The following is a 205,203-nucleotide window of genomic DNA, read 5'->3' on the forward strand; positions in this document are numbered from 1 at the left end:
CCTAATGGCACCCTGCTCTGGTCCCAATCTACCATTACAACTTTACAGTCAATCTTTTCCTAAATGTATTCAACACTCAGGCCAAAGTGAACCTTCTGATGATTGCCCGATAGTACTTGAATTGCCCTGACTCTAAGCCTTTGCAGAAGCTCTTCCCTGAGCCTAGAAAACTTTCTTTACCCACACCCCCACACTGTATTGAGAACCCTCTAAATTTTATCTATATTTTCAGATGCAGCACAGATGTTATTTTGTCTAAAACCTTACAGTATTTTTGTGGCATATAACTTATACATATTTTATCACTAGCATTTTGAGGGCACAAATCATATCTGATTCATCTTTGTGTTCCTTAAAGTGAGAAAGACACTGGCCTTGCAATTAAGAGGAACTAAACAGATATTTGCTCACTGAATAAATAAGGAATTACTGTACTGAAATATTGTTTAAATAGGTGGAACCAATTGGGAGAAATTTCTTGGGGAGAGTAGTGCAAAGTCGTGTACTTGGAGATGAACTTGTCTAGTCTACATTTACTATAATTGGCTTGAATTAAAATACAGAGGACATATGTATCTGAGTTTGCTTGTAAAACAATGCATAACCAATAAGTTGCATGATAGAATGAAAATCTTTTCTATTCCTGGTAGTTGTCTAGGAAGGTGGAAACTAAGAAGAGAGGTCCTGGGGGGACTCTTTGGTAAAGATTTGTTACTAGAAGAGAAAAGAGGAAACAGGGACCAGGAGTAACTCATAAGACACCAGAACTGAATTGGCCATTCCAGGGCAGGAAAGGAGAGGTGATCAAGGGTTTGTGGCAGAAGAGAGCACAAGACATTCAGAACTGGGGCCAAGAGCACTGGGCATCTCCTTGGAAATATATCAGCAATGGGAAGAGTCTTAGAGGAATTGCTGAGGCCTGATCCTACTCACTCATTCAACAAAGTACTGAGCATCCAGTGTATTCCAGGCACCAATAGATGTTGCAGATACAGTTATAAGAAAATTATGTAGGGGCGCCTGGATGGCTCAGTCTGTTAAGTGTCCACCTTTGGCTCAGGTCGTGATCTTGGGGTCCTGGGATCAAGACCCAAGTCGGGCTCCCTGCTCAGTGGGGAGTCTGCTTCTCCCTTTCCCTCTGCCCCTCCCCCCCACTCATGCTTTCTCTCTCTCTCAAATAAATAAAATCTTTTAAAAAAAGAAAATTATATAGATACTGAATATTGTGATCAAGTGCAATATTTGGGATACTTTGAGAACAGAGCTTAAAGATATGTATACCCCTGCAGTGGGATGAGATGGGAAAGGAGGGAGCATGCTACCAAGAAGTATGAAGGGTCTCAGATTTTACCCTGCTTACAAGTGAACAAGTTAGCCTACCACCATTTTGTGGATACTGGTAAAAGACACAAAACTCCTGTGTCGGAGATGAAGGACAGTTTATTGCTCATGGCAATAGCAGTAGCCAAAGTACCAGCAATTTTGCATCAGTTCCCTAAGCACACACAGATCCCATAGCACCATATAGAGGTCCGGATGTCACCCACACGTACAGTAGATTGTGTTACAGGAGAGGAATCCTAAGCTTAAGAAACCCAAACCTTTAATAATAAAAAATAAGTAATTTAAAAAAAGAAGCCCAAAACTTATAATGGGTAGTAAGTGTGCCTTCCCTCTGTCCCAGAGAGAGACACTCTGTGTGTCTTCCTCAGCTCTTCACTATACCAACATCCTTGAAGAGACAGACTGAACCAAATGCAGCTGCTATCTCTCTTGCAAGCTATTCTCTCTTGGGCAGAAATTCTAGAGAACCATGAAGAATTGTCTCCCAACACATGCTTCACAGAGGAGCTGATATCTGTGGTGAATGTTGAGGCTGAGTCGAAGTTTTCTAGCTGGACTGGATATTGGCTAGCCTTCCAGAGAGAAAAGTATGAATATGGCATTGAAGTATGAAAGTTGAAGATATACTCAGGAAACCATGGCTAGGTCAGTATAGCTGGAGAACAGGCCACGGAGAGTGGAGGGAAGAGAGGTAGGGCCATGTCCAAAGAGGCCTCATGCTCTGCTAAGGAACTTGAACTTTGTCCTGCAGGCCATGATTTCCCAAAGGCTGCCCTTTGGTCAGTTGCCTCTAGGGCATTTTTTGCTATCTGCCCTGTGCCAGGCACTTCAGCAAGTTTATCTCTCTCAGTCTTCACAACTTGATAGGCTGGCTATTGCTATCCTCATTTTGCAGACGAGCAGAGGCTCGGAGAGGCTAAGTAGCTTAATCTGGTTCACACAGCAGGTACATAACATAAGCATGATGCTCCCCCAAGTCTACTTGACTCAGAGTCCTTGTTCTTAGAACCCTGAGTGTCCTGTGAATAGTTGAAGAGAGGAAGTGATAGCGGGAGGTAGACAGAACGACTAACAGATTCTAACAAGATAATTTTTACTAGCCAAGAGTTGCTTCTGTATTTCTTATGCTCGGAAATGACACTACTCTTTGGTTCTTGCTGGCACACTCTCCATTCTCCTATCACAGTCTACCTGAGACTACCGCCTGTTTTTCTCCTTTGCATGGACCAGTAAACCACAGACAACTGGTATAGCTGGGCTGTGTGATGGGTGAGAGAGAGCTCCCTTGTTTTTAAAACAGCATGGAATTTATATGAGACAAATATAAACTCCTATTTTTGGGCTAGTTTAATTGCATTTGATGGACAGGAGTCAGAGTTGGGCATGGGGAAACCTGACTTACCGGCAGTTTCTGAGAAAAAGACATGTAGATATCAATCACAACTAAGCCAACAATGTGTGTGGTTGCAATCATGATAATGCAAACCTGTGCTATGTTCATAGATATATATTGCCCAGGACAAGGAAGGTTTAGATTTACTATATGCCACTTTGGTCATATTATATTCATCTCTGAATACCACATTTTAAGAGACAAAGTCTAGCATACAGGCAGAGAATAACCAAGAGGGTGAAATGTTTGGGAGCCAAAATAATAATATTAGCAAAAGCAATAGCTAATCCTATTCTACAGAGAAGGACACAGGCTTGGAGAGGTTAAGAAACTTGCTTAGGGTCATACAACCAGTAAGTAATAATGTAGAACTCAAATTTGGGCTTGTTCGATCCATGCTTTATTGCTTCATGTGTATTTGTTTCTTTAACCACACCAAGAGCAGCATATCATTGGATTCATTGTCTTTGATCCTGTTCAAAAGTCTATAGAGACTGGATTTAAGACCAACTGAATTTTTGTTTCAGGAGTTCTACTGCAAAGCATTTAAGAAATAACAAGCAAAATACATGCATGCATGAAAACATGGCAATGGGATGCCTAAATATAACTTCTGGTATCTAAACTTAATTATTCCCTCCTCTTTAGCAATGGGCTTATCTTCAAATAAAGATTCTATTTCTAGGGGTGCTTGGGTGGCACAGTCGGTTAGGCATCTGACTTGGTTTGGGCTTGGGTTGTGATCTCAGGGTGGTGAGATCCAACCTCCTGTCGGACTTGGGTTTCTCTCTCCTCTCCCTCTGCTCCTCCCTCCCGTCCCCACACACTCTCTCACACACAAATCAATCAATCAATCAATCTTTTAAAAAGTTCTATTTCTAGTGCTGCTTGATACAACAGAAGCAGAAGAAAAAAATTAGGAAATGGGAAATTTGAGGATGCTGAAGAGGAGGGTAGTGAAGATCTGTAAAGCAAAAGCAATAAGAAGAGGTGGGGAAACGTTTAGACCAAAGAAGTAAAGTTGTGGAATAAATTCACAATATGACTGTGAGATTTAGAAATCCCGTACCTTCTAAACCACCCTGCTGCCAATCTCCCGGCCACTGACGAGGTGCGTGTTCTTACTAATGCTCTGCTTGGAGGATGAGAAAAAGAGAAAAGAAAAGTGGTGAGGGAGGGAACACTGTGTACTAAGATATTGGCTCCAACACCTTCATGCTTCATTAGAGACACTCCAGGGGTCTAAAGGGATTTCAGCACTCCATGTCTAGACACACCCATGCTAAGCTTTTATTGAGTACATTCATAAATCTTTTATGACTGTCCTCAACTAGTGCACCATGCCTCAACACCTTTACATAGCACCTAGCAAAGTACTGTGCACACAGTGGACCAGGGGGTCCCCAAATTTCCAAAAGGAGGAATAAGTTACTTTTCACTTTGTCTCCTGATGAGTGGAGTGGTGCTGATAATCTAGAGTCCATGGTCAGTATGTGTGTGATGGGACTGATGTAGAAGTAGAGAAAGTTCACAATTAGAAGCCTCTGAGTCGTGTCTGCCCCACTCCCAACTCGCCTGGCCAGTGTTCCAAGGCCTAAGCTCAAGGAACACCAAGCTCTCTTCACTCCCTGCCATGGGAAATGTTGATGACACACACAGAGATATAGTAGCAGTTTCTAGATCATAATTTACTGAGTTAGGTTTTATGATCCAATTATTTATTTATTTATTTATTATTTATTTAGATTTATTCATTTGACAGAGAGAGACACAGCGAGAGAGGAAACACAAGCAGGGAGAGTGGGAGAGGGAGAAGCAGGCTTTCCGCTGAGCAGGGAGCCTGATACCGGGCTCAATCCCAACACCCTAGAATCATGACCCGAGCCGAAGGCAGATGCTTAACGACTGAGTCACCCAGGCGCCCCCCAAAAATTTTTTTAAAGATTTTATTTTTTTTTAAAAAAGTTCTAGGGGAGCCTGGGTGGCTCAGTTGTTAGGCGTCTGCCTTTTGCTCGGGTTGTGATCCCAGGGTCCTGGGATTGAGCCCTGCATCGGGCTCCCTGCTCCATGGGAGGCCTGCTTCTCCCTCTCCCGCTCCCCCTGCTAGTGCTCCCTCTCTCGCTGTGTCTCTGTCAACTGAATAAATAAAATCTTAAAAAATAAATAAATAAAAATAATAAGTTCTATACCCAGTGTGGGTCGAACCCACAACCCTGAGATCACAAATTGTACGCTCCACTGGGTCAGCCAGGTGCCCCTGAACCAATAATTTTCTTGATCCACTCTTGAAGGACCTCTGTAAGTTGGTAAGTAATTTAATATTTCATTGAAAATGAATTTTATACCACTGGGCAATTTGAAGTCTGTCACTTTCAAGTCTGTCAAGTCTGTCACTATATATTAGCTTGCTAGTTTTTCTGTTCCTATCATAAATGATAGCCCTTAGTATTTAGTAATACTTAGTGTTTAGTAATTGCTGTTTACTATCTGCTGGGTGGCCACACCCACGTGGTTCAGCCTCTGTATCCGGGAGCTCATAAACCTGTAGGTCCTTGACTAGGTCACATGTTTCCAGCTAACAAACATATATTTAAATTTCTCTAGTTTGTAAATTGTATGGCTATCATTGCCAAAGGATAATATACTATGTGAAGGTGATTAAAGGAGAATAGTTTTAATAATTATAATTACAGATACAGAATTTTTAAAAGTTTGTTCTAGAGGTTTTTGGATCACTGCAAAGTGTTTTTTAGAGCTCTTGGCTATTAGAGTTAGAGAAGAAAAGGTAAATAAATGTAGGGATATATATCATCCATCATATAAGTAGATCATAATTCTTTTGCTTTGGCTAGCATTTTTATTTATATTCTGCAAGTTCAAATTTCTTATTAAGATAACTAAGACTGATGACTTAATAAGCTATTAGTTGCCCTTTATTTTTTAAAAATATCATCTATCAATAAATATTCATTTTATAACAGAGAAACTTTCTTAGGTAGCATTTTTAGTGACGACATAGCTGTGAACAAAGACTGAGTAGTTTGGTATGTCTTCACTCTCCAAGATGAAAATGTATGACTATATATTTTGGAAGTGGTATGACTTACTCCTGGACAAAAATCAATCCTCCTTAATTATGTATGTTTTAAGAATTGGGAGAAATTTTCATTTTCAAGCTTGGTTCTTACAGTTTCCCTTAGGTTTGATGTCCACTAAGCAATCACATTCCCATTTATACTAGTCACATCCCATTCATCAGTGAATGGTAGCACCGAAGTTGGAATGGTACCCCACATACTTTTTAGTTCAAAGCTCTTGCACTAGTGAAGGAGTGATAATTTCTTCTAAGGCTTCACGGCAGCTCCTTCACAGCCTTTGAGGGTGCAAGGAATTGTTTCCTGAGTCCCATAGAGGTTCTGCTTAATCACTTTAAATGTAGGGAAGGAGGAGGAGCTGTCCTCTCTCCTTCTCTTTGTCCACCCCTTCTTAAAGAATCTTCTTTAGTGCAGGGGCATCCTGATTAAAAACTTGCTGTGTGTTTTCTAAGGCTTCCCTATTTCCTAATAAGACGGAGGGAAGCAGAGGAAGAACAGGAACAAAGAGATGTGAGGGAGGCCTTCCCTGGCCACCCCATCTAAGAGAGCATCCCTTCGTCCCCCCACCCCTGCCCCGTCCCCTGCCCCCACCCTTCTCTGTTCCCTTACCCAGCCCAGCATTATTGCATATATATTTTTTGTTATTGATTTCCTATCTCCCACTAGAAGACATTATCTGGTTTACAGCAAATAGAAGATTTTCTGGCACAAAGTGGACATTCAATATCTACTAAATGAACAAATTAGTACATTTTGGAGATATAAACAATTCGCCTGTTGGTAGTTTAATATTAACATCAAGAGAACGTTTTTGAAATGTTAGTTGTTTGAAATAGACTTTTCCTCTGATTTGAAATTCTATTATGTCAATATAAAATGCTCTTTTTGAGGAATTTCTTTCCAGCGCTATCTTAATCAGTATTTGGTTCAACCGGGCAAACACATACTATCTACTCAGGCACTCTGCTGGATGGTGAGAAAATCAAGATGAAATGATGCAGCCCCAACCCTCATAAAGCTCACATCATAACTGTGCAGACAGACATGTAAACAAGTGCTGATAAGGCTCTGTGATATATGCTGTAACAGCAATATGAACTCTGTGCTGGAGGGACTTGGTTGGGTAGGAATGTGTTTAAGTAGGGGAGAGGACAATTCAAGATAGGATATAATTTAAAATATTAATTTAAATGTTATTGAAGTAACACATGTACATAGAGTTAAAAGTCATGATGCAAATAAACAGTTCTGTGCACCTTGCCCCTACTGGCCAGAACCTCCCTCTACCAGTCTACCTCCCTCCTCCAGTCTGGGCTGGTTACTCTAGCAGTCTGCTGCATAGCTCTTGTCCTGGGACCCTCCTTCCCAGCTCTCCAGAGTTGGAGCCATGTTTTCCGGATCCCACATCATCTTCTTTCTCGCATATTCCTTTATTTTGCTTAAAGCATATCCTGTAGTGGATCTCCAAGAAAGGGTGCTTGGAGGTGTTATTTGAATCCTTGAATACCTGAAAAATATTTGTTTCACTCTTTGTGCTTGATTGATGGTGCAGCAAAATACAGAATTCTTGAATGAAAATCATCATCCCAGGGTACCTAGCTGACTCATTCAGTAGAGCATTTGACTCTTGATCTGGGGTTTGTGAGTTCAAGCCCCATGTTGCATATAGAGATTACTTAAAAATAAAATCTTTAAGGGATGCCTGGGTGGCTCAGTCAGTTAAACGTCCAACTCTTGATTTCGGCTCATGTCCTGATCTCAGGGTTATGAGACTGAGCCCTGTGTTGGGCTCTGCGTTGGGTGTGGAGCCTGCTTAAGATTCTCTCTCCTTCTTCCTCTGCCCCTCCACTTTCTCTAATAAAATAAAATAAAATAAAATAAATCAAATCAAATCTTAAAAAAAGAAAAAGAAAATCATCATCCTTCAAAACTTTAAAGGCATCCACTGTCTTCTGGCATCATTTTGCATTGAGGAGTCCTATAAACCATTCTGACTTCTAATTCTTTGAATGTGAGTTTTCCCCCCATCTCTAGATGTTTTAAGGATTATCTGTTTATCAAAGGTGTTCTGAAATTTCATCATCACATGCCTTGATATGGGTTATTTTTCATTCATTATTCCAACAACCAGTGGGGTCTTTCTAAGTTGTAAATTTTTTGAGAGCAACAATTTTACTGAATTTTATTAGCTTGCAAGGTTGTCTGATAATGACTTCAGAAAAATTAGAAAATTGTACTTTGAATAGTTATTTTCAGTTGTTTGCCTAACTTATCCCAATTTAAATTTTTTGTAATATGAAATTTCAAAAGCAGTATTCTTTTCTAAGAAGTAAACCAAATACCATATAATAATGCCTTCCATTTATACAATTTTTATAGTTTATTAAGTGTTTTCACAAACTTGATCTCATACAATATTTTATCAGCTATTCTGTAAAAATTTTTAAAAGATACATCACATAAACAGTGAACAAAAACTCATTTGATATTTTCCTTTTTCTATCTTTTAAAGAAAAAATCAGTAGAAGGGTGATTTTCTCTAATCAGGGATCAGTTTGGCATTTTCTTTGCTCTAAATAAATTAAAAGAACAGGGTAATGAAAAAAGGCTGTCTGGTGAAGAATGTAAGGAGTGAGATAGGTAATCTGCATGTAGAAATGGAAAACCCACAGGAAAAAAAAAAGACAAAAACCACAAACAACTAATGACCTGTGAGAGGAACTAGGCTAGTGTACTAGAAGACATAGATATTGAAACAAAATGTTATACTCTGCGTACAAAGCTGACAAACAGGTCTAACTTCATGGGTACATAAGGGCCCAACTTGCTGAGAGAGGGGTATGAAACAAATTCTCCACTTTGGATGCCAGAAAATGCAGAGGGTTTCTATGATAAATCTTTTCCTCAGTCTCTGATTTTACCACCAAGTAAGTATCTTTTGGCTTCCCATCCAGTCTAAGGATAGAAATATATCTCTTGCCTTGGTCTTCTAACACTAGCTTCCCTGGCTCTCTAAGTCATGTGAATGCTCACAAGGGTGGAACAAAAATTCACAATGTTGTTAAAACCACGTTTCTTTCACTTTTTTTTTTTTTTTTTTTTTTTTGCCTAATGGGCTTTTTTTTAAGTTCAGTAGATTTACAAGTCTTAGACTACATTAGCAAAAAAAAAATGCTCATTTTAACTACTAAACTTGACTTGTTTTGGAACTAAATATATACATGAAGTTCTCTTTCCAGACTTTCACTTTTATTTTCATAGTCATTGTAGTTATTAAGAGTGAATTCTCTAATCTTGAGTCTGATTACTTGGTTTCAATTATTCCCATCACTTACCTAGTTTCATGATGTTGGGCAAGTTGCTTAATCTCCTGAACTTCAGTTTTGCCACCTGTAATATGTGGATGATAATTAGCACCTACATGACGGAGTTGTTATGAGGACTAAATGAGATAATACATATAAACAGCTTGGCAGAGTGTCTGGTACATGGTAAATAAATGCTCAATAAATGTAAGCCATATTATATTTGCATATATAATGTGCAACTGAGCTCCATGTTCAGTTAAACATTTAATACTCCAAAAGAGTTCAGATTTTTTTTCAGTGAATATAAGGAGGCTTCTTGGCTTCCAAAGGGTCAGAAAAATATCTGATGCAATCTTTCCTCCAAATGAACTATCAGAATCAATGCAAAGGTATCCAATTCCATGTCTATGATGGCCAAGAAACTTCAAATCCACCTGCCCTACCAAATATGGTTACACACCTATTTGTAGAGTGTATTTATATCTAAGAAAATCACACTTCTATCTATTGTTTCTCAAAAGGTATATATATACCTTTTCCAGATATCAGTGTTTACATATAACAGTCACCTGAGGTTATAAGAATTTCACTAGTTTGACTCTAAAATCAGTTAGACATTTGAAGCAACTATGACCAGATAGGAAGGTGTTTTGTATAAGGAAGGTGCTGAGCAGTTTATGACATGGATTTACCCAGTTTTGTTTCCTCATACTGTTTGATAGGACTGTATATTACTTATGATAAATAACAATGGCTACTGTAAAATTCCATGGTTTAATACAATAAAAGCTTATTTAATGCTATGCTATGTCCCGTGTAAATATTCATGGTTGGTGGATGAAGATCTACATAGTCATTCGGGGACCCAGGATCCTTTCATCTTGTGGCTTTACAGCATCAGACAGGGCTTCAGAGTCCTCTGCTGGGGATTCTACACCTGGCCACTGGACTGAGAAAGAGAGTAGAGGACTGTGCAGGAGGTATTTATGGGCCAGTTTTGGAAGTGGGGTACATCACTTCAGCCCATGTTTCCAGGGGTGAGAACTCAACCACATGGCCAATACATGGGGGCTGGGAAATATAGTCTAGATAGATTCCCAGGAGTAAAGGAAATTATAAACATGTAATCTCTGCCATAGCCCAGTTCGAAAGAAAGCCAACAAATATTCTGGGAAGCTGTCAGAGGGTGTGAAGTCAACTAGGCACCATGGTCTGGTCAGAGAAAAATTCTTGGTATCTATGGTCAAAGCAACACTGAAAGAATGGTTTCCAGGGACAAATGTTTACCTCCTGTGTGACATGGCTAAGTTCCTTAACCCTTCTGAACCTAAGCTTTCTTGGTCAGTAAAATGGAAATAGTGTAGTGTTTACCTTTTAAGATTGCAAGGATTACATAAGAAAATGTTTGTAAAATCCCTCGAGTATAATAAACACCTAACAAATGTTAGCTATCTATCATCATCATTATTACTATTACTAAGAATTTTACTAATACTCTCCTTAAAGTCCTTCTAGTTTCTTCAAAATTTCTCTCATATTCTAAGTTTTTATTGTTTGCGGTCCACTTTTAGGCATCAAAATCGTATCAGTTACCTATTGATGCATAACAAATTACCCCCAACTTAGTGTCCTACAATAACAGTAAATGTGTTTTATCTTTACAGTTTCTGTCAATGTGTTACTTTTCTATGGCTGCTGTAACACATTACCACAAGCACAGTGACTTAAAATCACACAGAAGTATGATCTTCCAGCTCTGTAGTTCTGAATTCTAAAACCGGTCTCCCTGGGCTAACACCAGGGTGTTGGCAGGGCTGTCTTCCTTGGTGGAGGCTCTGGGGAGAATCTGTTTCCTTGCACTTTCCAGCTTCTAGAAGCCACCCCATTCCTTTTCTCATGCCCCTTTCTCCATCTTTCAAGCCAGCGTAGCCGTGGAATTCTCACACTGCTTCACTCTGATCTCTTCTGCCTTCCTCTTCCGCATTTAAGGAGACGTGTGATTACAGTGGGCCCACAGGGATAATCCAGGATAATATCCCTATTTTAAGGTCAGAACCTTATTTCCATTTGCTACCTTGATTCCCCCTTTGCTATGTAATATGACATATTCCCAGGGCCTGGGCATCTTGGAGAGGGGGTCATTATTCTATCACAGTCATTAGAAGTTCAGGTGCATCTTAACTGAGAGTCTCTTGTGAGGTTGCAGTCGAGATGTCAGCTGGGCTTGGTGGATGCACTTCCCAATAACTCACCAGGTTGATGTTGGTTCTTGGTGAAAAGCCTCAGTTCCTCCCTACATGGGGCTCTCTTCTACTGCTTGCAAATCCTCAAAATATGACTAATGACTTCCCCCAGAGTGACTGATCCAAGAAAGCCAAGCAGAAATGGCAATGTTTTTCATGAGCTAGCTTCAGAAGTCACACACCAGTACTTCTGCCATATTCTATAGATCACAAAGACGAACTCTGATACAATGTCAGAGGAACTATATAGGATGTGAATTACAGAAAGTGAGGCTAATTGGGGCCATATTGGAGGCCGGCGACCACACTGCCACACCCTTCATTTGAAATCCTTTCTGACCATCCCCCTGCTGCCACCACACTCCTCTGTGCTTCTTCTGTACTCTTTGGATTCTCACTACCCTTCATTTCACTCATTTGTTTGCAGGTCAGTTCCCCTTTCCCTCATTTTGAACTCATTGAAGTTAGGGGTTATGCTTTATTTGGTTCTGAATTCCACATCCAGCACCGTATGGTTGAATTAAATTTAGTTGAGGAAAGAAAGTCTGAGAACCAGAATGTGGAAGCAAACTCTACTCTTATATGGGAAACTTGCTGAATTTGGATGGTACCTTATTTGAATTTGAAGACTAACCAGAGAGAATCTTGAAATAGTAAATCCCTTGAGTAATAAGATATCTTTACAGTAAATGCAAGAAACTTGAGGGCTGGGGACTAAGCATAACTACTTTTGATTGCTCTCCTGCCTTGAATAAAATTGAAACTTGATGACTGTGCTGAATACCTATAGTCTTTTTAATTGTCTATTTGGACATGGAGACTCCTCACTCTAAACAAGTTGATCTTTCAACATTTGACTGTGATGAGAATCATTAAGGATTATTGTTTGCCTTATTTAGGTTCCCTATTCTTACTCTACAAATATCTCTATACAGACTGTTGACAGTTCCTCCAAAGACAAGACTTATTTGAACCCCTAAGATTTACATTTCCAGCCATCCTGTGTTCTCTTATTAAATAGCAGCATGAAAATTTACAGGGGCTCACACTGTGTTTATTCTGTGAGTGTTCATGTAAAATATACTCAGTTTTCCAAACTGTGTATTAATCTAGACTCTTTAGAGAATTTTGTGTTAGTGAAAATTATTGTAGCATCCTGTGTTAGTGAAAATGGTTTCAAATTAGACAGCTTGAATTTCTTAATAAAAGCCAAAGAAACTTTTGGTTAATATGAATTGAAAGGAAAGGATCTGCCAGTTTCTGGCCAAAAGGTGACCCCTGTAAAGACATATTTGTTAGTTGTGAGTGACAGAGGTTACAGAGCCAGCCAGGACCATTTCTAAAGTGTTAAGCTGACCTTAGGTAACAAGGTCAGGAGGTCAGTAGAGGTCAGGATTGGTTGAGGAGAACTCTTTGCCTTTTGTGGGAGCTTTTAAAAGGCTTCAGCTCTCTGTCCCTCCTTCTTTCTGGCCTCTCCCTGCATGGCTGTTTGCTAAAAACCAGAATGATTTGAAAACAGACTCACTGGCTGACCTTTCCAGCCTAGGGGCACATGGACAACCAGATGCTGGGGTTCAAGCCTCTTTCTGTCTGGCAGGGTGGCCAATGGACATGGGGCATCTCCTATTCCTCATGTTGTCTGTAGGTAAAATATTTTGGGCACCTATCCCAAGTACTAACTCTGCTTTCAGCCCCAAACTACTTAAGAACTTTAGATTAAGCTTTTAAGACTTTGCACATGGTTTTTGCTCAGCATTTGGTTGTGTTGGTTTCTCTACATCTCGCTTGTATATTACTTACATAGTACTTTGGACAATGATTTTTTATTAAAGAGACACTGTCTTTTCCCCTTCTGAACATTTTAAAGCACATTTGGACAAACATCTTTTAAAGAGAGAAATTCAGTGATTTGCTCGCCTATACCTTAACTGACTCAGGGACATTTCCTCTTCATTAACCTCTCTCCATCAATTTGAAAAGGAAATCAGCAAGACCTCACCATGAAGTCTCTTTACCTCTTCACTTCCTCTTTACCTTTCTTTGGAAAGTCTGCTGGAATCTGGGTCTGACTTTTGAATATTTTCCAGGCTTTCAGCTATGGTGATCTCAGCTCCCTGAAACCACAGTTGGCTACAGCATCAGGGTGCCCCTAGATGAGGCTGATCCAATGGTTGGAAGTGCGAGCCTCCCCCCCACACACCCCGTGGTGTTTGCCTGTTGACGACTCAGGCAGGCATACGAGCAGTTCTGGCTGCCAGATGCTCATCTAGTGCCTTCCGCCTCCATTTTAGGGGAAAATAACCAGGGGAAGAGGCGGAAATGATTGTGTTAATGATCATGGCCTCACAAAAATCTAGCGTACATGTTGGAGGAACAGAACATGGGAAGGAAAGACCCTGAGCACCTGAGTGAGAAATTTGGATTCGTTTACATCTGATTCAATTCAACAAATATTTGTGAGTAAAATTCTGTAATGTGAGCAATGAGGATGCATAAGACACACAAGAAGTGTAAGATGTGGGCCCTCCATTCAGTGGGAGAGGAAGAAAAAAGTATACAGAACTTATATACAAGCACCATAAAGACATAGAAGCAACACTCATGGGAATAGAGAGGAGGAAGGGAGTCATTCTGATGGGAAGACTTCCAAAAGTCTTCATGAAGGAGGTAGTTATTTTAGCCTGGTCTTGAAGAACCGGTATAATTTAGTGAATAGATTTCGCAGGGCGGTGGGGGGTGGGGGGGAGGCGGGGCAGAGGTCAGGGAGGATATTCCAGGGAGGAGGAAGAGAAAACAGCTTGAAATAAATCCCAGAGGAGGCAGCAAATGTCAAGAGGCACACAGGTAGGAATTCGTGAGTAGCTTCTTGAACAATTAAATATTACTGTGAAATCATCTTGAGGAAGAAAAATGAGAAATTATCATCACTGGATGGAGAACAGGAAGAAAATTTAAAGACAAGATCAAGATCACTCCGGAAACTTAATTTAAAATTATTTTTGTCGGGGTGCCTGGGTGGCTCAGTCGTTAAGCGTCTGCCTTCGGCTCAGGTCATGATCCCAGGGTCCTGGGATCGAGCCCCGCATTGGGCTCCCTGCTCAGCGGGAAGCCTGCTTCTCCCTCTCCCGCTTCCCCTGCTTGTGTTCCCTCTCTCGCTGTGTCTCTCTCTGTCAAATAAATAGTCTTTAAAAAAAATTATTTTTGTCAAGAAAAAAATAATATGTGTACATGGCAAAAAACACTTTGGATCATACAGAACATCTTGGAAAAAATCTTAGTAGTTATTTAGACACTTACTGGGATTAGGGTAGAGGTTGGAAAAGAGAAGATAATTGCCTTCATGGGGTAACACTTCTTAGATTTAGGATTATTGTAGGGATAGAGAAGATAATTTAGATTAAAAGCTTCATACTAGGCCAAATCCCTAAATGGTAGTTGCTATTACTATTTAAAATTTTTTTATGATGTTCATTGCTATTGTTATAGTTATAGGAAAAATGAGACTTGAAAGTGCTTGGCCCTGGGAAGAGAGGGGAGGAAAGCATCAAACATTACCTTAGGGATTTAGAAAATCAAGAGTGAGACTAGGATCTTGGACATTTAGTCCCCTGTGGACCCTTCCCTCCAGTCTGTGCTTGGCCAACTTCTTCAACAGTCAGATGTTGTTTCCCTATCAATTTTCTACCCATCTCCCTAAGCTCAGGCCAATGCCAACCCCTTCCCTAAGACTGTTCCCTCCTGTCAGTCAGAATGCACCTCTGTGTGCTTACAACATGTTGCTTGTACTTTAAGATTTTATTTATTTGAGAGAGGGAGCGAGTGCTCGCACACACACGAGTTGGTGGGGGGCAGAGGGAGAAGCAGGTTCCCCGCTGAGCAGGGAGCCTGCCGCAGGGCTCCATCCCAGGACCCTGAGATCATGACTTGAACCAAAGGCAGAAGCTTAACCGACTGAGCCACCCAGGCACTCCTATGTTGCTTGTACTTTGAATATGCACATATTAGCATGTCTGCCTCCCCCACTGGATTCTTGTGGGTGCCTTGCAATTAGTGGGTGTCCAAGAAGCATTTATTGAAATAAAATGTGGCACATAGTGAGTTTAAAGTTTACTATAGTTGAATTTTTAATGTAGGTATTGGGGATAGCCCCAAACCCCAGATGTATAAAAAAAAGTAAAGTTACAGTTCTGTAAATCCTATTCATTTTTCTCAGGGTGATAGAAATTTAAGGGGTCTCTCCTGCTTTTCCCTGGGAGTAGATATAATTCCTGGAGGACTCAAAGAGAACCGTTTTGTTTTTAGTCTTCCATCTACACAGCTCATGGCTAAGGTGTTTTTCGTTCCTTGATTCCTCCCTGTGCCCCTCAGGCTCAAGGGAACCCATTCTACTACCCTGGTGTTCTGTGGGGCCAGCTCCTCAGACCCACTCTGGGCTGTGCTACCTGTTGGGTCTACCAGAGGGCTGGGGGATGAGTGTCCTCTGCTCTCAGCTTCCCTACACCCAGCTGTGGTTTCGGTTGTCATTTTCCACTGCCATCCCCCAGGCAAATTTAGAAGAGGCAGGCAGGGCAAAATCTGTGCTTTTCCAGGGAGCTACCTGCTATGATTTTTATCACTGTCTTCCTCCCCACTGGACTTGCCTCCTTCCAACCAGAAAAGCTTCACCTTGGCTTAAGAGTGGGAAAATTTTCACTAACGTCCAAAGTTTTCCCTCTACTCAGTAAGGCACTGGATAGCCTCTGGCCTAGCTGTCCTATTAAGGCAAGGTTGTGGAGTCGTGGAATGGAGGTTGTGACAGGAAATACCTGTCTGGGGTGGGGGAATCTTTAGTATTTCAACCACATGGGCATCTGGCAATGTGGGGCTCCTGGTAGAGAAAAGAGAACCAGCAAGGTAGATTTGGGAATCAAAAACAGAACGTTGGTAATGGAAACTGAGAGTGAATCCATTTTCTCCGTGTCTTAAGGGGGAAAAGAAATCAATCACGTCATTTTTTTTGAATTAAACACTGTGCTAATTACCCCTAAGGGACAGACAGGAAGCTTGCAATTTACTTATAAGAACCTTCTGCCATGTGGCCCCAGGGTCCCTCTGTAGCCTTTTCCCACCACTGCCTTCCTTGACCACCCGCTTCTCAGCTCCACCCTTTGCCAGGCTCTTCCCTGAGGCTGGACTGTCTGTGGGGCTCTCTCCCTTCTCTTCCCCAGCCAGCAAACTCGTCCTTAAAGAAGATCAAGTGTCTTCTCTTGAAAGCTTTCCTGATGCCTGCAGCAGTATTCTCCCGGAACTATCTCCCCAGACCCAGTTACACCAGCAACCACTGACCCGGGAATGGCTGAGGGCAGGGAATGAGTCTATCCCCAGGAACTAGCACAGCGCTTGGCACATGGCAGTTACTTAGTGAATATTTGTTGTCTGAATGGAGGAATTATATATACATTCAAAGGAATCACATATACATTCAAATATGTTTATGCAAAACAACAAAAACATCTGAGCAGTCAACAAAAGCAAACACTTGCTGTATGTTCTAAATACGGTTCCAGGCACTTTACCTCCTTAGCGTTGTTGAGTCCGAGCCACAAACCTAGGAGATAAGCCCAACTTTTATTTCCATTTTCAGATGAAGACACTGAGAACCGGAGAGGTCAAGGTATGTGCTTGGGTTACTTGCCCAACCCTATGACAATTTGCCCAGCCTTGGGTCGGCTTCTTAAGGCCTCTAGACTCCAGTTTCCTCATGCTTGAAGCAAGGGCATCGGACCCTGTGATCCACAAGATCACTTGCCGTTTGGAAGACCTGTGATTTAACAGTCAGGGATGTGACTAAAATGTGATGTATGCTGATGGTGGGAGTGACAAGTGCAGGGCTTGGGGTGGGGGAAAGAGGTATTCTGAAAGCAGATGCTGAGGGAAAGGCCCAGAAGCAGTCACTATGTTCCGTTCTCACAGAGCAAGTGGCTGAATTGCCTCTCTTCTCCCCACCACACACCTTCCACACAGTTCCTTCAGAAAAGCCCTTTCTCAAGTTCCTGTAGTTTCTTTCCCTTTTTAAAAGCTGTGCTATAGGCTGCTCACTTGCCCTGCTTTTCCCAGGCAGTGGGAGGGATGCAGGGGAGGATCTCCAAGGATGCGGCCCCTAAGATGGTATTGGGTGCTTCATTCTGTAGATGCAGCCCAGGCCTGTCACAGCAGCTCTGAGAAGTCATGGGGCCCTTCTGAGATGGCAAAGGGGGGCGGGTGACCAGAGCTAAGCAGGTTGTGGGGTGAACAAATGGATCTCCGGCTCCTTTTGTCCCCTAGGGTCCACACATCCAGTCCATGAATCCCACCCATTCTACCTCCCACAGAGCTTGTGTCTCTCTCCCCTCTTTCCCTCTACCTCTCTCTAGTTTGGGTATTAAGTTCTTCCTTGGCTTGGTGCGGTGATCTCCTGAACAGTCTCTCCTCTTTCCAGTTCATCTTACACCAAGCTGTAAGATTTAATCACCAGTCTGGCCCCACAATGCCAGAGCCCCAATCTTCAGACCTTTCCCATTACTTTGTCCTTCATGTTCTGGTTCCAAGCCCTCTGTATTCTCATTTCCTACCATGTACAAGGCCACAACCCTACCCCATCTGTGCCTGTTGGAACCCTCTCAGACCTAGTGCAAATGTCATGACTTTTATAAAGCTTTCCCAAATATCCACAAACTTAATTGTCCATAGCATGTTTTGGTGCCTCTACTTTAGCAGAAGATTACAACCAAACGTGAATGTAGCATTATTTTTGTAAATCTGCTTCCAGATTTTGTAAATCTGCTTTCATGTAAGCCCCATGAAAGTAGGAATCCCATGCTTCAAGTTACTCACAGAGGCCAGTATGCAATCTTCAGTTAGTGGGCACTTGGCAGCTATTGAACATGGGAAGAATGTAGAAATGTCCAAAAGTGGAAAGCATGTAGAGACTAGAATGTGTCCACTGGGGCTGAGCACCATGAGCCAACACTATCTAACTTAATCTAAGAAAGAGAATGTATAGTCCTATGTTGTTGAAAGCCAGATATGATGTGTCAGATAAAAGGAACTTGCTTGTGGTTCCCGTGGAGTTTTCTGCTCTCGGCCTTCCACTCCAGTACATTGTGTTTGTATCCTCCTACCTCTTCAACTTTGGGGGGAGGGGTTTGTCCTGTGACCTCAGTTCTCTGACGGATTTAAGAAGAATTATTGATTCTCGGTTTATTCAGCATTTTCTTTTTTGTGTGGATGGGAGTGATCTCTAAGTTCCTTTCTTTTTTTTTTTTTTTAATTTTTTATTGTTATGTTAATCCCCATACATTACATCATTAGTTTTAGATGTAGTGTTCCATGATTCATTATTTGTGCATAACACCCAGTGCTCCATGCAGAACGTGCCCTCCTCAATACCCATCACCAGGCTAACCCATCCTCCCGCCCCCCTCCCCTCTAGAACCCTCAGTTTGTTTTTCAGAGTCCATCGTCTCTCACGGTTCGTCTACCCCTCCGATTTCCCCCCCTTCATTCTTCCCCTCCTGCTTTTTTTTTTTTTCCTTAACATATATTGCATTATTTGTTTCAGAGGTACAGATCTGAGATTCAACAGTCTTGCACAATTCACAGCGCATACCAGAGCACATATCCTCCCCAGTGTCTATCACCCAGTCACCCCATCCCTCCCACCCCACCCTCTAAGTTCCTTTCAACGTGGGGCCAGAAACTGGAAGTCTCTATCAGGTCTACTTCGGATTAAGAAAGAATCAGATGACTCTAGTTTGAGAAGAAGAGAACCCAGGGCGGCTCTGGGTACCTGAGCGGTGGAAGTTGATGTCTCAAGAGTCCTGCCACAGATGTGATTTAGTGTCAGCAACATCCAGGCTCGTCCTCTCTCCCCTCCATACCTAACCTTCTAGGAAGGGACCCAAGGGGGAATTAGCCACCCATGGATCCATCAGCTATGGCCGAGGTCACTGGGGCCACTCCTCAGAGGGGTCTTTGTGAGCCTTGCAGAATCACAAGAAGCGTCTACCCCATGGTCAGAGGTCCCTATTTGAAAAGTTTGGCAGAAGAGAGAACAGGGCAGGGGAAAGAATAAATTAGCCTCTGGAGGAGCCAAATGTTGGATAAGAAGATCTATTACTGTCCAATCCCCAAAAGTTGGAAAATGAATACAAGACCTTTTTTTTTTTTTTTATTACTGTTGTCCTTAGGACAGTGTTTTGGAGACTGGAGAGGTGGAGGCTGGAGTGGGCAAAAGTGTACATAACAAAGAAATGGATCTTAAACCCACTGATTTGGGTCATACATTTGAAGAACCAGCTTTTTGGAAAGAGAAAACAGGGTGACAGTTGGAAGAAGGCTGTAAATTCCAAGGATTGTTCTCTTTTCATGTTGGTGGAAACAGGAGGGTGTGATTGGAAATGAGTCAGTAGGCTGGGAGGTGAGAGGAGGGGTCAGGGAGGCAAAGGTGAGGATGGGGGGTGCGGTCTCGGGGGTGGGGCTTGGCTCTGGCAGTCATGGCAGCTTCTGGAAGCAGATTTGCTGCTGGCAGGATTTCAGAGTAGGGAAGGCATCAGGGCCAGAGCTTAGGTGGTGGTGGTGATTATGTGTTCAAACACAAGAAGGACATCTCTCTCCCTCTGAGACCACAGGGAAGATAGAGTTTAGCTGTAAAGACAGGCAATATGGGGACCAGCAGGGTGGCGTGGGACTGAGCACACAGCTAGCAGCCGCTTGACACTTTGATCTATTATCTTCTTTCTTTCCAGGTGGGTATGTTCCTGAGTTAGTTTCCAGGGCTGTTGCAACAATGTATCACAAACTGGATGTCCGAAAGCATAGAAATTTCCTGTCCCACAGTCCTAGAGGCTAGAAGTCTGAATCCAGGTGTTGGCAGACGTGGTTCCTTCTGAGGCTGTGAGGGAAAATCTGTTCCAGGCCTCTCCCCTGGCTTCCGGTGGTATGCTGACAGTCTTTGGTATACCTGGCTTGTAGATACACCATTCCTGTCTCTTCTTTCATCCTCACAAGGTGTTTTCCCTGTGCCTTCACATGACCCACCTTCTTATAAGGACACTAATCATATTGGATTAGGGGTCCATCCTACTCTAGTGTGACATCATCTTAATTCATTACATTTGCAATGACCCTATTTCCATGTAAGGTCACATTCCAAGTTATGGGTTGTATTCTGAGTCAATGTATTTGGTTTTGGTGTGTGTGTGGGGGGAGGGGGGACACAATTCAACCAATAACAGTTCCCATGTTACAGATCAGCAAACTGAAGCTCAGAGAGGATAAATGCATTGCCCATGGTCATCTAGCTAGTGAGAATCAGTCAGGATTTCAACCGTGTCTCTCTCACTCCAAGACTGAAATGCTCTCATCTTCTCTGTGAACTGAGGGTTGGTGAACAGAAAATGGGAAGTGAGTGAGTGAGAGAGAGAGAGAGAGAGAAAGTTTAGCAGCAGTCCCTGTACGAATTGAGCTTGAGAACTCACAGGAGGGTTATTGGTGGACGGCCAGAGTTCAGTTGAGCAGAGGACATAAAATTGTCATGGTGGGTCTGCACAGTTGGATGTGTCAATTGATGTATTTTACTAACTCACAGTATTTATGCCCGTTAGGATGGGACTGATAGTACTAGAATTTGAGAAATCCTGCTCCAAATTTTGAGGAAAAGCATATGAGCACTATTTTTAGAGCAGAAGGTCAGAAAATAAAGGTAACGACGATAGCAAGGGCTAGTTCTCCTACAGTGCTTTACGGCGTACGCAGGGCGTTCACCCTGTGCAGCACCTGTGGCCGTCCTGAATTTACTGACAAGGGAAGGGAGGCTCAGGAAAGTAATTACGTGGCTTCCCCGGGACCTCCCAGCTGGTATGGAGAGGAATGGCCAGGGTTCTATCGTGTCCTTTTTTCACTGAATCCCCTTAGATATCTTCTCTGCAGATACAATAGCTGAAGTGGTGAGAGAAGCGGGGGACGTTGCTGGGAGAGAGCACAGCACGGGGAGAAAAGAGAAGCGCGACAAAGCAACGGTGGACGCTGGACGCCATCAAAGGAACAAGGGATCACACAGGGTAGAATCACAGCATCGAGGGAGAAAGAGTGGTGAGGAACAGCATCAAATGCTGGGGGCAGGTCGAGAGGATAAAGTTGAAGAAAACATCACTGAATTTGGAAATGAGTCATTCCCCGGGAACCTCTTTGAGCTTTCAGAGCTTTCTGGAGAGCAGTGGGAGGAAGCTGGAGTGCAGGGGGTGGGGTGGAGGAAATGGGATGATGAGTGGCTCCATTTTTCATTCAGAAAGTTTGGCAGGGAAAGGGAAGAGAACAGGATCGTAGCTGGAGGGCACAGCAGGACCCAGCAAAGGTTTTTCCAAGGGGGAGGTAGGGGGAACCTGTGCATGTCTGGAATACATCTGATTTCAAGGCTCGCCTCTGCTTCCAGATGTGCAACAGTCAATGGTGACTACAATAACATCTCCATCTGTCAGCCAAGCTGTAGTCCTGCTCTCAGGAAGGCTTCCATGTTGACTAGCATATGTTATTAATTCTGGTTGCATTGTAGTGGACAGTGCATTGCCTGACACTTGTCAGAGGAGTCCTTGCACTGGATTTATATCTACATTACCATCCAGCAACGTTTATTGCAGAGTGGCCAAGAGCTGGGTTTTTGAAGTGAGACAGACCTGGATGTGAACACCAGCTCTATTAGCTGCGCAGCTGTGGGCCAGTTAATATCCCTCTGCCTCCATCTCCTCATCTGGAAGTCAGAGATCGGATCTATCCTGGAGTATTGTCAGTAGCATTAAATGAGCTCATGCATGCCTTGTGCTTAACACAATGCCTGGAACATACTTAACACAATGCCTGGAACATAAACACTCAATACACGGCAAGCATTCGTAGTCTGGGGTAAAGCAGTAAAAGCAATACCAATACTGTCTTGTCCTTAAAATCCAAGTGGGGCCTTTGTTTTTACTTTTTGCACCTCTACAGTGTACAGTGATTGCTCACAGAACAATCCTTTAGATCAGAGACTAGGGGTGTTGAACTAGCTACACTCCACGCCCCTCCCCTACTCATGCCTCCACTATCAGGTCAGTCTGTATGTGGGAAAAGAGATCTGAGTCCTTTTCAAACAGATCTGGGATGAAGGGGGGAGGGAAAGGAAAGAGGAGAGAAGGAAGGACACCAAATGAAACTCTTTGATCTAAAAAAATACCCACCAACACACACACACACACACGCATGCACGCACGAGTGCATTTGGTTTCTCTCTATCCAGTCTGTGTCCACACACCTTCCTTTCTGAGGCCTCAAAGACAAAGAACATTACTGAGGGTATCTATTTTTATAGATATTAAAAACTGTAAAAATCTGGATCAACCATCACAGCTACTTCTTAGCCCATAAAATCATTAATGTGTTAGGTGCATAGGAAATTCCAGAATTACAAAAAATGTTTAACTTTTAGAAAAGCTATCCATTTGGGGGAATGGATGGGGTGAGGGGTGGAGGGCTGAAGGAAGGGCAGGCCTGCCGCATAGCTGCAGGCCAGACTGCCCCAGAACCCAGACAAATATAAACAAATATCCATGCCCACTGTGACTTTCTTTCAAGTTTTCTCAGCTCTCCACAAATACCACTTCTCCTTTGATCAAAGTTTCTTCTGAAGACGTAGGGGAAAAGATGGAACAGGCTTCCTGCTGCTCTCACCCCATTTTATCTCATTGAGAGCCACTGCTGATTAGGAGAAGGCCACTTGGCCGAGGAGCCCACACATCTCCGCTCCTGGAATGTGCTCGCTACAGTGCTCTCTGCTGTCACGGGAAGAGCGATGGCCTCTCCGGAGTGTGAAGATAAACAGATTTCTCTGTCTGCAAAGCCCGTTCCCAGCACCACCGACCCACCCCTGCTCTGGAAAGACCCTTGTGGCCATCCCCCTGCTTTAAAAACAACCCCAAACTATGACTGCTCTGCCCCTGGACTCTTTCTACAGTCGCATATGATTGTCATTTCCGGATCCCGGGGGAGGAGGCATGATTAGCTCAACGCCTCCTTCTTGGAGGAAGCAATGCGGGGACCAACTGGTTCAAGACATAGGCGAGCCAACGGGAAAACCGGGATGAAAGGAGTATGAACACGGTAGTTCTCTGATGTCGCCATGGCCACCTGAGAACAGTGGTTAGACTTTCTTTCTTGGGTCTTCCAGGCTGCTTGCCAAAATCTCGCTGGGACCTCCCGTTCCTGTTGGCCTGCAGCTGGCTGGGGACCCGGGTCTTCACGGTGGCCGCCTCATCCTCCACCAGAAGAGGAGCCTTTCTGAAGCCCTGGTGCATCTTGTTAGTTTGTTTGCTGTGATTCAGTAGCAGGTGGGGTGGGAGGAAAGAGCGATCACTTCTGGAAGCGACTCCAACAGTCCTGTACTATATACTTATAAGAGTTCAGTGAAAACCTGGCATGCGAGTAGTCTCACCAGTGAATAATTGCGGGAGGTGGGAGTGAGCAGGGAGCAGTTGGGTTACAAGAAGCCCTGGGCCTGCTCTCAAAATACTTCTTTCACCGCAAGAGCCATCGGCTTTTGCCATCGGCTTTGTTGTCAGGACGATGACAGTTACCTCCTAGCATGATCTGCAAGCCCAGATTTAGCTTTTCAAAGTGAAGGCCCCACAGAGATCGAAGGAAAAAACACTGTCCCCTAATGGATTCACACATGCAAATCTCACGTCTGGTGGTAGTACCGAAGCACAGAAAAGCACAGCCCCCGGGCCAGGTAGGAATTTTAAACCGATAACCTTCTGCAGAATAGCCAATTGGGTCAATAATCCCCCAGCAGCAGGTAACAAAGGCTGCTTGATGAGTTGTAGACAGAGCTCCCCGCCAGAGGCCCCTAATGGTTAGAAGTACATTCCCTGGTGTCTTCGTGCTTTTGTCCTAGAAAAACCTCTTCAGGCTCCATTGCTTCCCTTCTGGCGCCAGCTCCCCAGGCAGGTGAGGGAGGGAGGGAGGGAGACCCACAGAAGAAGGGCTTCCCTCTCCCTTGGCAGTGGGAAAGCAGTCTGCAGAGGGCCAGGAGGGGGAAGGAGGTGAATCTGACTCTATCTTCTGCTTCGGGCTTGGGAGCTGGGGATGGGCAATGGGCAAATGGATGTCCCCATGGATGGAAAGTATTTAGTACTCCCACCTTGGTTCCCCCGGGCAGGAAGGATGAGGGCTTGGGACCCCATCTCCTTGGGCTCCTAAGAAAGGAGCAGCTTTCCATCTGATCTCAGGCAAGAGAAGCGAGGCCCCGCCCCCAGCCAAAGGTGTGCAAGCTCAGTGCTGGCACGGGTTTGTGCCTCCTCTCCCTTCCATCAGTTCTCCAACACCCAGCACCCCAGCCTGTTCTCATCCCCTGGGTCTCGGCTTGAATCCATCTCCTTCGTGAGGTCACTCTCTTCTCCTTCCCCTTCTTTCATCTCTTGATTCCTTCACATGCTCTCTCCAATTTGTGGCGTTTGCATACTTGTCTCCCTCTAGACCTTAGGCCCTTGAAGTCAGGATGACATCTATGTGGCTACCCTGCCTGGTGTGTACAGCAGCAGCTCACTGAGTGCTGAACTAATGGAGAAATGAAGAAATGCATCACACCCAGGATGTCTGCAAAGCATCCCTTCCATTACTCAAAAATGTCTTCCTCCTCTTCTACGGACATTCGGAGAGGGTATTCTAAGTGTCTGGCGCTTAGGACAAGGAGGACAGATGCTGATAACGTACAACGCGCACCACGTGCCAGGCACTCCACCAAGCGCTTTTCATTTACTCATCTAGACATCACCACTCTGTAAAGTAAGCATAATCCTTACAATCCCCATTTTTTCAGATAAGGAAATTGAGGTCACACAGCTAGTAAGTGGCAGAAGTGGGATTCGGACCCTAGTACTGTCTCATCATTCTCTTGCAGCAGATGGGGGCCTCCTTCCGAAAGGTTGAATTCAGAGGTGGTAAGGGGCTCCCGTGTGTACATTGCTAACCAGCAAGGAAATTTTAGGTAAAAACAAATATACCCATTTGCTTGGAAAAGCTGGTTCCCACCTCTTTTTAGAGTAGGCTGTCATAAGTCAAAATGGCAAATAGTTTGAGTAGCTCCCTTCAGAAATCCCTTTCCCTCAGACTCTATTTTTGGGAGAAAAACAATGTTCATGATAATTCACAATGAGGTGTAAAAGACAAATGGCTTAATTTACCTAACTTCCAGAAAGGATCTGTTGTGCTAACAAATGGATGACTTTAGGAGTGACCATGCAGTATCCTTGGTGTGCTGATGGATGTGGACATTGCATGCTGGGAGGGAGTAAGGAGGAAGGCAGAGAGTGGGTGGAAGATGGGTGGAGGGTCTTAATAAGCAGGGAAGTTTAAAGATTTATTTATTTGAGAGAGAAAGCATGTGCATGGTACAGGGCGGGGGGGTGGGGGTGGAGGCAGAGGGAAAGAATCTTCAAGCAGACTTCCTGCTGAGCGCAGAGCCCAACATGGGGCTCAATCTCATGACCCATGAGATCACAACCTGAGCAGAAACTGAGAGACACTTAACCAACTGACTATCCAGGTGCCCCAACAGTCAGGGAAGTTCAAATGCTCTGTTGAGTCTTAGGAAAACTTGGAAAGTTTTTTAGCTAAGAAATGTCCATTCACCTATTCATTCAGTTGAACAAAATTGTAGCCCCAGAGGCTACCATGATGAATAAGCCGATCCCTGCCCTGTGTACTCTCTCACACGGGTAGAGGAGCTAAGTATATAAACAAGTAACTACAACCCAGCTGGACAAGTGTGCTAACAGAGCTATCAAGGCACAGAATCGAGGGCTCACTCTGGGGGAGAGGTGAGGGCTGGGCCCTCCAGGAAGGCTTCCTGGAAAAAGAGACATCTGAAATAGGTCTTAAGAGATGAACAGCGGTTCACTAAGTAGAGACTGAGTTAAAGTGGGGGAGCGGATGAAGGTGGAGGGCCACAAAAGGACATTTCAGGCAGAAGGAAAAGCATTAGCCAAGGCCCAGATGTGGAAAATAGCAGAGGATGCCAGTCTTTTGAGGTTTTGATATAGTGCATTTTGGAGAAATAGAGGTAGAGAAAGAGAGATGGTGGTAGTATGAAAAAGAAAAAAAGGAGGTTGGGAAAGCTGTTGGGAGCCTAATGGTGAAGAGCCTTGCCTGTCTGCATCGTGGTTGGAAGCTAATCCCAGCCTTTCCCCCATTGTTTTCCAAAGGAACACCAATGCCCCTTGAGAGGATAGTACACATTCCAGTGTGAAGGGGGCCTATGGTCTGTTGGCTAAAATGCTTAAGGAAACCTTGGGTTAGACAAAGTTAGTTTTATTTTACTTCCTGAATTTTCAGAGTTTAATGTATTCTAAGAGCGGTTTTGGTTCTGTTTGTTTTTTGGGTTTTTTTGTTTTGTTTTGTTTTTAGCATGAAACAGTATATTATATGGGACAAAAGCATTTTTGTAAGAATTGATAAATCTTTATCTCTGGTGTATTAGGGTTCTCCAGAGAAATAGAACAAATAGGATTTGTGTGTGTACACACACACATAACTATCTATCTATCTATGTATTGAGATTGATTGAATTTAAGGAATTCGCTTACACAATTGTGGAGGCTGCCAAGTCTGAAATTTGCAAACTAGCTAGCAGGCTAGAAATTCTGGCAGGAGTTAATGTTGAAATCTTGAGTCTGGAGGCAAAATCCTTCCTCTTCTGTGTACCTCAGTCTTTTCTCTTAAGGCTTTCAACTGATTGGATGAGACCCACCCATAATATGGAGGGTGATCTGCTTTACTGAAATTGTGCTGATTTAAATGTTAATCTCATCTAAATGGGTAAAGAATATGCGCCCTGAATCACAGGTATGGTCCACATTTTAATCCACACACACACATGCTACAAGTGCACATAACCTATTATGAAAAACCAGACCAAGATTTGAGCTGAATGGGTCAAATGACGTTACTCCAGGACGGACGGCACCTGCTGGATCAGAGACCACGTGTCCCTGGGCCACCAGCCAGCAGATACTGCGGGGTGTCCCTTGTTTCTCTCCCAAAGCCTAGCATGGGGTCAGACTGGTACCGTGGCTGTTGTGTGCAGGTCCAGACCAAGCCCTGCCTGAATGTTGGGTGTATTTAGAAAGGACTCCCACCATCCCGCTCAGTCTGAGGCCAGCCAGGATCTGTCTCCTTTCCTGGCCTGTCTTTCCAAGGTGATGCTGAGCTAGACCGTCCTCCCCTGTATGCCTTCCCACTGGTTCCCTTTCCCCAGGCTCTCCACAGGCCCAATCAAGCTGACGGTCAATAAAGTCACATGACAGCTTGTGATTAGACGCCAGTTGCAAGTATAGAGAAAAGTTCCCTGACTGTAGAAGACGGTGCAGTGATGGTGTAGTGAGGGCGGGGAAGGCTTCAGAAAGTAGGTTGGAAACCAGATTGGGCCTACTTAGTGAGAACTCAGCCCCATCAGATGCTTGCGTTAACCATGATGACTGTTTATAGAGCGATGGCGGGGTGCCCAGCACGGTGCTTAGCAGTTCACATGTATCTCCTGCTTCCTGGTCCACGAGGGCAATGAACATAGCCGTTTTGTTCACTGCTCTATCCCTGACATCCAGAACAGTTTCTTGCACACAGTGAGTGCTCAATAAATATGTACATAATACCTGAGAGGTCGGCATTTCGGGTTCTCTTTCATAGCGGAGGGATTTAGGGTGAGAAAGAGAAAGCGGCCTGCCAAAGCCACAGTGGTAGATTCGGGACTCAGACCCAGATCCTGCTGACCCGGGGTTCTCACTCTTAACTATTCTACTGCATTGGAACCATGCGGGCATGAAAGAGGGCAGTGCCCAATAACTATAGCTTGTAGACTGTAATGAAGTCCAGGACGTCCCTATCCTGTGCTATGGAAAATTAAGTGGGGTAATCAAAAGAGTTCAGTATCATCCTTACCCCCTTCCAAAACCACCCCTCATCACTGCCACATCCTCCTAGCCCCGGGCAGTATACCACACAGAGGGCACGTAGTTGCTACTCAATAATTATTATTTGAATATGGGTTTGTTCTTTCCACACTGTTCATTGCTCTTTTTCTTGCATTTTTGAATTGCTATTTAACTTTGTTCCATATACATCTGCTTGTCACACCTAGATTACAAGCTAGTTCTCTACTCTATCTTACCCCTCTACTATACCCAGGCCAGGGCTGAGTACATTGAGGGGCTTTACGAAGTCTAACAGGAGAGAAAAAGCTTGTTATAAAACTCTCCACAGGCAGGCTTTTCATAGTTATCCAAGGTCTCCTCTTCCTTTCACAATTCTGTCAGTGGGTTCATTTGTATGACCCTCGGCTAGAGGCTGAGCAGGATAGGAGGATGAGAAAAAGCCTGGTTCCTGCCCTCAAAGGGTACACACATAGCAGGTGGCACAGATCTGGTTATAAATACCATAACTCAAAATAGAAAGAGAGAGTTCCATTAGAGAAGCTCAGATAAAGCTTAGTGCAGCATGTCAGGGCAGGAAGAAATTGTTTCCAGCTGTTGAGATCAGGGAAGATGGCTTCTGGGATGTTCACTGTCTTATGCCACTCACCCCCATCAAAGAGAGGTGACCTCAGAGGACTTCAAAGGATACTGCTGACTAATTGGATGACTAAGAACTGGAGAGCTCAGCCTGCCCGTGCCCCTTGGAGTACTTTTGCATTTACTCTTCACTGCAAAGTGAAGGCTGTTTTAAAGACTTGAACTGGCTGGAGAGAGCTCAGAGGGAAGAGGATGGAAACACAAGCCCTAGCTCTGGTAATCAAGTCAGGGGCAATTATGCAAAGAGAGGTTTATGAAGAGTGGCAAGAGCAGAAGCCAGACTGCAAGGGTACCAGTTGGGAGAGGATAATGAGGAAATGGAGATATTCATGCATTTATTCAGGAAATATTTGAGGCCAGCTCTACGCCAGGCACTAGGATAGACACTGGGGATGCAGAAATATGCAAAACACATGTCCCTACTTTTGGGGACTAGCACCCTATGAGTCCTCTTTTAAGAAGATTGGAAAAATGTCATATGTCAGTTAAAACTTAATTTTCTTTTTTTAAAGGAAGATTGGAGGAGGTGCCACGAGGAGAATGAGGAGGGTAGCACCACTGAGTAGTTGAGGGAAGGTGTGTTTTGCTTTGTTTTGGGATGAAGGTGAGAGAGCCCAGGGTGTGGTCTCAGGCCGAGGGGAGACAGAGGTGAGGAACGCAGAAATGCCAGGGGGAGTGGGGTACCTAAGAAGGCAAAATCCTAGAGAAGACGTGTGTAGGATGCTGACATCACGCGGGGCCTGTGCTAAACACATCTCGGGAATGATCTCATTGGATCCTTATGCTAACCCTATAAGGCAGTTATTATTAAAGATGAGGAAACTCAGGTGCAAGGTCACACAGCAAGTGGGCTGAAGCAGAGATGGGAAGCCAAGTTCAGCTGCAAAGGCCAGGCTCTCCAGAACGTCATTGCTTTGAGGGATGTGGCCGCGAAGACATTCAAGTGAGTCTAAAACCTGCTTCAGCTGGTTGGCTTTGCAAGTTTCCTGGTCTTCTGGCCGCTATTTACTGGGACCTTTGGCAGTTTTGAGCAGCATGGCACGGGGAGGGGACCATCCTCCCCCACTGCAGGCTGCCCTGAGTCCGTCTGCAATAATGCTCTGGTGCAGATGCGAGCCTGGTACCAAGGCGGACTGGACTGCCTCTCCCTCGCCTCCAGCGCCACCCTGCCTCACTCTTGGGGCTGTTGGTGTTTCCTCTGGCCCATCCTGGTGCCCATTTTCCCAGCCCCTGCCTCCAGGCTCAGGCAGTTCCTCTCTTCGCAGTCAGCGTGGCGCGGGCTGTCCTAACTTAAAGCAGTGCTTAGCACATAGTAAGCGCTGCGGAATGATGGACAAGTAGCATTCTGCACTTCTAGAGCAAACCAGCCTACATGGAATATCATAAAAGCACAGGGCCAGTCAGACAAACCTAGATTTCACCTCCCCTTCTAGTACCTGGAAGCAGTGTGACTCAGAACAAGTTACTCCTTCTCTCTTCATGAACCTGTTTCCTCATCTAAGGACCGGGAAAACAAAACCTTCTTCATACGTCGTCCTGAGGATTAAGTGAGATAAATCATATCATGTGTTAAACGTCTCCTTCATAGTGTGTTTCTAATAAATGTTGGTTTCTTCCCGCCTCACATGCATTTTAATAAAGCGCTATCCCTCACAAGAGCCTGTAGGATTGGTCCCCTAATCCCTATTCGATACTGTGGGAAAGTCTCAAAGAAGGAAGTAAGACCTGAAGTATCTTCCAGAAATCTGTCTGGATTTGCTTCTCAAAACAGAAAACTCTCCACCTTTCACGTGCTGTCACAAAAGGCATTCACACACCGGAAGTGTGACTTTCAAGCAAGCAGGAGAAGGCATTACCTTCTCCAAGGACGGGCCGTGCTATTGAGACATTTTCAAAAAGCCACTGCAGAACCTTCTAATAGAGCTCATTTGTTGGTGGAGTCATGAGATGCCTGGATAATTTTAGAGTAGGACTCACTCATTAGACCAGGAGAAAGCCGAAAGCTCAACAGGCAAGTTCTCTTTCCATAAGCAGCAACAGATGAAACCATGATCATGCTGTCACCCACATGCCACCTGTTCCCACTGTGCAGATGGTGTGGGGGCACGAGCAGGAGGGAATGTTCTGGCACCTACCAACCCCAGCCTTCCCAACCCAGTGAAGCAACCGTCCTCAGTGACATCTACATGACATGGCAGAGCCATCATGCTGACAACCCACTGGTCCCATTCCACCTCCCAAACCTTGAAAGACCAAAAAGATGTGGGTTTTTAATGTAAATTCCAAAGCCACTTACGAAGTACTTGGCTAGTTAGTAATGATGAAAAATTACTTTACCTAATAAGATTTACACCACCATCAATAAGACTTGATGGCGTGTGATGTGATTTCTCTCGCAATCTAAAATAATCAGTTTAGCTCTAATAAAAGAGACCAGGGAAGAAACTGTTCTGCCTGCACTGCTTTTTTGTTTTGTTTTGTTTTTTTGTTTTGCTATAAACTAGGAATCATCATCTTTTTTGGATGATAAAAAAAAATCTTGCATAGGGTCTGAAAGTAATTTTTTCTTCTTCATAATGAATACAACCTAAATTTTCTGCTGAGGCTGGTACCAGAGAAGAAAGTTTTGACAACCTAACATTCAAAAGGTCAAAATCAATCCACAGGATAATCTGATTTAACCCACTAATTTTCCAGCCTCCAACCAAATAAATGCTTAGAGCTTACGTGTGTAAAACAGATAGGGCAAGCTAGAAGCAACGATCCATTAATCTTGATATATCTTCACTTTCTAAATCTTAAAATTATTTCTTAGGAGGGAAAAGGCAGGATAATTATTTGAATGTTAACTATTTCACAAAACAACCTACCTGTCTCTTTTTCTGTCCCCCTCTTCTCTTTTCCATTTCTTTCCTCCCTTCTTTCGTTTCTTTAACTCTTGAGAAAAGTCAACGGGTGGAAGAGAGTGAGGGAATTTTCATCTTAAATTCACTTTACATATCCAGAACTGGCCTTGGGTAAAATTAGGAATTTGGCTCTATTGGCCTTAAGTCCTTTTCCTGTCCTGCTCACACTGCACAAGACTGATCCTCTTCACAGTAACCCAAGAAGACTCAAAAACCACATTTTCTGGGCCACTCCAGCCTGGCTGCTGCCAGAGATCTGAGGCTGCAAAATTCTATCTGTGACCTCCTACGTGGCAATTAGGCAATTGCCAGCATAAGTGGCCATTTGCGCCCTCCAAGAGCATGCAAATGGCCTATGGTGGGTGCAATTCAACGGCACAGGCTTAGTATCTGCAGTTTTGCTTTTGGGCAAAGGCGAAGTTGGCTTCATCAGAGTTCTCTCTTTACCCCTTTCCGAAATACTGATGACTGTCCAAAGGAAGACAATTTTGACATGCCGGGAACAAGAGTGGAAAATCCTGTCACATTCAGGAAACATCAGCACCATGATTTTAAAAGTCAGTTTAGAAGTAGCTGCTAATGGGAGTCTGCTTCTCCCTCTGACCCTCCTCCCTCTGGTGCTCTCTGTCTCTCATTCTCTCTCTCGCAATTAAATAAATAAAATCTTTAAAAAAAACCAAACAAACAAAAAACAAAAAAAAGGGCGCCTGGGTGGCTCAGTCGGTTAAGCGACTGCCTTCGGCTCAGGTCATGATCCTGGAGTCCCAGGATCGAGTCCCGCATCGGGCTCCCTGCTCAGCGGGGAGTCTGCTTCTCCCTCTGACCCTCCTCCCTCTGGTGCCCTCTGTCTCTCATTCTCTCTCTCGCAATTAAATAAATAAAATCTTTAAAAAAAAAAAAAAAAACCAAACAAACAAAGAAGTAGCTGCTAAGCAGGCGAGTTTTCAGGCTCTTTTTCAAAGCTGAGGGGAGATTAACAAATGGTCAGCCCACATCTCTGCTGGAAACATGAATTAGTGGTGCCACCTCCTGGCAGAGACCACCTCCCTGGTGAAGGCTGGGAGATCGTGGCAGCCATTTTGTTTCGGGCCCCAGAAGGTTCAGAGCTGGAAGAAATCACAGGGTTTGTTCTAGTCCCACGAGAGGAAATCGAGACCTGGAAAAGTGACATAAAATCAGTGGCAGACCTGAGACAGAGGAACTAAATGAACCACATCTGTTGAATCCATCCTAGGGCTGGTCACTGTACAAAGCACACTGCGTACTCACGGTAACTCTGTGAGAAAGATGATATCCTCTCCCATTTTCCAGGTGAGAGAAGTGAGGGCCAGAGAGTCTAAATGACAGCCAATCAATGACCGACCTGCCTACTACCTTTCTGGTACTTCCCAGCTGCCTTTCAGACATCTGGACACCACATGGGACAGATACTAAGCCCGGACTCCAGTGTATCTGGAAGAAGTGCTGCCGCTGAACTACACATACTGTCCTGTGCGCTGGTCCTGGGAACCTGAACGGAAACAGGCCCGTTGTGTGGAGTGGGAGGGGGACACTGGGAGTGGTGGAATGGGATCTCCAGAAGGCAAGTGGTTCCTGAGGAGTCGATCAGTAAATAACACTCATCAGACACCATGTTCTCTCCGTTAGCTTTTCTGTAAGTGTCAGGCCAGCTTCTTATTTGGAAAATAAGGTTCCTGTGTGGAACACAGTAGAAACTAAGCAGATACTTGTTAAATGAATTGTTCCAAAAGGGAATTTGGAGATCATCTCTCCATTCAGTGCCGTAACCCTCCTTCTCTCCCTCTTATTCCTTCCTTCCCCCCCTCTCCCCTCTAGCCTCCTCCACACACAAACTCCTTCCCAGTTCCTTATTCAACTTGAATATCTCCAGGAAACTCAGTATTTTCAATAAGTGTGTATCATTAGAATTATTCCTGTTGAATTCACTTGTCATCCAACAACTGCACTCCCTGATTCATTTTTTTAAGTAATCTCTACCCCCCCACAGGGGCTCGAACTCATGACCCCTGAGATCAAAAGCCACATGCTTTACTGACTGAGCCAGCTAGGCATCCTTCCCTGATCCTATTTTTAACCTCTTGGGCAGCATAGGACCTCTCTAGGTTGTCATCTCTACAACAGTGGTCAGGTTTCCACTGGGCTCTTCCCCTTTAAGTTAAATATCCTTGGTTTGTTTTATGGTTCCCAAAAGGTCCCTCTTCTCTGGTCACATTGTGTCCCCAGAACCCCACCCAGCCTCTGGGAAGATAGCTCCTGAGGAGCAGGACTTCTTTCTCTTATTTAGGCTCAGGAACACCCAGGACCACCATGCCTACCCGTGGACTTGTTACGTGAGAAAAACACACCTATAAAGCCAGCTCTCTGTCGCTCGCAGCTGAACACTTTCCTAACTGATGTTTAAGTACCTGCTTTGTACCTGACTCTGTGCTGGCTGCTTTACTAATGCCATCTCCAATCACGAGGAGAATTCACTAACTGTGCCCCACCCCTGACTCCCGCCGCCTCAGTGTTGTCACCTGTAAAACAAGGGATCTGGACCTGGTCATCTCCCTGGTCCTTTTGGTCTTAGATGTCCACTCCATCGGCATCACCACCAACAGTCCTTAGCGCCTACACTGGGGTCCAAAAACAGTGCTGACATTTTTCGTCAATGATTTACAGTCATAACTGTATTTAATTTGCATAATATTTTCCTTCTGGAAATATTTTTCATAATTGCCCTTTTAGAGGAGAGAAAGAACAGGGTTTTGCAGAATCTGTTCCTGCTGAGTTGGAGAATCCTTAATATTCCAAATCATCTCTTCCCTTCTCCCTGCCTCATCCATTCTTCAGGCCAGTGCAGACACCAGCCTCCATCACCTCAGCTCTGAGAGAGAGAATTGGGAGGAGTGTCAAGGACTGTGGTGCGGACTGTTGCCCGCTGGCCACCAGGCCCCAGGGGGAAGGACGACAAGGAGCATGTTGATTTCTGATGGGCCCAATATGGCGTTGGCCGATAACTAGTGCCAGGACATCACCAGGCCCCTGTGTGTTCACCTGAATGATGGGGGTGGTGACGATCTCTGCTTAGCCTGCCCTGAGGAGTTAATGAGGGTTAGTGAACATTATGAAGAAGCTATATATGTCAGACTCAATTTTAAGATCATGATAGCTATTCTTTCCATATGATGATAATTTTTATGACCAGCATTATTATTGCTTGTCACCATTCAGAATTAATTGATGTGGAATGTTGTCTCTCCCCACATATCTCCTTGCGGCTGGAATGTGCATTTATTTGTGCAATTACTGCATTTATCAGACCAAAGCATATGCAGAGTTTAGAGCATCTAATTACTCTGGTACAAGAAGCATTTACTCTATTCCTAAAGGGGAAAAGCACCTCTGGAGAGTGACAGTTGCCTAGCTATGACTATTAAAGACACCAGCATTCCTGAGTTTTACTTCTCAGTCTCTGAAAACCAACAGAAGGGTTAAAGCTGAAACTCTAATCCTAGCTCAGCATCAGGGCTTGTGGTTGCCACTATGTTCTCGAGTTCCCCTGTGGGTAATGGGGGCCGGAACTGCTCTAGTGGCTGCCACCGCATGGGAATAATCATCAAAAGAGAAAAGAGACAAAAATATTTTAATTGCCTTGTAACCTCTCCTTAGCTGTGAAACAAGGTGGCCTTTACAGCTGCCCCCCAGAGAGACTAAACACTGGGCCAGGACTGTTTTGAATGGAAAGCTATAAAGTCCCAGCCTTTAAAAGGAGTGTTACTCTGTAATCACCGCTGCTATTTATAGAGCTCGCCCTACTCCACAGGCTTAGGGCCGCACAGAGAACACCACTTGGCATCGGCCTTTACCAGCTGAGCTTGCGGAGATTGGGGGTGATGTCCTAGTGGGACCTGCAGTTGGAGGAAGTCTGGGTCCTGTGATATGACAGCCACTCACATGAGGTTCTCAATACAGGGACCAGAGATTGAACCCAGGCTGGAGACTTCCACTGTGCCAAGCCATGCCCGGAAGAAAGTGAGCTGGCCAGCCTCATACACAGATTCCCCCTCTCATACACAGAACTCTTGGAAGCTAGGGTTTGTTCTCTTGGAAAAATACTTAACATTTTTGTTTTTAATTAGCAGTTCTCTCCTAACGAAGTTGAGCATCTCTAGAGTTGTCTCAATTCTAGCATTTCCAGCATCCTCTGGACAGCTGGTTTCCTGTTCAGTCGTCGGCTGGATGACAGGCCTCTCCCAGTCACACAATTTCTTAATCCCTCATTCTTAAACATGAACAGAAATCCAAGGGTCACCAGACAGTTGGTTCAAATTACATGAATGAAAAACCTAAACAAACAGAAAAATTGACTCCAGAGGAAACAAAGGTAATTCAGGGAACAGGCTTTAAAAAAATCTGTAAATAATATCCTCAGAAAAATGTGAGATGATATCATGTCCTTAAAACAAGAACAGAGTGTATTTTAAAAAAAATACAAGAAAGAAGTCTTAGAAATTAATGATTGCTGAGATAGATATTTAACAGAGAGTACAGAAATATACGAAATCTCCCAGAAAGTAAAATAAAACCAATACACAAAGACACAAAAAATAAGACAGACAGACACACACACACACACACTAAATATCAGAGAGAAAAAGAAAAGGCACAGAGACCAACCTAGGAGGTCCAAATTCGTATCTTCTGAGTTTCTGAAAAAAGGACCAAGAATATGGAAGGGAAGAAATAATGAAAAGAAGAATGTAAGAAAAATATCTAATGCTGAATGACATTATAATGTCAATGAGTGACGCTGCAATTAAAATGGCCCACTAAGTGCCTAGTAAATTTAATAGATTCATATATTCATACCTAGATATAACATGAAAGTTCACAATACTGAGACTGAGGAAGAACCTAAATGCTTCAAGGGAGACTAAAACAGAATAGCCACCAAAAACCAAGTATCAGAATGGCAACAGCAAAAGTAAATCCTAGAAGACAGTGGGACAAAGACCTTACAATTCTGAGAGAGAAAGATTATCAACATTTGTGTACCCAGCAAAACTATCATTTGAACATGAGGGTAAAGCTAAGGCATTTTCAGGCAAGTAAGGACTGAAATGATTTAATTTAAAACCTTTCTTATGAATTCACTTTAATATATGCTCTTGAAAACGGAGGGATCAAATTGAGGAAGAAGTAAGACCTAAGAAATACTATAGCCAGTCTAGGAGGGAGGCAAGGGATCCCAGAGATTCCTCGAGCAAATAGTCCCGACCAGAGCAGGAAGCCAGGAATCCCAGAAAAGAGATCCCTGGGGAAAAATGGGAACTTAATAGAATACTTAAGTTATGAAAAGTTTGGAAATAACTGGGAATACGATAAAGATAATTGGTGGAAGAAACAAAAAAGAGAGCTAAGGAGAAATTCCAGGAAAACAGAAAGCTGCACCAAAAAAGGAACGTTAATTATAGTGCATACACTGTGTAAATTAGTATGAACACTATTTACCTGGTCATAACAATACGATTGTTGCTTACTGGTTTTCAGCTGCTGGACTTAACCAATGGGTAGTGCAAGGGAGACTAAATTATGGTTTCAGAACAAAACGTAACCATTATGAATCTTCAAAATGCAAAACTCAAAGTCAGATGAATAGGATTTAAGAGAAAGGAAGGAGAGGAAGCCAGCTGGAAGACAAAGTAGGGGTGCTGAGAGGAAGCCAAGAATATTGTTTATAGTAGATGGAAGAAAAACAGTATCTTTTTTTAAAGTTTTTTTTTGTTTAAGATGTTATTTATGAGAGAGAGAGTGCACAAGCCAGTGCAGGTGGAGGAGCTGAAGGAGAGGGACAAGCAGACTCCGTGCTGAGCTTGGAGCCGGATGCAGGGCTCAATCCCAGGACCCTGGGATCATGACCTGAGCCAAAGGCAGACCCTTAACCGACTGAGCCACCCAGGTGCCCCTAGCCAGTTATTTTATAGACCACCTCTATTTGTGCTTGTCTGATGTCTTCTCATTATTGTAGTGGAGTTATAAGTTTTTGGTGAGAAGGGCACAGTGCCCTTCTCACGGTCTTATATCAGGGCTGCATGCTATCAACACGACTTCTCACTGGTGAGGTTAACCTGAGCAGGGAGCCCAATGTGGGGCTCAATCCCAGGACCCCGAGATCATGACCCGAGCTGAAGGCAGATGCTTAACCGACTGAGCCACCCAGGCATCCCCATCCTGGTTGAGTTTAAATGTTTAATTTTGGGTGGTATGTGAAACATTACCATGGTTCCAAGTCAGAGCTTCACAAAAAGGTTTATTCAGAGAATGTTGCTCCCTCCTCATCCCCACTCCCCCATTCTAATTCCTCCCTTCTCTCAACCCCTTTCGCACTCACCCACCGTAGGGAACTGTATTTCTTAGGGCTGCCATTTTGTAAGTGCCACAAACAAAGTGGCTTAAAATGACAGAAACCTATCATCTCACAGTTCTGGAGGCTGGGAGTCCAAAGTGAAGGGGTCTGCGGGCCCGTATTCCATCTGAATCCTTCCTTGCCACTTCCTAGCTTCCGGTGGTTTGTCGGCAATATTTTTGTTCCTCGGCAGGTAGATCACCCTTACCATGGCCTTCATCCTAACATGGTGCTCTCCCTTTGTGTCTCTTTCCTCACATAGCCATCTTCCTTATAAGGATGCTAGTCCTTACATTGGATTAGAGGCCCACCCTACTTTGGTATGACCACATCTCAACAAATTATATTTGCAACAACCCTATTCCTAAATAAGGTCACATTCTGATGGACTGGAGATAAGGACTTCAACATAGCTTTTGAGGGCTGCGGGGAAAGAGGGCAGGACCACAGTTCAACCCACAACAGTAACCTATCGCTTTAGTTTCTGGTTTATTCTTCCTGTACTTTTTCTGTACAAAGGAAAAAATTACATATATTTTTCTTATATCCCTTCTTTCTTACATTTAGGATAGCATACTATAGATGCTTTTTGCATGTTTATTTTTTAGATTATTTGAGAAAGAGAACATGGGGGAGGGCAAAGGGAGAGGAAGAAGCAGGCTCCTCATTGAGCAGAGAGCCCAATGCGGGACTTGATTCCAGGACCCTGGGATCATGACCTGAGCCAAAGGCAGACGCCCAACTGACTGAGCCACCCAGGTGCCCCATTTCATGTTTTCACTCAACAATATATCCTGGAAATCACTCCATATCAGTTTTATGGAGATCTTCATTCTTTTATAGAGCTTAGTATTCCATTTTACAGATGAACTATAGCCTAATCAGTCCCCTATGAATGAGCATTTCTTTTTCAAATTTTTATTTAAATTCTAGTTAACATACAGTGTAATATTGGTTTCAGGAGAATACAGTGATTCATCACTTACATACAACATCCAGTGCTCATCGTAAATGTCCTCCTTACTACCCCTCACCATCTAGCCTATCCCCCCCACTTCCCTCCATCAACCCTCAGTTTGTTCTCTATAGTTAAGAGCCTCTTATGGTTTGCTTCCCTCTTTTCCCCTTCCCCTACAATTATGTTTTCTTAAATTCCACATACGAGTGAAATCATATGGTATTTTTCTCTGACTTATTTCAATTAACATGACACTCTAGCTCCATCCACGTCGTTGCAAATGGTAAGAGTTCATTCATTTTGTTGACTGAGTAACAGCCCAGTCCCCTATGAATGAGCATTTAGATTTGTAGTTACCAGCAATATTGCAATGGATAACCTTGTGCACCTCTATTTTCACATTGTTGGAAGTATGCCTGCAGGATAGTTTCCTAGGCGTGTTATTGCTGGGTCACTTTGCATATGCAGTTCTGGTAGGTATTGCCTAATTCTCTTTGCAGTTTGCATTCCAACCAGCACCATGTGGGAGTGCCTGTCTCCCCACAGCCCACAGACTGTACTGTAATACTTAGTTGTTCTTGACAATATCGTAAGAAGTGGTTTCTCCGTGTTGTTTAATTTGCATTTCTCTCATTATAAGTGACTCTGAACTTTTTTTCATAAGTTTGAAAAATACCTTCTCCATTTTTTCAATTGTCCTTTGTCCCTTATTTAGCATTTTTATTGAGATGTAATTCATACACCAGAAAAGTCACGCCTTTCATGTATACAATTCAATGGTTTTAATAGAGCCACAGAATTCTGCAACCATCAACCCAATCTAACTTTAGGACATTTTCATCACCCCCAAAACAAACCTTGTATCTATTCCCCATTCTTCTCCACCCCAGGCATCCGCTAACCACTCTCTGACCCTATGGTTTTGCCTAATTTTGACATTTCATATAAATGGAATCACACAATGGTGGTTTTTTGAGACTGCCTTCTTTCACTTAGCATGTTTTCAGGGTTCAGTCATGTTGTAGAATGTATCAATTTTTTTATTGAATACTCCATTATATAAATATATACTGTTTTGTTTATTTGTTAGATGGACATTGGGGCGTTTCCACTTTTTTGGAAATGGTGAATAGCATCATTTATTAAAATGTCCATCTTTGCCCTAGGATTTGAGATGCCACTTTTTTTTTAAGATTTGTGAGAGAGACAGCACAAGCCGGGGGCAGGTGGCAGAGGGAGCAGCAGACTCCCTGCTGAGCAGGACCCCTGACTAGGGGCTCAATCCCAGGACCCTGGGATCATGACCTGAGCCAAAGTCACTTAACTGACTGAGCCACCCAGGCGTCCCTGAGATGCCACCTTTACAAGGTCTACTAAATTTCCCTATGTACTTGGGTGTATATCTGGACTTCATTTTCTATTTCCCTGGTCTGTTGGTCTTAGTGGTACTGCCACCCTTTTTTTTTTTTAAATTTGAGTAATCTCTACACCCAACGTGGGGCTCAAACTCACAGCGCTGAGATCAAGAGCCACAGGCTCTGCTGACCAAGACAGCCAGGCGCCCCCACACTTTTAATTACAGAGGATTTATAGTATATTCTAGTGTCTGGTAGGGCTAGTCATCTCTTGTGCTTTTTCAAGTGTTTTTTGGCTATTTTTGCATTTCTGTTTTTCCATGTGAAGTAAAAAAGCTTTTTGGTATTGCATTCAATTTTAAAATTAACTTAGGAAAAAGGACATCTTTATAATGTTGAGTCATCCTGTACAAGAAGAGGGTGTCTTTCCATTTGTTCAAAAATGCTTTGTCAGGAGTGTTTGTCAGGAGTGTCAAACTTTATTTTAAAATTGCTTTGCAATTACTCGAGGGGCTGTGTTGAGTCCTTAGGAATGTGAGGCCATGCAAAACAGACAGCATATGCCACATTCTACGCAGAAAAAAGACCAGGGTCTTAAGTGCTGATATGACTCACATAGTAAGTGATGTTTTAAAACCCCGTAGCCTGATTGACCAATGCCTTTGATGAAATTTTATCAATGTCAGCTGTAGAGGGATGGTTTGGGCAGCCAGGAAATGCCAGAAATACAGGATTATTTTCTTTCTTGGATCTTCCTCTCAGGGCTCTGTGGGGAGCCAGATTTTTCCCACCTAAACCATAAAATTTCTTGAGAAAGAGAAACAGTGTCTCTCTTGAAGAGGGGGAGGGGAAGGCTGATATAACCAATGAAGTCAATGATCTGAGACACAAAATTTCAGGGTATTGGGGAGGAGAAAAAGAATAAATTTTGTAGCCAGGACAGCAAAACCCCTGTAATGGAATAACCAGGCATTGGATGTATAGCAGAAAGTTTACAAATATACACCCCCTCCTTCTTACTCTCAACACACACACAGAACACCTAGAATGACAGAAAAGAACTGATCAAGACATAGAAAACAAGGTCTGGGGGACAGAACAAAGATCCTGGCCCAGCCACCCTCACCAGAGGATCTTTAGCAAACCCCCTGTGTAAGTGAAGCCAAAGCACCTGGATACGTTCAATTTCTAATTAGTTGTAATGTTTAACTATTTAGAACGTTTTATCCATTACTGATACTTATTTTAAGAATACGGTTTACTACCAGTACCAGTTTGAGAGCCTAAGAAGGTGATAGGAAAAATGCAAATCTGGTTAGTTCCTATCGCCCATTAGCCCCTGGCACAGGGACAGCCAGCCTGCGTCTCCTTTATCTACACCTGCTCTGTCTAGAAGGGAGGAAGGGTACTGGCCCTGTGACTGAGATTCCCGACGTGGGGGTTGTCTCCAAACCTCACCTGTAGGTCAGAGGCAGTGAGATTCAGGTGAGCTCACAGGCCTAGATACAAAGTTCTGAAACTCTATCAAGCCTGGGTCAGGGGACCACCCAAAGAGGCTGACCTCACTCCTAGATCCAAGTCTGCTCCTAATTTACTCTGCGACCAAAGGCAAACCCTTGCTGTGTTTTACCTTTTTGATCTGTCAGATGAGAATCCTGACACCTGCCCTATCCACTCTCCTGGCATTGAATAAAGTGCGACAATAAATAAAAATACATTACAGAGAATTAAAAGTGCCACCTAAATGTAAGGGACTCTAGAATGGTTCAGTGAACTCTATGTTCTAGCAATTTCCAGTGTCCTAATTAGGAAGAGAGGGAACAATTAGATAGCTTTCAAACATTTGTCATGGATTAAAAAATACCCTCTCAGGCTGAGTCACTGCGCTGACCATGGTTGTATGTATGTTAGATTTTTTTTTTAGATTTGTATTTATTTATTTGACAGAGACAGCGAGAGAGGGAACACAAGCAGGGGGAGTGGGAGAGGGAGAAGCAGGCTTCCCTCAGAGCAGGGAGCCTGATGCGGGGCTCGATCCCAGGATCCTGAGATCATGACCTGAGCCGAAGGCAGACGCTTAACGACTGAGCCACACAGGGGCCCGTTAGATCATTTTAAAAGGGCTGGAAAAAAAAAAAAAATCTGTGTTCCACCAGTTGAAGAGATTTCTGAGTCCCCATAACCCGGCAAAGAGACTTGGGAATAAGGCCATCCCCACAGTGCTGGCAGGGGAGGCCAAGAAGATGAAGAAAGAGGTGAGTCAGAGGAAAAAGTTATTGTCGCTCTGGAAAAGATTCTGTAGACTCACATAAGAGTAGTGCCTGGTATATTTAACTAGGGAACCAGTATAATTAAAGAAAACCTCACACTTATGTCTGACCCTTTGGTGTACAAGTTTGTTCTCTGAGTTCATGCCCAGGGATATTATCTTCTGAGGAACTCAATACTTGGGAGTATTTTGCGATGCAGAGATTTGTGAAATACGTCTACACAAAAGTCTCAGGTGAAATCTCAGGCAGATGAAGTAATTGAGTCGTCCACACTGCAGCTAACACCACCCCCATTGCTCACACCAGGAACTCTGCCCCGGCCATTTCTCTCGGTCTGAGATTAATTTCAGGTAAACTGCCCCGGAGAAATGGGTGAGACCGGGGATATGGGCCTTTTAGAACCACAGCGTCTCATTTCAGGGCGCTTTTCCAAACTAGGGGATGTGTCCCTTTTCCCATCAGTGTTGGAACAGGTTGTATTTCAGTCACTTACACGCTACTATGAGTTCATTTGGGGTCAGGAATCTTTTGTCCTTTGTGTTATAATTTCAGTCTTCTAAGTATGGAAGTGGAAGGTCTTATTTGCTATTAAGATCATTTCAGAAATGAGCAAATGGGTGCGCGGGGCTGTCTGGTTGCCCTTGAGCCTCACCACTCCTGCCGGGGAGGCCAGCCCCCAGAGGGAACTAAATTTAGTTAGGTACTTGAGGGTCACTTGGAGTACACGGGTAGAGAGGAGGGGCTTTCATGCCTCTCTCCAGAGCTTGCTGCCTTACCTGCTCCCCCTTCCCGGAGTGGCCAAGGCTTGGTCCAAGCAGCTCTTGCGACAACACCGGCTCCGTTCTTGTCCCTGCTGGGCAGCCTGCTCCCCACCTCCTCCGTGCTCTCCTAGGCTCCTTAGCTCACCTCCAGCCTCCACTTCCTCTCCCCAACACTTCCCCACGGTCTCGGAGCCCACTCTCACGTCCCTCCTCAGGGCTCGCCCCAGAGCCTGTTTTAGTTTCTCCACCCACTTACGCTTCCTCCTGGATTTCTAGAGCTTTCCTCATCGGCGCAATTATCCGCACGTGCGGGGGATGGAGGGCCACAGCTCTAGCCGGCCGGCACCTGGACGCTAACGTGCAGCAGACCGGGCTCGGGGAGCGAGCCAATTGAGGCAGGGTCTCAGGTGGGAGGGAGCAAACTGAGATCTGGCCCGGCACAGGGAAAATTGGGAGTGGGCGCCCCAGTCATCAACAAGCATCAGGCTGCAGGTGTGTGCACACTTGTTCGTGGGGGAGGGGGTGGAGCACTCATCAGCACCCAGGAGAGAAAGCTGTTGGCAATATTTACAGGTCCTGCAATACCTAACAAAGAAGGAAGAAAGATCCGAAAGCTGGGTTTGGGCTAGAAAAACACTACCAATTATGTTGTTTATAGTCTTCCCCCAATCATCCAAATGGAATCATTTGTTCTATTAATTACAAAGTATAATACAATTATCTGACTCGGTATTTGGTAATATGAATCAGCTTTCCTGGTTTGCTGCACACGTAATAAGGTCTCTTCACAGGCTCACAATTTTTTGCTGCTGACCTCCAAATCTCTACCCACTTTCAGACCCACAGCTGCTGACCAGAGGCCCCCTGTGATATCACCATGTGCAAAGTCCACAGTTCTCCAGATTCTATACCTGGAGCGGCATGAGACCCACCCAGTTGGCCCCGTCTGGATGTCAGAGTAGGCGCAGCTAGACTCCTGTCTGCCCTTCTTGCCCCTCTCTGCGCAACAACAGGGACCCATTCAACCTCCCACCGCTCGCCATACCCACGTCTCAACCCTGGGTTCAGATGCTACCATCTCTCTCCTGTGTCACTGGAATGTTCTCTCAACAAGCACCTGCCCCGAAGTCTTGCTACCCCTCCATGGGTAGAACAAAGCCCTCTTAAGTTTATGCCGAATCCTACACCGTTGGCTTGTTGAAGAGCTTCCCTATCATTGACTGGGTAAAGTTGGGATTCCTTAGCCTTTCACAGTCAAACCCCTATTTCTCCAGTCCAATATAATCTCTGCTATTTTACTCATTGGGAGTAACTCATAATTATCTCTGGTGAGTCTCTTGTTTTATTTCACTCTTTGTTTCATGGGCCACACGCACTGCTGAAAATTAGAGGGTTGGTTCCAGTTCAAAGCCTTTGGCTGGACTGAGCGCTCAGCCAGAAGCTCTCCATCTGCGGCCCATTAGCTCTCCAGTCAGCATTTTGTTATTCTCCTCGCACCAGAAAAAACAAACAGATGTCTCTCCCACAGTCTCTGCCTTCCCTGCGATGTCAAAGGAGTTCTTTCCCAGGTGACCCCCTGCGACCCCGTGGAGCTCCCTCATCTGCAGTGGCCTTACTCTCCCAGTTGTCCAGTCTTATTATTGCCACCCCCTAACTTTCTGGCTGTTTCTCTCTGATAAACCACCCCCTTCTCTGTCCCTGTCTTTGTGAGGATCTTCCAAGATCTCAGATGTAGAGCTTCACCCTGGATGCTGGTTTCCAGCGATTCCCATATATTTGCTTCGGCCCACAGCTTCTGTGGCCTTCAGTATGGGACACAACTGAGGACAATGTCAGCCCTAGAAAGCAGTCTTGGGTGTGATGTGGGGATTTAGTCTCCTTCCCCATAATCCGCATCAGATTTCTTCTGAGCCATCCCTAGCAAACATACAATCTAAGTGTGAACACAGTTCCCCTTTCAACCAGACTGCCATTCTTAAGCTCCTAAATATAAAATTTGGAATAGCCACAGAGCAACTGTCTAGAATGTTGCTTTGTTTTCAACATTTAGCTCTCCTGGAGGAGCTTCTTCCAAGTCTCTGGAGTTGCCTGGAGAAAGTAAACTCATTTAGCACCTTACCAGGTGAGCTACTTCTAGCTGCTTCTCAAGCCCCTTATATTGTGTGGCAGCATGACCTAGGCCCATTGCTTCCAGTGCTGTCCAATACAGTGGCAGCAGCTACATATGGCTATTTGAAATGTGTCCGGTCTGGACTGAGATATGCTGTAAGCATAACATATATAGTGCATTCCAAACACTCAGCCCCCCAAGATGAAAAATATTTCACTAGCAATTTTATATTGCTTGCATGCTGAAATGATAATATTCTCTCTCTCTCTCTATGTATATATAGGGTTAAATACAATATATTATTATAATTAAACTCACTTATCTCTTTTTACTTTTTAAAATGTGCTACTAGAAAATTTAAATTTTTCTACTGGATAGTGCTGGACGAGGCCTTGGCTCTGGGTGAGGTCTTAAATGTCTTAACATACCTTCCAAAGACTTGTAGTATGTGCTGCATGTTCCCTTTTTTCCTGCCCAGGCAGTGCTCAAATTAGTAATTAGAGGTCTTGATGATAAATCCCAAATTCCAATTCACATTGTTCCCAGATGGCAAGGGGGCAGGTATGTAAATTGAGTCCCTGGGGCAACCCCAGATATTCAGAGTCCTCCTAGTGACTGAGTTCATAGAGCTTTCTTTCTTTGTTCCTCGAACTTTTTTTGAAGTAGAAGACAAAGATAAAACATTGTTGAATTCCTCCTAGCTTAAAATCACACAACAACACGCATTCACAAGTATTACGCCATTACATTAAGCAGCAATATTATGAAAGCAAACCCAGTTGGCTGCTACCCATTCATCCCTGAGAAGTTGGGCATCCCTTTGGAGGGTCAAACAAACTAGTTCACAGTCATCGAGTCTGGAAGAATATTTATGCTACACTTGGGCTAAGGCCCAGTGACTGAGTATTAACAAAGTCATTAATCTGGACTGTATTTTCAAGTCTAGCATCAGTGAAAATCCTGTTTGTTTAAACTGGGATTATCCTTAGCTCACTGTGCTCATCACCTCTCTTTAATTTGATAGAATATGCCTGAGTTTCTCATTTATAAAATACACGTGTTAAAGAAAAACAACTCTCAGGAAAGCATGGGGTTTGCCTTCATAACAATCGGTTATTTTTCGTAGGAGAATGTAAGTCAGAACCTCAATGATGAATTAAGCATACTCATGGTTAGCTTCCCGAGAGGAAAAAACTCTGCTCCTCCGCACAGGACCTCTTGGTTACCAGGGTGTCTGCAGATGCCCTTAACCTTCTCCCCAGAGACCAAAGGCCCCCCAGTGATCAGGAACTCTGGACTGTGAACAGCTTTCTTCCTTTCTCAGCTCCATGCTGGCTCAGACCTACCTCATCATCCTGAACATGATTTTACTGAGAATACCAACCCTTCAAGCAAATAAAAGAGAGCAGCTATGATTTTTTTATTTCCCTTTATGTAATAAGGAGGCTCCTAAGGATGAGCTGAATCTAATTTCAGGCCAATCCAACCTTGATGCCACTGAATAAAAAAGGAAACCAGTGGCTCGCCCGAGAACACTGATTTGTGAATTTCCAGCTGCCGAAGTTGAATCTTACCGGTAGATATTAGCATCAGTTCAGCTATCTGGCACTTCATCGACAGTGAATGGAAAACTGAACTGTGCACTCTAAAATTAGATATATTTCAGTGTTTTTCAAGTTGTATCTCCACAAGCCTTTGCTATTCTTTACCTTTACCTTGTATGGGAGGCAGAATTTCCAGTAATAGCCCCCAACAGTTAAGTGTCCAATCCCTGCAACGTGAAGGTCAGATCTCCCTCCTTGATTGTTATGCCTATGGCACAGTTAGCCTTCAAAGGGGACATTATCCAGGTGGGCTTCATCACTTCAAGTGAGCCTTGAAAAGTAGAGAACTTTCTCCACCTGGTGGCAGAAGGGGACATCGGGGAGATTCCAGGCTTGAGGATTCCACACACCACTGCTGGCTTGAAGATGGAGGTGGCATCTAGAAGTTAAGAGTGGCCCCCAGCTGACAGCCAGGGAGAAAATGGGGACCTCAGACCCACAGCCACAAGGAATTGGATACTGTCAACAACCTGAGGGATCGTGGGAGGCGTATAAGAACCAAGCTGGCTGGCACCTTGATTTGGGCCTTGGGAGATCCTAAGCAGAGAACCCTGCTGAGCCAATGTGGACTTCCTGACCTACTGGATTGAGATAATGAATGGGTGTTGATTTTAGCTGCTAAGTGTGTGGTCACTTATTTCGCCACAATAGGAAACTAGACAAGCATGGTAATTTGTTTGTTGGATCCCATAGCTTTCCTGATTTTGTTGTGGTTCATAATCCACTGAGTTGACAAGCTGTGTAGCCTCAAGTGAATTCCTTGTCCTTCTTGAGCCTATAAAACCTGCCTCACTGAGTTTTTATGAAGATTAAATGGGATCCACGTAAAGTGTTTACTGCAGCCCCCAGTGTTCAGCAGGATCTCAGTCAAGCTCCCTCTCCGCTGTGTATTTATATAGTTCCCCGTGTCCCCCTCCATACAGAGCTTCCTGCATGTTGTCGCACAGAGCCAGGGACCCTGTAGGTGCTCAGAACATGTGGGCTGGGTTGTATACAGAAACAGTATTCATCAGATCATCATATTCATCAAGTATTTGTTTTGGGAAACGCACATATTAAATAGATGTATACAAGATAGGCTGTCCTCAAGCTGCCCAAAAGTCTGTAGGAGGGAATTATGCAAACAAAGCATTGCAACACCGTGCTATTCATGGTATTCATGCTGGGGCCGCAGCACCTTTCCTCTGGTCTAAGAGAGACTCTCAGGTGCCCACGAGGGGTGAAGGATGCTGGGAGAGCAGGAGTGGAAGAGGCTGCAATCAGCAGGGGCTGGACAGAGGCCTGGTTTGGAGCGAGCACAGGGTGCCTGGGTGGGCTGGGAGGGAAGGTGGGAGGGCAACCTGCATGTCATGCCAGTGGGCTGGGCTTCAGGCTTCGGGTCCCGGGGAGCTTTCAGAAGTTCTTCGGCAGAGCAACCTGATTGGATTTATGTACTAGAAACAGTGGTGTGGGATGGAGGGCCCGCACAGGATGGATCGCAGATGAAGAGACTGGAAGAACCCAACAGGCAGCTAATTTAGTGCTACTCTTTAACTTCCAAGAAAAATACGCACAAATCTACTGGAGCCCTTTATCCATAGTGCGGCCCTGAGATTCGAACATTTAGTTTAATGTCCTTTGTAAGAGGAATGTGTCTGCCCCTGGTGGCCTGCAAAGCAAAGGCTTCCTGTACAGGGAGGCGTGGTGTGGGCTCATTTCTGCAGAGCTGGTTAGCCCTGAAGGGGCAAAAGTGGAGCGGGAGGTGGCCTGACTCCCAAGGATTAAAAGCTATGGTCTGGATTTTTAGCACAAAAGGGGCTGGAACCTTCCAGGGGCTGGCTTGAATTAGTTTGGGATTCCCTTCTAACTGGGAAACTTCCAGGTGCATAGAGGAAGGAGGAAAAGATACTTACTTCTGAATTAGTGCTTGGAACTCCTCCTTTCATAGAAATAAGTTTATAAATAATGGCTTGGTTACAAGCTGGCTTCTCCACAGAGCGACAGCCTGTCTGAAATCCAGTCCATTTGTAACTTTGTTATTATATTCTCTTCTGGATCTTTCACTAACTACCAGACTTTTGGAATATGACCTGTTTGTAAAGCAGAGATTATCTGGGATTATGAATTTATAATCATGCCAATTCATCAGACACACATTCAAGATGGTCTTGTGAATTCCATATGTGGCTGCAAAGGACCAGACCAGAAGCTATCTCCCAGAATACTGGCTTGGAAACATTTCTATTTGAAAATGAATCACAGTGGGGTGCCTGGGTGCCACAGTCAGTTAAGCGACTGACACTTGGCTTCAGCTCAAGTCATGATCTTGGGGTTGTGAGATTGAACCCCACATCTGGCTCTGCGCAGTCTCTTTCCTTCTCTCCCTGCCCCACCCTGCCCCCATGCTCTCTCTCTCTCTAAAATAAACTTAAAAAAGAGAGAACCTTTAAAAAATAAAAATAAAAATGAATCAGTTTTTGTTTTTCTTAGAATAGAACTTTATTTGTGGCATCAAGATTTTTAAAAATGATTTTATACTTTAAAGTATGCAATAAATTTGATACATTAATCTTGATATATATTCACCATATGAGAAGATTTTTAAGAACAATGTCAAATGGTTTATAATCAAAACAAATTGTGTTTAACTTGATAATTATGTAGAATAATTTCAGCATTATAAATAAAAAATGAAAACAAATACCACTTAAATTTGAGTTAGGATGAAATGCATTTGTTTTACAATTTTATGTCTATTTTAAAGTTCGTTTGATTACAGAGAAAATACAGGCTAAAATTATGTGCTCATAATTTCTAGAAAAATAGAACGTCCTTGCTTTATGAAAATGACCCTATTTACTCTCCTGCTGTAGAGTGCATTTGAGACCCTTTTTTATCTGGGATGAGAGGCTGTGTGGCTTGATACAGGTTCCTTCCAGACCCCAGCCCACACCTCGAGACGAAGGGGATGATGGTCTGTGGCTGGGAGCTGTGGGAGTGTCTGGTCTCATTAACACCTTGTTTTATCTGAGTCACAGGATCATCCAAGTGAGTATCAGGGAAAGCAAGCTTTGTATTTTCTTTAGCTCTGATCTGCTCTGATATTTCACAGAAATGATACTTAAACATATGTGGTAAGATCCTGTTTCAACAAAAATAGTTTTCACATTAAGTTCTCTAAAATGAGGACATTTCAAAATGCATTGGCCCATATTAATATTACTTTGCTGATGTGGAGAAAATTAATTCTGATGGTATATATAAACATAAACACACACACACACACACACACACACACATATATTCAATATCAGAGATGTTCCTACTTCTTTGTCTATTAGCAGACATTTTATTTTTAAATGAAGAGATTCTTCTTTGGGAGTGTAGCTTGTGTGCATACCTGATTTGACAGAATCTGATGGTCAGCACAAAGCACAAAGCATCTTCTGATTGTATCATACTTTACAAAGCGGCTCTCTGGAGCTTATAACAAGCTTCCCTGACAACGAGTGTGGGCGTGATTGTTCTCATCTGGCAGATGAAAGAACAGGAGCCCAGAGAGGTTAAGTAAATTGCTTCAGTTTCAACAGTTGGTAAGTGATAAAACTAGTACTACATCTGGTGGCCTTGCCCGAATGCTGGGGTGAAGATGAAACACAGGGTGCACTCATCTGTCCATTACTTTCCCTCAGCCCCGCTGGAGATGTGGTGTTTGGAAAGTGGTTTTGCTGCTGTCCCATTTGAGATCTTAAGCAGGTGCCGATCGGTACCCATGGTGCTGCACCCCACAAACTCTAACCAATAGCCAGCTGCACTTCTTACAACTCTCCGAGTATACGTATGTATTTAAGAAGATTCATAACATATATTTACAATTATTCCTAAATCGCCAAGACATCATATTGAGAAACAGGTTTAACTTTTTGCAAGAGCATTTTCTATGTCATCATTCGAATATACGCATGAAACATATAAATACAAGTCTTGGCAAACTTTATCCGTGCAGGTGCACGGAGCACTTTCCCTTTTGCCTCTTTCTGCTCACCCCTACTTTTGATTGTTCACAAATTCATTTACATGTCCGTAAATTCCTGGAGGTGAGGCCTGAGCTAGATTTCTTTGAAGCTGACGGGTCTTACTCCAGGGCCTTCCGCAGGGCTAGGCACACAGCAGGCATTCAGCACACATTTGTTGAATGCATGCGCGTGATTTGTATGTACTTCAATTTGGTTAAAGTAGGATTCTGCTTGTAGCATTTTTCTTAAAGAGTTTTGGATTTATAGTGAAACATCATTTTCATAGTAAACAGTATTTTTTAAAAAGTGTAAGAAATACAGCAATAAATTTAATACAAATTACGCATTATAACTATTCTTTGGTTATTTTTAACAAATTATTTTTTTTTTGACTAAAGAGAGATACTAAAAATATAAAAATGCAACCACAGAAATTAGCTTAATCTGTAAACATAATAAACATGTTCTGTAAACATATTTACTACATAATTGGGCAAGTGTAAAGAATGACTAGTAAAGGCAAGTACTATACATTTAACTTAGTTCTTCAAGACATATTTAGAAATACTGCTCTGCGGAGCTTTAGTGTAATGTCTGAAGAAGGAATTCTTTTACCTTAAACAGGAAGGAGTGCTGACTATGCCAGTGAACCAGAAGGATATACAGGCAAGACGAAGGTGTTAATACTTTTCATGCTTTGCGAATCTGAATTCGCTTCATGTCTTATAAACCACCTCGTTTAGTAAAGCTACATATTAACAAAAGCCAAATACTTTTAAAATGAAGAAGTAAACAATTTTTTTTTTTGCAAGTGAGTCAGTGGACTAAAAAGATAGGTAACACACTTTCCAAGGTTTTTTCCAAAAATCTGGGCAGTAAGGTGCAGTAAGCAGGTCTACAGAATAATAATCGCTGTAGGCAGCATGAAGTATATTGTAGTTTAATCAATATTAAAGTATTCTTTTCCAAATTTCAGTTTTCCTTCTCAAAAAGCATCCAACTTTTCACACATGACACTTATCACAAATATTTCACAGTTATAATTTTCAGTAGTTTAAGGAAGAACTGCCTGGCAAATACTGTAAAAGAGGTAAATGTTAAGGACACAACTCACTATTTCAGGCACGTGGGATTTAAATCCTAGAGTGGGAACTCTAAAGATGGAAAGAAACAGCTGTGTCAATGCAACATATTGTTGTAAAAGTGAATGAAATAATGGTAAGGTTGTCAAACTGTTTCTTCTAATGCTTTTATATGATTTTTCTCCACTATCTGGAAAGAAACAAAGGCCAAGTTTTAGTAGTTCCCTGGAAAATTTTAAGTCAAGATTTTGCTTATACAAAAGTGGCGGTGAAACACTCTAGATTGTTATTTGGAATCTAATCGACGCCATCAAAGCCCTGAGTGTTCTCAATTGCCATCTGAAGTTTATCCCATAATTCTTCAAATGATTCATAGGGCGGCAAGTCCAAGCGGTTAAAGCTGAAAGAACAGAGAGGACCTGGTTAGATCAGACACTGACAAAGCAAGTGCCACGGTGCCCAACAGGACCGCTGCTACTCGTGATGTGTTCCACCCACAACACTAGAAGACATTATATCACCGGAGAGAAGGAAGGTAACAGCACTGGGCGCTAGGCATGGACTCATCCCACGACTTCTTGGTGGGGTCCTCTCACTCCCATCATGACCTCCAAATGCCTGGGGTCCTCTGTTATTTTAACCTCCAAGAGGGAATGTTCTAGCTTCTCTTGGGATGGCCCATCATTCATGCGATGGAGGGCAACACATGGTCAACGGCTGAGATGAGCCTCTCCACTGTTCAGCTACCCAGACTTCGAGCCCAGGCCTGGCTGGCAAAGATGCACCTGTTCCTGTGTTGCTGTTCCTGCCCTCCCCCTGCCCTGCCCTCCCGCCCCCCGTAGCTGCCACTGACACAGCACAGAGCGGGCTACACCTTCTGTACCTAGACTCTGTTAGAGGAGCTTCACTCTCTGAAAACTTGTTCTCTCAATGTTGAAAAAACTGCTTACCATGTGTGGGCTCGTGGCAGCTTTTCCGGGGTACCCCACTGTTCAACTGTAAATGACTGTGGTCCATTTGAGCCTGTAAGGAAGAAGAGTTGCTGGGGTCTCATCTATCCTTTATAGGAATCCCTAGAATTTCACAACTCGTTATTTCCAATGTAGAATTAAACGTCCAGAGAAGGAGTTTCTTTGAACTCCAAAGAAATGAAGGCTGTCCTGTCCTTGATGGCTTCATTGTCCAGCCACAAGATGAAGATCCCTCTCCATCGGCTCCTCTCACTGCCTAATTGGATTTCTTTTAGTCCAAAAGAGTCTCACTCCGCCTCTAGGGCGGCAGGTCTGACGGAACTTTTGAAATGTTTCCTAGCCCCGCGCTTCCCTAGGACCATCTCCTTCATCGGTACACAGAGAAAATGAGGAATTTCTTTCTTTCTTCAGTCCCACCAAAAACAGCTTTAATTTTTCTCTGATTATCTAATCTCACTGCAAGAAAATTAAAGCAATAGAGAGAAATATAATGAATAGTATAAAAATTGTCTCAAAGTCCACTATTAAATCTGAGTAAACATTCTTTTGTGAATCATTTTGCACATGTGCGTATACATATGGAATTTTGTGTGCAGGTGATCATGTTATCCATGCTACATTTTTCTTTTATTATGGACACTTTCAGAAGCTCTTTTTTTCCTCTGGAGTTTTCACTTAGCTCTTCCTTCCCCCAATTCTCAACATCCTCCAACCACCCAGGTAATTGGTGCTGACAACCCCATGTAGAACCTTCCATACTTTGCCCCGAGTCTTATAATCATAGCTAGTTATGTGTGGGAGTGTAACTGCCAGGAGCAGCACTAAATATACTGGATATTCTTGATAGTACAGTTTTATCAAAAAACATCGCTTTTCACACATCACATATCATAATTATGTTCACAGTTAAAATTTCAGTATCTTTGTCATTGTTTCCCGTACATGGGATCAAATATATTTCCCTGCCTCTTGATTCTCTCACCTAAATGACCCATTGTGAAAACTTCCTCTAAGTCAACCAATACTGTATTATAATATTAACATTTTGAAGCAACTTCTTCTTTTTGAAAATGCATATGAATTTGAATTATATTCTAATACTTCCAACTCTGGCTCCATGTGTGGGATATTTCCCCCAAATTCCAAACAATTCACACACTCAGTGGATGGCTGTAGGCCTGGACTGCACAGAAGAGGGATGTGGAGCTAGACATGGAAAGGGGTGTTTGGCCGGCCTTGCTCTTTCCCCACCGTAACTGGCTAAAATACAGGAGAAGCAAAAGGAAGGGGGAAGTCACGGGAAACCACTGAAAAGACAAAGGCAAAGAAATCCAATTAGGCAAGAAGGGGTGCAGGGGTTAGCGCAGAGCTCCTGTCTTGTTCTTCTCACTGTGCACGGTGACTCTAGGTGGGATGGCAGATGCTTTACAGGTTCTGCAAAATATGCATGAAGCTTAAGGAGCCCAGGTTTGCCGAGGAGACCGACGGGGCTAGCGATCCCATCAGACAGCAACAGCTTTCTCTGTGCGCAAGAAATCCAGCTCAGCAACGACTGAGGCGGAAGTCATGACTTGTCGTTCCCAGAACAATTCTAAACTTCGTTGTTGCTCTGCGTGGGGCTCCCACCTTAGCTATACCTTCCCTGAAAGATTTGTTCTTCATAGTATCTTTAAAAGCAAGTAAATGTCATTCCAATACATAGATATCAACTGATTTGAGTTGATTTACATCAGAAACAGCAGGTTTCTTGTTCTGTTTTGTTTTTTTTACAAAAAACACCTCTAGTGCTATGAGATATATCCACTGGAAAATAGTTTGCTAGGATATGCAGAATTCCACTTTATAGAAAACTGCATTAATAGTAACTATTCTGAATATTGGAAGACATGTGCAGTCTTATCACCAGTCCTGCACATCCCACACACACACACCACACACACATGCACACACGTATATACAGAGAGTCCATGATCAAATAAGTTTTGGAACCCCCTCTTTTTTTTCATAGTAAAGGTTCCGAATGAGTCCCAAAGAAATCTACTCACTTTTTAGTCCAGTATTTGCCCCAAATGTATTCCACTATGGAACTCTTTGTTTTCTGCTGTACACTTACTAACATTCTGTGGGACGTTACAGGTTGCCCTAAACCATCACCCTATAGACAATGCTTTTTCTGTGATGGGATATGTAGTGGGAATCAAATTTAAAACTCAAGAATGGAAAGGAACTCGAGCCATTTCATGTCTTTGGTATCCGATTAGAAGGTGTATATATATTCTGGCCTACTTCTGTGTATCAAATCCAATCATTTAAAAATCTTAATTCTTTTTTTATTAAGCTCAGCTTTTGTATAAATGATAGAAGCTTGACAACTAATCGTCAATGAAAAAGACAAGTGGCATCACTCCATTTTTAAATGATGTGTGAAAACCCTTACCATATAGTTCAGCAAATCCATTCATGGGCACTCGAGAGGTGCCAGTGACAAACTGAAGTAATCTTATTCTTTTTTCTGAATCCATCATTAGAACAGCCTGAATAAGAGAAAAACAGCATTTAGGAATATCACTGGGAAAAAAGTAAAAAAAGTAACAGCACTATCCTGAAAAATATGTTATCAGAATTTAGTTACAGTATTTGATCAGTTATTACATTTACATGTGTTTCTGGGTGGCTTACAAAGTTCCTGGAAACTTCATTTCTGAGGCTACATGGTAACTCTCTAGAATGAGATCATAGCCTAATAAAGTGACAAAAATATCTTCTTGGATGTGACTCATGGCTTTTTAAAAATTTATATTTACAGATATTATTGAGTGACATACACATTTCTTGATTAGATGGAAAGTCACATTTAAGGAGCCATGCAGGAGTCCCAGGGAACACCCAGCAGGTTATTACAAGTTCTCTTGAACAGTTTCCATGTTGGTAAGGGACTAAGTGCCCACTGCTGTTGTTCCTGCCATTTACTACATTCTGAACACTGACTTATCTATAAATATGTATGGAGGATGGAGCCATACCCAGAAGGTAGATGGATACAGTACACTGTTACTTTTTCTTATCTCTATGTAATCCACTAGTATGGTTAAGTATGATTGAATCTGTTGAAAAGGAATTTACGGAAACAGAAGCTTTCAATTACCTTCCAAAACCACTGTATGACTTGATGATTCACACCGTAGCCATTCTTATACTTTGTGTGTTCTCTCCAGTCATTCACATCGACATCTCCCAATCCACACATAAGAAGCTACGTGATAAGAAATGTCAAACTGTAGACAAGAAAAATAATGGGCACAAAAATCCTGTTTCACAATAAGAATATTTCTTACCTCTAGTTCATTTTCGTCAAAAATTTTGATGAGATCCTGTGGTATTAGTTCAAAAAATCCCTAGTGGAAAGAATGTATTTTAAAACCTGGTTAGCAGAGTCCATCGACAGCCCTACACGTCAGCCTCTGGATTGCTGTGGGAGAAATCCCACCTGCACATAGATTCCTGCCACCACACAGTCACGGGTTCTTAAGTCAACGGAGGTTTCAATATCGGCAAGAACATGGATGTGTCCACAGTCTGTTCTCTCTCATTGATTCCTCAAAACGGCCATTTTGAAACCTCCCCGCATTTCCCCAACTGCTTCCTCCTCCTCCGTGTCATCCCTCCTTTACAGCAGATAACTTTTATTTGAGAGAGAAAACAGAGGTGATGATGGAATTCCCTCAACCTTCTGCCTGCCCGGGTACCAGCCGACGCTGACAGCCATCATGGCCGCCTGCCCCCTTTCTCTCTGGGCTTCATCTGCTTCCCCAAGGGGCTCATCTCACCGAACCTCCTTCTCATTATTAGCTCACTCTTTCAGCATTTACATTTGTTTAAGCCTATCTAACTTACAAACAAAACAAAAAAGCAAACCCGTCTTTCTTCTCTTTACCGCCAAGTCATTATACCTGACCGAACCCACGCCGGACCATCTCTGCCTCCACCCGCTGCCCTCTGCCCTCCGTGCCCCTGCTGCCCTCAAGACAGCTTTGCGGCGAACTCTGACCAACGCTTTCTAGTTAGGTATCTTATCTGACTTCTCTGCACTATGAGATTGTTGAAAACACCGCTGTTCTGGAAATTTCGTCTGCTGTCGATGGTTTCTCTCGTGTCTCTGTCTGCATTTGCTAATTTCCTCGACGTCTCCCTTGCTACCGTCTATTCCTTCCAGGTTGGTGCTCCCACATCCCCACCGTGGGCATCCACTTTCCCTGTTCTTACTGTTCTTTCCAATTTCCCATCTTACCGAGTCCACAGCTCCAGTACACATAGGCAGATGATCCCCAAATCCATGCTGCTCCCCCACACAGATCTCTATCCTTTAAAGCACCCTGAGCTACAGTTCTCCCTTGTGAATCCCATTCAGATACACACACCAGTGGTCTTCCCACCACCACCACCTTCGTTCCTGCCCTGATCTTCTCTCACCCGGATCGCTGTAGCACCTTCCCGCCCAGCCCTGCTGCTAGTCTTGTCTATCTCTAACTTGCTACATACCACTTCCAGAATGATCTGACTAAAATGTAAATTGAATCCTGTTGTTTTATAGCCACCTTCCTTCCCCTCACTGGACTTCCGCAAAAACCCCAAATTCCCTCTGTTTCCAGTTTAGCAAACAGGCCTTTCTTAATCTGGTTCTGCTCAACTCTTCAGCTCAGTTTGACCTCCTGCCTCATCTTATCCAGTGTATGAACTGCTAGCATGTTGGACATGTGCACAGTCTGTCTTATGGCCAGACTTCACACATGCCCCTCATTATGCTTAGAACTGCACTGCCCTCCTCTTTGTGGCTGGCCAGTCCCTCCAGGCCTTCCCTGGCCCTTCCTGCACCTCTCCCTGCCCAGATCTCTTCTCTGTGCTTACTGAGCACTTCACGCCTACCTCTGTCCATGTCACTCTTTAGATTTTCTGCTCCCTAGAGCAGGACCTAGGTCTTTCCGCCTTGTGCAGCACCAGATACACAGCGAGCACTCAATACTGAATAAATGAAAAGTACGTGATAAATACTGAACGGAAGATTTTAAGTTGACTTAAGAAATGAGTGCACTGGCAATAGCCTAAACGTCCACCAATGGGGGGAATTTAAATAACTTATGAATTTATATTGTGAATAAAATGCAGCCACAAGGAAGGGCAGTTACACATCTTGACATGTAAAGATCTCCAATAAATATTTGATAAGAGAAGAAAGCAAGTCACAAACCAGCATGTACAGTGTGATCCCATGTGGGAAAATAAATGGCCTACTCCACTCTCCCTACGGCACTCTGAACCTTGTTCACCTGAGGTTACTTAAGATGGAGGAGATGTGACTGGGAAAAGGTGAGGAGCAGTGACCGGAGTATAGGGGGAGCGTCAGCATTAACTGTATGGGCCTCTTGGATGACTGAGTTCTAACACCTATTCATTTAAATATTTTTTTACTATAAACATATAATTAAAAGTTGTTTTAAAAAGCCAGTCATCTCTTAGTTCTCAGATGTGATGAGCCCCCAATACTTGAAACTTATGAATTGTACTTTGAAATGGCAGAAGAACGAACAAAAATAAATGAATACCTCTTTAAATGCAGCCATTTGCTTCTGGATTCGGTTTACAAATCGCCACTGTATTACAAGACTAAAAAGAAACAAAACATTTCATCTTTTTCACATGAATGAAGAAAAAAATTTAAGGTATATTTATTCCAGTTGGAAACAAAAAATAAAGACTAGGTAAGCTCCAGGCAAAAAGTGAATATGAGTGGTAATATGGCATTGTTATAGAAAGAGTAAAAAGAACACTGAGACTCTGGCTATGAAGAAAGAGAAAGAAGGTACAAAGAGTCTTCCCAGAAAGAATTACAAAATTATTTCCAGTGAAGTATATACTAAACATAATAAAATACTTACTAACAAAATACTTACTAAATATATTCCTTTTTGTTCTTATTGGTGACAACTATTTCTGATCCACCAATTTTCAACTCGTGTTGATGTGTCTAAAATTAAGCATGATATCTTGATGTTATTTTAGTGAAAAAAATAAAATATATGCATTATAGTTATACCAGAAACCCAGTGTTTTAAATTAAATCCATTCACAAGCTAAGAAAACTTAAAACATTAGTTTTACTAAAATAAACATGGAATGAGTCAAATGTCAAGGAAAGCAGAAATTCTTGCTGAAACAGCTTTTGTTGCTGGAAAATAAATTTAAAAATAGAGCACAGAAATGTGTCGAGGATATGCATTATTTAACTTCTAAACTTAAGTTATAACATTTGTTTCACAATTTATATACCATTTTAATTAATCAAAGTTTACAAACCTGTCCAAAAAGCTCTTCATCTATGACAAACCTGAGGTCCAATTCTGTTGGATCATTTTCAAGAATCCATCTTAGTGAATTGTAATATTCACTATCCTAGATGGGGAAATCGCATATTTAAAATTTGTACATAAAAAGACACCTGAACCTGCAAAGAAAGTGTGCTGAGAGTCTTACTACTTGGACAAAAGATGAAAAGTAGTAGGACATCTTTTCTTATATACACACAAGTATTATAAAAAGAGTGGGATGATTATTAAGTGTGAGAGTAAAAATGCATAAATCAGCAGAGTGGGGCTTGCCCGACAGTTTGGAAACCTATCTCTATGTAGAGGCAGTGGAGGTACAGATTTTATTATCCAGTTGAGGGGTCAACTAAAGTAGTTTCCAGATGAATCTTAACTCCCACGGATGCCCAGGAGCACCTAGTGCCTTTCTCGTACGGCCTGTTGGAGACAGGGTGTAAAATGTATAAGTAGCTATGTATGAGCAGGTTGTTACTTATACTTGGCCTAAGTTAAAGAAAAATCTCAGATTAAATACAGAACCTCAATTACCAACTCAAATAACTGTGAAATCTTATGATTCATAAAGAATTATACGGTCCACATTGATAATGTCACAAGGAAAGGAATAAAAAATGTACTTGGTCCCCAGGAAGAGAGCTTGGAATCCATGTGTACACACAGCGCATGAGGCTTTTCAGTTCACACAGCAAAGCTACCGTCAGGGATTTAATCCTTAGGTTTCCATTTCTTTGTAGTGGCCTAACCACAAGGCCTTGCCTTTGGACTGTCATTTTGAAAACATATCCACTCATCATAAAAGATCAAAATTCAAATGTTGATAGTACATTGGAGTAATTAGGGAGAAGGGCATTCTTTGAAGTGCATCAAAAAAGAAGATGGATTGATGGACACATGGGTGGACTGATGGATAGGTAGGTAATAAAGTAAGCATAGGGATAAAAAAACCAAGTACAGAATCTTGGTGGTGGATACATATATGTCCACTATAACATTTAAAAAATTTTTTATTATGTATTAGGAAATTTTCATATTAGAATGTTGGGGAAAATGTTCATTGGAACATTACAATCTATTAATTTCTTCATCATCAAATTCTAACTTTAAAATATCCAGTTGCTTCTTAAATTATATGTTCTGTACATTATAAGTGAAAAAGACATACCACTGATTCCATATCATGAAGTGTTATTGGTTTGTGTAGCATCATCTTGTAAAACGGGCGGATGAAAAAACCTTTCAAAAAAATAAAACGTATTGAAAATGATTACCAAATGAAAGAAATAAGATCATTATACTTAAAAAAATGTTTTATGCTTAATACTAACCATCCAACAGCTTGCCATGATAAACTGCCATTCCAGCTACCCGGCCAATAAACTTGAAGTAAGAGAGGTGATCCTCATTACACAATCCGGAGTTTGGATTTATCTGTAGGGTATAATTATCCCTGTAAAGACAACCACATTTAAATGCTCCTCTCCACATTTCATATAAAAATTTTAATATAACAAAATTATAAATTAGCTCCCTCTTTTTGGAGTTTTTACTTCTATTAGAACCACATGAGACCACTGGATTTAATGGTTTTAAAAACAGTCATTTCTGTCAAAAGGGGGAAACAACCCAAGTGTTCAACAACAGATGAATGGATATGCAAAATGGGGTGTCCTTTTACACAACGGGGTATTACTCAGCCTCAAAACGGGAGAAAATTCTGACATATGCTATGCCATGGATGAACCTGGAGGACATCACGCTAATGAAATAAGTCAGTTACGAAAGGAAAAACCCTGTAGGATTCTACTGATATGAGGTACCTAGCATGGTCAGATTCACAGAGACACAAGGCAGAATGGCGACCACCAGGGAAGGCAGTTAGTGTTTCATGGGCTTCACCAGTTTCAGTTGATGGTGAACGAGTTCTGGAAATGGACGGTGGGGACAATGGCACAACAATGTGAATGTACTGAACACCGCTGAACCGCACGCTTAAAATGGCTAAAGTGGTAAGTTTTATGTTATGTATATTTTACTACCATTTTTAAAAAAGTTATTCCTGAAACAACATTAGTGACTGTCTCCTTTTCTGGCATGTTGTTAACACACAGTTTCCTTGCATCATGCAACTCTTTGTTACTTTCACAACAGTGACTTTTGTTTTCCTGTATACAGTCGTTGTAAAAGTACTTACGTAGCAGAATATTCAAACAACCCATAATAAGGGTTAAACATTTCCTTTGAGATCAGGAAGAACCATTCTCTGGCGACTCCTCCGTAATCCAACCCCTTTTCACCGTCAAACTCGATCCACAGCCGAGCCTTGAGGAAATCTGCTCTCTTGACACCCATAATTCTCCTGTACGAGTCCTCAAGGACAGTTGCACGGCGAAGTTTCATTTCAAATTTGTTTGGAATGTCAGTCTGAAAACCCAGAGAAGAGAGACTTAGGGTTTAAACAATTCAACACGATGGCAAATTTATTTCTCGTAAAGTTATAAAAACCGTTGTGCTCTACCCTGTGCCCAAGACCCTTTTTTGGGGAAAATCTGACTAGGGATGTTGTCTAATATTTCCTCTATGGTATAAAAGAATTCATGCCTTTTCTCTAATCACATAATAATACAGACTTCTGATTTTTATACTGGAAGAAGCAGTTATCGATAGTGGCAATAATGCTCACACGAAGGCATTTCATGAACAGTCCATTCCATATTAAGTTCCAGTGAAGACCATCCCGTGGCCTACAGTCCAGCCAATGCCTGCTCTTTCTCACCTGCCTGTTGGTTCTGGGGTTTTCCCGACCTCCACCTTTCCTTCTTGGAGCCCACCCTGCTGCGCTCATTAATAGGCACTAACATTTAAAGACTGTACCAGGCAACTATTCCCAGCATTTTAACAGGTTAACTCATTTACTCCTCATAACAACGCAAGGAAGAAGGGACGAATATAATCTCCATTTTATGGGTGAAGAAACTGAAGACAAAAGTTAAGAAAGCCTGAGCTCTCGAGTCTCTGCCGTCTTGCTGATTTTTCTGTACACCCTTTGCTTATGTGACAAATGCAGATAACTATGCTTCTAGACAGACCTCATTGTAAATTTTATAAAAAGATGTCTGAATATTTTATTCTTGAGTGCTTTGTGTGCAATGTTCAAGTGGAAACCAGTAAGAGAAAATTCTGTCACTTCAAAAGAAGAGAAGGTTACTTCTAAGAAAAAAAATACCAATTTCACTCTTAATATATTTAGGGAAAAGGGGAAGCCCTACAGAAACATAATAATATAAGCAGTTTTTATAAGCAATATAAGCAGTTTTCTCTGCTGCTTATGCAAATAAAAATAAAGGCAAGATCGAAGAAAACCAATCTTAGACACTAGGCATCTTGTGCAGCCAAGCATTTACTGGGGCCTGCTCTGGGCCAGGCCCCATGCTAGGTAGCTATGGTAATGGGGATGGGAAGAAAAAGGAATAAAAATGTGGTATAAGATATGATTCCTCCCTCAAGGAGTTTATAATCCAGTGTGTATAAGAGAAACAAATGTAAATGTTACTAATCCTGAGATTTACAAGAGTAAGAAAATTGCTAATAATAAAGATATAAGCAAATGTTCTGTGGGGCCTAAAAGATTGAGCTATTAATTGCAAATGAGGCGATCCAGGAGGCTTTAAGAACAAGTCCTGACTTGAGGGACAGGCAGGGAAGGACTGAGGAGCAGCTAAGGGAAGAGCCTGTGGGGGAGGGGGAGGGTGGGGGGGGGCTACTGTATGTAACAGCAAGAGGGTGCAGGAGGGAGGGAGAAGGGGTTGTTGCAGTGACAGGAGAAGACAGAACAGTGGTCTGGGGCCAGAGTGGAGGGAGCATGGATGCCAATTGGGAAGAGCTGCTGAGCGGAGGGGCAGGGTCAGGTTGTTCCTGGAGACTGACTAATGGGTGGCTTTAAGGACAGACAAGAGGCACCTGGTCAGTTAAAGACCCTGTGAGAGAGGGATGGCGATGGAAGAGAGAGAGGCCGGGAGGAGTGACTTCCATGTTTGGGCTGAGTAGTGGACCAGGGCGTGGATTCTGGGGTCAGGAGCCCCATGTTCAGATCCCAGCGCCCCTCTGACATGGCTTTTCTAAGGCTTAATTACCTCACCTGTAAATTGGGGACAATAGTAATAGTCACCTCATGGAGCTGTTTTAGAACGTCAGGGGATAATCCATTTCGTGTGCTTCCTCCATGTCTGGCACATGGTGAGCTCAATAGTGATTAGCCATCCTTACTCCTCACTAGTGAGATGTTATGGATAAGGCAGAGGAAAAGGTTAAAGACAACTCAAGGTTTTGTAGCAATGGTTTTTAAACATTTTTATTTTTGTCTTGGTGTTCTGCTGTTTTGCTGTAATGAGACTAGATACGGATTTTTTTAAATCCTACTAGGGACTTTTTGATAAACTAAGGATGCAGGTTCATAGCCTCTTCCCCATGCTCTTGAGTCTCTCCCTCTGGAGCAACTCCATGTTTCTTAACCTTTCTTTCATGTTTTTATCTCTTTATATACCTTTGTTGCATTCTGGGTAAATATCTCTCTTAATCATCAATATATGTCATTTTGGTCAAGAACATGGACTCTGGAGCTAGACCACTTGTCTCCCTTTGCCACTAATAACCCTGGGACTCGATCACATTACTTAATCTCTCTGTGCCTCAGTATCCTCACCTACAAAAGTGACAATGACAGTTCCTTCCTTACACTGCTAATATAGAGATGACATGAATACATTTAACTTGCTAAGAAGAATGTCCGGTTTGCTCTGAGAGCTCAGTAACTATTACTGCTTTCATTGTGGCTTCTGTGTTATGACCTGCTTATGAAGGCTTTGTTCCATATCTCCTGCTGCCAGGAAGACATCAACAATTAGATATGATAGCATGTTTGTAAGTGTTCAGAATGGCAAATGGAGAAGCTAGTGAGTTCTATTCCACCAGCATATTTTCATTAAGAGTGAAAATATTTACCAGACCAACAGATCAACAAAGTCTTAAAACCCCAAAGGACTTTAAGAAGTAGAAAACCAATTTCCAGAGCAATTTTGACACAAAGCTATTATTGAAGATGAGTTTTAAAAAGTTGCTGACAGTTTAGGCTTTTATTAAGGCACAAAATATTTGCACTAAAAAACTATTACATCTCGTTTTTTGTTAAATGTTGGATGAAAACATTCTTGGTAACAGACCCACCATCTTGAATCTTTGGAAAAGCAGGCTTCCGGCTTGGAACGCAAGAAAGTGTAACCCAATATAGCCACCTAGTGGTAGTATTCCTAAACTGCAGGGAAAGGGGGAAAGTGGGAGCAAATTAGAAAGGCATTACAAAGTGGTCATCACCAACAGAAGTGAAATAGATGGGCAGATGATAAGTATAGTTCCAAATATTAAATTTGTGGTGATGGAAGAAAAAAACTATAGTGAACACATCTGATAAGCAGAAGGAGACAAACAATAGGACCACTGTTTCAATCACAGTTGTATTTTCAAATTAGGCAGAGATAAGTTGTACGAAGCGGTAGAGCATGAATAACTACCACTGGAAAACAAGAGTCCAAGCAGAAGAGGAATATAGAGAGTCCTCCTACACAATCAGGGATGAGGCTGGGGGACAATCTGAGCTTGCTCGGATTCTACCAAGCCCAAGTTCCACAAACCCCACTAGGAAACCAGGTTAGAGCTCATTAAAAGCAAACTTTAATACTATTGTTCTATATATCATAAGGTATCTTGAAAAATAAGGAAAGACACGACATAACTGTGGTCTCTAATGATATGTAACACGGAGTAGTAAAAAAAAAAAGCCACCTTTCCCTATAAGAAGCTATTCAAAGTTGTTAAAATATAGAATAAATTCTCTATTACTTTTTAAAAATGCATTTCCCACACTTTCAGTCTACATAACAATCATTCCTAAGAACTCAATGTAAATATAACTAACCTGCTTCTTCATCTTTCGTCGGAAGAACTCATACTTTCTTTTGTAATCCCTGGAGTAGGGCACTGCCTTGAGTTGAAAATTTTGGAAAAATAAAGAAGGTTTAGGTTGTTTTTATTCTGGAACAATTTTTAAAGTTCCCCTCTGGGTGTTTTATGAACATAAGTTAAAGGCATTAAAAGAGAATACTTGGAAAGAAAAGTTTAATTTGAAGGAAAACAAATACAAAACTTTAAAATTTTTAATTTCTCTGTTTAAAATTAAATTGTATTCAGCAATTTCCATGGCTGTAATTTTCATCATGCAATATTCTTGAAATGCAAAAAGCCAGAAACAGGAAATTTCTTCCAAGGAGAGAAATATTAGAAATGAAAATTTCCATTTCTAAACACACTGTTAAAGTGATTTCTCCATTAAGGGAACAATTTGAAAAATGCACTTTTTCCTTGAACTCTGAGGAATTGCCTTTTTTACCCATTATTTTAAAATACTAAACATGGAGACTAAAGAGTAATTTAAAAGAACTGGATCTTCAATTTCACTTGTTCTTGTGAATTAGAAAACAATTAAAATCTCAAAAACAAAATATGGAACAAGTAACTATATAAAGAAGAAAATGATTTTTCCTATCATTATTATATTATAACATTAAATATTATAATACTTATACTTAAATACGAGTATTTTATTCACCAGCATTTACAGTAATTTCCACCAAAAAGTTCAAGCATGCCCCTGGAGTCGACTGGGTGCTGTCTACTTTATCACCTGGTACATTCTTGGCTCCTCTCTGATCTCCTGAGGACTGCCAACATTCTTTTTCAGGCAATGGCAGGTACCAGCCTGAGCCCAGCAGCCCACTGCCTTGGCATTTGACTATCTGGCTCACTAGTCTCCTAAGGCTATTGCAAGGGTAAGGACAATGAGGTTATACACTCTTTTCAAATTATTAAGACCTGGAGTGGGGGTGGTGGGAGAGTACAGAATTGCAGATGTGCTGTCCTCTCAAGGTCTGCAGGATTATGCCCTTGACCATTTGCCCTTGACAAGACAGGTGAGAGGCCACGGCCATCAGAGCATACGGATGCAAAGAGACTTACTGGTCCAGTTATTGCTGCATTCTGCAACCGAGGATCTTCCCATTGTGTTCTTTTTATATCTGAAGAGGGAGAGAAATAAGGTGTTCTTGAGTCTCCTGCACAAAATTCAATATTACAAAAAAATAATGTAATGAAAAATCATGTTGCACCTACTGTGATTTATGTAGAAGATTCTTCCATCTGTATGAGTTCTTTCTTCCCATCCTGGCTATAATGAAGAACGTATTTCAATTATTTTTGGAAAGGGTCTGAGATGTATACAGGGTAGAAAAATGGCATTTTGTTATACAGTTTATTTTCATATTCCATTCTTAGTAGAAGGCATTACACTTTATTTTTTTTTTTAAAGATTTTATTTATTTGACAGAGACACAGTGAGAGAGGGAACACAAGCAGGGGGAGTGGGAGAGGGAGAAGCAGGCTTCCCGCTGAGCAGGGAGCCCGATGCGGGGCTCGATCCCAGGACCCCAGGATCATGACCCAAGCCGAAGGCAGACACTTAACGACTGAGCCATCCAGGCACCCCGGCATTACACTTTAATAATAACATAACTTAGAGTTGTTGAAGAACTACTGTATTCCAAAATAAAAAATGTTTGAGAGAGCCAAGTTAGATTGCTAGCAATTCTATAAACTTACAGGTAAAGGCCCCAGATCATTGGAAGAATCAAGTGATGTCTTTCCTCTAAGATGAGCTGGAATTTTCAGTCTTGGATCTTCCTTTTTTTTGGTAGAGTAAATAAAGAAAACAACAACACACACACACAAATTTTAAAATCAAGAAAGTCAATCTGTTACTATGTTTTTCTAACATCAATTGATATTTAAAATATTCTCTTTTAAAGTCTACTTTTATTCCATTTGCTTCATCTGTGAAATAGTAGTTTCTCTGTCTAAAACCCATCATTCCCAGGCTACAAGATTCAGTCCGCAGATCTCAGAGTAGGATCAGTTTTAACTCATCATCTGTTTCATAGAAGCCATTCAGAGAATTTTGCCCCACTCTTCAGGGATTGTGTCTCTACCTAGGGGCTATTCTCTCCATAAAAACTGCTGAATGAATGGACATGAAACTATACCATGTGTTATTTCTGAGGCCTTGCGTATGCTTTTTGGCACTTATCTGTAAAGGTGTTGATGAATTAATATTTTTTAAAGCTAGGGAGGTAAGCTCAAAAAGGTTACTAAAGCCAATTCAAATTGTTGAAAAAAAGAACAAAATTCAATTTGTTTGGATTCACTTATATATATTGTTTTAATATTATTTTAAGTAGTTTATTAAACTATTTTAGTTTTATTAAGGTACTTTGGTCTTTTAAATAAATAAATAAATAAAAATCTAGTCATCTGTTGCTGATTTTCAGTAATTTTTCTATTAGTGGTGAACCAACTGCTAAACAGCTTTAAGGCTTATCTTAAAAGAAAAATACTATTCTACCTAGCCACCCCCAAGGTTTTCTAGGTATTAAATGAGATATGGATTCAAAAGTACCTTGGAACTACAAAGCAACATATAAAAGGATTATTACAAATACCTTCCTAAGCATTTATGTCTAGCGAGTTAAAAACGAAATAGGAAGTAAATGTATTTCCACAATCCCTAAAAATATTAAAAATAGGCATAAATATTTCTTGAGTAGAAATAATACTGTTAAGAATTCAGCATCTCTTTAAATGAATACAAGGAAATGTAGGTTATATTAATGTACATTTAAGGGTTACAGAGAACTATTCGTAAGAGTTAAGATCATTGTTCTAAATTCAAACCGGACAGTATTAAAGTTACCCAGGTAGTGGTTTTGGTGTTGTGGTCAATAAAGAAAGGCCTCCCATTGGGTGCGTGCCGGACTTCCCAGCCTTTAGGAAGGAATCCTTGCTCCGTTTCAGACGGCTGGGTCACCTGCTGTGCTGAATCACTTGTGGGGACGTGTGGTTGAGGGCACGCCGAACTCTGGCCTGACCGCAGCTGACTGGTCTCGGCTGTGGCCTAGCACAGGAAGTAAGTCATGTTGTCATGTTTTATAGAGAACACACAAATAGCTGTGGTTAAAAGGTAACTTAACCTGTAAACAGAATATATCCTTATAAATAGACCTAAACATGGCAGACTCATTTTTCTAATAGTGTTTCGTCAAACTTCGTTTTTAAAATAACTTATAATTCCTCAGCTAATTCTTGAGCGGTACAACACTTGCCAGCAGTCCAAGTCTGCTGCAGATGCGCGTGACGGAGGCAACGAGGTCAGAGGGACCGTGCCCCAGCACCAAGGTCACCACGGTGCCAGTTCAAGGAGGCTGTCTCTGCTTGCCCCAAAGACACACAGAATGCGCAATTCCCCACACGTAGAAGTGGCTGCCAATGCTGGGCAAACAAAATGCATGGCAAATATCCATTGCAGAATTGGATCATTGAAATGTAATGTATTCATTTGATGAAATATTAGGCAGTGGTTAAAAGAAACACACCGGATCCATACATAAGACAACATGGATAGGATTTAAAAACAATGTTGAACAAAAAAAGATTTAGAATTATATGACATCTTTGCAAAATTTGAAACACAAGAACATAAACACTACTTTGCATCATTTTAGCTCTCTCTGTAAGTATATAAAAGAGCCTGGAAGAACTGTGTGAGGCCACTGCAAGAAGATGGAAGTCTGCAGCTCAGAAGAGGGCCCTCACCGGGACCCAAAATGCTGCCCTCTGAGCTCGGCCTCCCTGCCTCCAGAACTGTGAGAAATAAGTTTCTATTGTTTAAGCAAAAAAAAAAAAAAAAAAATGACTGGAAGAATACCCAACAGACTTAAGACGGTGCTTCTCTCTGGGTCGTGGGACCAAGTGCTTGGCTAAAAGGAGTTTAGTTTTATCTGTACAATTTTATATATATATTTTTAAATTGTATGCCACTGCCTTTATACTTGTTTTATTTTGTTTTATGATTTTATTTATTTATTTGAGAGAGAATGAGAGAGAGAGAGAGAGAGCATGAGGGGGGGAGGGTCAGAGAGAGAAGCAGACTCCCTGCTGAGCAGGGAGCCCGATGTGGGACTCGATCGCGGGACTCCAGGATCATGACCTGAGCCAAAGGCAGTCGCTTAACCAACTGAGCCACCAAGGTGCCCACAATTTTATTTTTTAAATATTTTTTAAAGAGAGAGAGAGAGAGAGAGAGCATGAGTGGAGGGAGGGGCAGAGGGAGAAGCAGATTCCCCGAGTGGGGAGCCCGATGGGGGCGTGCTCAATCCCAGGACCCTGAGATCATGACCTGAGCCAAAGTTAGACACTTATCTGACTGAGCCACCCAGGCGCCCCTGTAAGATTTTATTTTTAAAAATAAAATGCCTAGAAACAAATACGGTAATTTGTTAATGGTGGTAAATTTTGGGTGTTAAGGTGTGCATTTGCTATATTGTTCTCTATACTTCTCAGTGTTAAAAAATTTCTCAGAGAAGTGGTGATAAAATAAATTAAAGATTTTCCTAAACACTTACGAGGAAATGTCACGAAAGGCACTTGCTGTTGCCAAGGACAAAGTGTCATCGTGGCAAATTTCTTTAACAGATCCTAATCACTAAGATTATCTTTTAGAGAAATGATTTTAACCATTCAAATAACAGAATTACCCAATGGACCAGATCATTTGCTCCATCCTTTTATTCCCAGTTGGATTTGTTTTACATGATAGCAAGTGGTAATCATGTATGTGACAGATCCATAGGAAATGCGAGCACCAAGGTCAGCAAACAATTAGAAGATGCTAGCGGCCACCAGTAGATGCCACAAAATGATGTACTAGCTTCCACAGGAGTATGATGGCATAAACTATGTAAGGAAACAAGTTAACAGGTAGATTGCACGGTACCTGTACCATGGGCTTTGTCCAGGTGGTAGTTCTGGAATTGTGATCTACATAATATGATCTTCCTCTTTCATCTTGTTTTTCTTCCCAACCTGGGGGTAATCCAGATGAAGTAGGCAAAAACTACAGTGAAGAATAATAGGAAAACTGAGTATGAATATGAAACAATCCTTTTAAAAGGACCACCTACCTCCCTTTTTCACTGCCCTCTCTCTTTAAAATGAAGAGACTTTTGGGCGCCTGGGTGGCTCAGTTGGTTAAGCGACTGCCTTCGGCTCAGGTCATGATCCCGGAGTCCCGGGATCGAGTCCCACATCGGGCTCCCTGCTCAGTGGGAAGTCTGCTTCTCCCTCTAACCCTACCCCCTCTTGCACTCTCTCTCTCTCAAATAAATAAATAAATAAATAAATAAATAAATAAAATGAAGAGACTTTTAAATCATATTTTGAGGTGTATGGAATGCAGTATACCACATTCCACTTAAGAAAAACCAGAACAGACCACAATGATGAGAGTGATACCAACATTAATAAAACATGACAGTAATAACCACCACACACTAAATGTTTTAACATAGATCGTGTCATTTAACCTCCACACAAATCTTAATGAGATCATTGCTATTACTAGCCTGTTTTTATTTACAAGGAAACTGAAGCTTAGAAAATTGGGCTAAGTGCCTAACAGATACATTGCTAATATGGAGCTGAGATCTGAGCCAGGTAGTCTAACTACAGAATTTATCACCCATATGTGCTCAGTCAAAAGTTACCTCTGCCGTCTTTCTGTAAGGGCTGGGGAGTTGCTACTTATGAGTTTATTACTAATGAATAAAGAGGTCTGGTTGTTCCCAGGTTTACTTAAAGTAGTCCAGGTTTGGTCTTCCTTTTGTCTTTTGAACCAGATTAGACTCCTCAAGGTTTGGCCTGTTTCCCCAATGTGTCTTATACATATAAACTATCACCACTGGTCTGTTTACCAGCTACACTGTCCCTAGACACACAGGGGTAGATGTACATTGCTGACAGATATGATGAGCTGTTGGTCTACAAAATAATGGAATTTAAAGTTGCCTGGCTTTACAAATGTCCAACAGCTGGTGAGTAGATAAATGAAATAGAGCAGATACGTCTACACAACAGAATATCACGAACTACTGAGACATGCACCAGCATGGTCAAAACTCAAAAACATCATATGAAGTGAAATGGGCCAGATACATCAAACTACAACACTGTATGGTTCTCCTCGTATGAAACTTCTAGAAAAGGCAGCACTGTAGCTACAGAAGGAAGATGAGCGGTTACCTGGGGTTGAAAGTAGGTGCTGGGATTGAAGAAACTTTCTGGGGTGATGAAGGGTTCTTAGACTTGATTGTGGTAATGTTTGCACAACTGTACAAATTTATTAAAATTCATGTATTTGTACAAAATGAAGGGATTTTACGGTATGTAAATTATACCTCAAGAAAACTTTTTTAGGGGCGCCTGGGTGGCTCAGTTGGTTAAGTGACTGCCTTCGGCTCAGGTCATGATCCTGGAGTCCCAGGATCGAGTCCCGCATCGGGCTCCCTGCTCGGCAGGGAGCCTGCTTCTCCCTCTGACCCTCCCCCGTCTCATGTGCTCTCTCTCATTCTCTCTCAAATAAATAAATAAAATCTTTAAAAAAAAAAAAAAGAAAAGAAAACTTTTTTAAAAACCAATTCAATGTATTGAGAAGGAAAAGGTATGGGAATAGCTTTTCTAGTACATGTAAAAACTGAAGTGCGTGTATATACAGATGAATATAAATCATCTCTAGATTCTGCTGCTCATCTGGTGAGCTTCTTGGATGAATGCCTGTCAGTCGATCAGAAATGCGACATTTTCCTTGTATAAGGACATTACAGAGCACAGTAGGAGAAAACCACAGGTCTCTGCTTAAGCAGGCTCCAGCCTAACGGAGGAGGACAGGCAAGTGGCAATAGTGGGAGAAAGGATGGTGAGGGCCGTGTCTCTGTGGCATTTCCTCTATTGTAGACGGTCCACGCTGACTGGGCCGATGGCACAAGTGAGTTGCCCCCCCCCTTTGTCAGTACAGGATCGTGTCCCTCTCTTGGTCGCCAGCTTTTTAGATGGATGAGCTGCTCCTGGTTCAAGGAATTCTGAGCCTCTGCATCCCTATGCTGGAATTTTCATAAAAGCAAAAACAATCCCCACTTTTCAAAATTAATGCATAGACTGCCATTCAGAATTACAAACGGCGGAAAAAGGTGAGGAGGTATTCTACGTGTGGAAATGGCATGCGCCCAGAGCCAGAGGAGGGAGACAGTCAGGAAAGGGGGCAGCCTGTTTGGAAGAAAAAGGAGGGACGGGGTGAAGGCCGCAGGAGGTTCCCGTGGGCGGATGAGGAGGACGGTAGGCTGAGGGGCTGGGAGCCTGGGAGTAAGACACAAGTGGGGGCTGCGTCAAGGAGAGAGAAACTCAGGTAATGAGAGTTGGGTCAGGAAGAGGGGCGTGGAAGACCAAAAGGGAGTCAAGAGTCCAGGCATGAGGCTGTTAAGGTCTAAGCCCCAGTCAAGGCTGCGGCTGGAAATCCTACTGAGAAGGAGGCAGAAGGCCTCAGTGGATGCGGAGTCTGATGGGAAGAGAGAGCAAAACCCCATCCAGCCTGGCCACTGAGCTTGCCAACACCAGCCCACCCCTGCCCAAGTGACTGATGGGCCACTTCACGTATGCGGCAGACACTGCAGCTCGATGCCAGGGGCCAGCATCCAGAGCAGAGGCAGCTGGACAGCACAGTCTCGACCCGGAGGCTGCCTACAGACCGCCTCCAGCCAGCCCAGCGCCTCAGCGCACAAGCCCACATGTCGTCCCCAGTCGCCGGGGCAGGGGCCTTGCTTTCTTAGCACGGGAGAGGCGGTCTCCCCCGCCTACCTACCTCATTTCCCCCTCTCCTGAACCTCATCTCCAAGAACCGAGATTCTGTGCTGGATTGGCGCATTGCTAAGCAGTCCGATGTTCATACTCAGTATTCCAAAAAAAAAAAAAGTTCTTGAGTTTCCTATTTTTACTGACAATGAGGGGAGAGGATAAAACTCACCACAGGAAGTGTAGGCTGTTCCTCAAAAGTATAGGCTTGTAAGCTGCCTCTTCTGCTGGAATGATTCTTATTTAAAAAAAAAAAAAAAAGGAGTGACAATAGGTTTAGGTTTTTGATCTGTGTCTGAGTGGCAGATAAGGTATGGGGGGGTGGGTGGGTGTGATGGGGTAGAAGGGAGAGCCACCGTGGAGTGGCACTCAGCTGCTCTCCACACCCCCATGGGCCAGCGCCTTCCATCCTGTGGCTCGCTCTTCGGCCCTGGCTCCTAGGCAGCCTCCCAGACACTTTCTCTTGAATGTCTAGCAGAGACCCCTCATTGTGCCCCACACTCATTCGCTTTTCCCCTGCCCACACCCACTCAACCCTGTTCCTTGTTTCAGGGGGCAGGGCTGGAGTCCAGCAGCAGCTGCCCTCAGGTATCAGTTCATCCCCAGACTCCCCTCCCTACAGTCACCAGATCTTACTGTTTCGTTCCCAGCTCTCAACTATATTCTCCTTGCACTTTAGTTCAAGTTGGGTTTTCTGTTTTTTGTTTTTTGTTTTTTTTAATTTCAAGTTTTCATCATTTGTTGCCTTGCCTGTCACGGCAGCAACCTCCTCACAGATCTCCCTGCTTCAAGTCCGATTTCCTTAAAGCCGCCCTCCACGCTGCGCACTGTGGCCGGAGCACGCCCCACAGTGCAGACCCCGTCACATCGTTCTCAAGCGCAGAGCCCTTCTGTGACCTCTCACAGTCACCAGCATGAAATCCATAGCCCAGAATGTAGTGAGCTCCCAGACCAGGCTGCTCCTCATAGCTCCAGCCCTTCCCACCTCAACACCCACCCTCTGGACATTCTAGATGACTCGTCCCCTCAGGAGCCCCCTATTCTTTCTTTCCCTGTGCTTTCATATGCAGGCCGTTGTCACTATCCAAATTTTTTGATGTTATTAAATAACAAAATCAAAAACTTATAACACACATATAAATTAAGTCAAAACATCTACTGTAGTATTGTTTCCAAGAACAAAGAACTGCAAACAATCTAAAGTCTATCAGTAGGAGACTGGTGAGATATCTTAATGATTACTTGCACAAAAGAATGATGTTTGATGATTTTTCTTTGTTGGTTTTAAAAGAGGACATCTATATGTACTGAAATGGTCCAACATGTATGATACAACAAGTGAAAAGAGTTAAGTTACCAAAAAGATGATCTCAGGTTAAAAAAATTATGTACAAATATATGTGTGTCATACATGTTTATAAATATATAGAAAATATTTAGGGGTGCCTGAGTGGCTCAGTCGTTAAGTGTCTGCTTTCGGCTCAGGTCATGATCCCAGGGTCCTGGGATCGAGCCCTGCATCGGCCTCCCTGCTCTGTGGGAGGCCTGCTTCTCCCTCTCCTACTCCCCCTGCTTGTGTTCCCTCTCTCGCTGTGTCTCTCTCTATCAAATGAATAAATAAAATCTTAAAAAAAAAAAAAAAATTTAGGACAATATATGCCAAACCATTAATAGCAACTGAGGGAGCATATGTTAGAAGACGGAAGATTGAATTTTTGTTTTATATACTTCAATACTGTTTGAATTTTTAACCATGACCATATAATACTTTAAAAATAATAAATTATTTTTTAAATTAATATACACATGGTATGAAATTCAAAAGGTACAGGGGCACCTGGGTGGCTCAGTTGGTTAAGCATCTGCCTTCCGCCCAGGTCTCAGGGTCCTGGGATCCAGCCTCACGTCAGGCTCCCCTCTTGGCGGGGAGCCTGCTTCTCCCTCTCCCTCTGTCTGACACTCCCCTTGCTTGTGCTCTCTCTCTTTCTCTCTCGCAAATAAATAAAATCTTGAAAAGAAACACAAAAAAAGCAAAAAAAAAAAAAAACCCCAAAAAAGAAAAAAAACCCCAAACTCACTTCATTCTTTTCATAGCTGCATAGTATTTCATTGAATGCCATCTACCTCCCTGTTTAGTCCAAGTACGTCAGCTCTTATTCACACGTGTGTGCTGTGACAGGTGTGGTATAATTGAGGAGGAGAAAAGTAGCCTCAGACATGCAGGACTTGCTTGGCTTTCATCAGTCGGATCGACACAAAATCAAGACCACTTTGTAATCATGCCTGAACACAGACAAAATGTGAACACTCTCCAAGCCACAAAATACCAAAGATCTCTCCATCCTGGCAAATCTGAGTGACTACTGCTTTTTTACGAATTACAGCTTTAGCCTCGCTATACATAAGATTTGAGACACACAATCACAGAATCATTCCTGCTTTTTTTTTCTTTTAAGCGGGTCCACACCCAGCATAGAGCCCAATATGGAGCCTGAACTCACAACCCAGAGATCAAGACCTGAGATCAAGAGTCAGACGTTTAATTAACTGAGCCACCCAGGCACCCCACACTCTTGCTTCCTCACAGCATCCAGTGCAGAGCAAAGTCCTGCTTCCTTAAACCATCCTCAAAATCGCCTAACATGAACCCATATCCTCCAAGTCTTTTCTAATGTACTCTTTTTTTTTTTTTTTTAAGATTTTATTTATTTATTTGACAGAGAAAGAGACAGCGAGAGAGAGAACACAAGCAGGGGGAGTAGGAGAGGGAGAAGCAGGCTTCCCACCGAGCAGGGAGCCCAATGTGGGGCTCGATCCCAGGACCCTGGGACCATAACCTAAGCCGAAGGCAGACGCTTTAAAGACTGAGCCACCCAGGCGCCCCTTCTAACATACTCTTACTGAGACACTCAGGGTGTGTGTTCTCCTTGCTGAAATGAGGAATAAACCCAACATGTTTAATTACAGGTGTGTTCCTGAGGGTCTTTGGCTGGGAGGCCCTGGTTTATGTAATGGCTATTTAGACTCCAATGACCATTTGGGTTATCCATGACTCTGCTCCATACAATTAGTGGAGATATTCGAAAAAATGACCATACCGTAAAGTCCTAAAGTCCCTAACACACTATTATATGCCATTTAAGACATAATTTTTCTCATCACAAGAAAAAAATTTGTAGCTATGTGAGATAATAGATGTTAACTAGACTTCGTGTGGTAGTAATTTTGCTATTTTATATATATATATATATATATGTATATGTATGTATATCACATCATTATGTTGTATACCTTAAACTAATCCAGTGTTGTCTGTCAATTACATCTCAATAAAACCAGGGATAAAAGACAAAATTTTATGTAAATGTTGGATACCCAATGGAATAATATATATAATATAAAACCCTGAAGCTAAAACAAAATCTAAGAGCATCTTACCGAGCTGGATGCTGGCTGGCCGGTGGCTGAATTTCTACAAATTGTGAGTCTGGCATTCAATTCTTCTGCAAGATGAGTCTGAACATCCAAGTTATTTGACGCTGGAGATGATGGGAAGGCCTGATTGCTATACATGGTGGCTTCATCTTCTCTTATAATTTCCCAGTTCTAAAACAAACAGAATAATCTTAAGCCACACATACTTTAATCTTATTGCTGTAACATGTGTCTATGGACAAGAACAAGAAAATTCTTTCTACCTCGGAAGACTCTCGATTATCCACACTTTCTGTCTCCTCAGATATCTGCCGCCTGGTGGTAAATGCACGCTGTGCTTGCAGTTGCATGTTACCGTTCTCAGCATCTGTTAGGTTGTCCCTGGATTAGAAATAGAAAAACCATCACTCATGTCTGAAGATAGTTAAAATGATAGTCAAAGATGCTATGATCATTTAAAAAAAATACCTTAGATTAGAATTCACTGGTTTGGGCCAAAGCCTATTTCAACACACACAGATGAAGTCATGGGCACATTGGTTTCTTCAGAGTACCTTGTGCAATTAAGGTTTTGTGAAAATGTATAACACGTCTGACTTTGACATTTTAGTTCATCACCATGCCTAGGGCAATGTTTGACATGTAAGGGCACTCAAAAATATTTGTTGAATAAATGAATTTCTGAGAGTTTTGTAAATAATTTCATTATATTATTATTTTGCCATGTTATGATATGAGTAAAATCTAAAGTAGCTCTAGAGAGATTACAAAAAAGAAGCTTTAGGAGTTAGTTACATATACAGCTTCAAGAACCAGACAGTAATGTTTTCCAGAATTGATCTTAAGCCAAGAGTAGAGTTCCCCATGCACGAATGCAGAGGGCAAAATGAAGTATCATGTAAGAAACACTGTAATTAAAAACTTAATAGATCCCAGATTAAATAGTATCTGTTTTTGATCATTAACAGAAATAGGTCTGGTCTGAAAAAAGATAATAGTAAAAACATGTCTGAGTTTAGGAACATTATAGTAAATCAGACTGAACACCATTACCCCATTTATTCCATTATTCTAGCTATTTGCATTTAGTATAATCAGACCTTCAGATCAAGAATTTTATAAAATATTTAATAACAAAATTATTGTTAATTTATTTAATGCCATATAAGCCTAGGGTAGTTGGAAGATCAATTCTTAATGTACTATTGCTGAAGAAAACATAATTTTGACAGATGGTTCTAAGAGAATGCTTCAGATTTTTTTCTCCTCAATACCTGATTTAGGCTAGCTGAAAGTGACATCAACCGTAGTGAAAGAAATGTGATTCTGTTCAAGTCAGGCTTCCTATAATACTGAGGTCTACAGTAGGACAATTTTGTAGACTTTCACAGTGTCTTCAGTTTTACGATTTGTACAGGTCCCTAAGAGATTGATGCTTCTGTGCCACGAAGAACCAGGATCACTGATTTGCTTTGGAAGGATTTGAGAACAGAAAATATCTATGAAAGTGCTTGGACTGTATCAGACACAAAATACCAAAGCCAAAAATTAGAAATTAATGGACAAATACGAAAAATTTTAAGTCTCTGTCAAAAAGTAGAAGACTAAAGAAAGCCTTCATAAGGCCATAAGGGAGGAGAAATGGAAGGGCATTTGATAATAAATGTGAGTAATGGGACATTCGTAAATGTATATTTAGAAATACAGTCTGATGACAATCAAAGAAAAATGTCACTGAGTGGACATAAATTAGAATACCTTAAAGGTCATTCTTTCTGTCCTTGATCTGTGTGCATTGAAAATTGTGTATGCATTGACAAGATTGGCAAATGAGTGTTTAACAAAAGACCCTTGGTATTCAGTCCTTTATGTTTTATAAGTAATTTATATTTAAAAATAGTGTACTGTAGAAACTAACATTTTATTACATTTTAGTAACAAACTACAAAAAATTTCCAAGATTTTCTAAACAAGTCTAAAGAGAAAAACCTATCCTTTGTGGCTACAAAATAATTTAAAATAAAGAAGCAATTAGAAGGGTAGTATTTGTGACTCCAATAATTTTGAATATTATCAAATCATTTAAAAAAAAGAAACAGTTAAGATGGCATTTTTAAAGCCCTGGGTCATAAAAATCCTCCTCACATTTTTACAGCTTATGGATCCCTATACTACTATGAACCCATTTGAGACACAACTTCAAAATGAAAATTAGTGGTCAAAATGTATTCATATCACAAATGTAAAAGCCACCAGCACATACTGAGGGGTTGGTCTTTTCCACTGTGTTCTTCTAGATTCATGGTTTACATAGTAGGTCCTTCCAAGAATATCCTGCCTCTCTTCCCATCCTGGAGGTAGAGGAGAAGGTTCTTGTTGCTGCTGCAAATGGCAAGCAGCATCTGGTTGGTCCAAAACAACCCAGCCAGGCTGAAAAACAGAATGGTAACAATTAATTTTTTTAACCTTATAAATTATGCTGGAGGAAATTTAAAAAGAGATTAGCATATCCAGTTCCAGAAATTATGCAAGGAAAAATTTGCACAGTGTCAACTTTTAAGACCATAATATGAACATTTTATGATAATGAAGACTTTTTTCTGCAAAATGATAACATGTAAATTTTGCTTGAAACTTTTAACATTTTTCAAAAAAGTTTTAAAACACACCTAATAGGAAAAAAGGGACAGAAAAAATTTTAATTCTTTTAAAGGTTTTATTCTTTAGTAGTCTCTATACCCAACGTGGGGCTTGAACTTACAACCCCAAGATCAAGAGTTGCATGCTCCATCTACTGAGCCAGCCAGGTGGCCCAGGACAGAAAAAAATTTTAAGTAAACAAACAATGATGGGCAGCACTGAGAAACACAGTTTAAACTCGTGTAACCTTAGTCTGTTCTTTAAATTACAAGCAAATGAATGAAGGACAAGAATATTGTCTTATTGGGCATTGTCTTTCCCATAGAGAAAGGAGCTTGTTATGGTAGAAATCAGTATGGTAGAAATCAGTAAGTGAGACCTGAAAAAAAATCACTAGATGAAGCCTAAATATGCGTAGGCTTGACAGGGAAAGGCAAAGGATTTAGAAATAATTGCTACAATGAACTCTCTAGCAACTGAAAAGCCATTATGATTCTCACATCTGACTTTTCTCTTTCTGGATTATGGAAAGGCATTTTGGTCAGGTCATAAAATAGCCGAAGAAATAAAATTTCATTTGTTTTCTTTGTTTGTTTTATTTAAGTGCTAGGAAAGCACTGGAAATTTCCTCTGGTACTAGTGAGGGGCATATGTACATGAAGCCTAAACTAGGGTAGTTAGGGTAAGGAATTACTCGGAAGGGTAGCAAGAGTTAATGGCATGTTTTTACATAAGAAACTTCCTAACAGAAAAGGACTACTAAATATCAATACTAAATACCAATAAATAAATAAAAGGTCCTACTAAATACCAATATGGCTAGGGAAGCAGAAATAAATGAGTGAAGAAAACTTAAAAATTCTCCTAAAGAGACATAAAAAGAGACCTGAATGAATGAAAAGACATAATATGATATTGGTTAGGAAGACTCAGCCTCACAAAGGTGTCAATTCTCCCCAAGTTAATATATAAAGTGTCCAAGATTCCGATAAAACTACCTTACAGATTTTTTTTTTTTAAGTAGGCTCCACACTGGGCATGGAGCCCAACATGGGGCTTGAACTCACAACCTTGAGATCAAGATCTGGGCTGAGATCAAGAGTCAGACACTTAACCTACTGAGTCACCCTGGCACCCCTACTTCACAGATTTTTATAAATAATGGGACAAGACAATTCTCAAGTTCAAATAGATACACAAACAAGCAAGAATAACCAGCACAGTTCTAAAAACAGAAGAATGAGTGATTAACTCTACTGAATAAAATATAGCATACACTACAACAATTAAAGCTGTGGAGCATTGAGGTACACTCAGACAGCTCAACAGAATGAATCAGAAAGCCCAGAAAGACTCAAATTTATAGGATTTTAGGATATGATAAAGACAGTTCAAATTTGTGGGAAAATACAAAAAAAAAATATGTGGGGTGCTACCTCATACCTTCTACCAGGATGTTACAGATTGAACAATGTTTAAATGTTACAAAGTAAAACCAACATGTATTACAACAAAACTTGAAATTTAAAAGAACATGTTCCAAGACTGGGGAAGCCTTTGAGTATGAAAAAGACTGACAAATTTGATTACAAAACCTCCAAATTTGTACGTGGCAAAAATTACCAAGTCAAAGTGGAAAAAAAAGACTGGGAAATGTATTTGGTAACATAATAACAGGCAAAAAAATAATGTCCTTAATATATACAGTCTTTCTTTCGAGGCACTGGGGATCTAGCGCTGAAGGATGGTTGTGTGCCAGCCAGCGGATGGCTTAGAAGGTGGAAGAGAGTTCTTTTATGTTGGAAGCCTGACTCTGAAAAGAAAGGGCCAGGGAGGAGAGCTGAGAAGGAAAGGAATGTTTTCTGGCAGCCTGGAGAAAAGGAAAGGGGATCTGCAGCAAGGGTGATCTCTCTGGCTGGTCTGGTGGGAGGGTTATTGGTTATAGACTGAGGCAGGACAGAAGGTGAGGGGGGCAGAGGGGGCAGGGAGAGAGGAAGACAGAAAGAATTCTGGAAAAAGGGATCTGGATGGGAAGTAAATTCACTCCCTTTCTTTCTTACTCTTATTTTTTTTCCTTTTTACCTTTTCTACGGAACCGACATCTCTTTAATTTTGCTTTCTTTTATTGCTCTATTTCTCTCCTTTTCCTTTATCCTCTTACTTTCTCTCTCCAACTATATTTACCTTCCTTCTCTTTCTCCTTTCCATTCCTTTAAATGATCATAATGTAGGATCTACAGACTTAAAAATTAGTCTTGTATATATTAAATCAATTTTATTTCTCTGGTCTCCATTTTAAAAGTAGGTGAATTGAATTTTTGTATTTCACTCTCTTGAAAAATGGTTAAGTTTTTAAAAATATGGTCATTGATTATTTTTCTGTAGATTAATAAAATTTATTAATAAGAGGGTCCTCACTACTGCTGTAAAGGATTGTAAAAATGTTTAGAGCTAGGAAAATGGTACCACAAGATTATTTCTTTAAAATCTTAAAGATTTCTCTCTTAAAGGTCTCCTTAGTGAATTTATGTTATCTAAGTAAACTTGAGAAGGTAAAGGCCTAATTTTTAAAAACCTGTTTCAAGTTCTAGAAAGTACAGTTGTACATTTGAATATTATTTAGAAAAACTGAGTTTTCATTTTTTTTGTATAAAATGCCTCCCTATGAAACATATATTAGCTAATATTCTTCACAAAATAATTTTCTAAGTATCAATGAATGTTATTTAATTACTAACTTGAAAGCTAGTATGCAATTGCCAACAATTTAATGGAGTCAAAGAGGATCAGAAAGAAAGCATTCAGAGCTACAACACACATTAATGTTAGCCTTGCAAAATATATACAACTAAATCTAAAGTTGCAAAGGGTACAAAAATCAAATGTTAAATAATAACCTATTACAGCCAGACTTTGATATACTAAGGAATACAGGTTGCCTAAGTGTGAGCCTCTTTTGAAAATGACAACTGTTCTCTTTAAATAGAATTTTATATATTCAGTTACAAATTAGATGTCAAAGACAAGATTTCTCTGGTCATTAGCTACACAGAAGATAAATAAGCATAGATTCATGTGTTTAAATTCCTAGGGCCTTTCATAAATAAACTCCTACATGCTTACATCTACTGAAATTATAAGGTGCATTCTGAGGGAATTCAAACATTGAGACCTGAGACCACAAAATGAAGCGAAGCAACTCTACCCACAGGAACTGAACTGTGAATAAGGTACCTATGATATGTGTGTGTGGGCAAAACTTGGAGCAGGTTCCTAAATAATGAAATGCTGTTAATTTTTTTTTAGTTACTAAATAAAGAATTTTCTTTATGGCAGGCATCCTTCATCTCAAACAGAATTCCATTATGCAAGATACCCTGTGCACCAAAATGCCAGGCAGAGAAACTTCGACCCAATAAATACCTAAAATTTTAAAAAAGTGATTATTATATGATAAATCAGAGAAAAACTAAAAAAGAAAAGGTAATCAAATACGCAAATATAGACTTAAGAGAGGGTACCATGTTTTTTTGATTGACAAACTAAGGGTTAACTATATTCTGTGATTTAAAGAAAAAAGTTCTTTCCTTCTATTATTACAGATTTCCCCATAAAGTAAACTCTTCTTAGTGCATATAAGAAATTCCCAGAGGGGCACCTGGGTGGCTCAGTCAGTTAAGTGTCTGACTTTTGATCTCAGCTCAGGTCTTGATCTCAGGTTTGAGTTCAAGCTCTGTGTGGAGCCTACTTAAAAAATTCCCAGAAAGCTCTGTTACAAAAGCATGGCTTGTTCTCGAGCTTTCTTTCTCAAGGTATGTGGGATGTGAGGTACTGTCCAGTGCTGGGGGAGGTCCCTCACCTTTACAGTTCTTCTGGAGGCTTAACCAGACCCTCAGCCAAAGAGGCATGACTGTTGAGGAAGGCACACACAAGAAAACTCTTCAAAGCAAATTGGTGCCAATATACTGTGTGCTTTCAGTAAATGTTGCTTCAGTGGTAATGTCAAGAGGCAGTTGTTTTAGGGTCCCCTTTTCAAATCACAAATTTTTCTGCTGGAAGAAACCGTAGAGGTCATCTGGTACAATACTGTCATTCTACAAATGAAGAGCCTACGGTTCAGAGACCTTCAACAATTCACACAGTCACTTGGCTCACTAGCAGCAGAGCTTGGGATGAGAATTCCAGCCTCCAAATCCCCATTCAATTCTATTCCAAATACATGCTCTCTGCCTCTTCCTCACTTACCCTCGATGTATGTAGCTCTGCCCAAATACTTGACTTGAGCTTCTTCTTATCCTGTCATCCATGAAAATTGTTAAATTCTATTTGCCCCAGATAAATATGGCCTCTTACTAGATCACTTGAATTCCTTCCCTCTCTCATTCCCTCCTTTCCTCTGAGCCCTCCCATCCTCACCCCAACCATGAGAGGAAAAGTAACAAGAATTACATTTCATAAAAGAGTTCCTAATTAGTAGGGTCTTCTCAAAATTTCCATATATTTAACTTACAAATAGTAAACTGTATTCTTACTTTAATGGAGGGGAGAAGGACATGGTTTTAGAAAACTCTAAAAAAACAGAAAGAGTTAATGACTTAATTACAATAAATGCTTTCATTTATAAACATTGTATTCTCTATTCACTAAGCTTTAAGAATGCCATCAATAATGGCTATTCATTCTACAGAAATGTCCTTAGAAGGAAGAAATGTTTAATGAATGCTTGGGTAAAATAAACAAATGCCCATGTAAATAATTTTTATTGCACACGTTAACTTCATTGAATAAAGTTATTTTTTTCTTCAAAGTACAGTAAAATAAGAAATGAGATATTTTCTTCTCAGTTGAACCAAATATTTATAAGATCTCACCTCTAATTCCTCAGCCTGTTCTGTGTTACCTTCTTCTGAGCCACTGGTTTTAGGTAAATAAGTCATTTTTAATCTCAGATAACCTTTAACTCTTGATTTGTGACTGTAGAAAAGAAAATAATTATTCGCAAAACTTTAAGAAGAAAAGCATTCATTTAACAAGAATTTACTGAATACCTATTAGCTACTAGAGGAGACCCAAAGACAAGCTCGAGGACAGAAGATATCTAGGCAAAGGAGTGAGTGGAGGACAAAATGTAACAAACATAAATAAAAGTTATGAAATAAATAAGATACTAAGGAAGTGTGAGTGACAGATCAGGGAGAAGGTGAGCGAGCAGTTGCATTTGAGTGGGCGCCAGCAGACTGGGGAGGATTTTGATCTGTGGCAATGAAGGGGAAAGCATGTAAGTGGAGAAAAGAGTAAAATATGAGCAAACGGATGGGAAAGCTGGGGATCAATGAAGGGAATGGCAATCATCAGGCTTGGCTGGCCTACAGGATACATGGAGGAGGTAGGGATGATCCAGAGGATGAGGTCCATGTGAAACAAGAGAACTTTCGATTTTACTTTGCGCACACTGTGAAGCCAGAGAATTCGGAGGATAGGGAGAGGCATCCTCAGAGATATGCTTTGGGGATACTAATCTAGTCAGACTGTAGAGGATGACAGGAAAGTGGAGAGCAAGGCCTGCTAACTGTCAGAGACCTACTGTCTTTCTTTGACAGCTGTTTGAATCTATCATACATTAATTTATCTACTCTATTTTCATAATGTATCTTGTATTACCTCTTCGAATAATGAGTTGTCCAAGCTAAAGGCTGCTGTACATTGTGTTAATACTTAAAAAAAATTAAATCTGTGTATGGCCCCCAACAATTCTAGCATCCTACTTACTTAAGAGATCTTTCCTTGTCCTCACTTTCTGTATAGATATTTTGGTGATTTTTATAGATATCAGCTATGTAACTCATTACCCCTTTTCTTTCTTGACAAAAAAGTCCCATTTTTTATTCTATATTCAAGAGATACTCCCTTCCCCACCCCACCTAGTCTCTTAGGTGTTCTTTGTACAGTTCTCATGAACTTGGAAACTGTACCTTTCCTGAGTGGTCAATAGAATCCCTGATGCTTATTTCCAAGGTCACTAATGTGGCTTGTGTCTCCACTTTTAAGGGGGAGTGAACACTGACTTGTTGCTATAACAGACATGTACAGAAAACTTGCTCAGATAATGGTTTTTACAAGCGTTTCTTTATAGTGATATGTTTCATGTCTTTTTTTAAAAGGTTTTATTTATTTATTTGAGAGAGAGAGAAAGAGAGGGAGAGTGGAGAGAGGAGCAGAGGGAGAGGGAGAAGCAGACTCCACACTGAGCAGGGAGCCCGACGCAGGGCTCGATCCCAGGACCCTGAGATCATGACCCCAACCAAAATCCAGTCAGCCACTTAACTGACTGAGCCACGCAGGTGCCCCTCACGTCTTTTCAACCAGACAATAAGCCTGTCGGTTTGGACTTAATGGGGCTCAGAAAGTCTAAGAATGTAGTACATTTTCTATTGATTTAAAGTTCTTTCTGCACTTGCAGTGATATCCAGTGCAGACAGAAGATGTAAATTATATTTTTTAAAGATAAGGATACTAGAAAGCATTTGACAAAATGAAAAGCAGGCTACTAGGGCAATCAAATAAGAGAAGAAAATATTTATTTATTCTTGGTATGCAGATACCACAAGCAGTCTAAAACTAAAAAAGGAAGAAAAGAGATTTATATTCTAAGACTTCTGCAGAAGTTAAATATATGACTTCTCTTATAGAAAGTAAATATTAAGAGAGCACTGTCCCTTTTATTTTGCTTTAATAATTTATATTACAGAGCAATTAAATGTTTTTAAATGAAAAATTTTACTAAGTTCCCACAGTATATCTTTCAAATGTATTTTCTAGTTTTAAAAACAAGACAAATATTGTTGTACAGATGTACTTCGTTATTCTGTGACTTTTTTGACAGTAAATCCATACATGTCTTCACTAGATTTTACTTGACTATGTGGTACAGATGATCAAAGGAGTTTTATTTACAGCTTAAACTTAAAAATTTTAACCAAAATCAAATAATTCAGTTTAGGAAAATGGAATTATGAACATGTTATTTAGGTTTTAAATTCTAGTCTTTGCTCATGTTATTTTCTCTAAATTTTGGGTTTTCTGAAATATTTTTTATTAACACATGCAAGATGTAGTTAGGTTTTCCTGAAATTGGTTTTGCGCACATTGTTGGATATTGCTTTGGTGGAACTAATGTTTGTGATTTTTAAAAGGATAGTATGACAAAATTACATATACTTTAAGACATAAAAGGAATAATAAAACAATAATAACAAATTTCCACCTTCTAATCTGATAAATATTATGGGGACAAGTCTTTCCTAAGAAGTATGAAAAATACTTTTCTGTATTTTCAGAATTTTTTGTGCTGTGCATATATTACTTTTTAATCAGAAATAACAGTAAAGCTTTTAAAAAATAATATTTCGAGGTAGCTTATTTACAAAGGTTTAAACTATAAATTTCCAAAGAAGCTACTATAATGTATAATGAGATTTAAAAAATTAATATGTTATCATTTTGTATTTACTGACCTTCTTGGGTGAAGAACAAAATCCTTAAACGTATATGGTCTCTCCATTCTTGGATTTTCTGTCTAGAATAAAACAGTGGGTTTTCAAGATATATCTATAAATACCAAAAACATGTACTTCTAAGGAATATTCATGAACTATGATCTAAGCCATAACTGAAGTTAGAAGTGAGAAAAATGTGGCTTTAGCTCATTAAACGGTTATAACTGGTAGCTTGACAGGGCTTTCCCCTTTCTGCACCCTAGGACTTGCGGCGGTCACACCTCAGTACCAGACAGGCTGAGCAGGTGCACTGAGGAGCCAATGGAGGGAAGCGGAAACAAAGTAGAGTGGTTAGCATGTTGGTGCCCCAAAGGAATATGGAATACATGCAATGGCAGCAGGTGGGCGTGGTTAGAGCATAGACACCATTCTAGGAAAACAAAAAAGGAAATGGCCTGGAAAGTGAGACTGGATTAAATATATTATCAAAAGTGTGTAATCTCTAAAAACTGTGGAGAGCCAATAAATATCTCAAAAGACTGATACAGTAAAGAGGTATTACTTCTCTTTCTTATCAAGTTCAACAGCCCTTTGCTTTTATTATTCTTTACTTCTTACATTTTGCATTAACTACCCATTTGATCTTGGAACTCTTTCCTTAAATTCTCATCACATTATTTTACTTGTTTGTTTGTTTTTTTGTTTCTCCTTGTCTGTGTTCTTCTCCTCCGATTGACCCACACTGACTGAGGCTCAATGTCTGGCCTTTGATGCTCTCATCTCTCTTACTTGGACAGCCCATCATTCTCAGAGATTCTGCTGTTACCTCGATGTGGTAACTCTCAATCCTCCCAGTCTCTTTCTCTACACAATTGATTTTTGTATTTCTGTTGGCTGCCCACTTTAGGCTTCCATTTTTCCTGTTTTCTATTGAAATTCATTATGGCCAAAGATAAATTTATCCTTTTTCAAAACAAAATGGCCTTTCCTCCTAACTTTTCTACTTGAGACACCACCTTAATTTCCAAAATTCAACCTGTATTATCATTACTTTTTTTTTTTTTTTTCTCAACCTCCATGTCAGAAACCTGGCCCAATGGTGTTTTGTTATGAAATGTTTCCTGAGTCTTATCTTCCTTCATTGTGGTAAGATGCTTGGTCCACATTCAGTTTCATGCCCATATTGTCATAAATGATCCTAGGTTCCTTCTGTGAGACTAAGCTCTCCCCACTCTACGTATTCAGCAGAATATTTCCAAACTGATTTTCCTCAGACATGCTTTCCTGATGTCAACCAACCTCAGCAACTCTCTATTTCTTACCAGGGTTCATGTAAGGGAATCTTGGAAATAAAATTAAAATGGAAAATTGAGATGAGTTTTCAGAAAATAATATGCTCAAGGAATAATAGTGATATACATTTTACAAATCAAATATTTACATTTACTATATATTGTGCATCTGTAAGTATTTATTAGAAAAAAAAGAATAAACATAAAAATTAAAATCATGGACATCTATACCAACCGGTAATGGATAAAGAGGAACATCCACTTGACCTAGGAAATCATCTCTTGTCTACAAGAAAAAAAAGAAAAAATAAGATTAGTAATATGCTCAATATTTTTAGAAAAAATTGATGAACTATTGCCATCATTCACAAAAAATGCAGAAGTCTTTTTTGTTGTTGTTTAATCCTATGCAATATCAATGGAAAATAAAAGGGAATATGGTACAATTTGTGATAATGGCAGGAGAGAGTATATTAGACTGATCCTTTTGCAGATAATAATTATATACCCTGAAAAAATATAAAAACTATTTGAAAGCACTCTAGAGTTACCATAAGCAAGTAGAAACTGAAGGGGAGTCGATCTTTGAAAGAAGAAACTGTATTGTGTAGGATTCGTATTTCCATGGCTTTTTACCTGATAGTACTTTCAGTTCATATGGTGGGATGATTAGAAGTCAAGCAGGAATCTGACATCTTACTCACTTGAGGAGTATGAAGACCTAGTTTGAGGTTAACAGCATAACTAGAAAGTGAGGGAGACAATTTCTGCAAGAAAGAAGCCACAGAAGTCCCTCCAAATCTATACATAAACTCCACCCAAATTCTTAGCTGATCCCTGAACTGTATCTATGAAAGGCAGCAACTGGACCACTGAGCATAGATTCCAGCTGATGGTCACCTAAGGGGAGATAACATTTGGATTTCAGCTGAGTTAACAACTTGCTAGAACAAAAGTCAACACTCTTCAGGGAAAGATGGTAACATTTACGGTCTCAATCATGTACCACACACACTGTCCAGTATACCATAAAAAGTTACTAAACACGGGAGGAAACAGAAAAATGTGATCCAGTATCAAAAGAAAAGGTCATTCAGGGCGCCTGGGTGGCTCAGTCGTTAAGTGTCTGCCTTTGGCTCAGGTCATGATCCCAGGGTCCTGGGATCGAACCCCGCATCGGGCTCCCTGCTCGGCGGGGAGCCTGCTTCTCCCTCTCTCACTCCCCCTGCTTGTGTTCCCTCTCTCGCTATGTCTCTCTGTCAAATAAATAAATAAAATCTTTAAAAAAAAAAGAAAAAAAGAAAAAGTCATTCATAGAAATTGGCCATAAGATAAGCCAGATCTTGGGATTAGCAGACAGGGAAACTAAAGCAGCTATTATAAAGATGTTCAAGGACTTAAAAAGAAAATAAGGTCATAATGAATGAATGGAGGGGGAATCTCAGTAGTGAAATGGAAACTATAAAACTAAATCAAATGTATATTTTGAAATACATATAGAATTGAAAAATATAATATCTGAATTAAAGATCACTGGATGGGCTTAACATATGACTGGAGAAAAGTTCCATGAACTTTAAGATACACCAATAGAATTTATATAATATGAAAAATAAAGAGGACTTACGGAATAATTTCATGCAGTCTAATATATGTGTAATTGGAGTGCCAGAAAGAGAGGGGAGGGGAGAGAGAGGGAGAGAGGGAGAATAGGAGAATAGGAGAAAAAATATTGGAAGAAAAAAGTAGCCAGCTCCCCCAAACATTAACATCTTACATAACCATAGCACAATGATTAAAACCAGGAATACTATTTTTTTTAGAGGAAATAGTAACACTTCCATATATTTAACCTTTTATTCCTAAGTTTTTAATTGTAAATAAAAACCTACACACATAACAGTGTCTGTCACCCATAATATTTATCAAAGTGTTTAAAATAACTTCTGAAAAACCTTGTCCCTCCAAGTTCCCAGAATGAAGCAGGGTTAACTGTTCAATAAACCTCCTTCAGATATTTTCCTACATATATGTATCCACATAACTTTTTTTTTATTAATGTGTAATAAACATACAACATTATATTACTTTCAGGTATACAACATAATGAATCAATATTTGTATATATTTATTTAACATCTTTCACAATAGTTTTTTTTCTTGTGATGGGAACTTACAAGATTTGCTCTCTTAGCAGCTTTAATGCAATACAGTTTTATTTATAGTTGCCATGCTGTACATTACACTCTCATGACTAATTTATCTTAACTATAAGTTTATACCTTTTGACTCCCTTTACCCTTTTCACTCACCCCCACCCTCTTCCTCTGGAAACTACCAATTTGTTCCCTGTATCCAAGAGCTTTTTTTTTTTTTTTAAGATTCCACAAGTAAGTGAAATCATATGGTATTTGTCTTTGTCTGACTTATTTCACTTAGCATAATACCCTCAGGGTCCATCCACGTTGTTGTAAATGGCAAAATTTCATTCTTTTTTGCTGAATAATATTCCATATATATATATATATATATATATATATACACACATATATTTAAAACCATATATATGATTAAAACCATTTTCTTTATCTATTCATCCACTGATGGACCCTTGCGTTGTTTCTATAGTTTGGTTATTGTAAATAATGCTTCAGTGCAATGGAGGTGCAGATATCTTTTCAAGTTAGTGTTGTCATTTTCTTTGGAAAAATATCTAGCAGTGAAATTGCTGGATCATATGGTAATTTTGTTTTTAATTTTTTGAGGAATCTCCATACTGTTTTCCTTATTGGCTGTACAGATTTACATTTCCATCAACAAAGCACAAGTGTTCCTTTTTCTACATATCCTCACCAACACCTGTTATTTCTTGTCTTTTTTATAATAGCAATTCTGACAGGTGTGTGGTGATATCTGATGTGGTTTTCATTTGCATTTCCTTGATGATGAGTAATGTTGAGCATCTTTTCATGGGTCTATTGGCCATATGTAAATCTTCTTTGGGAAAATGTCTATTTAGAACATCTGCTCATTTTTTAAATCAGATTGTTTGTTTGCTATTGAATTGTATGAAAAAACCAGTAATAGTATTAGTTAATCTACAGACCTTACTCAAATTTCACCAACTGTCCCATTAATTTTGTTCCAGGATCCAATTCAGGATCCCACACTGCACTTAGTTATCATGTCTCCTTAATGTCCTTTAATCTGGAAAGTACCCTCAGTCTCTTTTTCTTTCATAATCTTGACTCTTATGAAGAATAATGGCTAGTTATAGAATGTCCATCAATTTGGGTTCATGAAATGTTTCTTCATGGTTGAATTTAGGTTATGCATTTTTTTGCAAGAATACCATAAAAGTAATATTGGCACTTTTCTCAGTGCATCATGTCAATAGTCGATAAACATTGGAATCTTATACATTATGGACAGTGAAGGACCACTAAATATTTGAGGACAGTCTATAACTAAATCCCCCCCAAGAAACAAACAGAAAGAAGGGAGTCAGAGGAATCAGAATCAAGTCAGACTACAGGAGAAATACTTTAGAAAAACTATAATTAACATTCTCAGAGGTAAAAGATGAAACATCTGTCAAACAGAATAGGAACTTATAAAAAAGAAGCACTTAGAGAATAAAAAAGAGCTGTCGGGAATTAAAAATATAACTGAAATAAAAAGTTTAATATAGAGTTGGAAAATAGAGTTAAAGAAATTTCTCAGAAAGTAGGACTAAAAGACAAAAGAAAAGACTTATTCCCCAAATAAGGAAATTACAGGACAAATTTAAGTCTACATCTAAATAACAGGCATTCCAGAGAGAAAAAAGAAAAGGGAAGAAATTATCAAAGAAGCATTTAAGAAACTTCCCTTAAACTCAAGCAAATGAATTTTGAGAGTGAAAGGTCCCACTGAGTATTAGGCAAAATGCATGAAAAAACATGCACAGCAAGGCATATCACCGTGATATTTCAGAGTATCAGAGATAAAGAAATTCTAAGCTTATAGAGCTGGAGAGACACAAAACAGATTATACACAAAACTGAAAGACAAGAGAAAAATGTCTTCTAAATTGTGGGAGAAAAATACTTCCTACATTGAATTCTATACCCAGCCAAAATATCTTCTTTAATAATGAAGGTAGAATAAAGACATTTTCAGACACTGGTGTTCTTAGTAAGGTAACAGAGGATATATTCCACCAAAATAAGGGAGTACATCATAGTAAGGGAAGATGCAGGAGATTTAAGATGGGAGACAAGAAAGGAGGATCTCCCAAATGATGGGGAAGGGAACTTTCAGAATAACAATAGTGTAAGATCTACAGAAAAACCAGTGCATACTGGAGCAGGAAGATGGATGGCTATAAGAAGGATGCTTCCAGAAGAACAGAAATAACCGTATCTACCTAATAAGGTCTGTTAGAATTAAATAAGATAATATATATATATTGCTTTGCATAATATTCAGCATTCAATAAATGTTAGCTGTTGTATTTGAAATGCTGGATTCTGTAATGAAGCCCCTGCTCCTTTTCTAATAAAACAGTCTGTAGACATTTCAAACAGGTACATAAAATAAAAGGAGCATGGCTGGAGACTGAAGCCTAGCAAATTAGTTTAGGGCCATATTCTTATTTTAGAACATGAGTTGATAATTTTTGAAATGTACAAGTTAGCTTTTAGTTATACCTTCAAGGCTGTTCTATGATATGGTTCTTTATTCTTGTTTTTATTGCAACTAGATGCTATAAATCCGATTTTTTTTAAATTTAATTTTATTATGTTATGTTAATCATCACACATTACATCATTAGTTTTTGATGTAGTGTTCCATGATTCATTGTTTGCATATAATACCCAGTGCTCCATTCAATACATGCCCTCTTTAATACCCATCACCAGGCTAACCCATCCTCCCACCTCCCTCCCCTCTAGAACCCTCAGTTTGTTTCTCAGAGTCCATAGTCTCTCATGGTTCGTCTCCCCCTCCGATTCCGCCCCCTTCATTTTTCCCTTCCTACTATCTTCTTCTTCTTCTTTTTTTTTTAGCATATAATGTATTATTTGTTTCAGAGGTACAGACCTGTGCTTCAACAGTCTTACACCATTCACCATAGCACATACCCTAGAAGCTATAAATAAGAAAGTAAAATACAACAAAATGTAGTAAAATCCTAACCAGGATGACTGAAGAATAAAATATTTTGGTTAATTGAATGATCTAATTAACTTACTTTAGGCTTCACCAGATAAAGAAATAAACCACTTTTTGTTTTGTTTTGTTTTGTCGTATTGAATAGCCTTGCCCTTAGTAAACTGAACAGAGTAAACATCTACCTGTTTGATAATTCATGATCTTTCAGTGCTTCAAAAACATGGTTGCGGTCAATCACCACTGGAGTTAACAGTTATTGAACAGGATTTCTCAACTTGGGCACTATTGACAATATGAGCCAGATAAATTTTTTGTTGTGGGGGCTGTCCTGAGCATTGAAGGATGTTAGCAACATTCTTGAACTCTACCCACTAGATGTCAGTAGCACCCCTCCTCCAGTTGTGACAACCAAACATGTCTCCTGTGATTGCCACATGTCCCCTGGGTGGCTAAACTGTCCCTGGTTGAGAGCCACTGCTAAAGAAGGTATAAAATAGAATGTCTCCAACAGTGAGTAAAAGACCCTCCCTCTTCAAATAACACCTTTATTGAGATATAATTTATATAATATACAATTAATCTACTTTATTGAGATATAAATTATATAATATACAATTCATCCACTTTAGAACATTTTTATTACTCTAAAAAGAAAATCCATACCTATTAGCAGTCACTGCCTATTTCCCCCTTCTTGCCTTAGCCCTAAGCAACCATCAATCTACTTTCTGTCTCCATGGATCTGCCTATTCTGGACATTTCATATAAACGGAGTCACATAATATATAGTCCTTTATGACTGGCATCTTTCACTTACAATAATGTTTTCAAGGTTCATTCACATTGTAGCAAGTATTGGTACTTTACTCCTTTTTAAATTCTGAATATTATATTGTATGGATATATTGCAGTATTTGTCTATTTATCAGTTGATTGACATTTGGGTTGTTCCCATTTTTTGGCTATGATAAAAAATGCTGCTATGAACATTCAAGTACAAGTTTTTGTGCTGACATGTTTTCATTTCTCTTGGGTATATACTTAGCAGTAAAACTGCTCGGTCATATGGTAACTCTATTTAACCTTCTTAGGAACTGCAATACTTTCCAAAGTGACTGTACCATTTTATATTCCCACCACCACTGTATGAGGGTTCTGACTTCTCCATATCCTTAACAACACTTATTATTATCTATCTTTTTGATATAGCTCTCTTAGTTGGTATGAAGTAGTATCTAATTGTGATTCTTTTTGCATTTCCCTGATGGCCAATGACGTTGGACACCTTTTCATGTACTTATTGTGCTCCTTATTTCTCAAAATCTCATCACTGAGAAATCTTCCCTACAGATTCAGTTTCCATTGCAGAAGCAGTGCCTGTCACTGTGGAACAGAAAGGAAACATCTCATTCCATATATTGCTCCATGTTCCTTGTTCACTGATTGCATTTTGTGAACAAAAGCATAGAACAAAAATCCTGCTTAATGAAAATTTCTTTGTCTCGAGTAATTCTGGTATGTAAAAACACATTTTAAGAACTTCTTGCAATGCATCTTCCTTCTTTAAAACAAGTGATCTGAAATGAGTTTCATAACTTCTACTTAAAATGAAATGGTCCCAAAGAACTATATTTCTAATATTAGAAGAATGAGCAAATTTTCCAAACTAAAAGTCAATATACATGGTCTGAGGAGATGGAGAATATGAAACTGGGAATTATCCTGGAAAGTCTGGGACATATGGTTGCTATAAATATAGGACAATTAGAGGTTCTTTTTCCATTTACAAAGAAAAAGTAATAGTTTTAAATTCATTCCTATGAAGGCAAGTCAGTCTGTGATGTTCATTAATGTTTCTCTAGCCAACCAATTGTTCCAAATTCTGAATATCAAGCATTTCTTTGCAAGAGTTATTACCTATATTTGAGCTGCATGCAGCTGACTTCATAAAGCAAATTTGCATTTGGTAAAATATAAGTAATTTTAAAACACCTGAAATCTGAGTAAGAATTTAGAACAGCAGGTAATTTTTAAACAGGACCATCTGTAGTGGGCACAGTTCTGTCAGTAGATAATACTTTTTCTAATATTTTAAAGGTAAGAATTTCAGTTTCCTAAAACAATTTTTAGAATATAAAAAAAGAAAAATCCAAATTGCTCTTTTTGCAAAACTTCAATTAGAACTATAGATGGCTCTAATTTTAGAAGGACAAATTATTATTAACTTTGATAAGGCTGCATAGCAGTTGAGTTTCTGCTTTAAAAGAATCCAATGTTACAAAATATCAGAAATTTAAAAACAAAGTGCCGTAGCTTTGAAGAATACTGAATACTTGCCTTTAAAATGTTTCCATTAAATTGGAGCTAGAAATAATTTCCCAGGGCAAATCTACTGTATAAAGCAAAATAATAAAGGAAGACTCATTTCTTTACAATCAAAGTCAAACAACATAGCCAAAGATTATTTTTGCTGTAATACCCAACTTTTACTTTCAATTACGTTTTTTAATCAGTGAAAATGAAAATTTTTTAAAGATTTTATTTATTTATTTGACAGAGAGAGAGATATCGAGAGCAAGAACACAAGCAGGGGGAGTGGGAGAGGGAGAGGGAGAAGCAGGCTTCCCGCTAAGCAGGGAGCCCAATGCAGGTCTCCATCCCACGACCTTGGGATCATGACCTGAGCTGAAGGCAGACGCCTAACCATCTGAGCCACCCAGGTGCCCCAAAAATGAATTTTATACATGAATAAAAATAATTTTATACATGAATAACTTTATATAAATATAGCATAGTTTCAGTTTGCAGACTTAGCCACCAGCACTTTTTTTTTTTTATCAAGATGATCTTTTAATTTTTAAAACAAAGGTAATGCATGCACAGGGTACAAAATTAAAAGGAAAAAGGTTCCCAGCCCCCATCTATCTAACTCTACCCTCTGTCGTTCCAAGAGGCAATAGCTGCTATTTTTGTGTGTTTGATATGTTTGGGTCTGAAACTATTCAGAGTTTTCTTTGACATACTGTTATGCATCTTGCTTTTTTCTCTTCAACAGTATCTCTAGGACTGTGTCCAATATCAGACCACGTAGAGACACTTTACCTGTGGCTATATAGTATGCCATTGTATAGAATACCAAAATTTATTTCACTAGTCCCCTATTGACAGATATTTCAGTTGTTTCTAAACTTTTTTCTGTTATAAACAATACCTCAATGAATAAGTTTCTATTTTTTATATTGCATGTATATCTGAGATAATTTTCATTTTGTGTAATAATAAAGACAACAGTAGATTAATCTGAACTAATCTCTAGTGAAAACAGATCTCAGTGACTGACTGGATGTTACAGAAGCGAATTGTGTCCAGAGTAAGCCAAAACCACATATAAATTTTCAAAGATCAAAGATTCAAGATCAAAAGTGTGCATCTGAATCAATATCTTACTCAGTGCCAATAACTACTGTCTTCACACAGCTATATTCAAATAATCTATGTGCAAATGTCATGATTCTTCTGTGCAAATCACTGAAACTCTAAAAAAATGAATTGGAGTGGGCAGCAAAAAAGAAACAATAAATCCACAGCTATAAAAATGTTCAAACTGGGGATGCTTGGGTGGCTCAGTAGGTTAAGCATCTGACTCTTGATCTCAGCTCAGGCCTTGATCTCAGGATTATGAGTTCAAGCCCCGCACTGGGCTCCATTGCTTCAAATTTATATTTCCAAGCAAAGGAAAATTACAAGAGGACTAAACGTATAAAGTTATAATTTAACTAGGAAATACCTACTACTAGATTTATTTAAAAATGAATGAATGAATGAATGAATAAATGCAAACTGTTGTTAATCATATTTAAATTAAGTCAAGAGATCAAGAGATATTTCAGAGATCATAAAAGATGAGAGTAAAAAGCTCTGAAGCTGAGAAAATAAAAGTGAAATTACCTAAAATCTCTATTAGGCAAATTTAAACTTTTATTCTATTATTTATGTTAAGATGATAAATATTTTCTTGAACACATGAAAAATTGATATCTTAACACAGAGGGTATTAGCTCATACGAATATCTGAGAAAAGTAAGTAAAACTTTTATGAATGGACCCATCTATAGCATTTTAAAAAAATCAGGGACCATATATTTTCTGCTTCCAAAATTCTGTAAAAGACTATTGTTTTTAATGAACATCCTTACTCTCACAATCCATACTACATAGATTCACACATCTTCGATGTTATAAATAAAAAAAATCATAAAACGACTCTAACTTTAGCTTACCTATTTTCTAACATACGCAGATCTTACTAACTAAAACTGCATTTGCATAGCCTCTGCCTTCCTCCTTCCATACTGACTCACGCTATACTATGACCTGCTAATTTTAAATGTTTTTCCGGAAGTTCAAGATTTATTGATTCAATCTTTTTAGTATGTTGAGGGGAAAACGGTGTTAGCTAAACAAACAGTATAATCTGATCTAGGCTATAAAATCATAGTGCTATGGAAACGGGATGTCTTTGCTTAAAGCAAACATTCAATGTCCCACACTTGTGATCTGCTCAGCCAGCCAGCAGCCTGTCTGGTAGATTTAACTGTAAGACACACACTGTACTTGTTCTTTGACAATAGCTTCATACTGCTTGAAAATTTGGGTACATGTGTTCTACAGCCTCTAGCAACTCTTGTACTTTTAAAGGGATTTTTACTTAACAGACGCGGGTAGAAAGTCAGGAGAGGTCACTGTCTAAGTCAGTTTTGGTTTGAACTCTCCTCCTCTGAATTTCAGTTTCTTTGGAGGGCTCCACTTGATAATCATCACACGCTTGTGAAAACTGATGATTTACCCGAATACATTTCTCTATCTTTACATGCTTTAGAGTTTAGCTTATAATTTACTCTGAGGATTTTCAAATACAAACCATTTTTTAAAATATGCTACCGAAGAGAATGACTTCAAAGCGGACAAGAACAGGAATCAGACTGTGTTATTGAACCTGAACAGGATTTTATAATTATTTTCAAAATTAAGCTTTAATATATCCAACATACTTTTATAAGCAATTTATTTTGTATGCCCCTAAACCAAAGGACTGTAGAAGATAAGAATAAAGTTTTGCATTTATTACAACTTTCTCCCCCCTTCACAAAAGGTGAAAGGCTCACCAATTTTCTCCATTGTTTCAAATTTATATTTCCAAGCAGAGGAAAATTACAAGAGGACTAAACGTATAAAGTTATAATTTAACTAGGAAATACCTACTACTAGATAACAGATAAAAGGGACAAAGCTCTTCCTTCCAGAGAGAAAAATATTCATTCTTGATTGAAAATAGACACAGATTCATCCTCCTGAGCTCCAATAAATTATGTTACTACTTTTTTCTTTCTAGGAAGGTCTGCTAAGCTATTAGGGAATAAAAAAAAGGTAAACTTTTGAAGAGACTGAAGCTAATAATCTCTGGAGAATTCTATCTGTAGTCTAAGTGAGAAATTAGTAGATAGCTTCCACTGTTGTGAAAGATCTAGTGACTTTAATTTTAAGACCCAAAGAGCTGTGTAAAACCTCAGATATTAATTTAAAAACAAGTAAGTGTGAGAAGACGAACTAAAATCATCACTTTAAAATGGATAAAGGGAAGCTAGGGCAGCTGGGGAAGTTGTCTAGAGGCTTCTGCTTCCAGCCCTAATCTAGAGTTTCAAAGGATTCAGGTTGAGTTAGTCCACTCAAGTGGTTTTCAAACTTATGGGGTAGGGTCTGAGGACTTGTAGTTCCTACAAGTCCTCAAGTGATACTCATGCAGTTGATCCAGTAGTCACATCAAGAGAACCACATCTCTATTCAATTCAATTTCTAAAGAAAATCAGGAAGAATAAACAATGATAACAGCTGAAGAAGAATGAGCAGGGCATCTAAATATATCTATTTTTATCCTGCCTTCTTCCAAATGGATTTGGCAGTTTAGAGATAACACACAATCACAGATCTGCTAGGTACTAAAAGAGGTCAAAGGTGATCACATAATTGGGAAACATTTGGTTAAACAAAACTCAAAAGTTATTTCCTGTAGGACTTTTAGAAACTTCACTAGTGTGCATTGTGACATTCTAAGAAATACAGCGTGTGGCACTATACAAAATTATTTCTCAGTGGGATGGGTTTATATGAGGTATCTTACAGACTGGTGAGGAATACATTTCAAAGATACTGGTCCAGAAGAACTATAAATTTCTTAGCATGGGATGCTAGGCCTTTCCTAGCATTTCCAATCTATGTTGCAGCCTCATCTATTAATATAAGACCCCCAATAGTGTAATATGCTTTTGCTGAACAAATCCTATTTCCCCCTCTCAAACTCATTCATGCTTCCTGGAAAGTTTTTCTCTCTCTGCCTGTGTAAATTCTACTCATGAGGCCCAGCTCAGTGCCATTCTAATGGAACTTGTCTTGATGAGACTAAATTGCTAATTTCCTCCTCTGTAATTTTACTTCACTTGTATCTTTTAACATCTGTATAATAGTTCTCTTCTACTCCAAAAAACTATTAAATTGATTTTTAAAAAAATTGAAATGGCCTGACTTACTAGAATGTATCATCTTTATGTCAATTAATCCCTCCTTTATAAAAAACTAGCTATTTAGACCACAGGAAGTACTCTATGATGTGGAGATAACTTACTTAATAGTTCTAGCATTGTGAAACCAAATGAGCAATGTGATAGGAAATGCTACAACACTCAGAGAAGATGGTATCAGATTTTCCTTTTTAGGCAATAGACTAAGTCCCCCATTTTAAGAGGATTAGTATGTTGAACATGGTTGGAGCAAAAATCAAAAGGGTTAAATGACCTACTCGACTCCCTGCAGTCTGACTGCCTTCTTCAACCTGGACTTGAACTTAGTTTTCTGCCACCAGTGTGATAACCTGGTAATGTTTGGGCTCCAGATTGGTATATTGATTCCCTGTCCATGTCAAAGCCGTAGTCAAAGCTATGTTCCTAGATCATTTACTGGCTTTTCAGCCTCAGAAAAAGGTTTTCAGCCAGTTTTCTTAGTTGTAAGGGGCTGTCTTCCTTAGGAAATGGTAGTATGATCTCTCCCTACTGTCTCTAGGACATCTGCGCCTGACCTTTTCTGCCTTTTAGGGACCATGAATCATTCACTCTCCCACCCTTGGCCTATAGAATCCACCACTTGCAGTCTGCACACGGTTGGTAAATTTTGACAGATAGAACATTTTGCACAAATCTATTATTCAAGTTCCATGAGATTACAACCCTGATTTCCTATTAATACTATGCCCAAATTTAAAAAATACATCCATGAGGTGAAATCCACTTAGATTCAGATGGAACTACCCCATTTAATAGTTTAAATATAACCTAAGAATGTTTAAAAATGTTTAAAGGAAGATTAAAAATAATTCCTAAGTTTTGCCACATTGTGCTGGGCTTACCAATGTCTGGCTCATAATAGGAAGTCATTATTTTGCTCATTGGTCAATTGCTCCAGATTTTAGTCATCTTTACAGGTAACTGAATCTGAAATCTAAAAACCACTGAACTTCATACTACATATGTTTCTTCAGTATATTAAACAGCAGCTAGCATTAGTGGGTCTAGAGAACACCCATGACAATTCAGGATTTATCAAAGTTTTCTGACTACTTGAATGAGGTGATCCTCCTGCAAACTCTCAAGGCAAGCAGCCTTGAGGCTACAATCATTTCAACTCTCTGATCCTTAATTTAAAACTATTTTACATATTCTCTTTGTCTTCCTCGCTTAGACTGGCCCATCAAAAGTTGGGATGATGTCTTCTATTCTTTTGTATTTCACAATAAAAAAGTATTTTTAAAAAATCTGCTTGCTGGAGTTTCAGTAGTATTTTTCCTAACTGATAAATAGTATTAAGCAGAAGCAAGGTACAGTTACTGGCAAATACTTTCAAAGATTTATTGTCAGTAAAATGACTATATTAAGAGAGGACCTGAAGGGACTGGGCCAAGAATATCTCTAAACAACAAAGAAAATAATTTATTATCAAATGATTCCCAGTATTTCTTGCCCTCCTCCTCCTCCTCTTCCTCCCCCTCCCTGTTCTTCTTCATTTTTTGTAAACTTTGGTAGAAGATTACTTATGTACTGGTAGAAAGAAATGTTTTCTCTAACAACTTTTACCTTTTGAAATAATCGCTTTTAAGTTTTTAGAAAAAATTTCAGAATTAGAAACTCATTATTCTTATGATTTGATTACCTGATCATTTGGTCAAGTGTAAATTTAGCTGATCTATAAACAGTTTTAAAAGTTCTCCCCAGGGTTGAAAACTCATATAATTTTTATTGAAGAATATAATGTATCAATGAAAACAGGGGGGTGGGGGGAAGGATGTGGGTTACTGTTGTTTAAGAAAATAAGAACTCAATGGATTCCTTTAAAACCAAAATTTCCTTGCTTAAACAGCAGGTACCAGTGGAGAAAAATAAGGTCACTGAGACGTGGCTCCACTCCTTCAGCCATGACAGCTACCAAGCACTGTAGCTTTAGGCGCCTTCCTCAATAGACTGGAGCACTGTCGAAGTTACAGGGGTATCCATGGCTTGAGGATCAGGATGTAATGTTCTAGAGAAACCCTGTCCAATAGAACTTTCTGCAATAATGGAAATATTCTATATCTGTGCTGTCCAATGCAGTAGCCACTAGTTACTTGTGGCCACTGACCACTTGAAATGTGTCTAGCACAGATGAGGTTCAGAATTTTAAAATTTGATTTCATTTAAATGAATTTAAATCTCCATGGCCACACGTGGTTACTGGCCCCTGTATTGGACGGTGGAGTTCTAGCAAATTTTTTAGTAAAACAATACTCTCTGGTTTTAAGCTTTTACTTTTAGTTCTTGCCCAGCCATTCAGACATGTCCCCAAAGCTGACTACCCCTCACCATACTGTATTTGGAATCATGACTCCATTTTTTAAAAAAATCAGTTTGGTTTATCATACCTAAGGAAAGGTTGAGTTAAACTTAAAGTATGCCCTTGGGAAATAAGTCACCCTAAGAAAAGAAGGAGCCCAGTGGGACACAGCAGTACCCCAAAGTGACAATGCCTATAAATACAAAGCTAGCAATAACAGTGCTCAACTGGACTGGATTTGTTCAAGAGTGCATGGTATCCATCTCTTGGGAACCCCAGAAATAGTGAAGAGTACTTTACAGCTGCCTGGGATCTTTTGCGGACAGAAGAGAAGGGCTAAATCAGTGAAACTTGGGTTATAACTGTCATTTCGTCTCCACTAGCACCTGTACTCTGGTGAATCTTGGGAAAACTTAGGTTATGTGTATTGGGTATGCAGATTTGATGGTTTTTTATCAGTATAATATATTTCGGCATTTTTACCACCTGTCTGATAAAATTTTTAAATGATAATTCAGGATAATATCCAAAATAATTTTAGCAGGTTAAAAAAAATCCCAAGAGCCAAATACGTACTTTCTTTCAGTAAAGGGAATGATAACTATAAGAAGGCTATTTTTAAAACCCCACCAGATGCACAAAATTACTTATATGAATTATATAAAATTGAGTTTTTTATGAATACCCCAAAGACAGTAACTATATAAATATGAAATTATAATAGCTGAGTTACTTTGCTTTTACCCTATTGATAACTGCCAACCAAACATTTTAATATTAAGATAAATGGGCACACTGGGATATGTTTCTTTTTGTAAATGTAATCTTTTGTTAAAAACATTTAAAAAAATAGAGATAATAGAAGATCATTTGATTCCTAAAGATCAAAATAAAATAAAAACCAAGTTATAATGTGATTTTTACAAAGTAAGATATTTAATGTTTTCAAATATTATAAACAATGAAAATGAACTTAAATGAAAATAGTGCTTAATGAAAACTGTGATATCTTAAAACAACTATTAAGAGACTCTCTGAATAGGCCTATATCTATAAAAGAAATTTAATTAATAATTAATAATTCTCCAAAACAGAAAGCCCCAGGCCCAGATGGGCTCACTGGTGAATTCTACCAAACATTTAGAGAAGAAATTATACCAATTCTCTATGAACACTTTCAGAAGACAAAAGCAGAGGGGATACTTCCTAATTCATTCTATGGAGCTAGAATTACCCTAAAATCAAAACTAGACAAAGACATTACAAGAAAGGAATTATACACCATAACCAGGTGGGATTTAGACCAGGTGGAAAATTATTTCAACGTTTGAAAATCAATTATCACGATATATCACATCAACAGGCCAAAGAAGAAAAAAATCACAGGATTATATCAATAGGTGCAGAAAAAACATTTTACAAAGCCCAATAGCAATCCACGACAAAAGTGTTCAGTAAACTAGGAACAGAGGTAAACTTCCTCAATTTGATAAGGAATATCTACAAAAAACCTGCATCTGACATTATACTAAGTGGTGAAAAACTAGAGCTTTCCCACTAAGATCAGCAACAAGGCAAAGATGCCCCCTCTCACCACTCCTTTCAGCATTGTAGTGAAAATCCTAGTTGATATAATAAGAAAAGGAAATAAAAAATATACAGATTGAGAAAGAAGAAATAAAACTGTCTTTGCAAATGATATTATTGTCTTTGTAGAAAATCCAAAAGGTTTGACAAAAAAAAACTGCAGCTAATGAGCAATTTTCACAAGGTCACAAGATACAATATTAATATAGAAAAGTCGATTCCTTTCCCATATAGCAGCAATTAACAAGAACTTGAAATTAAAACCACAGTATCATTTACATTAGCATCCCCCAAACAGAAATAGTTAAATATAAACCTAACAAAATACAAGATCTATAAGAAAAACTATAAAACAGATGCATGAATTTGAAGAAAAACTAAATAGATGAAGAGATAGTCCATGTTCACAGGTTGGAAGACTCAGTATTGTCAAGACGTTGGTTCTTTCCAACTTGATTTATGGATTTAATGCAATCCCAATCAAAATCCTAGCAAGTTATTTTGTGCATTTCAAAAATTGATTCTAAAATTTATATGGAGAGGCAAAAGAATAGTCAAGAAAATAGTGAAGAACAAGAACAAAATTGAAGGAATAACACCACCTCACTATTAAACTATGATAATCCAGACAGTGTGGTAATGGTGAAATAATAGGCAAAGAGTTCAATGGAACAGGATAGAGAGCCCAGAAATAGACCTACATAAATAGTCAACTGATCTTTTTTGTTGTTAATTTATTTAAATTCAATTTAATTAGCATATAGTGTATTATTAGCTTCAGAGGTAGAATTTCGTGATTCATCAGGGGCATATAACACCCTGTGCTCATTACATCAAGTGCCCTCCTTAATGCCCATCACCCAGTTACCCCATCCCCCAATAGTCAACTGATCTTAAACAAAGGAACAAAGTCAATACAATGGAGAAAATACAGTCTCTTCAACAAATGATGCTGGGATGACTGGATAGTCACATAAAAAAAAAAGAGAGAGAGAATATCTAGACACAGACCTTATATCCTTCGTTAAAATTAACTCAAAATGGGTCACAGACCTAAATGTAAAATGTAAAACTATAAAACTCCAATAATACTGGAGAAAATCTAAATGATCTTGGGTTTGGCAATGACTTTTATTGTATTTTACAATACCAAAGAGATGCTCCATGAAAGAAATTACTGATAAGCTGGATTTCATTAAAATTAAAAACTTCTACTTTGCCAAAGACACCACCAAGAGAATGAAAACACAAGTCACAGATTGGGAGAAAATATTTGTAAAAGACATATCTGGTGAAGGACTATTATCCAAAATATATAAAGAAGGCTTATAAATTAACAATAAGAAAATAACCCGACTAAAATATGGGTCAAAAACCTCAACAGACACCTTGCCGAAGAAGACAGACAGATGGCATATAAGCATATGAAAAGATGCGCCTGAGCATATGCTGTGAGATGCAAATTTAAATAATGAGATACCATCACACATGTTAGAATGGCCAAAATGTAGAACACTGACAACACCAACTGCTGGTAAGGAGGTGGAACAACAAGAACTCTTACTCCCTCACTATGGAATTGCAAAATAGCACAGCCACTTCAGAACGTAGTTGAGCAGTTTCTTTAAAAACTAAACTTACTCTTACCATATGATTCAGCAATCGCACTACTGGGTATCTACCCAAAAGAGTTGAGAACATAAATCTACATAAAAACCTGCACACAGACATTTACAGCAGCTTTGTTCAGAATTGCTAAAACTTGGAAGCAACCAAGATGTCCTTTAGTAGGTGAGTGGATAAATAAATTAAGGTACATTCAGACAATGGAATATTATTCGGTACTAAAAGAAAAAGAAAAAACAAAACTATCAAGCCATGAAAAGATATGGAGGGAACTTAAATGAGTATTATTAGTGGAAGAAATCAATTTGAAAAGACTACATACTGTATGATTTCAATTATGTGACATTTTGGAAATGGTAAAACTATAAAGGCAGTAGAAAGATCATTGGTTGCCAGGGATTAGAGGATGGAGAGATGAAGAGGCAAAGGATGAAGTATTTTTAGGGTAGTGAAACTACTCTGTATGATACTATAATGGTGGATAGATACATGCCATTATAATTTGTCCAAACCCATAGCATGTACACCATCAAGAGTGAACACTAAATTCAACTATGGACTCTGGATGAGAACAATATGTCATTTTAACAAATGTACCACTCTGGCGGAGGATATTGGTAATGGGGGAGGCTACATGTTTCAGAGTAGGGGGTGGATACAGAAAATCCTGGGCCTTCTGCTCACTATTGCTGTGAACCTAAAACTGCTCTAAAAAATAAAGTTATTAAATAAGAATACCACCAATTGAGAGATTTAGAATTCTTTAGAATCTACCATCTTATGGCTAGAAGCTGATTCTATCAATGACATAAAGTCAATAAAATAGTTTCTGAATCACTATTTTCAATGAGGGATAAAAAAAGTAACAGGGTCACCTCTTTAGAACTACCAGTTGTTGCATAAAGATTGGCATTGTGGGGCACCTGAGTGGCTCGGTGGGTTAAGTGTCTGCCTTCAGCTCAGGTCATGATCCCGGAATCCCAGAACTGAGCCCCAAGTCGGGCTACCTGCTTGGCGGGGAGTCTGCTTCTCCCTCTGCCCCTCACCCTGCTCATGTTCTCTCTCTCTCACTCTCTCAAATAAATAAAATATTAAAGAAAAAAGAGTGGCTTTGTGGCCCACATATAGGACTTTCTAGCTGCTAATTTGCTGTATAATTCTTACTTATTTCTGTATTTCTTCTGTATATCTAGTATTGATGTAGTTTTTTTCCCCAAGAATATGCAAATCAAAATTGAGTATAAGAAAAAAGAGCTGTGCTTTAATTTGTAATAGGGCTTTTAAAAAACTGTATTCCTTTGAAAATATATCTTGATCTTTGATAGAGTCTTATGAAGAAGCGCTTCCCCAGATTTCTGGTCTGTATTTTTGTGCCATAGTTGACCCTTGAATAACATGGGTTTGAACTGCACAGGTCCCCTTAAATGTGGATTTTCTTTTTTGATAAATACAGTATAATACTGTAAATGTATTTTCTCTTATAATTTTCTCAATAACATTTTCTTTTCTCTAGCTTACTTTATTGTAAGAATATAGTATATAATACATAAAACATATAAAATATGTGTTAGTCGGCTGTCAATCAGAAAGGCTTCCAGTCAACAGTAGACTATAAGTGGTTAAGTTCTGGGGGGGAATCGAAAGTTATATGCAGATTTTCAACTGCATGGTGACTAGGGGGATCGGCACCTCTAGCCTCTACATTGTTCAAGGGTCAACTGTGTTTTTTACTTTTTTAATTTTTTTTTAAGATTTTAATTATTTATTTTAGAGAGAGCAGGAGGGAGGGGCCGAGTGAGAGGGAGAAAGAGTCTTAAGCAGACTCTGCGCTGAGCATGAAGCCTGACATGGGACTCGATCCCAAGACCCTGAGATCATGACCTGAGCCAACACCAAGAGTCGGCCGCTTAACTGACTGCACCACCCAGGAACCCCAAATAGTGTTTTTTAATGTGTTCTTTTCATGTATTTCCTATTACTTAACTGTTAACCTGGATTCTTAAATTTATATATGATTCACTTTGTACACATATAAAACAACAATTATTATGTTACACATTGTGGTACTTTACAGTACACAATGCACCTTCATGTACTCTCACAACAAAGTATAAGGTAGATAATAGCTCCTTTTTACTGAGCACCAACTATCTGCCAAACAGACATGAAATTTTCAGTCCTCAAGACAACTCTGCCAAGTTTCATAAATTTCATACTTCATAAACATGAAATTAAGACTCAGAGAAGCATAAGAAGAATAAGAGCAATTAATGTAGCTAATTCATCATAGTGTACATTTTCATTCTATCTAGGGATGAGGAATGTGGGTATCCTAGATGTTTAAACCCCAAATGCAGATTTGTGGTGATTTAAAATTGAGGTAAGGTGTAGTTTAGGTGATAAATTCCAGTTTCTAACAATAACCTTTTAGTTTTAGGTTCCAAAGTGAAAGCCTCAATTTTATTGGTAACAAATATATTATCAAAAATTATCAGATTAAAGAAACGGAAAATCCCATGGTAAATAATTGACATGCTCAGCCCCACAGTGAAATAAACATCATAAAAGAGATGAAAAATTAGATAGACACACGTTAAAGGAGAGGTATCCATCTTGAGCTAGGTCATTACTAAAACGACCTCGATGACTTAGGTAGAGATCCAGTCAAAACAGTTTAGAACTAGTGTTAATTTTGTTAAGTGTGAAATTGCACTGTAGTTTTTAAATATTTAAAAGGTCCTTAATCCATTACAGATGTACTCTGAAGTGTTTATCGTAAAATTGTAAGATGTATGGGATTTACTTAAAAAAAAAAAAAAATCCAGGAAAGAAAAAAGGAAGGGAAAAGGTGGATGACATGATTGACAACACATTGGTAGGTAACAGCTGAAACTGAGAGTTTACTGAGGGCACACAAGGGGGCTCCTTGTATTATTCTTTCTATTTTTGTGTGTTTGAAATTTTCCATAATAAAAAGTTTAAATGTAAGTGAAAAAAAGATACGTAGTTTGTAATCATTTAGGTAGTTTATAACAATTATTGAAGAAAAAGAACATAGTGAAATTCATAAACTGTGTTAAAGGAGGTATAAACATATAGTATGTGTTATTTGATCAATAAAATTAATCAGAAGGTGCCTGGCTGGCTCAGTCTGTGGACCATGTGACTCTTGATCTTGGGGTTGTAAGTTTGAGCCTCATGTTGGTTGCAGAGATTACTTAAAAATAGAATCTTTAAAAATAAATAAATAAAATTAAATTAATCAGAAAGAACAAAGTAACTAAAAAAAAAGAACAAAGTAACTAAAAATGTTGGGTCACAAATTAGAAGAATAGAAAAAGAAATATTTAAAAGATAAACTGGTTCTCCAGTAATATGTTTAAATAATAATCCCCACACTTAGCTTTTACTCAACAATGACAATAAGAAAGGACCTGGACTCACAGATACAGGGTTAAGAGTTTTAAAAGAATATATCAGGATTTTCTCCAAGTTAAAAAAATCATAGTTAAGGTTTCAAGTTCAAGTGACAGCAAGCATCCAATATCACATTCCATTAGGAGGTCATGACCATTACCTCTTTCTTCTTGTCCTCTACCCAAACACATTTTTAATAGGTCTATTCTCTTCCTCAGAGTGATAATCATGGGTATTACATTTAAATGGATTGCCAAGAATATAAAAGGTTAGGAAATATGTTAAGGAAATCACATATTCTATTACAAAAAATGTTTAATTTAGTCTTTCTAGGAGTATCTTCACTTCTAGACTATACACAATGTATATTCAGACAACAGGTATGAAAATCGGATACCTACTGTAAATTAATTAAGCTACCAACAGAACCTTAAGGATTTGGTAAGTAAATACCACTCTTAAGGCGTGGTTTTACCAAACTGAACTAACTCAGTTTCAGAACCTAAAGAAATCACCTTCATCCATAGTTTATCACTAAGCATGGATATAGAACATAACTGGGTGGGGCGCCTGGGTGGCTCAGTTGATTAAGCATCCAACTCTTAATCTCAGCTCAGGTCTTGATCTCAGTGTCCTGAGTTCAAGCCCTGTGTTGGAGCCTACTTAAAAAAAAAATGTGGGGGGGACATAACTGGGCAGTCATTGGAAGTTTCTTCTGTGGGGGAAACAAACTTGACGTCTGAGGAAAAAACTCTAGATAACAGTCAGAAGTCTCCCAACAATGAAGTCTACCAGTTTAAAAGCCCCACACAATTATAGAGCCTCCAGATCACTTAGCAGTGACTCACTCTCAAATATGAAGAGACAGCCAAGGTTCACCAGACACGTGAAGAAAAATGCCCAATAACAAAGAGAAACAAAAAACAGTAATAGCAAAAGGACCCATAAGAACCAAAGACAGTGCAGGACTCATAACAAAACTTGAAAAAAAAAAAAAAAAACCCTGAAGTAAAACATTTTCAAAGAAATAAGAGATTGTATTTACAAAACAAGAATAAGAATGGGGAATCATCAGAAAACTAGAACTTCAGAAATTTAAATAACCAAAAATTTTAAAATTAAAAAGAAGGGGAAACTTGGGGAAAATCTTCCAGAAAGATTTGGAAAAATAAGGAGGCAAAGAAACAGAAAACAGGAGAGAAAAGTAAATCGTAGGAGCAATCCAAGAAATGCAAACTTTGGCTCATTGGAATTCTAGGAAGAGAGAACAAGAGAAAAAGGCAGAAAGGGAATTTTCAAAGAAATAACACCTGATTTTTAAAACAGGCACATGTTATCCTGATAGAAATTTAAATTAATTAAAAATTATATAGGCAAGGGGCGCCTGGGTGGCTCAGTCGGTTGGGCATCTGCCTTCGGCTCAGGTCATGGTCCCAGGGTCCTGGGATCGAGCCCCGCATCGGGCTCCCTGCTCGGTGGGAGGCCTGCTTCTCCCTCTCCCACTCCCCCCGCTTGTGTGCTCTTTCTCTCTCTCTCTCTCACTGTCAAATAAATAAATAAAATCTTTAAAAAAAAAATTATACAGGCAATCACATATCTCAGAGTTTAGGTGCTCACCTGCTTAATGTAGGTATATGGACATTATTGTATGTTATACTGTATCATACTGTAGTTGGTTGTTGTTGTTGTTGTTGTTTTTAATAGATTCTACTGTCTTTTCATCTAAATTGTAAACTCTTCAAAGTGAGGAATAATATTTGCCACTCACGGCAGGCACATATTCTATTTCTGATAAATACTTGTTAAACTCATTTGCTTTGAAGATGACTTTAGTTTCCATTAAGCTCTGTGACTCTTTAAGAGGGTTCAGTCATTCAGCCTTGGTACAAAAGGTAAAGGTCATTCTTAGCTAAAACAGTTACTTGAAACTCCAGGAACAACTCTGAGAATCCAATTCTTAACATCGTTTGGAATGAAGTCACTCTATTAAACAATGATAAATTTAAAGCTGATCAAATGGCCTTTGTTTAAATACCCTTAAAAGTTTTGGCTCATTCAATCTTCTTTTCAGAAAACTTGATCTGAGTCTCCATCTAGACACATAGTTCTATGGTACCAGTTAGTGGAATATGTAGGCTATGAATCAGACTCCACTGTGGAAATTAATCCTTGAGTCACGATCATAATATTCCATTGGCATCCACCCCAGGGACAAGGTATTCATTTAAGAGTGCCACTCTTCCATGCAAAGGATGAAGCACCAAGTAGCTCCCACTCATCATTACAGTCATCCCTTAAATATCCTAGTTTGGTTATCTGTTTGAGCAAGGCTGGCTGGTTGCCCTCATCTATCAGGATTCTCCAGTCATTTCTACCATTCCAAAGGGTCCCTTGGTTTTGGTCATTAATTTAATAAATATTTATTGAGTGTCTGTTTTGAACAAGGCACTGTTCTAGATACTGGGAATATAGCAGTGAGTAAGACAAAAAGTCCCTGATTTAGGGAATTATATTCTAGTAAAGTAGAACCCAGAAAAGTTTACCTATTTGCTTAATCTTTTCTTTAAAATTCTCTGATCAATTCTAGAAAATTCACATTTGCTTGTCTGCTTGCTTGCCTATCTATTTCTATCTCCCTATCTTTTTCTTGCTATGCTTCCTTTTCCCCATTTCTTACCTGAGATATTTAATATCTTATTAGGCTCCCTGAAATTAGGCTAAGCCCCAAGCGGCTACAAAGTCTACAAAAACCCAGCTACCAATAAGATTGCTTAAAGTGCTCCAATGGAAGGACAGGTCCTAAGATTTTCATGTCCTGATTTATATTTGAGAAGTAATATATGCTTGAAGCATTACAAAGTTGTATGTAACGGATCTCTAAATTTTCTCCTTATAGAACTATCAAAAGGATAGTAAGCACTGATTATATATGGTTTTTCAATTCATTACATAAGCCAGTGTAAGATTTAAAAATTCTTGGTAGCACCCTAACTGATGCTGCTACAGGAAAGCATATTGAGAAGATTCAAAATGTTCACAAAGAGGAAGATAGAAGATACTGCTTGGAAAAGCCAAAATACTTAAGAGACATATAACATTTCAATTGTGTATTTTTCAAATCGCATGCTGAGAGGGGAAAAAACTAACGTAGGCAACAATTTTATAAAAACAACATAGACCAGAATTACAGCCATTATAAATTTAAGAGATTCCCTTAGGTAGGACCACAAATGTTATAGACTAATATTTTTAAATTCTTAAATGAAACTAAAATGTAATCCTGGAAAATTTAATAGTCAGAATTCTACAAGAGTCATATTAAAGTTCTTTTGTGAGGCAGGTAGGCAACTTTGCTCTTGAATGTTTCTTGGTCCAAACAATCTCTTCTATATTACATGGTCTCAATCAATAATGAGTCTAATCATGGTCTCAATCAATAATGAGTCTAATGCCTAAGTAGATTTAAAATTCTTTGCAAATTATTTTGACTCTGGCCACAGTATACCTACATAGCTCTGCTGTATGTAAAAGTGGGAGAAGGACTCATTGGATAGTTCAACTATAAACTGTATTACTGTTCTCATCCGAGAATGGTCTTCTCAAAATGTGTTTGAGAAATTAGCAGCATTGATACAACTTAGGAGCTTGTTAAAAATATGGAAAAGGAGCTTGTTAAAAATATGGAACTCTCAGGCATCCCAGACCTACAGAACCAGAAACTGCATTTTAATAAAATCTCTAGGAGATGTGCACGGACACGAAAATTGGAGAATTACTGGTCCAATTGACAACTTAAGGCATTTTCCAGTTGCAATCTTCAAAGCATGAGAGGGCAGCTTGCCAACAAAAATTTGAGAGAAAAAGGGGAAAAAAGGAAGTAGTCCTGGATAACATTATTTTAGCTATATCATAAAATGTTATACACTCAGCTTTTGTAAGGGGGGTAAGGGGGACAAAAGATAAAAAAAATCTGTTAAGAATATTTCTGTATTTAACGAACAACTGAATTTAAAGACATTGTCTGTTGTTCCACCAATATCCTTGATGGAAATTTCTTTTTCTTGGTAATATTTTTTTCTATTTACGCAAATCACACAATGTTTCACAGTTTGATGGTTTTGTAATACATCTGAATCAAGAGAAAGCCTGATGTTCCCCCCACTTCCCACCCCCACAGATATCCTAGAGCCTAACTTGAAACATTGTGGATTCACTTGGTCAAGATGTTCTTTGTGTTACTAGCCCATGAGTTGAACTACAAGGTACATAAAACAAGCTACCTGTTTGCCCTTTCAAGTTCTCAGATCTGCTCTAGTTCTATCTAAGAAGTTTTGTTAAATCTCAGGGTAGGTAAAATTGCTTTTTTACCAACAACTGCTCCCATGTCGGGACAGATTCACTCACCTCTTGTTTTGAAACGCTTTCTTGCATTGCTAAGTGTCTGTCTTCATCTGACTATAGTCTTCTAGTCTCACACATGGCAAACAAAGAATTCAGAACCACACACTTGAGCAATACTTCAGGTATTTCCTGGACATGCTGACAAGATCACTGGTTCCCTTTCTTGGCACTCATTCACACCTGCTAACCACCCTGCTGACCTCAACACACGGGCTAGCCACACACAGAGACCGTGCCCAGCCCCTTCTGCCCAAACAGGCTCCCGGTCCTGACTTCTCCTGCTCTATCTTGTTCACTGTCACCCAAATGCAAAGGGACAGTGGGTCTAGAAGGGGGAGTCCTCACAACGGCTAGTACCCGGTGGGCTCCATATCCTGGAAGAAGCCCATGACAGAAAGACAGAGATGCCTACTCTCCAAGTAGTTTGTAGAAACAGCCCTTAAACCCTGACTTGCTTCCTACGGGGAAGCTCTGTTTTTGTTTCACCTCCTTTTTGGTGGTAGAGAGGGGGATGAAAAAGTTAAGAATAATACCATTCAAAATGAGCTGTGACTATTCATAGGCAGCATCAAGTTTGCACTCCTGTGTGTTGTTTCTTTCATCATCAGATTACTGAATCTCCATTTCTGGTTTCACCGCTTATACTCACTTATTCTATAGTTCAAATGGAAAAGAATAGAGAGCTAGAAGCCCCTTCTTCCCCCGAGCCTAGGCTGCAATATCTTCATGGAACAGAGAATTAGTGCATTTATATCCACCCAACACGGTGCCTTCTACATACCAGCCATTAAATATATATTGTGCCCACACTAAGTCATGCCTGTCCTGTGATACTGATATTTCTCTTCCTTACCTGTTTCATTCTTTCTTCAGCCCGGCTTTCGTGCTGTCCCCCGATCCCACTCTTGCTAAAGTCACCACGGACCTCCTAACCACCACGGATGCATAGGTTCTGTGGTGCTGAATCTGCCCTTCTTGAATTTTCCCTTCCCTTGACTTCTGGGCTTCCCTGCTCTCCTGGCCTCTCTACCCCTCCAGTGGCTCTTTTCTTAGTCTCCTGATTATTTCTTCTTCCGTTGTCTCCCCAAAGTTGGTTGTCCCCAGAATGCTGATTTACTACCCCCTCCCATCTCACTTTTATGCTTTTTTGGTTCGTCCTTAGCTAAGGCCTTGACTACACTTGTAAGTCCCAAGCTACATTTGCAGCCTCGCTTCTCTCCTGAGCCCTGCTCCTCCATCTCCAGCAGCCCCACTTGACACCAGCACTACAAGGGCACCCTCTCAATACATGAACCTAATAATGCATGATTTCTTCGTCACCCTCCCAATTTGCCCTTCTCCTGGATCCTCTTAGTTCACGACATCACCTTTCACACATCTAGCCTTGCATGTGCTGCTGTTTCTACCTAGGGCAACGATTCTCAACAGGAGTCAACTTTGCCTGTAGGGGACCTTTGGCAATATCTGGAAACATTTTTTGATTGTCACAACTAGAAGAGAGGGGTGCTACGGGCATCTAGTGGGTGGTGGCCAAAGATGCTGCTGAACATCCTAAGGCACAGGACAGCACCCCCACAAGAAAAAGTATCCAGCCCAAAGGTCAATCAATAGTGCTGAGATTGAGAATCCTTGCTCTAGAATATTTTCTTTGCTTTCTCTGCCTGGTGAACTCCAACTCACCTACCAAGACTCAGCTCAAATGTCACCACCTCTGTGAAGTCTTCCTCTATCAACCAGGTCCTCTCCTCCAGATGAGTATTCTTGCATCTTTCTCACCTTCTCATACACACCTCTATTTTGGCACATTAGACATTAGGCTGAATTTCTGTTTGTTTACCAGCATATCTCTATTACTAGCATGGAAGCTCCCCCAAGGAGACCATATTTTATTATCTTTTATTCCCAGGGCTTGGGTCAGTGCCTGGCAAATAATAGGCACTCAAATGTGTGCCAGATGAATGAATTAAAGAAATAATATCTACAGAGAAATCCAAAGTGTTTCTGAAGCAAACAACTCATCTCCCTGAACCACTCTGAAGTTAATATTCTAGTTCCTCAGTTCTAAGAGATATGCATTCACAAGTGTACATCTCTTAGCAAATTTCTAAAATGGGTCACTCACATTGCTACATCACAGTTTTGGAGTCAATATTTATAAACTATATTGGTTTTTATAGGAAAGGTTAAGTGTTGTTCAAAATAAATTTAACCAAATGTCTCTAAATATTCTGCTGAAGTTAAGAGGAGCTGAGAAAATAATGCAACACTAAAACAAATACATATTTAAAACATTTATTTTAGGAAGAATAACTAAGTAAATTATTGAAATGTATCATCTTGAGATTAGTGTTAAAGGCTTTGAAATAATTGAGACAGTGTTTTTTAAAGTTCTACTACACTAGGCTTAAACAATTTACCCACCCAGGATGAAGCAACAGGAAATGAAGAAAAAATTTGTAACAAAGAAAAAATGTAAAGCCAAACTTTTGGATAAAAATGTGCATCTACGTGAAGAATGGAGGACATGTACAAACTTGGGCAAAATGCTGAAGTATTTTAAATAATAGGGTAACAAAATCTCTGAGCATCCTAACAGTATAACATAGGAGATTTAGAGAATAGGAAAAAATAAAATAACAACTGAGTAAACTGTTCCATAGAGTTTAGAAAACTGGAGTCATTTTTATAACTAGATAAAAACTACTTCTTGACTGAGCTGACAAAATATTACAATGTTAAAACATCAAATATCTACTTTCAGATCAAAAGTCATTACACAGCCTTTACAAAAGTAATATTGTATTTCAACAAGTATATATAAGAAACATATGCCAGTTATTGTTACGTTCTTTGATAGCAAATAAATAAAACAAACATTATCATGCAGACTACAAAGTCCCACTTTCATTCTAAGTTGTAAACACAGAACAGAGCCCTGTTGCAGATAGGTAAAAGTTCTCGCTAGATTTTAAAATATCAGCCATTTATGAGCCGTTATTATAGAGAGCTAGAAACTGGATACTATGCTGCTGGACACTGGTAGCTAAACACAAGAAAAGAATTCGTAGACTCTCAGTGCTTTAGAAACCAGGGTCCCTGACCAAAGCAGTGATTTAATTTCACGGCTGCTCGGTACAGATAGCTGACATTACTAAATGCTACTCTAATATCAACTTGTTAAATGTGAATCCAGACTCAGCATATCAGAATACTAACCCAGACTAACTGGAGTCATGGGAAATATTTTGGGAGCTGTTTATTTATAAATGAGTTACAATATACCACTATAATTAGATTAATATATAATTATTGATAAACACAGGATTATTTCTAAAAGCCCAGTATTGTTGCCACTGCTAAGTTTAGAAAAAACATTAGCATTTTCTTTTTAAAATAAGCCTTTACCAATCAATTAGATCAATTTAGATCTAGTATATGTTGAATTTAATGGTCACTGTATTGCTTACCAATACTTTTATATAGAGTTGTTTAATAAACATTAAATGGAGGCACAAATTAAAGCTCTCCAGCAAACTACACATTTCTGAACTATTTATAATCCAATAATCTACCAAAAAATAGCATCTGCACAAAGCTAGACATTTGGCTGTCACAAAAAAATAGTTAAGTTAGCTTACCTAAGTTAAATAAAACCAATAAAAGTGTATATTTTTAGCTATGCAGAAGGCATTTAGTCACACTTTATTAAAAAACATTAAAAATACCTTTTTCAAAAGTATCATTAACAACAAACTATAATATTACCACAAAATCAACTATTTTGAGGCTAGGTCTACAAATATATTTATCTATAAATATTTCTAGGTTAATTATTCCTTTCAGATTTATTTCATTTAATGTAAGATAAGTTTACAAGGTACATGTAATTCAATTAGCAAATTATTAATATGTTTCTTTATAGAATCACTTCATTGCTTTCTTTCGGGGGGCAAAACAGTTTCATGGATTATAATCTCCTAAAAGCTGTTTTTTAAAAAGTTTTATAAATAAAATAATACTAAAACATAGATCAGAATTTGAAATCTGATCTTTATTCATCTTTAGTAAAGTAGTTGCTTATATTATTAACATCTGGGCATTGGGTAACAATAATTATATTTATGAGATTTGAAAAGAGAGAAAACTATCAATTACTTAATATTTTATTTACCTAAAGCTACTTGTGCAGAAGTTTAAAAAAAATTTTTAATATAGATATTGAGGTTTATATAAACACAGATAAACAGATAAGAATTTTTCTCCCCTAAACTATTATGTACTGTCATCTAGAATTAGTTTAGCCAGAAAAAATTTTTTAATTTCCTGGAATCTGGCAAGACCTTCCAAATAGAGAAATTTTAAAAACCTACTTAAGTTCAAATACTTTGGAAAATCTATTTAAGTTCAAATACTTTGGAAAGGCTCAACTATATAAAAAACTGTTTTGGTTAAGATTCATTAGAGTTAAATGACTAATAAACAAAATTATCAAAATAACAAATTAATAAGGTAACTAGAAGAGTATGGGAAATGCCTAGCAATTGAAACCAAATTCAAAAAACATAAAATTTAGAATTCAATATTGTTGAAAGACCAAGTTACATTTTAGAAGGCAGTCTTAACTGGTAGCTAAAGCTAGAGGAAAATCGGGTGGAAACAAAATTCCTGTGGTTAAGGGTATATACAAATGCAAATGCCATTTATTTTTCCTCTGCTTTAAACATGCAGCATAATCGTTTTTTATCAATGTTCCACTAAATACACATCTTTTAGAGGAACATTTTCTCTGGGTTCATTTGTGACAAGATTTTCACATTTTTATGCAGGCTTTTTATTGTTTAATATTTTAAATAAGTATTCTATATTTTACCTTATTTCACAATGATTAAGGAGGGGAGAATACTAAATGAATATTTTTGAAAGAGGAATAAAATATGAAGTTAGACATTAAAATGCTATGTTACCTGAAGAAAAAATTACCAAAGTAAAAATGTTATGAAATAAATTATTATTTAAAGCTTGTTTTATGCTACAGAAATGTCTCATGCCTTAAATCACTTTGGAAAGTTTTTTTTTCTTTTTAATGCATATTTCCAACACTGGTAAAATAACAGAGTGAAAAACTATTGGGGGTTCTTCAGATTTGCAAATATAAAGATTATGACTATAAAACACTTGCTAGCTAAGTTATAATAAATTTTAACCAAATATTTCATCAAGTTTTTCTAGTATAAATTAACATTTACCAGGACCAAAGGAAACTTACCTTACAAGAATGCTTTAAAGAATTAGATAGTTCATTTGTGAAATCTCTGTTACTGTCTCTTGATACGTTATCAACTTTATCTTCATTTCCAGATGCAAACTTTATGAGTAATTGTGATGGTCCCCCCTTAGAACAATTGTGCTTAAGGCTGGATAAACAGGAAACATTTGGATAAATTCCTCCCAATGAAATACTTCTTTGTAAAATAGCATGGTTTTTGTTTATCTGTAAATTTGGTCTTTCCAACTGTCCATTGATATTTATTTGGTAATCTATGTTTTGAGAGGATGGTAAACGTGCAGATGTCCTCTGCATAAGCTTAATGCACTCTGAATCAGAATTAAGCGTCCTTTCTGACATCTCTGGTTTACAATCACCATTTGCTGCTTCACAATCTAATGTAGTTGCTTTTTGTTGGCTGAAATGCACTGAGACACAAGAATATCCTTCAGATGACTTTTCACAGACAGCCTGATTCGGACTATTACTTGCAATAGCAATTTTCTTTTGTAATGAGCCCTTCCCGTGAAGTGGTCGTATGTCTCTTACTTCTCCGGGAGTACACATTGTTTTAGATAACCGAAGTCCATTGACAGCTGTGGAAAGAAATGCCTTAGCACTCGTCCCATCTTCACTGTGGGCAATTTCACTAGGAGAAATAATAAACTGGTGTGAGGTTTGATAGGATCCTTTGCTTGGAAGAATATCTGTACTTGTTGGAGAAGTTGGTGGGGTATTTGAAGGACTCCTAGGAAAAATCACTAAAGATGAACAACGTTTCAGTGGAATTTTTGAGTTCCTGCTCACTGCCAATTTCATAATTTCTAGTCCACGCTCCAAGTCCTCCTGGACAAAAGGAACAGTACTTGGACTTCTTGAAAAAATTTCACATGGAGTAGTATTCCTGTTTGGCACACTTCTATTGGAGGTGCCGTCAGAAGGTAGATTTCCACCCAAAAAAGTATCATCAGTTGGTGGAAAAGTATAACCACTGCTGTCACTGATGATACTGTTTGTGTAGGAACCACCACTCGTGATACTTGTACATGATCCATAATCACTACCGTTGCTGCTGTAAGACCCATTCTCACTGGTGGAAAAGTTACTAAGGCTACCACTGCGAAGGGCAGAACCGCTTACAAGGGTACCATCACTCACAGCGTTCAGTTCATTATCAGCCACAGCATTGTTGTAAATGCCGTCCTTGAAGACACACGTCAACGAAGCATCATCCCCATCATCTAAGACATTGCTAGGCTGAAGACATCCACCGTACCTTGTCGGCTGTAGCGAAATCTGCAGACAGCTGCTCTTTTTATTAACATTTTCAGGTGAAGGAACAGATGATCTTTCCTGAGACTTAAGGTTTTCCTGTATTAACGGAGTTGGTGCAGTCTGTCTAGGAGTCAGCTTCATTTGAACAACATTAGACGCTGAAATCCGGGTTGGTCTTTTGAAGCACATGTGAACATTGCTATCCAAATCATCTCCGGAGCTTTCTGACAAAGGATAAGTATTGCTTCTTCGGGCTGCAAAGTGCAATCGTAAGCTTTGTGCCATTTGTTCTCATTTCCAAACATGTTAAGGGCTGAAAGTCATGACAAAGATCTCTGTCGGTAGACAGGCTAGCAGCAGCTGCCCAGCATCGAAGGAAAAAATCATTTGTGGTGCCTAAAAGAGCTCTTAAGTAGCAGTCTTTATCCTAAGTAAAACCTTAGATACCAGCTATCATAGAAAGAAAAAGACGACCCATTCCAGAGACTGACGTTTCCAAATATTTTGAATTGCTTGTAGTCAAAGTGCCTTCGCTTACAAAGCACTTGATTTCCAGCGACCTTGAAGCTGAGCTCGGCTGCAGCACTCTGCGTCAAACACTGCCAACCTTGTTTCAATTATACCTTCTCCAATTTGCATGAATGAGTAACACAAGAACAACAATCTTCTAGCGTTTCAAGTTGAAACAGTATTTTTTCACTCCTGCTCTACTAAATGAACATTTAACCATGTGAATCACGGTGCCTATACTTTCAACAGCAGTTCCACCACTAATATTTTTACCCATAGGGATAGAATTACAGGAAGTTGGTAGGAATGAAACCCCATGTAATTGAGTATCAAATAAAGGGTTGAATTTCCAAATAGTAGCCAAACTAGGAATCTCGTCAAGTTAGTTAATGTAAAAAGGCATATATTCTGTTAATTTTTTTTTGAATGAGTAAATTCAAACAGTCATATAAATTTGGAAGTACCAAAACTTTGGGGTGAGTTAAAACTCAAGCATTAAATCAAATAGATAAATATTCTAGCTTCCAAAACACTACTTAGGAAAAGTGAAAGCTTAAGGAGAGAAATACAAAATCAGCCTAGTAATACTATTGAAAAATTGAGCACAGGTCTGAGAAAGAAAAGTTTAAGAGAAGCTGTCACCAAGCATTTTCTCCTGTAATTTTAAGGCCTTTTCCAGCCAAGTGGTACAGTCTTTAAATGATGCCATTTATATTTTGACTATAAAAACTCTGCCAAGAAATAGCCTAAGCAAACATTCCATTAAAAATATATGCAGATTAGACAGAAAAACTATACCCCAATATAGTTTGGGCACACAAGATATTTTATTCCACTGTCTCTGCAATTCATTCATTTAAGAGAGTGTTGTGGTAAGTAAAGAAGTCTAAAAAGGATTTAACACATCAAATAAACATATCTCAATGCCAATTCTGTTCTGAAAACTCTAAGAGCTCTTTGCTGGCCCCTACTGGTGTGTTGAAACAATCCATTTAGCTGTCTGATATCTATAAAGAAATACAAACCATGCTGCATATTTCTTTGTATAAACAAAGTACATACTTGTTTACATTTTTTAGTACTAGCCTTGCCCTAGAGTTGGAATTACCTACTACTGCTGATAAAGCTCCCACAGTAGAGAACAGTAGACTGTTTGTCCTCCTAGAGGTTGTGATTTTGTATATATATTTTTTTCTGCTTTGTATTTATTTAACCTTTACTTTATTTTCAGTTTATTAGGTAATAAAAGTTTAATATTTTAATTTCTCCCCTAAATGTCATAGACCAAGGTTAGTATTCTACTTGAAAGAAACAAATTTATTTTTAAATAATACTCTAGGGTATATTTAAATCCCTTACCTGAATTTTATAGCTGGAACTCCAGTAATAAATATATACTGGCTCATTCATAGGAAAGTAAAAAGTAAAATAGTTCAGTTGTTTACACCACATGGTACTACACCCAAGTTGTATTTTTCTAAGTAAGTTTTTTTTTCTAAGTAAAAGTAAATATGTAAAACATATACTTGTACTTTGTTTAAAAAAGAAAACGCCTTAAGATAGATCTGTTCTCAATCATAATTTTCTAAGCAGTATTTTTAATCAATTAGGAGATGATGAAATAGAAATATGGAATTTATGAAATTACATTTCAGACTAGGATGATATAGTACTATGTTTTAGAATGTGTACAATAATTATAAACTTAGCAATAAAATTATTATGTTATTTTGGTTTTATATAACCTGCCTCCTTTACGATTTTACAGACTTCAGTAAATATTCCCCTGTAATCCTCTCTTTATAGAAGAAAGAGTCCCAATCTTTTCACTTTACCTTCAAATGACTTCAGCTTTTCTTCCTGAATTAAGTTAGGGGTCTCATAACTCAAAGAATGGAACACTTCTAAGAGGCTAACTAATGAGATCTAACTGCTCATGCCTGTGGCCTAAAGCTTCTAGTTAACAGGCAAAACTCCTCTGGTTGTTGATATAAAATAATGAGCCTCAGACATTTGGCTAGATAAATGTTTCCTCTTTGGTAAGGTTCACTAGAAACATCAGTCTCATGTGCCCAAACTAGATTTCAAGCTTCCAGAATGCCAGGACCATAACTACACTTCTTCTGATCTTCCTGGGCTCATGCTGGGCACAAAGTAAGCACGAAGTAACACCAGAGAGGAGGCTAAATGGGTGGATGGTCACCACACTTACTCTGACTGGCTAATGCTTTCTTTCAGGATTTTTTTTTTCAAGTTGATCCAGCTATTACTTCTGAAGAAATATCAAAAAGCACCTTATGACCCAGCAATTGCACTCCTGGGTATTTACCCCAAAGATACAAACGTAGTGATCCAAAGGGGCACATGCACCCCAATGTTTATAGCAGCAATGTCCACAATAGCTAAACTATGGAAAGAGCCTAGATGTCCATCAACAGATGAATGGATAAAGAAGATATGGTATATACATACAATGGAACATTAGGCAGCCATCAAAAAAATGAAATCTTTTCATTTGCAATGACGTGGATGGAACTAGAGGGTATTATGCTAAGCGAAATAAGTCAATCAGAGAAAGACAGGTATCATATGATCTCACTGATACGAGGAATTTGAGAAACAAGACAGAGGATCATAGGAGAAGGGAGGGAAAAATGAAACAAGATGAAACCAGAGAGGGAGAAAAAACATAAGAGACTCTTAATCTCAGGAAACAAACTGAGGGTTGCTGGAGTGGAGGGGGGTGGGAGGGACAGGGTGGCTGGGTATGCACACTGGGGAGGATAAGTACTATGGTGAGCGCTGTGAATTATGTAAGACTGATGAATCACAGGCCTGCACCCCTGAAACAAATACATTGTATGTTAATTAAAAAATAAAAAAAGAATAATCATCAGATTTTAAATTAAAAAAAAAAAAAGCACCGCAGCTGGACTGCACAAGAAGGAATGATGATTAAAAATTTTCAAGGAGGGCTTCAGCCAAGGAAAAGGAAGGTGAGAGAATCATAAGCACTTCCCAGCCTGCCAGTCTGAGTTTCAATTGTAGAGAGGCTCACCAGTTCATGTTGCTGGCTCTGGGCTGGGACTGTACAGGATCTACGCCACCATCACAGCAGTTAAGTGGAGAACCTGGCGCAAAATGTAGCTCCTTAGCCAGATTCCAAAAGAGGAGCATCAACCCTAAACTTAAGTGGAGAAGAGCTGGAGAGTGGTGACAGCCCTTATCTGGGAGGAATCTATGCAAGTCCTGAAGAATTTCACCTTCTAGAATGAAATGGATAATGTCTGAAGATCAGATTGAAACTCAGGACCCCACATTCTGAGGTGTTTGGTTATTGATGATATACACAGAAAATAATGTGATGATCTAAATGTCAGGGATCGACTCTGGATAACCCTCATCATTGACTACAACGTTGAAGGCCAAAGTCCACTGTGATGATTTTTAATTGTACGTGTCAAGTTGGCTAGGCTCTTTTGCCCAGCTGTTTGGTCAAACAGCAGTCTAGATGTTGCTATCAAGGTATTTTTCAGATGTGATTAATATTTAAATCAGTAGATTTTGAGTAAAGCAAATTACCCTCCATAATGTGGTGGGCTTCGTTAACAGCTAAACTTAAGAGCAAAGACAGGTTTGCTGAAGAAGAAGCAATTGCACTTCAAGATTACAACATAGAAACCCTGCCTAAGTTTCCAGCTTGCTGGCCTGCCCTACAGGTTTCAGATTCAAGACTGTGACATCAACTCTTACCTGAATATTCAACCTGCTCTCCCTGTCCCACAGATTTCAGACTTGCCAGCTTCCACAATCACATGAGCCAATTCCTTGAAACAAATCAATCTCTCTCTCTCTCTCTCATTCTTCCTGTGTATCTCCTATTGGTTCTGTTTCTCTGGAGAACCCTGACTAATATGACCACTAAACCTGAGAAGCATAATTATCTCCATTCAGAATATAGAATATAGGCATCTCCTAAAGCTTCAGAGGCTGGATGTGTGCAGGTGTATCTCTCAGGTCAGTGACAAAGAGCATGAACTTTTGCATTGGTGGGTAGAATTCATGTCAAGGCACATCATTCTGAAATGTCCCATTACTGTCATCACCACCATGATCACCATCATCAAACTGCTGGTTTATAACCCTTAGGTCTTAAAACAAGAGGGATATAACCCTCTCTTTTTTCAAAACAAATAACACTTATATTGCAAATATTTTCCAGAGGACTAGAAATTGTTTCTGCTTAAAATTTTATCTGTGCCCTTCGCCATACATTTCCAAAGATAATTTGCTAGGAAAAGTATATGTTCTCAATTTAGTTGTGAGTGCTATAGGGGAATAATCATAAATAACATTTACAGTGGCACAGGACATTTACTGCTATATAGTCAAGCCTGTTAGTCTACCAATGGCTAGAGTTTCTATAATATCTCAGGTGATATGTACACTTCAGTTACCTGCTAGGACTAACAACAAATCAGAGGATTAGAATGACACACACCACCCTGTTCTAATTATTTCTTGCTTCTTGAGAAAAGCTGTATTTCTAATCCCAGTTGGCACCCTAAATGGCACATGTTAACATGTCACAGAGGAATGTATTCAGTGATGATATTTTAATACATTCAAAAATATGCAAAAGGAAACTATACTCAGGGATACATATATACATGATAAGTTTTTTTAAGAGCAAAGAAATGATAAGCACAATATTCAGGACAGTGGCTACTACTTGTGGAGGAAGAAAAGGAGATGCTACTGGGGAGGGGAACGGAGGGGGTTGTAGATTTTGGTAATGTTCTAGTTCTTAAGTTGAGTAATAAGTGCACAGATATTTGTCTTATTATTTAAAACAAGGATTTAGGGGCACCTGGGTGGCTCAGTTGGTTAAGTGTCTGCCTTCGGCTCAGGTCATGATCCCAGGGTCCTGGGATCGAGCCCCGCATAGGGCTCCTTGCTCAGCAGGGAGCCTGCTTCTCCCTCTGCCCCTCCCTCCTGCTCTTGCTCACTCTCTCTCTCACTCTCTCTGTCAAATAAATAAATAAAATCTTAAATTAAATAAAATAAGGATTTATATTATATACTTTTTTTGTGTTTATTTCATGATTTTAAAAAACACAAATACTAAATTTCACCTGGTCCCATCTAGAAGGGAAACAAATCTGTAGAGACAGAAGGGGAAAAAAAATCTCTATTCTATAGAAAAAACAAAAATACAAACAGAAAAGAAAAAGCTCTGCACCTGACCATATCTGATAACCAAACATCAACATCTGTCATGTCACTCAATGTTAAAAAGTTAGACTGCAGTTAGTGATGAAGTCTCCTTTGGCAATAAAAAAGCACTTTTGCTTATTATGATTGCTAATTAATAGATATCATTTGCAGTATCTTCCATTACTAGTATAGTTATCATTTCTTGAGGGGGGAAAAAAACATGTTATGTAGTCCAACACTAAAAACAAATTTTAAAAATCCAGTTTCTTAAAAAAAAAAAAAAAGAAGAAGAAAAGAAAGAAAGAAAAATCCAGTTTCTTTGTTAGCTAAAAAGTGAATGATTATTTCTTTTTTGGTGCTTCTGTTTAATAACTGATACGCCCTGAATACATAACACTGTTCTTACACCTTCCTGTTCAAATCTTACAGGTTTAAAACATACATGGAAGATGCTAAGAAGAAAAGATCTGAAATAGCATTCCTAAGAGACAAAATTGGGAAAAGGATAGGACTTCAAGATAGTCTTTAGGAAATCAGGAATTAGAACTACCTTTTCATAAAAATAAAATCAGGCTTAACTTTGTCTTTTTTTTTTGGCCTCTGTAAGAGCTGACAGTCCTTTAGAGGACTTTATCAGTGTCAAGAGGACAGACAGTCCTCCTTCGAAGAAGAGCGGGGGAGGGGAGAGTGAGTGAGACAGAGCCACTGCAGCGAGGAGGTGCAGGTGTAGCGGCTCTGGGAGAGGGCTCCCTGAGCCTGGGCACACCCACCACTCCACAGAGGATGAGTGTGAGGGGAGGCAAGACAAAGAGGCCAGCTTTCCTGCCATCCCATCACATGGCACAAGAGGTCTTGAGTAAGACCGCAATCTGTGGAGAACTGACAAAAAGAGGGGTACCTGGGAGGAAAGTAGAAGGGTACACAGTAGCATTAGGAAGGAGGGGAAAAAACTTGTATCTGCCCCTCCATTTTGCCCAGAGCCTCCATAACCACCCTAAGTCATCTCTCCCGTCACAGATTCCCAGCCCACTATGGCTGCCCTACTGAGATATACCCTTGCTTCCTATTTCACACTAGTACAATATAACTTACCAACCGATTTTCATCAAATACTTCAAAAAGAAGCCGGTGCTGCTGAGGATGGACCTAAGTAAGAAAAACACAACGTTTCTTTAAAAACAAGTGAAAATCAATCAACCTGGACTCTGAGAAATAAATTCTTGAAATGTTTCCTAATTCCTGCTATTTAGAGTGTATTTAAAATTACACGAGACACATCGTACAAAAGCAGGCCAATCCTATGTCACCCATTTTCTGATAGTTCTACCGTAACAACGAAGTGGATTTGGGTGCTTATTTTTACATTCTTTTCTAAAATAGAATAAAATAAAGGAAAATAAAATTTCAAAAAATTAAATATTTGCAAGCATTTAAAAATATAGGTTGTATTTTAACTTTTCATCATCAATTTTATTTACTGACTTCTTATTTATCAAGTTAGAACAACCCAAAGTGGATACTGATTTTATGGAAACTAGTTTTCTGAATCCTTTTTAGGACTGACTTGATAAAACTGTTTGTTGCTTCTACTGTATAAAGGACATAAGCACTCAAAAAGTATACACTGAGTTTTCACTTACAGGATGAGTAAAAATTAACATGCAGTATTTTTTTTTCCAAAGCTGACACTTTCACATTTTCTGAAATACTTCAACATCAAGTTAATATCTACTAAATATCAAATACAAAGAAAATCTAATAATTTTTTATACCAGAGGTTAAGATGACATATAAAAAAATTCTCACATTTAAATTGATTTTTCCCCTATGATATATTACATTACACACTTTGATATTTTAAAACTTAGGTTTACAAAAAGACAAACAAAAAAACCTCCCAAAACCCCCAATTTTGGTTTACACGTTAAAAGTATTAACAATCTCCAGCAAAAGTCCGACAGGTGTGACAAAGATATTTAGATACCTAAGCCAATGTCCACTCTCCCTTATGTCCTTCTAAGAACATAATCCTAATTTTACCTGCAGCAATTTGCCCAGGGTCACCACACTGTACAACTCTGGGGGAGAGAGGCTTTAATTTTTTTTATTTTTTTATTTTTTTTTTAAGATTTTATTTATTTATTTGAGAGAGAGAATGAGAGAGCGAGAGAGAGCACATGAGAGGGGGGAGGGTCAGAGGGAGAAGCAGACTCCCTGCCGAGCAGGGAGCCCGATGCGGGACTCGATCCGGAGACTCCAGGATCATGACCTGAGCCGAAGGCAGTCGCCCAACCAACTGAGCCACCCAGGCGCCCCGGGCTTTAATTTTTTTTAAATTGAAGTATAGGATACCTTCAGTAAAGTATAAAGTTTACTAACCTTATATACACAGCCTGATGACTTTTTTTTTTTTTTAGGTTTCAGAACTATCAAGAGGTAGAACTTTTATTTTAATCTAGGCAGACTAATTTCAAAATACATGCTCTTAATTACTAGGTTATACAGCCTCTCAAAGTAAAAAAAAAAAAATGAAGTAAATGATACAAAAAGAAAACAATTATATTAACTTTTAAAAAAAAGTATTTCATAGGAAAAAAGCATTGCATAGTTCTATAGGTTCAATCCATAACATTTAGTGTTTACAATGAAGATGCAACTGGAATGAACATATCTAAAAAAGGCATTAAAATATACAAAATACATACTAGTGATAATAGAAGAAGGAATTATTAAAAGTAAATGTGGCCTTTTTTTTTTCATTTATTAAGATTTTCCATAGCCTGATACAGAGCCAGATACTTAAGTATTCCAATGGCAAGTTAAAAAAAGTTGCATTTTCTGATATTAGGCAGCAACATATGGGAAACATCTGTTAGATCAACTTTATGCAGCTTATTTATTTGGATTCTCTTTATCCTTACTAATTTTTTTTATTGTGTTTCTATTTTTCTTAGTATTTTCTTAATATTTAGCTCATTTTTCATGTATTTTATTTTTTTTAAATAATTTTAATTCCACTATAATTAAGATAGAATGTTATATTAGTTTTAGGTGTACAGTACAGTGATTCAACATTTCCATATATCACCCCATGCTCATCATGACAAGTGCACTCCTTAATCCCCATTACCTGTTTCACCCATCCCTCCACCCACCTCCCCTCTGGTAAGCATCAGTTTGTTTTCTTTATTTAAAAGTCTTTTTTTCGTTTGTTCCTTTCTTTGTTCACTTGTTTTGTTTCTTAAATTCCACACATGCGTGAAATCATATGGTATTTGTCTTTCTCTCATTCATTTATTTCACTTAGCATTATACCCTCGAATTCCATCCATGTTGTTGCAAATGGCAAGATTTTATTTTTTTTTATAGTGGAGTAATATTCTTGTGTGTGTGTGTGTGTGTGTGTGTGTGTATACCAATCTTCTTTATCTATTCATCTATTGATGGACAGTTGGGTCGCTTCCATATTTTGGCTGTTGTAAATAATGCTGCAGTAGTAAACAGGGGTGCATATATCTTTTAGAACTAGTGTTTTCATATTCTTTGGGTAAATACCCAGTAGTGAAATTGCTGGATCATATGTAATTCTATTTTTACTTTGAGGAACCTCCATACTGTTTTCCACAGAGGTTGCACCAGTTTGCATTCCCACCAAGAGTACACAAGGGTTCCTTTTTTTCCACATCCTCGCCAACCTTGCTGTTTCTTGTGTTTTTTACTTTAGCCATTCTGACAGGTAGGAGATGATCTCTCATTGTAGTTTTGATTTATATTTCTCTGATGATGAGTGATGTTGAGCATCTTTTCATGTGTCTGTTGACCACAGCCTGATGAGTTTTTTATATACATATACTGTGTCATCATCACCTAGATCAAAATATCGAATGCTCCATTCTATTTTATGTATTGTTTTCTCTATAAATAGTGCCCTCTGGACTTGTTCAACATTGACATTCTGAATCTGTCTATCTAAAAATGGTTCCCTTCCATCCAGGAACAACCAAAGAGGCCAACCTACTGGCAGTCATTTGGATGGGCTTCTGGGAGAGCTCTTTCAGTAGGGCTGACTCAGCTGGGAGAGATGTCCCTTCTGCCCCCTTGCATTTCTCTTCCTGCCTTGGTTAGGACAGCTGGCTCTCTTAAAGTCACATTGTGACCATGGAGCAACTATGGGGATGGAAGCCCCAATCAAGGGTGAGACACCATGGAAATAGAAAAGTAGTGTAAGACAATAATCTTTTCTAAGAAGATATAGAAGAATTTGGGGAGGAGATGAACCTTGAGCTGAAACTTAATGATGGGAAGAATTTGAATAAGAAAATATAGAGAGCATTTCACAGCAAGGAGATCACGTGAGGAAAGACATGGGGGCAGAATGAGCATGCTCTAAGGAGATCACACTGATAACATTTTTGTATTAGGAAGTGGCAAAAAATTTTTATTAGTGAGACTAGAGCCAGGCTGAGAGTACTGAAATCCAGAAGAGGAGTTATGACTTGATTGGTAGGGAAGAAAATGAAGCTTTTAAAGGAAAAACAACATGATGTAGGTCATACGTAAATATTATTTTGTCAGTGATACACAAAATAAATGGGGCTGGAGAGAAACCCTGGAGTCCATAGGGACTATGGCTCTAGGGACTCAAGCATGAAGTGTGTATGAAAGCTTTGCCTGAGATTGTCCCAGTGAGAATAGGGAGGGAGAAAGGCCATGAAAAATATTTTGAGGAAAAAAATCAAAAGTCTCAGTGTCTGTCAAAGTACCTGACAGACACTGTAGAAGTTTGACAAATATTGCTAAGAAAACAGGTGTAATATCTGATCTAATCAGGCCTCTGCTGCCCTGGTTTAGCATTTAATTAATAGCAGGATTCGCTACCCCAACTATCGTATCTTTTAAATTTATCTTTCCTACTATAACTGGATTGACTTACCTAACAGACTGTTGAGGCCATCTTTACTGCCCTACTCAAAAGTTGTTCCCAATGGCCTAAAGAATGAAATCCAAATGACTGAGCATGGAATGATCCCTCATGATCTGAGTCCAGTTGCCTTTCCAGCCTCATCTCTTACAACCGTCCCCTTGCCGACCCAAATATACATATATACTATGTTCTAATCACATGAGAAGAGGATGACTCACCACTTACTGCGCTTCTGACCTATCCTTCAGTACATGCTAAGGTCTCTCCACTTGAAACACCTTCTCTGCTTTATGTTCAAGCCTTAGTTCAGATGTCAACTTCTCCTTAAAGCCTTACCTCCCCAGTCACTTCTACTCCTCTGTCTTCAGCTTATTACAACACTGGCTACAATCTTCCTTTTATCAAAGTTAATAGGGAATATGTGATATTTCCCTACTGAATTACAAACACCATAAGAGACTTATTATGTTGTTTTCTATATATGAGAGGTACACAATAAATGCAACAATACAATTGAACGTGTGTGGTGAGAATACTAATTCAAAATGGTAGCCTGAACATGACTATTTATCCTCTCCCTCCTGAGAGCCCATTTAAGTAATAGTAAAGGAGTTTGTAAGAGGTGTAAAACCATTACAGCAAAGATAATATGAGGGCCATTAGCAAGTGGGCAATTTCAACAACTCCCCACTGGATAGATGAAGTAGGGATGAAAGCAGTAAGCAGAGCAGAAGAAGATGAAAACTCAAAACAATGCAATCACCCCAATGAGAGAATGTTCATATAGCACTTTACCTCTGGATGGTCCACACACAGACATACACACACATCATCAGAGAGTTTCTTATTGCATCTGATTTCAGCTAGAGGTTTTACAAAAAATGCAACCACCAGTTTTAATATACAAAACTTAAATGGACTCTAAAAATGTAACATATAATTGTTGAATGTTTATGCCTTGTATGTATGGAATAGGTGATTTTTCTATTGTATCACTGTTAAGTATGATTAGAATACCAGAGATCACAGATGTACAAACAGCAAAACTGTCTTTAAAAGAAAAACAAATGATTTAGGAAACAAAAGAAAACACTTTAAAAAATTGTAAGTAGAAATATTGGGGAAAGTTCTGAATCCATAAGGCAAAAACAGGATAGTATAAAAAGGGAACAACTGGAGAACAAAGAGGCTTTGGAAGTAAAAATGACTGTTGAATTCAAATATAAGCAACTCAAGGTAAATTTGCAAAAATCTCTCAAAATATAGAACAAAAAGCTAAGTTGAGGAAAGTATGAGAGAAAAATTTAAAAAGAGGGTTTTTCTGAATCCTCAAAATTCAGTGAAAGAATTGGACCCTAATGCCCTAAAGTAGAAGTTGAGAAAACTATGGCTGTAGGCCAAATCTAGCCAGCCACCTGTTTCTTTTTTTTTTTTAAACAGCCCATGAGATATGAATTTTTTTTTTTAAATCTTTTTTTTTTTAACGATTTTTTATTTATTTGACAGAGAAAGACACAGCGAGAGAGGGAACACAAGCAGGGGGAGAGGGAGAAGCAGGCTCCCCGCAGAACAGGGAGCCCGATGTGGGGCTTGATCCCAGGACCCTGGGATCATGACCTGAGCCGAAGGCAGACGCTTAACGACTGAGCCACCCAGGTGCCCCGAGATACGAATTTTTTAAAAATATAAAATGGTTACATTTTAAATGGATATATAAGTAGCTACATAATAGCCTCGATTTTTGCCTCCAGGCCCAAAAACCCAAAGTATTTACTATCTGTCTCTTTTCTAAAAAAGTTTGCTAGGGGCGCCTGGGTGGCTCAGTCGGTTAAGTGTTTGCCTTCAGCTCAGGTCATGATCTCAGGGTCCTTCAGCTCAGAGCCCCCACATCGGGTTCCCTGTTCTGTGGGGAGTCTGCTTCTCCCCCTCCCCCTGCTCGTACTCTTTCTCTCTCTCTCTCAAATAAATACAACTTTAAAAATTTTTTTTAAAAAGTTGGCTGACTCCTTTCCTGAGACATTCACTGTATGTTATCTATTTATTTCTCTCTGTATCTAGCACGGTACTGAATAAAACCATCCTTGAAAGGTGTGAAGAAACAGTCACTCAAACCATTTTCTGTGTTTTCTCTGGTTCACATGAAGAATTCTTGTTGAGAAAGTCTAGGTGACTCTGCATCCAACCATTTGGAATCCTCAAATGATAATACAGAGGGAAGAAAATTATTAAAGGAATTACTTACACAAATTTTCAGAGCTGAAGGGAAACAATAGTCTTTAAATTGAAATGCTCACCAAAGGCCCAACACAATGAATTTAAAACTACACACAAAGGCATTTCACTGTGAAATTTTAAAACACTAGAGGGGCACCGGGATGGCTCAGTCGGTTAGGTGGCTGCCTTCGGCTGGGGTCATGATCCCAGGGTCCTGGGATCGAGCCCCACATTGGGCTCCTTGCTCAGCGGGGAGCCTGCTGCTCCCCCAGCTTGTGCTTGCTCTCTCCCTCTCTCCCCCTCTCTCTGTGTCAAATAAATAAAAAATATTTTAAAAAATAAAAAAATAAAACACTAGGACAATTATGAAACATTTCAGAGAAAGAGAAAAGAATCAAACCCAAAAGAACAAGAAACAGACTTCTCAACAGCAACACGATGCTCAACAATGTTATCATGAAGCCATGCCTTCAAGTTTCTGAGGAAAAATTATTTTCAATCTAGAATCCCATGAGTGGCCAAACTATTGGCCAAACATAAGTTGGCTATTTATTCATCTGTCATAGCTTAAAGTCAGTTTGGGACATGGGTGTGTGAGCTTATTCAGCAACATGGGAATAATGGCCAGAATAACAAACAGAAACAGTTAAAAAGTGGTTTCTCCTGGGAAGAGGAATAGGAAGAGAAGTAGAGCACTAGAGTCTGTCACTTTCCATTATAAGCCCCTTTATACTATCTCAGTTTTAAGCTATGTGTGAATTTTTTCATGAGATAATTCTTAAATATTTATTAAAAATAGGAGTAAAGCTATGATCACCAAAAAAGAGTTTATAGGGTCATATTTACAGGAAAGGTGAAAGCAAAGAAACAAAAACTAAAATGGTGGTGATAGATTTTTTGGAAAAAAAAATAAGTATGTAAGTCTATAAATGTATAAAATAGTAGAATAAAAAAAATTTGCCAGAGGAGTAACCAAATGTTCAAAGAACAAAGGTATTGGTAAGTGTCAATTTATTCTATAGTGTCCATAAAGAATGTGAAGTAATGTTCCTAGAAATTCTGCTGGTGGATGCAGGAAAAAAACAATGCAGGTACATTTCAGAAAGTAGCTTTATTGAGATATATTTCACATACCATATGATTGACCCATTGAAAGTGTACAATTTAATGGTTTTTAGTATTTTCATAGAGCATGCAACTACTGTCACGATTTTAGAACATTTTCATCACCTCAAAAAGAAACCTCATGCCCTTTAGCAGTCGCTCCTAATTTCCCCTCAACCTCACCAATCTCAGGCAACCTCCAATCTACTTTTTCTCTCTATAGATTCATCTATTTTAGACATTTAATGTAATCGTATAATATGTGGTCTTTTGTAATTGGCTTCTTGCTACTTTTTTGTGGTTCACCCCTGTTGTAGCATGTATCAGTACTTCATTTCTTCTTAGAGCTGAAAAATATCCCATTGTATGTATATACTCCATATTTTGTATCCATTCATCTGTTGATAGACATTTGGGTTGTTTCTACTTTTTGACAATGATTAATGGCTCTATGAATATTCATGTACAAGTTTTTGTGTGGACATGTGTTGTAAGTACATTTTAAAATAAAACTGTGTAAAAGTTAAATGGCTGTGTAAAAGTTAACGGTATTTTTATTTTTATTTATTTCTTTTTTTTAGAGAGAGAGCGTGAGTGGGGGTGGGAGGGCAGAGGGAGAGGGAGAGAAAGAATCTTAAGCAGGCTCCACGCCCAGCACGGAGCCAGACACAGGGCTCGATCTCACAACCCTGAGATCATAACTAGAGCCGAAATCAAGAGTCAGACGCTTAACTGACTGAGCCATCCAAGTACCCCAGAAAGGTAATTTTACAAGAATAAAGCATTATATAAATAGAAAGTATCTTGGCATTTTTATTTACATGTTTTATGTCTGCTTTCTCTATATAGTTATTTTCATCAACAAATATAAAAATAAATTATAGATACATAGTCATGGGGGAAAAATCCAAACAGTAAAAAAGATACATAGTGAATTACAAATCTCTCTCTTATCCTTGTCTCATCCTCAGAGAAAATACTGCAGTTCCTTAGGTCCTTCCAGAAGTATTTTATGCAAATACTAGCATATGAGAAAGCATTTTTTGTTTCTGTTTTTACACAAAGAGGTGCATCATACACACAATGTTCTGTGCCTTTGCTCCTTCATCAGTATATTTTGAAACTAATTCTCTATTAATACATATACATCTCTTTCTTTTCAAATAGCTAATGAGGATTTCATTGTATGGCTGTACCATAATTTACTTAGTGCTTTATTAATGGGGTGTCCCCTACTTCTTCCTAGCTAACAGAATTCTGATTTTATTCAAACAGTGGATGACAATGTGTGTCAGGGATAGATGGCCACTCCCCACCCCAGGGGCTGAATTCTGATTCTTCTAAGCCTCGTAATTCCATTCTCCTTACCAAAAACTGGGTTAGAAATACGTACATGACACAATTCTAGCCCAAGAGATAAGAATCAAAGTCTCCTGGGAGAACTTTTGAAAAGGGTGCTTCCCCTTTCAAAAGAGACACGTGGGGGAGAACTCTCCGTTTTCTACCTATGGACATCATTGTGTGAGGCTATGACTTTTGGAACTGCTGCAAGCATCCTGTAACCTGGACAGAAAGCCAAGAGAATCCCAGAAAGGCTGGGTCACACATGGCTGTTCAGCTGCTGTGGTCACACCCATTCCCCTATCTGATTCTTATGATTAGAGATAATAAATGTCTTTATTGTTTAAGCCAATATTAGTTGTTACTTCAAGTCTTTTACTTGAACCCAAAAGCATCTTAAATGGTACACTTCCTCAGAGGGGCTAAATTCCCTATGATCTCCCTGACATTATACCCTAAATGCCTAATATCTCCCTGATAGTCATTCCCTAGCATCTGGTGTTTCCCCTTTCATAATGCTCAGTACACTGGCATTTATTTTGACACGTTCATAGGGGTCCATAAGAGACAGTGAGCTTTGTTGAGGGACTGCGGCCATCTCATTAGCAAACATCAGAAAGTGCCTGGAAACAAATATAGAAAACTATCACACCAATTTTTATGTGTTTGTAGAGGTGGAGGAGTATAAATATATGGATAAAAACACATAGGAAACAATACCAGAAGATTGCACAGTGATGGTTTTATGGTAATTAAATTACAGCTGATTCTCATTTCTCTTAAAAATATATATAATACATATTATATATGTGTATATATAAAAATATAATTATATATGAAATATTTATAATTGTTTTATTTGTCAGAATTTCCAGAACCAGGGTCTCTACTACACAGGTAGAAAAAAAGAAAATTTTACTACTTTGAAAAGGACACTCTGACAAACAAGTAATATGCTCAGAAAGGGGCTCCTCAAACAGACACAGAGTTCACCTAGAATGGTGTAGTATGCACAACAGAAAGGACCCTGTGTTCCCACATTTTGAGATCCGTGTTTCCCTACAGAACATATGCGTGACCATATACACATTATGTAAATGCAGTTGGCCCTGTTGCTCAAACATGGGGGTTAGGGGTGCAGTTGAAAATCTGCACATAACTTTTGACTGCCCCAAAACTTAATTGCTGATAGCCTACTGTTGACCAGAAGCCTTACGGATAACATAAACATAAATCAAGATAGCAAATGTGCTTATTGTTTATTGTGTATGTTATATATATTAAATACTGTATTCTTAAAATAAGCTGAAAGAAAATGTTATTAAGAAAATCATAAGGAAGAGAAATACATTTATAGTACTGTACCATATTTATAAAAAAAAATTCCGCATATAAGTGGACCCATGCAGTTCAAACCTGTGTTGTTCAAGGGTCCACTGTATAATATGCTGAGTATGACTACTAAGGATACAAACCAAGCACCATGGGAATATGAGGAATGGAGCGAGCTGTCTTTCCAGATGCTCAGGTACTGTACTCATACACAGAGTCCATCTTCCCGCCCATAACTTGCCTCCATTAGTCTCATCTGAGCTACTAACTGTCAGTACAGATTTTACTATAATTTGCTATGAAGCATACAGGCACTTAAAGGAGTCTTTCCTGTTTGTTAATCTACCAATAACAGTTCTTTGCAAAAACTTTCTTTGAACTTCATGTTTTCTCAAAGATACAAAGGCTCCCTTCAACTTCTGACCACAATTTCCATTTGGTTAAATGCCCAATAACTGTAATATATTATCTCTATAAATAGAGATATTTAGTTTTGACTGTAATATATTATCTCTATAAATATTTTATGTGAATACATTCAATTGAAAACATTTTATGCTATGTATAAATAATGATATAAATGACAAAGAGGAAAATAGGGGACCACACATAATCATGTCCTTTGTACAGAAAATACTCAATCACCATGTGTTTTCAGTTCTATTCTAGCTGTGATGAATTAGCATTGATATAAACACAGATTTATCTAGTTGTTGTTGCAATAAATTTGCGAAGTTCTGATGGAAATAAATGTGCAGCCTATGATCCCAGAGTAAAGCAACGCTGGCTAGAACATTTGGGAATAATGAAATTATGGTAAAAGAAACAATGAGTAAAAGACAGTAAAAGACACTAAGTTGCTCTATCATTTACAAATGGCCTTCTTATTTTTGTGTTAACATCTCTAATTCAAAAGTAGTACCAATTTTCAAGCATCTTTTCTAGAAGGAAATCAAAATCATCAAAAATAATGAGATTTTTTTTTTAAAGATTTTTTATTTATTTATTTGAGAGAGAGAGAATGAGAGAGAGCGAGTACATGAGAGGGGGGAGGGTCAGAGGGAGAAGCAGACTCCCTGCCGAGCAGGGAGCCCGATGCGGGACTCGATCCAGGGACTCCAGGATCATGACCTGAGCCGAAGGCAGTCGCTTAACCAACTGAGCCACCCAGGCGCCCAAAAATAATGAGATTTTTAATTCTAATTTTAAATTTAAAAAATTCTGAATTTTAATTACAATTTAATTTCCTCTAACAGATATCTTTGATTTATTTTTGGCTTTTAAAGAATCTGTCCATTTTAGCTGTTAAAATTGTTGCCATAAAGTTGTCCATATTACATTATTATTATTATTGTCTGTGGGATGTACCTTTCACTCTTTTTTTTTTTAAGATTTGTTTATTTTAGAGATAGAGAGAGTGGGGGAAGGGGCAGAGGGAGAGGGAGAGAGACAATCTCAAGCAGACTCCCAGCTGAACTCAGAGCCTGAGGTGGGGCTCGATCTTACTACCCCAAGATCATGACCTGAGCTGAAACCAAGAGTCAGTCGCTCAACTGACTGAGCCACCCAGGTGTCTTTCATTCTTGATAGTGGTCATTTGAATTTTCTCTCTTATTTGGGCTAGCTACAGCATATCAATTTTATTAATCTTTCCAAAGAACCACTTTGGTTTCATTTATTTTGACTTTTTATCCATTTTCTATTTCATTGATTTCTATTCTTATTTCTTTCCCTCTACTTTTTTTTCTAAGATAGAAACTTAGATCACTGATTTTAAGTCTTTTTTCTTTTGTATATAGGCACTTAAAGGTGTAAATTTATCTCCAAGCACCGAATTAGCTTATCCCATATTTCGATAATGTTACTTTAATAATCAGTTAAAATGTCTTGTAATTTTCCTTAAGATTTCCTTTTTGATCCATGGCTTACTTAAAATATGTTGCTTGGGGCGCCTGGGTGGTTCAGTTAAGCATCTGCCTTCGGCTCAGGTCAGACTTGGGATGAAGTCCCGCATCGCATCGGGCTCCCTGCTTCTCCCTCTCCCTCTGCCTGCTGCTCCCCCTGCTTGTGCTCTGTCAATTAAATAAATAAAATCTTAAAAAAAAAATGTTGCTTAATTTCCAAATATTTGTGGATTTCCCAGGTATATTTGTACTACTGAATTCTATTTTCAGAGAACATGTTGAATCTCAAGCCTTTTAAGTGTATTCAGACTCGATTTATGGCCCAATATATGGTCCATCTGGGTGAATGTTCCATAGGCATATAAAAAGAATGTATATTCTTCAGGTATTAGGTGTAGTCTTCTATACATGCCAAATGGGCTGATTGATAGTGTTGTTCAGATCTTTTATGTATTTACCGACATTTTTTGTCTATTTTATTACTACTGAGAGAGGAGTGATAAAACCTTCAACTATTCTGAATTTATTTCCCTACATCTGTCAACTTTTGCTTTATAATTTTGAAGCCCTTTTATCAGGTGTGTCTTCTTGATGACTAAGCCCTTTTATGTTCACGAAATGGCCTTCTTTATCTCTAATAATACTTTTCATCCTAAAGTCTACTTATCTAATGTTAATACAGCCTTACCAGGGTTTTTTTTGTTTGTTTGTTTGGGGCCTTTTTTTTTTTTTTTTTTTGGCCTAGTGTTTGAATGGTATATCTTTTTCTGTACTTTTACATTTGACCTGTGTGTGTCTCCTATTAAGGGCATATGCTTGAATCTTGCTTTTTTCGGGTACTTATTTAGATGGTTGGCATTATGACCATCATCTTTCTATTTCTATTCTATTTATCTTTATTCCCTTTTATCTTTTTTAAAAATTATTTATCAAGTATTTCTTGGTATTCCATTTTCTTTCCTTTATTGGATTTTTACCTATAATTTTCCATTTTAATTTTTTTGTGGCTGCTCTGAGGATTATAGTATGCACCCTTAAGTATCACAATTGTAACGGCCAGAATTGGGCCACTTAGATCTCTTTCAAGAGAACCTGCATAGCTGATTGACAGCCTCTGGCTGACCATGCATCTTTGAATCTACCCATTGTGTTCTCCTGGGCATAGCAGGGATCTAGAGCCTGGCCATTCATGCCCAACACAGGATTTCTCTAACAGACAATCTTTCCTGGGAAACTCTCCATCAGCTTGGATAAGACTTTCTCAGAACTGTGCTGCAACACGGGGCTCTTGCTACCCAATCTTTTCCCCTCTCCCTGCACAAGTGTTAGGCCTGCATCATGATGAGAAGGCTCTTCCCATCTGTGTGTCCTCCCGCTTTAACCTTCACAGGTACTTGCCCAATAAACCTCTTGTGTATCTAATCCCATCTGAGTGTCTGTTTCTTAGAAGACCTAAACCAACCAGATGGTATGGGTGGTGGGGTTTTAGGACCAGTCCACACTTACTTGCTGTCAAGGAGCTCCCCATCCTGAGCAGAATGTGGGACACATGCAGTCCCTGGCATAACATGGTGGCTCAATTCATAAAGACTTCTCCAGTGGTATCCTGGGGAAATGCCCTGGCTAAAATTCAGCTTGTACTGAGTCCACTCGTTCTGTGGATCCACCCAGTAGTCATTTCACTGGTTTTCAAGTGTAAAAGTGGGATTGACATACTGGAACTTGGACCCCTCACCACCACCACGTTGAATCCATGGCTTGTGGGATAAGAGCTATCAAAGTGAGAAAGCCAAGTGGAAGCCTCTGAAACTGTCCTCCCTCTGGTCAAGGTAATAAATCTAAAACAACATTGATTATATATGACAACAAAAGCACAAGCAATAAAAGAAAAAATAAACTGAACATCCTCAAAATTAAAAATTTTTGTGCTTCAAAGTATACCACCAATAAAATCAAAACACACAATCCATGGAATGGGAGAAAATTTTTGCAAATCATGTGTTTGACAGGGATTTGTACCTAGAAATACAAAGAACTATGAAAACTCAAAAACAAAAAGACAAATAATCCAATTACAAAATGGGCAAAGAATCTAAACAGACATTTCTCCAAAGAAGATATACAAATGGCCAATAAACTCATGAAAAGATGTTCAACATCATTAGCTATCAGAGAAATGCAAATCAAAACCACAATGAGATACCATTTCACACCCACTAGGAGGGCTGTAGTAAAGAGACAGATAATAACAAGTGTTGTCAAGGATATGGAGAAATCAAAACTCACATACTGCTGGTGAGAATATAAAGTGGTACAGCCACTCTGGAAAACAGTTTGGCAATTCCTCATATGACCCAGCAATCCGACTCCTAGGTATATACTTCCAAATGAGCATATATGTCCACACATTATTCGTAATAGTTAAAAAGCAGAAACAACCCAGATATGCGTCAACTGATGCATGGATATATAAAATGTGGTTATCCATACAATGGAATATTATTTAGAAATAAAAAGAAATGAAGTACTGATACACGCTATAACATGGTTGAACGCTGGAAACATTATGCCAAGTGAAAGAAAGCAGACACAAAAGACCACATACTGTATGAAACCATTTATATGAAATGGCCAAAATAGGCAAATCTAAGACACAGAGAGTAGATTGGTGGTTGTCCGGGAAGAGGGGCAGGTGTTGGGGAAAAATGGAGAATGACAGCTAGTGAGTATGGGTTTTTTTTTTCAGGCTAATGAAAATGTTCTAAAAGCTGATTTTGTTGATGTTTGCACAATGCTGTGAATATACTAAAAACCACCGAACGGTACACTTTGAGGGGGTGAATTGTATGTTATGTGAATTATATCTCAATAAAACTGTTTAAAAAAACAAACAAAAATCTTGCAACCTGGTGGAAATGTCAAAGATTAGTACACCACTAAAGCCCTAAAGGATACGAGGGTGGTTCCTGTAACAGGTTCATTTAATTCTCCAGTCTAGTCCCTGCAGAATCCAGACAGACTTTGGAGAAGGACTACACATGCAAGCTCAACCAAGTAATAGCTCCAGTCGCCTGCTGGTTTCCGAACACAAGGAGTCCAGAGTGCCCTGGCATTAGCTGAAGACTGTGGTTTGATGGGATTCACTATGTCCCCTGGTTGAGTGTGCTCCCTTTGGGAATTCAGACCTCTACCTCAGTAAAGCCCAGAGTTCCAGGGTTGGGAAGCATATAGTCCTCCAGTGGGTCTTTGGAAATGATGACAGGTAGGGCCACTCCTACTTCTACTCCTTTGTTCCGGGTCCCGTGTATACTTTCTGTTGCAAACACAGCTTCATATTGAAGCCTCTGGTTTAGTGAATAAACTGGCACCCCATCTTTGCAGACTATTGCCTCCATGTTGGTGCTTCAGTTGTTCCTTCAGTAGGCTGTTCCAGTGTCCTGTGAGGCTCCTGCTTCTGGATGATGTGGCAGGTGATGCAACCAATGGATCCCATGCTCATGAGTTCATTCCTGCACCCCTTTCACTATGAATTGGGTCCCCTGGAAGGTTGAAATGTTGTGTGGATTTCTATCCCTACAAAGCATCCATCTGTAAGCCCCCAGACAGTTGTGCTGGCTGAGATTCTGCAGACTGGAAAGGCAAACCCATACCCAGAAGTAATCTGAGAACAAATTACTGGCCCTTCCAGAATGGAAGGGACCCAATTTAGTAAACTTACCACAAAATGGCTACGGTTTTATTTTCTTAAAAAATATTTGTCTGGTTTTGGTATCAGGGTAATGTTGGCCTCATGAATGAACTGAGACATGTTCCCTCCTCTATTTTCGGCAAGACATTGTGTAGAATTAGAATTATTTATTCCTTAAATGTGTGACAGAATTCAGCAATGAAACCGCCTGGGCCTGAAGATTTCTTTATTGGAAGGTTTTTAACTATTTTCAAATGCAGTTTCTCTAAGAGCTACAGAACTTTTCAGGCACTTTTTATCTTCTTAAATTATACATATCTTTTAAAAGGAATTGGTTGATTTCATCTAAGTTAATGAATTTATGGACATAGAGTTGTTCACAGCATCCCTTACTATTCATTTAATGTCTGTAGGTTCTTGATGAATTTGCTCTATTTTTTATTTGTTGTTGTCTTTTTGGCTATATCTATTATTTTTTAGTGGTTACACTAAGGATTACAATATACATACTTAACTTTTTGCAGACTACTTAAAGTGAATATCAAGCCACTTTAAGTAATACATAGAAGCCCTACAACCAAAAAGATTGCTTTATCCTCACTCTCCTATGTTACGATTGTAATACATATTATACCCACATAAATCTCACCAGTGTTATAATTTTTGCTTTCAACAGCCATTAATATTTTAAGTTACTCAAGAGGGGAAAATAAAATATTATAATAACTGATATTTACTCTTTGTTGCTTTTTCTTCATTTCTGAGGTTAAATTTACCTCTGGTATCATTTACCTTCAGCCTAAATAATTTCCTTTAGAGTACGTCTACTGGCAATAAATTCTCTTATTTTTCCCCAGCTTAGAATACCTTTATTACACTATCATTCCTGAAGGATATTTTTGTTAGATATAGAATTCTGAAAACCTTTAGCTATTAAATAATTATTCCTCTACCATTTTTCCAGGCTGTCTTCAAAATTTCTTCATTATCTTTGGTTCCAGCAATTTGACTATGATGTGTCTGTCTGAGCATGATTTTCTTTGCACATACTCTGTGTTTTGCTGAATTTCTTTAATCTGTAAAGGCATTTCTTTCACCAAGTTTGAAAATTTTTGGCCATTATCTCTTCAAGCGTTTTTTTCCACCAATGTCTTTTTCTTCTTCTGAGACTTCAATGACCCAGATATTAAGCTCTTTTAATATTGTCCACAGGTCCCTCAGGCCCTACTAATTTTTTTTTAATCTTTATTTTCTGTTCTTCAGATTAGATCATTTCTACTGCTTATCTTCAACTTCACTAATGCTATTAACTGTTATCTTCACTTTGCTATTGAGCTTATTCAGTGAGTTTTAAAATTTCAGGTATTATATTCTTAAATTCTAATATTTCTATTTCATTCTTTTTTGCAGTTTTTATTCTCTGCTGAGAATATCTATCTTCCCAGTCATTTCAAGAGTGTTTACCTCTATATCATGGAGCATAAATATAATGGTTATAATAGCTGTTCTAATTTGGTAGTTGTTCTACTACTAAATTCCAATGTCTGCATCATCTTGCTATTGGCACTTGCTGATTGTCTTCTTTTTAGAATTGGTCATATTTTTGTGGTTTGTTGTATGTAAAATAATTTTAGACTCACTTTGAATATTATGTTGTGAGACTTTGGATCCTGCTAACATCCTTAACACCTTTACAGTTGTTTATAGCATCAGGTTAAGTTCAATGCCCTATTACTACATTATGGCTAAAACTGGAAGAGTAAAATTTTTTAATTCTTGAAAAAAATAACAATAGCTGAATACCTCTTTAATGTGATAAAAAAATAAAGGCTATGTTTAATGGAGAAAAGCTAAATTAATTCCCATTAAAATTGGAAACAAGACAAATAAACATCCATCCCTATTACACCTAATTATTAGTTGACATGTGCAAGCCAATGATATTAGAAAAAAAAAGAGTAAGGTACAAAAAAACTTCAATACATTGAAAACACATATATTTCTAAGAAAAACACAATAAAATAAGTAAAATAATAATAAAAGTGTAAATAAGTAAAACACTCAACCACTTGGGAATTTTAAAATTCTCTCCTAAGCAATACTTGTGCCAAGAAGCAATCAAAAACAGAGGTTACCAAATCTGGAATTTATTCTGGTGAAGGTAAGCCAGAAATTTAGCTTCATTTTCCACCATATGACTATCCAGTTGACTCAATACTATTTCCTCAAGAATCCAAAATTTCCAAACTGATTTAAAATGCTGTTTTCATGCCATACTAAATAGGGTAAGGGAGACCTCCTTCTCTACATAAGAAAAACCAGAAGCACCCTAGTTGGTGCTGTTGGCTGGATCTTCAGTAACAGCTTCTCAGATTTGCTTCAGCAATTTCTTCCCTTCCAATTCACTTTATTAAAACAAAACAAAACGAATAAAAAAATCTTCCAATGTGGGATACAGAAGAGAGGCTTCTATTTTCCTGACTGAAGTCCGGTGTGGCACCATACGAGCCTCCAGAGAGGCTGGTGTTTCAGGCACAGTCAGCTACGTCAACCATTGCTGAGCATGCAAGTAGGGTGAGATCAGATGAATGTGGCGACACAGAGGTCAGTGGTGACCTCAGGAAGAGCAGGTTTATTCCAATGATGCAGGTGTGAGTTAGATTAGAGTGGGTTAAGGAATGCATTAGAGAAGCAGATACGATGGGGGCAGGCAACTCTTTCAAGAATGTTGATTATTCAGGTGAACAGAGAAATAAGTTCAAAGCTAAAGGGGAAGATGAGGTCAAGGCAGGACATTTAAAGGATGGAATGTACAAATGGGAACGATCCAGCAGAGAAGGGGAGATTACTGTTTGCATCTCTGTCACTGCTGGGAGGGTGTTGATTCTGGCATCAGCAATGACTCTGACAAACTGGTACAAAGAGACATTGTCAACTTGAGGGCCCTCCTGAAGAGTCTGAAATAACTGCTGATCTGAGTTTGTTCTTATGGTATAGGGAGGAAGGGTGAAGGGGAAGGCAGGAATGTGAATGAAGGGTGTATAAGAAGAAATGCATCTACTTAGCGGTAGGCCCTCACCATCTCTTGTCCAGATCAGTCTATTCAATAAATGACTGGGGAAACACAAATATTGTATGATCTTTAGGGGAAAACACCAAAATCTGCTAAATTGGAATAAGACTACCATACAGTCTCTAAATCAGAATTAAAGTAGAATAAGATAATTCCAGGTTTATAATTGTCTTTTACCTCTTTGTTACCTTACATACATTTTTTTTTTAGATAAATGGTTCCAAGACCATGTCATCAAAGGGATACCTAAATTTAACTCTTTTTAAATTTTCAAAAATCTAGACAAATTCTAATAAGATACATTTTAGAATGTTATAAATGGTAACTTATCATTCAAACCTACTGAGAAAAATTTTTTGCTGTTTTACTGAAATAAAATACATACTTACTCTGAATAATATTTCTTCATTCCATTTTGGATTCAAAGTCTAAAAGACAACAAACATAGTATAACTAATTTTTTTATATTTTGTCATATAAAAATAAAACAAACTATATTTAAAAATTTTTTGAATACTGCTAAGTCTAACCTTTTTAATGGTTTTTGTTTGCACACTTGTAAAAACTCCATTCATTGGGTCATATAACGTCACTCTCACATAAGGATCACTGTTAAAATAAAAAATAAATAAATAATAATTGTTGTTTATTCCCAAACTCAGATTGCTCAAACTATAAAAATCATAGATTTTTCCTTGTTAGCAATTTCTACAATTATTTCCTACGCTTAGAAGGAAAGGTTCCTTAGGCAGGAGTAAGTAATTATAGTAATTTTTGCATCTTGTTAAAAAGCTAAAGTACTGTGTTAGTGAAATAGACAAAGAATTGGAAAGAAAACTTTTTAATCCAATTTAGTGATTTCTAACCTTTTTAGATTTTTTGAAGTTTTGTTCAATTTTTATTATATTCTTTCTTCTTTTGGGTTAAGATGGTTAATTTAATGATTCTCAAGACTAGCTTTGCAAGACCTCAGGTTGTTCCAAGTTATCTCATGGGTGTAAACTTTTTTTTTTTTTACAAAATAAGACAAAGTGCTTTCTGTTGAAAATAATTATGTGTCATGTAACCCTTTCTACAAAGAGACATGGAAAAAAAAAATCTTGTGATATTTAAGTTTGCAAAGCAAAGACTGTAGACATTTTACTTGTCCATGGTCGAATTTCTCTAATTTCCTCTGGGGATCCTAAAAACTCATGATTCTCCACCACCAACTCCCCCTCCACTTCCTCATACAACCTTACCTCTTACTTTAATTGACAAAAATCAAAGCCATCAGACCACTCCCAACATCCTGGTATTTATCATAACTCATCCTTACCCCTAACCTGAGTGATTCAGGTATTGTGCCCCCTGTTTGAGGCCAATTCCTCTTTGTGCATGTTCCTCCCACCTGCTCTGGGACTTTGCATCATCTGTTTTCACTTCTCCCTTTTATATTTTCAGCTTTTCTTTTGACTTTTTTTCTAATCATATAAATACATTTTTAAACTCCTCCCTCCTTAACTCTCCCTCCTTCCTCCAGCAGAGTGAGCTAGATTGTCTTTCTTCCCATCTCAAACTTTCCAGGAAAATAATCTGCAATAATATTAATAACAATAACGACTAATACTTATATAACAATTACTCTCTGCTAGGCACCATTCTAAACAGTTTATATATATATATATATATATATAATAACTACCTATGAGGTAGGTATGGTTATTGTCTTTATTTGGTACAGAGAGATAGGTCAGTCAACTCATCACAGATCATACCAGTAGTAAGTGCAAGGATGAGAACCAACACTCAAGCATCTGGCTCCACAGGCCATGTTCTCAGCCATAGAGCCAACCACCTCCCTTTCTTCATTTCCTCAACTCCCGCTGCTCTTGAAAGCCCTAGAATTTGGTTTCTACCTCTTTCCTTCTGACCCATTCCTCTGAAACTGCTCTCTAAAAGTCACCAATTTGCTAAAGCAATCAAAACTTCCAGGCACTTATTTTGTTGGTCCTCTCTATTTTTGATACTACTGATTACTTTCTCTTTGAAACTAATCTCATTTGCTTTCATGACACACCCCCTTTCCGGTTGTCCTCATACTATTCTAACAGTTCCCTTTCGGTCTCTTTCTTAGGCTCCTCTCCTGCAATCTACCAGTTAAATACTGAAATTCCCTAAAGTATTGCCCTTGGCCTTTTGTTCTCTCAACATTTTCCCTTCACAGTCTGATCTATGGCTTTAACAACTAACTACGTACTCTCAAATATAAATATTAAATGTGAATGTAAATACAAATATATATCCTCGATCTCACCACCCAGCTAGACACTCTCACCTGGATAGTCCACAGACAATGTCTGTTTCAGAGTTTTGCCCTTTTCTTTTTTTTGCCTTTTCCACATTACTTATTCACAGTCAACTAGCTACATGAAGGGGATAAACGAATTAGTAGGAGCTTTTGTGGAAAATGGTGTATAGGCGGGAGGGTGGGACTGAAACAGAAAATAATCTTACACATAATCTAATAATCTTAGAAGATTTACAGATATCCTTTTTAAAAAACAGTATCCTCTGAGGGTAACAGAGGAAGATAAAATCATTATGAATAAAATAAGCTAGCAACTTCATATCAATGCATGACCCAAAAGTCTCAGAAAATGGTTTGCATTTTCTGTCATGATTTACAGATACTCATGCAATACATATTTCCAACACAGAAAAATTAAGACTAACACTGAGTAACAGATTAATACAATGCGGAGGGAAGTTGAGTACATGAAAATAGCTATCATCTGGTAGCAAAAATAGATTTAAGCTGATGTTAATATCAAAATTAAAGACATTCAAGTAAATTATGCCAATACATTACAACTATTATTCCTAACATCGTAAGAACTTCTTATTGTTCCTACTCAGAACTAAAAGGTCTGAGAAGGGCTTGGCCCATTTTTTAATCAGCTATTTTATCACATTATTTTTGAGTTGTAAGAGCTCATTACATACTGTGAATTAAAGTCTTCTATCAAATATGCTTTGAAACTATTTTCTCCCAATCTGTGGCTTGCCTTTTCCTATTCTTACCTGTGTCTTGCAAACAAAAGTTTTTAATTCTGATGAAGTACATTTTAACATTTTTCTTCCTTTATAGTTCATACTTTTTAAGTCCCATTCAAGAAATCTTTGTGTAACCCAGTAAAGCACAGATTTTCTCCTATGTGTCCCTGTAGAAGTTTTATAATTTTAGCTCTTATTAATTTTCTGTATGATGTGTAGTAAGGAACGAGATTCATTTTGTTCCATAGAGATAACCTGTTGTTCCAGTACCAAAGACTATCCTTCTCTTGAATTACCTTTACACATTTTGGAGAAAAACAACCAGCCATATATATGTGTGAGTGCGTGTGCATGTGTGTATGTGTGTGTGTTTCTATGCTCTTTGTTCTATTCCACTGAACAATATATCTAATCTTATGCCAATGCCACTCTGTTTTGATTACTATAGCTGTATAGTAAGTCTTGAAATTAGGTAGGTAGCATAACTTCTCCAATTTTGTTCCTCTTTTATGAAACTGTTTTGGTTTATTCTATGTTTTCACTTTCCACAAAAATAATGGAATCAGTTTATCAATTTCTCCAAAAACACATGCTGGGATTTTGACTGGGATTGTGCCAAATCTAATTAATTTGAAGAAAGATGAAACTCTAACACAAGTGAATCTTTCAATCCATGAACATAGCATATTTATCCATTGATTTAAATCTTCAATTTCCCTCAGCAATGTTTTGTAGCTTTTGTGTACAGTGCCTGCAAATCTTTTGTTAAGTTTATTTCTTTTTTTTTTTTTTTTTAAGTAGGCTCCATGCCCAGTGTGGAGCACAACATGGTGCTTGAACTCACAACCCTGTAATTAAGGCCCGAGCCGAGATCAAGAGTCAGATGTTTAACCAACTAAGCCACCCAGGCGTCCCTCTGAGTTTTATTTTTATGCTATTGTAAATGGATATTTTAAAAATTTATTTTCCAATTGTTCATTGATAGGATATAACAATATAATCGATTTTGGTACATTGGGTTTGTATCTTATGGCCTTTGGTACCCTGTACCAAAAAAATCTGTCTAGATTTTTTTGTAGATTCTTTAGGGCTTTCCATGTACATAATCATGTTGTCTGCAAATAAACAGTTTCCTTCCTTTTCAGTCTGCATTACTTTAATTTCTTCTCCTTGCCACATTATACAGCTAGAACATCCAGTACAGTGTTGAATTAAGTGTAAGAGCACAAAACCTTGTCTTATTCCTGAATTTAAGTAGAAAGCATTCAGACTGTTACCATTGAGAATGATGTTACTATTGTTTTTTTTCACAATAACCTTAATCAGGTTTAGAACATTCCCATCAGTCCCTAATTTGTTAGGAGTTTCTATCATGAATGGGTGCTGAATTTTGTCAGATGCTTTTTTGCTTTCACTGAAACGATCATGTATTTTTCATTTATTCTATTAATATGATGAACTACACTGATTAATTTTTGGATGTTAAACCAGTCTTACATTTTATTCTCAGCTTGCTGAGATTTTTTTTTTTTTTTACCATGAACAGGTGTTGGATTTTGTCAAATGTACTTTCTATGCCTACTGAAGTAATAATGTGTTTTTTTCTTCTGTACCATATTAATATGATGAATTACATCGATAGCTTTTAAGATTTTATTTATTTATTTGAAAGAGAGAGAGACAGCATGAGCGGGGGGAGGGGCCAAGGGAGAGGGAGAAGCAGGCTCCCCACTGAGCAAGGAGCCCGATGTGGGATTTGATCCCAGGACCCTGAGATCATGACCTGAGCTAAAAGCAGACACTTAACTGACTGAGACATCCAGGTGCCGCTGATAGATTTTTTTTTTTTTTTTAATCAGAACATTTATTATTGTGGTGACTAACTGTTGAAATCCTTAAGATGAACTGGAGGCCCCAACAGAGTTTAGTTGTTGTTCCTTCATGGAATCCATGCTTGAATCTGCGGTATACAATTTTTGAGTGCCTCATTCAGCCAGTCCCAGTGGTATTTCGTCTTTTAGCTTTGGCTAGTTATACTCTCTCTTCTGCTCCACAGGATAGCCACATTTGCCATAGGTCGACTTCTGTAGGTAGTAGGCCTTAGAGCTACAGTAGCGGCATACCATGTGCATCTACTGTGACGCTTTCTAAATGATGACGTCCCCTTGGTCACCTTGTTTCTTTAGCTGAGACCAAAGAGGCTGGAAGAGAAGGCACTTCCACTATATCCTACACTGATAGACTTTTTTTTAAATGTTGCATAAACCTTACATTCCTAGAAAAATGCTCACCTGATCATATATTAATATATATTGGTCAATATAGGGCTATTCAAACTTTCTATTTCTTTTGTGATTAATTTTGGTAATTTTTGTCTTTCAAGGATTTTGTCTACTTCATCTAAGTTGTGTACAATTCCTTATTGGTATGAAGTTGTGCACAGTGTTCCTTTTTTGTCTTTTTCAGTTCCGTAGGATCTATAGCAATGCCTCTGCTTTCATTCCCATTATGGTAATTTGTGCCTTCTCTCTTTTGTTCTTGATCAATTCTAGCTAGAAGTTTAAAATTTTATTGATCCCTTCAAAAAACAAGCTTTTGACTGCAATGATTTTTTCCTATCATTATGCATTTTCTACTTCACTAATTTCTGCCCTTACCTTTATTATTTTCTTCCTTCTACTTACTTGGGAATTAATTTGCTCTTCTTTTTCTAATTTCTTAAGATCAGAATTCAAATCATTCATTAGATTTTGCTCCTTTTCTAAATTAGGCATTTTAAATCTATACATTTTCCTCTAAATATTACTCTAGCTGCAGCTCCAAAATTCTGATATTGCTGTATTTTCATTTTCATTCTGTTCATTCTGTTCAAAATGTTTTCTACTTTCTCTTATGGTTTCTTCTTTGACCCATAGATTATTTAGAAGAATATTGTTTTGTTTCTAAACATTTGGGGTTTTTCTAAATATCATAATGTCATTTATTCATAATTTAATTCCACTATTATCAGAGAACATCCTCTATATAATTTCAATGTTTTCAAAATTCCTGAAACTTGTTCTAACATGGTCTATGCTCTAACATGGTCTGTGTCCCATATGCACTTGAAAAGAATGTGAATTTTGCAGTTGTTTGATTTATTGTTTTATGGCCCAACATATTTTATGGCTGACAGACTCTAGGGTAGCTCCTATTATCCGTACCACCTAATGTTCATGCCCTTTGTGTTATCTTCTCCTTAAATGTGGGAAGGACCTATGTATTCTAATCAATACATTATGGCAAAAGTGACAAAATATATGTGATTGTATTATGTAAGACTGTAACCCATCTATGCTTAGAGACGCCCTCCTTTGCTAGCTTTGAAAAAGTAAGCTGTTAGCTTACAAGCTGCTGTATCAAAGTCATGAAATAAGGAACTTAGGGTGGCCTCTGGCTGACAGCCAGCAAAACTGAAGCCCTCAGTCTGGCAGCTACAAGGAACTGAATGCTATCAATAACCACATGAGTTTGAAAGTGGATTTTTCCCCAAATAAGCCTCAGATGAGGCCATACCCCTAACCAATACCTTGACTGCAGTTCTGTAAGACCCTGAAGCAGACAACAAAGCTAAATCATGCAAGGATTCTGACCCACAGAAACTGAGATAATAAGTGTTTGTTCTTTTAAGCTAAGTTTATGGTAATCATAGTCATGCAGAAATAAATAATACATTTATGGGCTATGCTGGTGAATGTACTACATCCACTTGAAAATAGTGTATATGGGTAGTTGTTAGAAATAGTGTTTGTTCCTTATTTTGAAGTTGTTCATAATATTGTTCAAATTTGTTTTTGTTGATTTTCTAATCTAGTTGTTTCATCTATTGCTGAGAGAGGTGTTAATGTCTCCACTATGATTGTGGAATTTTTTATTTATCCTTTTAATTCTGTCCAGCATTGCTTCATATATTTTCAAGTTCTGTTAATAGGTACATATTTATGATTGTTTTATAATTTATTTGTGATTTATGATTGTTATGGCCTCCCGGTTACTCTTTCATTGTTATGACATGTCTGCAAATATTTTCTGGTGTTGAAATCTATTTTATCAGATATTAATAAATCCACTTCAGTCTTTTTATGCTTACTGTCTACGTGGCATATTTCTTTGGGTCCATTTTATTTCACCTTATCTGTGTCTTTATATTTTAAATATATCTTTTATAAACAATATGTAATTGGGTCTTGTTTTTCAATCCATTCAAACAACCTCTGCCTCATATTTACCTTAGTCCATTAATGTTTAATGCTATTATTGATAAGATCGGATTTAGGTCTACCAGTTTATTATTGGTTTTCTATTCTTCCCCTTCCCCTTTTTGTCTTTTTCTCGATCACTTAGATCATTTATTCTTCCTTTCCTGGGCTTTCATTTAATTATTTTTTCAGGAATTTCATTTAAAAATGTCTGCTGGTTTTTTATATACAATTCTTTACATTACTTTTAGTGGTTTATCTAGATATTACAAAACACACCCTTAATTTTTTATTCCACTTACATTTAATATTGTACCACTCTAATAAACATTTATTTAGTTGAGTAAACAGGTCCATAACTGTTTTGAGGAGCTATATACTGAATTTAGAAATTGCAGATTAGGATCTACTGAGTGAGGAGGAATAAACCACCCACATGGGTGGTTGACAGGTAGCTCCCTCAGCATCTGAGCTCCCACTCTGTGGAAGTGAAAACCCCAGGGTCATTTTGATGAAGGCATTTTTAATATACCCACATAAAGGAAGTAAAGCACAAGATTTATTACTTACAGATCCCAGAAATGGGAGGAAATGGGGAGGAGCAATGAGACAGAGGAAAGGCAGTCCTCTGTTACCAGGTCATGAGAGAGCAGGAGATGAAGAACAGGGTGGCAAGCACCTATTACTTATAAAGTGGTTGCGGTAGAGGTCACTAACTTTTTGTGGTCTTACCTCTAAGTGGTTATTTTAAAAAGGGTGTCCTGGGAAAAGCATAGCGGTAACTTGCGGCAGGAATCCTAATATCAGGTCCTTATTTAAATGTCCAAACTTGGGGTGTGAGCAGGGTTGTCATAATGTAAAATGCCTCGGCAGCAACTAAAAATAGTTGTTCTTTTTGTGATGATAACCTATACCCATCCCTATCCTTTATGCTATAGGTGTTATATATATTCCATCTATATGTAATAAAAATCCTGCAAGAAGTGTTACAAGTTTTTCATATTCCCATTTCCTTATTCTTTTTTGAGGATCTGAGTTTCCATCTATTATTTTTTAGCTGGAAGAACTTCCTTTACCTCTTCTTATAGTGCAGGCCTGCCAATAATAAAATCTCATAGTTTTACCTGAAAATGTCATTATTTTGTCATCACCCTGAAGGATATTTTCACTGAATACAGAATTCTGGATTGATGATTGTTATTCTATTGTTCCAATTTCTTCTGGCCTCCATAGTTTCTTTGGAGAACTCAGCCCTTAATTGAACTGCAGTTCCCATGTATGTAATATGTCATTTTCTTCTCTTTCTTCTGTCAGGATTTTTCTTTACACTTGGCTTTCAACAGTTTGACTATGATGTGCCTCAGTAGTTCTTCGTAGTGTTATTCTGCTTGGGATTTTTGAATACTATATATTTGTATCTTTCATCAAATTTTTAAAAGTTGGCCATTATTTCTTTAAAAAATGTTTTACCTCATTTTTCCCCCTCTCCTCTATTTCTAGGACTTTAATTTCATGTATGTTAGACTGTCTGATATTATCTAAGAAGTCCCTGAGTCACTGTTCATTTTTAAATTTTTTTTCAATCTTTGTCTCTCTCTCTTTTTTTTTTTTCCATAGGCTCCATACCCAGTGTGGAGCCCAAGGCATGGCTTGAACTCCCCACCCTGAGATTGAGACCTGAGCCGAGACCAAGAGTTGGACACTTACCCGACTGAGCCACCCAGTTGCCCCATTTCTCTCATTTGCTAATTAGGAAATAATTTCTACTGATCTAATTTTAAGTTCAATTAAGTTTTCCTCTTCATCTGAATTCTGCTGTTAATTCCACCTGACTTTTAATTTCAAATATTATAATTTTCAGTTCTAGAATTTTCATTTTTTATGGTTTCTATCTCGTTCTTGAGATTTCTAATCTTTAGTGGTATAAAATCAAGTATAAACATGTTTTTGAACATATTTTCTTTTTTCTACTGAGAATGTGTTCCATTTTCCTGATTCTTTATAGATAATTTTGAATTATATCCTGGACATTCTAAGTGTTAAGTTGTAGAGACTCTGGATTCTGCAATTCTTCTCTGATGATTATTTGTTTTATTTTATCATCTAATTAATTATCTTCTCTGGACGAGAACCACAACCATGTTTCTTAGGCAGTAACTCTTATCTCTATTCAGATCTTTTGTCTTTAGCTAAGTTGCTTTGAATCTGCTATCACATGTGTGACTCAGGGTCAGCAGATATCCATAGACAGAGTTTGGGAATCTACTCTCTGGGTTTATTCCTTCCAGAATCCCCACCATTGCCATGTGGTAGATACCAAGGAATTTATTGGAAATACCAATTGGAAATATAATCATTCCACTTCGCACAATAATTTACCAATAATATTATTCAATTATTCATCTCACCAAAGTTTAGAAAAAATTATCAACCAGGGCAGTTTAAAATTACAACCCCGGGGCGCCTGGGTGGCTCAGTCGTTAAGCGTCTGCCTTCGGCTCGGGTCATGATCCCAGGGTCCTGGCATCGAGCCCCGCGTCAGGCTCCCTGCTCCACGGGAAGCCTGCTTCTCCCTCTCCCACTCCCCCTGCTTGTGTTCCCTCTCTTGCTGTGTCTCTCTCTGTCAAATAAATAAATAAAATCTTTAAATAAATAAATAAATAAATAAAATTACAACCCAACTTAATATACTTACCTAGCTCCCAAGATATCCTTTTTGGCAAGGCCTATTCCAGCTATAACTTTGACCCTCACAATTCGTGAATTTTCCTAAAATACAAAAATTTATATATTATTTTCATGTACTTTATAACATACCCAAGACACATACCTTTAAATATATACATATCAAATAAAGTAATCAGGATTTTAAAATTACTTGAAGGACTCTTCTTCAAGAATTAATTTGATTAAAAGATACATAAGAGAAAATAAAAAATATATTGTTATTTCTAGATAACTTGATTATCTACGAAGAAAAGCCAAAAAAACTAGAGTTAAATATTACATTAAGAACTTATCATTGCTTCCAAGAAAATCTACAGCCAAATTCTTAGTACTAATGTTTTCATTGTTGCTATGTACACAATGACACAAAATCAAGAGCTTATAATCATTTGTAATAACTGTTTAGAAAGGTAATTATTTTTTTAAGTTTTAAATTCCAGTTAGTTAACATACAGTATAGTATTAGTTTCAGGTATACTATTTAGTGATTCAACTTTTAATAAAACAACCGATGCTCACCACAAGTGTACTCCTTAAACCCCATCACCTATTTAACCCATCCCCCTGCCCACCTCCCCTCTGGTAACCATCAGTTTGTTCTCTACAGTTAAGAGTCAGTTTCTTGGTTTGCCTCTCTCTCTCTTTTTTCCCCTATGCTCATTATTTTAAAAATCCCATTCAATAGATTATACATTAAATAAAACCATAGTATATTGATACTGTAACAAATCAAGTATTAAATTTCCTGGATATCATAATACTGTTATAAGGTTTTATATAAGGCATCTTTTGAGATACATATTGAAATATTTAGGGATAAAGTATGAAAAAGTACAATATTTCTTAAATGTTTCAGCAAATAAAAAATTGAATGTGTGTGTGTGTGTAAATAAAGGGAGTAAGTAAAATGTTACCAATTTGTGGCTCTAGCTGAGGGGTATATAGGTGTTCATTATACTACTATTTTAACTGTCCTGTAGATTTTAAATAGTTCAAAATTAAAAGGTAAGAAAATATTATAAAACAGAACGTATATTTTTAAAAATTTCCAATTAAGCAAAACTATCAGACACAGAGTAACAGAGTAACATTTCTCTTAATGAGAAATGTAAAAAACTTTTATGGATAAAATTATAATAACTTACTGAAGAACACAAAGAAGACTTAAATAAATGAAGAAATTCACTGTGTTCACGGATGGAAATATTCCATATTATTGTCTGTTTTCTCCAAAGTAACCTATAAATTCAATACAATTCCAACTCCCCCCGCCCAGATTTTGTCATGGATTTTAACAAATAATTGTAAAATTCATAGGGAAGAGTAAAAATGAGTATAGAAGTAAATAATAACATTTAATCACTATCTTATACTCTATACAAAAACAAATTTCAGTTACATTAAAGTCTTAAAAGCAAAAAAGAAAACTTTAAAAATTTCATAGGAAATTTTAGAATACTGCCATGACACTGAGGTAGGAAAGGATTTTTAAAAATACAAATTCTAATGGGAAAAGTGGTGAGATTTGACATTAAAATTACATACCTTTTGTATGAGAAGAGATGCCATGAACAAAATGAGAAGGCAAGGGGATAGACAAAGAGGAAGTATCTAAAATGTGTGCCATTGACAAATTATGATTATCCAGAATATACAAAAAAAAAATCCTAAAAACCAGTAAGTGAAATATATGCAACATAATACAAGAAATCACAGAGAATGGACAGTAAACACATGAAAAGATTTTCAATCTCACCAGTAATCAGGGAAAACTCTTATATGGTGTTGGTAGGAAGTATAAATTGAGGAATCATTTTGAAGAGACATTTGGAAAATCTACTAAAGTTCTAAATCAATAACCCAGAAATTCCACTTTTAGGTCTATCCCCTAGATACACTCTCACTCATATACTCAAGGACATAAGCATAGCAATATTCACAGAAGCATTTAGAAGATCAACAAATATGAAATAGATGTTGCCCAACAGATAGCAACCTAATGGAGTCTATTATACAGTCATTCCATCATCAAGTAGTCATATTCCCTTGTGAGCACAGGTCTGAGAAGGCGAAAATATACATATCACGGAATATTTATTTCAATCTTCTCCTACTTCTAAATGCTTACAACCACCCTCATTCCTGGAAGTTTCACTGAATAAATATGATCATGGAAATATTCTATTAGCTCCAAAACTCAGATGACAAATTCAGATAATATAAAAATGCTTACTAAAGATGTTAGGTAAAATATAAGTTTCCTATAGCCCCAAATAAAACTAAATACATAGCTGATTTTGCAGGAAAGAAGGGAAATCCTCAGGTATCAGAATAAAGATAGAATTAAAAATTAGAAAGGAAAATATGTGAACTGAAATTTCAGTTTTCTGCAGGGACTCTATTCCCAAAAATCGGAAGAGATTTGCAGTCACCCTTTCTTCCTGGAAAAGTCCCACTGAATAAATAGGCCCATTAGAGTATTCTATTGGTCTGAACAGCCAAATTCTCATCTACCGGTTGACTGGGAAATGGCTGTACTTTATTAGATGGGTATGGATCTCCAACACTGAATTCTGAAAATTAGAAGTCTTTTCTGTGATGACTTAATAAATAAATACAAAGTTTTTCAAGGGGTAAAGTGTAATCAAAAGTGCCATCAGCAAATAATGTTATTTGATAATCCCAACTTTTGTAAACACAGACAAGTGTTTATAATTTATATATAAACTTAATTGAGGAAAGAAATTACCACACCCCTCTTAGAAAGTTAATCCATATTGGTGGAACCTCTACTGAAACTATCCCCCAGAAGTCTCCTGGAGAAAAATGTAACGAGTGTTAATTTAAAAAATTCCAGGGAATGATAAATTACTCACAGTCACAAACACACTTAACTTTCAAACCTTCTCCTTGCATTTCGTACAGCAAATATCAGAACTAGTCATCTTGGGTGTTGTGGTTAACTGATGTGAAGCTATACTGATCTAAGATTCTGTCATAAAATTAAATAAGAAATGCCCTTTATTTTCATATTTGCATTCACTTAAGTGCATTTTATGAATTAATGCTAGAAAACTGCCAAAACGAGTCTTTGCAATCCCAACCATAAGCAGAAATCATAATATCTCACAGCATCTTTGAAACCGAAGAACATAAATGCTGCAACAAGAGACTGAACTCTTCAATAACTTTGGAAACATGATATTCAAAGTACCGTTAATAGAAATGTGGATAGTACTCAAATGAGGGAAAAAGAAATGAAAATTAAACATCTTCTCCTTATTCAAAATGGGGACATTATCCCCAAATAGATCAGAGCTCTTCTTTAAAGCTTGAGACTTACCCCTTCCACTCCTAAGAAAGCTTTCTTGATTTATGAAAGTGAAATGGAAAAGTTGCAAATCCTAGGCAAAGATAAGTGATTTTCTCAATGACAGTGCAAAACAAAATAGTAATGCGTTATCTATGCCGGAGGCTACAGGAATTAAAAGCAGCTTTCCAGGCCTCGGATTTCTCCACAAGTCATAAAAACAGCTTCTAACTGCTCCCTAATCTTCTCTCAACCCCCAAAATCCAGGAATAGGAAATGCAGAGCCTTAGATCTTTCCATCTCTCACAGGTCTTGGAAGAATTTTTGTTCCTCTCTTCATCATTCTCCCTCCCTTTTGTTGCCTCCCTCCCATACCTAACTCCCCCCTCATACCTCCAGTCAGTCTACTTTATAAAAAAGATACCCTGTTTACTTATCCCTGAGATTTTACACAAGTTGGGTTCCCTGTGCCTGGGATAGTCTTCTTTATCCCCTACCCCTTCATCGTTAAAATCCTGTATCATCTGAGCAGCCATTTAAAATGTATTAATATTAAAGACAGAAAATAATTATCATGTTAACTAGAAAAATCAGGATGCAGAATGATATCTATTCTATGATAACTCTGTAAAAATGTATGTTGATGGATAAAGATTAGAAGGAAATATGCAACAGTGATATAACTATTTTAAAAAATGAAATAAAATAATGAGATGATAGGGGCACCTGGCTGGCTCTGTCGGTTGAGCACCTGACTCTCAGTTTTGGCTCAGGTCATGATCTCAGGGTCCTGAGATGGAGCTCAGCCCCAGGCTCAGCACTTAGCAGGGAGTCTGCTTGAGATTCTCTCTCCCTCTCCCTCTGCCCTTCCCCCTGCTCTCTCTCAAATAAATAAATAAATCTTTTAAAAAATAAAATAATGAGATGATAAAGGTTTTTGTTTTCCTTCTTAAACTTTTCATAAATTTTAAACTGTAGGGTGCCTGGGTGGCTCAGTCAGTTAAGCGTCTGCCTTTGGTTCAGGTCATGCTCCCAGGGTCCTGGGATCGAGCCCTGCATCAGGCTCCCTGCTCAGCAGGAAGCCTGCTTCTCCCTCTCCCTCTGCTGTTCGCTCTCTCTCTCTCTCTCTCTCACTCTCTCTCTGTCAAATAAACAAATAAAATCTTTTTATAAATTTTTTAAAGTGTAGTTTTCTTTTAAAGGCTTGTCCTTCCTTCAAAGTCCAAATGCTATCTTTTCTAAAAGCCTTCATAGTTGAAACGAATTTTCCCCTTTCACTGTTAAAGGCCCATTTTTATAGCACTTATCACATATGGTCTCATATCTGAGGAGATAACGATGTGTCTTTCTCCACTATTAAAATTGTGAGATTTTGAAGTTCAAGAAGTTCATCTTTTCATTATCTTTGTATTCTCTGTGGAACCCAGCAGAATACTTGGCACATAGCAGGGGCTGACAAATTCTTGATTAACCACAAAGCTTTCTGAAGTAGCCGAAAGTAGGAATAAGGCACTTTATGGAAAGCAAGGAAAAGTTTACACAAACAATGAGCCCAGAACACTGGCTGCCAGATCTATTGCCACCAAACAGAAGATTGGAAGACTTCTCTCTGAGGAAACTGAGTGATGCAAGGGGGGAGAGGAGCCAAGTATTATAAATATTTATACGTGAGAGTCCCACTGGGAAATGATAGGTTCAGATAACCCTATCTCGAAACACTCCAGTCAATAGTACCTGCCCACTATATAGAGGACGTATGTCAGCAAATGAGGGAATAAATTGGGAAAGAGGAAGACAAGAGATTAAAGAAACAGTGGCTCCAACGCAGAAAAGAAATCAAGAGAATTCTCACAAGGATGGCAAATGGAAGCCTGCAGGTGACAGCTCCACAGCAGGTGTAGAGTTCCAGCGAGCAGTTCAGCTGTAAGTGACGTAGCAAGAGGCTGTCTCCAACAAGAATGAAGAAAACGGAATGGATACATTGAGTAGTTTTAAAGCTCTGTCAGACAGTTTGCAAATTTGTGACAAGTATATAGAAAACTAAAGTGAGAAAATGTGCAATAGTTATAAACATGGCATAAGGGTTCTGATGTGAATGATACTGTATTCACATAATGCAATAATATAAATACAGCATATTTATTTTAAAAACTACTAGAGTGGAAAGGAAGGATGTATTTTTGTCTCTTTTTTTGCAACATATGTTATATAATTTATGGTGACCGTATTTTCAAAACTAAACATTCGAACCTGTGGACTACCAGCAGTTTTGTTCCTCTGGTGTGTAAATTTACTTGCAACATTTTATAAAAATGTAAATGCTAGATCACCCTTACTGGAAAATACATGAAATGAGGACTGTCCCAGTAAAGGTGGAGTATATGACTACTATAGATTTGCTTTCATGGTCAAATCTCCTTCCCAGTGTTTGGCAGAAATAACCACGATAAACTAGAATACTCACACTCCTTAGATTTAGGGCCAGCTGTGGTTCTCAAAGTGTATTCCCTGGACCAGTGGTATGAGCACCACACGGGAATTTATCAGAAACACATTTTCAGGCCCCATATCTACTGAATCAGACACTCTGTGGTGGGGTCACTAGCCTGTGTTTGAACAAACTCTCCAGGTGATTCCAATGAACACTAAAGTTGAGACCCACAGGCAAAGAGCATGAAGGTAAGAAAGGGAAGTGCTATAGTTAATGCAGTTGTGGGACTATTCCCCTTCTAGAAAACTATAACTTTATTCAATCAGAACTATATAATCTCCAAAAAAGATCAGCTCATCATCACTTCACATTTTAACACTACTCTTAAATGTGATAGCACCATATATGCTTCTTTATACATGAAATGCCTCTGGAAAGGTACACACCAAGCTCATAACCTATATTTGTGGAAAAGATGTTTTCATAAGATTTGTAGATGAATGTTCACAGTAGGTTTATTCATAGTAGCCAAAAGCTGGAAACAATAGAAGTGTCTGTCAAAAGGAGAATGGATAAACATCTGGTATATTCATACAATGGAATACTACTCAGCAATAAAAAGAATGAGTTGCTTATACAAACAACCACATGGGTGACTGAAAAACATTACGTTAGACAAAAGGAGCCAGATACAAAAGAATACATAGTGTATGATCCCATTTATATGAAGTTCCAGTACAGGTCAAACTAAGCATGGTGATAAAAGGTTGGCTCTGGAGAGTGAAGTGGGAAGTTGACTGAAAGAGGGCCCAAGGGGACATTCTGGAGTGATGGAAATATTCTTTTTTCTTTTTTTTTTTAAGATTTTATTTATTTGAGAGAGAGAGTGAGCACGAGCAGGGTAGAGGCAGAGGGAGAGGGAGAAGCAGGCTCTCCGCTGAGCAGGTAGCCCCATGTGGGGCTCGATCCCAGGATCCTGGGATCAGGACCTGAGCCAAAGGCAGCCGCTTAACCAACTGAGCCACCCAGGCGCCCCTGGAGTGATGGAAATATTCTGTATCTTAATTGAGTTGTGTGTTACACGTGTTGTTGAAAAGCACTGTACATCAAAGTGTACATTTAAAAACCTGCATTTCACTGTTTACAAATTTTACTCCACTCCCCCTTCCCCCCACAAAAAAGAAGAAAAGAAAAATAAAGACATTATCAGGCAAAAACAAAAACGGAGGAAGTTTATTACCAGCAAACACTAAAAAGTCTTCTACAGGATGTACTTCAGGCAGAAAAAAGTGATCCTAGATGGAAAGTCAGAGATGTGACAAGAAATGAATAACAAGTAGAGAAAAAGTTAAATATCCGAGGAGCAAACAGTAACTATAAAAAAAATATATTAGTGATGATGATGATGATGTGTGTGTGTGTGCATGTGTCCACACATGTGTTTGGTGAGTTTCCCTTGCCTGCCTGCCCGGGCTCTGCTCTTCTCTCCTCTCCACACTTATCTCCTGACACCACCATTCTAGTCTTCACGTTCCTCTCCATCTTATCTTCTGCACGTGCAGTTAGCTCTGTTTACCTGGAAGGCTTTTTGCCCCACTCTTCACCTGGCTAACTCCCATTCATCCTTAGGTTCAGATTAAAGGTGACTTCCTCAGCCTTTCCTTATACTCTCTCCCCTCCTTCATACCATACAAGATGAATTCATCTTTCCTGTTATATACTTTTATCTCACCTTCCTTTTCCTTCACATTTATAAAATGTTTGTGTTGATTATGTATTTACTGTCCTTCTCTTCCTGTAGGCTATAAATTCAGTGAGGTCTGTCATTCATCATTATCACCTCATGGCCTGATCCAAATGCCTTACACATAGTAACTGTTCAACAAATATTTAAGCAAACACAGAATTCAAGTAATTCAGAGGTCCACCTAAAAGCTATTAACAAAAAAAGACAGAAAATGTGGAAGAACATAAGAATGGTTACAAGTTAATCCTGCACATGTTACATTTGTGACCTTCCTGAGAAAGAGTCTCTTCTGTTAAATTCTACTACTGAGGCAACTATTTGCTGTAGGACAGTGGAAAGACCAACTCTTTGGTATTAAAGAAATCTGAGATTCAAGCCCAGATCTGCCACCTAATAGGACCAAGACCTTGAGCAAAACACAATCTCACATACCTTATCTGGAAAATGGAGATAACACTATCTACTTCTGCAAAACTGTTTCGATGACTACAACTAAAGTATGAGAACATGTGACCTGGTGCTGGGAATATAGCAGGCATTCAATTAAAGGCAGCTCTGATTATATTTAGGCTGACCCTTTTACCTTAAAGGAGAATATTTTCATGAAAGCATCTTTATGCACTGACATGACTGGTCACATTCATTGCCACAGCACATCTCATATGGGGGCCAGCCAAATGTTTGGGTCAGGCCATGGGGTTATGATGTTGCACTACAGACATTTATTCCTCAAGACTTCAGAAAAATCTTATCAAAACCTTTTTTCATCTGTTTGGGCTGTGTCTTTCTCCCTGCATTTCTTCTTCCTGTCTTCTCCATTCATTTATCCTCTTAACTTTGACAGGGATTAGCAAGGGAGCCAGACTAAGTAGAGAGAGGTCAGTAACACTGATGGCCACAGAATTCAGTAGGCAGTGGGTTTAGCAATTCAAACCAGAAGTCTTACATTCTCTCAGAACTATAGAATATTCTTAATACCAGACACAGTTAGGGAATGGGAGAATCAGCTGATGTCAATATCCTGCTCTGACAGATGTCAAGTACCTACTATGCTAGATCACTGAGAGTAACAAAGCCAGAAGTCTATCCTAGTCAAATTTGATTTTTCTATACCCCTGTTTACCCTAAAGGATTTATTTACGGGTGCCTTCCAGCTCCAAGATCCTATTCCTATATGATAGAGGAATTGCTAATAGTTAACTGTAAACAAAAATATATATACATACAGTCCCTTCTAATCTCTTCCTGGTGCAAAGGAATCAATGTCAGGCCCAACTCAGGCAGGGCTTGGGGGGAGGAGGAGTCTCATGGAGGTGCATGGTCAGCATGCTCCCCAGCCTGGGGCACTAGAGGAAAAGGACGGTACCATACAGAGATGCATCAGTAGGTGGCCACTGGCAGGGGGCACAGGGGACTCTGTGCCACAGCAATACTCCTACTAAAGCTGAAAGTGGCAGACACAGGAGATGCCCGCGTGCTGGGGAAATCAGTGACACCAAAAACATGAGTAAAGAGACTGGGCACATAAGTGAATACAATGAGAATAATAAAAGTCAGAATTTTTACTGGTAGAGAAAGTACTTATTATGGCTGGAAAGAACCCTGAGGCATTAGATTTGAATTCGAGAAACTGATATGAATTAATGATTTTTAAATACATGTATACAGATTGATAGAGAAATAGGTATTTCTATTTGTACACACATTTATGTACACACATGTACACACATTTATGTGTGTACATACACACACACACACACACATATTTCTTAACTGTTTGCTGAAATGGTTGAAGGGCCATGACATTCAATAGTAATGAGCACACTGAGCACCCAGATCTTGGCTTCTAAAAGGCATTTTCTCCTAAATGGCACCAGTGTTCCGAGGAGGAATGGCTGGTTCCAGACAGTGGTGGGCCAGGCAAAATACAAGAGGAGTCTGGAACGTCTTCTGCTAGAAAGTCATGGAGGGTTCAAAGAAGGACGGGGACTTGTCACAATGAACTAGGAACCCCCTTGAAAGGGTTTCCACTGACCAAACTGCGATCATTTGAGCAACAAAATATTTAATGATAGTAAATAATTACAACCCATTGAACAAGGTGGAATTCTACACACCCATGCTGATGTAAATAAATAAATGAAGGAGAAAGGGAAAGCTCTCCTTACACAGAATGCCAATTAATAAAGATGGAAATTTAAAAAATAGTGGTGTCTGATTCAGGTGGAAGTCATCAATGAATGCTAAAAGTACTGGATGGAAATCTGATGAATGAAGGATAGGCTACTGGCATAAACTCTGAAGATGTCCCCACAAAATACGAATCAGTTATGCATGGGGAAAAATGACATTACTAAAAGAAACCTGGCAGACACCAAAATGATCAAGTGAGCAAGGTTATTACCGACAGTGATGGGACAAATCAGTATCATGCACCCTCCTCATGGGAGGCACTGAGAAGAATGCAGCAGCATCTCCATGATTCCTCCCAAAAAAGCATGACTGTGACATGGCCCTGAGGAAGCAGTACACAGACCCAGGCTGGGGAACATCCTACAAGTTGTACGGCCTGTACTCTCTATCAAGGAACTGATACAGATTAGAATAGACCGCAAAGCCATGACAAGTACATGCAACCTATGCTCCTAAGGGGGCTCTTGGACCAGAAAGGAAAAAGAGAAATTATTAGAACACCCGGCAAAGACTGATGGGCTCTGCACTGCGGAGGGTAGGGTTGAATCAGTGCTGATTTTCTGGCTTAGAGGACTGGACAGCTGTTATGTAGGAAAGTGTTTTTGTTGGGGTGCCTGGGTGGCTCGGTCGTTAAGCATCTGCCTTCGGCTCAGGTTATGATCCCAGGGTCCTGGGACAGAGTTCCGCATCAGACGCTCTGTCTGCTTCTCCCTCTGTCCCTTACCCTGCTCATGCTCTCTTTCACTCTCTCACATAAATAAATAAAATTGTTCTTATTTTAGGAAAATACACACTAAAATATTTAGAGGTGACAGGCATTGGGTCTGCAGCTGCCTTCAAATGGTTTAAAAAAAGACTAATGAGGGGCACCTGGGTGGCCCAGTAAGTTAAGTGCCCGACTCTTGATTTCGGCTCAGGTCACGAACTCAGGGTCATGAGATCAAGCCCCGTGTCAGGCTCAGCACTCAGCACAGAATGCACTTGAGATTCTCTCTCTCCCTCTGCCTCTACCCCTCCCTCTGCTCGTATATGCATGCTCTCTCTCTCTCTGAAATAAATAAATAAATCTTTAAAAAGAAGAAAAGAAAAAGACTAATGAAAATGGCAAAAAGGATTATGGAGCAGCTGTGGTGAAATGTCAACAGCAGGAGAACCTGCGTGAGGAGGATCTGGAGTTCTTTGCACTGTACTTCCAACTTTTCTGTTGGTTTTAAAACAACTAAAAAGTAAACTGCTGGGCGCCTGGGTGGCTCAGTTGGTTAAGCGACTGCCTTCAGCTCAGGTCATGATCCTGGAGTCCCGGGATCGAGTCCCGCATCGGGCTCCCTGCTCGGCGGGGAGTCTGCTTCTCCCTCTGACCCTGCCCCCTCTCATGTGCTCTCTCTCTCTCATTCTCTCTGTCTCAAATAAATAAATAAAATCTTTAAAAAAAAAAAAAGTAAACTGCTACAAAATAAATTCTATTTATCCACTTCTTTGGTCCCATGGAAACCCATGAAAAATAGGATGCTGCTGGAATTAAGGAGTTGCAAAAAAGGAGCAATGGCAAAATCAATGCATGAAAAGTATGGGATAGATACTAACACAGCTGGGGCTTAAACGGTGCTTCTCCTCCTTTGCGCGCAGGGAATAAAGGTTTGGCAACTGTGCTCCCAGGCTCGGTATGATGCCAGGGCAGGCCAGGTCTGCTTGCACTTGGCATCGGGGGTCAAGAAGTGTCAGCAGATGCACTTCTTAGTTACCCTGCTGCTTATGCTCTGTTGTCGCTGTTCCCACCAAAGGCATTCATTCTTCTACGTGTACAAACCGTACTACCAAACTGGCAGTGGACACTCTCAACTCTTTCCCTTTCCTTCCCTCTCTACCTTGTTTCAGTCAGGTTTCAGGTCTAGGAAACGGACATCACTCTAGATGTTTTAAGAAAAAAAGAAGTTAACCCAGGGAACTGGGTGCGCAGAAAATCGCTGGGAAGAGCTGGAGAGGAGGGCTGCAGGCTGGGCTTCCTGAGGCCCTGGAAACAGCTCGAACTGGCCCACCAAGAAAACTGCCACTTCTGCCCCCGTCAGGAAGGCAGAGACTCAGGGGCCACCCCCAGATCTGCTGGCTTTACAAACTTACCCTAGCTAGTCATCAGGAAGCTGCCACCAGCACGAGTTCTGCAACTTCCTAGCAATCCTCACAAAACAAGTTACCAGATACCAAAACACTTCTGCAGGAAAAGTCAATGTCTACATGACTGTGCTTGTCAGAAGAACAAGCCAAAGAAACAAGAACTTATGCTCTGCTTCATATCTACCTTCCAAATCTCAAGCAAGTGTGCCATACTGGGAAACCTATTTCAAAACCCATTTCCAGAATGCTAAGTGCCAGAAAGTATGAGAAACATGGTGTTTGGCTTTCCAACCTCTGCCTAACACAGAAGTCCACTGAAAGGGGGCTGGAAGGGATGCTGAATTCCAGTGTCCATAACTACGACACGCCTCCTCACCAAAGGTTGGTGGGAATTAGCCTCTATTGTTAATCCCAAGAGACTGTCAGAGCAACTCTGGTATAATTTATAGTCACTACTTCCTTAGTTTGTTATGCTTTAATGACAAAATTCTGCACATGAAGCCAGGACCATCTCTCACTAAAAGACATTTATATGTGGAATAAGAGCTAAAACTCATTGAAAAGTGATAGAGAGGAATTATGGTCTAAACTTCGGCCTACTTCAATGAGCAACTAATATGTTCATACAGTGTGACGCAGTAGTAAAAAAAAAAAAATTGGTTAAATTATAATTCTCCAAGTATCTTCTATCCCATGTCTGTTCATTTTTCTTCTTGTTTCAGTTTCAAATTTAAAATGAGAATCATCACTTTTTGCTGCAATAGAAAAGCTACCTTATTTGTCGTCAACAGCAGAGGGCTGCCTCTTCCCAACTAGTCTGTGAATTCTAGAAAATAACAATGTTTTCTTCTAAAAAAAAAAAGTGAGGGGAGGCTTCTTCTAAGCCCTCTTTTACTTTTGATGGACCAGAAAATAAATGACAAATAAGAGTGATGAGATGGCAACCTCTACAAGAAAACAAATGATTTTTATCTTTCCCACCAGACTGTGAGCTCCTCACAAAACAGGCAGGGACTGTTTTTTTCTCTTTCTATCCCTGGTGACCAGCACACTGCATGACACAGAACAGACAGTTAATAAATGTCTGTTGAATGAATAACCCAGGGGAAGAAGTGGAAGACAACACTCCATCATCATGTCTCTTATCATCCGATCTCACTCTTTTCTTCAATGTGGACAAAGTAGACAGAGGGAGCTGCAAGGAACTTTGAGTCATGGGACTGACAACTGGATCCCTATCATGCAAAGAGAGCGGGCCCCACACCATGAAACTTCCTAGAAATACAAATCCCTCAGGATGCAAGTTCAGGAACACCTCATTTCAAAGGGTGGAGTTTCTGGCCTTTAGCCCCAATAGCTTACTGACCACCCACTAACTGCCATAATTCGTTTTATTTCAGCTGGAAGAAGGGTGATGTGAGAAGCAGGTAACAGAAAACAGAGAACCTGGACCAAAGAGAGAAGAGTGAATGATGCCTTTGGCAATATTCTATGCTCAACTGGCTTTGCTGGAACGGAATGAGATGAGAAATCTGGAAATCAGGATCTACCTCTGAGTAATAACAACAAAAACGAAAGAAAGTCCAAGGCCAGCCTGACTGGGTTGGATGTCAGCTTAAGGTTATCTGCATTGAACAGCTTATGGTAGCAAAGCCAGGGAGACCTGGCGGATAAGAAGAAAGCGATCACAGGTTCAACACCGCACTATTTTCCTCTGATCTCTTCTGCTGGACAATAATGGATGTTAGCAGGAATATCATCTTTGGCCATAACATACTGAATGTTGTTTCTGAGGGTCTACCAAGCTGCCACCATTTTTCCACCACCACTTTGCTTCTCTTCTGGTAGCAATAACTAAGAAATTATATTCTGATCTATCACAATTATTCTCAAAACAGTCTGAGATACTTGCCTGCATAAACAAGTTGCCCACTGTTTATATACAAAGAACTGTCAAGATAAATGTAAAAGACATTTCGTAAAAGACATTTGAAGATACCAAGTTACTAAGAGAAGGAACTATTCCAACACGGTCAGAAGATAAATTAAATTTACGGTGATGTATTACAGGTAATTGGGTCCAATCTTGATAACAAGTACATGTGACAGTTTAGCCAGTCAACAAGAATGCTTAAATTTGATTTTTTTCCCCAACCTGAACGAGTCACTGTTAAACTAGATAGCTTTTCATCTCCCACCCATTCCCATTTTTGAGACAATCATCAAGAATTTAGGGAAGCCACATCTCATTTAAAACGGAACAACTCTTTCCAAATGGCCTCATTTTTACTACGTGTCAGGCATAACCAGCCTAAGTTATTTCGCTGAGAAGAGACGGCTTTGCCTTCTCAAATCATGGAACTTAATTTTCAAAGTCAATAGCTGTGGGAAGTTCTTTAAAGTATTTATACTTTTTCGGCTTTATATTTTAAATGTCACTGAACACCAGTGAAACATAGCACGAACGTGCCACACTTGACCCTTGTTGCTAACCCTGAGGAGGAAAAGCTATCTGCCTGCTTTCCCATCGCCCTCTCCAGTTACGGGGTTAAAAACGACTTCAGGTGGAAAAAAAAAAAAATCAAAACAGCTAATGACAATTCACTTGGAACTCTTCACGTCAAAGTCCACGAAGTGAAGTCCAGCGGGCCTGTGCCAGGGCAGGCTCATCAACAGCCGGGACGCCGATCTCCGGGGAAGTCCGCCCCACCCCCCGAGCTCCCGCACCCTCGGCGGGGGGGTGGCAGGAAGACGCCGGCGGGCGATGCGCGTCCCCCCGGCGCACTCACGCCTCTCGCTGCCTAGCGCCCCTCCTCGGCACTTCCTGAAGGAAACTGACAAGGAAGGCGGCGGCTCCGGGAGGACAGGGGCGTGGAGTCCACAGGCTGGCGAAGAAAATGCCGCTCGCTAAAGCAAGCACCCCCCCGCCAAACACACACACACACACACACACACACACACACACACACACACACACCCGCGCGCGCCGGGCCGCCCCAGGTACCCACGGCGCCTTGCGCGCTCCCGGAGCTCGAGCGGCGGTAGTGGGGGCTGACAGCCGACCCTCTGGCCGCCGCCGCCTCCTCCCGTCCGGCTGACGAGCAGCGAGAAGGGAAGCCCGCCCCGCAGCCCCACGGCCCCCGCACCTCGTCCTCCGGGAGCCCGAACACCTCCACCGCGCAAGTTGCCATTTCCGAACGGTTCCAGCAAACCGGACGCGCTCGCCCCCGCCCAGGAGTGGGAACAGTAGTGAGGAGGAGGAGGAGGTGGAGGAGGAGAAGAGGGAGGAGGCGGGAGGAGGTGGAGGAAGAGGGGGCGGTGCTGCCCCAGCGGCCGCAGCGCCTCCCCCGGCCAGTGGGCGCTAGCGGCACTAGGAAGCGCGGCGGGAAAGGGCCGGCGGCGCGCGTGCTGGGGCGCAGGGGTGGGGGCGCGCGCGGTGGGGAGAGCGTGCGTGGGGGACTCATGTAGGAGGCGGGCGCGTGGCGGGGCTCTGGGCGTGGGGAGTGCGCGTGGCGGGGGCGCGCCGTCCCCTCCCGCGCGGGGAAGTTGGCTAACGCGCCCCCTTGGGAGAGCGGTGCAGCCCCAGGCGTCGAGTCGAGCAAGCCGAGCAAGCCGTGGAGGCCCGGGGACGTCAGCCCTTCCCCTGGGAAACAAAGCTTCGGTTTTCCCCAGCAACAAGTCCCACTCAGATCCGCTTCAGAGCTCGGCCTCTTACTAGACGCCTGGGATCAGGAGCGCTTAATCCCAGCTTCACCACGAGCTAAAGATCAGAGCCTTTTCTTGTCGTTTAGGGCTGCCGATTCCAATAGAAGCTGGACCTTGGGACCTCGTGGGGGAAAGCCCAGCCTGAGTGAGGCAGCAAATGGGGAGGCCTGAAGGGATCTCATCATTCTTGGACTCGGGATCTGAAATTCTCTCCTTGTGATTTTTAAACACTGTGCCAGTTCATAAGCGATTTCCTGTCGTATGGTCTATCTTTAAAGCCTATCCATAAAGTCCGGCTCCAGGCTTAACCCTCCAAACCTGCTTAGCTAAACCTTGACCTGCAGCACCACAAAACGTAGCGAAGAAAAGGGGGAAAATGCAACGAACTAGAACCTCCTGTGCTGTGGAATGATCATGCTTATTTTATAGTCATGTCTGCTGGATTTTGTAGCTCCCTAATCACAGGAAGACTTTGGTGTTGAATAACTGATCTAACAAGGGTAACATGAAAGATACTTTAGTGTTGGTTATTTCTAAGGCATACCAAAAAAAAAAAAAAAAGTCTCGTTTGAAAGTTCTCCTTTAATCCTTCCTCACTCTTAATATCTGCTGGTGCCGCTCCTCTAACAGTAAATTTTTGAGATCTTTAAGGTTCATTTTTTTCCTCCTTCCCCTCTAAACCCCCCTGGACCTCATCCATTGCCACTGGCATGGTTTCAGCTACAATCCTTGTAGAGATTCAGACTAAGAGCTCAATAGTGCAAGATATGTTACTATTTAATTTTCTGTAACTGAACTTAGCTTCTTGTCTGCTCAAGTGGTAGAAAACTTAGTCCTAATCAGTTCACTGTTCTTCCTTAACCCTCGTTTTGCTGTTGATTCTACACTCTAGCAGGCGGTGGTAGTGCTAGGCCATCTCAGGGATGGAGGGCATGGCACATACCTCATCTCTCCAAGCTGGCATTAGTAAAACATTTTCCTTCCCACTGGTCTCTAATGGTAGATATCTGTATCCATTAGAATGACGCTTGGCTGTTAGTAATAGTAACCCAAACTAACAGAATTTAGGGATAGATGTTATTTTGTTCTCTTATATAAGAGTCCAGAGGTAGGTAGGCCAGGGTAAATAAGGCTACTTGGCTCCACAAAGGCATCAGAAATTCAGGCACTGTAAAGCAGGGTGCTTTGCCATTTATAGGTGTGGTCCCTATGCTCTTAGTCCAGGGAGTGCCTCAGGCTCCAACCATTACATCCCTGCTCCAGGCAACAAGACAGATGAAGGAATCAAGAAGGGAGTTCAGGTCTCATGCTTGTCTTTTAAGAAAGGCTTACAGAGTCTTCTACTTAAAGTCATAGAACAGAACTGAGTCACATAGCTGTATCTAAATATGGGGTAGGCTGGCAAATACAGACTTTTCTGGGCAGCCTTGTTGGCGTTCTGTTACTAGGGAGGAAAGGAACGGATGGGGTAAGGGGAGACTAGCCATGTCTGTCCTAGCATCTTTGCCCTCTGGCATTCAGGGAGAAATCTGCACTCCCAATCTGTTTCTGGTCTTCAGGCCACAGAATTTTAGGCTTAAAGATGAAAACCGGTTCAGGGCCTCTGACGTCTCATCTGCTGCTGGCCCTCTGCATCATTCTGCGGCTGCTGAGACTAGGTGCCTGTCTCCAGCCTGCTCTGGGTACTCAAGCTTTGCATCGTTTCTCCAGTATTGCTGCCATTCCACTCTGGTATGCAGTGGGGATGACGGGCATGTCTTTAAAGCCTTCGATGTAAGACTGTACCCAGGATATAGGTCATCTCTGCTCTTGGATTCTACACATCTAGGGATTTGTCATTCTCCAATCTTGAGGGAAACACCCAAGCGCTAGAAAGCTGTTCTTCTTGGAGATAGTCACTGTGTCCTGTATTATCCAATATAACTTTGTTATGAAGGAAATCTTCTGTATCTGCACTACCAATATGGTAGCCAGTAGCTTACTTGGTTATTGAGCACTTAAAATGTGGCTAATACAACTAAGGAATAATTTTATAGTTAACTTAAATTTAAATACTTGTGGTTAGTGACAGCACAGAAAATGTGTCCAAAATGTGTCCAAACAGGTCCCAAATTGTAGAAATTTTTTAAAATTAAATTTTGAGTACATACAAAAGGTTAAAAAATGTATACGGTAAAAAAAAATGTATACGGTATGAAGAATAAAAATGAACACTAATGTACTCATCACCCACTGTAAGAAAAGGAACATTACCAACAACTTTTTGTATCTTTTGTGTCCTTTCCTGCCCCCACCAAGAGATAACCACCATTCTGAATTCTATGTTTACTGTTCTTGTGTTTTTTAAAGCAGCTGGGTATGTATTCCTAAATAATACATTGTTCATTTTTGTGTCTTTGATCTTTATATAAGTGGAATCATAAAGTGACTTGCATTTTCCTACTATACTATTTGTGAGATTAATTCATGCTGAATGTTGTAGTAAATTTATTTTCACTGCTATGTTATATGCCATTGAATGACTCTATCACATTAATCACTCTTCTGTTGTCTGACATTGGGGGAACAGGGTTTTTTGTTTTCTTTTTAATTTGTTAAAAAAAACTCTTATTATATGATTTAGGTGTTTCAAATGTTTGTAGCACATTGTTTAGATAAATGACAATTGTGTTCCTGAAATTTAATGATGGTTCAAAATTTCTGTATCACTTGGGGGGCATAGAGCTCAGTCGGTACTGTGACTCTTGATCTTGGAGTCATGAGTTCAAGCCCCACACTGGGCATAGAGATTACTTAAAAAAAAAATTGGTATCAGTTGAGATAAATGAAGCATCAGATTACTAAGCTTCTCCCAAATGTTTATTACGCTCAAGGACAAAATGATCAATTTGTGTTTATGGTGTTAAAAGACTGACCCCATTATGCTTTCTTTTTTTAATGAAATAAATTCTAAACGTTTTCTCTCACTGAAACCCAAATACAGCATAGTGCTTCTTGTTTTAACTTTCTCTTTCATGCCATTTAAAGAAGTTTGAACTTTACACTTCAGCAGTGAGAGGCAGTGCTTCCTTTTTTTTCTGACAATTTTTTCTTTTGTTTCATTTTGTTTTGCTTTTACACATAATGCTGCTATAGAGTCTTGTTTATAAAGTCTTTTATGAAACATCTTGTTATGCAAGAACATAATGAAGTAATGATGGGGACATGTCAAAAGGACACAGAAGCCAGCTAAAGGAGGCTCCTATTGCCAAAAATGGACTAATTTGAGCAAAATAAATTATGATAGCAACAGGTTATAATCCAATGAATAAATCTGATACTGTAAACTCATACTGATGTAAATTATACTAAAAGAGTAAATTCAGAGTTTGACAAGTGACATTTTTACAGAGTTTGATGTATCTTTCCACAAAATACTTATTAATTACATAGGGGGAAAGGCTGAACAATAGCACCATAATCAAGTATTCAAAGTGACAATCTGTAATGTGGGCAGATCAAAATCTTGAATCTGCTAGGATGTGTTGACTTCAGTGCTATACCTGCCATACTAGAATCTAATCATGATAAAGCATCAGACAAATCCAAATTAAGGGACATACTATAAAATAACTGGCCTGTAATTTTCAAAAGTACAAAGACATAGAAGTCAAAGAAGTTTGAGGAACTATTGCAGAGATTAAAGAGACTAATTGTATTAGGGCTCTCCAGAAAAAAAGAACCAATAGGGTGTGTATGTGTGTATATATATACTTATGAGATATATGAAAGAAATTTACCATAAGGCATTGGCTCATGCAGTTGTGAAGGTTTGCAAGTCCAAAACGTGCAGTGTGGCCCAGCAGCAGAAGCTGATGGATAAAGTCCAAAGGCTGTCTGCTGGAGAATCCCTGCTTGCTTAGGGGAGAATAGTCTTTTTATTCTATTCAGGCCTTCAATTGACTGGGTGAAGCCCACTCACACTATTAAGGGCAACCTGCTTTACCCAAAGTTCACCAATTTAAATGTAAATCTTTTCCAAAAACACCCTCCAAGTTGACACATAAAAGTAACCATCACAGACATGCAAAAAAAGGCACCTCATGATTCTGAACTCTATTGCTATAAAAGACGTTACTGAGTCATTTGCTGAAATGTGAATGTTTCTGAGGATGAGGTGGTTGTAATGCATGTTAATTACTGGGTTCTGATGACTACATTGTGGTTATGTAGATGAGAATGACCTTGTTTGTAAGATGTACACACTAAAGTATTAGGAGGTTGATGGGCAGCAAGTCAACAAAATATTCTTTAAAGGATCAAGAAAAACATTTCTTTATACCTTCAACTTTTCTGTAAGTTTAAGATTGTTTAAGATTTTAAAAAAGGAAATTATGCTGGTTAAAAATACATAAAGGTCTCTAATAAAAGGAACTAGCACTCTTTGGAGAAATGCTTGATTCTAGTACTGGGGCAAGAAAGGTACAAGATGAGCCTGGAGTAGCTTTTTGTGCCAGAAAGTAAGGAAGTGCTGAAAAAAAAAATCAAACCCACAATGATGGGGGTATGTCAGAGATCTCCCAATGGCCAAAGCTGGAACAATTTGAGCAACAAAATAAAGTAGTATTGAATTATATCCGAAGTATAAAATAAATATACACAAGTCCATATTGATATAATTAAGTGATTAAATAAATAAAGGAGAAGACACAGGTTTTGTGTAGAATTCCAAATAATTTATGTAGATTCTAAAGGAGGGAGAGCATAACCCCACTGCCACATGTGGGCTAAGCTTAGCATCTTTCTCCCAAACAGGACAATATGGAAAAGGGGGGGAAAGTTGAAAAACCTGACAAACACAAGCTCAGCCAGGTGATCAAGGTCAACATCAATAGTGATAAGTCATGTTGATAGCATGTACCCTTGATATGGTGTGATGAACATGGCACTCTACCTCAGTGAGACCAAAGACCTAGAAGCCCAGTCTAGTCGGGAGAAAAACATGACAATCTGCAAATGCCTGATCAGTATTCCTCAAAGCTGTCAAGGTCCATCAAAAACAAGGGAAGTCACAGCCATGAAGGGCCTAAAGAGACAGGAAAACCAAATGTAATAATATAATGTGGTATCGTGAGTAAGATTCTGGAACAGAAAAAAGGGCATTAGGTAAAAACTAAGAAAATCTGAATAAAGTGCAAAGTTTAGTTAATAACAATGGATCAATATTTATTTATTAATTGTAACAAACGTACCATAGTAACATAAGATGTTGATAACGGGAAACTGGAATGTAGGGTATATAAGAACTCTCTGTACTACCTTCACAAATTCTTTTTATAAACTTAAACTGTGTTTAAAAAATGACTTTATTTAAAAAATAAAGAAATGAGTAAGTAGATCTAAAAGTCTTCCAAAAGTTTTCCAATTTTTACCACTATGGTCTTGCACATATTTTGCTGTATTTATTTCAACATACTTTATATTTTTCCTTGTTATTATAAGGATAGTGTCTTTTTAAAACTATTACATATCCTAAACAGTTTATCACTGGGTGTACAGAAATACAACTGAGTTTTCTATACTTATTTTGGTATTCAACAAATTTCCTGAAGTTCATCATGTCTAAAATACTTCATTTCTCTTTCATGTAGACATTTGTTAACATCTTTGAATTTTGTTTCTTCCATTCTAACCTCTTGCATTTCTTTTTCTTATCTGATGTCCTAATACTTGGATAGACATGGTGATAACAGATATAATTGACATGACATGATACTTACTGTAGGGTTTTGGTTTTTGTTTTCCTTTTTTGGTTTTGTTTTGTTTTGTTTGCTATCTTTTCTTTGGTGAAGAAATTCACTTCTATTCCTAATTCAATAATAAGATTACCGGTCATAAATGGACACTGGATTTTATTTAACAATGTCTTCTGTACCTCTTGGGATAATCTTGTTTTCTTTAAGTTTTTTTGTGTGTTAAATTTTGGTAAGTTATGGTAATTATGGTAAATTTTAGGCATAATGATGTCGTCTTTTCAGATTTCAACTTAACCAAATGATTACTTTTCTTTTTTCCCCATTGTCTCATGAGTACCAGGAACTTGCATAGGGTCATGGCAACGGAGGAGGGTGTCTGGTTTCTTCCTCCTATATTGGAATATATAGCAGTCATTAGTTTACCTGCCATCCTCTGGTTTTTGTCCCATCTCTAAGGGCTCTTCTTGTTCACTGGCCCTCTCTTTTCCACCTCTTTTAGCATTGTGGAAACTTCCAAATGCTATTCCCCTACTGCTGTGGAGACAGAAATCTGAGGGGTCTGGACTCCAGCCCACTGTCAAATCACACCATCCAGTCATTTCTACTACAGCTACTGACTCTAGGCGATGTCAGCGGGAGAACTATCTGGGGTTTCCCGTCTCATGGGGCTCCTGACAAGAAGTGGGGCACACCACATTTTCTCATAGAGCTCCTCCATTATTAGGGAATTCTAGAATTGCCTCCCACTGATAGCTCAGCAGCGAGGATGTAAGCAGGCAGCAGGGTCCTTTCTCAGAGACATTCATCTATACGTTGTTGTCATCACTAACTCTCTTCAGAGTAGGAAAACCGGCCGCTTCATCATCATTGCTTCTACCTAAATCGGTTCTAAGGGGATCCACTGTGGCTCTTGGTAGTCAAAATGTAGGCTTTTGAGGCTCAAAAAACTTTTTTTCTCAACCTATTTTCTCTACTGGGAGATTCAAAGCTCTATTTTGAAACTTAGAAACTGAGCATTGACTCATCTCTCTTTTCATTTCTGTAGTAACAGCCCTCCCCAAGGGCAGTAAATACAGAAGGCACTCACTGCTGCCTGGGTGTGGGGAGAGCAAGGGAGCCAGAATATTCCAGGGATAATACATAGTTATCAACAATAGAATTTCACAATAATACTGTGCCACAGTTTCCACACCCTTAGCTCTTTTGTAAGCTTCACACACGCATTTCTCACTAGCTGCATCTGCCTGAATGTCATGAAGAAACCTCAAATTTAATAGATCCCAAGCTCAACTCGTTGTTGTCCTATATTCTCCATCTCTGGAAATGGCATTACTAAATCCAGTCACAAAGGCTGGAAATTTCTCAGTATCCCCAAATTCTTACCCCTCACTACTCACCCCCCCGCCATCAAGTTGTTATACAGTAGAAATTCTTCTCCCCTCAACATCAGAGGGTTTTCCCCCCATCTTATTGGTATCTATGACTAATGTCAGTGTACCACCGACCATTCTCTGATTATTGGCCCAGACATGTAGGTAACCCTTTGTCTTTCTCGAGCTACCCTGTGTCTTATGAGACAAAAGTTTGTGTGCAAGCAGTTCATTTTCAGACATGCTGTCAAGCAGTGATGTCCCAGAGTCAGCTCCTGCTGGCTCCCAAGGACCAACTGTGCACATCTCTATCCAGCTGTAGATTCATGATGTCATGTTGGTAGCTTAAAATTAACCACAGGATGAGGGGACACCTGGGAGGCTCAGTCCATTAAGTGTCTGACTTTGGCTTAGGTCATGGTCCCAGGGTCCTGGGATCGAGGCCTGCATCAGGCTCCCTGCTCAGCCTGGAGTCTGTTTGTCCCTCTCCCCCATGCCCCTCCCTCTGCCCTTGCTTTCTCTTTCTCTCTCTCAAATAAATAAATAAATAAATAAAATCCTTAAAAATATAAAATTAACCACAGGGTGAGTATTTACACCACAGAAACTGGTCAACAGTATAAATGAGGGTAATTTTTTTTTTCCTGGAGAGCCAGTTATTAAATGTTTACCAGCCTACTACTGATCATAGGGAACATGAGTGAGGGCCTGAGAAGACAATACAGGGAAGGGGGTAAAACCAATGCAATGGCTTTTGAGTTGCTGAGTTTGATTAATATTGCTGAGTTGATTTGGGGCTCTCACTAAGGACCCCTGAAGAGTCAGGTAGAATGCACCTCAGAATTATCCTCCCAAGAAAGGAGTATATATGCACTGGTTGCCATCCCCTAGCAGACAGGGTTTGCCTCATGGGCTGTTAACGCTCTTATTTCCAGATTTGCTTGTGTGTAGAATGGGTGAGTAAGTTCTTTCAGGCAGCAGTGAAATCTAAGTGCAGAAAGCACGTGATACGCTAAACAACTGAAGTGGATTGCTGTCTGATGACATCTCTACACAGCTGGTTGCTGCGGCAAGGACTGAAGTAAAGGTTAGGCAAGAGGATATGAGTGCAAGAGGAATCCAACACAAGGGTTAGTAGGATAAACTGCAGCTCCCACTGCAGTAACTGGTCTCCGGGCATTAATTAATATTCATTATCTTTCTCCTAAACCACCCAGTCTGGATTTCCCCCACCCTTGGCCAGCCCTTCAGTAAGTCTGGGTTGTTGCCTGGTGGTGACTCAGATTTTTGTCCCTAAGGGATATGAGACATCAGATTGTATTAACCTTATTGGGATGTGGTTGCTATAATAGCCCATTTACAGTTATCATTGGACATGCAGGTACCAAGACTGGCCCCAGTGAACCCCCTGAGTTCCACATATACTCTTTCTTATCTTCCTTGTGTAGCCAAAACTAGCTCTTCACAATAATCAGTCAATCCCTCTGCCCCCTATCAATATGGTAGCTCTTTTATTTTATTATGGGTCCACTAGCATGAGAAGCTCAAAATGACTAAGTGATAATCATAATTTCAGTTATAGTTGGACCCTTACTGTATCTCCTAGAAGAAGCATTACCCTACCCCACTTCAGGAACTAGGGCTTCTAATCTTGTGAGAAGAGTCTAGCTTACTTCTACTCCTTGGGTCACAGATCTGGAGTCTAGCTATTAGAACCACAACACCGTATGTGAGCCATCTTACTGCCCATTGTCATAATGTCCACAGGTCTCTGCTCTTTCAGACCCCTAACATTCTTATAAATATAGTTTTATAATAATATCTACTATTGTCATCCCTGTGCTACAGAAGATAGCCAGTGAGCTCAAAGTTGTCAGTAGCCCCCTCACCAGTATTGTTTTCTGATTGCACAGGATTCAATTCTTCAATAGATAAGCCGTATCTACACCATTAATACTGTGCACTTTGACCAGACGCAATTGTTTGTTTTCACCACCAAATATAAAAATAACACCCAATTTTAGTTATTGAGTGATAAAATGAAAAGGGGACTTAGAAAAAAATATCAGTAACTACTACAATTATATGGTCTTTATACAATGTCTTGAACTTTTACTTAAAATGAGTAGCATTTAGGATTTTAAATGATATTTGCCTGAATTATTAAAAAGATAGAAAGGTAATGATTTGAATTACAAAATGTTTCATATTAGTCCCGAAAATAAAAGACACTGTATTTGTCAGTTCTATTACCCTAACTGTTCTTAAATCTGAATTAGAGAATTTATCTATAAAAGTGATTTTGAGGGGTGGCTGGGTGGCTCAGTTGGTTAAGCGTCTGACTCTTGATTTCAGCTCAGGTCATGATCTCAGGGTTGTGACATAGACCTAGGCTCTGTGGTGGGTGTGGAGCCTGCTTAAGATTCTCTCTCTCCTCTCCCTCTGCCCCTCCCCCACTCTCTCTCTCTCTCTCTCTCTCTCTCTCTCTCTAAAAAAAAAGACTGATTGTGAATTAAACATTTAAGAAATTGCTTTTATTTTATTTATAATATGTAGAGTAAAAGTATTACAAATGAGAATTTCTACGCTATTATTTGAAATTATTCAAATGTGTGAATAAAAATAACATTACCTCCATAAAAGACCAAGAAGACAAGTTGGCAAGCAACTGGAAGCACAATATTTTATTTAAAAAGTGAAAATTATCCTATCAATAATGTAGTGTGTGTTTGTGTGTGTGTGCATGTGTACATATGTAATTTTGTCTTCTTTATTTAAATGCCACATTTCTGAGACAAAGAAGTCACTTCTAAGTTACACTGATGGCCTCAAATGTCTACACCATTGAATAAACTGTCTTCAAATTTTCTTACCAAATATAGATTAAAATCCCAGTTTTTTTTATTAAGGGATGGTAAGTGAAATGGCTTGAGGGTTTTGCAGAAAACCACTTATAAATTAAGTTAAAGGTCTTACCTACCTTCACAGACTTGTTTAGGTTTTGGTTGAAGAGACTCAAGTGCAGGTAAATAATTTGCAAGCAATTTGCTAAATAAATTTGTTGCATTTCAATTCTTCCTCCTTCTCTTGCCTCATGCTTGAGACCAAAAATAAAGTCACTTCTTCTAAGAAGATATTTTTGAGATTAAAACACTATAGCTGTCTAGAATACAGTGAAAGTACAAAAAAAAAACAAAAAACTTGGCATCTCTAACTGGAAATACTTATAAAATAACAGAATTTTAGAATAGGCAGGCATGTCCCTGATTGCATTTAACACGAGGTGTTAAATGATGGACACCGTTTTGAAGGACAAAAACTGTTTATTGCAGAATCAATACAAAAATAGTGACTATAAAAGTAATGGTCTTTTTTCCCCTATGTTCCACATTGAGCTTTTTGGGTCAATCTTATGTATAAAAATATATCCCCTTTTTATGTGAAAAATTCATAGGAAATAATGAGAAATTTTAACAAATTAATATCACTAGAGGACTAGTTTAAGTAAATTATGGTATATTGATACTCTGTATTTCCATAAGTATAAATGTAGGCAAAACTATGGATTATAAGACAAAATGTTGAAGGTGAAAAAAAGCAAGTTGTGGAAAAACGTATACTGTTTACTGTCCAATTAGTTTTGCACACATCAAACATAACAGTGGTTACTTCTGGCGCGGAGGGGAGGGTACTGGGATTTGGCGATTTGGTCAACGGGGCTTTAGCCTTGTCTATAATATATTAATTTTTTTAAAGAAGAAATTTTAATTTACTTTTTATATTATAAAGAATTAGTTAAAACATGATAAATTGAGATAGTGAATAGAAAATATTAACTATACAGTGCCATGTTAATATAAGGTTTTAATAAGAAGTATAAAAATATTAGATAAGATTTGGTGTAAGGAGAAAAAGATAAAGCATTTAACCAAAATTACTCCTGATTTTTATTTGATGATAATATTGCAAGAAAATAGTTTTAGAATTACTAAAAAACAGAGGGCTTTTTAGGATAGCTTAAAATTCTTACTGAAATGAGTAACCAAAATACTGCTTCATTATGGCCCTAGGACAGTGCCACTTAAAAAGAAGGAAGCAAGAGAGGACTATTTATTTATTTATTTAGACGGCAGGGCATGGGTGGGGGGCACTGGGGAGGAGAGGAAGAGAGAGAGTCCCCAGCAGGCTCCACACCCAGCCCTGAGTCCCCCCTGGGGCTCAATCTCACGACCCTGAGATCGTAACGTGAGCCGAAATCAAGAGTCGGAGGCCTAGGACTGAGGCACCCAGGCATCCCAAAAGAGGAGTATTTAAATGAAAACTATTGTAAAGTATATATCATTTGTTTTTCACTGGATCTTCCTTTGGAAAACTTCCATTACTCCCACTTCATATAATTCTGAATTATATGAATTATTATATTCTGAATACTGCCAATCACAAGTTCCCACATTCCATACAGGGATGAGAATGTGGTCCAGGCTAGGTCAACCAAACTCTCTCCTGGGAATTTAAATTTTAGATATAGAATCTAATAAACGACAGACAACCTAATAAAATACTTAAATACTTCACAAAGTATTTAAAATACTTCAATAGGCACTTCACAATGAAGGATATCTAGGGACACCTGACTGGCTCAGTTGGTTAAGCAGCCAACTCTTGATTTTGGCTCAGGTCATGATCTCAGGATCCTGGGATCGAACCCACTTAAGGATTCTCTCTCCCTCTGCCGCTGCCCCGACTCGTGCTCTCTCTAAAATAAATAAATAAATCTTTTTTTAAAAAAATCCGTTAAAAAAAGGATATCTAAGTAAGTATTCAAAGAGCATATGAAAAGAAGGTGCACAATGTCATTAGTAATCAAGGAAATGCACACAATGAGATAACACTATTCACTCACCAGAAAGGGTAATAATTATTAAACACACAACCAAGTGTTGGCATGATGTGGAGCAATTGCAACTCTTCTCCTCTACTGGTGGGAATGTAAATTGGCTCAGCCTCTTTGGAAAGCTATTTGGCCAATATTTACTAAATCTGAATATATGCTTACTTTATCACCCAGCAGTTCCACTCTCAGAGAATGAAAACATGTGTGAACCGGAAAACATGTGTGAACCCAAAGACATGTGCAAAAACATTCATTTGTAGCTTTATTTACAATGTCTCCAAATTGGAAACAACCCAAATGTCCATAGGAGTATAGTATTCACTGGAGTACTATATAATAATCAGAACAAGCTACTTACCATTATATGCAACAAGAAGGATACAGTATGCTCATAGGCATAATCTTGAGCAAAAGAAACTAGACAGTAAATGATTCCATTTAAATAAAGTCCAAAAATAGGCACAACAAATTTATGTGATAAAATCAGAATAGTGGAAAGCTTTGAGGGATAATGATTGGTGGGAGGGTATGAGGGAGATTTCTAGAACACTGATAATGTCCTGTATTTTGATCTGTGTGTTAGTTACATGTTCATTTGGTAAAGATTCATTGAGCTGTATACTTAGGATCTGTGTATTAATATATGTCATACTTCAATTTAAAAAGTATATAAAATAAAACCTCTAGCCGAGACACACACAGATGGAAGGCAGTTAGAGCCTAGTTGTCCCAAGTCTGGTTGTCCCTAGTTGTCCCTAGCTGTCCCAAGTTGTCCCTTCTAAAATTCTGTCAGTGAGTTCCCACCTCTGAGGTCTCCAGACCTCCAAAGTTGCTCTAGTTTCTCTCCTTCCAAAGAATAGGTTAAGTTCTTTTTTTTAATTCTCTGGATCCTTATAATAAATTCCTTTCCCTCTTTTCCTTAACACACTAAGAGTTGGTTTCTTACTGAGCCCCAACTTGAATTGCCAGGAAAAATGTTGGTATTATTCTTGAGGTAAATAGTAATGTTTAAAAAAAGAGGCAAATTCCTTATAGGTAAATGGCCAAAAAAAAAATTCTTCTTATAAATGATAGAAGCCTAAGTGAGTGCATTGGAATGTTTGGCTACAAGCAAGAATTTTATATAACTGGCATCTGTACTATAAGGAAATGCCATCTAACTTAATCACAATAAAATCCAGACCTAACAACAGACTTAAAAGAATAATATCCACATGGCCAAGAGCATCTAGAGCTGCAGGGTCTTTTGTTAATTACTACCCGTGAGCACACTGACCTAAATATGATTAACAGATCTTTAATATTTCTTAGTGCAGACAAGAAGGTCAGAATGTTTAAACAGGAATGTTTAAAATTGCTAATTAATAAGGCAATTCTGTTCGAAAGAGGGTGAATTCTGTTATAAGAAAGTCCCTTTTGTTCTGCTGGATACCTAGATAGGTTTGGATATGCAAAGTGAGCCTAGAGCAAAATTTGGGATTGAAAAGTTGAATTGTTCCGCATGTAGAGGCAGAGGAAATTGGAATTCCTGACATACTCTTTGAATGTAGGGGGGTCGAGGAAAGAAAGAAAAGGATGACATGAACTGGGGAGAAATGGAGAGGGAAAAAAATACCTTAGTTTGCACACTTCTTTAAGAATAAGAGTGTTTAAGATTCCTTGAAATTGTTTGCAATTTTACAATGTAAGCCCCATATCCATCCCCCCAAAATATTCAAACAAGGTTACTAATAATTTCATGTATGTGTGTGTATGTGTATTTCAAATAAAGAAGTTGTGTTTCACATAAAAGTCGGTATGATGTTTAACAGACAGCATATAGCTCAACATATGCTAGAGAGTAAGATGAGCCACAAACTGAATCATTGCTAGTGGTAGACATATGAACCTGAATAAACCTAGAATTTCTAGAAAGCAATTTAGAGGAGTGCTTTGTATTTCTACAGATCCTGGAATAATGGGTTCAAGACACTGTCAGCATAATCTCATGAGCAAGGGAACTCTAATTAACACATGGCTTACACAAGACTTTACTAAAGCTAAGAAATAACAAACGCACGGTGTAACACTAAAATAGACTTTCTGGTTATGGTTTGCTCACAAAGACTCCCAGTCCTCTCTGTTCAGTTGACTCCATCTTAGATATATTGTTCAGGGGACTATACCTGGATATCTACTGTTCCAGTTAAGAGACTTTCTACTCCAAATAACAGAAAACCAACTCCAAAGCTTAAACAGTGAAGTTGGCTCACATAACCAGAAATCTAGACGTATTCAGACTTCAGGAACAATATGATCAAAGCTCTTACCCTATTTTCTTGTAGTTGTCTCAGCTCCATCTGCCTCCAATTTTTAGGTTCTGTTCTGACTGACTTCTCTTAAATCACAAAACGGCTGCCAACAAGCTTCTTTGCCTGCATTCAATATAGATGAGTAAGAATGACTTTCCATCAGTATCACTCAAAGGAAGAAGTTTCCTAAAAGCTTCAATAATTCAACTTTCATTTGTCACACACCATCTTTGGGCTGATCCATGGTGGATGTTTGTTTTGAGGGCAGCTGACCTGCAGCCTGCGTACCACGCACCGCCTCCTGTGGAAGCCTGAGTGGGCCATGCAGCTTTCTCCCTTTGTCTCATAACCATGTCCACCAATGAGAATGCTAATTCATTAGCTGCTCACTGTAACAGATTCAAGAACAAGGGGAAAGACAGTACAGAAATGAGGCAGCGTTGAACAGAAGTTAAGGTGGAGCTAAAGAAAGCCAAGAAGGATGACCAGATGCTGAAAAGGAAAAATGTAAGCTCATTTCCTGATGAGGCTACTTCTCCACCACAGGAAACCGCAACAACCAGGGCACTGTAAATTGGTCTGTTGATGACATTGTCAAAGGCATAAATAGCAACAATTTGGAAAGCCAGCTCCAGGCTACTCAATCTGCTAGGAAACTCCTTTCTAGGGAAAAACAGCCCCCCATAGACAACATAATCCAGGCTGGTTTGATTCCAAAATTTGTGTCCGTCTTGGGCAGAACTGATTGTAGCCCCATTCAGTTTGAATCTGTTTGGGCCCTCACTAACATTGCTTCTGGGACATCAGAACAGACCAAGACTGTGATAGATGGAAGTGCTATCCCAGCATTCATTTCTCTGTTGGTATCTTCCCATGCCCACATCAGTGAAGAAGCTGTATGGGCTCTAGGAAATAGTGCAGGTGATGGTTCAGTTTTTCGAGACTTGGTTATCAAGTATGGTACAGTTGACCTGCTGTTGGCTCTCCTTGCAGTTCCTGATATGTCATATTTAGCATGCGGTTACTTCCATAACTTTACTTGGACACTTTCAAACCTTTGTTGCAACAAGAATCCTGCACCCCCGTTAGATGCTGTTGAGCAGATTCTTCCAAACTTAGTTCATCTCTTGCATCATAATGATCCAGAAATATTAGCAGACACCTGCTGGGCCACTTCCTACCTTACTGATGGTCCAAATGAATGGATTGAAATGGTTGTGAAAACAGGAGTTGTGCCCCAACTTGTGAAGCTTTGACTGAATTGCCCATTGTGACTCTTGCACTAAGAGCCATGGGAAATATCGTCACTGGGACAGATGAACAGACTCAGGTTGTAATAGATGCAGGAGCAGTTGCTGTCTTTCCCAGCCTGCTAACAAACCCCAAAACTAATATTCAGAAGGAAGCTATGTGGACAATGTCAAACATCACAGCTTGTCACCAGGACCAGATACAGCAAGTTGTGAATCATGGATTAGTCCCATTCCTTGTTGGTGTTCGAAGGCAGACTTTAAAGACACAAAAGGAAGCAGTATGGGCTGTGACCAACTATACATGTGGTGGGACAGTTGAACAGATTGTATGCCTCATTCATTGTAGCATAATAGAACCATTGACGAACCTCTTCACTTCAAAAGATACCAAAATTATTCTGGTTATTCTGGATGTCATTTCAAACATCTTTCAGGCTGCTGAGAAACTAGGTGAAACTGAGAAATTTAGTATAATGATCGAAGAATGTGGAGGTCTGGGCAAAATTGAAGCTCTACAAAACCATGGAATGAGTCTGTATACAAAGCTTCATTAAACTTGGTTGAGAAGTATTTCTCTGTAGAGGAACGGGAAGATAAGCATGTTGTGCCAGAAACTACCTCTGAAGGCTATACGTTCCAAGTTCAGGCTGGTACTTCTGAGACCTCTACGTTTTAGATTGTATAGCTGAGGCAGAAAGTTGTTTGTTGTGTTTGGTAGAAGTTTGTCTTATTGTTTCTCTACTAAGAACTCTTTTTTTTTTTTAATTAATTAATTTATTTATTTGACAGAGAGATAGAGAGCACAAGTAGGCAGAGTGTCAGGCAGAGGAGAGGGAGAAGCAGGCTCTCTGCTGAGCAGGGAGCCCGATGCGGGGCTCGATCCCAGGACCCTGGGATCATGACCTGAGCCGAAGGCAGCTGCTTAACCAACTGAGCCACCCAGGCGCCCCCTAAGAACTCTTTTTAAATGTGTTTTGTTATTGTAGCACTTTTTATAATGAAACTACACTTGACCAGTTCCAAACTGGACAACCTGTATGAGGCTTATCCTCTCAGTGGGTTTCTTATTTCTAGGTGGACTCTCCTATCTTGCAGTGTCCTGTAAATAAAGATTAAATTCCACCTTTTTCTTTAAAAAAAGTTTTTTTTTCATTTGTTACCATTGGTACATTCCCATTTCTAAACCATTTGCTGGCCAGGGACAGGATTACCATGATTAGCTTATTTTAACCAATCCTTACTTTGTGAGCCAAGGATGTAGTCAGTTTTCTCCAAGTCACAAAGGCTGTGTAGGATAAGGACCAGTACCAGGACAAAACTGGAAATCAATGAGAAAGGAAGCTTGGCAAATGGATCACGGGTAGACACCAAGAATATCCACTGTCTATATTTTCTTATCTTCCTTAAATTCCTGCACTACCCTTTCCCTTGCTTTTTGTAATCCAATTGCACTGACCTTTCAGATCTTCAACATGCTTTGCCCCGTCTCATTCTAAGGTCTATTGCTCAGGCTATCCTCTCTGTCGCTCTCTCTCTCTCTCCTTCTCCCTCTCTTTTTTAAGATTGATATTTATTTATTTATTTATTTATTTATTTATTTATTTATTTATGAGCACAGGGGGAGGGGGAGAGGGAGAGACTCCAAAGCAGACACTGCCCTGAGCACAAAGCCAATGCTGGGCTTGATCTCACAACCCTGAGATCATGACCTGAGCTGAAACCAAGAGTTGGAGGTTTAACTCACTGAGCCATCCACTCAGGTTATTCTCTTAGCCTAGAAGTCTCTTCTCTCACACCATTCTTGGTTAAATAAATCTCATCTGTCTGCATTCCACTTAAAAGTCACTCCTTTGGTAAAGCCTTCCCTCAGCCTCATACTAGCTTACGTGCTTCTTCTTCCAACTTTAACTTAGGCAAAAAGAAAATACAGTCAATTCTTGTCATTCATGGTAGTGATGTTCTGTATTCTCTAAAGTTGCCACAAACACTGAATTAGTGATTACTGAACCATCGCTCTTAGGGATAAGCCTTTAGATTCCAGGAGTTCTGATCACAACATTTTCATTAACCAACCAATATATTTTCTTGTTTTATGTGTGTTTCTGTTTAAAGACATTTTACTGGGACACCTGGGTGGCTCAGTCAGTTAGGCGTTTGCCTTTGGCTCAGGTGATGATCTCAGGGTCCTGGGATCGAGCCCTGCATTGGGCTTCCTGCTCAGTGGGGAGTCTGCTTCTCCCCCTCCTTCTGCCCCTCTCCCCTGCCCCCTGCTTGTACTCTCTGCTCTCTCTCGTACGCTCTCTCTCTCAAATAAATAAAATAAAAATAAAGACACTTTACTTACTGTATATTGTTGATTCACTGACATAGAACTCACAGCCAACAGCACTATAACAGATGCCTAAAAACTACAAAAATATGTATTTTCTCCATAAAGCACATCACAACCTTCTTGAACTTAGGGACACTACCCCAAACTTCAGCACTTCCCTTGTGGGCCATTTTAAAAAACAGTGAAATCACCCACAAAAAGCACAAAAATGGGAAAAACATGGTACCACTGGCACAAAAATACACATATGGAACAGAATAGAGAGTCCAGAAATAAACCCACTTTTATAGTCAATTAATCTATGACAAAGGAGGCAAGAATATCCAATGGGAAAAAGACAGTCTCTTCAACAAATGGTGTTGGGCAAACTGGACAGCTACATGCAAAAGAATGGAACTGGATGACTTTCTTACACCTTACACAAAAATAAACTCAAATGGATTAAAGACCTAACTGTGAGACCTGAAACCATAAAATTCCTAGAAGAAAACATAGGCAGTAATTTCACCGATTGATAGAATGTGATATGATAGATCAAATGATAGAAACATTTTTCTAGATACGTCTCCTAAGGCAGAGGAAGCAAAAGCAAAATTAAACTATGGGAACTACACCAAAATAAAAAACTTTTGCACAGTGAAGGAAACCAACAAAACAAAAAGGCAACCTACTGAATGAGAGAAGATATTTGCAAATGATATCTCTGATAAGGAATTAATATCTGAAATATATAAAGAACTTATACAACTCAACACCAAGCTTTGCGCAGTGGCAGTATCATAGCCAATGAGGTTTATCCGAGGCGTGATTATTGCTAATTGAAAACAACTCAACACCAAAATAAATAAATGAATAAATAAATAATCAATCCAATCAAAAACCAGGCAGAGGACCTGAATAGATATTTTTCCAAAGACAATATATGGATAGCCAACAAACACATGAAAAAATTCTCAACATCGCTTATCATCAGGGAAATGCAAATCAAAATCATAATGAGCTATCACCTTACACCTATCAGAATGGCTAAAATTAAAAAAGTACGAGAAATAACAAATGTTGGTTATTTGTTATGGAGAAAAAGGAACCCTAGTGCACTGTTGGTGGGAATGTAAGCTGGAGTAGCCACTGTGGAAAACAGTACGAGGTTTCACAAAAAGTTAAAAATAAAATTACCATATGATCCAATAATTCCACTACTGGGTACTTACCTAAGGAAAACAAAAACACTAATTTGAAAAGATATATGCACCCCTGGGTACCTGAGTGGCTCAGGTGTTAAGCGTCTGCCTTCTGCTCAGGTCATGATCCCAGGGTTCTGGGATCCAGTCCCACATCAGGCTCCCTGCTCAGCGAGGAGTCTGCTTCTCCCTCTGCTTCCCACTCCCCCTGCTTGTGTTCCCTCTTTCACTGTCTCTCTCTCTGTCAAATAAATAAAATTTTTAAAAATCTTAAAAAAAAAAAAAGATGTATATATACAATGGAATACTACTCAATCATAAAAAAGAATGAGATACCGCCATTTGCAAAAACATGGATGGATCTGAGGGTCTAATGTTAAGTGAAATAAATGAATCAGAGAAGGACAAATACCATATGATTTCACTCACAGGTGGAATTTAAGAAACAAAACAAACTAACAAAAAAAGAGACAAAAAAATAGACTCTAAATACAGAGAACAAACTGGTGGTTGCCAGAGTGGGGTGGGGGGATGGGTGAAATAGATAAAGGGGATTAAGAGTACACTTATCTTGATGAGCACTGAGAAATGTATAGAATTGTTCAATCTATATTGTACACCTGAAACTAATGTAACACTATATGCTAATACTGTACGTTGAATTAAAAAACAACAAAAAAATGAAACAAACAAAAAACCCATGGTACTAAATAGATCTTGACAAGGACACTTATTTACAATTTGAGAGCTGAAATCAGAAGGCAGAGTGTGTCCCTTGTTTGACCTCAGCTGGGAACACCCATATCAGTCAACTCAATTTTTTTTTTTTACCATTTTGCACATATACATGCGAATTATTGATTTAGGTATTACAAATAACTTTTAGCAAGTAGGCAAATTTGCAAATAAAGAATCTGTGAATAGTGATGATCAACTGTACATTGTTTGATAAACTTGGAAAGTCCAAGAAGGTAAAGAGGATGTCAGACATGATTGGATCTAAGAATTCTAAGTCTGTCTTTCTTTCTCCATCCATCTCCTGCCTTTTCTTGGCTTCATTTCTGAAAAGGCTCCCTCTACCTGGTAGACCAGCTGCTAGTAATTCCAAGTACATAATTCGCAGTTTACCCACAAACTGAAAAAAACAAACAAAACCCCTTAACTCCCACATGCTATGTATTTAATCTAAGGGATGATTCAGTTGGTCCTTCTTGCACCTTTTCCCCCCTTTTGGCAGGAGACAATGTGTCAGCCTCACCTGATCCACACGGACAAGGCTCCTCACTGGAAAGGGGGCTCTGGGATCCCAAAAAGAAAATGGGCTCAGGTGGGTAAAATTAACAGGGGTTAATCATAGTTGACACATTTTTAGAATTCCCTGCAATGAAAAATGAACATTCTTTTAAAAGTATAATGTTTAAAAAGTATAATTTTAAAAATGGTAGATATATTCACTTGGCACACCACTTGACATATGTTCCACATGAAGCAGGCACAGTTCCAAGCACTTACATCATTAACCCCTGAGGTAGGTCTTATTCTCATTCCATTTTATATATGAGGGAACTGAGGCACAGAGAGGTAGAGTGAAGCATTCCCAAGGCTACATGGCTAGTAGGCAGTGGAGCCAGGATTCAAACCTAGCTAGTCTTTCATCTACCACTGAATGTTATCTCTCTTATAAAAATCAGAAAAGAATACAGAGACAACTATGCATCTGGATCAAATATATCTTGATATTTTGCCACTTTTACTTAAGAGCACTCTCTCTAAAATATACAACTGGGGCACCTGGATGGCTCAGTTGGTAAGCATTGGACTCTTCATCTCAGGGTTGTGAGTTCAAGCCCCCTAGGGGCTCCACGCTGGCGGAGCCCACTTAATAGGGGCTCCTGGGTGGCTCAGTCGGTTAAGCGTCTGCCTTCGGCTCAGGTCTTGATCCCAGGGTTCTGGGATCGAGCCCCGCATCGGGGTCCCTGCTCCGGGGGGAGCCTGCTTCTCCCTCTCCCACTCCCCCTGCTTGTGTTCCCTCTCTCGCTGTCTCTCTCTCTAATAAATAAATAAAATCTTAACAAAAAAGAATATATCAATTATTGTTTCTAAATTACATATAAATATATCCTAGTTTACAAATTCTTTTGCAACTTGCTTTTTAACTTAACACTGTATTTTTTTTAAAGTATACAAGTTGATACATGAAACTCAGATTTATTCATTTTAGCTGTTGTTTATTATTTCGCTGTATGAATGAGAGTTTATCTGCTCCACTGCCAAGGGAAAGTTAGAATAATTCTGCCAATTTTTATTTATCTACTATTTTAATTTCTATAATTTCATAGTGCATCTTGTCATCTGGATGTAGTGCAAGTCCCCCTCAAAATATGTCTACTGTTTTTAGGCCTGTACTCTTCCATCAGAATTTTAGGGTTTTTTCTCAGATTACATGACAATCCTGGCTATGGGTTTGAGTTTGATTGGAGTTATATTGAATGTGTAGGTTAATTTGTGATGACTTGACATCTGAAGAGGGTTAAGTATTCCCACTTAGGGACATGGCAAAACTTTGTAGTTATTTAGGATTTCTTTAAACTTCAATAAAGATTTTAAATTGTATCAATAAAGATCTTGCACGTCTTTTTGTTGGATTTATTTAGAGCTATCTAATTTAGTTGGCTCTGTGAATAGCATCACTTTTCTTTAATAACATTTTCAAACTGTTTGTTGCTACTCTGTGGGGATGCAATGGATTTGTGTATTAAGCTTAAATCAACCTTGCTAGACTCTCATTAGTTACAATAGTTCTTGGATTTTCTGTGTAGATAATCATGTCTATGAATAATTACCTTTTGCTTTTCCCTTCCAATCTTTATACATATTTTTTTCTTGTCATCTTCTTACTACATTGGCTGGGTCTGTCAAGATAATTTTGAATAGGAGCAATGATGTTGAGCACCAGTCTTCTTAAGTCCTTTGAAATATTATTCTAATATTTCACCATAAAATATGGTGTTTGCTGTACCTTTTTATAGCTATGTTTTATAAAGGTAAGCAAGTTTCCTATTCTGAGTGCCTAACAAGGATTTCTTTTTACTTTACTTAACTTACCACTTTTAAATTTAATAATTAGATTTAAAAAAAATTTTTTTAAATTGCCTTCAGATTTTTTTCTCTCACCCTTTGTTTATTTCCTACCAACCAGATCACAGACTATTCAGGCAGCTGATAACCATAGTAAACATATATCATTTGGAATCAGTTTATAGAAAAACTCCTTTTCTCCTGCATCTTTAAGAGGATCATACTGTTTTTCTCCTTTAACCCACTGATTTGGTGAATGTCATTAATATGCTTTCCTTGCTGATGAATGGATAAAGAAGATGTGGTGTATATATATACAATGGAATATTATGCAGCCATCAAAAAAGGAAATCTTGCCATTTGCAACAACATGGATAGAACTAGAGGGTATTATGCTAAGCGAAATAAGTCAATCAGAGAAAGACAAGTATTATATGATCTCACTGATATGAGGAATTTGAGAAACAAGACAGAGGATCATAGAGGAAGGGAGAGGAAAATGAAACAAGATGAAACCAGAGAGGGAGACAAACGATAAGAGACTCTTAATCTCAGGAAACAAACTGAGGGTTGCTGGAGTGGAGGGGGTTGTGAGGGATGGGGTGGCTGGGTGATGGACCCTGGGGAGGGTATGTGTTATGGTGAGCACTTTGAATTGTGTAAGACTGATGAATCACAGATCTGTACCCTTGAAATAAATAATACATTATATGTTAATAAAAAAATATGCCTTCCTTGCATTTCGAAGACAAATTCTATTTGATCTAGAGTATATGTAGTCATCCTTAACTACTTTGTCTTTCATTATCCACATCCAATACATTAAATCCATTTGCAGACCCACCCAAATGGTGCTTCCTTCAAAATATATCCTTAATCTAACCACTTCTAATTATCTCTGCCATCGGAATTAAAGTCATCATCATTTGTTGCCTGGATTGAATCATTAATCCATTCCCTTTGTCTCTGCCTCCACCCTTGCCTCTCTGTAGTTGATTTTCAAATTGCAACTGTAATGATCCTTTTGAAATGTAAATCAGATTATGCCCCTCCTCTGCCCAGCACTTCAGAAGACTTCCCATCTTCCTTAGCATGAACACTACAGTCCTTTCAATGGCCCACATCTCCTACTACTCTCCCTTGCTCCTATTTCCCCCAAATCAGCCCCATTGGCCTCCGTGCTGTTCTTTGAAAATACCAGGTGCACTCTCACCTCAGGGCCTTTGCACTAACTGATTCCTCTGTCTCTGCCTGGGAAATTCCCTCCCACAAATGTATACATATATCTCTATATCTACATATGTCCTAATATATACATACATACTAACATACTATGCAAATATGCTACACATCTATATTCATATATACTAACATATACATATATACTAATAGATGTCTACATTTGTACATGTCTACACATAGATGTCTACATATAGGTCTGCCTATTTTTTTTTAAGATTTTTTAAATTTATTTGACAGAGAAAGAGAGAGCATAAGCAGGGGGGTGGGGGGCAGCAGGCAGAGGGAGAGAAAGAGGCAGGCTCCCCACTGAGCAGGGAGCCCAACGCAGGGCTCGATCCCAGAACCCAGGGATCATGACCTGAGCTGAAGGCAGATGCTTAATTGACTGAGCCACCCAGGTGCCCCTAGGTCTGCCTATATGCATATGTTTACATATATCCCCTCAGCTCTCAGATAACCCTCAGTTGCCCAGATAACACCTTCTGAGTGAGATATTTCTGATACTATGGAAAACTGCAGTCATGCTCCTTTATTCCTATACTTCCTTACTTTTTCTCTATAGCAGTAATCGCCATCTGACATACTATGCATTTGCTTATTTGTTTATTGTGTTTCTCCCCCATTAGAATATTAGCTTCATGGTGGCAGAGATGTTTGCCTGTTTTGTTCCTTGTTATATCCCCAAGGGCTTATAACAGTGCCTGAACACACCAGTCACTCAGTAAATATTAAATGAATGGGCTATTGTTTTATTCATTGTTTGCCTCAAAATCTGCCTCCATCTCCCCCGCCATGGTTGGATTCACTTTATCTATATTTTACTTAGGATTTGGGGAGCTATGTTTCTTACAGTTCTTAATGCTTCTTCACCATATTTCCTTCAAAATAGAGTTTTAGTATTTTACTTACTTTTGTTAAATCATTAAATGTAAAGAAATGCATGACGTTATTTTAATTTGCATTATTTACTTACTAAAATTGTGAATATTTTCTTGGTCTACTCTATATTTCTTCCTGTAATGAGCTGTTAGTTAATATCCTTAAAAATGAGTTAATACACGAAGAACGCTTTGATAGTATTGGCATATAGTTAGTTCTGAATAAATGTTACTTGTTCTCCTTGTTATTACTGTTAAAATATTTTATTCTTATTACTATAATTACCCCTGGACCTAAAGGGGCTGGATTTAGCCCATGGATTTGTACCAAATTTCTTCTTTCTCTATTTATTTTTAATATACTTTATTTTTTTAAGAGCAGTTTTAAGTTCACAGTAAAATTGAGCAGAAGGTACAGAGATTTCCTCTATACCCCCTGCCCCCACACATGCATAGCCTTCCCCATTATCAACATCCCTCACTAGAGTGGTACATTTGCTACAATTGGCAAACCTACATTGATGCATCATTATCAGGCAAAGTCCATAGTTTACATTAGAACTGTTCTTGGTGTTGTACATTCGATGAGTTTGAACAAATTTACAATGATATATATCCACCACTATAGTATCATACAGAGTAGTTTTACTGCCCTAAAAATCCTCTGTGTTCTGCCTATTCATCCCTCCTTTCTCCCTAACCACTGGCAACTAGAGATGTTTTTATTGTCTCCACAGTTTTGCCTTTTCCAGAAGGTCTTATAGTTGGAATCATACAGGATGTAGCCTTTTCAAATCGGTTTCCTTTACTTAGTAATTAATACACATTTAAGTTTCCACCATGTATTTTCATGGCTTGATAGATCATTTCTTTTTAACACTGAATAATTATTCCATTGTCTGGATGTACCACAGTTTATCTATTCACCTGCTGAAGGACATCTTGGTTGCTTCCAAGTTTTGACATTTGTGAATATAGTGTACATCCATGTACACATTTTTGTGTGGACATAAGTTTTCATTTCCTTTGAGTAGGCACTGAGGAGCATGAGTGCTGGATCCAATGGTGAATATGTTTAGTTTTGTAAGAAACCACCAAACTATCTTCCAAAGTGGCTGTCCTAATTTGCACTTCCACCTGCAATGAATGAGAGTTCCTGTTGCTCCACATTTTCATCAGCATTAGCTGTTGTCAGTGTTCTGGATTTTGGTCATTCTCATATGTGTCTCATTTTAATTTACATTTCCCTGATGACATATGATGTGGAGCATCTCTTCATGTCATGTGCTTATATGCCATTTATATATCATCTTTGGTGAGGGTCTGTTAAGGTCTTTGCCCATTTTTTAGTAATTTCTTATTGTTGAGTTTAGGAGTTATTTGTATATTTTGGATAAGTCCTTTATCACATGTGTCTTTTGTAAATATTTTCATACTTAACGGCAATCTCTTCATCAATGTTTCAAATCCAATCCCTTCTCATCTTCAGTAGAATATTGTTTTGGCAAATCTCACCTCTCCCGCTTTAGATTTCCCCCTCTACTGGGTTTTTCCCCATCAGCATGCAAAATGCCATTAATATCTGCCAATTAAAAAACTCAACAACGAAACACTCTTGATCATACTTTGGTCTACTGAACTCTCACTTTCTCTCTATAGTAAATTTTTTTTTTTGAGATTTTATTTATCTATTTGAGAGAGTGAATGAGCTAGAGAGAGAGAGCAGAAGGAGGGAGAGAGGCAGAAGGAGATGGAGAAGAAGACTCCCTTGCTGAGCAGGGAGCCTAATGCAGGACTCAATCCCAGGACCTTGGGATCATGACCTGAGCTGAAAGCAGATGCTTAACCGACAGCCACCCAGGCACCTCTACAGTCAATTTTTTAAAAAATTGTCTAAACTTGTCTCCTCTCACCTTCTTTTTTCCAAATCTCTTTTGTAGTAATGGATTTTTTTCAAATGGTATAGAGACTATGGAACAACAATTAAAATAATAAAAATTTAATAGAAAGTTCAAAATACGTGGGGAAATAGTGAAATAAGATTGACAAAATATTGATAATTGTTGAAGCTGCATAACAAGTCCCTGCAGGCTTATTATACTATTCTTTTTATTTTTATATATGTTTGAAAATTTTCCATAATAAAATATTAAAGAAGTATGCATTAAAGTTTTTCTCCCACGCTTGCCCCATCTACCTCATTTCCCCTGTCCTCTACCAGTTGACCACTTTTTGGTTTCCTGTGTTTCTTCCAGTGCAGGTACAAGTGAAAAGTGAATGCATATTCTTTACCTTCTTTTGTTTCACACAAGGTTGCACGCCTCATACATGCTTCTGCAATTTGTGTAGACTTGTGTGTATGTGTATTTCTAGTATCTTCCTAAATCTGCCCCCTACCCTACCTACTACCAACCAGTTTTATTTTCTGGTCTGAGTGATACACTTACTTCACAATTAATGTGCTGGGTAGTGGAGATGAACATTTTGAGACTGGTCAAGTAATAAAAAGTACACTTTTGAAACACTCAGTGGCTCATAGTCCACACTTTCCAGCATATAAAAGATCAGGTCGGAAGGCACAAGTCCCCATCTTGGAACCAATGGTACCATCCTATTGAACTGATTGCTCTTGGTTAGCTATACTAAGAAGCCTGATCCTTAGTATACCTGCCCAGGGATTCCTTCCTTCCTTTTTTCCTCCTGGTTCTCAGAGTCTTCCTTTCCTGTACCCTCCTGGATTGTGTGAGATCTTTTTACTGGCTCAAGTCCCCTTATGGAAATGTGCTTCCTATGTTCCCAACCAGCTTGTCCAATGCTTCAGGGCAGGTTCCAGCCTGTCTGTGGCTCCCTCTTATGCTTTCCCACTGCTCAGCACTCTCGTACTCCTTCCAGACACAGTCCTGTTCTTATATTGCCCATGTGGTCTTTAAGAATTCTACTCCTCACTGCAGATTGACATTGTGGAAGAGATGTGAAGCCCCTGATACTCAGGAGCTGGCCTTATGTTCAGCCAGGCCTTGGCATTCCCCTGTTGAACATAAATAATTTCACAGAACAACAATATCAGACAAAGCCACTCTGTGACCAGGATGGATCAAGACAGAAACAAGACCATGCTGTAATCATGTCTGTACACAAACAAAAACACGAACATTACCCAAACGACAAAAGTGACCAACCAGGGGCGCCTGGGTGGCTCAGATGGTTAAGCGTCTGACTTCGGCTCAGGTCATGATCCCAGGGTCCTGGGATCGAATCCCGCATCGGGCTCCCTGCTAGGTGGGGAGCCTGCTTCTCCCTCTGCCTCTGCCTCTCTCTCTCTCTCTGACTTTCATGAATAAATAAATAAAAAAACATTTAAAAAAAAAAAAAGTGACCAACCAAACATGTCTTGGCTAATAGGAGTGACTGTTGCTTCTTCATCAACTGTGGCTTTAGCTTTCTTCTAGTCTTGCTCCTTCTAGATAAGATTCATTAAGATACCTAATTACAGGATAGGTCCTGCTTTTGGACAGCCTCCAGTCAGTCCAGAGCAAACTCCCAGTTCCTTAAACTGTCCCTAAAATCACCTAACAAGAGCCCAAATCCTATAGTAGGTCTTTTCAAACAACCATGATTACTGAGACACACAGCATGGTGTGCTGTCTCCCTCACCCATGCTGGGAGCAATAAACCCGACTGTTCTGCTTCAGGGGCATTCCTTCTAGTCTTTGGCTGGAGAGCATTAATGTCAGCAACCACGATTCAACATCAATGGTCTTCAAGATCCCTCCCAGGATCGAGCAAAAGTGGTAGGCATTTTGTGAAGACCTAAACTGCACTGTGTTCCCTACAGGTGATCTCTGGCTCCTGCCTCACCAGTAGGGGCCTACAGCAGGGCTCAGAGGTGAGCTCCAGTGAGGTTGTTTCCATGGTTGGCTATTGTGGATACCGATGCAGTGAACATGGGTGTGCATATATCTCTTTGAGATAGTGTTTTCCTTTGGATATATACCCAATATGATAAAGGTATTTTTAATTTTTTTGAGGAAACTCCATACTATTTTCCATAGTGGCTACACCAATTAACCTTCCCACCAACAGTGCACAAGGGTCCCCTTTTCTTCACAGCCTCACCAACACTTGTTGTCTCTTATCTTTTTGGTAATAGCCATTTTAACAGGGGTTAGGTTATATTTCATTGTGGTTTTGATTTGCATTTCCCTAACATAATTGAGCATCTTTTCATGTACTTGTTGACCATGTATATGTTTTCTTTGGGAAAATGTCTACTTAAGTCCCTTGCCCATTTTTAGAAATGGGATTATTTGTTTGTTTGTTTTTTTCCTATTGACTTATATGAGTTCATTATATATTTTGGATATTAACACATTATCAGATAGATGGTTTGAAAATATTTTCTACAACTCTGTAGGTTGCCTTTTTATTTTGCTGATTTTTTTTTCTGTGTAGAAGCTTTTTAGTTTGATGTAGCCCCACTTATTTATTCTTGCTTTTGTTGTTTGTGCTTTTGGTGTCATATCCAAAAAGTCTTTGCCAAAAGCAACGTTAAGGAGTTTGTTCTCTGTTTACTTCTAGGAACTCGACAGTTTCAGGTCTTATATAAATCTTAAATCCATTTTGAGTTATTTCTGTGAGTACTATAAAATAGAGGTCCAAATTCATTCTTCTGAATGTAATTATCCAGTTTTCCCAGCACCATTTACTGAGGAGACTATCCTTTCCCCATTGAGTCCTCTTGGCTCCCTTGTCATCTATTAATTGATCAAACTATTTCCATTTTGAAAGACCAAAAAGGCAGTGCAGGCTGAAAATACAGAGGAAAAATATGAAAAACTGGCCCTGGGATGGCTTCTGAATGTGAAAAGGAACTTCCATCCTAATGCAGCATTCCATGGCTGACAATAGCAAAGTATGTACTTAGAGAAAATATAGTCATCTAAGCTCAAGTGAAAGAGACTGGTTTGGAGCTGTCCTCAGTGAATTTATGTTCTGGAGAAAGAGATAATTAAGTGGAGCATATAAATTCATAAATAATATATCATCTTCTATTTTATAAACTGCATGTTCAGCCAAGCATTTCTAATCTAAATTCAACATTAAAAAGTGTTTGCACAGGGGTGCCTGGGTGACTTAGTTGGTTAAGCATCCCACTCTTGATTTCGGCTCAGATCATGATCTCAGGGTTGTGAGGACGAGCCTGTATGGAGGTCCCCACTGAGTGTGGAGCCTGCTTAGGATTCTCTCCCCCTCCTCCCCCCTCTGCCCCATCCCCCTTCCCTCTTGAAACTCTCTTTAAAAAAAAGTGCACACTTGAGGTTGGAGAGTTAAACTTTGTTATCGCTCACACTTAGAACTTAAATATGAAGTGGGGGTGGGACTTACTTCTTTTCAAAAAAATTACAATACAGGGGCACCTGACTGGCTCAGTCAGTAGAGCACGCAACTCTTGATCTCTGGGTTCAAGCCCTATGTTGGGCACAGAGCTTATTTTTAAAAAATTACAACTCAATGCAACTGCATATATAGTGTGTGTGGAAGGTGTGTGTGTGTGTTTACAGACCATTGATTTAAAGTTTTTATTCTTTCTTTCCTCCTTTTTTTTGATTCATTTATCAGCTAGTTTACACAGGGCTAGTTTGCCAAAGAGCTGATTTCTATATGTTGCACAAACTATACTATTTGTACATTTAAAAAAACAATTTAAACTCCTAGATGATTCATTATTTTCTTTGTTAGTTCTTTCAATCATATACAATCTTCTAGAATGATAAAAAGATTGAGGTTCTACTCACAATTAGCCTCAGCTGTCAGGAATAATGAAACATCTTCCTTATTGCCACGAAGGGTGTGAACCAAACAGAGGACAACTATGCCAAGTTAGGCTGCTGATTTCCCTCATTTAGATGCTACGGTGCATCCCAGCTCTGAGGACGAAAACCGCATTATGGGATGGAGAATGGCACAAATTTTCTGGCTTCTCTGAGGTCTTCCAGCAAGAGTTATTTTGCTTGAAGTTTTGTTTCCAAAACATGTAGACATCAATTCTCAAATATAAAATTCTAAGCACAGAAGTCATAAATTATAAGGGATTTTTGAGGCAATCATTCTTCATAACCATCTGTCTTTCTTTCCCTCTACTAGCATGGATAATTTGGAGTTAACTGTAGAGCTGATACTTAGGAAGTAAATCCCACATGATTTTCAGGTTAAAGGTGAGGAAAAAAGGAGAAAGGGAAGTTCCTGTACTTTGATGAAACATTTTATTCCATCTGCAGAAGTAACTGTAATTCACACACATGACTCACATCGAAACGAGACTAACATAAAAAGTGCCTCACGTGCTGGCAAACAGTGTGAGATGTCAGGTGGTTATCTCATTGAGCTGATGCAATCCTGGAATTTCCTGAATTGAAATGCAATTTAGAACCAGAGGAAGAGGCCTTGGCTGTTTGGACTTTAGCAGATTATGTGGGTTTTTTTTGTTTTGTTTTGTTTTGTTTAAGCATTCGTCTATTTTCTTACATGTGAAGTGATAATTGCTAACAATTACACTGTGTCAGACACTCATCTAAATGTTTTACTCTTTTCACCTTCACCACACTGTTATGAGATAGGCTTCCCATTTTACAGATTAAGGCAACTGAGATTCAAAAATCCTATGTAATTGCTTTAGGTCATACAAAAGAAATGTAGGACTCTTCTTTTCAAGACCTCTGTTTGAGCATCTTTGCCTTCAGTGCTCAGGCTGTGTTTAAGTCTTCCAGGAAGCCCCAGGAAAAACCATGCTCACCGTGAGCTGTGACAAGCATGATATTACCACCTCAGTAAACCCAGTGCCATGGTTATCCAGTTTTAACCTCGAAATCGGAGCTTTCCTTTAAGTATATTAGAATTTTATTCTTCTAGTAAATGATTGTTTTGGGCTGCTTTTAGTACTTTAAGACTGTCTTTAGTGTTTTACCAGAAAAGGGTCACCATCTAAGACCCACCCACCTTTTTAGGATTTAAAGAGTAGGATTTACTTATTTATTATTTGGGGTTTTAAGAGTATCTTCAGAAAAAAGGAAATGATCAATTCTTAATCTTTTATAGCTCATTATTTTGTTCTGGGCTTAATACCAATATTTATATAAATAAGAGGTCAGAAAAAAAAACAGACAAGGAATATGTTGGTTTGATTATTAACTTCAGGCTCCACAAAATTCAAAATCTGTATATCTTGTACTTCATATAGGAATGGAAGAAATTTATTTTCATATAGGAATGGAAGCAAACATGTAATAAGACCATATTAATGATGGATTCCATTTGGCCTTGGATATTTTGGTTCTACCTGGTAGCTACACCAATCTAAACTACATGTGCCTACTAGCAATCTACTAGGAAGGCAAGGAGCACAGAACAAGTATAGATTGATTGCTCAAACTTATTTCCTGGATCTTAGGTGTCCAGGACAGGCATCTCTAACACCTCCTAGCTAGGGATAGAGTTAGATACTCAGAGTTAATTCTGGACTGAATCTCTTTTACTACCTCCTTTACTCCTGAAACAGAGTTCAGCTGTTGTTCTCACATGTTCCCGGAGTTACTAGAATGTTTCAAAGGTTAAAGTTAAGGTTCCTTGGCCTCATCTATAGTGCAAGGTCATTGTCCTTTAGGGCCTTTGGCAAGTACTACTTCAAAGTTCCTTTCTTATCTATCAAGACTTACCTCTGTTTAAAAAATGACATGTCAGGGCACCTGGGTGGCTCAGTCGTTAAGCGTCTGCCTTCAGCTCAGGTCATGATCCCGGGGTCCTGGGATCGAGCCCTGCATCGGGCTCCCTGCTTGGCGGGAAGCCTGCTTCTCCCTCTGCCCCTACTTGTGTTCCCTCTCTTGCTGTCTCTCTCTCTGTCAAATAAATGAATAAAATCTTTAAAAAAAAAAAAAAATGACATGTCATTTCTAACTAATGGAGGATAGACAGAACTCCTCTACTAGAACTCTTATATTAGAATACAAATTCTGATTAAATACAAATAATGATTTCTAATCACATATATACAAAGAACCCAGCACAACTAATGCTTCACTTATTGCTTATTTGAAGACAAATTCCAATCTCTCCCCATCCTGTGACATATTAAATGCTATCAGTAGACTTACAATTTTTTTTACAGATTTTATTTATTTATTTGACAGAGAGAAAGAGACAGAGCACAAGCAGGGGGAACAGGCAGGCAGAGGGAGAGGGAGAAGCAGACTCCTTGCTGAGCAGGGAGCCTGATGTGGGGCTTGATCCCAGGACCCTGGGATCATGAACTGAGCCAAAGGCAGATGCTTAACCGACTGAGCCACCCAGGTGCCAGTAGACTTACAATTTTAAGATGAAGTAGTATCTATAGATGGGGCTACTGATGGAGAGTGAGCCCATTTTCCCCAAAGAACCCTGGAAATGCTCAGGAATTAGAAGTTCCAAGTACCTCAGAAGGTAGAGGGTAAGGTGTGTGAGTGAGCATGTGTGTGTGTGTGTGTGTGTGTGTGTGTAAGGAACAAAAGCAGGGGGTTGCTTGAAAGTCTGTATAAGTAATAGTCAGATTCCCAGGTTATCACCCACACTCCATGTAGTCAGCCCCTCTCCCCCAATACTTACAGCAAAGGGGATGCTTTGGGGAAACTGGACCAGAGGCTGTGGACTTGAGGGCATCAGGAATATAGTAGAGTGAGTATGAGATGATATTTGAAGCAAGGTAAGTGATTTTCTGCATACTTAAAGGTAAAACCTCTTTCTCTTTCCTCTACTGGGTTTCAGAATAACAATAACCAGTTTTTATAAACACTGGCAGGAGATGGAAGCATAGACAGTCTTAGGAAAAAATGTCTATGTCTTTGGGGTTACACAAAGAAAAAGGCAGCTGGCCACTTGATTGTCCTAGAGTGAAGACTATCAACAAACAAGCACTATTCATTCATATTACTTGAAATAGATATGAAAAAAATATGTAAATATATATACATGAAATATGCGTGCATGAGTGTATCACAGTAAATAACATAAAATACAAAAATGGATTTAACCAGAATTTTTGAAAAAACTGTATTGGAAGGTTAGATTAGGAGAGAGTGAGGGAGTATAATTCCTTTTCTACCATAATAATGGATAATTTAGATAATCTCTACAATTGATTAATAAATAGCAAAGTTTGCATATTATTTAGAAATATGAAAGTAAATGTTAGAAGAAGCATAAAAATAAGAATTAAGTAGTTATATCTAAGAAGCAGAACAAGATGAAGAGGGTAGAGGATTTTTGTTTTTGTTATATGCCTCTAATAATTATGCAATATTTTAAAACTATGGACTAATATAATTTGAGGAATGAGATATAATGTGCAGTTAGTAGTAAATTAGACTATTTCTTTTCAGTGGATAATTTTTAGAGTGGAACTTTAACTAAACACATTATAAGTAAAATAACCCTGTTTCTTTCCAGAAGGAAATAGATTGCCCTCTTTAAGGATACTTCTCATACAGGAGCTAACTCTTTAATGATATCAAGATAAAGAGATTTCCCAGTAAGGTAATTCTATGAAGACATTAGAACCCAGAGAAGGGAAATAGAAGACTATTTTTCAGTTGATGCATCTACTCTTTCTAAATTGCCTGGATATCTTTGCAGTAAGTGGTTATTATATACGTACAAATTCAAATGCTTCATTATTGGAGAATGTCGTTGAGCTATAGTCTAAGGAGATAAATTTAAAACTGGAATATCACACAAACAAAAATTTGGCAAGTCTTTGATAAATACATTATTTCCTCATTAACTGTACAGGGTGGAAAGATTCTTTAAAAAGTATTTTAAAAACACAATATCTCTTCATCAATATTAGGTTACGCCTCTGACAGAAATCAAGACCAGTCACAGATACAAAATGGAGAAGATCTAAAGGGTCAGGAGACATAGGTCAGGGCTTTATTATCTGGTTATTCAATAGAAAGGCTTAAAGATCCCTTTGAAGAAA

General features: G+C 39.1%; 1 protein-coding gene and 3 pseudogenes across 3 annotated transcripts; 2 read left to right on the forward strand and 2 right to left on the reverse strand.

The window, feature by feature from the left end:
• Positions 1-51,790: 51,790 nt before the first annotated feature.
• Positions 51,791-170,470, reverse strand: NEDD4 (NEDD4 E3 ubiquitin protein ligase). 3 transcript variants are annotated; one of them, XM_032417480.1, is made up of 29 exons: positions 170,385-170,470; positions 155,414-155,487; positions 145,975-146,053; positions 145,834-145,872; positions 126,957-127,010; positions 88,731-88,781; positions 87,222-87,283; positions 84,579-84,681; positions 79,331-79,497; positions 77,331-77,448; positions 77,071-77,238; positions 73,805-73,870; positions 70,727-70,846; positions 68,648-68,848; positions 67,501-67,581; positions 67,015-67,069; positions 66,862-66,920; positions 65,765-65,830; positions 61,988-62,217; positions 61,122-61,243; positions 60,959-61,029; positions 59,768-59,863; positions 59,365-59,438; positions 59,017-59,077; positions 56,752-56,811; positions 56,562-56,669; positions 55,854-55,950; positions 53,396-53,468; positions 51,791-52,845 (listed from the first exon to the last, which is right to left on the reverse strand). In XM_032417480.1, exons 1-29 carry the CDS (start codon positions 170,427-170,429, stop codon positions 52,743-52,745), a joined length of 2,703 nt encoding a protein of 900 aa, XP_032273371.1. In that variant the 5' UTR covers positions 170,430-170,470; the 3' UTR covers positions 51,791-52,742. The 3 variants fall into 3 exon arrangements, with proteins under 3 accessions (XP_032273371.1, XP_032273373.1, XP_032273372.1); XM_032417481.1 differs by lacking the exon at positions 70,727-70,846 and having other exon boundaries at positions 52,237-52,845; XM_032417482.1 differs by lacking the exons at positions 126,957-127,010; positions 145,834-145,872; positions 145,975-146,053; positions 155,414-155,487; positions 170,385-170,470 and adding an exon at positions 118,863-121,875.
• LOC116640437 lies at positions 150,376-154,193 on the reverse strand (annotated as a pseudogene).
• A 15,114-nt stretch (positions 170,471-185,584) lies between the features above and the next one.
• LOC116640529 lies at positions 185,585-187,162 on the forward strand (annotated as a pseudogene).
• Positions 187,163-189,575: 2,413 nt separating this feature from the next.
• LOC116640867 lies at positions 189,576-189,683 on the forward strand (annotated as a pseudogene).
• Positions 189,684-205,203: the final 15,520 nt, after the last annotated feature.

This window comes from Phoca vitulina, unplaced genomic scaffold (genome assembly GCF_004348235.1).
Source record: "Phoca vitulina isolate PV1807 unplaced genomic scaffold, GSC_HSeal_1.0 scaffold20, whole genome shotgun sequence".
Taxonomy (NCBI): Eukaryota; Metazoa; Chordata; class Mammalia; order Carnivora; family Phocidae; genus Phoca; species Phoca vitulina.

Bases quoted from the DNA above. Each gene is read 5' to 3' on its own strand.
- NEDD4 (XM_032417482.1), bottom strand. From the start codon at position 120,422: ATGGCACAAAGCTTACGATTGCACTTTGCAGCCCGAAGAAGCAATACT. The intron at 70,847-73,804 runs GTGAGTTTTATC...TCTTCACTGTAG, and splicing joins AACAGCCTACACTTCCTGTG to TTTTTGCCTACTTCATCTGG. The intron at 56,670-56,751 runs GTAAGAAATATT...CTTATCACGTAG, and splicing joins TTGACGAAAATGAACTAGAG to CTTCTTATGTGTGGATTGGG.